Below are 288,358 nucleotides of genomic sequence, written 5' to 3' on the forward strand. Positions count from 1 at the left end.
AATGTCTTTTGCAAGCCAGCATGTTTTTCAACATCAGTGCCTGACCAACTCCATATTAATGCCCATGATTTTGGAACGGGATGTCCAACACGCTCACATAGGTGTGATGCTCAGGAGTCCACATACTTTTGGCCATATAATGATTGTATATCTTAAATGCTAAAAGAGTTTGTAAAGTTTCATGCACCAATGGGGTGGGGAGTGTAGTCTCCTAGTCCATTAATGTCTTTAACCAATCCAAACCACTTTAAACCCCTAAAAAAGCTGGTAATGATCTGAATGAGTGATTTCATGCAAAGAAGTAGCTTTCCAAAAGTCTGGGAGTGCATTAGAATAATGCCTGTCAGGTGATGCAGTTTATTTACTATTATATATGATATGATTATGTGAACAAAAAATGTTTCACAGTTCCACTGAATGGTGCTGTCTGTAGAAATAGTTAGTGTAAATAGTTTGTAGTTGGTATTATTTGTTCTTTTCTATGCACCCCACTGTTTGATGCACATGAACTGGTCTTTTCTATGGACCTGTGATACAGTACGAAGGCAAAACAATAGGCGTGTGACTAAAAAAAATAAAAATAAAGGAGTTACTATGTCTGTGCTTGGCCTGGCCATTCATTTATTTTTATGTCAGCTTTGTGTTTTAAAATAACACACACACACGTCTCAGTAACATCATACTGCCAACGTTTTTTCTAGAATTAATATTGAATAATAAATAGTAATTAATAATAAAAGAATAGTAGCAAGTGCTGTTTCAGTATACAACATAATTATACATATAAATTTATTTATATGTGTGTTCTTAGTTATACATCCAAATGTGTCACGTGCCATTTTATCTCTATATAACATAGTTATAACACAGCTATTTTTTAGTGCTTAGTAATGGGCTTCAATCAAGTAAGTACAGTGCCTCATCTACAGAGGTCAGGAGGAGCCATAACTTTGAAAGGCCATTATTTGGGGTTAACTGATCAAGATGGTGAGGAGCAGTGTGTTGACTGGGCATGTAAATTTCCAGGGTTCAGCCCAGTTCAATGTAAAATTGTGTTAAGATTTCATCTCTCCAGATTTTTCAAGTCAAGTCAAGTCAAGAGGCTTTACAAGTACGCAGTGGAGTGAAATCACGTTCCTCCAGGACCATGGTGCAACATGGAACAAAATAGTACAAAGTGCAAACATGCAGACGTAAGTGTGCAAAAAATTTAAACTAGAAACAATACAATACACACGATAAATAAAACAGACATTAGACACAGTAAACAGGAAAGTGCAGCGCAGACACAGCACTCATTTCTGGACATGAGGTAGTGGAATAAGGTGCAAAGATTATTTAACTGATGTGATCTGTGAGTTTACACAGTCAGCTCGCACTCTTCGGAAGTCAACAACCATCTCCTTTGTTTTGTCCACAAAAACAAAAGGTTTTGTAAATTAACCTGTGTGTAGTTGCTGCTTTTTATGTAATGTAAGCTTTTACACATCAGCATTCAGCACTATTGATTGGCATGTCTTCTACACAAAATCATTCAAAAATTAAAAGAGTGAAAACACTATTTGTGACAAAAACTGAAAAAATGTGTGAACAACAGATGTTTCCCCAACAATGACATTAAAGTTCTCTGCACATTTCCTCTCTGTCTCTAAACATCAACCTCTTTTTTCAAATCTCCTGCTAGCACAGAAACATTTTATCTGTAGTTTTTATATAATTTATAAGCTAAACAGTCATTCAGGGAAACTCTTTTTCCCCCAAACCAAGCAAGAAACACTATTTTCAGCAATACAGAATGCTTTGTTTTACCATGATCTCTAAATATAAAAGATCAAAAAAAAACGAAAACAAAGCATTCTGTCTTATTCACTCTGTGTCCTGATGAACACTGTTAGAGGTCTGCAGGGCTCTACAATGTTTTGTAGATTTTTCGGTCTTAAGTTTTTTTTTTTTTCTAGGGTACAACCCTATTACCAAAAAAGTTGAGATGCTGTGCAGAATGTAAATAAAAATAGAATGCAATGATATGCAAATCATGTAATCCATATTTTAAAGGAAAATACTACAAAAACAACATATCAAATGTTGAACCTGAGGAATTGTATTGTTTTTTGAAAAATATATGCCCATTTTGAATTTGATGCCAACAACACGTTCCAAAAAAGGGGGACAGGGGCGAGTGGTGTTTCATCACCTCTTCTTTTAACAACACTCTGTAAGAGTGCACAGACTGATGGACTACCTCCATCCTCTGCTGCATGGCCACCACATAACCTGGAGAAGGTTCATCAGGTAGTTTTGTTGTCAGGTGCCCGCCATACAAGAGGTCAAGAGAGGCTCTCAGCTCCCGCCTCATCATGAGAGCAGCTGGAGTGTGTCCAGTGGACAGAGTAGTCTGTCCTCGGGGCACATATCTGCCCATATAGGTAGGGGTGAAAGTGCTTGACTGCCTCCTTGCCTGGTAACAACTCCTGTTGTGTGACACAATAGTTCCTCTCTTAGCACTTTAATGTTCAGCTGAAGAGAACAACCACTCACTCCCTGTCTTTGTGCTGCTGACTAAGGATCACCCCGAGGCCCTGGTTGCTCACGTCAGTGTCCAGTGTAAAGGGTTTTTTCATATCCAGGATGGTGAGAACTGTGGTGTCACTGAAATGCTCCTTCAGCCTGTTGAAAGCCAGCTGGCAGGCAGCAGACCACTCAAAGGGCTGCAAATGAAATTTTGGCCCAGTTCTTCACAGCATCTTCTCATCCTCTGGTGGCCTTGCCTCCCTCTGCCACTCCAGGCCCCTCAAGACACTTCCCACCTGGTGCCCCACCAGATCCTTGCACTGCCACTAGGATCATTCTCTCATCATTGCTTCTTCCACCAATTCTGACACCATTGTAGCATTGGAGCACAGAAGACGCTTAGACAACTCAAAGTTTGTGAAGTTCGTGACCGAAGTTCGATGCTTTCTTTAGAATTGATTTAGCAGCCAGAATACAAGAAAGGAAAATTGCTCATATTTCCAGCAGAGGAAAATATGCTCTTTTATACCTCTAGCACAGCTGTGCTCTACAGAACCCTGCCTGGGGTAATGAATAAGGACACAAACCTGGGTGATGGTAACTCTGACTCACAAAATACACCCCCCCCCCATCTACTCAAAAGTTACCTTACATAACCTGCAAACATAAACATGGATGACTTAAAAATGCAACTGAAAACCTTTGCTTGCTGTTTTCAGAACTAAATACAGCCTGGCTAAGCATGAGAAAATCATCACTGGAATATGAGATTTCTTGTATGTGTAAACCCCAACACCAACCATGTATGTCATGAAAAAAAATAACTGGAATAATACCTTCAAATATTATTTGTTAATTTAGAGAAAAGTTTGTGAATATAATTATATTCCATCATCAGACAAACCCGGTGATACTGAAGGATCTGTTTTACTTCAGGAGTAAAACCAGTCTTGCTCCAGTATGTCATATAGCAAAATAATACAGCATTTTCACCAGTAATCTGAAATTGCTGTTCAGAAATGCATGACTATAACTGATATTTTACAGCAGTTTTGTAATGTTTCTCTGTCAGTCTTTGAAGCCACATTACATTTTCAGCCTGATTTCCTTCTTTTGCAGTTATGAAGATGCTTAATCTTACTGTATTAAGAGTTACATCAGCAGTCAGAGCATAATGAGTGAGGAGATTGTGAACATCTATCTTTTACTGAGCTTTTCCTTTATTCTACTTTATTCATATGGAAAGGAGCACCGCACTTTTGCTGCACTATAGCTAAGAACTATATCCATAACAATCCTCAGAACTGTATGTTTGGGCTGGGAACGTCAGAAGATGAAGAACAGAAAACACTGATGCTGAGTTTAAGGTACCATGGAAACCAAGCTGTTTATTTGTGTGTGACATTTCCTCCTACCACTTAGACATAATGCATTACACATACACTCTAAATGCACACTGCTCACTTCTGTGGTCTGCAGAGATGAACTGAAGAAGATTGCCACTGCTGCATGCCCCAGGGTGCCATCATTATCAGTTTTGAAGAGTGTTTTACTAAGGTAATACTCATTTTCACATGGGAGGTGTATGTGTAGTGGTGTGACTAGCGGGGGAGCAGGGGGCAGCAATCACACTATAGATACTGAGACTAAAATGCAAATACATACCTAACATGTTAGCTTCCATCAACACTGATGTCCTGACGTCTATTTATCTTCCTTATTATTAATAATGCAGCTTATCCATGGCAACTGTTTTTAAACAGATCTTTCACAACCTGCAATCATGGTATATTCACTATCATTCTAGAATCTTAAACAGGAAACCTAATGAAAACATTTTGCTTAACGTTAGTCTAATGAGGCCTGATGGGATCTTATAATGAGAATACATGTCTGGGGACAACCTGTTAAACTTGTGGTGCTGGATTGTGGCAAAATCCGCTACTAACAAGGGCACGCCCTCTTTACAACCCACCCCCAAATTCCTTTAGTCTATGCTCTTTAAAAAGCAGCATACAACCAATAACAGAAGCAACAAGCTAGCTAGCGAAATGCTGTAGTCAGATAATGGAACTGTTTTTCCACTGTAGGAAGTAATGATTATTTTTACTGCATGTAATGTGTTCTTCACACACACAACACGTATCTACATATTTATCTGGAGCTTTTTGGGGGGGACTTTTCAGCCATACTGACTTATGTTACATACATGTGTTAACAACAGGATTGTTTTCCATCAGACAATGTTAGAGAGCATGTCATCGCCCCCCTATCATTGGACCGGCTTAGAAATTTCACACTCAGCTTGTTAACACCCTAATAAGTCTACAGCCCCACCCACATTGTTTAGCCCTCTGAAGTGGTGCTGTCATTCTGTATTCAGCGTCATGCCCATAGTAGGAACTCGGGTATAAGCTGTTTTTCTCTATGAGAAAAATGGCACTGTCACGCCCCGTGGTAAACAAAAATGATCTAAAAGCAATACGTTTTACTACACATACATTTTTCCACTGGACCCCCTGAACTATGAGGTGTTTAAGAAGCCAAAATACAATTGGTACACACAAGCAAACACTGCTGCATGCTGAACTGACATCATTAGACTGCCAACCTCATCAAACATCAAACACTCTTCACAGTAAGCTTTGTTGTAATAGTTAGTTAAGCCGCTTTGACAGTAACAGCCTATACTTTGAGGAGCTGGTGCTAATATATAACAGTGTTGAAGTTTAGTAGTAGACTTATGATGTCATTTTAACATGCAAGAGTGTTAGCTTGTTTAGCTTGTTTAGCATTAATTGTGGCTTGACAGCTAAATGACCCACTCTCAGAAATAAAGGTACCAAACTGTCACTGGGGCAGTACCTGTCTTGTCACTGGGGTGGTACCCTCAAGGGTACATCTCAGTACCTTTATTCAGGGAACATAATTGTACCGTAATGCATTGAAATTATATTTTCTAAGTTGTATTGACTCCACACAGCCCGTCTCGTCTTATTTGAGGTTCACAACTGGACCTTAAAATCACTGTTGCACCTTTGAGGGCACATTTACATTGTTTGTACCTTGATAAACAAAAAATGTACCTGCACAGAACCTTTATTTCTAACAGTGTACTTCAGAGAATCCAGTGGCACTTGATGGGAAAATGTAAACAGGATAAAACACATTGGGTTTGAAACATTTTATGTGTACCAAAGGGTGTGACACATGCAGTTATTGAAAACATCATTTATTATTTTCATAGAAAAAAACAGCTTAGACCAAGAAGTTCGTAATATTGGCAAAACTACAGAATGACACATGACTTTGGTGGTTTATTTCCAATGGTTGTCAGTGAACATTCTTATTACAAGATCATGTCTAGCCCCACAAGGCAAGGTTAACGTTAATATACATAACAATAGGGAGCAATCAAGTAAATTACATTGTCATTTCTAATTCATTGAAAGTCATTTTGGTATGAAATTCTTTTTGCCCTGGAGTCTTTAAGATACTAGTTACGGTACTTGCATATATGCACAAATGAAAAAGGTACATGTGCATGGAGTATTGTAATTGATGTGTTCAGGTCCTGGGCAGAACTGAGGAGGTGTGTGTGCCTGTGTTTGTGTAGGAGACCCAAAGTGAAGTGATTTCCTGTCTAAGTCTGGATGCGAGACATATTTGCGTCATTTGGTTTTATTGATAAAATGCCCCCACCATAAGGCACGTGCCATGAAATCAACCTCCACACATGACTCATGAATGAACTAGTGCTCAGAACACACAATAAGCACACACACCAGCAGCAGACCCTTTACGCAGAGGGAGAACTGCTTGTGTGGTGCGATGGCTATACGTTATTCAGACAGGCACACTGACCTACATTCCACTGTATGTGTGTAATTATCCTATACATTTACTTGAAAGAGACAGAGTCAGAGAGAATTAGACAGAGAAAAACTAATGAAGAGAGGAGCTGAAAGAGGAAACAAGGATGAAAAGGGAATTAAGACAGGACAAAGCAGGGAAAATGGGAAAAATATAAAGAGCTGAGCGGAATTGAAGGAGGATAGAGAGATTTGGAGGTGTGGGATGGATGGAAGGGTAAATGAGAGAGAGAGAGAGGATAAATAGGTATGAAAGAGTTGAGGAAGGGATATTTTTAGTACAGCATTGCCCTCCTCCGCTGCCCGCTCACGTGAGGCTAAATATAGATTCACTGTTGGCGACCGAGACTAGCGCAGAATACAAAACAGGGTGCATGGATACACCCACTCACCTACACACACACACAGACACACACATACCCTCTATCGCACACACTCAGCTCCTCACCTGGCTTTGGAAATGATGTGAATTTGAAAAGGTGGAAAGTGCCATGAAATATCTTTATACCCACAAAACGGATTTGTGACGTATATGTTCAGAAGTTTGTTGACATCAGTGTTGATGCTAATCCAATGTTTCCTCTGGATTCAAGGCTATTACTAGAGCTGCTTCCCTTCTTTGGTATAGCCTAGTAACAGCTTCTAATCTTCAGGGAAGGCCTTACACATTGCTATGAGGATTTGATGGGACACAAGAGCATCGGTGAGGTCAGGTACTGATTAGTTCTGGAAATCAAATGCCACTCCAATTCATCCCAAAGATTTTGAATGTTGCTCCATCATACTTTTTGATTCAGATTCTACTGTGAGAAGACAACTCAGTGCTATGAGTTTGTAAAGTTATGCACCTGTCAAGAAACCATTGCTGAGAAAAGGCAGTAAAAAAATTACAAATCAAAAAGAAAAGCTGCTGATGTTCTCATAACATTGGACTGACCACTCTAGAGTCCACACCTCAACATTATTTAGGATGTTTGGTTTGGATTACTTGCATCACAAAAAGCAGAAAATACAACCAACTTCTAAGACTGAATTTTAGAGGTGTGGAAAAGTATCCCTGCAGAGTTGCTTGAAAATCTGAAAGCAAGTCTCCTGAAATGAACAGAAAGTGTAATAAAGGCAAAAGTTGACACACTAAATACTGAAAAAGGTCTGTCCTTCATTTACATATAATTTAATATATTGTTTATAAATAACTGGACAGTGGCAGAAGTATTGCTCTGTACTCAAGCTTACTAGATCGGAAGTGATAGAGGCCAAAGTACAAAATGTCAGCATTAATTCATGAGTATTTATACTGAGGCATTTTGGAACCACATTTTTAATACATAGCATACATATTTATATATACTTCCTCCAGTTTACATATAGTTCATACACATACACACACACACACACACACGCACACACACACATTTTCTAAGCCGCTTATCCTTCTGGGTTGCGAGAGGGGCTGGAGCCTATCCCAGTGGTCACTGGGTGCAAGGCAGGAAACACCCTGGACAGGTCACAAGTCTATTGCAGATATAGTTCATACAGTATAGTCATCATTTTTTCATAGTTCCTTCAGTTCTATATGGTTAGTCAAGTATAGTCATTAATTTATTTCAGACCTACTACATTCAAGAACTTAGCAGTAAAAAAAATGTATTTCTGTCCAAATACTTATGGACTGTAGTGTACAACCTATGATTCACCAGCTCATCAAAATTCATCCAAGCAGTCTGCTGCCCTTAAGGCTGAGCCAAGCAGGTCCCTACACAGTGAGATTCAGTCTTACTGTGACAGTCTTTTCATTCTCACAGGAGAAATCTGCTTCTGATCTGTCCTCTTTGACAGCTTTAGATTGCTGCTTATATTTCACATAAAGCAAGATTCAGCACTGTACTTAAACAAGGTAGAAACTTCTTTCATTTGTATAGTTGTGTGTGTAGTTAAAATAAGCCAACTGAGAGGTCTAAAATAGTTGTAAATGGTGTGTGTGTGCGCGTGTGTGAATGTATGGATGATTGTGCACCAAGTTTCAGTAGCCACATTTACATGCAGCATAATAATCTGTTAATAATCTGATTAATAGCTCAATTGGAGTAAAATACGTCCATGTAAACACCTCAATTGGAATAGACTAGTCCGACTGAGGCCAATAGGAAAACAATTTCTATCTGACTGAATGAGGTGGTTAATCCTGTAAATAATTCGTTAATTAGAAGAATAAAAACCATGTACACGCCTATATATGATTACATTCCCAATCGGAAAGTTTAAGTATGTTCTGCGCATGTGCGTAGCGTCATAGTGAAAGTTTATAATGTTCAACATGGCGGGAGCAGAAACTGGTCTGCAGAGGAGACGAAGTTTGTGCTCTGACCTTTAAAAGATGGCGGTGGGACAAGTGTCCAGCTTATGTGTCTCAGAACTTGACGTCTTCCTCTCAGCCTTCTTTAATAAATACATGTGAAGTATGTTTTCCTGAGTCTGCCATCATTTTAAAGTAAAAACACAAGCACTGCTCACTGCTGCTCATCTGACTCTGAATGGACTCACATGCTGCTTGTTGTCATGGTAACGTCTACACTAAGTAGTTCTCTACGCATGTGCGTAAATTTAGATCAGATTTCTTGTAGTGAGCATGTAAATAGAAATTTCCATCAGATTGTTCAGTAAAGTGAGCATAAACACCTCGGTCTTAATCTATAATCAAAATGTATTCAATTGGATTGGCAAAAATCTTTGCATGTAAACACAGCCAATGAGAGTCAAAGCAGAGATCCACAGGAATCCATTAATTTACCTTAGCTCCTGGGCCCTGATTGGCTAATTAAATCTTATCATGCAAATATGTTCCCACTTAGGTTGTAACACCTCAGTACTTTTAGTTATTGATCTCTAAATCATAATGCTGGTTTCTTAAGAGAATTTGCTGAACTACTATCAACTGTATCTACTATCGATGATATAATTCTTTTCACTGGTGATGTTTTGGAGAACTTGGAGGCCCCTTGTTTCAATACCGGTTTTAACAAGCCGTCGTCCACATGGCCTCGTCACGTCCCCTCATGGGAGTCCCCAGTGCCATCTTAAGATCTCTTCCATTACTTTACTAGCTCAAGTGAAGGGTGTTAGATGAGCCCTCGGAGAGGCAAAGGATCGAGCTAACACCAGTGTCAATTTCAGCAGCAGAGCTACTTTTCAATAAACTACTTTAAAATGCTTAACATTTCAAAACCATAACATTCGATTTGATTTGCTTTAAGTTACAGAGTACTCCATCTGTTTTACATGACTGCTGATACTTCATCACTGTTTACTATAGCGGGCTTGTTAGCATGCTAAAGGCTAACAAGAACAAAAGAAAGGCATTACACCAAGGTTCTACTCCACGTTTATAGCCAGACAAAACAACTGCTCACACATATTTTGTACATTCAGCTCAAACTTCTTCTTTTCTTCTGTTTTGCATGGCAAAGTTTGCGCAGGGCATTCTGTCTGAATAATCTGCTCCTCAGTGTCACCTCCTTAATCTTCTGCTGCGAGCCCAGTGGGAAAAAAATGTCTTTTTTTAAGATTGTCTCAGATAAATAAAGCAGATCTCAATATTATATTAATGAAGGATCACTGATTTTTGAATTTGTTTCTCCTAAATCCCCCTTAGGAGAAAAGAGGAGATTAACATCAGCATTTCACTGTGAGAAGTTCTGGTGATGAAGGAGAAAAGGATGAGTTCTCCTTCTGCACTGACAGACTGCTGAGAGAGTTCTGTAATATAGAATAGAGCTGTATAAGAAAACAATGAGATCCTACACTTTTCTTATGGAAATATTATTCCATTTATTATTGAGTTAAGCCACATGTGTGACAACGTGAAAAAATTCTCAAAGTGAGAAGATCTGAGTTTTATTTCTCAGGAGCTGAATTTCAGAAACAGTAAAAACAACTTAAGTCTCACTTTGATTTCAAACAGGACTTAACCGTGTCTAGGAGAAGTACCTGAGATCAAGTGAGGTGAGCGCAGGTTAAAAAGGAACTGAAACGTGGCTTTAGTCATATCTTGGATTTAGTTCTCCTCAAAGGTTTATACGCAGTTCTTCCGCTCTTCATATGAGACTTTTTCGGTGTCATTTTTTAAAACAGTTTTTACTAACATTCCATCCACAGCACTGTCTACTTCCTGTAATGGTCTGGTTTACTATCTGAATACTAAACATAAGGAGAACCTTGATACAGTCACCCCAGTAAAATTGAAGAAAAACTCATGTAAAAACTCAATGACGATCTTCAAAGAAACTGACATAAATCTGAGCACTTAGGAGGGACAAAAAAAACTTGAGGGAACAGGTTTCCACCTACAACACTCAAAAATCAACACTCAAAATCATAGATTTCTGGGGTAATCAATAAACACAAAGATAACAGCACTCTTGAGTATTCATTTCCACAACTGACTGCTTAATTAACGCTTGACGTTGTACGATATCTCATTACTTGATTATCTTGTGATATTCTGTCATCTAAAAAATGCAGAGTTTAATTAGGCTGAGCACAGCTCAGGCAGCTATGAGAAGTTCCCACAACTGTCCTGATGAGCCAGCTGCGTCAGTTATGACATTTATTTCTGTTATCAATCATCTGGAGTTTAAAAATGTTGTGAACAAATTAGGTTCCATTCCATTTCCATTCCTTTTGAAAGTAAAGATTCTGTCAACAAGCTAATAAACTGTGTGTCAGATATTGGATGTCAGTGGATGTCAAAACCAAGATACTGATTCTTGGTACTAAATCCCAGCAAAAACTGCTTTGTGAGAAATTAGACCCTTCTGCATTATATGTGGAATCTCAAGTACAAACCTGGGTGTAATTTTAGTCTCTGATCTCTATTGCTTTCTATCATCTAAGAAATATTGCCAAGGTTAGGCCATCTCTATCCCAAAGTGATGGAGAAAAACATGTACATGTATTTGTTACAAGCAGATTTGACTGTCTTAATGCCTTCATGAAAACAATTCATCACCTACGGCACTGATATTAACAAAAAAGAGAAAGAGAGCGCACATCACCTCTGCTTTAAAATATGTGCCTTGGCTACCTGTACCTTAACAGAATAAAGTGGAGAGGCATCTTTCCTTTATACAGCAGCATGTACACATGACAATCTTCATTCTTCTTTAATAAGCTTGTGAGTCAGTCACACACAGGTTGACTTCTTCAGCACTCTGTAGAACTTCATCAACTAATGGAAGATGGAATTGTGTCTACATCAGCGTATCTCCAGGTTTCCTATCAAACTGAGTTTGAACACACAACATTTTCTGCTTAAATGCTTAGTTTTAGGCTAGCCTCAGTCAATGTCATGGCCTTGTGCTGTGTGGGAGGTCATAGCCCCATCCAACAGAGCATTACTGGAAACCTTTCAGTGAGATTTTACCCTGACACAAAGAAGGGTTGGACATGTTTTGACCAGCTGCATTAAGATTTTTAAATGTTTTTTTTTTATTATTTTGCCATATTATACTTAAAAGTCTTTTTGCAAGTCAATTATCATTACTATTACCAGCACTGTTTAACTTGGCCAATTGTTTTGCAGTATGAGTGGAATCGTTTTAAATTGTGTTTATGTTTTGATAACAGTTAGTGAAGCAGAATAAAGCAATGAATAAAGAATTTTTAAGGATCTGTTTAAGGTGATATTCTCCTCAAGCTTTAAGAACATTCAAATTTTAATGGAACTCAATGAGGAATACCCACAGTTTTGTCGTATACTAAAAAAGTAATGTGACAGATCTCACGGAACATGAACACTGACTGGTACACAATGCCTCCATCTAGTGGATAAAGCTACTTCATTCTAGTGGAAAAAGGTGGTGCAGTTAGTGCAGTAGTCAAGAAATGCAGCTTATATATTAAGGCACTTTTCAAGATTTAATACACAGGATCAAGTATTGAATTGTAGTTGTAATATTGATAAATACTATTATTTGCAAGATAAAACACTTTCTCTGCACTGGTGATTTTCTGGGACTGGGCTGTAAGAGACTACAGAATGCTGATAATGAAAGTACACAAACTCACAAATTTTGCAAACTGCTTATCCTTCTGTGTAGCGGGGGGGCTGGAGCCTACCCCAGCGGTCAATGGCCAGAAGGCAGGATACACCCAGGACAGGTCATAATGAAAGGAGATGAAAAAAATTCTGTTTTATGTCTTTTGAGGGGGTGGCTCTGAGATTTGTTAGTTTTCAAACTTTGACCAAACCTGAACCTGAAAGCTTATGAATATATATAATTTGTTGCAAAGGTATTAACTGATTTTACTAAGTTAGTCCTGTGCAACTTCACCGCTTTCAAAGAGTTAGTAGAAAGTTACAAAGTTTTTAAAAAAGTAAGATGTTTTAGATACGTCCAGAACTGTAGATTATCTTAAAAATGACTCAGAAAGCTGTAGTACATATAGTCACTGTGAAAAAAAAAAAGCATTTTCAATTAATTTTTAATTTCTTTGCATAATTTGAGAAAGCAACACTGCCCTTTGCATTGTGCAAAAAATTATGATTAACAGACCAGTAGCAATGCTCCAAAATTGCTTCAAATAAAATCTCGGTCCCACTTTATAGAAAGTGTCTCTGTGTGCAGTTAATAACTGTGTAGTTACATGTGAACAACATATGCGACCACAACGTAACTACTAATGATTTAGTCACTGTTACAGATAGATTAAAGAAGTACACATTACACATTACACATTCAGTTTTGCATCATGTAATTACACAATTGTATCTTAATAGTTGTAACAGCCTATCCTCTCTCATGTAATTACACAAGGGTAATAACACAAATGTAATTAAATTTGTAATCAGACTGGAATAGCAGTTTTTTTTCAGATTTTTTTTTCAGCATTAAAAGGAAGTATGTAATAATTTACATTAAGACATTACTTACATTGTATCTGCCAGCTTTCCTAACATTTAGCTAGCATTTATGTTGCTAGTATGACACTGTAACAAGTTTCAGCTTTAAACCATTCTGTATGTTTATGTGACGGTACAGCAGATGTCCCTTATCTTAACATGTAACTTTTATGGCATTAATTAAACATGTTGCATTAGCCCAAAGCAATGTCTATATTACCACTCCATTATTACACAGTACCTACATAACAACTACACAGGAACTGTCCACTTATTTTAAAGTGTAACTTTAACACTACACTACAGGAAAGTTCCTGTGTAGAACATACACTTGTGTAATTACATGTGGCAAAACTGAAGTTGACACACATGTAATTACATACGTGTAGGCTGTACTTCCGTAGTCCATCTGTAACTAAATTATCAGTAGTTACAGTGTTGTTGCATATGTAATTCATGTGTAACTACACAGTTATTAGAGACACTTAATATACAGTGGGACCACAATCTCTTTGTATTAACTTACATTGAAGGCAAAGAACATTTTTGGCCTCTCCTGTACAGTTGCTATTTTGGAGATATTTGTGATTTCTTTGGATAGTAATCATATATATTATCAGCTGTTTAAAGATTTGGACTTAAAAGCAGCAATGGATTACTGATGATCCAATGAGGGCAGAGCCCAGGGGCCAATGACTGCCAGAGGACACTTGGAAGCCTCTAACCACAAGACCTGAGGTTATTCAAACAACAAACAGTCCAGTAAAGACATTAATATCAGACAAACAAATAGTCCTTAAAATGTACCAGGGACTAAATAAAGAAATAAATTAATAAATGAATGAATCTTCTCTCAAGCACCTCAAATTTAATATTCAAATGGAATTTGTTGCTATTTAGATGGGATGTTCTAGCTTGAAAGAAAAAGAAAATCATGGCTGAAGTTTATCCTTAGACAGACAACTTTTACTGTCACAGCTTCCCTCTCCTCTCTCCTCTCTTGTCCCTTCCTTAGTGCTGCCTTATCATTAGTGTCTCCACCTGTGTTTAGTTTGTTTAGTTTAGTTTTTATTTTAGCTTTTTTTCCTTTCAGCTGTGTTCCAAAAGCAATAGGCTGCAGCTCAGAAATGTGACTCCTCAGTAGGTTTTTCCTATGAAGGCTCCAGATCTGTATTACATAATCCATAAAGCCATCAGATAGGTCATCAGAAAGTTGTTTCCACAAAATTTAATGGAGAAAAGGTGTTGGTGTGAAATACAAGCTGGTAAGCTGAACATTGATGTGAATGATGTAGTATGTGGCAGGCAAAACAATCTGTTTGTAATTAAATGCTTTCTTGCAAGCTAAAAGTGTTAAACTCACTCAAAGCAGGAAGATTTCACACGCTGCTTTCAATCTACACCCTCAAAAACAGATATATAACTAAAAAAACAGCATACTATAAATGTATATATACTATATATATTTCACTGGCCTTGGCAAACATTCTGTAGTAGTTGGCTTCATCTGTTGGCATTTCTCTTGAACTTTCATCAGGTAACATTCTCAAAAATGGTCAGAATGTAAGCTTAATTTCCCGGCTGTATTCATCCTTCAGATAGGAACAGCCCTGGATGACATATCGGTCTAGAAATGCAGCCCACCTGGACCACAGCCTCTCTGAAACACAGCTTTTGCCTAGTCTCTTGTATGAGTAGTCCTCATGCTTCTCTGTCTTTTCCTTGTATTCCTTTGTGGTTTCCTTGAAATTATTGTTTACTTTATTTGTAAAGCCACACTACGCAACTTTTCTAGGATTTGCAGACCTTTCTGGTGAAAATGTGTTATTGCAAATAATATGCGGAAAAAGATTTTGTAATGTTGGTTTTGCTTCAGAACCCTTACACGAGTGTCTAAATCAGATGATTGCAAGCGCTCTGAAAGAGTATTCAAAGAGACTTCAGTCAAAACTTCGTAAAGGACGAGTCTTCCAAGGATCTAACTGAATTATGTACTATTGTCATGATATCTTCATCAGTATAATGTTAATTTTGCATTTGAGACCTAAACATCGAGCCTGACCCTTTTTTTGAGCCTATGTATATGACGTTAAAACCTAAAGACTTTTGACATGGTTAAAAACCTCCCACGAAATCCAACCTGATGCCTCTGACTCTTAAATTATTATTTCGGGCTTTATAGGGTGACTCGTAACAGAGCACAGACACCATATTGACACCATATTTTTGCATGTTTTTTCTCCTGACTCAGTAAAGCTACTTCTTTCAATATTAACCAAACAAAAAAAATCACAAACTATAACTGTGTAGAAACAATAGGATATTGCTCATTAATAAGCAGGGATGCACCAATAAGAAAATTGTGGGCCAATGCTGATCTCCGATATTTTTTCTTGTACATATTTGCTTACACTGATACATAAACATTTATAATATCCAGAAATTGGAATAGATATTCTTGGCGTAACATCACAACAAAATATAACAACTGGTAAAATCTAAACATCTTCTTATATATATATATCTCAATAGTACAGCTAATTATTTTTATTTTATTCCATATCAAAACAAAAAAAGAAACACACTTGCTTTGCTCAAAGTGCATATAAACACGTCAACTAGTCTTTAAGCTTATTGTTCAGGTCTTTTTCATTTATAATTTATTATGCCTTATTGTGCAGAGGCCTCGAAAGACTGATCCCTCCCTGCTGGAAGAAAGAATGGAAAGCCTCAGCCTGTGTTTTTAATGACAGGTAGCTGTTAGCATGTGGGTGTTTAAAGTTGTAGTCCACTAAATCATTAATGGCAGTCACAGCTGTAGCGTGAGGGAGAGAGACTGGGTGAAATATCAGGTAACAGGTATCGAGCCTGGGCTCAAACAAGCGGGCCATTCTTCTGGGATTTCCTTCAGCTAAGCTGAGTCTGGAACTGTGAGACTGACTTTAGTGAGATTACACAAACTAGGTTACACTGTTCTGCCACTAATCTGTGTGCATTTGTTTGCTCTAAACTCCACTAAATTTTGTAAACGATCATTTATGTCAGGTTAGGCTCCCTTATGATGTGATGGTGACTTTTTTTTGTCATCAACAGTCAACTGTGCTAATGATATGCTAATTACAGGTAACCTGAACAAAGCCTTTTACAGTGGACTGGGGTTGAAAAGCAGCCCTTTTCTACAGGATAGAAGCAAATGAACAGAACAAGTCAGCCAAGCAGACAGCATTTTTTGGCCAACTCTATTTGCCAGCCTGTTAGGAAGCGACATTAGATGTCCAAAAGACTCTAAACACCTGCTGGTCAGGGTATTAATAAAAAGTTTGCCCCGTTTTTTGTATTAACAGCCTCTTCTCTTCTGGAAAGGTTTTACACTAGATATTGGAACATTGCTGTGAGGGCCTGATTGGATTCAGCCACATAAGTATTAGTAAGGTCAGATACTGATGTTGGATGATTAGCTGAATGTGAAAGATCCTCAAAGCTTCATGGAAATTACTAACAGCAGCTGTTGTAAAAATCTTTTTACTGCTCTGTGACCACAGAGCAAACCTTCCCAAGCGTCATTTTCAAAAGAAGAACAGGCCATACTAAGGTAGTGGTGCCGTAACCTCTGGGCTAAATGTTCACATCAGTGGTTTTCTTATCTACCAGTGACAGACAGAATGAGGAAGCCCACATGATACGTCATTGACCTAATGTAAAAAATGTGGAGAACTAGTTATTATTTATGTTTTACATTCATATATGCATAACCCTTATGGCTGATTGTTTATGTTACTGCACATAAATGCATAAATAAAGGAAAAACTGTCAAGAACTTCTATAGTGTACACTTAAAACATAATGATCAGAACAGTGTAATGAACAAGTTTAATTTTCTAATATTGTTTAAGTTGTTTTATGACAATATATGATAATATGCTGTATCACAGTATTATATATAGAAAGAAAGAGAGAAAGAAAGCTTATGCTAATGAAACTATAGTGTATACTACAGCCTGTTAGGTGGATAACCCACCAAATTATCAGAAATAATGCAGATTTGATGTGGCTGTAGCTTTGATTTTCCGGCCACTTTCCTTTTTTTGATATGTGGACCACCACACAGAAAGGAAAGCAGTCATCGAACCTAATTCCCAAAGTCGTTGCTCAATTGCTTAGGCTAATACAGCAATGTAATCTAAAAGGAAGGCTGAACACACTAGTTAAAGTGCTATAACTAAATTGTTAAACTAACTTTCAAGGCATAATTTTGATAAGCAGCTGGATTTTCCCCTTTTTTCTTGAATTTAAGCTTTGTTCAAAAAGTTCGGAGGAAAACACAAATTCTCTTTGTATAATAACCACAGCCTTATCTGGAGTCGTTCTGAAACGCTTAACGTGAAAAAAAGCTTAATGTGGTTCAATGTACTAAAACACTGACCTACAAATACCCAACCTCTCTCATTTACTTCTGGTCATAAGTACTGTCTACTGCTAAAAGGAAGACCCTGTGATCCAAAAAGAAACTCAAATCATTTTTATGTTGAGCTTTTTTTCTTATTTTTTCTTGAAGCTTAATGTGGCTTAATGTACTAAAACAACAACCTATGAATACCAAACTTCTTCAGCTTACTACCGGTCATAAGTACTGTGAGAAAGTTAATTAGAGTCACTTATCTATGTTGAACACTACAGCTGAGCATGTAATTAAGGCATTAGCTGTGAGAGAACATGTCAGAGAGAAAGTTAACTTTTTTGATGGATTATTCTGATAAATTTGATCTGATTGGCTCTCCTGAACATCCAAGCTTTGCTGTTGTGTACTAGTAACATTAATCACATTGTGTATTTATAATCAATTGCTGACTATTATATAACTATTTACCACTGTTGACCACAATGTTTTATTGCTGTTTAAAATGGACAGACATGCCATTAAGTGTTTAAATAGTGTATGAAGTGTTTAAATTAAGCTCTAATTTTTTCCAGTTATGCATAATCTGCAGTACCTAGCTCACGCTAGCATTTTAAGTACTATCAGTGTTTAACACCAGTATATGTGGTTATTTTATTCTATGTTCTAAATACAAATATATTAATGGATAAGGCTTATTTGGCAGTGGGCGTATTCAGCGTTTAATTAATGTTTAAGGGTTATTTGGCTGTTGGGTTATTTACTGTTTAATTACTGACTCCTTTCAGCAGTAGAGAGTACTTATGACCAGCAGTAAGTAAGAGAGGTTTGTTGTTCATAGGTCATTGTTTTAGAATGTTCAGCCATGTTAAGCTTTCTTCATGCTAAGCGTTTTTGAATAAGCCTGTATCAGATACTGGCAAAGCTTGCTACCAATCAAGGATAGAAAGCTCTTGCACAACAGAAACACTTAGAACCAGTTGCCCAGACTCAAACAGTCTTTTTTTGCAGATGGCTGAACTGCCAATAATGAGTCAGAGCCCAGACGCCTTTAGAAATATTTACCGTTCCAAGATGTGGAAAATGCTTCTGGCTCCAAGGTTTTGCTAGTGTGCTTGTGTGCACTAGGTGAGGTCTGAGTTGGAGGGGGCATGTCAGACTCACACGGCTCCTCATGATTAGAATTCTTCTTTAGTCCATATGTCCATATGCATATATCATTTGATTTCAGCTAAAAGGTTCAAAATGAAAGTTGAAAAGACGTCTAAACTTAGCCGTTGAAAAAACGGCCAAAATAGTCACATTAAAGACGTCATTTTAAGGCCGTTGATTTAACGTTGAAATCACGTACATAACTGCTGTTTAATTTACGTTTTCTTATGGTTGAAAATGAAAGTTGAAAAGACGTCTAAACTTAGCCGTTGAAATAACGGCCAAAATAGTCACATTAAAGACGTCATTTAAAGGCCGCTGATTTAACGTTGAAATCACGTGCATAACTGCTGTTTAATTTAAGCTTTCTTATGGTTGAAAATGAAAGTTGAAAAGACGTTCAAGCTTAACTGTTGAAAAGACGACCAAAAAGTCACAGTAAAAATGTCATTTTAAGGTGTTCTAAGGCCTTGGAAAAAATTATAAATTATAAATTAAAAGGCATTGAAAAGTCATCCAAAATTAATTTCCACTAGTACACTCTCAAAAAAAGATAACACTTTAGCATGAATCCTATATAGAACCATTTCATGCTTAATACACTGTACAATAGAACAACCTTTTTTGGTGCTATATAGAATGAATTTTTCTATATAGAACCATATACAACGCATTATCTGTCAATGTGAAGAACCTTTTCCCCATGCAAAAAAACTTCCTGTAGTTAACTAACAATTTTGATTCCAATGTAAACATAAAACAAACTTTGTTAAATGGAAACTTTATTGAAAACGTGTAGTTATTATTAATTTCATTTGTGGAACATAAAACTGGACCATGAACTTCCTTAGGACTAAGACAAAGATCCTATGCATCAATTCAGAAAGAATTTTCAAACCTTTGAACCATAAGCTGTGTCAGTATTGTACATGATTTTCAATGTTTTAATGTAAAGGAAATCAAGGTGATTATTTAACAAGACAAAATCTTGCATTTTAGTTTCTGAGAAGTCAAACAAGAAAAGAAAAAAAAAAGTTTAAAGCTCTGCAGGGGGCATGCTTGAGGTGATCGGCCGCAGCAGAATCCATCTCATGAGCTGTGGCTTTGTTGTTCCACTTCAGAACTGCAGCTAACATAAAACACAAACAAGACTGTTACAATTAATGCACACACAAAGCATTAAAATCTCTTGACAAAAACAGACAGATCTGTGGACGGTGAAAGACATTCTAACATCATACTTATTACTTATTTAGTCTTACTTATCAATTAATAGTCACAATGCCACAAGGCCTTTGACAGCTTTTAATTCACATATATTTAAACCTTTCAAATCTGAAATATGTTTCCATATAATATACATATTTTCCTGTCTGCAATGTAGCCAATAAGGAGGCAACTGATAATTACAAATCTATTTTTTAGTTATTTTTAAATGTTTATTTCAGTGGGCTTCTAAACAACTGCGAAGTAGTGATGTTGTGATATGTTCTTTTAAATGCAAAGGGCTTGAGCTTGTCTCTAATTTTATATACTGTCTCTAATTTTATATATTCTCCTAAGACCCATGAGATTTCTAAACTCTGTACTAGACTGCTGGGAACTGAAAAGCCTCTCTCTTATTTTGGTCAGTGTTTATTTGTTAAAAGAACAAAGCACAGTCCAAAGAACGAACTGGGTAGTAAATAGAACAGAATGCAGCTATAAAGCTCAGTATTATTATTTGACTTTTTTATATGCCTTACAAATTCCACTATCAAATTTGACTGAAATGACTACAATTAATGATTCTGCTTCTTTAGTTTAGTATTGGTGTTATGTGTAACATTGCTCAAACACTAGAAGACAATATTAACCCAGATGTTTTTCCATAAATACATCCCTAAAACTTCTCTCAACCCTCTCAAACCTCATCTAGGTCTCCATTAGAGTCAGCAGACTTGTCAGTGTAGTGTAGGACACAGAAAGACTTACCTTGAACTATAGAAATGAACAAAACCTCACCACTATGGCCATTTTAGGCAACACAAAGGCTGCACAGGACTGATGTTGGATCAGTAATTATGACTGTCATTTCCATAAAAAACTATTCTAGCTCAGCAATCTTACTCCTGAGACAGAGAGGTCACCCATGGCACTTACTCTGTGATGACGTTTTGTTCACTTTTATAGCCCACAGTATGTCATATTGAGTGTGTTTCCACTCTCCACCAACATCTAGAAACACAGCTGTAGCTTCTGCAGCTGTTTAAAAAATATGCTAGCTAGCTAGCTAGCGTTAGCTACTCAAATTACGTAGCTGCATAAGCTAACTACTTTCAAATAGTGTAAAATAATCATTAATTGTGGTAGTTCATTTCAAAGTAAAAATATGCTCCTGGCAGTTTTAAAATGAGCCTCGAGCTATTCATGTATGTGACTACAAGCTTAGATGAATATAGCTAATGTAGCTCAATATAGCTAACGGCTAACTTTTACAAATGAGCCCGCGCAAAAATCCAAGATGAACGCCGACGTAGACGCTATATGGAGCGCTGCATTCACAATATACAGTTGCTATTCACGTTAGCGTTTTACTAGAATGATTATGTGGTGTTTCTAATAAGTTATTAGCAAATACTTATACAGGGCAACAACAGAAACAGCTAATGTCAGAAAACGCGTGTTGTCGTGATGAATCAATAGCGTTAGCTAGCGATCTTAGCTTTTATCAGGACCTTCACCATCAATCACACTGAATTAAGGGAAATAAAATGACCGCTACCTTCGTTAATAAGGTTTTAATTCGCTATATTCAGCCAATACAGACAAATCTTTAAATCTGCGTTAATGACGTGCCCAACCGACCGCTATGTTTCCCGTAGTTAGCACGACTGTTCAGCACTAGCTAACCTTAGCAGGACGGCTTCAGCACCTGTATCAAATACTAACTAGCTAGCTAGCTGGCTAACATGTACCCTCTATTCAAAAACAAACAATAATACTAGCTAATGTTTAAAAAAATCTTTGTAAGCTTAGTGACTCGTATATGGCAAAAGGTCCACCTAAAACGGCCAGCTAACGTTTACTCACCTGGACCAATGTGGACAGTAGCGCTGTGTGCTGTCGGCGGCTCGCTGAGGACTTTCTCAGACGAGGACCTTCCATAGGGGCAGTGATCGGTGTCCGTTCAGATGGATATCGCGGCTTCTTTAACCCGCTTGATACATCCAACAAACCCACAGCGCTTAAATGACAGGACTGCCTTGCTGACAGTGGAAATGCAGTTGCAAACAGGATTGAAAATATTCATTTTGGCAGAGCTGAAGGGCCATGATGACGAAATACAATAAAATGGGCGTTTTTTATGTCAGAGTCAGACCGTATTAAGATAATGAAAATGAATGGTCAAAAACGCTGCTTTTCTATATTAAAAGTTTCCAGCTATTATACAATACAATAAATAAAAACGCAAATAGGTTTGCATTCAAATTCGAATTGTGTCTTAAATAATGCACACTGCTATGAGATATGCAATTACAAACACCATTTAGCACTTGCATTTAAATTTGAAAAAAGTCCAGGAAATATAGAAAAGCTGATGGCACCATGTTAAATAATGACAACCACACTCCATGTGACGTCATATGGCATGTTCTTTACACCATAAAGACAAGTGAAATATTATCAAGCTTCAGCAATCAACATCTAACATAACAGTAAGCCAATCTATATTTAACATTTGGTATCTTTGAGAAAAGAAACATAACATAATATCTCTGGACTGGAATACAGCTTTCTTTTTGTTGTTTCTTCTTCTTCTTACTATTACTATTATTATTACTATTATTATTATTATTATTATTATTAGTAGTAGTAGTAGTAGTAGTAGTAGTGGTTGTTGTAGTTGTACTAGTAGCAGTAGGCTAGAAGCAGTGGTACTGGTATTGTTATTATCATGATTGTTATCATTATTTTTGGGTTATAGTGAAACGTCCATTGACGTTATTAACAGGTCACCAATGGACTGACTTTTTGAAACTGATTTTGGACGTCTATTGACGTTATTAGCGGGTCACCAATGGACTGACTTTTTGAAATGGATTTTGGACGTCTATGGACGTTAAAAACAGGTCACCAATGGACTGACTTTTTGAAACGGATTTTGGACGTCTATTGACGTTATTAACGGGTCACCAATGGACTGACTTTTTGAAACTGATTTTGGACGTCTATGGACGTTATTAACAGGTCACCAATGGACTGACTTTTTTAAATGGATTTTGGACGTCTATTGACGTTCATAACATGTCCCCGACTGACCGACTATTTTTAAACACATTTTGGATGTCCACAGACGTTCTTTGTTTACTGGGATAGTTTAGTGAGTTTAGTAACATATTGTTACAGTGGGATAAAGGTGTGAATGACAAAATATTATCACATTTAGAAAAGAAACACTTTTACTTGTATACAAAGCTTTGACAGAACTCTTAAGTCCTCCAGCACTGGTCTTTTAGTCCTGCTCAGAGTCAGACCCAACATAGGTCAAAGTGTTTTAGCCGTCACGGTCCTGCTCTGTGGAACAAACTGCCTGAGGTCCGGTGATCTGCCACCACTGTATTTTCTTTTGAAAGCAAAACTAAGACCTTTTATACTCAGACTTTTGTTAGCTAACTGTGTGTTTATTCTGTGTGTTTTATTACATTTGTTTTTGCTTTTGTAGTTTTATTTGGGTTAGTTATTTGATGTATTTTAACAGCTCCACTTTCTTTTTATTTATATTGTTCACAAAAAGTTTTTTTTTCTTGTTATATTAGCCTACTTTTCAGAGAATTCATCACATGGTTCATTCAAACCTTTATTTTGGAAAATGTTTTATTTATCAATGACCCATGACACATTTTTTTCTGACCGCCATCTTGGAAGTTTCGCTAGCCGGTTACACCTACCGGAAACTGGCCAGCGATGTCTGCAGCGCCAGCAGAAATGAAACTGAAGGGGCTTCGTATTTTTCCCTTGGGCCATAGTTTTCAGCTCCGTTGTTATTTTTGTCCGTGGTAGTGTCTTGAATGTCACCCGTAATACCTGAGTGTCGGGACAGGGCTGCTCCTCCGACTGAGCGGGGTTGAGATTGAGAGTGAGAGTGGGCGCAGCTCAGTGAGGCTGAGTAAGTGGGAGGAGGCGGTAGATTAACATCCTCATCGTTTCAATTCCTCCTTCTGACCAAGTCCGTATCAAACATGTTGCATGATCAGCTGCGGCTATGAATACATGTTACTCTTTAATTTTAGCTTTATAAAATCCAAAATGCAGCGTCTGCCGTGTGCGCGGCTTGGCGCTGCTTGATACAGCAGCGGCAGCAGCGCTGGGCCTGCTTTTTTCTTTCAATCTGGAAATTTCTTGACTTCAGCAGGACGGGTCGCTTAACCGAGCTAGCTTAGCTTTTTCGCCGCATCCCTCCCTCTTCACTGCTGGCCCACCACAGGCTACAACGATGCGGACTTTAGCAGAGCCTTGATTACTGGGGGGGGAAACATTTTTTATTTTCTGTCGAAAGGAAGGAGCTTAATATTTTATGGACCTGACGGTTAGCTAGTAGCAACTGCTCAGCGCAAAGAAATGTTCAATTCGAGGCGGCTGTTGCGGTTGTCGAACCGCTCCTTCTTGGCCTTCATTTTTTTCTTCTCCATGTCTACGACCTGTCTGTACTTCATTTATGTGGCCCCTGGAATAGGTAAGTGCTTAACTCCTACTACATTATGTGCTTGCAGGTATGTAAAAATAGGATAACTTGGTTTCTTTTTGTACACAGTTTCAGTGAAATTTAGGCTAAGTTGCACACCGGCCAAACACCAATTGGCTAACGTTAGTTCTAGCTTGGTTACACTTGAGCTAGCTGGCTAGATAAGGCTGGCTAATCGGATTTCATTCATTCTGGCCAAGTGGTATTTGCATACGTTTGTCTTCTGTTGTGTGTAGCGTAGTTATCACTCAGTGTTACGTTACTGATATGAAAAGCAGTGTAGTGTTTACATATTTTACGTAGCGGATGAGCTGTCTTGGTTAAATTGCTCGGTTAATGTTTTGCCTAGCACTGGCTAAGTTAGCTACATGGTTAATCAGCTTTGTAAAGCACTAACGAGCTAACCAGAGCCCTTTAAATGATGTGCAGCTGGCCAAGATTAAGCATTTCGAGATGCTTAGATTTGTACTAAGCCACTTATCTTACATTAGCTGGAAAGATTGAATCTCGTAGATACTGGGCTCGGTTTGTTTCGACTGAAACGCGTTGTATTGACTTCAGGCCTGTACTTTTTTGAGAAATTCATTCATTTATCCGTTGTTGTACATCCGTAAAAAAGTACTTATATTATTGTTCCGGGCCTGGTGTTAGGGGCACGACAATATAATGATATCTCAAGTATAAATAATAACTAGCAGCTAAGCACGTTGATAGCAACGAGTATTGTCCAGAGTGATATAATGTCTTCTCTAAGGCTGCAGTTCTGTGTAGCTCTGCACAGTTCAGTTCAGTGTTTCCCTGCATCAGCTAGTTTTCATTATGATTTGAATTCAGGAGCACTGAGGCAGAGAAAGCATTAATATGTGTATTAAACCATGTAAAATGTATGGACAGCACGTTTGCTTCATTGTGCTACGTTGACTGGCTACCTCAGCATGTTTTCAGGCTGCTGCAGTCTCTTTCACTTGCACAGTATTTATAGATTGAGTGGTGTTGATGCTATAATCTCCTGTGTACCAATACACGAATTTCACAAAACAATATGAATTGTAATTTCTGCAGAGTAGTACGATACATTTTCCGTACAGAACTAAAAATGGCAACATTTCAGAGTTCAGTTGCCAAAACAAGTTAATTTCTTAGAAGGCCACTACCATATCGCTGTCTTGGCTGTCGAGAATGGTCCACCACTCACATAATATCTGCTCAGTTGTGGTCCCATCATGGTTTCTTTCCATTTTCCATTGATTGATGAAGTATAGTGGCTCTGATAAATTGTGTAGCAGCAGATTATAAATACATTCAGTAATTTTAAACCTACACAGTGCACCTCTAAGGTAGGTTTACCTGGTAAGAGTCAGTGAGTGTAAGTACAAGGCAGAATTAAATAATAAACTGGCAGCTCATTAGGAGTAGGCGATATGATATTATATCATGATACCTCCCAGTATGTTCTCGTTACACCATATGTGTCATGATATTTTTGTTTTTTGATATTTGGTGTGTTTGAACAGCCAAAAAAGAAACCGTGGAGGCTCATTCAGAAAAATACTGTCAAATTGGGAATAATTTTTTTTCACATACTGCACTGTACTAAATCCAGTTAAACATGGCTACTTATGCTCTTCTGTGATAAAACATGCAGTTGTTTCAGTGTTTAAGTACTGTCTGTATTTACAACATGCTCTGAAACTTTATTGTGATGTAGTTTATCATAAATGTTATACACAGCGATTACCTGTCATCGTGGATGCCATGAGTAAATGGTGCAAAATGGATTGAACAATATAGAATTAGAACACTGTGCTTGGTGATGGAAACTACACAGTTCTATGGGCATTATATCATTGATGTAGTGGTTGTTACCTATCAGGTATATTCTTAAAAATATCACTGAAACTGAAAAGCAAAATCACTGTTGGTATAGACAATGTATTGTTCAGTCCCATGTCACCCCCTGCCCCGCACTTCTGAACTCCATAGACTTGATCAGACTGTCTCAGCAAGGACGTAGAGAGGGATACTGTAGTTGGATTGCAGTGCATAAAGTCTTCATTACAAAGATAAATGCACATTTGAGAGTTCAGTGGTGTAAAAGTCATGGACACTGGTCTACAGAGATGTAGGGGGGAGTGAAATGGTCAGATGAACCATTGTTCACCATATTCTCCACAAGTGGGAGTGTGCATGTGTGGTGCACACCAAGAGGACGGTGTAGTCGGAATGCTTGACCCCTGTAGTGAGAATGTCTGGTGACTCTGTTATATTTTTGGGGGACACTTTGCTGGCATAGTTTGGATGCACTTGTCCCATTGGAAGCATTGGTCTCTGCAAATCAAGTCTGTCCTGATGGCATGATCTCTCTCTCTCTTTTTTTTGGTAAGCAAAATAAGTGAGCGTATTGACAAGGTTTAAAATCAAGTTAAGCATTTTGCTTAGTGTATAAGAAGTCTCAGACATTTTTTTTTGAACAGTTGGATAAAATATCTTGCATCTTAACATGTTTGCAAAACAGGTTTCTCATTATTAAACAAAAGATACTATGAATGCAGAATCCTATAAAGGAAATTTCTGTTTCAGTGACAGAATAAATACTGACCAGGCAAAATCGCTTAAAACCTTTAGCTTATTCTAATGTGTGGAATAAATTACCCAAATAACTGTAATAAATTAGGCCTCTAGAGTCCTCCATACATATTTTTGCTATTCTTATTGTAAGAAGAAAAAATCTGGGAGTTCAAGCCAAAAGGTTGTGTTATTCCTAGCCTGTTATGTACATATGTACACATACATGCTCTTTAATTACTCCCCACACTGTTGTGTTCATGCTTGTGCTTTATTGCTGAGAAAAATCATGACCTAAAAATCAGCATTATGAATTCCAAGACAAAGCCCTTGGCTCTTGCAAGAACTTTTAAAGCCAAGTAGTTTTTAACTACTTTCTCTTAAGGTTTGTGCTTCCTTGCCATGCAGTTTCAGCTTTTAAAAGACTGTCTTCCTCAAAAGAGTAGTATCTGTCTGCTCTTGTGCCACTTTCTAAACATGTTCCTTCTGCCATCATTTAAATTCTATCTCTCAGTAAAGTGATATTGCTAGCTGAATCCCAGACTAACTAAACTCTACTAGGTTGTGTTTACTACATAAAACACGGTTGCTACCCTTTTTTGCACCATCTTTTACTGAAATTGGGCTACTGCATCGCCCCTCCCTGATATCAGCAGTTATGGCCATTCATTTCTTGGCATGACCGAATACCAGAATGATGCCCTGTTGCAAAAGTTACAGCTATAGATGTGGCTTTTCTCTGCTATGTATGTTACATGTCGTATGTATGTATACATGTCATAATGTCAGGCTGCAGCAGTAGAGCTATGTGACAGACAGACAGTTGTAGATTTGTGAGCGTAGTTATGATTCCGTATCACAGAGGAATGTATTTATTCTGTCATGTGTTGTTCAGTGCATTTACAATGTGAAGATAATGCACGGTTTCTGTGGTTTTCAGTTGTGTGCACTGTGTGGGCTTAAATGCTTTGCAGCATGCTAACTATACAAATGCAACGCTGAATGTCTGAGACTGCAAACAACGGCATGCATGAGTCACTTTTTGGACTTATCAGATGATTTGTGCAAAGCAACTTAAACTCTTTATGATGATGCTGGAAAACTGTGCATTGGATATGATGGTTCAAAAGGTCTTCTTTGAAATCATGGACAGGATAGACTAGTTTATGCATGTAGACCTGCCACGGTCATTAGATTTTAGCTGACAATTATTTGCCGTCTAAATAGTTGTGATTAACAGTTTAATTTTCTTTTTTGGTAATTGTGTGCATCTATTAAAGTACAAGTCTGAAGTGGCCAAATTGGTTGATTAGCTTTCTTGTTTCCTGACCATCAATGCTTAGAAGCTCCCAATTCACTTGATACACAGCTTGAGCTCCAATAAACAAACATTACTGACCACTGCCCTCTAAAGGTGTTATAGCACCAAGTCAGCAGTTAGAACTTTTCTTGTTTTCATAAGACCCATGATGTGTCTCAGTAATTTTTTTTTTCTGTTGTTTACCTCTGCTTCAACCCAGTGGATAAAAAACCATTTGTTTGTTGTGATGTAACCATGTTTGTGAAACCTAAGTGTAGAAAATAATTGTGTTTATCTCAAACAGTTCTATGTATATGGCTATGGTGTTTATCTCAAACAGTTCTATGTATATGGCTATGTGGAAAAAGTCCTAAGCTTCCGTGGAATTTTCTCCTGAGAAATGAGCTTTGGAAATTATGCCTGTGAGGTGTGAACTGTGTGAGTGATTCTGATCTTTTTAAGCACATGGAGGTTCAGTGACCTGATTAGTTTCTACTTCAGGATAGTAGTGGGATCCTGAGAAACTCAAGAAGATTGTCTTTCTTTCGTTAAAATAAGTAGAAAGCATTTTATTGGTTTTGTGAGTGGCATATAATGGGATTTGTTTTCAACTTGTACCCATAGTGTGACACATTATAACCAAACCGTGGAGTGATTTGTCTGCCACTTTTGCACCGTTTCTTGAAAGGATTCATAAAAGACCTCTTTAAGTCATAACCAGAGTTCTAGGGGTTTAACTATGGGTGGGCAGTGTGACAATATTTTATTGTAACATGTTAAATTACAACCCCTTTTCCAAAAAAGTTGGGACACTGTGTAGAGTTATTGAATGCAATGAAATGCAAATCATGTAAACCATTTTTTTAATGGAAAATACTTCAGACAACATATAAAATGTTGAAACAACTTTTTTTTGTTTTTAAATATATGCCCATTCTGAATTTGATGCCAACAACACGTTCCAAAAAAGTTGGGATGGGGGGCATGTTTGCCACTGTGTTTCATCACCTTTTTTTCTGTAAGCTTTTAGGAACTGAGGAGACAGTGCTGTAGTTTTGAAAGTGAAATGTTTTCTCATTCTTGCTTGATATAGGATTTCAGCTGCTCAACAGTTCGGGGGCTCATTTGTTGGATTTTTCAAAAACAAATTTTGATTTGTTGGACCACAGGACATTTTTCCACTTTCCCTTAGTCCATTTTAAATGAGCTCGGGCCCAGAGAAGGTGGCAGCATTTCTGGGTCCTGTTTATAATTGATTTCTTCTTTGCGTTTTATTGTTTTAACTTGCATTTGTGGATGCAGCGACAAACTTTTCACAGACAGTGGTTTTCAGCAGTGTTCCTGAGCCCATGCAGTGATTTCCGCTACAGAACCCTGTCTGTTTTTAATGCAGTGCTGCCTGAGGCCTTAAAGATCATGGCCAGTAAATACTGGTTTTTGGCCTTTTCCCTAGCATACAGAGATTTCTCCAGATTCTCTGAATCTTTTAATGTTATTTTTTACCGTAGATGATGAAAAGCAAAAGTTCTTTGCTATTTTATGTTGAGAACCGTTATTCTTGAATTGTTGTGCTGTTTGATTGTGCAGTCTTTCACAGAGTGGTGAACCCCTCCTCATCTTTACTTCTGAAAGACTCCACCTCTCTGGGATGCTTTTTTTATACCCAGTTATGTTACTAACCTGTTTCCACTTAACCACTAGGTTTTTCTTTTAGCATTACACAACTTTACCAACCTTTTGTTGGTTGTTGTCATCAAATTCAAAATGGTCATATATTTTTCAAAAAACAATTTCTCAGTTTTAACATTTGAAATGTTGTCTTTGTACTATTTTCAATTAAATATAGAAGTTAAATGATTTGCACGGCATTCCATTTTGTTTTTATTTACATTTTTGCCTCTGTAAAATATTCATGCCACCTCCATCTCTCAACAAACCTCTAACAGGTATCTTCATGGAAGACACTGTTTTCTAACAGGCAATGCACTCAGTGGCGTTTTGCCATGTTGGGGTGCTGTACCGTAATCAGCACAGTGCATCAGACAGGGTGCTGCCAGAACTGGAGCAGCAGTAAAAGGATGGCCATAACTAGCAATGAGGACACAAAGGTCCTACTGAGGTAGACGAGACTACACAATCAGCAGTGACTGGATCCCAGCCGACCTCAGAACAACAGTGGTTTGGCTGTAGACTGAACTGACCGCTGTGTTTATCTCTCACTGTATGAGACGCTACGCTAATGCTACCCAGAGCAACTTTGATTTCTTGAGTTGTAATGTTACAGGTATACGGCACACATACTATAGGCTAGCATACAACATGGCTATAATAATGTGAGAGTTTATGAGGGTAATTAACAGATTATGGTTGTAAAATGCAACCCACATGACATACATTTGGCTGTATTTTGTCTAGTTAGCTGTATGCGTATCCTCTTTCCCATTAGCCGGGGTTTGGCAGAGACAGATCTTTTATAAAATATTTTAACATATGCCTAATTTGTGAGGACAGAGAGGGAAAAGAGCAAAAGAGAGAGGCACAGAAACCGAGAGACAGAGAGAGATAAATAAAATGCAGTCAACTGAGTAAGCATATATAGGTTTCAGTATGTATTTTCACCTGAAAATAAATAAATAGTAAATAGTGTAAATAAATAGTTAAATGATCACTTAAATAAAATGAAACAGGATAGCGAGACTGGAGGGATGGGAAAAGTACATGACAATTATGGATGGATAAAAAAGGAGCATTTGGTTAAAAATGTAAAGGAGAAACTGACAATGTTGTAATACAAATTTGGCAGTTACTTAAGTAACTGCTTTGTGGGTCACTTTTCTGCAAAAAAGACCTCACCATTTTTAAAAATCCTAGTTACAGCTCTGGGTAGCACTTGTACAAAAAAAATACTCTGTGAGTTATGAAAAACTAATATAAAATAATAAAAATTAAAATAATTACTTTGTTATTAGAACATCTAAAATAAACTGCTTGTAAAAAAGGGGTTTTCTTGAGCCAGTTGAGTGCACGGTACAGGTGCACATATGCGTGATCAAGGTGGCACCACCTCCGCCTATAAGGATCCTGTAGATATGTGTATTCCAAGTAATTTGATACTTGAGTACTCTTAAGGGTCAGTGAAGGGATAATCGGCTATTCGAGGGATGGAAAACAAACTTTGGCTTAAATTTAATGTGGGGCTGTAAGCTTTCCTTTTTTGGTGACTGCATTCATGTTGCACAGGAAATTTGTCGCATGCAAATACATTTGAAAATGTAGTTAAGGGGAACTTCATAGGTTTTCTTGTTCAGGGGTAATCGTTTGTTACTGAGCTGAACGGTTAAACGCTAGATGCTGATGGAGATTACTTCATTTTACACATGGTCTTTTCTTCTCAGTAGACAATATACCAACATCAACATGTTAGAAAAAATATATATTTTCAGTGATTGCGTTTACATGCACTTATTAATCCGGGTTTTGGCAGTTGTTTGACTGTTCAAGCTGTCATGTAAACAGTATACTTCAATTTCCTACATTAGATTAAGGCATAAAAATCCAATGAAGAGAGCTTGATTTTAGCTCAGTAATTAGTCTTTTCAGTGCATGTGTTACTCTGATTTCTGTTTTTCTCAGTCTGCAAATGTGCGAAAATAGACTGCTGTCCCGCGTTTAACACGGCACCTGTGAGCTGACAAGAAAAATACTTTTGAAGCGACACTGAATCCAGCTACATGCTTGAAATTAAGAATTTAATTAAGTTTGAGTTTTACATTACATTTACGTACAACGTCTTCTTTGTGTTTGTTTGGCTGGTCAGAAATCTGATTACTGTCTGACTCGTGAAGACCAGGAGTTTACCTGTTATCTGTTTACCCAAGTGCATGTAAACGCGTTGAACGGATTACTGACAATATCTGATTTTCTGCAGTGATCAGATTATTGAGTGCATGTAAATACGCTTCTTTGTCATGTTCTTAACGCCGCATCCTTGGCAATGCGCTCACGTTAAGACACACTGTTTCGGGATAGCAGAGTGTAATGTACATTGTCACTCACAAAAATGAGCAAACTCTCCACATTTCACAGTCTTGTTAAAACATAAAATAAGCATTTAACATGATTGTTAGTCACTATATTTCCTCCATGTTCCTGTCAAGAAATGTAACAAATACCCGAGCAGCAGCTCAACTTTCGAGTCGTCTCTAGTGGTTACCAGAGTATTCATGCCATGCTCAAGTACCAATACACATCCCTGTTCTGAGCATATTGTAGATATTAATGATTTAACTGGATTAATGCTGCGTTCACGTTTGCATTGAAAAAAAATGCGATGACAAATCATAATCAGGTTGTTGCACAATTTACCAACAACACAAGAGCTGAGATGACTTGTGCTTGTCTGCTGTGGCAAGTGGCTTAAAAACCAGTCTGTTGAGGTTGAGAGGCCCTGAAAGCTGAGCACTGGGAAGATCTGTTTTAAGCGCGTAGCCCATGTTGTGTGAAAGTTCAGCCGTAGTTCTGTTCAGTCGTTGCTGCAGTCAGGCAAGGTTTCAGTTGTACTTCTCTAAATGGCTGATAGCTTTGCTTAGTGTCCAGGGATCAACTGAATGAGAGTCTGGAAGGAGAGGCACCACAAAATAACAGGCTATTTTGTTTAATCAATTGTGTGAAAAGAAGTGAAAGCCTTCCCGATATCAGGCCTATGAGTTCATAGTTGGCAGCATGTGAAAGTGAAATGAACAGCTTTTTAGATTTTTAGATAATAGATGTTGGCATGCCTTGTCTTGAGCACAAGGAGTCCCACCGTTGTGACTCACATCAGTAGAACCAGAGAATAGCATAGGCAGCTTGATTGGGCAGTGTTGATGCCCAGACACATCCTGTTTTCTCTGAGAAATGGTAGGTTCTGTACTTAAATTTAGGAGTACAACTAGGGCTGGGCGATAAAATGATAATGATAATTATCACGATATAACTTTCCTCGATAGAACTATAGGAAATATTCAGTATAATAGAGCATTCTCACACTTCCATGTTCTAGCATCAGCTTTCTACGTTCTACTGCAAGAAAGCGATGCTACTCTGCAGTCACCACTTCAGTGTTTTTCGACATGACTATAGAGTGGGGGGACAAGGGAAATGAGTCGCCAGATGCACTTTTAGCAACATCTGAAACGTGGAGTTATATGTTCCCTGTCTGAGTGGAGCGATCAGTGATCTGTTCTCCTGTGACCAAGTGTGAGTGACGGGATAAGTGGCGTAACTGTACTGTCCCAGAGCGAACTCTGCTCTTTCGTAACATCCTAACAAGCTTTAGCAGCATTAAATCACGTCTGCTCCATACAACTTCAGACTTATTTTAGTATTAGTGCATTCCCAAGCAACAAAAGTGAATGAAAGAAGTGGGTTCACTTTGAAGTTGCCTTCAAACTTGAAAGAATAATGATTTGACATTTATTGCTATATGTATCGATATTGACTGATATGAAATTTTTCATCGTGATAAGATTTTTGGCCATATCGCCCAGCTCTAGATACAACTACACGATACTAAGGGTTAGGGCTGCCATGATGAGTCAGAATCAAATAATTTTGATGAATTTTAAACCAGTGCATCATTTTAATTGTATGTTTTTTTTAATAAATTGACCTTTTTCATTTCTAAAACTGTTCAAATATTGTTAAAATATTGTTCAAATAACAAATGTTTTTCCTAAATAACGATGTGTAACTGCTGCATGTAAGAGTTAGTAGTCTTTGGCTCTAGTCATTTGGTCTGCTATATTCGGCTGCAGCTTTCGACTCAGTTACGAAAGAGGTTTATAAAGATTTCCAAAGACCCAAGATGTCGAAAGTATTGGAGTACTTTAGATTGGCACAAAACAACAAGTTGGTTTGCACCCTGTGAAAAGTTTCAGTGGCATACCACAGCAGCACTCGCGCGATGCACGAGCAGCTGAAGAGAAAACACACAGGCGCTATTCTGGATGATGCACTGCCAGAAAAGGCAGAACCACCCTACGTGTTGTCTGTTCATGTTTATTAAAATAACATTAGGCAGAGCTTTTTAAAATCTGTTGTTTTTGCAACTACTAAATACACTCATTATTAAAGCCTTAAAATAGTCTGTTACCTTAGATTTTCCACAATAGTGTGATGCACTGTGAAACAATTTTATACAATACAGTATGTCGTAGTGTTTCATCCCTGTTTAAGCTTGTTCTCTGGTTCTGCTTTCAGCCAACACATACTTCTTCATGGTGCAGGCTCAGGGTATGATGTTACGGGACAACGTGCGGACGTTTGGTCAGATGATCAGATCGTACACCAATAAGAACAGCACGCTCAATGGCACAGGTGAGAGTTTACACTAATACATAAAAGCTGCTATGAGGCTAAGCGATTGGAAATACAAGCTTGAAAATGTTATCTCTTTGTGTGGTTTTTCGGTATGCAGATTATCCAGATGGGAATAACTCCAGTGAATATCTTGTTCAGCCGACTACATACCTCCCCGAGAACTTCACTTACGCTCAGAATCTGCCCTGTCCTGAGCGATTACCTTCTATGAGTGAGTTTCAGCAGTTTGAGGTCTTCCCGTGAGAGCCTGGGAAGGGGAGAGACAGTCTGTTTGCACAGCCTCTCAGTTTTCCCTCATTTATCCTAAATGGAGGTTGGCGATACACTGCAGTGTGGGAAAATCTTCATATGAGTTTCGTAGTCATGCCAACAGCTGATTGTTTAGTGATTATGACCCACTTATCTAATGACAGACTTCCTTAAAAGGGTTTTCAGGATCCTGGGGCCTGCTCACAATCACTTGTCCTGAACACACATGTGATATTTACTCCATAGTTTAAGACTTCAAATGCATGTGACAGTTAAAGATAATGTAAGATTCAGACAAACATGATTCTCAGATGCCAGGACAATCATTGGGACATCTGTGGTGGCTCAGTGTGACGTGAGCTCTGACTTAACCAGGAGTTCTTGATGCACCAGTTACTCCAGAGTGGAACAACTGAGCAGTAGATGCTAATACTTGTGGTCTTTTGCATATATTATCAGAGAGGCCAATATTGTGAACCTGATTCAGGCACATGTGCACTAATTGCACTTCTCTAATTTTAAAATAAAAATTATTGACCAAAACTGAAATTCCTGACACACCTGAAAACCTGAAATGGAAAGGAAGGCTTCTTTTATATGTAATTTGATTTATGCTTTTGAAATAATATGATACTGAAGATGCTTCAAAGGCTATAATTGCCATGTTGGGAAAGAGAACTGATAGAATACTAGAGGACTAATTTCATTTTAAACAGCTTGCTAAATAATAGAAATTATTAAGTTATAAAATTATAAAAATGTAATACCACATGGTTTCATCCAACAGAAATCTTTGGTTAAATTTTAAAATTGGACACTATGCATTCTCTTACTTTTTTTCAGCAAATTTTCAGCCTTTTTTTCTCTTGGCCATAAACTGCCAATTATATTCTGTACAATAAAAGTTTTATTGTGCTTTTAAGTCCTGTTCTAGAGATGGTACAGTTGATCGTAGTTAAACTCCCAATGTGTTTGTATTCATTCTGCTTTTCACAGCACAAAAAAACTTTGTCCTGCTATCTGTTATTTTGGAGAAAGTTGATGTGTATTGTGCCTTGCTGTGTTCTGCCTCTGCAGAGGGTCTTATGGAAATAAACATGACTGAGGTTCCTATGGAGGAGGTTGAACTGAGCCTTGGACAGCTGGGCATTCAGTCTGGGGGTCACTGGAGACCTGAAGACTGCAAACCACGCTGGAAGGTGTGTGTCTGTTTATGATGGCTTTAACATTTAAGGTTTGTTCTGTTCAAAATTAACATCTTTAGAGGAACACAGTGGGAATAATGGGGAGATTATTCTCTTATCAGTATTCTTGTTCATAAAATTTAGTGTCCCTGCATGGAGCTCTGATACTTCTAGGTCACATCCTTAGATGTCAGGGAATGAATTCATTTCTTTCTGTATTTCTCTTCTTTCTTTCTCCTCCCTGTTTCTATCTCTTTCTTTCGATCAGGTGGCAATTCTTATCCCCTTTAGGAATCGTCATGAACATCTCCCCATCCTGTTTCAGCACCTCGCTCCTATGCTGCAGCGCCAGCGCTTGCAGTTTGCATTTTATGTCATTGAACAGGTATTCCCACAAACATGCAGACAGTCTCGCACACTATCATACATAGCAGCACACAGCCAGCAGTATGGAATTTCGTTTTGGGAGGTGGTGCCCTCTGCTGCGTTGGCTTTTGGTGTCCTCTGCTGGTGTGTTTGCGCACTGTCTGTGAAACAGCTGATAAAGAACTCATGTTCTGCATTTTCCTGTTTTATCAACTAATAATGCTTACATAGCTTTGTGGGCCAAAAACAGTCTGTTATTTTTTGTGTGATTGTTTGCGAACCCCTCTTTAACCCTTGGTGTTATTTTATGTTTTGCAGCCTGTCGTAAAAGGTCAGATAATAGCCTGGATGCTGTGTTTGTTTTCAGGCAGGTACACAGCCATTTAACCGCGCCATGCTGTTTAATGTGGGCTTCAAGGAGGCAATGAAAGACCTGGACTGGGACTGTGTGGTGTTCCACGATGTCGATCATATACCTGAAAATGACCGAAATTATTATGGTTGTGGGCAGATGCCTCGGCACTTCGCTACAAAGCTCGACAAGTATATGTACATGTAAGTACGTTAGAGGAAATTGTTCCTGCGCTGTATTCATTCATCACATTTCATGCCTTTTTTTTTTTTTCCTCCTTTCTCGTTCATGCATTTAGAATTGTACTGTTATAGTTTCTTTGCAGCAGGAGGTTGAGCTTTTAAACCGTAGGAGCAGTTCAGCTGCATTCTGACAGTTTTGTAGGCAAGGTGATGAGCTAAAATGAGCCTCTTTAGCGCACATTCCGTATTGTCTTCTGTATGAAGCAGTGGTGCTGTGTGCCTCAGTGAATAATTACTTAGAAGTATAGACATTGTTCTTCCACTTAGAACCCTGCAGATCTTTCAGGATGTAAGGATACACTTTGTGTTTGTGTGTAGTGTGTATCATCAAGCCTGTCTATAGCAGTTGATATGGTAGAGAAAGCCCTGCGTGGTTCAGTTAAGCTTACTCAGTTAGTATGTTGTCTCGAGTGGTGATGGTATTATTCCCTTTTAGTACTGAATGAGTCCATAATTCTGTGCTGTAGTGAACTTGCTCTGTTGCCTGGCACTTTAAGGTGATACCTGATGGCAAAGCTGTCATTTTTACTCTTGTTGTGGTTAGGTACGGACTCAAACTTTGTCTGATGGCATGAAAAAATGTGTTTGTGTCTGTTTTCAGCCTGCCCTACAATGAGTTCTTTGGAGGAGTGAGTGGACTTACGGTGGAGCAGTTCCGCAAGATCAACGGCTTTCCCAATGCATTCTGGGGCTGGGGAGGGGAGGACGATGACCTCTGGAACAGGTGCGTGTGATTAAAAGCACAGAGGCCCACAAGCCACTATCAGTCACCGGACCCAAGTTTGATTTCCAAGAATGCCGTACATTGGCTCATTGTGTATGTTTGCAGATTTCCTGCAAATTCTTAAAGTCTCAAGTGTTAAAGTAGAATTGAAAAATTTTAGGTCATAAAATGTCTTATTCTGTCCTATTAGAGCTATTAAATTCATTAAACATTCAGGCAAATTTTAATGAATCAGTTTCAGTTAAAATAAGCCCAGTCCAGGTCCGATCCTTTAGTTTAGTTTTTTACAAATGTTTATCCAACACAATGTAGTTTATCCAAATCTCGTGCGGCATCATAAACGGATATCCTCTACAACTTGCAGCAGTCCTACATAGCTATTTTCAGAAGGTAGAAAAGCAGTTTAAATGTCTACAGTCTGGAACTGCTTTAAGGTGGAAAATGAAAATACTTGAAATGGATTTTCATGGCGGAGCAATTCACACAAACCCAAGATCACAAATTCTGCAATGTCTGTAGTTTTTCCAAGTGTGATAAGTAATAATTATTTCTGGATAATAATTCCAGAGTGACTTGCCTTCTGTAATTTACTGAGCTCTCTCAGTAATGTAGTCCTGTTCGAAATGATGTCACAGAAAATTTTTTTGTGAAGACAAGGCTAAGAGCTGAAATGGAGTTTGATTTGAACCAAATGTGTAATCCTCAAGTTCATGAGAAGAATGAAATCCACATTTTTGGTGATGGTCAAATTACAGGGTGACTGAAAATGAAATGTAATACATTTTCTGTCTTGTTAGCCGGCTTTAGTAAGTTTCACTTTCACAGCACTTTGACCAGTCAACAAAAATAGTTTTAAGAATATTTGTGACACAGTTCAGTATGTTCAGCATGTTATTTGTTTGGAAGTGTGGCACTTGTCTTATAATTCTGACATAAACGTCCACACGGTGATCCAAGCTATTTGAGGAAATTACACAGATACTTTATTCCATGTGAATTGGCCAGTTAAATCATGCACAAATTATATTACCCATCCTTCTCTGGTACAGACTAATCCAGCTTGAATAAGGCTTAAGTGCGACAGTTGTTGCACTTTATTGTTACTCTGATTTAAATCAATAATAATTGCTCACTGATCCAAGCTGTGCTCTAAATGAGCTCATACGCTCAGAAGTATGGTGCTTCAAAACAATAAAGGAAACGTCATGCATCTTTTATACAGTAATGGACAACACAGCAGCACACAAATCTGTGGTTCTACATGCTGAAATTTGTAAAATGATTTTTCTGTTGCCAGTGGGGACACACATGTGACGTAACTTCTCTGGCAGATTTAAATTAGACCTCATACCAGGTTCATTGGTCTCATTAGTTTAAAAAAATAAAGAAATACATAATACTGGGTGTTCTCATGTTCATACAGTGTACACATGTTCCCATTGTTTCGTCACTGTGTGATATGGAATTTTACTCTGTACTTTCCAGGGTACACTTTGCCGGATTTAATGTGACCAGGCCTGAGGGGGAGATTGGCAAATACAAATCAATTCCACATCACCACAGAGGAGAAGTGCAGTTTCTTGGAAGGTTAGTTTTCTTATTTGTGTTTGCTACATTGCATTTGTCTGCTTGCTCTTTTTCTCAAACACATTTTGTGTGTCTTGCACAACCAAAATATAAAGTTTCATGTTATTTTCTGCGAACCTCATAATATGTAGAACTAGCGATTGTTGTGGGAGCTGAAGAAATGGATAATGAATTAATACATGGCTTTAAGTTCTCTGGCATAGTGCGATAATTCTGGCGGGAAGCCGGGATCATTTTAGGTTAAAAAATGTGTAATTACAAAACAGAGAGTTCTGGTCCTAAAATACTTGATATAAGCACACCTGTGACCGCCTCACAACAACTGAATTCTGTATTACTGCGTCACGTCACGTGCTAATGCTGCTCACGTGGACCACTGAGGAGCTGACAACTTATTTTCTTAGCTAGTACCAGGCTGGGCAGCTAGCTAACAGGCTAAACAACTCCATCAATAATATTACAGGCGTGAATTAAAGTACTTATGATATGATTCACTGTAAAAGTCAATATAAAAACGTTAAGAATATCACCTGAATGGCTTATATGATTCATACCTGTGTTTCAGTCAGATCCGCCTTAAATACAGTGCTGTGAAAAACTGTTAGGCCGTAGGAGCCACTATTTAAATTCCTATGTAGTGCACGATGTAGGGAGTAGGGAGCCATGTGAGATTCAATCCCAGTGGGGGGATAAAAAGGGGCGCCGTTAGCTTGGTGCTAAATAAGCCTCAGGGTGGTAATTTAGTGACCAAAAAGTACTTAGGGTGAAGGTTGTTGCATTAAACAGTAGTACGTTATGATGTGCTCATTATTATGTAACAAAGTTTAAAAGTTCATGACATGATGGTAAATACAATGATGACCAAATATTCGACGAAATGCTCCTCATGCTCCCCATCGTGAACTGCCTTCCCAGTGATAAAATTGCAGTAACACGCGACCTCTCAATGGCTTACTGTTTAATTATATGTCTGTGGAATATTCTTGTGTATTTTGGCAAGTGTATGTATGTATGTATGTATGTATGTAGTCATAAAGAACTCTATTGTACTAATGAAGTAGACCTACATAATTACAAAAATCTTTGTGCATACTGTGGCTCAGCTAAGTGTCAGCTTGATAATGCACATGACTGCTCTACTTTAAGAAAGCTCTGCAATTATTAGGCTATTTGCTTTCATATCGTTGCAATATTTTAGACTAATTTGGCAGTCATTTGAAAACAGTATGCTGCACATGCTGTTTAGAGACCCACAGGGGAGCAAGCGATGATAAGTTTGAAGGACAGGCGTATTGGATTTTCTTTATGGCTTTGAAAGTCGTGTTTGGACTAATTACCATACATTGTTTGTCTTGCACAGCTTGTTATTGTACTATTTGTTATTGTGTTTGTTTGTTTCAGTTTTGTTAGTAAGTATGTTCCTATTCAGTTTGTTTATTTATTCATTCTGTGAACCCATCCCACTTCCCTCCATTTTTTTCTCCTAACCCCCAAAGACGTTCAAGGCACAGAAATTTTCCTTGCTTCAAGTCCTGTAAATGACAGTCTATTTGTTTTAGGCTTAATTTGCTTTAAGCTTAAACTGAAATTGTGTACCTTCCTATGTTTAAGCATGTGTAACCTTCAGTGCACCGACCCACTGTTGACACACATTATTTGCAGTAGTGAGTGCAATACTCTACATACAGCTTCTCATCCTGTATGCACAGAAGATGCTGACGTGTACGTGTTCTCTCTCTCTCTCTCTCTCTCTCTCTCTCTCTCTCAGGTATAAGTTGCTAAGGTATTCTAAAGAAAGGCAGCATCTGGACGGCCTGAATAATCTGCAGTATTCTCCGGAAATCTCTTTAAGTAGTCTGTATAAGAACATCACTGTTAACCTGAGCCCTGAGCTGGCCCCCATCACAGAGTACTGACCACTCCACCTCCATTCACCTGTCTTTCACCTGTCCCTCGATACCCGAATATGATCCAGCACCCGTGGAGTGGGGAGAGGGGTGCGTGACCACAACATGATGTACGTACTGCTGCCAAGTAACCTTAAAACCAAGAGACAAGGGGTTAAAGGCCTGAATACTCGAACAGTTGATTGTGAGTGTGTGGTTGTGTGTATGTTGGGTCATACCCATGTTTTTGTAAGCGTGTGCCTGTGCGTGTCCCGCTGCATGTTTCTGTGTTCATACTGGCTTTAGCTACTCGAATCACATCACGCTACCAAAAATGGGAAAAGAAAACCAACGAAAAACAATCGAGGGAGAGAGAAAGGCAGGTAGTGCCAGCGTCAACAAATCAGATGTTTACTGCAAAGCCTTAACTGATTTTCCTAGGCTATTATCACTCTGTGTCTCCATTTCCATCTGTGCTGACAATGTAGAAAGCTCAGTTTTACAGTTCAGCAGCAGCCTAGACGCCAATAGACATTTTACAGCACGTTTTGTATCATACTATAGTATTTTAAGACACAGTATTTTTTTTTCCTTCTGCAGAAAAAAAATTCTGTGGATGATTTGTGTATGTACTGTAAATTTCTATTAATTTTATTTGTTTTTGTATTTATTTTTGTCTTTTATGCGTTGAGATGCGTTTGGGGGCACTCCAGTGGTGTTTGTCATGTGAGCGTCATTGTTTTGCTTTTCTTTTGGCTGTGCAGAGGACTGCTGTGAGCGCTTGCATGATCCAGACTGGTCTGTAAATACCTGCCTCTTTAATGATGCTGTTGCTTAGTCCTGTAACGATGCCCATCATTCCAGTGCACATACACTCTTACTTTGGCAGCTAAGTGTCTGTCTTTCTTTCGTTCTTTTTCTTTTCTATTCCTTTAGATGGTTAGACACATTTTGAATCAAGGATTATAAAACTTACTATAAAATATTACTTGGGGTATGGGGATCTACGGAATACATATATACATACATATATAAACAACAAAGCAGAACACCAATATCAGCTGCATGCCTTACTTTTTTGTTGTTGCCACAATTTTTTTAGTTTTGTATCATTTAATGTTTTTGTTCTTGCTTCTGTGTAATTTATAGGAGTTTCTTCCTGTCTCATTTAAAGTGCACTGTACAGATGAAACAAGAAAAGGGGTGGGGAGTTAGAGGAGTAAAGTGTCTTTGCAGGTCATTCACAAGAAGACCTGCTGGTCAGTGGGGTTCACAGCTGCTAAAAGCCAGAATACCTTTTACTGGGTTTGGCATTTTTGTATGTGAAAGTAACTGCTTGTGCATATAGCGAGTGAATGAATGAGTGAATGATGATGTAGCTCTGTGTAATGAAGTACGTTGTGATGTTGCACTCTAGTCTGACCATGAGTTGGGCCTGGATGAGAGAGTGATGTCAGTATCACTCTTGAAAGGCATCAGAACTGAGTTCAGGAGATGAAGACTTTGTTTTGAGCACTCAAAGCTGTGGGAAAGCAAACTGTGGGCTGTGCTTTTTGTACATTTTGTTTGCCTTTGTATTATAGTCTTACTTTGGAGATGTTGATGCACCATAAGTTGCTTTATTTTTTTGTTTTTTTTTCTTTGCCAGTGATAACTTTGTTAATTTATCATATCTGTCCTAAACAGAACTACTGTGTGTGTGTGTGTGTGTGTGTGTGTGTGTGTGTGTGTGTGTGTGTGTGTGTGTGTGGAGACTCAGAGAAACACACATCATCTTCCATAAAGATCTGACCATATCAGCAGTGCCCTTTGTAGCACTGGCTTAAGTGTCCCTGTAGCCGAGACATTCTTGTAGCCTAATTGTAAAGTGCTGGAAAAGATCTTGGGAATGCTGGCTAATTTTTCTATGTTCCATAGGCTGCGCAGGATGATCTAGTAGGGATGTACCAATATGGGAAAATTTGGGCAAATGCCGATATCCGGTATTTTTAATGTACATATGCGCTGTTGCCAATACCGAAACATATCATTTTTTTGCTTTTTGTCTGAACTTCAGTGGCCAAAATGCTGTCTGTAGGGTTACAAATGCAGTAAAATGCAGACATTTTAGCATCCGAGCATCACCTGAAAGTTGTGTTCATCCAGAGTGCAACAGATTTTAAAATATCAATCACCTCTAAATATTTGTCCAGTGCATATAATATTTTTCTAAAATAATTATCTGCCAATAATCGTTATATTCCATATTTAGGCATAATTCCCATATCGTCGTGCATCCCTATGATCTAGTGTAGTGGTACTTAGTCCTGGTCCTTGTGTATTTTAGTGTTTTCCCTGTACACACTTGATAAGCTGATTTAGCTGAGTTGAATCAGGTGTGTTAAAGCAAGGAAAACACCAAACTGTGCAGAGCAGGGGGGCCTGCAGGAGCAGAACGGAGAGCTACTGATCTAATACAGTCAAATGTGCTCTGAGATTTTTCAGTTATTAGCTGTTGCCTGTTGGAGGTGCTCTCGTGTTGGCTGTCCTCGCTGAGCACCAAGCTGAGCCATTGTGCCGAAGCATGGGCTGTATGAGTGAACGCCTGTCTGAAGTAATCCCTAGTGCTGAGTCTCATGTTGTTTACATATATTTTTTTTTTCTTAAACCCACAGACTAAAGTCTGTGTTTGATCAGGCCTGTTTATTAGGGTTAGAGGTTACATGAACCATAAACATTTGACCAGTGGGGATGAAGAATCTGTAGGCCCATTCTGTTCCACTCTAGAATGCTGAAATGAAGGAGATTCCTGGTGCCAAAGTCCTCATTTTCTCCCTCGTTCTGTGTCTTTGCATTCTGCCTCTGCCTCTGAAAGCTTTCTGTGGTAAAAATGTAGATTGTAAACTTGTCTCCTACCTTTCTATTCCAATTTGATCGTAGGGCGAGAGGGAGAGAATGTGCAGGAAAATTGCTGTGACTCGTTAAGGTACATTACTGAGCTAACTGGGCATCAAACACAAAGTATAAATAATTGTATAGAAGTGTTAATTTGAGCTTTCTGACCAACCCCCTCCCCCCAGAACATTGATTTCACTCCTGTCAGGTTTAGTTTGGTGCGAAATCAGATTTTTCTCCTCACCCTTTTGAGCGTTTCCAAGTAACGAGAGACAAACATCAAACTGTGATTCATGGTGTAACAGTCAGGATTATTTTTGAGTGTCGACACCATTACAAGTAACATTTACCAGATTTCCACCTGACTAGGGCACAGTATTCTATGATCTACAGGCACTGGGTAACAGTATTTTGTGGCAATACTGTCGGATCTTGTGTTCTAATATTGCAATACATTGTTATATTTTTTCACCTTGACTTCAGTTGTAATTATCTGTTTATCTTTGCCATTTTATATGTAATTGTGTTGAGCTTTCATCTCTACAAAACCATGATTGAAAGCTACCAACACCGCACTGTGCGAGGCAGTATAAACCTTTGTTAATAAAGATGTTTGCAGTGTGCAAATTGCAAAATCTTGTACTAGTAAGCTAGTAGAAATGTACATCACCCTCAATTGTCATTATTAGTATCGTATTAAACGTTTTCATGGTTTAGGAGGTTCAGCCTTCTATCCAATCCCTGTATTACTAAATTGGCACATGCCCACAGTGTTTTATGCATAAATGTATTATTGAAAGGAGTTATTGATCCTTTGACCTGTTTTTACTTAGTTGTAGCTATGAAGGACATGGTGTTCGGTACTGTGCTCTGTCCGCAGGTTCAGTTTAATTTTATCTCGATTTCAGCCTGTTGCCCCCCCCAAAAAAAGAAACTCTAATCTCTTGTCCATTTGTGTTTTTGAAAAATGATAAGTAGAGAATTTTAAAGATGTATTCACATTACAGATTTGTAACATAGTGTTACAATTTTTGCAGTATTCATATTTGTGCCTTGAGTCTTCTTCTTCTTCTTCTTTATTTTACACATTTGCATTATTGGGGTTGAGAGATGCAGTGAGGTGGTTGTGGATGATAAAATGATGAGTGCACAGTTATTTTTCAGAAGTTTTAATTTGAATCTGGAGATAAGTATGTAGACCTCTGAAGCTTCTGATTGATGAACTGGAGCAGAAAATCAGGAGGATGCTTTCTTCTGTGTCTTTGTTACTCCATTTCTGAGGGTCCACTTTTAGTGTAACACCAGTTTCAGAAGCAGGATGTCTTGAGATGGTGACTGCTAGAACTGACATGTACAATCCTGGTTCCAGATCTTTGTTTTGCCAGTCTGTTCACTGCGTTGCTGGTTTGTTCACTGCATTACGCTCTGTAATGATCATTAAAAAGAGTTTATAGTTGAAAACATGTTGTGACTGCCTTGTCTTTCTTGTTTTAAGTTTGTCTTAACTGTTTGAAGTCATTGTCCATGTATCGGAAATGAGCAGGGGAGAATGGGGTTGGTTGGCGTAGTGTTATGTCCTGGATCAGTGGCCGGAATGAACTCTCTTACAATAAAAATTGTCCAACATTTATCCATTTAATCAAGAGCTCTGAACATTACAATCTGTTAAAGTGAGAATTTAAGATGTTTTTCACAACAGATTTATAAGTGTTATTTTTGCAATATTCATGTTTGTGCCTTGAGTTTAGTTTAAATTTTAATAATTTAAAATACATTTTTAACTCCATGTGAGTAATTATATTTTAGTAGTTTAAAGATAGATTGTGAAAATATATTCTTTTAGCAGAAATCAGATATATTTTGATATGATTTGAAAGCCAAAGATAAGTAATGCTGGCTTGCTACTGTGAAGTAAATAAAGACTTGTATCCTAATGTATGTGGGGTTGGTTGCTGCTTGATAGCCTGCTGAAGTGTAGGACTGTCACAGGCCTGTATTATTTCACGTTATAAATTGCATACATAGTAAATAACACCTTGCTTATATTAAATTACGAATAAATTTGTAATTAGATGTTCCCACCTCCAAGCAGTAGGTCATTTAATAAATGAGTCTCAATGTGAAAATGAGGTGACACTTTATTTGGATGGTCCACTGTAAATGTTCAGTCTGTCTTTAACTAATATTCAACTAAATATCTATTAAGTGTAATTAAACTTGAAGTTGTGTGTGAAAGATTGTAGTACGTTTGTCCCTAACCCCAACCTCAATGCTAGGCCTAAGCTTAATGTTGTTATTAATCACCTGAGTATCACCAGAAAGTTTGTTAATAACATAAGTATCTATAGGGCACCATCCAAATAAAGTGTGACCCTTTAAACCAAAACTGTTTGTGTATTAAATATGAAATATAAGTAGGTATTTTACAGACTCTACTTTCACTCAAGGGAAGGCTGTGTATATTATCCAGCTTTTCAATACAATGAGAAAATTCTATTGTTTAATTGATTCAAACACATGACTTGGTTGACTCTAGTCCTTGCAGGGTCAAAGCACTACAGACTTGAGCGTTCTACATTATTAAACTGACCTGATTCAGCTCATCGGCTGTTTGTGAATTTATTACAGATCATTAGATGAAGGAAGATGCTAATGTCCACAGAGATCTGTTGTGGAAGCCACCCAGTTTGACATGCCTGTTCTAATGTATGGTATGTCTGGGAAATACGGTAGAGGGTGAAAACTGCCGAGCAACCCCACGCTCCTCTATTTTACTTGTATGGCTACCTGTGATGTTAAGATACATCTTAAATCTGCATCTTCAGTCATGTGCTTTGACCACTACAGCTGTAGTAGTGTAGGAGAAGGGGCTCAGTAGCAAGGCCAGAGTGTAGTGGCGGTGTCCTTCAGCGTGAGCCTCAAACACCACCTACAAACAAGAAAAAAGAGCACACTTTTAATAGGCTGGAAACATTTCAGTCCACACACGTGGGGCTTGAACTGTGTCCAAGTACAGTACTTATATGTGTTATGTATGATCCCTGAATAGTCCATCCAGAGCTTATCTACAGCTGTTGCATTTATTTAAGGACATGTGTCTATAGAAAACATATATGTTCTTAAATATTTACTCTCCTTCCTTTAAAAAAAAATGCAGCACTTGGTTGGCATCCAGAAAAAAGGTATTCGGTTTGGAATTCTGCCAGTATTTACTGAATGAGCAGTTGAATGTCAGAGTCCAGTTTACTCACTCATAGGCAAATTCGCAAACTGACACTAATATGGGCCACACTATATCTCTTAAAGGAAACCCTTTACTGAAAAAGAACTGGTTCTTTCTTAGGTATAGAAACAAGTGAACAAACCAAAGGATTTACAAAGAGAAGCCAGGTTGAAGGTTCTGTTGGACTAATTAGTAAAATCCAAGTGTTCTATGTCATGGAAAGCTAATCCAGTCCCAGAATTTCTTTAAGCAATTGAGAAAACAAGATTAGCAGGGCCTGCTGCTTTTCACACAGGCTGTCTACTCACATCAGCAACCTCGTGGAAAGGTGTGCGGCCTTCTGCCTTCCAGTAGTTTTTAGTGTCGAACTCCACACGGTATACACCAGGTGTGAAGTCCTGCTCTGTGATAATTTCATGAACCTCGCCAGATATGTCTGTTGTCCTGTAGGGCAGATGAAAAGGGGAGAACATTGAGATTATTGAGATGCTGACCTAGAAAGCAAGTGAACAACAGATTAAGGTTATAGCAAAGCACCTAGCAGGGTGGTATTCACAAATCATCTCAATTCTAGAGTGCTGTGCCATCCCAAAAGCATTAAAACGATGGAGAGACAAAATCACTGAACCATCGTTCATAATCTTTGTGCTACCATCCTGCTGATTTCTCAAATTCTTCAGATGTTTGGCAAATATTTTTGCGGCAGGCACCATTTTAGTGAATATTATCCTACCCGCTGCCTATCTTTTCCCACGTCCCATCAGTGCCTTTGCGGGAGACCTTAAGTGCCACATTTCCAGCGGGAGCTCCCTTCACCGCATCCAGGATCTTTACGGTTAACGGACAATGAGAATCCGAACCGCCGTGATCCTAGAACAGAATGAAGTGAATGACAAAATTATGTTTCTACAGTGTGTGAGCAGAGCGGATACATTACATTCACCTTTAGTTATATTACCCTGTCCTGAAAACAGCTTTAACTGACATGATTGGCTGTAAAACAAAGTCATAAAACCACATTACACAAGAAAGACTAAAATATAAATATATAAAAAACAATAGAACTGCTAACTCTGTAATTAGTCATTCCAACAGGCTCTAAGTAAACTAATCTGTCTTAAACTTTAAGCTATTTTGATCTGAAAGGAGGAGCCGGATCAAACTTGTCCTTTCATTCATGTGGTCATAAGTTACAAACCGTATTTCAATGATATTTTGAACTTTGCATTTGCATGATCAACGATAATGAGCAAAATTCATACTGTTTATTAAATCCTTACTGCCCAGTGTCCTGTTCGACCCCTGCTTACGTAACCAATAAGACTGAATCCTCACAATTTAACAAGTAAAAGATGACAATAATTTCAGCTTCAGAGCAATATCTGCATGCTAAACACATCGTCTGTGTCCCAACCCAAAATATGAATTAGGAGAAGTTTAGCAATATTATATAATGTTTAGTAGACAACACTGTGCACTGATGCAATGTAGGAAATAAATACTGAATGGATGACGAAACATTAACTGTAACTACCACTGAATGTCCCAACCGCTTCCTTTTGGCATTTAGATGGTGTCTGTCTGTACTCAGTAGTATCATATCACGTATGGTGGCTGTCCAGAACAGGACTTAGTATTATGTATGGAATCCTTGCAATCATTTTCTGTAGTTTCAATATTAGAAAAATAAATACTCTGTTAACTCAATGTTTCTGTTTGCATTACAAAAGGCTCTACTTTCAGGATTGTAATCAGTGCTGGTCCCATAACTGAGCTGTCTGAACCGGTTCGGTAACTTACCACAGGTGCAGCCTGGCAGAAAACAAGCGCTGAGGAAAGAAGAACCAAAATGCTAGCTTTGTCCATGGTGAAGGAAGACTGCAGACAGTAAGACTGATTCGGTCTTATATACCGGGGTCAGGTGACTGCAGGGGAGATCTGGGGCGTTCTGTTGACACAGTAAATAACAGGGGAATGTGTAACTCCAAACAAAACGACCTTTGTGGCAATTTCAGTTATTAATCCCCAGAAATATCTGTTGGCACAATGGAAGTGGTCTCAGTTTTCAGGTTTTCAGAGAGAAACATAATGTCTTTGTAGTTCCTTTTCTTTGGAAATCTCTTGGTACTGTTGGAAAGGCATTTCAACCACATCTAGTTCCCAAAGGTCTCCTTGTGTCACTGCAGATCATAGTTGTACCTTTTGCTCTAGTACTGTTTGTTCTGACATAGAAGTGATTGATGGCCTCTCCCACGAATTAAACTTTCTGAGCATCAGACATTTCGAGGTCTGAGGCAGTGATTGTTCTAAGAAAGCATTTATGTGGCTGTTTAGAGTAAAAGCTGGGTCAATGAGGCCTTGTAGTGTTTAATAACAATATACTGAGCACTGATTAGAAAAAATTAGGAAGTACACACTGTCATAGAACTCTGTATCTGTCGGGGTAGAACCGCTGTCTTTGGGGTTGTATACTCAAATATATGTCTACAGTATCGTTAGTTTGGGAACATGATGGTACCTTATTCTGTAGCACTTATATTTTTTAAGTTGCAATGATTCCATCCACCCTGTTATATAAAGTTATAAATATGATTTTTCCCTTGGAAAAGTGGATGTAGTTTATATACCTTTAAAATGTATTTAAGGTATATTGTTTGTACTACAATGTACCTGGACAGAACCCTTTTTTCTGACAGTGTTGTAAGATATATCTACTGTTTAATAGCAACCATGGCATACACAGTGCTCTTTTGCCTCTGGGTGGTGCTAAAGTTTTCAGTTTAAAATTCCAAAGCTGACTGTTGTGGCCAGAATGGATAATGATTATGTGGTTATGAGAAGTGTCAACAAGCTTAATGACATAAAAACCATAATAATATCTTCACCATAATAATAGTGATTGTTTTTCTCTGAAACCTTTGGAAATAGCCTTTATTGTTAGGCTTTCATACATTATTTTACATTATGACTTTAAAATAAAAAAACTTTTATACATATCGCTGTTGTCAGAGGAAAACCTTGTATCTCCAAAATGGTAACTTTACAGGAAAAGGAAAAAAACATACTTTACTTTTAATGTAAGTAATGTAATGTAAGTTTTTTCCAAGTCATTTTGGGTCATTTCTTTTAGTCCATTCATCATGAAATTTACATACAATGTAAAGGGTAACAGGTATTTTTTAAATTATGTCAAAAACTGAAAAATGTAAAAAATGGAGATACAAGGTTTTCTTCCGACAACAGCGACATACTAGTGAGCCTAGTTCTTGTATGGAAGCTCATTTCTGCAAGGAAGAGGGCAAAAAACTCCTCCTTCTTTGTTCCCTGCAGCAGTATGTCAAAATATTGACTGACTGACTTGTATTTTGGATTGGATTTTCTTGTAATGTTGACTTAGAATGTCAAAGTAATTTCTTATTTTGATTTACATTTCTTACATTGTCTCAAGATAATGATTTTTATATTGACTTTTTATCTCAAAATGGTGACTTATTTTCTCAAAATATTGAATTAATATCTAAAATAATGACTCAACATTTTGACTTATTAACTCAAATTAATTTTTATTTTTTAAACTATTGACTTAACATCTCAAAATAATTACTCATTTTCTCAGGATTTTGTTATACTATGTCAGAATAATTACTTCAAATTTCAGTAAAGTTTATTTTGGTATATGTCCGGTATGATTATCAGACATAGTCAAGTCATTATTCATTATTTTTACATAGTCAATATTATGATACAATAAGTAATTATTTAAGGCCAAAATTTGACATATGCTAACAGAAAGAAGGGAAAAGGAGGTAAAAAAAATACACATATATATATATATATATATATATATATATATAATACCTCCTCATCACTCTCAGGGTCATATATATTTTTTTTTAACTAAGTCTAGTCTCTAGTCCAGTGTCAGTGCTGGGCAGAATTAGTGAAGAACCCAACCCTGAGAGGTCTGCACCTAATGGGGTTTTTAATTTCACTCATCTTTAAGCCCTATTTTTGGGCACATTTACAAATCAAATCATCTAAAAATAAACCATTCTCACTGACCTCTGCATGCCCTCCTATCTACACAGTAGGTGAGGTGTGGAGAGTTTAAAGTAAGCAAGAACCAGTGTGATAGTATTTCACAGATGAAGATGACTGACAAGCATGGTTCTGTTTGTCCCTGTGGCAGTGGAGGAACCTTCAAACGTTCACTGAGCTGTGTTACCTTTCTAAAGTAAATGCTGATACGGCAGGTTGTACATCACTGAACGTACATGTTTGAAGTACATTTGAAGCAGTTCCATGGAAGCCTGAGGGCAGCTCAGCAACTTAATATTAAATATTATTAAAGGAGATCTAAAATTTACTGTAAAAAAATTGCCAAACTTCCTAATTACTTTATTCAAAATCAAACAGAGAATAACAACACACATGCAAGTAGGTGCACAAAGATTTACAGAGTAAGCCTTCACATGCTAACATTCATGTATTTAACAGCCATGTAGTTTTTATATCTAATATTCAGAAGTTGGAAAACTCCCACAATTTTAGTTATACATTTAAATAATATAGCTCAGTTCACAAAGAATACTCGCTGAAATGAAAGTAGTCAGAGAATGTGATCCAGCAACATTTCACAAATCCGGTCAGTGAACCGTTAAGCAGTAAAATCCCATAACTAAATTACTAAATTACTTACCTCAAATCATTTTTTAAAAGGAATGATTTTTTTTATTTTCATAGAAATCTCATTGTGGTTTACATTTTCCCACAGGACTTTTGGGACTGGTAACTTTTTTGGATGACTTTTTACTGTTCCTGTGTTTGTGTTTAGGGGTCACAGTAGTTTCCTGTTCTGATTTTGCCTGCAAACCTGCCGCTCCTGATTCTGACGTGCTGCTGGCAGTTGCTAAGACCTGCTCCATAACCTCAGATAACACATCACCTGCATTTTCAGCTTGTGTTAAACTCTCTGAAATCTCTGATGCAGCCAACTCAGATACTGATTTACCTTCCTCTGACAGTGACTGCAAAGTGCAGGCTTTGTGTGCTTCACCCATTACTTTCTCAACTTCAGGTAAAATCTGTTGGACCTCATCTTCAGGTTTAAGTCCATCCTGCACTGATTTTGGATTTGTAAAAGTACTTTGTGATGGGTCTGCACTCTCCTCGAGATCTCCACTTAAATGTTGACTCTCTTTGACTTCTTCTGCAACCTGCGCTACAGATTGAATACTCAAAGATACATAATCTACACTGACTGGTTCAGAATTTACATCATCCTCTCCTAACTTTTCAATTTCAGGATAACCTTTTATTTTCATATGGTACCCTGAACCTATAGATTTCATTAATTTCATAGTATTTGTTGTCATCTTAGCATCAGCTTGTGCAGCAGAAGCATATATATCTTGCACTTTGTTATATTTCTCTTGTCCTGAAAGATCTTCAACTTCCTCATAATCCTGCGTTTGACATGTTAGTTTATTACTTTCCATCACTCCCTCAAGTTGTTCTTGCCTTGGGCTGATCGCTTCCTTCTCTTTGTCATTAAGTACAGCTACCTGTCCAGTAACTGCTCCTCCTTCTGTTTCTGTCTCCACATGCATCCTTGCAATGTCTTCTGAGCTGTCTACATCCTCCTGACACATTAGTTCAGCTGATGGGTCAGGTACAATATTGGCACTTTCATTGTCAAAATCCTTTTCAATCATATATCTTAAATCTGATGACTCTCTAAGGGCTAGTGACTCATTCTGAACGCTGCAGTGCCTTGTTGCTTGAGGCGTCATTTGGCCTGTAGAAACCTGCACCTGAAACTCTTCTACACTGTCTACCTCAGGTGTCTCAATGTACTGTCTCATATCCAGCACCTGCTCTAGATCTGTTGATATGTCACATTCTGTTACATTACTCATCAGCTCCTCTAAATCTGCCTCCTCGTCACTCTCAGGGTCAGATGGGGCTGACTGTTGTAAATTAGTAGGGTCTCGCAGGTCTGATTCAGTCTCTACAAGGTCTGGGTCTAGTTCATCAATCACTCCTTCTTCTGTAGTTTCTACTTGTTCCATCACAGGGGTGTCCTCTGTCTTTTGTATGCTTGACTCTAGTTGATCCCCAACATCCTTGCTCTCTAACTTAGTTCCTGTCTGGTTAGGCCAGTGTTCATTTTCCCTTACTTCCTCTGTGTTTTGGTGTTCAGGCCTTAGTTCTCCCTTTACCACTTCAGGAAGCATAGCTACCTGGACGTCAGTGACTACCCGCACCCCTGTGTCTTCCTCCAAATTCATCCCTGAAATGTTTTGTGGTACCTCAACCACTTTTACTTCCTCCAGGTTTTGTTGCTCTGGCTTTAGCTCTTCCTCCTCAGTAAGCAAAGTCACCTGGAAGTCAGTGACTACCTCTGCCTCAGTATCTACCTCCAAAATCACCCCTGAAATGTCTTGTGGTACCTCAACCTCCACACCTTCTTGGATTGAGGCATCATTTAGGTCCACTGCTGGAGTTTCTACTTCCTCCATCACAGATGTCTCCTCTGTCATTTGCATGCTTGAGTGAAGTTCACCTTCTGCATCTTCCCTCTCTAAGTCAGAACCAGCCAACTTCGCTTCAAGAGTAAGGAGACTTTGTTCAGAAATGGCCTCCAGGGTCACTGCTGAGTTACTCACTTGCACTTGCACACTGACCTCTTCTAAGTGGCTAGCATTCACACTAAACTCATTAGAACAATCTTCGTTTTCCATTACTTCCTCTAGGTTTTGTTGCTCTGGCTTTAGCTCTTCCTCCCCAGTAAGCGCAGTCGTCTGGAAGTCAGTGACTACCTCTGCCTCTGTATCTACCTCCAAAATCACCCCTGAAATGTCTTGTGGTACCTCAACCTCCACAAGTTCTTGGATTGAGTCATCATTCAGTTCTACTTCCTCCATCACAGATGTCTCCTCTGTCATTTGCATGCTTGAGTGAAGTTCACCTTCTGCATCTTCCCTTTCTGAGTCAGAACCAGCCAGCTTCGCTTCAAGAGTAAGAAGACTTTGTTCAGAAATGGCCTCCAGGGTCACTGCTGAGTTACTCACTTCCACTTGCACACTGACCTCTTCTAAGTGGCTAGCATTCACACTAAACTCATTAGAACAATCTTCATTTTCCATTACTTCCTCTAGGTTTTGTTGCTCTGGCTTTAGCTCTTCCTCCCCAGTAAGCGAAGTCGCCTGGAAGTCAGCGACTACCCCTGCCTCAGTATCTACCTCCAAAATCACCTCTGAAATGTCTTGTGGTGTCTCATGAGTAACATTCAAAGCATCTGCAAGTTCTTGGTCTGATTCATCATTCAGTTCTACTGCTGGAGTTTCTAATTGCTCTACCACAGGTGAGTCTTCCCTCTTCAACTGAGAAGCAACACATTCAGTTTCTTCTTCAAGTTGATGAATAAGTCTTTGTTCACAGATAGTTTCTTCATTCGCTGCTGAGGTCATCTCTGTCATTGTCACATCAACTTCTTCTGAATCACTGAGATCAGCTTGTTCTGTCTTACTGGCTATTGTGGCCTTTCCAGTCCTATTCTGCCCAGCGCCCTCTTGTGATACTGAAGTGTCCTGTACTGTTAGATTAGCCTCTTCAGCTTCACTACCCTGAGATTCAGAGTCATGGTCCTCCCTTTTCTCTTTTTGACACTTTGTTGCAAGATCCGCTGTTTCTATGGCGCTGAAATCATCATTTACTGAACTGATATCGTCTGCTGACTTCTTTTCTTGTGTGGTAGGTGATATTCCTGTAATGAAGCACTCATGAGCATAGTTTCCTCAAGCTCTTTTCTTATAGCATTGGCTTTAGCTAGTACATCTGCAGTGGTGGATCTGACCAGTGGAAGGTTGGGGGAAATAGAATGAGTGGGAATGGGAATTTGTGTCACACCAGCAGTATAGTCTGTGTTAACCTGCCTTGAGAACTCCTCTGTGTTTCCTTGCCCTTTGGTGAGCAGGGGATCAAGTCTAAACTGATGCATATCTTCTTTTGTGTTCAGCTGGGCCTGTGCTTCTTCTGGCTGGTTGAAACTCATAGTACCTTGCTGGTGCATGAACACATTCTCAGGACCTCTGTCCTGTGCAAAAACTGGACTAAACTTCAAAGAGCTGTCTGGAGACTGTAACTCTGCCTGAGCTTGTGTTGACCTTCGAGAGCCCAAGGTATTTTGATCTTGAACAAGCATTACATACCCTGCTTCTACAGGATGGTCTAAACTTATGCCTAGAGTCTCCCTTTGTGCACATGTCTGTGAAAGTACAGCAGGTACTACATTACCCTCATTCTGTAGTAGTATCACCCTCTGAATCCCAGGGAGAGTGCTTTGAGAGACTGAATCGGGGTGTTGGAAACAGCTTTGGCTTCCCTGAACCCAGAGAGTTGGAGAAGTTGGGCTGCCAGGGCTGGAAGGATTTGAGATACTGTCTATTGGATGTTCCTGTAGCCTAGAAGTTTCTCTAATCAGGTATAGTCCTTGCTGCAGTGAGGCCTGTGCTTTATCACTGTCTTGGAGGATTAACCCTCTGGCCCCTGCTGACCCATTTATTAAGTATGTACCCTGTGTAGGTCTCTCTGCAATAATCACAGTTCTTGGTACCTGACGTTCTACCAAATAGTACAGAGGCTGCTGCTGCACAAGCTGTATCTGGCTAGTATTCATGGTGGAAAGAGTGTCTGAGTTATTGAGAGCTTTGGAATCAGCATTGCTTTGCTGTGGTAAAGGTGGCGCAGGTTCTGAAAATGGTGCTATACTGGTGGTGACACAACTCTCACTTTTGATGGTGGTATCTTTTGGCTTGACAATTTGTTCAACCTTTGTTGGTGGTGGACTAGGTTTTGAGGGACTGCAAATCTCTGCTAAAGCCAGGAATTTTGGTCCCAAATCACTGAGGAATGTCATGTCACTTCCTGACTCAAGGAGACTGCAGCAGCCCAATGAGCCTACGGGAGAATCTTGACCTTCACAGCTGTACACCAGCAGACTGTCCGTGAGAGGAGGGTTCTCAGCTGCACACCTCGCTTTCTGCAAAAAAAGAGCATATAATCTTTATAATTATTTAAATAAAAATATACAAAAAGTATACTGCTCTCCTTTATTCTCTACCTGAGTGAAATATTTATGTAGAAAATTGTCTGGCAGTGCTATCCCTCCATAGAGATCATGCTTCCCAGGCCTGAGTGATGAAGAATAGAGGCTGCTTCCATGATGCTCAGCTGAAAAAGTGTTGTTTTGGTGTGCAAGCATGCTGTCAAGCTCCATAACCCATTCATGAGCCTGAGGAGAAGGCATCATGGGGACTTTGCTGCCAGCATTACCACCCACTGCCATAGGTCGCTGGTCTGGAGCACTGAGAAGAGGCACCTCCTACAAAATAAGGATGACAAAAAACAAGATGTGCCAATGTTTTGCAAACTGTGAAACCTATTAATGACTCTGTACTGTTAAGATAACAAGTGATCTTTGGATACTGTAGAAAAAATTCTAGGGAAGCTATCCAACATGAGGCCAAATGGCCCTCCATGCATTTGAATACATAAAAGAGACTTATCAGCATTCTAAAGTGACTTATTCCAGATATATCATGAAAAGTCAGTAAAGATGCTTTTTGATAACAAGGCTTCATATACTTAATTCATATATATGATATACATATATATTTGCACAATGCTATTGAACAGGAGTGCTCAGTCTTGATCCTGGAGATCTACCACTGTGCAGAGTTTAGCTCCACACATAATCACACCTTATACAGAAAATGAAAGCCTTCAGAGGGTATATGAGTATTAGAGCCAGGTGTGATAGATCTGGACTCTCTAAGGTGGTAGATCTCTAGGACCAGGATTGAGCACCCCTGCTGTAGAAGAACCACTTTTGGTTCCCTAAAGTACCTTTTAAGGGATGCTTTTTTAGAGAACCATTTTTGTAAATGAGATATCTGAATATGAAAAACCTCCACATAATGGAAAATTCTAGAAAGAACCCTTAAAACTATATAGAACCTTTATGTTGTGTAAAGGTTCTTTTTATCTCTCTTTTTGTTGCTTTAGGAAGTCATCCCAACCCTGGTCATGGAGGCCCACTGCTCTACATGTTTTGCTGTTTCTCCTGCTTCCAACACACCTTATCCAGTATTATAAGCTCATAAACAGCCAGCAACAAATCAGTTGAAGTGGGTGGGTTAAGGTAAGGAAAGCACTAAAACATGCAGGGCAATAGGGCTCCAGGTCCAGAGTCCGGAAATACAAGTGGTTCTTATGGCATTGCTCAAAGAATCCTTTGTGGCACCTCTATTTAAAAGAATTTATTCAGCTTTACAGAAGATGTACTACACCTTGTCCTCCCCCTTTCCTTCAGTGTGGTATGAGATAAGTTGTTCTTTAGCATCAAAAGGCAGCTCTGTGAATTCGCTCACCACCCCACACTGGCAGACCAACAGAAGCATGGGAACCACTGAGAACACACCAAAGAGACAGAACATGGTTTCTGTTTGGGAATAAAATCTCAAAACTGTGTATATGGAGGGGCCTATTGGGAACTGTGGAATTTGCATATGTCTATTTGTAACTCACACATAAGCAGTGCCAGGCCGGCCACGAGCAGTCCGATGGCTGGAACTCCCACTTTGACTGAGGACATATGCTGTTGGGATGCCTTGGGTGCCACAACACAGGTGTCACCTTCCTCACAGGTGCATACCTCCACTTGAAGCTTCTGCTTGTCCTCACAGCCCAAACCCTGCATGTCAAAGATCTCTACAGTCAGCTCATAAAAGCCTGGCCACAGCAAGTCCTTGGCATGAAAGCTCACCGTTGTTCCTTGGAGTGAGTGAATAGAAACATGAATGTGCATAAAAATAACTTTATTGTCCTTGTGTCCATATATGAGTATTGCAGTTTGCTGTTTATAATTCTTCATATACATAGAAACATACACTATATGTCCAAAAGTTTGTAGACATCTGCTCATCCAACACTTCTTCTGAAATCAAGGGTATTAATAGGGAGTTTGTCCTCCCTTTGCTGCAGTAACAGCCTCTACTCTTCTGGGAAGGCTTTAAACTAGATGTTGGAACATTGCTGTGAGGATTTGATTGCATTCAGCCACAAGAGCATTAGTGAGGTCAGCTACTGGTGTTGGATGATTAGTTCTGGGTCATAAACACCCTCCAACTCATCCCCATGGTACCAGATCTCTCCAGATAATGCAATTCCACTGCTCTACAGCCCAAGGCTGGGGAGCTTTATATCCCTCTAGCTAACTCTTGTCATTGGGCATAGAGACTTTAGGCTCATGCATGGTTGTTCCAGAGCATCTCATTCTATTGGCAGTACTTTTTTTGAAGACTATTTTAGCTGTATGTGTGCATAACGGAACATTTGGGTCAGGAATGTGTGCACCTTAAAGTAGCTGAATTCACTAATTAGAAGGGGTGTCTGTATACCTTTGGACATGGTTGTAAATACAGGGTGATTCAAAAAGGTTCATCCCATTTCAAAATGATTTATTTCACTTGTAAATAATCACAGAACAATGCAGTAAATTGTAAATGGTTTAAGTGAACATAGAGTTTATGATGTAATTTTTCAAGTGCTCAATATGAACCTCCTCCAGCTGTACGGACAACATCAACATGATAGTTAAGTTCATCCCATACTTAATGCTCTGAGCTGTTGGAGGTTCACTGTCAACGAAAATCACGTTGAGCACTTACGACAGATTCACTCTTATTGAAGTGGAGAACGCAGAGCGCTTTCTGCTCAGGGGTCGCATCTCCTCACAGACTGAAGGCCATCTTCCAGTGACAGTCAGAAACTCTATGACCCCCTCTTACAGTTGGTAAGTGATTGGTTCCTAGGCGCCTCACGGTTGTAAAAATACGGTGCTTTGAAATCGGATGAATCTTTTTTGGATCACCCTGTATTATGGAATTAAGTATGATTGTCTGCTGTTTTTATTACCATTTATAGGAACCATTTCCCATTCTCCACGAGTCTCCTCCTCTACCAGCACAAATTTGTATGGCTCTGCATTTGGATAGACGTCCTGGTCAAGTGCAGTCACGTTTATGATTTTAGTATCAGAGCAAATGCTCTCGTAGTTGCTGGTCAATCTGGGACAGTGGTCATTTGAGTCTTCCACCTTTAAAGCTATTGTTCCAGTAACTGTCCTGGGAGGCACATCTAAATAAATAGAGAAGTTTGTATTTCAGAATAAGGTATATTTCAAAATATAGACCAACAAATATCTATTTTCACCAACTATGTATTAAGAATTCTCTTGTGAGTTTTTAATTTTTAGTTTTCTGAAAGAAAAATATTTTTGGTAGCACAATAGATTGTCATGCTTGCCTTGGGTCATGCATAGGATCTTGGCAAAGTAGGTTCCATTGACCAGAGACTTTGACTCTCGATCTGGAATCTTCACTAGTTTAATTTCTGATGTCTCCTCGTTTATGGATAGCCAGTTGTCTGGATCATAGCCTTTTGCATACCTACATTTGCAAGGTAATATGCGATACTGATAAATTAAAGAAGGAAAAACCCATTTTATTTTATTCAAAAAATACTAAGTGATCAGACTTCTTGCTCTGGAACAGAACTCACCTGACATTTTCAGCACTTTTTCCAGTATCACCATCCACAGCAGGAAAAGAACCAATAATTTTAGGAACTTGAATTTTCTTTGGGTCCTCTGATACGGGAAACTCCTTCTTAGATGGTGAAAAGGCTAGACCATCGGATAGGTCGTTTACAATTATTTTAACTGGGTATCTTTTTCCTCCTATAGCTAATGGCTTTTTGTCTGGTTTGAGACCTGGTTTAAGACCTATTATAACACCAGGTTTTACTCCTGCACCTGCCCCAGCCCCTCCCCCTTCCCCCTCCCCTGCTCCTCCTCCTCCCCCTTCCCCTGCTCCTCCTCCTTCCCCTGCAAGTCCTGTTCCAGCTCCAGTGCCTCCCAAATTTCCATCTGACTCCACAGATGTTGCTGTCACATTAATGAGAGGTGCTACATTTGAAATGGCCAGGCCCAGATTCAGCTCTTTGACCTTTTCATAATCCACAGGCTTCATGCAGGACAGCAGTGTTGGAGGAACAAAAGATACAAAAAAGCATGACTAGAACAATTCTGAAATACATGATACCAGAACAACTAATACAAGTTGTGAACCATTTCCTTGTTAAAACTGAAGATGTTTACCTTGACCAGCTTTAGAATGCCTTCATTGGTCTTAGGATCTGTCTCTATTGTGAAGAGTTCATCTTCATTACCCTCAATGATTGTAAAGTGGGCCAGCCAGTTATCAGTGTACTCCAGGTCTTTATCCAGGGCTTTGATTCTCATCACAACCACATCAGCTACATCCTCATCAACCCTTCCTGTGTGCTGATACAGGAAAGACAGGAGGAATTAAATATCTTTCTCATGTGTTAGCAGCATGAATGTGGCATGAAATGAAGCTATTTTGTTACCTCGTCTTTTTCAAGAGTGGGAACATTGTCATTGATGTCCAAAACTTTAATCTCTACTGTACCAGTTCCTGTGTTGCCACCTGGCGCTCCATCCATATCCACACCCTGCACTACTAAAGTGTAGGAGTCATGTGTCTGTATGAGACAGAGCAAATGTTAGAGATCACTGTGATAATTTGAAATTTATTGCAACTAAGTATGTCAGTTTTTGGTTGTCTCCTACTATTTAGCAGACCTCCATTTTGAGAAAGCAGGCATATCTTATAATATCATAATATATAATAAAAATATGACACGTTTATGTATCTGAGGTGTGATTTTTGAGAAGTTTCTTCATACAGTAATGCACCACACCATCACTTTTTATGGATGTTTTATACTATTTACCTCTCTGTCCAGGGTGTGCTCTTTCACATAGATATCTCCAGTGTCTCTGTCGATGGAGAACATGGGACCAGCTCCCTCTGGTATTTGCTGCACTATACTGTATGCAATTTTTGTGTTGATTGTTCCCTGCTCATCAGCATCCTCAGCTCTTATCCTCATGACAGGAGTTCCTGCGGTTTTGTTGGAGAAGTATAAAAGAACTTACTCAGATATCCAATGTGGTCAATGTGACCACAGATTTAAAGAAAGTCCAACCTACTGATTTAAAGATACACACTCTTAAAAATAAAGGTACCAAAAAGGGTGCCACTGAAGAATCTTTCCTAATTAGTTTCCTAAATCAACATTCAAAGGATGATTTTTTTAAAGAATATTTTTTTTTGTGTGATTGAAATGAGTGAGTGTGAAGAATCCATTTTTAAAGAACATAATGTAAAGGTTCTAGGAAGGACCCTTAAATAGGTATAGAATACATACATTATGTAAAGGTTCTTCAAACCATTTGAGGTTTTTCACACTCACAAATCTCTTTTTCAAACATGATTCATTAGGGAGCCAAGAGTGGTTCCTCTATCGGATCATTTAAACAGTGGTGAACTAAGAGGGCTGGTTGGAGTGGCCCCAGTCTCTGCCTTAGACACTCCACCCGCACAGATACAGAGCGTCTGATATCTGTGGAACACAAAGGTGGCCGCTATCAGGATTTTGGCAGATTCAGTTTGGCTATCCACATGTCTGTGTGTACGTACTTCCACACAGTATTTTTATTATTTAGACGGAAACAAGGTTTTGTTTCTCCAGCTAAAAAATCAGTAATAGCAGCCACCTGCCTGCACTGGACGTTGTGATGAAAACAAGTCTTTTAGAGCATGATATGTATCTGTGGGACAAATCCCCCCTGCAAAAAAAAAAATGGTTGGTTGCAACGGCCTCTTCCTGAGAAGCTAAGTGTTGTGTGCAGAACAGAGAAGTTAAAATGTTTCGTTTAAATGCAACTTCATTGTAGTTGTATAAAAAAAGCTTAATTAAGCTGATTAACATCTCAATTTCTACTGTGGAGTTTAAATATGTCATAGTTGAATCGAACGCCCCCCAGTGTTTTTATTACTCTACTGCATGTGGAAAGAAAGGTTCTATTGAGTTACCCATTCATTCAGTGGTAATGTTATAATTTCTGTTCACGAAAGGTAGAAGAAAGAAAGGTAGAAATGAAACAGTCTTTTATCTTATTTTCTGGGTCAACTTTGATAAAAATAGATATTTTTGGGTTAACAGACTTTAGAAGCCCTAAGTTTGCCTTATCCACTCAATGGCCATCCCTTTTATACAGTCCTAGAATCGCCACTACTCCTGAAGACCCCTTTGTGGCTCCTTTAATTTTAAGAGTGTAGTAGAAACATACTTTAATAATCAACTGTTTTTCTTAATATTTTCCAGATACTGTTTTTTTTCTCATTTATATAAAGCAAAAATCATCCATCGTGGTGATTAAATGCAGTTTAGTGATTTGGGTTAAGGTAGAAATCAATGTTACACACCTATTTTACTGCATTCTGTCACAGAACCTTTGGAGAAGGTGAACTTTGGTGGATTGTCATTCTGATCCACAACCTTTATTTTCAGATGAACCTCTCCTTCTGCCAGACTGCCATTTTTGTGTCTTGCCAGTCCTTTCAACTAATAACACAATATAGAAAAGTTAAGAAGTATGTCTTTCATTTCCGCTACAATTATTATATAAACTCTTGAAACCCACATTATACTCTGATCTTTCCTCTCTGTCCAGTATGCCTGTGATTCTGACCCAGCCATTTTGGGGATTGACAACAAAGAGGTTATACGGCTCCTTGTCAGCACCATGTCCTGTTAGGCTGTACACCAGTGGCTTGTCTTCTGTGTACTTATCAGACCATATCTGGAACGCAGAGAAAATTAGTCATGTCAATGACTTTAGAAGTCTTTGCACTTTTAAACAATTACTTTGGTCACTTTTTATATTAAAAATGGTCTGATAAGAACAGGGACAGTCTTTGCACTAGGCAAAGGTAAGCAGCTGCCTAGGGCCTCCATGAGCCAAGGGCCCCATGAAAATAGAAATTACATATACAGCATGTGTTGATGTTAAATAACCTATTTTAAAACACATAAGCATTTTAAAAATAGCTGGTATTTGTGATTGTAGCCTTCAATGCAGCTTCACCTCCCAGTCATGGTTATAATGGACTATTCCATGTTGTTACGTGAAGACAGAGGTATATGAATAAGGCAATTTAGCAGTAATCTACAGTGCTGTGAAAATGTATTTCCCAATTTCTTCGTTTTTTTTGCATATTTGTCACACTTGAATGTTTCAGATCATCAAACGCAGATGTGAAACAGTCATTGAAATCTACCAGTCTGGGACTCCAGTGAACCACAGTAGCCACGTTTACATGCAGCCTGATAATCCGTTAATAATCCGACTAATAGCTCAATCAGAATAGAATACGTCCATGTAAACACCTCAATCGGAATAGTCTAATCCGATTGAGGCCATTCGGAATACAATTTCTATCCGATTAAACGAGGTGGGTAAACTTCTAAATAATCCGTTAAATAGAAGAATAATAGCCATGTAAACGCCTGAATCCGATTACATTCCAATCGGAATGTGTAAGTATGTTCTGCGCATGTGCGTCGTGTCACGGCGAAAGTTTACACCGCTCAACATGGCGGAGCAGAAACTGGTCTGGACCTCAAGTGATATTCGCTGTCATGGTAACGTTTACTCTAAGCGCTACTCCACGCATGCGCGTCATTTTGCATCGGATTACTTGTAGTGAGCATGTAAACGAAGATTTTCCATCAGATTGTTGAATAGAGTGCATATAAACACCTCAGTCTGAATCTGTAATCGGATTGTATTCAATTGGACTGGCAAAAATCGTTGCATGTAAACATAGCCAGTGAGAGCCAATACTCACAAATGAAGAAAACTTGGAACAGTGGTGAACCTTCCCAGGACTGGCCAACCTACCAAAATTTTACCAACAGCACATCGATGACTTATCCAGGAGGTCACAAAGCACCCAGATTAACATATAAAGAACTGCAGGCCTCATTTGCCACAGTTCAGGTCAATGTACATGATTCCACAATAAGAAAGACACAGGGCAAAAATGGTGACCATGAGAAACAACTCTTGATCAAAATGAACAGAAAGGCTTGTCTTGCATTTGGCAAAAAAACATCTAGATAACCTCAAGACTTTTGGGATAATATTCTGTGGACTGATGAGTCAAAGGTGGAACTTTTTGAAAGACATGGGTCCCATTACATCTGGCATAAAGCTAACACTGCATTCCACCATAAGAACTTACTAGCAGTCAAACATGGTGTGATGGTCTGGGCTGCTTTGCTTCTGCAGGACCTGAACGACTTGTCATAATTGGTGGAACCGTGAATTCTGCTCTCTATCAGAAAACCCTGAAGAGAATGTCTGCCTGTCAGGTGGCCAAGTCAAATTCCTGACTTGAATCCCTTTGAGGTGCTGTGGCAAGACCTTAAACGGGCAGTTCATGCTTGAAAACAGTCAAGGGTAGCTGAATTAAAGAGTGGACCAGAATTCCGCCACAGTGATGTAAAAGACTCATTGCAAGTTATCACAAACATTTGATTGTAGTTGTTACTGCCAAGGGTGGCACAACCAGTTATTAGATTTAGGGGCAATTGCTTTTTACATGGGTGATATAGGCTTTGAATAAATCTTTATCTTCAATTTAAAGGCTGCATTTTGTACTTACTTACATCATCTTTATCTTATGTTAAAATTAGTTGGATCATCTGAAACATTTAAATGTGACAAATTAGCCAAAATAGAAGAAACTGGGTCAAATACCTTTTTACAGTACTGTACATTATGAACAGGGGGTTCTAGGCAGTTTAGATTGATGCGCAACTCGTGAGGCTCAACTAATTCAAAAATGTTCTTCCAGGGGTTCCATTCCTGTCCTTTGCCTAGAACCCAAGAATCACTAAATCCACCCCTGAATAGAAAATAGGCTCATGCTGGTAACAATAGGAATATCTGTGAAGAGCAAAGTGAGAAATGCAACTGATTTCAGATTTGTAGCTCTCAACAAGTACTTAATGATTCCCTTATTTTACAAATTTCCTAATTTCCCTGAACAAAGCAGATTATGCTAGTTAAAACTGGTTATGGTACATTTTAACAATGTGAGACCATAAACATCTGTCTTTTAATCTCTTGAGATAATTGTCCAATACACACATGACATGTGCACACTTGACAGCCTGTCAGTCTAATTAAACTCCCTGCTATTCCTCCCAGGCTAAACCTCTGCACAAACAAGCCTTATGATTAACACCACCCAACTCAGCCATGTGAGAAAACATGCATCCTTGGCTTGTGTTCCTGGCATTTTAGTGGAAAATGAACATACACAGACATGCTGTGAAATAAAGAAGCACTTCTTACTTTGGCTATGAATTCATTTTTTGTGTAGTCAACATTCTCGACGAGTTTTGCAGCAGGAAGAATCCACTCCCGTTTTTTTCTCTTGGATCGTTCTGCAGTTTGTGCTAGCTAAAAGATAAGAATCAGTTTAGTTGCAGTACGTTTTAACACATCACACTCACTGAAATGAACATGCAAACTCCACACAAAAAGGACCTCAGTCGCCCAGCTGGGAATCAAACCCAGGCCCTTTTTGTTGTGAGGTGACAGCGCTATCCACCATGCCCTACTTCATTCACATTGTTCTTAAAATTTGCATAATATAAACAAATTAATGACCAAAAAACCCCCAAAATTAACAAAATTGCTCGTTTTGTTTACTGCATATTTACCGCGTATTGTCCTGCCTACCCTCTTCACCATTCATTTCCCGATGGATTGCTTGTTTAGTGATCTTGCATATTGGTCTGTTAGATATTTATAGTCTTACTTACAGAACTACAGTTGTATGCAAAAGTTTAGGCACCCCGGTCAAATGACATGTTTTGTTGATTTTCTAACATAAAATGCAGCCTGTGCAAAGACGCTATATTTTATGTTTTATTTTTCCACAGAATGTTAAACTTAAAATAAATGGAAAGTGTGCACTAAACAAAAATGCTGTATTTAGGTTCTCTGTAGAGCATGTGTACTTATTTTTTACTTAGAAAAGCAACAAAACCAAAGTTTGATCAGTGGTGCCCTAACTTTTGCATACAACTGTACACTTAGACCTACAGTATGGCTGTGTGTTGGCTGTTAGTTAATGCTAGTTAATATTGGCTACATGGGATAATGAATCATGGATAAAATATGACACCATGAGAATATCACAGTAACTGCCATATTGTCAGTGTTGTAACAAAACCTCGTATTTCAGAATGGATAACTTTATAGCAGAAGGAAAAAATATTCTCAAGTTTAATGTATATTAATGTAGCAAAATTTTGTATTTGTTTATTAGTCATGATGTAAAGGGCAGCTGTCACTTTCAAATAGTGTAAAAAATTGAGTCATGAGGTTTTGATATGTTGATCTTGTTGCTCATGAATCTGGCTTTAATCTTAAAGTCCAAAAGAGGAATGCTGATGTCTGAATAGCTTTACAGAAGATCTAAGATATTGTTCAAATGTTGAAACTTGGCTTGAGTCTTAAGAAAAAAGTTTCATCAGTCTTCATTGTTGTTTTTTAACTTTATAAGACCTTTTAACTGCACTCTTTGAAGTCTAAAAACGATTACACAGCAGTGCCAGACTCAGCTGCCTCCACAGTGCACCAAAAACAGAAAATGTTACGTCTGATTAATTTCTTTATAGAATCTCTACAAAATGGTTCTGTCTGTTGGTATAAACAGAATATTTTGTCTTGGTCTCTGTGATGTATTAAATAACAGTAGTGTTGAACAGAAGATATTCCTCATTTCCTGACTGAGGGATTAGGGAGATATCCTTCATTTCCTGACTGAGGTCAATGCCAAAACTGTTGAATAATGGTGACGTCTTACTCTGAGGTAAACAACAGCAGTTTACACAAAATAGAGTTAAATAGCAAGATAATAAAACCTGAAACTTTTTATTTATTTTTTTAAACGTTTTTTAAAAAACATTTTATTTATTTATTTATTTATGTTACCTAAATGTTTTAATGAGTGATTCACAGCATGTCTTCATTACTCAGTATGCAAATGCTGAAGTCTATTTCAGATGCAGAAAAAATGTTATTGAACTCACAAAAGGACATAGAACTCTTTTATTCTAAGTAGTTATCACGTACAATGCATAGTCATTTTCTTTGATCAGAACATCTCATTAGAGTGTCCTTTATTGTCTTTTATTTTTATATGTGCTACCTCTAACAAATCTTAAATCACTCACTTTTGTAGTTGGTGTTTTAGTGACCTGATTTTTATGTTAACATGTCTTTCATCATTTGGCCTAAGAATGTATGTGTGTATTTGTCCATGCCAGCTCACTTAGGCCCCAATCCAGCATGGATTTGCATGAAAAAATTCAAGCAAAAAATTTAATTTGATTGATGCAACCATGCAAAGTTTCAAAACTGTGTCCCAATTAGTATTTCAGTTATCAATTTTAAACTTGGCCTCATTTGGTTCTAAATATCATCTTAAATATTGAGTTTAACTGTTTACAGAATGACTAAACTGAACTAAAATATTAGCTGTGTATAATTATAACACTAAGAATAATATTTCACTCTTAAACTGACTTGTTTAATACTGAAACCAAGTTTTTGACCCTATACTTTCTCATAAGAAACTAATCCTATTTCCTTCCAACTCTTTCCTGAATAAGAACAGTTATGGCTCATTAACATTAACACATAGGTACTTAACTGCAGTGACTCCTTCATGGTTTAATCATTTTTTTACACAAAATTTTTGATGGAAAAGCACAAACTAAAGAAATAGTAAACTGAAAATTAAAAAGTACTGCATTTCCAATATAAATCTTACATAAAATTTTATAAATCTTAATACTGCTTCAGAATTCTTCTAAAAAAGGTATATTTTTGAAGAAAAAAGTCTATGTGAACAGGCAGTTGGATTGTGGCTTCTTGTCACATTTTAGTTGAGTGTAATGTGAATTTTTTAACAAAAAATGAGAATTCATTTATAGTTTTACACTTATTTAGTAACTTGTATATGTTTACAGAAGTAGAATTTTAGAAGAATTTGTTCATTTTTAAAGTATTGACTTTAGAAAGTGTTTCCTGTTGATTGTATTTTTAAAAAGGCTCTCTATGCTCATTTTCTACAACTATTCTAGCAGTTTGTATGTTCCTGTGATTCAGTTACAAATCATTCCTTCAGGCGTATATCAAAGAAACGATATTTCAGCCCTGATTATTATTTATGGAAGCAGTATCTAATTTTAGACTTTTCAATTTTGCTGAGATTGCAATTTCAAATATGACTTACCGTAGTGATGCACAAAAGCAGGAGCAGACAGAGTCTTCCAAGCCAGAGAGGAGCCATGCTCCTTCTCCTCTCTTCTTCCCCCTTTCTCATTCTCCTGTCTTCTTTTCTCCTTGATTTCTCCTTGTGCTGATCAGAAATGGGTGTGTTTGTGTATTAGTGGAGAAGTGTGTGTGTGTTTCTTTTGGAGCTCTGACCACACCTCTACACCCCTCTGTCTCTGGACTGGGCTGCACTGGGGCAGTACATTTGCATATTCCATCAGCAGAGGTGTCTAGCTATGTGCTTACTGGCTGCCTGCTCAGTGATAAAATATGCTGGGTAAATCTGGGTATAAATACAATACTTAGAATAACAGATAGTTAACATTTCTTGTCAATAAATCCCATAAGAGTTTGATTCATCAGAGAAGGTATTTTGTGTGTCGGATTTATTTCGGTTTCAAAATTTCATTTTGAAATTAAATCAAAATTTAAAATTTAAATTAAATTAAAATAATTTTTTCTATATTTTATGTGGCTAACTTTCTACATTTCTACAAATTTATGAATTATTAATTTCTACATGCAATATTTGAAGCTACACCATGAGTTCCAAATGGTGTAACTAAATGGATAACTTAAAATCTTTTATAGGCCTTTATGACCCGGTATTTTATTAGAAAGAACTGATTTTGTTTCTATCAAACCTTTGTTCCTGAATAAGAACAGTTACATCTCATTAACATATAACAAAACAGATGTGCTAATAGATCTCTAAAGTCATTCTGTAGTTGTTGTCATAGCAACTCCAGGTCTATGCCAGATTTCTCTATGTCAAAAATGAGCTCCATTGTACATAAAAAGGTTCCAAACCTGAAACGCTGTCTTTCATGCATTTTTCCATTAAATGTCACCAGATCCTCTGAATTATGAGGTCGTTACAGAGTCAAAAAATGAATATTGCAACATCCATGCTGGCTACCACTCTGGTGCACTGAAATGACTTCGAATGAAAGTAAGCCTACTATTAAAGTTCAGCACTACTAACCCCTTAAAATCACAGGTTTATTAGATACTAAGGCTTAAGACTACAGGGACTTCAGTGCAAACTGCCTGAGCTATTCTTAGATTATAAAATGTAAAATTGTATAATAAAACTTTGAGCTCACCAGCGGGCCCTGAAGATTCGAGGGGTTAAGTTATATAATAAAAACAGCTACTGCTAATGTACTCTACTACTGCCAAAGCAGCTTAACTAGTACACTTGATGAAGTTTGCTGGTTTGTTTGGGGTATTTTTGTGTACTTGCCTGTCTAATGAAGTCAATCTTGCTGGTATGCTGATGAGCAGCAATGTAAGTTACTATGCTTGTCGCCAGCAAAACCAGCATATCGCTGTTGTTGGAAGAAAACCTCGTATCTCCAAAATGGTAATTGAGAAGGAAAAAACCTTCTTTACTTTTAATGTGTCAATGGGACCAGACTTTGGGGGGTCATTTCTTCATTCTTTTCTACATTCTTCATGAAATTTACACACAATATAAAGAGCAACATGCATTTTCAAATTATGTCAAAAACCGAAAAACAACAAAAGTGGACAGTTTTTCTTCCGACAGCAACAATATAATGTATTTTGGTGCTAAATCAGCACCAGACCAGTACTAGACTAGCATAAACCAGCACAAACCAGCATAGAAATTATGATGGTTTGTGCTTTTGACTAGCAGGAAATTCAGTGCACAGCAGTGTTAGCCCATGTGTAGCAAAAATAATATTTTGCCTTCTTGACAACTCATAATTCAGAGGATCCAGTGACATTCAAAGGGAAAAAGAAACATGGGAAATGGTTTAGAATGCAATTTCTGAAAATCCCATTCATATTTCCCATTAAGAAATCCAGAGTTTCTAATATGGGCAAAACCCAACTACAGAAAAATGACATAACTTCATTAGTATATGTCAAAAGAAAACAAAAGAAAACAAATGATAAAGAAAATGATATGCACAAGAACAGAAGTAAATACTGCAGCTGTTGAGGTGGAACAGTCCATGCTTCTTTCATGTCGCTGCTGACCGAGCAAAACCTCATATCTCTAAAGTACTAATTTTAAAGGAGAAGGAAAAACATTGTGTACTGACACACCAAATGCCTACTGGGGATGCAGTCTCACACAAGCCTCTTCCCTGCCAGGACTTTCAGCAGCTTTCCCAGGATTCAGCAGCCCAGGAATGTGTCAGTATGCCTAACACATTAACGTCTGAGAGCCTGCCAGACAAACACTGCCATCAGCACTGAACTAGAACAACCCAGCTGACAGCGCAATTCACTGGCAAAATACTACAGCGGGGAAAGGCCAGACTTTTTTTGAAAGGCAAACATATGCTGACAGAGCAAGTTCGATCTTGATAAGAAAGTAATCACACATTTCAGTGGTACATTTTCACATGATTTTTTATTTACATATCACCTACCATAGCAAGATGTTTAAATGATAGTGTTTACAGTGTTATACAAAGGTCAGAGGCACCCCTTTCTTTCATTTAATCATTCAGACAACACGGCCTTTAGGTACACATTACTTATGGTTTAGAGTTAAAAAAGCAGGAAACATATTTAACAGAAAATTACATGAAAGCCTCCAACACTAAGTGTAATATTAAATCTCTCCATATATTTGTCTACTCTTTACTTTTATGCACCCTACTGTCACGTTGATCCTTCTGTTCTTCCAATCTTAAAGCCAGTGAGTCCTCCCAACAAAAGCTGTTCCCAAAAGTGTCACTGACATTGTTACCCTTCAAGAGACACTGACATTCACACAAGCCACTACCCAAACACACATTAGCTGCCCTGCAGATTTTCTGTTCATGTGCATCTAAAATGAAATATTTCAGAGAAGATTAGATATAAGATAATGCACTTCTGTAAGGAAGGGGAAAGTCAAAGAAAATAAGTGAAAAAACGGAATTCTCCAAAAGACAAAATGGGACTCCTTACAACTGTCAAGACCTGGTAGACCACCAACACTGTCACCATCAGATAAGCAGAACTTAAAGCTTTCATCTTTGAGAAAGAGGAGAAAATCAAACTCCACTTTTACTTCAGATCTGAAAAAATCTACTTGTGTTTCTGTCCTCAAACACTAAAGGTTTAAAAAGATGTTTGGCTGTGAAAAAGCCTTTACTGAGAAAAGTAAGCTGAAGCAATGAAAGCCTCTTTGAACCATCTACAACCTTCAGTCAAGCATGGTGGACCTAAACATCATTAAATATGTTAGTTTTTATGCGGTTTGTGAGAAGCAAAAAAGCAAGCGACTAAGACTGAACTTTGGAGGTGTGGAAGTCTCATGAAAAGAACCAAAGCTGCAATAAAGGTAAAGGGTGGACGCTCTGAACACTAACAATTATATCAGATTTAGTTGGTGAAGCTTCTGTGGGATTTTACATATAGTCACTGTCATGTCAAAGCTATGTATGTCCATTTTTTTATTTTTCTACATCATTTGAGCACACCAGCTGCCCTTAACACTGTGTGAACATTTTATTATGAACAAATCAATAGAAATGATCCAGTATTACTTGTAATAAAATCTCATTAACATACATTAAAAGTTAAGAACGTTTTACCTTCTCCTGTAAAGTTACCTTTTTTAGACACATGCTTTTGTTAGCACAGCGACAATGTTTTTTTTTTTTTTCCTGACAGTAGAAAATGAATAACTTAATGGCAGTCCTGACTGGGAATTAAATAAATTATAGATGGTCTGAGAACAGTATATCTGATTTGAACCAACAAAAAACCTGTGCAAAGTATATAAAGACCTAAAATACTACTTTTCTACATTTCAGCCTTTTTTTTTTGTTTTGAATTTTGTAATATGTGTGACACTGTCCTTTGATAGGGAGGAGTTTTGCTGTACTGGGTAATGGTTGCAACTGATTTTGAGGAAACTGGTTGCATGCAAATAAACAATTGTGAGTTATTTATTTAATGATTTATTTTTATTTATGCTTTTAAAGATGTTTTTTCACTCTACCAAATAAAACCAATCTGAATGTAACACAGCAGAGACATAATTTGGATGATATCATATTAGATTTCAGTAAAAGCATGTGACAGCCATTAACAAGCAAGAAAAGAAAAAGACAGCAAAGAGAACATCGTATGACATAACTAAAACATTATAATGCTGTAAATCCCTTTCAATCCCATTATCTTCAGAAAACATCGGCCTCTCTGTCTGTTCCCTCAAGTGCTCACCCTAACAGTTCTGCCTTTGTTTGTACATTCTTATATACCTCCATCATGTTGGGTTCACCCCCCAGAGTGGTTATCAGAAAAAAGCACATCAAAAAACCCTCCAGTGGTGAATCAGTATCAATGCTGGCTTACAACACTTAACATGCACTTTTCTTTGTGATATAACAGAGAACAGAAAAGATCAATATCAACATTTCATTTTACCAGTAATGCATGTTGCAAGTTGCATGTTATACATATAGTGCGAGTTTTATTTCCTAAGAACATTTCAATGCACAACACAGAATATACATACACCCTGTTGTATTTTTATTCTTTTTAAAAGCCAATGTTTCTTTCAGGTGGTGGTGGGAAGACCACAATACCTCACAGGTGTCCCAGATTTCACCATGATAAACAGAATAGGTTGTGGACCAATTAAGAAAGGAATATACATGTTTACACTATTAATTCTGTGTTAATGAAAACCATAGTAACATCCCTTTAAATGGACATCTTAAAAATACCTGCACCAAATGGTTTCTCCAAAAGCTATTATTTGCCCACTTGCACCAAGTACAATCTGCCAATAGGCCTGTGCACTAGAAATCTCTTCTAAGTAAGCTCCCAAAGGAAAATGTCATCCACCTGCAAGCACCTGCATATTTATTGAATATTCAATGTCTATTTAGCTTCATAAACAGTTTTCAAAACATGAGCCAAACCTACAGGCTTTGAGCAATTGCTGCTCATTAGTATCACCTGCTGGACCTCCTTAACTTTGTTGTGTTGCACCATTATGATATTCTGAGCTCATGTTGAATTCTGGAAGAATTCAGTTTAGAACCATTTTCTAAAGCATAGTCCAATGTCCAGACTAACATACTATGATGGTAGCAGCACCAAAAAGTTCTAGAGCAGTCAAGAGTTTAATTATCACCTTGTATTTTGCTCAGGCACTTTCACTGGATCAGCCCTAAACATAACACTTGGGGTATCATTGCACAGACCCTGCATACTATATAGAATGAGGTTCAGTACCCTCAAGCAACCACATAAGGGTCCAAAATCACAACCGATCTGTGCAGCAATGACAATTTGTCGTAGCTAGTTCTGAGGTAGCCTTGAACTGGTGATACAATCAATGTCACTAGATATATAAAACCCCTGCCATAGAATCAGGCCTCCGTTTTAAGCAATATTCTTTATTTCTAGCAAATCACAGCCACAAAGGGCATGAACAAAAATGAAGACATGGATTTTAGTGATTAGGGATTCCTGTGGTATGCTGAGCCATGTGTTTGCCATTATCTGTTTGCAGACTTAAACAATGACACTGGAAGTCCTTTATTATGTCTATCAAATGAATCTGACATACCTAAAAGACTGACTCAAATTCACTTCATAATATATACCATCACTAAGAAATGTATTTGCTGTGCTAAATGCTTGATGCAGGACCTTATTTGAAAAATATATTATATCACTATCATGATTACATGCTTAATAATGGTGGTTCCTGGCTTGGATGTATGGTTCTACAAAAAGCCTTAAATCTGTATAAAAACTGTACATTATATGGAACTTCTTTAAACATTAAAAAATTTGTTTACACTTGCACATCTCAATGGTTCTTTGAAGAACCATTGATTTGAAAAGTTACTATGCAAAAGTGGTTCTTTTTGGACATTGCTCCAAAGAACACTTTTTAAGCAGATACCACTATATTCAATTCCAGTATAAAGTTTTACAGTAACTGGGCATCCATGTGGAACTCAAGGCGTTTGGTACTGAGACAAGTCCCAAGTTGAACATAGAAGCCATATAGCTGTGTTTTGGAGATTAGCATGTAGTTAACAAGTCGCTGGGGTACTGGCTCAAGACCATTCTACCTGACAACACTGCTACTCTTAAAACCATGTATACCTGAGTTTATGTCTGTACTTGTATCTGAGCACTCCTTATGTTACTTTGATTCTTCATCAGGTCCATTCTCTGGTTTCCCTAGATGAAGGCCTGGAAGAAGAGAACCCTGCACTTGTCTGCCTTGCCCTCCCTGTACTAATATAGTGGGAAAAGTTAAGCTGCCTGCACTGGTGGGATTTGGACTGCCTAACATTATATTTCCCTGTAGCATAGAAGCTCCATCAATCAGGTACATTCCTTGTTGTCCTAGAGTATCCTGGGCTATATTACCTCCCTGGAGAATCAGCCCATCAGCTCCTGCTGCCCCATTTATTAGATACGTACCATCTGTAGATCTCTCAGCAAGAATCACAGTGCTTGGTACTTGATGTTCTACCAAATAGTACAGAGGCTGCTGCTGCACAAGCAGTGTCTGACTAGTATTCATCATGGAAGCGTCACTTGATTGGTTGATCGTCTTGGTAACATTGGTAACCATGCTTTGCTCTGGTGGTGGAGGCTGTGGTGGAGGTGGAACAGATTCCATGACGTGAACTGTACTGGTGGTGACAGAGCTCTCGCTTTTGATGGTGGTATCCACTGACTGGACAATTTGTTCAACCTTGGGTGGTGGTAGACTAGGATTGGGGGGACGGCAAATCTCTGCCAAACTCATGAATTTAAATCCCAAATCGTTGAGAAACTCTAGGTCATTGTCCGACTCAAGGACACTGCAGCAGCCCACGGAGCCAGCGTCAGAGCCTTTGCCTTCATAGTCGTACACCAGCAGACTGTCGTTCACGGGAGCATTCTCAGGTGCACAGCTTGCTTTCTGCAATGTAAAGTAAGAAACGGTGTTTAAAGGTTGTGCACGATTACATAAATACATAATTATGTAAAGATACACATTAAGAAAATGCACATTGCTGTCGTTGATTTCCTACCAGAGAGAAGTAGTCATAAAGATAGTAATCCGGCAATGATAGCCCTTCGTATACGTCATGCATCTTGTGCTTGAACGATGCAGAGTATAGAGTGCCCCCATAATTCTCAGCTGAGAAGGTGTTGTGTTGGTATCCAGACATGCTGTCAGTCTCCAGAACCCCTACATTTAGATCCCGACTGAACAGTGCACTGCCACAGGCCTGTGAACTGAGCACCATGGAGGCCTTGCTGGCAGCATTACCAGCCAAAGCCATAGCACTTTGTTCTGTCATAATTGGAGCGCTGAGGAGAGGCATCTCCTGCAAACACATGAGCGCAGAGCATGTGATACTTATTCTATGTGTATCAACACTGTATAAATATTGCTATTGACTTACTTATTCTGTGTTAATCACTGAGAAAGGACTGATGGCTATGAGTACACAGTCCTAAATGTATTCAATGACATATTCAGAATATATTTGGAAATAATTGTCTTAATAAGATAAATCTTACTTAACGCATTCTCTTCCTCCTGTTACTGGTTAACATATTTCAAGAAAAGTCTTTTGAATAGATTTCCAAAGTTCTCTGCACCCACAACCTCCATGAATAAGCTACAGTACAACTCTGATGCTAAGCTTATCATCTGAGAACATGTCTACTAGTAAGGGGACTGTTCAGTTGGATCGCCCCTCTAAAAAGCTTAGAAATTCTATTATATTATATATCCAAAAGTTTGTAGGCACCTGCTCATACAGCATTTCTTCTGAAATCAAGAGTATTAATAGGCTGTTTGCCCCCCTTTACTATCATAACAACCTCTTTTTTTAAGGGAAAGCAGGTATGGATGATTAGCTCTAAATCACAAATTCCATTCCAACTCATCATAAAGGTATTGCATGTAGCTTTATCACTCCAGAGAACACAGTTCAGCTACTCCACAGCCCACACTTGGCGCTGGACATGGTGACCTTAAACTCATGTGTGGCTGCTCCAAAGCATTTCATTTATTGACAGTGCTTTTCAATAGGGACAATACAAGCTGTACATCCTGTTGCAAGCTTCTCAATACTTTTGGACAAACAGCATAAACAACTGGTTCATCATATCGATTTATCAGTCTACTCAGGCTTTAGCAGCGACTTCAGGGTTTGTAAGGAAGCTGTTTATTGAGTTCCTCTTTAGATGTCATCTAACAAGCATGTTTGCTACAAACTGTGCTTTTTTTATTTTTTAAATTTAATACACAAGCCTTTAAGGGTTTATGTTTTTCAATTTAATGGGTAGATATTCTTAAAGTAATCTCCTAAAAATGGAATGATATTTTGTCATTTCAGAAAGGTTTCTGTGGGTAGCCTTTTTTGTCCATTAGAGGGCACTAGCTGCTCTTTAGTGCATTTAAAAGCAGAGTGAAGGGAATGACTCAGTCTCTGAGCCAGGGTTTTTTGACTATTAATAACAACAACAACGACCACAAGAACAAATCTATTGTTCATGCAGAGTCAATGAACTTCTTGAACCAATTCAAAAGAGTCAAAAGTGTGGGATGTGAGAGATCCAGGCTGCTCCTAATGAGGTAAACCTTTTCTTTTGGGAATTTCCCGACCCAGTCACAATAACATACAAAGTATGTTTAGTATGAATGCTCCTGTAAACCCTTTGGGGGGCGAGGCAAAGCTTAGAAGAACATATCTAGTAGAGGAACACAGTCTTTATAGACCACACTCCTGAAATCGCTTTGAGGTAGCTCAACAAGCCACTGTTTAATATGAGAAAAAAGTAGTTTACCTGTTATTTCGCATGCACTGCTGTTCTCAGAAACTATCTACACATTCATTTTGGAATTCTTAGGCTACGTCATGAAAGCATGTGTTATAGTAGAAAATACCTTGTCCTCCCCCTTGCCTTCAGTGTGGTATGAGATAAGGTATTGTGTAGCATCGAAGGGCACCTCCATAAATTTACTCGATGACCCACACTGGCAGAACATCAGGATTAAGGGAACCACTGAAAGCACACCAAAGAGACAGAACATGCTTTCAGTAACATAGATACGTCTTCAGAGATCCACATATGCCAAATATGTAAGTATGCAAGCGTTTTAACTCACTCATGAGCAGAGCTAAACCCACTATGAGTGGTCCGATGGCTGGAAGCCCCACGCTGGCTGAGGAGCCATGTTGTCGGGCTGTTTTGGGACCGCAGGTGCCACCTTTATCACAGGTGCACACCTCCACTTGAAGTTTCTGCTTGTCCTCACAGCCCAAACCCTGCACATCAAAGATCTCCACAGTCAGCTCATAAAAGCCCGGCCACAGCATCTCCTTGGTATGGAAGCTCACCGTTGTTCCTTGGAGTGAGTAGATACATGTGCACATGGTCAAATACAACTCTTAGTGTGCGTGTATGTGTAACGCTACTTAGTGTTTAGAATTCTCAATATGCATAGAAACATGGATATTTAGATATAAAAGTTTATAAAGGTTGACTATTTACCATTTACAGGAACCATTTCCCACTCTCCATGAGTCTCCTCCTCTATCAGCACGAATTTATAAGGGTCTCCATTTGGATAGACATCCTCATCAAATGCAGTCACATTTACAAATTTAGCATCAGAACACATGCTCTCGTAGTTGCTGGTCAGTCTCGGACAGTGGTCATTTGAATCTTGCACCTTTATGGCTATTGTCCCAGTAGCTGTCTTGGGTGGCACGTCTAAAAAAGAAATCCTGTTATATTTCAGAATCAGGGACAATGTTATATTCAAATGATTTACCAAATTTGTATTAGGGTCATTCTCACAAAACAGTCTCAAACCATGTCTATAAATATTTGAGTGTCATAATCATCAGACCGTCATAATCAGTTAAGATTTTTTACAGGCATTTTTACACTAATTGTCATTCTTGAAATCTGTCACTACATCTGTTTCTCATTATCAACATTCACATTCCTCTTTTTTCTTTTTTATTTATAAAGAGGAGTTTGTATTACTCTTAAATGATGAATTTTCTATTTTTTATCTTTGCAAACTCTAAGAAAGTAAACCAAATAAAAATCTCAGTGGCCATCAGTGGGTTGCAATAATGGGATAAAATTACAAAATACTATATGTTTAGATATCAGCTTTAAAATACTTAGTCTGTGAACAGTTTACAGATTACAAAAGAAAAGTTGAGAAAGCAAAAAACTTTATTTGAACTTTTATCTTTAAATCTTAAATGTGTTTTGTTAATGAGAATTTGGTCACCTAAATTGGAAAATGATCCCAAAATCAATTTAAATTCATTCAGGTTTAGTTTATTTAATTATTGTTTGTTTATGCAACAAAAATATACTGGTTCAGTGTATTTTCTGAGAGAAAATGTGCTTTGGTAACATGGCTTGCCTTGGGTCATGCAGAGGATCTTTGCATAGTAGGTTCCATTGACTAGAGACTTTGACTCTCGATCTGGTATCTTTACAAGTTTGATTTCTGAAGTCTCCTCATCAATGGCCAGCCAGTTGTCTGGGTCATGTCCTTTAGCATACCTGCATTGATAAATACACTTTGATTCACCCACAGAAACTTTTGCTGAACAAAATTCTGAGTGGACACTGCATTCAGAACTTTTCTATGCTTAAACCAGGCAGGCAGTGTCTATTATTAAGTTGGCTTGACAAAGTTACAGTTTGTTCTATTATTCTAAAAAAAAATGTACACTGTTTACACAGGTTGCAACCACCTGGGACACCATAGCAAAGTCATGGCAGTGTCTTATCAACCGCATGGGAGACCATAGCAATTGCCTAGTAACGCCATAGCAACTACCTGGGAGACCATAGCAACAGCCTAGCAACACCTTATCATCCACTTGGGATTTCAGTATGATTTCAAGGGCTTTTATGTGTCATAAGTTTTATATTTGTTTAAAAAATATTTGATTTATCTGAACTTACCTGACATTTTCAACAACTTCTCCGGTATCACCATCCAAAGCAGGAAAGGAACCAATCACCATGGGAACGTGTAAGTCATTTGGGTCCTCTGACACAGGAAAGTCTTTTACTAATGGTGCAAAGCCTGGGCCATCAGGTAAGTTGTTTACAGCGATTTTGATTGGGTAGCTCTTTCCTCCTGGAGACGGCTTTTTGTCTGGTTTAGTTCCTGGTTTAGTCCCTGGTTTGGAGTCTGGTTTAGTCCCTGGTTTGGTGCCAGGCTTGGTATCAGGTTTAATGCCAGAATTGGGACCTGGTTTGGTGCCAGGTTTCACTCCTGGTTTAACTCCAGGTTTAACTCCTGCACCAGCACCTGCTTCTACCCCAACATCTACATCTGCATCTACATCTACTCCTACATCCACCCCAACATCCAAACCTACTCCAACCCCTACTCCCACTCCTGCACCTGCACCTGCACCTGCACCTACACCTACACCAACCCCTACCCCGACTCCTGCTCCAGCACCAGCCCCAGCTCCAGCCCCAGCCCCAGCCCCAGCTCCTGCTCCGGCTCCAGGTCCTTCAGGGCCGTCCAAGTCGATGCTCAGACCCAAGGCTAATGCAGTTCCATTTATAAAAGGAGCTACGTTTGAAATGATCAGGTCGAGATCCAGTGCCTTGACCTTTTCATAATCCACAGGCTACATGCAGTGGGGGAACAAAAGACATGAGGGCACAAGAGTGAAGCAATTGAATTGAAACTGAAGCTAACTTATAATGAACTGAGCACACATACCTTCACCAGCTTTAAAATGCCCTCATTGGTTTCAGGATCTGTCTCTATAGTGAAGAGTTCATCTTCATTACCCTTCACAATTTCAAAGTGGGCCAGCCAGTTATCAGTGTTCTCCAAGTCTTTATCCAGAGCTTTGATTCTCATCACAACCACATCAACTGCATCCTCGTCAATATTACCAGAGTACTAACACAGGACATAGAGAGAAAATAGTCAGAAATAGTTCAAATAAGACATTTATGTAGTAAACATTAAATATAAGATTAATATAAGTTAAATATAACATGTATAGATTTTTCATCCAATGACACTCATGATACAGTAGTAAATACAGCATTGTGCAAAACAATCTGAGACCACCCTTATTTAATTTATAGTGAAAATCTGCAAATTATTCAGATATTTCTGAGGAGATATAAGATATAAGATTATCCATGTGCATAAAGATAAGGAAAGTCAAAGCAAAGTTACGTAAAATGTAAAAAATGTAATGTAAAAAAACAAGTGTGTCCAAAAATTAACTGCAAAATAAAAAAGGTTAAAAACTGGGAATCCTAATGACCATGCAAGACCTGGTAGACCACCAAAACTGTCACTATCAGATAAACAATAAATCAAGATTTCATGTTTAAGAGAGAGGAGAAACTTCACACTTGCTTCAGATCTGACAAATTCACAGGTGTTTTAATCTATCATTTTTACTATGAGAGGACAACTCAACTCAATGAGTCTGAAAGGATGTGTAGCTCTCGAGGACCTTTACTGAGAAAACAAAATGGACAAAAGAAAAAATCAAACAAAGAAGCTGCATGTGTTTTCAGAACAATGGACTGGCCGCCCCAGAGCCCAGCCCTCAACATCACTGAATGTTTTTGAAATTACTTGGTTTGTGAGATCGAAAGTGCAACCAACTTCTAAGACTGAACTTTGGAGGTGTGGAATAATATCCCTGCAGATTTCTTTGAAAAACTTAAAGCAGGTCTCCCAAAAAGAATGTAAGCTATAATGAAGGGGGATGTAATTTTCTGTTAAATATACATTGACAATGAAAAATCAACAACTTGTACTTGATGATCATTTTCACTGGAAATTAAATAAATGAAGGGGGGTCTCTGACTTTTGCGCAGTGCTGTATCTTATGAAGTGGTTTTACAAAAATGTAGAAATAAAGAAGCGGTTAAACTGATGACCTGAGTGGGCAATGAATCTTTTTCATTCTTTAAAGATAATTCTTGAAAATTTGATTGTGATCATGAAGTAGATTTCATATCTAAAAAATAAGTAAAGACTTTGTTACCTCGTCTTTTTCAAGAGTGGGAACGTTGTCATTGATGTCCAAAACCTTAATCTCCACTGTACCGGTTCCCACGTTGCCGCCTGGAGCTCCATCCATATCCACACCCTGCACTACTAAAGTGTAGGAGTCGAGTGTCTGTGAGAATGAGCAAATGTTAAAGATCTCGTGGCACTTCACTTCAGTTTGCTGTGCATATCTATCACTGACTGTGAGGAAGTAATGCTTTGAACTTTCTACTAATGATCAACACAACAATATTTCACTCTATTTCAACACTATTTACCTCTCTGTCCAGGGTGTGCTCTTTCACATAGATATCTCCAGTGTCTCTGTCGATGGAGAACATGGGACCAGCTCCCTGTGGGGTTTGCTTCACTATACTGTATGCAATCTTTGCATTGATTGTTCCCTGCTCATCAGCATCCTCAGCGCTTATCCTCATGACAGGAGTTCCTGCAGTTTTATTGGAAAAAGAACGTACTCAGATATCCAACAGAGGTCAGTGTGGCCACATGTTTGAAGTAAAGACTACCTACTGATTTAAAGACACACATTTATTAGAGATTAAAGTAGAACAGGATGAAGAGGGCTAACAAAGTATGCAGAGATAAATAAAGATATCATCTGTCCTGGTAAAGTAGATGGCATGGGTCAATATGCTAGGTAGGGGTTAAGGTAAGGATTAATATTACATACCTATTTTGCTACATTCTGTCACAGATCCTTTGAATAGCTTGAACTTCGGTGGATTATCGTTCTGATCTTCGACCTGTATTTTAAGCTGTATGTCTGCTTCTGCCAAACTGCCATCTCTGTACCTGGCTATCCCAGTCAGCTGTGTGGAAATATACCCAATTAGTCAAATTTATAAACAATGGGCTCCACGGTTATGCTTAAGATGACAATTTCTACCACAGTTATGTTGGAAATGCATGTAATAAACCATGCTAACTGACCCATCACTAAACCTCACCCCTAAATACTGCTTGTCCAATCCTAGCTAATGAAGTGCAGGCAGCTCTGACCATCTTTCAGAATTTTCAGAATATTCAGCCACGTCATGCATGGGATAACTGACTTTTCTTTAAAATAGAGTTTGGAGGGAAGACTGACATTTTCATATTTCTGAAATCTGGGACACAAGAGGGGGTGTAGGTTCTGGATCAAACAGTGTGAAAAACTGCATTACCAATTAAACATGTCAAATTTCACACAGGATATGTATGACTGCTCCAAGACATGTGGCTACATTAGCTAGCTCACAAATCTGCTTAGTTAAGAAAGTGATCCATTTTAACCCACTAAATTTAGAATAAAATCTAGCTAAAACAAATAATGATGGTAAATAAATATGAGGTAGAAAAGCCCAGACACATTCTAACAGGCAAAACAGTCAGGCTTAGCATTTCATGTTTTCTAGATAGTATACAAGAGGAGGTATACATACTAAATGATGTGGTTATAAAACATATTCATACATCTTTATAATACATGTCATCTCCATGGACCACTTTAGCTTCTCTCATTATCCTTTTTAGCACTATTAGGCTGCTAGGAGTAACATAACAATGTTATGCATATAGCCTTGAAATGCATACTTGAGACCTTTGTATTTACTCCTTTGTACAAACCTAAAATGTTGGGTTAACTTAAATTAATGCTAATAAAAACAGAATGCAGTGATTAGTAAATTGACCTGTATTAAATTGGAAACAGTGAAAAACATCATATGCCTGCAACACTTTCTAAAAGAGCTGGGACAGGAGCGTGTTTACCACTGTGTTACATCACCTTTCCTTTTAATAGCACTCCACTTTATCTTGCTTTAAAGAGTTTTTGGCCATTCTTCTGTTATACAAGTCTTCAGCTGCTCAACAACATGGGGCCTACTTTGTCTTATTTTAATTTATAGTTTATAATAATGTACCACATGTTTTCAATAGGACACAAGACTGGACTGCAGGCAGTTCACTTCTTGCTCATAAAGAACTAGGCCTTTCCTGGAGGCTCCTTTCATATGCAAGCATGATTGTATCATGTGTTTAGGACATTTTTTTAACATTTCACACCATTCCTACGCTTAAATTGCTCCTGTCCCAACCTTTTTTTGTTTCAGGGATGAATTCATATTGATCATGTATTTACAAAAACACTGAAGAATGAAGTAAAACATTAAATATCTTGTCTTTTTACTATTTTTGTTTAAATATAGGTCAAATCAGTGCATTTCACACACTACCCCAACTTTCTTTTAAACTGAGGTTTGTAAAATGTTGCCTGTATTCTTTAAAAGACTAAGAATTTAATGGGGGTAAATCTTCACCCCTAGTCGCTGAAAACTCTGTAGGTGACATGTCAGGCTCAAAACTACATCAGACCTAGCAACAGTAACTAAAGGGTGGGACTTAGCGAACGGTCAGTTGTGATGCACCTGGGTTTGACTTCTTAAAACCTTCAAAAACAGTTTTAAATGTTGTGTTGTGGAATATTTGAAAAACAAAACTGATTTACAGACTAATGTATCAAACCCACATTGTACTGTGATATTTCCTCTCTGTCCAGTATGCCTGTGATTCTGACAAACCCATTTTTGGGGTTGACAACAAAAAGGTTAAACGGCTCCTTGTCAGCACCATGTCCTGTCAGGCTGTACTCCACCAGCTTGCCTTCAAGATCTCTATCAGACCGGATCTGGAAAAAACAGTTAGTAACTGTTAAGACAATACTGAGATTCACAGCAGCTGGGCTAACAGCCTGATTTGTAATTTCTCATAAATGTAGTTTTCTAATGTGTATTTAAATGTTAAACACAAGCCATAGGCAATACACATAGATTAGCAAACCACATGTTATAGGTTAGGCAATTAGGAACTCATTAGTGAGTGATTCAACAGAGGATAGGCACTGTGCACATCGACACTCGGCAGCCCCACTCTGTGAATTTGCATAGTCTACCACTTCATAGCTAAGCTGTTGTTGCTCAAAGGTGCTTCCATTTCACAATAATAGCACTTACAGTCAACAGGGGCAGATCTAGCAGGACGGACATTTCACAAACTAACCTGTGGTGAAGGTGGTATCCTATAACAGTGCCGTGTTTAAAGTCACTGAGCTTTGTGCATATAGTGTATGTTTTATTAGTCACAAGGAACGAAGCTTTTACCAAAATATTTTTACCAAAACATTTTTACAAAATATTTAAAAAGTGGAACTATAAATATCAGGACAGGCTAGTTTGTGTAAATAGAGTTAATATGGGTATCAGTATTTAGAATCGCTGATTCTCAAGGATCAAGTATCGTATTGGAAGGGAAAAGGTGGTATCAGTGCATCCCTGTCAAAAATGTATGGTTTTTCTCAGTCACACTGGTTCAAGCTTTGGACTTACAATGTTAACGTATTATTGTTATTATATAATTATATTATAATTATATCATCTCATGGTAAAGTGTATGACTTTCAAGCCTTAAATGTAGACCATCCTCTAATTTATTGCACACAAGAAAGCGACATGTTCAGCTTTGAAAACCTGTCGGTCCAGTTCTCCTCTGATGTTTCAACACTATTTCTCCCAGGCCGAGTCTGACTCTGCTTATAAAATGGTTTTGTGCTTGACTTTATTACCTCTACATGAGAAAACATGTCTCTTTGGTTTGTGTCCTGGTAGCTTCAACAAGATGAAACAAGGTAAAAATAGGTCTTGAATTTAAATAATGTAGTCTTACTTTGGCAATGTATGGCTTCTTTGTGTAGTCAAAATTCTCAGCAAGTTTTGTCGGTGGGAGAATCCACTCACGCTTCTTTCGCCTGGACCCATCTGCAGTTTTTGTTGCCTTAAACATGAAGGAAATTCATAAGGGACATGAATACAGGCGTCACCAGTTCAAGTCACACAGATACATAAATATTGTGGCAGCCTGGGGGCAGAACTGCCATCATGCTGGTGCTTGTTTTTGCACTTTTCCCATCATGAGACTCATTGGAGAGAGCTGTGTTCTGAAAAAGACTGAGCTACAAAGATAGCACTTCAGCCAATTATGTCAAAGGTAGCTGGTTTTAAGATCCCTTTTTGAATTATAGTGGCTTTTTGCCAGCAGTTACCAATTATACTATTTATACACTAGATGTCAAAAGTTTGTAGACATCTGCTCATTCAAAGTTTCCTCTGAAAGTAAAGGATATAGAATTAGAGATTTTGTCCCTTCTTTGTTGCAGCAACAGCCTTTACTCTTCTGGAAAGGCTTTGCACTAGATTTTGGAATATTGCTGTAAGTGTTTGATTGCATTCAGCCACAAGAGCATTAGTGAGGTCAGCTGCTGATGTTGGATGATTAGTTCTGGATCACAAATATCACTCCAACTCATCCCCAAGGTATTCAATGGTGCTCTATCACTTCAGAGAACACAGTTCAACTGCTCCACAGCCCAATGCTGTGGGTCTTTATACCCCTCTAGCTGATGCTTGGCATTAGGCATGATGACTGGAAGTCATCATATGTATAATGTATAATGCATATTAAGTTGTGTGTGAGCAGTTGAACAGTTGTGCCAGCAATGGTTGCACCTTAATGGGGAATTCCACCAATTTTTCAAAATTTCAGCATAATAAAAATAAAGTCAGTAAGATGTAAACAGTCATTCAGAGTGACTTGGGTGGCTTGAAAGCATCTAATTCCGCTAAAAGCTATCACCCAGAAATGAATGGCTATGAATATGCTGACCGATGTCTAAGAGATTATTTACAATAGTTTTGAGAAGTTTTTTGGCAAATTATTTTTTTCTTTAAGTACAAGTTACGCAGAGAGGTACCTATAAGGCGCTGCAAGGCAAAACAGCCCCCAAAGAAACCTTATTTTTTAGGATTTACCACAATTTTACCATTCTCAACATTACACATAAATGATATAATGTAGGTTCACGGAATATTTTGCATAGTAAATAAAATAAATAAAATAAAATAATTTTGTGTTGTAGATGTCATGACCCCTGGTTCCTATCACCACCATTGTGAAGAGATTAGAATTGGTACATTTCTTTACAGTGAACCATTTCATATCAAACCACTTTGAATCACTTCACATTTCAATAATTCAATTATGTTGAATTTTTGGAATCTTTTTATTCTAAAACCCAACAGAGACCACTTCCAGAATTCTCCTTAATTTCCTTTACAAATAGAAGAAATAGCAATGCTATGCTATGATTATTACTGCCTTTATTAGAGAAATAAGCATGTGTTTCCATTATACATCAGCTGTTTAAATATTTTAAAAACTTGCTTTTGTTTAGGTTGAACATTTATAGTTGGTTCAGAAGGTAGCACATTCTCAGTGCTACATTTATTTCTGAAGTACCGAAGCAGTGTGACCTACTGCAAAGTGTGTACATTATACAGTACAAGGAATTTTAAAATGAACTTAAAATAAAGAAATAAAGTGAGAGAGGCGGGTCTGTTTGTAACTGGCAGATTTATTAGCTGCCATGACAGCATGTCTATAGTATTTGCCCATGAGCATGAACACACCCCACAACCTACACCTCGTAACAAAATGTGGATCCTACATATATATCCATATTTTATGATCATGAGGTGTAGGTTGTAGGGTGTGTTCTTGCTTATGGGTAAATACTATCGACATGCTATCGGCTGTATCTGAGAACTGTTAAAAAGTGGAAGGGATCAAATAAAATTTTGTCCTAAATATTAACTACTAAGACAGTTGTCATATTACACTCTTAGTAAAAAGAGTTCTATATAACACCGATAAAGGGTTCTTTCATTAGTAACAATAGTTGAACCTGTTTTGATGTTATATAGAACCCTTTCCAAAAAAAACCATCTACAGCAAACTCTCCATCTATCTGAAGAACTCTTTCATGATGCAAAGAACCCTTTAATCAAGCAAAGGGCTCATGGTTCTACATAGAACCATTTTCTTTATGAAAGAACCATTGAAAAAAAAAACATGTAGTCACCCAACACAAAACACAGGTGATGCAAAGTTGACTTATTTGATTAGAAAATGTAAGGGAATGAGTGAGTTCTCACTGAAAGTTCATGTCTGAGCATGCAATGTGAAGAATGTGAATCTTCAGTTTAAATTTTCTTATGAAACAACTGCTCCTTTGGGTCACAGTTCAGGTTTGAAGCTGTCATGTGATTATTAACCGGGTGCCTCAGGCCCTTTTCCACAGTGCAATAGATGTTTCTTTCTGCTAATAATTAAGATAACAAAAAAAGTTGTCATTTGTATAGTCAAGACGGTAAATGAAGACATTGACATTACATTGGCATTACCATGACACCTGAACCCCATAGGTGAAGAGTAGATCAAGTAAAGGAATGCTTTAAAAAAAACTGTGAAGCACTGCAAGAATGTGAATGCAGTTGGAAAGACATCAACCAGGTGTGCATCATAAAAAAAGTGCTACAATTAGATCAGCGCATTCTTATTCTGTACTGCATTCTGAAAAGGAAGAGTTTCTGCTTTGCTCACAAAGTATTCTTCCTGCATAGATACAAAATTGTCAGTCTTAAAATACAGGTTCTAAACAGCTTCCAAACAGCTGGCTTGGATGTATAGTTCTGACAAACAAAAACTGGTAAAGAACCTTTACATTTTGACTTATTTGACTTAGATCCTTAAATAGACCCTTCACACTAATGACCCATTTACAAAAATGGTTCTTTAATGAACCATCCATTGAACCAAAAGTGCTTCTTTTGTGGCCCTGCTCCAAAGAACCCTTTTAGCACTGTTATTTTTAAGAGTGCAGATCAATATTCTGACATATTTCATGAGATCTGAGTAAAATAACCACCATCACCAAAGTTATGAAATTAGGCCTACAGTACCTACAAGTCACTATGTTACTGTATAACATTACACAGACTAATGCTACTCACCACAGTCATGCACAACAGCAGGAGCAGACACAATCTTCCCAGCCCAAGAAAAGCCATGATCACCCACTAATCCCCTCACTGCTCCTCTCCTCTGCCTCTGTTCTTCCCTTTTTGCTGAACTGAAGAGCTTATGTGTCTATAAGTAAGTGGGGTGCTGACCACCTAGTGGTCAGGTCTCTGTACTATCACTCTTACTCTATGCACACCTACAGGTACTGAGAATGTGTAGCTTTTTTCTATAGGTTCCCCTTGCCACTCCCCTCTATACTGCTCTCCCTATACCATTCCTTCCTCATCTCTGTCTATTTTTTTGTCTTTTATTACATTTTCCATGTTACCCTGTCATTCTCACTGCATATGTGTTCAATGAACTGAGTTTTTGTATCTGTAGTAGGCATATCTTGTTGTATCAGCTAGCTGCTAAACTTGATTACCTTCCATAAAAAAGTAATCCAAAATGAGGTGAATTCATAGTTTATAACTTCTAGTTCATGCAATAGTCATAATGCAACACTCTTAGGAATAAATGTGCCAAAAAATGGCTCTCTGTAGAGATGCCACAGATCTGTGGTTCCCACCACTGGTCCCTGAGGCCCCAGGCCACGCTCATTTTAATGTTTCCTTATGGATATCAGACCTGATCCAACCAATCAGCTCATCAGCAAGCCCTTCCTGGGTTGGAGTAGCTGTGTTCAGGCTGGGAAAACACTGAAGTGCGCATGACAAGGCTTTTCCAAGACCAAGCTCGAAACTGACAAAGATGAACTATTTTTTTACCTAAGAAGGTTTTCAAAGTTGGGGTTCTCAAAGAAATATTTTTGTGAATGAGCTGTGTGAGTGTGAAGACATTTTCAAAGTTAAAAATACCCCAATGTGATGTAAAAGTTGTATACAAATGAAAGTTTTTTTCTTGAACTGTACGTCCAAGCGAAGAACCATTTAAGAACCTACACTTTCAAAAGACATACAGAAGATGGGACTCCTAACAACAGATCTGGTAGACCACCAAAACTGTCACTCTCAGATAAACCTCACTTAAAGCTTTCATCTTTAACAGGAAAAATCCTGGCGTTTCTGTTCATCCTTCCACTGTGAGAAGACAACTCAACACTATGGGTCTGAAAGGATGCGTAGCTCAAGACCTCAACATCATTGATTGTTTGGGATTACTTTAATCGTAAGAAGCAGAAAATACGACCAACTTCTAAGAATGAACTTTGGAGGTGTGGAACAACTTTCCTGCATATTTCTTAAAAAAACTGAAGGCAAGTCCACCAAAAAGATGGAAGCTGTAAATAAAGGCAAAGAGTGGACACACTAAACACTGTAGCGTCCGCCACACGTTTTGCGTTGGACTTTAGATGCATGGTATGCAAAGCTGCACTGCACACCTCACCCTCCCCCCCTGTAAAGGAGACAGTCGTTGCTGTTGTTGTTTAAATGTGGTATGTGTTGTGTTATTTTGTATTGGGCTTGAGTGAGATAGCTCGGGGTTAGTGCATCTACCACAAGGTGAAAACCTATGGCTAGAAGTGACCTGCCTGCTTCCTGGTTCTGTTTGTATATGCCTTTTCTGCTTGTGTAAATAAAAGAGCATTTCTCATGGCAGAAAAAATGACCTCTCCTGTGTCTCCTTTTACATCAATGCCACAATACTGAAAAATATACATATTCATATATTTATTTTTTGAGGCATTTCTGTTAAATATATGTTTTCTTCTTTTTTCTGAGAAGTTTCTGCAAAATGAGAAACTTTCATTTAATGTCCGTTATAACTGGAAATGAAATAAATGAAAGGAAATCTCTGGCTTTCGCACAGCTCTGCAAATGGTGCTCTAAGCATAATTAAAAAACACTTTACACTAGAACTGCATATAAAGTTTGCAACATTTCATGGTTTAAAAAGAAACAGCGTCAGGCCTCGCAGAGCTGAAGGTCACCTTTTGAAAAACTCCTGTTTATTTGTGCCATTTCAGTAGAGACTTGTGTTGAGGACTGGAGAAGACTACCTTGGTGAACAGTGGTGGAACAAGTTCTGAAACCCTTTACTTCAGTTAAACAGAGGCGCCACATATAAAAGTAAACATGCTGATCTGTGGCCCAATATAATACAATCCGATTGTAAATTTTACAGTTTACTTGTCCTGAAGGAACTCAAATAAAGTGTTTTTTGATAACTAAACACAGAGTCACCTAAGTAATGCACACATATACCAAACACATTGGTAAAAGCAAAAATCAAACGCTGTTGTCGGAAGAAAACTTTATCTCCAAAATGGTAACTTTACAGGAGAAGAAAAAAACATACAACTTTACTTTTAATGTAAGTCAATGGAACCAGACTTTGTTCCAAGTCTTTTTGTGCAGTTTCATTTGGAATATTCATCATTAAATTTACAGACAAAGGGTAACAGTTTTTTTTTAAATTAGGTCAAAAACTGAAAAACATAACTAAATGGAGATACAAGGTTTTCTTCCGACAACAGCTATAATCACGTTTAAAAAATCCTCTTTGAAATTGGATCATAAGTAAGTAGGATTTCAAGGAGTAGAAATATCTGCCTGTCACCTGTCACATGGTTATGCATCGTACATGCAAATCAGCTTGTTGAAAAAGAATGCGAAATGCAGGTAAAAGGTGGTGTTCTAACCACACATTAGGTAAAGGACAGAGTGCTGAAGGCACACTTTGCCACTCTGATAACAATTTAGTGCTGCTCTATGTACATTTGTTTGTGTTTTTCTATTCAGATTTTTAAACTACTATGATCTTATTTACAGGAATACAGTATTTACATAGATTAAATATTACAATTCTTGCTAATTCTCAGCATAACTCAAAAATTCTAGCCAGTACATGACACAGCTTTGAACAGTTGAACACACATAAAATCATATTAATTTTCATTAAAACACCAAAAAGTTTACTCATTGCAGAAAACGTGTTTTATTAGTGACAAGAAAGGCATTGTCTGTCATAAAGGCTGCTTTTACTAAAGTTGACATTGTCACGCATCGATTTTTTCTGATACCATTTTTTTCTGGCAATGCTTATGATTGTTGCTTGTGGAATGTGGATTATAAAAAGTCAACTATAACTATACGCACTTGGAAACTTGTAGAACAGACCTACTTGTCAGACCTACTAGGCCTACAGACCTACTTGTCAGGCCTACTAGGCCTGTCAAACACAAAGAGAAAACATAAGCATGCTTTAAAGAAACCCTCTTTGATGTGGGATCATCAGTATGTTATGGAATGTGAAGAATCCATCTTTCACCTGTCACGTGATTTCAGCGAATGCAAATCAGCTTGTTGAAAAACAATGTAAATGCAAGGAGGGACTGGCTGTCTAACCACACTTTAACTTACTTCACCTAAGGGCCACAGAAAATGTTCACTTTTGTGTAATCAGCCAGGTTGGTTTTGTTGTCTATTAAAACATCTTGGAGTGCAGACTTTTAATTTAGGGGTAATTTACATCCCAGTTAGGTAAGCAATGAAGGAATTATCTGCAAATTTTAGTGTACAATTTCTATTTTTTTTAATGTAATATATATATATATATATATATATATATATATATACACACACTTATCAGACATAACATTATGACCACCTCCTTGTTTCTGTGCTCATTGTCCATTTTATCAGCTCCACTTAATATATAGGTGCACTTTGTAGTTCTACAGTTACAGACTGTAGTCCATCTGTTTCTCTTCATACTTTGTTAGCCCCCTTTTACCCTGTTCCTCAGTGGTCAGGACCCCCATGGACCCTCACAGAGCAGGTACTGTTTGGGTGGTGGATCATTCTCAGTACTGCAGTAACACTGATGTGGTGGTGGTGTGTTAGTGTGTGTTGTGCTGGTACAAGTGGATCAGACACAGCAGTGCTGCTGGAGTTTTTAAACACTGTGTCCACTCACTGTCCACTCTGTTAGACACTCCTATCTTGTCAGTCCACCTTCTAGATGTAAAGTCAGAGACGATAGTTTATCTGCTGCTGCACAGCTTGTGTTGGTCATCCTCTAGTCCTTCATCAGTGGTCACAGGAAGCTGCCCACAGGATGCTGTTGGCTGGATATTTTTGGTTGGTGGACTATTGTCAGTCCAGCAGTGACACTGAGGTGTTTAAAAACTCCAGCAGCACTGCTGTGTCTGATCCACTCAAGAGGAACCACAGCAGGGCTGTCATGGTAGGGTCCTGCCCCAGCATATCAGTCAGCTTTGCAGTAGTGGCGGGTTTCCAGAGCAACTTGAGATTTGATCATTTTACACAAGTGGGCAAAAGTAGTGTTGGGGGTCTTGCCCAAGGACTGTTGTTGGTATAGTGTAGGGTGCTTGCCTAGGTGGGCAATTGAACCCCAGTCTACAGCATAGAAGACAGAGGTGTTACCCACTACACTATACCAAACACTATTGCTAAACAGCCTATGTTTGCTGTTTACAATTGCCTACTTCACTCAAGGTGTAAGGTGATCATCATGCAAACAGATACTTATTGTGACTGAAGCAGGCATGCTGGGTCATGATACTCAATTTCACTCAGGCTCTTGGTATGTAATTTGCATGTAGGGTTTTATTGGAGTGCATGTGTTTCTGTTTTATAATTACCATCCCCACTTAAAAATGATTACAAAACAAAATACCCAAGGTAAAAAAATGTTGAAAACAAGCAAAAAAAAAAAGCAAAAAAATACAATAACAACACATTTTCTATTGATCCATGTGGATACTTGAGTATTAGCCTTGAATATTATTTTCTGTAAAAGATAAGAAGCAAAAATATTTGATAGCAAGCACTGATTTACTAAAGAAACACAGAATTACTATTTACCATGAAACAACACCACAAACATCACAAACAATTTAAAGGTATTATTTTACAATTATTATCTGGCAAACCATTATAAAGGTACATGTTCTCTTTTTCTTATCCTGTCTGGCCAGGACACACTGTAAGTAGCATCTCTTCCAATGAATATTACAAGACATTAACAGCACACTGTTTGTTTCACCACTCTTGCAATAATAATTCGGATTTAGTATAAAAACACAACCCCATAAAAATAATAATGAAACATCTTATATTTTAAGGTACAACAGTCAGTGCATGAACAAAGAATGTAAATCACAATATATAATATGATAGGATAGCCCCTGTAATGATCACTTCTTTTAAAACACTTAATCTTTTTTAAAAGGATTCTCAAAAGCCTTGACCACCTCCAGGGTTGACAATCTCCAGAAACTCCCGACCAAGACTCGTCCAGTTTCCCAAAAGCAAGAGTTCAAATTGTCTTGTCTCACCACTAAGGTCTAGGCAGCCTTACAGGGCTCATGAGTACTGGACTTGTTCCAAGAGAACTTCCATAAACCTGACTCTCCACAAGAGTTTTATTCTGTTCACTTGTTCCAAGTACAACATCCCCATAGTTTATCCCCCCAGTTCCCCTCTGCAGTGTACTTATTTTCACTGGTTTTAGCTGTGCTGAAGTGGCTGACTTCCTACTAGTACCTGACCTGGACTCTCCACAAGATTGATTATATTCTGTTCACCTGTTGCAACTACAACATCCTCATGTTTTATCCCACCAGTTCCCCCTCTGCAACATATTTATTTTCACTGGCTTTAACTGTGCTGCAGTGGACTGACGTCCTACTAGTACCTGACCTGGACTCTCCACAAGTGTTACTGTATTCTGTTCACTTCCTTCAAGTACAGCCTCTCTGTGATTTACTCCTTGAAGGCCCATCTGCAATGTATTTACTCTCCTTGGCTTTAATCCTGTTGGAGGTAACTGCCCTGGCATCATTATGAAGTTCTGAGCTGGTGAAACGTTCTGAACTAGAGTTTGATTAAGTCCAGTTAGGGCTTCCCCTAAAACCACATGTCCTGACCCAGGGGCCTTTTCCATGATGACAACCTGATCACCGTTGAGTAAGTTTCCATTGCTAATACCAGGTGTTTGTCCTACTACTGAATGACCACTTGTCATGATCACAGCCTCTGACCCAGTTTCTCCAGAGAAGGAACCCTGATGCATCCACCCCAAACTTCCTTGACACAAGACAGATTTGCCTTTAGGTTGGTTGGGATGTTGGGATGTAATGATGTTGCTTTGCTGGTTTTCTGCATGATAACTTTGGTTAAGAATTATCCCTTCAGTTCCTGACATTCCATTGACCAGGTACATGCCTTGCCCTAATTCAACAGAGGCCTGTCCTGCCAGTAGAACAGTGGGGGGCACCTGCTCGACCATGTAGTACAAAGGTTCCTGAACCACTAACATTTGGCTTTGCATGGATGAATTCTCACTCATCAGTATGGGGGCTGGTGGTGACTCAACAGTAATTTCTGAAGTTTTCATTGCGTGACTAGAGCTCACAACATCTGCAGATCTTTCACAGGCAATTTCAGTTGTTTTCCTCAAAGGTTGCTTTGGACTCAAGTTCTAACTGAGGGCAGGTGAATCCACAGACTTGGGCCAGGGTGGTAAATTTTGGCCCCAGGTCATCCAGGAACTCCAGGTCATCAGATGATTCAAGAAGGCTATCACAGTTCACAGAACCAGCAGTTGATCCCTGCCCCTCATATTTGTACACCAGCAGAGCTTCCTGTAGTCGTGCATTCTCCGCTTCATAACTTGCTTTCTGCAATAAAAAAGCCAAATATATAAATCATATTGAGGAGAGATTACTGTTGTACATTGCTATGAGTGTGATTGTCTGAAGCCATATTCAGATTTAATTTAGATTATCTGGGCGATGTCTGTAAAGAATAATACAAATAATAATAATAATAATAATAATACATGACATTTGTATAGTGCGTTTCTAGGACCCGAAGACGCTTACAGATTACAAAGTAGTGGCACAAGAAAGTATACATAACATACAAACAGATGACACAGCAGAGACAGATACATATTCACAGCACAGATGGCGAACCAACGTAAGCTACAGTAGTTTAGAATAGAGGAAGACTGTAAGCAAGACAGAACAGGTGTGTGTTAAGGTTGGATTTAAATGAGGACAGACAATTAGACTGCTGAATATGAGAAGGAAGAGAGTTCCAGAGGCACGGAGCTACTCTGGAAAATGCCCGATCACCAAAGCTGTGGAGTTTAGAGGAGGGAATGGTAAGCAGACCAGCAGTAGAAGAACAGAGAGTGCATGTAGGCTTGTAGGGTTGGAGAAGGTCAGAGAGATAGGAAGGAGCAAGATTGTTGAGAACTTTGTAGGTGAGAAGAAGGATCTTGAACCGAATACGGTAGTTTATGGGAAGCCAGTGAAGGTTTTGGACAACTCGTGTAATGTGGTGGTGTGACCGGGTGTAAGTGAGGAGAGGAGCAGCAGAGTTTTGAACCTTCTGGAGTTTACGAAGTGAAGAGGAGCCGATGCCTGCAAGAAGAGAATCTGTAATAATCTAAACGGCTAGAAATGAAAGCATGAATGAGAGTTTCAGCAGCTGACTGGGAGAGAGATGGTTGGCTTTTTGCTCTATTGCGTAAGTGAAAAAAAAGGTTTTATCAAGGTAGCGTTTTATCAAGTCGGGTTTAAGTGAGGCATCAAGAAAAAATAAATCATGCATCGGGGCGCAATGTAATTACTACAGCAGGCGTAAGTTTTGGGGGTAATTTCTACGAACCTGAATGTTACACATTGTCATATGATCACACACTATTTATGTGAAAAGTTAATGATATTGTGCATACAAAGTAATACATTAATGACATTGTGTAGCTGTTTGTGAACATATGCGCTTTATACAAGTAGTACCCATTTTAATCACCTCTTTAATCAGTGTGTGAGATCTCGGTTCTCTAATAGACAATAATTTGTCTCTCCACCTTTAATTTTCTCAGGGGAGGAGGGAGAAAAACACTGACATAGCCAAAGCGGACGGAAATAAAATTACCTAGGAGCACATGTATATGAAACATATACGAAATACGAAGACCTCCTGACCACATTGAAGAAAAGGAAAATGAGGTGGTATGGCCATGTGACGAGATCTGCAAGGATCTCCAAAATCGTCATTTACATGTGGCAGACATTCTTATCCAGAGCGACTTACAATCTAAGCATTTTTACACAGGTAGGCTATGGTAGTGTTAGGAGTCTTGCCCAAGGACTCTTATTGGTATAGTGTAGGGTACTTGCCCCGGCCCAGTCTACAGCGTAGAAAGCAGAGGTGTTACCCACTACACTATGCCTACCATCCTTCAGGGAACAGTGCCAGGGAAAAGAAGATGAGGCAGACAACGAACAACATGGGCAGACAACATAACTGAATGTACAGGTAAGAGCATTGCAGAAACGCAGGTCTTATTGCATGATCGGCTACAATGGAGTGAATTGGTAAACCATCAGTACAGCGCCCCCATGACCAATCCAGGTTACGGGACCAGTGACAGTGACAGTGACAGGAGCACATGTAAAAGAAGAAATGACCCCAGGACCTTATCTAAGCAGGGCTTTAGAGGGCCCACTCTCTGAATTTCCTGAAGTGATTTGTCTGGATGCATACTGGACCAGTATGTGCTGAATACTGCGTGCTACTCCTCACAGCAGTATGCAGTATAGTATGTAAAATGTGAAAAATACTACAGGGCAGAGGCATGGTTAAAGTCGACCCACATCAGGGACTGAGGCAATTAGACTGATCTCAAAACTCGCCTTTCTTTGCCATCCAATCACTGCTTAGCATCCATTGCAAGACACTTTCCAGCTCTTAAGCAGCATGTCAGTGGATGGAAATTGTTCACAAGATCTGTTTGTGGAACTTTTAAAAGTCGTTTGATAGCCTGACAGAGTAAAAGGTGTTGTTTTCTACTTAATTCCAAAGCCAAAAATACATTAAAATAAAAAAATATCAGCTTTAGAATTATCTTTGTGTTAAACATGTGATTTCCAAAGACACAGTGTGTAATATATCATGAAGATAGCTCTGGCTACATACTGAAACATTTGGCAGTAGTATGTCATCCGAGTATCTTTGAAAAATTCATGTTGGTCACATACTATGTAATATAGTCCAGTCAGTTTGCAAGCAGTATGTAGTAGGCCAGTGGTTCCCAACCCCAGTCCTGGAGTAGCCCTGTCCTGCATATTTTTGTGTTTTTTCTGCATCCAACACAGCTAATCCAAATAATTCACTCACTAACAATCCCTTTAGGATTTGAACAGGGTGTGTTGGGAGCAGCGATGCAAGTTGGAACTGGTCTCTGCTGAACAGTAGATGGCCAAGAAGTGGATTGATGACCACTGCTCTAGAAAAACATACTGACCTCTAACTCCTCCCCATAATATGAAAGCTGATTCTAGTTTCAGTGACATGAAGGCTATATAAATCCCTCTGACTGAGCTTGTTACATTCAGGCCCTCTCCGCAGTCCGAGTCACTTACCTGTGTGAAATATCTTTGTAAAAACTCATCAGACAAGGCCATGTCACTCTCTTTTAAATACTGGAAGTTGTCATCATTTAAGGCATCATCGGCCATCTCCATCATGTTAGTCTGTCTATCATATCCGCCAAACACACCGGCTGTGGCAGGGCCTTTTGAGTTCATGTGTACAGCCATGTTTGAAGACACATTGCCTGCTTGGACTCTCTCTCCTTCAGGTAATAAGATTGAGAGCGGAGCACTCAGCAGAGGAATCTCCTGCAAAGAGCAAATGTATAGCAAAATGCTCAACTTGTCTGCACATAAGTCAACATGTCAAATGATCTCTGTTGTACTGAGTAAAGGAATTCTGAGCTTGCATCACAACCTAACAGTATCACAAATGTGTTGTTTCTTGTGTGGATAAAAGAGAATTGTGGGAATGTCGTACCCTGTCTTCTCCTGGTCCTTCCGTATGATATGCAATTAAGTATTCTTTTCTATCAAATGGCATGCCATTAAAATATTCTGGAAAACCAACTCCTCCATTAGTCGTCCCACAGGAACAGCTCAACAGGAGCAAAGGTACCACTAAAAAACACAAACACAGAACGCAGAGGTCAGAACATTAGGGTATCTCGTGTCACAACAATATCCCACATCTAGTGTAAAGGCTCCCAGAAGAAGAGAGACTGTTGCATCAGCAAAGATGGCAACAAATTCCTTGATTTCAGATGAAACATTGAGCGGGTGTCTTAAAACTCTTGGACATGTGGTGTCCTTCAGAGTTAGGGTCAACAGTGGAGTTTAAAAAGCAAAGTGGTCATCTAACCATTTGTGAAAGTCAAAACAAGTAACTGCTTCTTGAATAGCAAATATGATCTAAAGTTACTAGATTGTGGCAAATATCATGACAGCTTCTTGAAAAGCTAAAACGCTGCCTCAGGAAAGAAGGAACAGGTTGAAAGTGGTAGTGAATGCATGTGAAAGTTCAAGAACAAGGAGCTGATTAAAAACAGTAACCTAATCCTTGTAGTTCTCGAGTTGTCGGGTTAAAAAAATGCCCAGATCCAGTTTTACAGGTCCATTTACCACCCTATGGTTTTTGGGGGATCAAGAATGAATAGGTAAGCTTTGCTCTGATTTTTTGGTTTACAGCAAGGCACTGCGATGGCTCACAGAAGCAACATAATACGTCAAAATACACACAGACAGGAAAATAAAATGAACCTCTGTGTGAATAAGCTAGGCCATGATACTATTTAGTTAGCTTTGCTAGTTATTTGGAGCTTGCTACCAGCTAATGTTAAGTATACGTGCTTTCAATCTGGACAACAACACAAAGTAAATTAAATTTGGTAGATCACTATGAAACTTTCAAATTAAGATGATCTGACTCAACTGTCAAAAAGAGGATAAAATCACACAGCATGGCTGCTACTTGCTGCTGGTTTGTAATACTAATAAATTTGGAACTGTTCCTCTCTTCAGTCTCTACAGTGTCCAACGCTGAGCAAAGCTGCTCGATATTGTCCAAGGTTTGAGAAACTGTCCAGAGTCAAATTTGCAGGGCAAGCTAAGCACTTGTCCAGGATCTTGTTAAAGATGTGGGAGCTGAAGTTGGCTTCACATTTGCCAGCTTGTTTGAGAATTTTCCGTTCCACCTTAACTGGTGCCACAGTTACATTCTGGCACCTGTACAAGCTGTACATTTAAAGTTGAACAGAACATTCAGTTAAGAAGCTGACAAACAGAAGGCCAACTTCAGTCTCGTTTAAAGATGAACATCAACCATGCTCTTTGACAGTTTGGTTCCTTGGAAAGAGTTTGAAAAGTGATATAGATATCTGTAACTTAATTTTAAATAGTAAAATGTAATTTTTTATGAAATATCATTAGCAATAATACTGGAATAATATTGAAATTATATATTTACTAATCAAAATGTAGCTCTATATTCAGCTCTATATTCAAGTTTTCTGTTCCACCTTAAATGGTGCAGCAGTCACAGGTGCCAGAAGGCAACTGAGGCACCATTTAATGTGCAACTGAAAATTCTAAAAAGAACCTGGCAGATAAGAAACTAACTGTTAAGTTTGTGCAGTACTGGAAAGATTCAGAACTGGAAAGATCTGCCAGTACTTGAAGTGGCAAAACAAAGGTTTTGAGTTTTTTGACACTGTAACTAGACCCATAGGGCCCACGACCACCTCTAGCACAGGACCACCACAGAACAGGTATTATTTGGGTGGTGGATCATTCTCAGCACTGCAGTGACACTGATGTGGTAGTAGTGTGTTAGTGTGTGTTGCGCTGGTACGAGTGGATCAAACACAGCAATGCTTTCTTGCCCTGTATTTCCTGCCCTGCATGTTTATTGTGTGGTGTGTTTATTGTTTATTCTGCAAACTGTTGTGTGTCTGGTAGAAAACACAGAGACACCATTAAGGGCCTTGAACTACTCACGGAGTAGGATTAGGAGTCCTAGAAGAAGAAAGACAATGCCTGGTGCTCCAAACGAAGCCGTGGCAGACGTTTTAACAGCGGCTACCTCTGACTCACGACTGTGGCTGCATGTTCCTTCCTCTGAGCAGGTGCACACCTCTATCTGGAGGACTTGTTTGTCAGGACAGGCCAAACCCTGCTGATCTTTGATTTCCATGGTGACTTTGTAGGAACCAGGCCACAAGCTTTCCTGCGGTATCAGTACAGCCGCTTCATCTGAAGAGGTGCATAATAAATTAGAGATGTGCTGTGGAGTATGATCACTGATCATTTGTGATTATTTAATGTTTATATTTAGTTTGTAGCTGGTAATTTAAGCTCTAAGCTAATTTTGAACCACCACTTACCACTTTTCTTCTTCATGTTCCATTTTCCTGTTGTCTCCTCTGGAATCACAAGGAACTGAAGAGGAGCACCATTAGGATGAGCATCTGCATCCACTGCTGTCACATTAACCTCTGGGACATCACTGCACACACGCTGCAGTGTACTGAGCAATTTAGGACAGTTGTCATTGAAGTCCTCTACCTCTAATGCTATGGTTCCCGTGGCAGTCAGAGACGGCATATCTAGGGAAGAAAATCTTCAGATGAAATCTATTTATTTGATTTTTAGAGTCTAACAGACCCTAATCCTAAGAGATAGTGGTCTTCTGACTCAAACACCAGTTTGTAAAGTTTACATTAGTTTCATACCATCAGTTATGCAGAGGATCTTGGCATAATAGGTTCCATTAACAATGTATGGTGATTCTCGATCTGGTATCTTGTTGAGTTTGATCTCAGCTGTGTTTTCATCAATGGACAGCCAGTTAGCAGGGTCATATCCTTTAGCATATCTAAAAATAAATGAAGCACATATCACAAATTATGGAATTTCACTGACTGCCTTGTTATAATAAACACTAAACAGTTAAGTCTAAAAATGAACCCATTTTCTTTACTTTCTAATGATGTGATACACATATAATTCAAATGGTTATAATAATGAATGGAAGAGCTTTACAAATTAATAAAAAAAATATTTGGTCACACTATCTTCATTAGGCAAGCTGCAGCTTGTGGATGACACATATTTGTGTGCTGGAAAATTCCCTTCAGAAAAGTACTTTTTCATATTTTTTTCATAAACCCAAAAATATCATTCACATCTGAAATTTTTTAACAGTCAGTATTATTAATATCTTTGCTGTGACAGTGGAATGAATTTACTCTCACAAAGTAAGTGTCACTTGAACACTGCAGTCATTGTTTTGTATTGTTTTTTAATTATTTAGAATTTTTGGTTTCTTAAAATTACTTGATGCTTGTAAATGATTCGAAAATAATGTCATATAGAGTTTTTCTCTGTTTTTAAACATATAACGTATTTGGAGATGAGCAAAACATGTAGTTACTATTTATTTACTATATAATATAGTATAATATAGTCATATTACTTTTATTAGAACTATCAAGTGACTCACAACATTGTTCTCATAATGCATACAAAAGAGGGTAAGTAAGGGTTACTCTTGTTGGATCTGAATTGGGGCCATGTTCTAACTAAATGCCATTCATTTTTACTTTTGAAGCATAATAATATTATTATTTGAAACACTAACCTGACATTTTCTGCCTGTTTTCCTGTGTCACCATCCATGGCAGGGTAAGTGGCAATAACTCTTGGCATGGGACTGCCTTTAGTGTTCTCTGACACAGGCACAACTTTAGGACTTCGCCTGTATTTTGGTCCATCTGGCCTATTATTCACTTTAACCTTTAACATATACATCTTGTGCTTTATCAGACTATATATTGTGCCTGTGCCTCCAGTGCCAGGTCTTACTGGTCTGCCTCCTGTGCCACCCACTCCACCCGCTCCTGTTCCAGCACTTTGTCCGCTCCCAGAGCCACCCCCAGCACTTGACCCTCCTCCAGAAGCGCCCCCAGCCCCTGTTCCAGCACCAGTCCCGGAGCCAGACCCCATCCCTGCTGCAGCTCCCTCAGGAGCTTTGTTTTCCAGAACCAAACCCAAATCCAGATTAGTGATGGCCTCATAGTCAATAGGCTACAGGAGTGATGGAGACAAAATAGAGAACTCACAGTAAGTTGCCAGTAAATTACATTTACCTGAGCATTGCATTACACTTTATTACAGTACTGTCACACACCCTTTATTTTCCAGTCAAAATGGCCATTAAGTACATGTTATTTATTTCAGGAGACATTTCTGAAGAGATTACATATAAGGAAAGTAAGTAAAAAAGCAGGATTTTCCAAAACTATTCAGTTATAAGACATAGAGAAAATGATATTCCTAACAGTAAGACCTGCACTGCAAAAATGGTATCTTGTCAAATAAAATGAGGTTAAACCTAGTCGGTATATCTAGTATTTCTAACTGAGATACTTGTAAGTTTATTATAGGATTATTAATTCTTTCTAGACATTTTTACTTGTTTTAAGTAATTTGTCAAGTAACATTATCTCACTACATTGCAAGATAATTTTGCTTATTTCAAGATTATTACTTACAACAAGCAACATGATTCGCAAACATAGTGAGAATTTCACTTGACAAAATTACTTAAAACAAGTAAAAAATGTCTAGAAAGAAATTAAGTAATCTTACAAGCTTGCAATAATTTCAACATGAGAAATACTAGATGTATTGACTACATCAGGGGTGTCCAATCTTATCAAGGGCTGATGTAACTGTAGGGCACACCTGATTCTACACGTTTAATCAGTTAGTCTCAGTCTTCAAACAATTGATAAAGTGAGCTCCTGCTTTGCTGGAATTAAAACCTGCAGCCTCACCAGCCCTTTGTGGGAAAAGACTGGACACCCCTTGACTGCATTTAATATAATTTCACTTGCCAAAATAACATTTGTTCTAGTGTGGTCGACCACCAAAACTGTCCACATCAGATAAACACTACTTCAACACTGCAAAAATGGCATTTTGGGCAAGTGATAGTATCTTAAATCTAGTCAATATATCTGATGTTTCTCATTTTAAGATTGTTGTAAGAATATTATAAGATTATTGATTTAGTTGTAGTTTTTTAAGTCATTTTATCTAGAGATATTGCTTGATCATTTTTCTTGTTTCAGTATATCATGCTGGTTTTGCTTATTTCAAGATTGCAGCAAAATCATCTGTCAATAGAATTTCACTAGATAAAATTACTTGGAACAAATAGAAACTCTACAAATAAGTTGAATCTTATAATATTTCTACAACTATCTTACAATGATAAGTATATTGGCTAAATTTAAGATGATTTTGCCTACATTTGTGCAGGGAATGGACTGGCCACCCCAGAGTCCAGACCTGAACATCACTGAATATATTTGGGATTATGTCTAAGACTGAACTTCAGAGGTGTGTGAAAATATCCCTGCAGAATTCTTTGAAGAACTCAAAGCAAATCTTTTGAAAAGAATCGCAGCTGTAATAAAGATAAAGTGATGATACACTAATTTCTGGAAAAAAAAATATTTTCTTGTTGAGGCTTCTGTGCAATTTCGCATTAAATGTATGTTTTCTGCTTTTTTTGCTGATGCTGAATAATGAATACTTTCTACTTAAATGAATGATGATCTCTGACCTTTAAACAGTATAAATTATATTCAGTTTTGGCTAAAGCACCAGTGTTGTTCTCATGCACTGACCGTAGCAGTATGACACAACAGCATTTTTACAGTAGTAACTGTACTTTTGGGCTCTGCTCATTCACAGATTGGTGTTAAATGTAGAAAAGTGCATAGACAAACCTTGATCAGGTACAGCAGCCCCTCATTTGTGTCAGGATCTGTTATAATACTGAAATATCCATCCTCATTTCCTGACACAAGCTGAAACATGGTCAGCCAGTTGTCTGTCCGCTCCTCATCTTTATCCAGGGACTGGATGCGTAGGACTTCCACATCAGCCACGTTCTCATCCACAGATACTGTATACTTAATAAGAAAAATATCATCCATTAAAACCCAATATTTTCCTAAAATGCATGGACTAATATGTTAATTTTTAGAGGGAATGCATGTTCCACATTTAGAAAGAAAATTGTTATTCTAAATTATGCTTGGATACGTTCTCACATATAATAGCTTTTCAAATTAACATTTTTTTCTCTTTCTTTTAACATGCAGAGTCAGAAGAAGACAATATTGAAGACACTGTGATTAAAGTAAAACAATGGGATAGAGATACTTTATAATCATTACTGTAAGCAGGAAAACAGCTGGCATTCTGTGTGAGACAAAGCAGCTCAGTGTAAGTTCTGATCATAGTAGTTTTTGTGTAGAGAACGATTTACCTCATCTTTCTCCAGAGTGGGCACATTATCATTAATGTCCAGGACATGGATCTTCACTGTAGTCGTTGCTGTGTTGCCGCCTGGAGCTCCATCCATATCAGTGGCTTTTACAGTGAGAACGTAAGAGTTTTGTGTCTGATGGGGAAAAGTTCAGTGCAGAGTTGAGAAGGAAGGGTGTGAACTGGTATAAATGATTTACAAACATTCATAAATAGAAAAAGGTTGGCTCATAACAGTTCATAACAGTGTCTGTGTATGATTGTAGAAATTGTGCAGTTAAAATCATTAGAAATAACCTCTCTATCCAGCGATGAGTCCTTCACACTGATATCCCCAGAGTGTTTATCGATGGAAAAGAATTGCTTGCCATCTGGCTCCTGCTTGATTATGCTGAAGGCAATCTTAGTGTGAGCAGAGTTTGGCAAATCTGCATCTGTAGCATTGACTGTTGTTACAGATGTACCTGGAAGTTAAGAAACTGTTGTAAAACAGTGGCCGAACAATGAGTGTCTAACAAAGACAGAGTCAGAGCAAATTTCCCCAGTGAGAATGTTGGGAAATGTTGAGAAAACCAAAGCCGTGTTTCTCTGAGGTTGAAGAAGAAGGCCACAAATTCATGTTGTGCCTAACATTTGTCCAGGTGTGTAAATGCTTTTAACAGCCAGGGTTGGGTAATAACAGAATAGATATAATGACACTACATATTTAAAATACAAAGAAAAAGTAACTGTATTGCGTTACAGGTGATTACCAACAGGATTATATTCAAATGCAAACTTGGCGTTTTTCACCGAAATCTGTCGTTTTTATGATGCATGTGACATAAGTCATGTAGATTTAATTTGGGGGGCAAGGTCTGAGGGGATCCTGCTACCAGGAGAGAATTCTGAAGATTAGCTAGCCCAGCAGCAGTTCACAGTGAACATGAAAAGAGAGTGAATTAAGTCTCATGAGCAGCTTTGTTTTCATTTCATTTCGTGAGTTCTTTCTTCAGTAGTTTTGGAATGATGTATGCAACATGTTAATATGTGTAAATGAGCTTGTAACTAAGAGAATCAGCTCCCACTTAATGCCTATTTTAATGTCTGTTCAAACACATATGATTTCTATGGACTGAAACTGCTGAGAGCTGATTGTGGAGCTTCTAAAAATAAGTCCAAGCGCAACACACCAACATGAAACCTTTAGAGCCAGTTCAGCCCTTTAGGAGATGAAACGCACATGATGGGCAGTCAAAGTTTTTGCAAAGGACTCTATTTATAACAATTGTTGATAAAGGATCACAAAAGGAGGTTTTACCAGATTGATCTTTTGACTTTGGCATGCAAAACAAAAGATTTGTAATAAATAAGTCAAAGACAGAAAAGTCTCAGGATAGCAGTATAGTTTTTAACTGGATTACTCTACATCATTTACTTGTTCCCCTGTGTTTTAGTCTCAGAGCTTTTAGTCTAGGTAATTCTACCTATAGTCACCTATAATCTATCATTCTGTTTCATAAAACAGTGCAGTTTTAGTGTTTGACGTGTGTCAAGTTAAGTTCTTGTTAAAAAGTCTTGTTGAAATTATTTTTCTATTTATTTAATTAAACATCTTTAATTAAACACAAGTAATCCAAAAGTAGAGGGAAGTAATCAGATTACATTACTTTAATATAATAATCCTAGTCCTTTGGATTAGGTTACAGCTACATTTTCAACCAGTTAATCAGCAATCTCTAAATACAAGTAGCCCTGCCAACCCTGTTAACAGCAGATCAGACTCACCCACAGGACTGCCTTCATAAACGCTGGCTGGTTCTGGGTTAATAAACACAGGTGGGTTGTCATTCTGGTCTTCCACTTCAAAGCGTAAGTTAATGGCCTCTTCAGCAATGGTTTTATTTCTATACCAGGCCACACCTTCAAGCTGTGGAAAAGACAAGTATGACTGTAACAATTGTAACTGTTCAAAACCATGTATCTGTCCTATATACCTAAGTGTATATGGTCAAATGTTTGGGTACCGCTTACATGTTTTGTTGATTTTCTAAGTGAAAATATAAAACATAAAATGTAGCCTGGCACAAACTTTTGGCACAAATTTTTACTATGTTTTTTTACTATATTTACTGTTTTCTTTTAAACCAGTACATTAAACTTAGCCAAAAATAGAAATCATGCACTAGGACTTGAAAAAAAAGCCATATTTAAGTGTGTTTTCTGTAGAGGATGTTACAATAAGTACAAATAACATTAACAAAATAAGCAGTGATTCTACATGTGTCACTGTTTTAAAACATAAATTCTTGTCATCTTTTACTGTATTTGTGTGTCTATACATTTTACATCTAGTATAATGATATATGGTGTTTTAAACAATGTGCTTAGGTGCACTTTTTGCACAGCCCTGTATATATACTACATAGACAAAAGTATTGGGACACCTACACATTACATCTACAGGAGCCTTTTAGAAACCCCATTCTTAATCCATAGGCATTAATATAAAGTTGGTCCACCCCTTTACAGCAATAACAACTTCCATGTTCTGGGAAGCTTTCGAGAAGATTTTGGAGTGTGTCTGTGGGAATTTTTGCCCATTAATCCAGAAGAGCATTTGTGAGGTCAGACACTGATGTTGCCTAGGTCAACCCCTGGAAAACAACCCCATAGCATTATCCCTTATCCACCAAACTTTACAGTTGGCACAGTGCAGTCAGGCATTCGCCAAAATCAGACTGCCAGATAGAGAAGCGAGATTCATCACTCCACAGATTACGTTTCTGTTAGGAGGGGTGTCCCAATACTTTTGTCCATTTATTGTATGCATTTGTATGTGTGTTGTGTGTGTTATATGTATAATTTTATATATATATATGAAACATACATCCTGACATTGTGTAGAAACAGTGTGTAAATGTGTGCATGTGCTGGTGTTCTGTCCTCACCTTATATGAAGGAATTTCCTCTCTGTCCAGAATTCCCGTGATCCGGACCTTTCCTGTGTTCTCTTCCACCACGAATAAGTTATAGGGTGGCTGATCAGCTCCAGGGCCTTTCAGGGTGTAACGCAGCTTACCACCCAAATCTGAGCCAATCTGAGACAGTTTCCATAGAAACATAAGTGTAAAGTGGAACATGAGTCAAATGCAAAGGTAAAAGTACTGGAAGCTTCTAAATTAAATTAAATCAACATAGTTGTTGCCAAAGGTAACTTAACTGAAAGACAAGATTGTGTTAATAGACTGTATTTTATTCATGTGGAAATCAAATCCAGGAAATTCAGTTCACATCTGCGTTACATAACAGACTGTTTGTTGTTTTGTTATTTCAATTAGGTTTCTAGATTTTCTTATGTCTGTATTAATCAAGTAAACAATTCTTAAAACTGTAAGAAGCTACACATCTGGATGTGCCCAATACTGCTAAAGTTGTCTTACTCGGGCGATGAAATCTTCTTTTGTATAATCCACATTTTCAGTGATCTTTACTGCAGGGATAACCCACTCCCTTTTGTGCCGCTGGTTCTTGTAGTGTTTTTGGCAGTGTACTGTGTCAGCCAGGAGCTGAGAGAAAACAAAAGAAAGGAGGACACATCAGTTATTATCTTAATAACTTTGACTCCATTAATGTCTGAGGTGCAAACATTGGGATTTGCATCCTGTCAAAGCTGAAACTTAAACAAAAAGACTGAGCTTTAAAATGTGATGTCAACAGACTCCACTGTAGCTTCTTGGATGCTTCAATTATATGTACTCAGATAATTCAAATAAATCACACAGAGGTGATTTGAGTAAATGCTAATTATTTTAAACTCATCATTTTATCAGTGGTGTAGTCAGGCATATACATATGTACACTGGCTTTATGTGCCAGGTTGTTTCGTTCGTTGTATATCCAATCATACTGTTTATTCCAAGATGCCTTACAAGTCAGGGAGCAGAAAAACATCACACATTAGTTTCATGGGGGACAGTGTGATCGGTCAATTCCGTAATTAATGAACAGTTTTGATTTTGGTCCATTTTCGTTCCTTTCTACAGATACTATGTTGGGATTCCAGTGTGTTTGAGTCTTCTGCAGTCCGTCACAGACAGGCCGATACCATCTGAGGCAAATGCTTTTACAAAAGATTCCAGTGCACTGCATCATAAAGAGAACCCCAAGTGACCTTCATAGAGAAATGCCGAGGTCAGTAGCCCTTTTACAAATTTTGGAAAAAAATATCATTTTTTGAGTCATGGTTAGAATGGTTCAGTTTACCATTTCAGGAAAACCTAAGGAAAACCATCAAATGTTTATTATTCATGTTTATTCATTATAAATGTTTAAATGTTTATTAATTTGAAAAAAAAAAATAATTATACTCAAGTTCAAATAGAAAGGTTTCCATGGGTGTCTAAGGAGATATTGTATATTTTAAAATTAGTCTGAAAAGTCAGGTGGCACAAACAGTAATAGTTGAATGGTCAAACCAGACCAGTACAGTTTAAATAACTGAAATAGGTAATTAAAGGCTTTGATAACACTAAATTTAAGATATAAAATGCAAAGATATAATTGCAAATAATAATAATAATCTTATTAAAAAGAGCATGAAATACATCTTCATATTTATCTATATCTATCTATATCTATCTATCTATCTATCTATCTATCTATCTATCTATACACACACACACACACACACACACACATATATATATAGAACAACAGATAAGTTGCCCCCAGTGATGGGTGTAATCCTTGACTGGGACCTTAAGATGAACAGACTGTGCAAGTGTCTACATGCAAGTGTGGCCATTTAAATATTTTGTTGTTATCTGATGGAGCCACCTGTCTCAGTATGATTGAGTGCAGACGTTCCACATGAGCACTGAATCAGTAACATTACAACTACGTTATCAAGACTCCTATATGTAGACACAATTGTTGCCATATAAGTAAACTGAAAGAAAAAACTGAACTTCAGTATATTTTATTTCTATTTAAGTGATGTTCACATTTGAATCAAGTCATTGCAGCGCATCACTTTTTAGAGCTACTCGCATTTAATTAGACAGATTAAGTTACAGATCTCCATTAGATTCCATCTGTCAGTGGAATTCTGCTGTACATTTATGTTAGTGTGTTCACAACAGTGTTTTACTGTATTACATGTATATGTTCTGTATTTGATATTGTTGTTTAACACTGTCCTCAAGATATCCAACGCATTTAATAATGTGATTAATGCTAATGGTCAATAGTATAGTATGCTAATAATGCCTGAAATTAATAGGCCTACAGCCACACGTTACATTTATTTAGCTGATATTTAGTTGAAACATTGTGTCTCCACTAATGGCACCTGCTGCAAGATAAATAAAAGGTAAATAAAGGGATTTGATTCTAGTCACCATGTCTCATTATGTGCATCTGTCCAAGTCTGAGGCCGAGACTTTTTTAATTGAATCCTGGCAATAAACAACAGTGCTTTAATATTTTGTAAAATTTTCAGCTAACAATGGACAGAAGTAAAAGGAGGAAGAGATTTACAATATTCTGCGCTATTTCTAGGTCATTATTCAAACTGAAGCAAATTTGTGAAATTGATCATGTGGCCTTTGATCATGTGATCATTGTTGCTGTCAAAAAATAAAAGAATATCTAAAAATGGCTGCTTTACAGCAGAAGGCAAAAGCGTTTTCTTAATTTTTAATGTATATTGAAAAAAAAGGAAAATGACTTTTTTTTTTAGGACAGTAATAGGATTAGCATTTGTGATTTGAAAAGCCAAATGCAAAATAACCACAAAAGTTGTTTGAGATAATGTTAATTATTGTTGTTCGTGAACTAAATAAGCTACATACCACATTGAATGGTAAAAAATGCTGCTGTCGTATCCTGTGGTAAACAAAAATTGTGTGTCATTTTGTGTTTGGCCTCTTGCCCAAATAAGGTGCTCCAGGTCTAAGCTGTTTTCGTCTATGTGAGCACTGAATGACGTTTCCAAAAACCTGTGGGGAAGAAAAATGTTCCAAATCAAATGTGTTTTATTCTATTATAGATATTGTATTTTATTATTTTCTATCTTTATCTGTTCCCTTTCTCCTGTCTGTAAGCTTTACTCTGTCTTCATTGCCTTTGCCTCACTTAGTTTAGTTTGTATAATTTACCCCAATTATGTCTGTGGTGTCCTGTCGTAAACTGTAGTAACTGTTCAAATTCACTGTAAGATTCTTATTGTAATTCTGAAGAACTTCCTGAAGAATTTCTGTTGACCGTTTTATGTGAACACTTGCTTGTGGTTTCCTGGTTTTGTGTTTTCAGGTGTTCCTGTATGTGCCAGTCTCCTCATACTCCTAGTTTCCGTGTTCCTTGGTTTTGATCTCACCTGCCTTTTCTCTGAGCTGCTAAAAATGATGACCATTCCAGGATTTGTCGGTATAAAAAACTGAGCAAAAAAAACATAAAAGTCTAAAGAATGTCACCTGAATGTCTTACATGCTTCAAATATCCATGTTTCAGTCTGAAGTCACATCAAACCCATCCTGAATCCCAAAGAGCTCCGTGCTCCCTAGCAAAATAGTGTGCTGTGTAACATTACGTTTAGAAATTCTAGCTTCTGCTGTCAAATAGTGCACAGCCTGTCAAGTATGAATGTGGATGAATCCCAAATGACAGTTTTTAGCGATATTTAGCATTGTTGGGTGCAGGAGCCGTTTGAGATTCAGCCCCAGTGTGAGAAGAGTGGTGTCGTCAGACTGGCAGAAGACTCTCGGTGGTAATTTGGTGACCAAAAATACTTAAAAACAGCGACCAAACATTCTTCTCCTCATTCAGTGGTCAATGGTTGCTTAGCAATGATACCGTACTCTAAAAGAACTACATTTACTTGTTTATGTCAATTATTGTTAATAATATCTTAAATTATTATCTAAAACATTGTGTATTTTAATATATTTTATGTTGGCCGCCATTTTATAAAAGCAATATGCTGCTCGAGGCAGTGCTTTACTGCGCTACAAGTCGTGCCAAAGAACACCTTTCCCTGTGATAAAATCGCAGTAACCCACGGCCTCTCATGGCTTATTGCTTTATTATATCCTACGTATTTATCCTACTTTGAATTACAAAATTGTTTAGCAGTTGAAATATGAATAATGCTGGCCTACACATATACATACACTACAGATATTACATTGCATTTACGTAAGATTCAGGTTTTTGTTCCAGTGGTGACGAAATACACTCTTAAAATGGAGTGGCGCAGCAGAAGAACCATCATCTTTGGTTCCCTAAAGAACCTTTTAATAGATGATTCTTTAATGGAATTAATATTTTTCAACCTATTCTCTGCCTAATCTGTATCAAATGGTCGTATCAAATGGTCGCTAATCATGGACAATAATGTAGACATTTTTCACTGTACTCAGAAAAACAGTACACTTGTTGACTCAAAATACACTTATAATAGAATCCAATGGGCAGTGTGTTTCGAGTCGACAAGTTTTCTTATAATAAGCACGGGGAAAAACGCCTATATTTTTGCCCATGGTAAGCAACCTTATGCTACAGATGCAGCAAAAAGAGAATACATGAAAAAAATTATTCCTTAAATCAACCATCCACTAAAATGTCCCTTAGGGAACCAAAGGTAGCTCTTCTATGGCCTGCAACAAATCTTTTCACTTTGAGCCCAGATCTAGCACACTTCATCTAGACATATTTAAGTATTATGACAGAAAGTAATGCAGAAATTAGGCATAGAAATGTCAGGTTTGTACGTGTCACTGCTGGTGAACACACTGACAGGTTCTCTGTAAACAGCTTTATTCATGGTAAGGAAGTTTTACACCTGAGTGTTCTAAACTCAGGACTTCCTTGATGCAATGCATTATGTATTCCTTGTCTTCCGCCTTTAATCCGTACTATTTCCAACCTTGCAGCGCTGGCACCATCAGGAGTATTTACCTTTTTGAACCCCAAAACGTGACATAGAATTCTCAAGTTGTCTCTAGACTCACCTTTACAGCGAGGAACAGCAGCAGAGCCTGACTCAGTGAAGGGCGGGTCTTCATTCTGCATCGAGGTAAGCGCAAAGAATCCAAGAGAGAATGATTAAAGCTGAAGCCGTCAGAGATCATTTATATATGCACTCATGTGGCATCTAAACTATGGCTTTTGACCAAACCCACTTGAGGAGTGGCTGTCTAATCATTTTAGGAGTGCATGCACAGGTGCCTGTGGTTGGGGGGCGGTTGTTTTTCATTTCGTTGTAAGTCTTTGAAGATATTTATCTTGATTTATCTGGAACTCATTATACAAAAGGAGGAAGTGTTTGTCCTCTGCTTGATCGATCAGAGAAATAGTCTGTCCAAAATATAAGGCTGCTGTGGCTCTGCCACCTTTTCTACATGGCGTTGCCATTTTTTTTGTAAAAGCCCTTTTTTCTATTTGTTTGAGATACTGAAGGTTTTAAGTGTAACATGGCAAACTTTTTATTTGGTCACATGCCAGAACTGATGTTAACTGTACTTCTTTTTTCACACATTTTTACATACTGAGGTCTAGTGTTTAAGGGTTGCTCAAAGTGTGTATGTATATTTGAATGTTCATAAACAACAGCTTAAAAATGTGAAACACAATCTGAGGAAATTTACAATGTCCTTGTCAGAAATTAAATCAGTTAAGATGCTATAGGTTTTATATAAAACGCTAAAATATGATTGTGGCCATATGGCAACAGCATGCAGCAATGGAAAGGCAATCTGTAGTGCAGAGAGAGGGAGTAAATGAGTACATTGTCACAGGATACTGTTTTCTATACACCCTAAAAATTAATAAATAAAATGTGTTGTTTTAACTAAAAATTAATAATCAGTCATGGTGCTAGCTTTTTAAGTTAAAACATCATCTCATTCTTTACAGTAATGTCAAGAATAGGCTGCATTTAGTGACCCGTGTGGCAACGAGCCTAACTATCTCCCTGCTATTCCTTGAAGGAAGAACTGTTAAGTAATAATAATAAAACAGCCGAAGGGCTAATCTCTTAACTCGTTTAATGGTTCTGGAGAATCAGTTAGGAGATTTTTAGCTCTCATGCAATGACTGAACATTCCAAACATCAGTTTCTTGTAATTAGGCAAATGTGCAATAACTGTGAAATACATAAGAACAGTTTTGCTTAGTGTGAATAATGAGTCAAATACACTGAGACAGTTTTAGTTAATGATAATTTGTGTTTCGGAAAGTGTGCAGGTTCATAAATAAGATTTTGAAGTTCCTTCAAAGTCAAACTGAAGACAAAATTTACCGTTTTGGCATTGTTAGTTCATGTTGCTGGCCATACTGAGCAGGATTCATCTTATCGACAGAATATTTTTTTCCCCATAATCCTCATTTGTAAAATGTAACGATGTTTGCCCGCCTCTAAAAGGCCTTCTGGGGGAAAAAACTAAATTACCCTGTAGTATTATGTTTCACATCATACTCACCCCACCTATCATCAAAAATCTCAGTTGGCTCAGAGACCCTCTCTGATATTATTTATCCTCCTCATTTTCTATTCTATTCTGTAGATCTAGAACTCAGTTATTCTAGCTCTATAGAAGCAGTTAACATCACCACATTCACTTCTATGTGTTTCTACAGAACTTGTTCTTTCTGTTGGTTGATTGGTTAAAGGTTCTACATTTGAATTAATATAAGAACCAATAACTACTTTTTATGTAAAGATATAGTGAAGTAATAGTGTTCTTAGCAGTGAATAATGTCACACTTCCTCTGTTTTGTAATCCAAGCTTCTCTATTTTCTCTTTTTATAGCTGGTCCAGCCACAGGTGCATGTTAGTCCTGCCCTGTGAAAACTTTGGCCCTCCCTGCGGTTTGTTTTGCCCTCTTCAAAGACAGTGACCATTGAGTCTTTTAACAATTCCTCCTCCAAATCTTCCTAAAGTTGGCTTCATATTTGCATTTTCCCATTTCACCTTAAATCATGGAGCAGTTCCATTCTATGCCTGAGGTGCCTGAATGTAACTGCTGCACCGTTTTAAGATGGAATGGGAAATTTGAACAAGACGCTGGCGAGAAAGAAGCTGACTTCAGCTTCATCGGCATGAAAAAGGGATAAGGAGGTTGCTCTGTTTCTGCTTGACAGGTGAGCAACATTAACTTCTCTTTGCTCTTTCACAGAACCAGAGGTGAGTATTTGTGTGGTTTGTTAATGTTTGTGATAGCGGCTGGTTAGCTTTGTGGCAGCAGTTGTAGCTACAGTTTGCTAATTCACAACCTAATGTTAGTTACATTACTTGCTGTGTGTTCATGCTAACATTGTATTGTAGTGTTTCTCTGTGCAACATTTGCGAAGGGTTTTTATGGCAATGAAGACCTAAAAAAACAGGCTGGCTAGCTCAGTGTTATTTACCTCAGCAATGCGCCTCCACTTTTTTGGGGGGGCAGAGCTTCTGAAGGAGCACTGAATATTTGTTTTGCTGTTGATTTGAAATATCAACAGTTGTTCTGCAGAATCGTATTCAATCGAATGTTGTCTCTCTTTATCTTGTCATAAACAAAAACAAGGCCGCTGGTGAGACAGACACTCACAGCCTCTGAGACCAAAAGAAAAATATTATAATAATATCTATTAAAAATATTAAAAATGTTTTGGTATGTATGTTGTTCGTCCCTCTTGTGAAAGATGAAAAATGAAATAGTAGATATTTATTTCAACATACATTTTTTTTAAAATGCAGTATTATTTTAACAAGTTGAAATTTAGAGGTTAGACAGACGCCTCCGAATAGAAAGAACCATATAAATGGTGATTTTGTATATATTTAGCTTTTTACTGTCTCACTTATTGCCTTGGGTTTAAATAGATCATAACGTAATCCTTGTAAATATTTATGGTCTGAATACTTTGTTGTTGTTTTTTAATCGTTTTTACTGTGGGTCCACAGTTTGAGCTAATTTGGGAAGCTGGTCCTTTTATACAAATGTCAAATGAATATTCAGTAACATTTAAGGTGTATGGTGATCATGATGCAAACAGATACTTGTAATGATTGAAGCAGGCATGCTGTGCCATAAGGCTTAGCGAGTTCACTCAGATACTTTGGGGTAGGGTTTTATTGCCTTGCCTGTGTTCCAGTTTTGTTATAAAGCATTTGTTAACAATTACAAAACAAAATACTGAAGGACTTTTGGTCCTTTGTGGATACTCGAGTATTAGCCTTGAATATTATTTTTTGAATAGTATGACATAATCAGTTGAATATGAAATCAATGGCAAAAATATCAAATGACAAAAGCATAGACTTCCTAAAGAAACACAAGACTGCTATTTACTAAAAAACAATACCACCAATTATTTTAACATTATTATTTGGCAAACCATTATAAAAATACATGTCCTCCTTTTCTTATCCTGGATAATCAGGGAATACTAAGTGAAAATGTTTAAATTAATATTACAAGGCATTAACAGCACATTGTTCATATGGAAGCTTTGCCACTCTTGCAATTTAGATTTAGCATAAAAACACAGCCCCATAAAAATAATAATAAAACATCTTATATTTCAAGGTACAACGATCAGTGCATGAGCATTTTATATCTTAGAATCAACATACCTAAGATTTAAAATTTCAACATAAATAAGATTATAGGCCAGTGCAATAACCAAATCCTTCAAAACACTTAATCTTTTTTTTAAAGGATTCTTAAAAGCCTTGACTACCTCCAGCCTGGACAATTTCCAGAAGCTCCCTGCCAAGCCTCATCCAGTTTCCCAAAAGCATCTGAGAGTTAAGATCATCTTAACCAACTGAGTGTTCAGTGTGATGTCTGGTCTGCCATTTAAGGAACATCTCTGTTTTCGGGAAATCCTGACCATTAATGACTAGACAGCTATACAGGGCTCTTGGGTACTGGACTTGTTCTAAGAAAACTTCCATAAACCTGTTTCCCTCCACAAGAGCTTAATTCTGTTCACTTGTTCCAAGTACAACATCCTTGTGGTTTATCCCCCCAGTTCCCCTCTGTGACATACTTATTTTCACTGGTTTTAACTGTGCTAAGGTGGCTTGTCTTCCTACGGACCTGGACTCTTCACAAGAGATACTATACAATACTGACAATATACTGACAATAAAAGCCTCTTAGCCCTTGACTTGACTATATTCTGTTTGCCTGTTCCAACTACAACTTCCCCATGTTTTATCTCTCCAGTTCTCCTCTGCAGTTTATTTATTTTAGTGGCTTTATCTGTGCTGGAAGAGCTTGACTTCTTACTAGTACCTGACCTGGACTCTCCACAAGTGTTACTGTATTCTGTTCACTTCCTTCAAGTACAGCTTCTCTGTGATTTACTCCTTGAAGGCCCATCTGCAATGTATTTACTCTCTTTGGCTTTAATCCTGTTGGAGGTAACTGCCCTGGCATCATTATGAAGTTCTGAACTGGTGAAACATTCTGAACTAGAGTTTGATTCAGTCTAGTTAGGGCTTCCCCTAAAACCACATGTCCTGACCCAGTAGCCTTTTCCATGATGACAACCTGCTCACCCTTGAGTAAGGTTCCATTGCTAATACCAGGTGTTTGTCCTACTACTGAATGACCACTTGTCATGATCACAGCCTCCGACCCGGTTTCTCCAGAGAAGGAACCCTGATGCATCCACCCCAAACTTCCCTGACACAAGACAGATTTGCCTTTAGGTGGGTTGGGATGTTGGGATGTAATGATGTTGCTTTGCTGGTTTTCTGCATGATAACTTTGGTTAAGAATTATCCCTTCAGTTCCTGACATTCCATTGACCAGGTACATGCCTTGCCCTAATTCAACAGAGGCCTGTCCTGCCAGTAGAACAGTGGGGGGCACCTGCTCGACCATGTAGTACAAAGGTTCCTGAACCACTAACATTTGGCTTTGCATGGATGAATTCTCACTCATCAGTATGGGGGCTGGTGGTGACTCAACAGTAATTTCTGAAGTTTTCATTGCGTGACTAGAGCTCACAACATCTGCAGATCTTTCACAGGCAATTTCAGTTGTTTTCTCAAAGGTTGCTTTGGACTCAAGTTCTAACTCAGGGCAGGTGAATCCACAGACTTGGGCCAGGGTGGTAAATTTTGGCCCCAGGTCATCCAGGAACTCCAGGTCATCAGACGATTCAAGAAGGCTATCACAGGTCACAGAACTGGCAGTTGATCCCTGCCCCTCATATTTGTACACCACCAGAGCTTCCTGTAGTTGTGCATTCTCCGCTTCATAACTTGCTTTCTGCAATAAAAAAAAGCCAAATACATAAATCATATTGAGGAGGATACTGTTATATATTGTTATTAGTGTGATTGTCTGAAGCCATATTAAGCTCTTAGCATCTGTTGCTGGCTGACTGGGGTCCACTGCTCTAAAAAAAACATACTGACCTCTAACTCCTCCCCATAATATGAAACCTGAAAGTAATTTATAATAATATGAAAGTCACTTACCTGTGTGAAGTATCTTTGTAAAAACCCATCAGACAAGGACATGTCACTCTCTCTTAAATACTGGAAGTTGTCATCTCTTGAAGGCCATTGTAGTATCTTGTTGTAGGCCATCTCCCTCATGCCAGTCTGTGCATAATCATATCCACCAAACACACCAGCTGTGGCAGGGACTGTTGAGTTCATGTTTACAGCCATGTTTGAAGACACATTGCCTGCTTGGACATTCAGTCCTTCAGGTAATAAGATTGAGAGCGGAGCACTCAGCAGAGGAATCTCCTGCAAAGAGGAAATGTATAACAAAATGCTTAACTTGACTGCACATAAGCAATTGATTGCATCATACTCTAACTGTATTAAAAATGTACTGTTTATCGTATGGAAAAAAGAGAATGTCGTACCCTGTCTTCCCCTGGTCCTTCCGTATGATATGCCATTAAGTATTCTTTTTTATCAAATGGCATGTCTTTAAAATATTCTGGAAAACCAACTCCTCCATTAGTCGTGCCACAGGAACAGCTCAGCAAAAGCAATGGTACCACTAAAAAACACAAAGACAGAACACAGAGGTCAGAACGTTAAGGTATCTTGTGTCACAGTAATGTATCAATGTCTAGTGCAAAGGCTCCCAGAAAAGGAGTAATAGGAAATGGCAGTTCCCATTTCCTATTAATACTATGGATTTCAGATGAAATATGGAGCAGGTGTCTTCAAACCTGTAGACATGTAAAGTACCTCAGGGTTAAAGTCAACAGTGGAGTTTTAAAAGTGAAACTGGCATCTAACCAATTGTGAAAGTCAAAACAAGTAAATGCTACCTGCAAGTAGCAAATGTAATCAGATATCAAATATGACAGCTTCTTTCAAGTGTGAAGAAACAGGTTGAAAGTTGTAGTGATTGTGAAACTTTGTTTAATTCTTTAATTCTGAATGGGGCTGTGGGATCTCAATCTGTTTTGACTATATGAATATATATATCTGGTCCATGTTGCCTTGCAGTTCTTGTAGATTTTTCAGATGCACTGTCATGCTTTGAATATCACATTGAACCACGTCCCAAAGGTGTTTAATTGGATTCAGATCCACTGACCGGGAAGGCCACAGAAGATCACTGACCTTACTGTCATTCTCATGAAACCAGTCACATAGCTTTTGCTTTGTGACATGGTGCATTACTGTAGAAACAGTCGAGCCAGGCCACCTGGCACCCACAATTATTCCACAGTCAAAATCACTGAGGTCACATTTTTCCACATTCTTATGATAGAATATGATATTATGATATTATATTATATTATGATATTCTTATGGATAAAAAGAACATTATAACATTACCTGAAATTGCTGGTGACTGGTTGATTAGATAATTGTATGAATGAACAGATGTACAAGTGTTCCTCCTAACATGGATACATATATATATATATATATATATATATATATATATATATATATACATGTGTGTGTGTGTGTGTGTGTGTGTGTGTGTGTGTTTGTGTGTGTGTAGTACTGTGAAAAAGTATTAGCCCCTCACTCGATTTCTTCTATTTTTGCTAATTTGTTACATTTAAATATTTCAGATCGTCCAACTAATTTTAGTATAAGATACAGACAACACAAGCTTTTAAATGATCATCCCGTTTATTGAAGATAAAGATTTATTCAAAACCTGTATCACTCATGTGAAAAAGTAATTGCCCCCTACACCTAATGACTCAGGAGTGTCTGGTCCTGGTCCAGGAGGTCTACCACCCTGCAGAGTTTAGACCCAATACTAATCTAACACACCTGATCCAGGTAATCAAAGCCTTCAAGGGCATCTGAATGTATGAGCCATGTGTGTTGGATCTGAACTTTCCAGGGTGGTAGATCTCCAGCACCAGGATTGGGCACCCTGTAATAACTGGTTGTGCCACCCTTGACAGTTAACAACTGCAATCAAATGTTTGCGATAACATGCCATGAGTCTTTTACATTGCTGTGAAGGAATTTTGGCCTACTCTATGCAGAACTGTTTTAATTCGACTACACTGGAGAGTTTCCGAGCATGAACTGCCCATTTAAGGTCTTGCCCCAGCATCTCAATGGAATTCAAGTCAGGACTTTGATTCGGCCACTCCATAACCTTAACATTAACATACATTGTTCCAAGTTTTCTCCTTTTGTGAGTTATGGCTTTTACTATGGTTCACTAGAGTGCCAGAGCCTTAACAATGGCTTCGAAACCCTTTCCGGACTAGTAGGTTTCAATGACTGTCACATCTGTATTTTAATCTCTTTGGAACGTGGCATCATGTGCTACTTTTTGAGACATTCTACCCTGCTTCACATTGCCATACAGGTGCTACTCAAGTGATTTTTGGATTCAACAGGTCTGGCACTAATTATCCCTAGTGAAACTGAACCCAATAGTCAATTGAATTTGGTTAACTGTTTGCTTTAGTAGCTAAGGGGGCGATTACTTTTTTCACAAAGGGCCGCAGTCTCGATAGGCAAACTCTGGCAGTAGAATGGGTTATACTGAAGATCTCAGTGACTTTAACCATGGCGTTATCATTGGATGCCACCTTCATCACAAGTCAGTAAAGCATGCCACATACCACTGAACTCTGAAGCAGTGGAAACATGTTCTTTTAAGTGATGACTCACGTTTCACTATCTGGCAGTCTGACAGATGAATCCAGCTTTGGCAGATGCCAGGAGAACGCTATCTATCAGAATGCGTAATAGCAACAGTAAAGTTTCTCGGAGGAGGAATAACGGTCTGGGCTGTTTTTTGTTTTTATAAACGCAAGGGGGGGGCAATTCCATATTAATTCCCATATATATATGACACACACACATACACACACACACCCTGACAGGCCACTTCATTAAGTATACCTACCTTGTATCTACACTCACAGTTTGTACTACTCATCCTCTAGTCATTCAGTGGTCACAGGACACTGCCACAGGACACGCCACCACCACTTTAATATAATGGCAGTGCCGAGAATGATCCACCACCCAAATAATACCCGCTCTGTGGTGGAGCTGTGGGGGTCCTGACCATTGAAGAACAGGGTACAGGGAGCCTAACAAAGTACAAGGAGGTGTACTTGAAGTGGCCACTCAGTCGGTCAGTGTGTATAAATTGTTCTGTGTATTTACTATCATATGTATTTCTTCCCTGTGTGTTTATTGTATATTTGCAAACTGTTGTGTATCTTGTAGAAAACATAGAGACATCATTAAGGGGCTTGAACCTGTACTCACAGAGGAGGATTAGGAATCCTAGAAGAAGAAAACCAATGCCTAGGGCTCCAAACGAAGCAGTGGCAGCAGTTTTAACAGCACGACTGTGGCTGCATGTTCCTTCCTCTGAGCAGGTGCACACCTCTATCTGGAGGACTTGTTTGTCAGGACAGGCCAAACCCTGCTGATCTTTGATTTCCATGGTGACTTTGTAGGAACCAGGCCACAAGCTTTCCTGCGGTATCAGTGCGGCTGCTTCATCTGAAGAGGTGCATAATGAATTAGAGACGTGCTGTGGAGTAGGATCACTGATCATTTGTGATTATTGTCATTATTATGCATGTTGTCTGTAATGGTTTCATTTAGTTTGTAGCCATTAAGCTCTAAGCTAATTTTGAACCACCACTTACCACTTTTCTTCTTCATGTTCCATTTTCCTGTTGTCTCCTCTGGAATCACAAGGAACTGAAGAGGAGCACCATTAGGATGAGCATCTGCATCCACTGCTGTCACATTAACCTCTGGGACATCACTGCACACACGCTGCAGTGTACTGAGCAATTTAGGACAGTTGTCATTGAAGTCCTCTACCTCTAATGCTATGGTTCCCGTGGCAGTCAGAGACGGCATATCTAGGGAAGAAAATCTTCAGATGAAATCTATTTATTTGATTTTTAGAGTCTAACAGACCCTAATCCTAAGAGATAGTGGTCTTCTGACTCCAGGAGTTTGTAAAGTTTACATTAGTTTCATACCATCAGTTATGCAGAGGATCTTGGCATAATAGGTTCCATTAACAACATGTGGTGATTCTCGATCTGGTATCTTGTTGAGTTTGATCTCAGCTGTGTTTTCATCAATGGACAGCCAGTTAGCAGGGTCATATCCTTTAGCATATCTAAAAATAAATGAAGCACAAATCACAAATTATGGAATTTCACTGACTGCATTGTTATGATAAACACTAAACAGCAGTCACTAAAGTCACATATTTTATATGTATGCAGCATGTTATACTAATGTCATCTGATTTATGAAAATTACTTGATGCTTGTTATTGTTTAGCATGTTTAGCATGTAATTATTATTTGTGGTTTTAAATGATAGTTTAGTGTGCAAAAATTGAAAAATTACTTTGTGGTGAAACTGAAAATAATATCATAGAGTGGTTCTCTGTTTTTAAACATTGAAAACATCTGAAGCAAAATATAGATACTGATTTTGTTCCAGGTGTTTAGATCCTGTTTCTTATTAATGCTCTGTATCATTTCTTTGCCTTGTTGCACAATGTTGACTCATGGCCTGAAAGGACCCCTGCCGATTTTTATCTATTTATTTGTTTTTAATTATTATTTTAACAACCAAGTGAATCAAACATTTTTAAAACATTGTTCTCATAGTGTTTACAAAAGGGGTCAAGGTTAAGTAAGGGTTACTCTTGTTGGATCTGAATTAGACTTTAGAACACTAACCTGACTTTTTCTGCCTGTTTTCCTGTGTCACCATCCATGGCAGGGTAAGTGGCAATAACTCTTGGCATGGGACTGCCTTTAGTGTTCTCTGACACAGGCACAACTTTAGGACTTCGCCTGTACTTTGGTCCATCTGGCCTATTATTCACTTTAACCCTTAACATGTATATCTTGTACTTTATCAGGCTTGTGCCTGTTCCTCCAGTGCCAGGTCTTATTGGTCTCCCTCCTGTGCCACCCACTCCACCTGCTCCTGTTCCAGCACCAGTCCCAGATCCAGACCCCATCCCTGCTGCAGCTCCCTCAGGAGCTTTGTTTTCCAGAACCAAACCCAAATCTAGATTAGTGACTGTCTCAAAGTCAATAGGCTACAGGAGAGATGGAGACAAAAAGGAGAACTCACAGTAAGTTTCTAGTAAACAATAACATTTACATGGACATTACAAGTTATTATATTAGTACAGTACTTTGCAAAAGTACCCTGTACTAATCCTTTTAATTTCCAGTCAAAATGGCCATTAAGTTAATTATTTTCAGGAGATATTTCTAAGGACATTAGATATAAGATAACCCACTTGCATAAGGAAGAGAAAAATCAAAGAAAATAAGAGAAAAAGCTGGAGCTTCTAAAACTATTCAGAGTTTAGAAAACGATTAAGAGATATAGAGAAAATAGTGCTCCTAAAAACAAGACCTGGTGGACCACCAAAACTGTCACCATCAGATAAATGCTACTTAAAGCTTTCATTTTATAGAGGGAAAAGGAAACCTCTCTCCACTCTTGCTTCAGATCTAAAAAATACTAGTTAAAATATCTAGAATGTCTCAGTTTAAAATTGTTGTAAAAACGTAAGATTTTTAAATTTATTTCTAGATTTTAATTGTTTTAAGTAATTTTATCTAGAGATATTGTTTTATTCTTTTGGTAGATAATTTTGCCTGTTTGAGTGCATGGTGCTGATAATTTTGCTTATTTTAAGAAAGTAATGCTTGGAACAAGCAACATTTTCAGCTAACAGAATAAGACAATTTCACTAGATAAAATTACTTGAAACATAACACTTGAAAATAAAAATCTAGAAAGAAGTTGAATAATCTTATAATATTTCTACAACCATCTTGCAATGAGACGTATTAGGCATATTGATTAGATTTCAGATGATTTCACCTACATTTTTGCAGGGAATGGACTGGTCACCCCAGAGTCCAGACCTAAACATCACTGAATATGTTTGTCTAAGACTGAACTTTAGAGGTGTGTGAAAATATCCCTGCAGAATTCTTTGAAAAACTGAAATCTTTTGAAAGAATGGAACTTCATTTGGAAGTGGAACTCTAAATACTGGGAAAAAAATATTGTAATGTCGATCGGACAAAGAGTCAGGTTAGGCCATAATTTTTGCTCGGAAAATGCTCTTTAATAAATAAACAAGGCAGAAAGGCCACTAGAAAAGCAACAGAAACTAGAGGCAGGTCACTCCTAGCCCTGTTATTACTCTTATGGTTATTAACAGAAACCAACTCTAACTGGTCCCCAAACCGAGAAGAAAGTAACAAATAAACAAACTCAAAGAACAACAACATATAATATGAAACACAACATAAACAGTCCCTATTCACTGGGGCTGCGCGTGTGTCCCATGAGCCTCTTCAAATGCATTTATGCATAGCAAAGCTTCTGTGCTCATGAGAGGCAGTGCACCCTCTGGCAGCCGCCACATTATTATACTTAGTTGTTGAGGCTTCTGTGTAATTTTGTGTTAAATATATGTTTTCTGCTTTTTTGCTGATGCTGACAAATGAATACCTTGTACATAAAGACTGTTCAGACTGAAAATGAACTAAATGAATGTTGGTCTCTGACCTTTGACCAGTATGTAATATATGCATTTATTCAGTTTTAGCTAAAGTACCAGTGTTGTTTTCACGGTTAAGAAGACGACTGACCATCCCTTCCAATAACAGTATTCTTGCAGTAGTAATTGTACTTTTGAGCTGCATTCTTGTGTAGAAGTCAAATCTAATGTCATGTGTAAGAAAAGTGCAGGGACAGACCTTGATCAGGTACAGCACCCCCTCGTTTGTGTCAGGATCTGTTATAATATTGAAATATCCATCCTCATTTCCTGACACAAGCTGAAATACGGTCAGCCAGTTGTCTGTCCGTTCCTCGTCTTTATCCAGGGACTGGATGCGTAGGACTTCTACATCAGCCACGTTCTCATCCACAGATACTGTATACTTAACAAGAAAAATATCACCCATTAAAACCCAATATTTTCCTAAAATGCATGGACTAATATGTTAATTTTTAGAGGGAATGCATGTTCCACATTTAGATGAAGTTGGAAAGAAAATGGTGATTCTAAATTGTGCTTGGATACGTTCTCACATATAATAGCTTCTCAAATTAACATTTTTTTCTCTTTCTTTCAACATGCAGAAGAGTCAGAAGAAGACAATATGGAAGACAATGTAATTCAAGTAAAAGAATGGGCTAGAGATCCTTTACAATCATTACTGTGAGGCAAAGTAGCTCAGTGTAAGTTCTGATCATAGTAGTTTTTTAAAATGCGTAAGAGTGTAGAGAACGATTTACCTCATCCTTCTCCAGAGTGGGCACGTTATCATTAATGTCCAGGACATGGATCTTCACTGTAGTCGTTGCTGTGTTGCCGCCTGGAGCTCCGTCCATATCCGTGGCTTTTACAGTGAGAACGTAAGAGTTTTGTGTCTGATGGGGAAAAGTTCAGTGCAGAGTTGAGAAGGAAGGGTGTGAATTGGTATAAATAGTAGGAATGCATGATTTACAAACATTCATAAATAGAAAAAGGTTGGCTCATAACAGTTCATAACAGTGTCTGTGTATGATAGTAGAAATAGTGAATAGAAAATCATTAGAAATAACCTCTCTATCCAGAGATGAGTCCTTCACACTGATATCCCCAGAGTGTTTATCAATGGAAAAGAATTGCTTGCCATCTGGCTCCTGCTTGATTATGCTGAAGGCAATCTTAGTGTGAGCAGAGTTTGGCAAATCTGCATCTGTAGCATTGACTGTTGTTACAGATGTACCTGGAAGTTAAGAAACTGTTGTAAAACAGTGACCAAACACTAAGTGCCTAACAAAAACAGAATCAGAGCAAATTGAAAAAAAAAAATGTGTGAAAATGTTGAGAAAACCAAAGCTGTGTTTCTCTGATGTTACAGAAGCAGGCCACCCTTGTCCAGGTGAATAAATGCTTTTAACAGCAGATCAGACTCACCCACAGGACTGCCTTCATAAACGCTGGCTGGTTCTGGTTTAATAAACACAGGTGGGTTGTCATTCTGGTCTCCCACTTCAAAGGGTAAGTTTATGGCCTCTTCAGCAATGGTGTTATTTCTATACCATGCAACACCTTCAAGCTGTAGAAAAGAGAAATGCCACGTTAAATGGCAGCTGGTTAGGAGTTTACAGTGTGACTGTGAAAATATATCTGCCATATAAAGTCCTATACAAAAGTTGTAGGCACTTCAATTTTTGAAAGCATTTTTCTCTCCTATGCATAAGACATTGTAATGTCCCGCTCCTAGCCAAGACTGAGACTCTGAAGGTGTGGCTAGTCAGAAGGCAAAGGGCACGTGCTCATTGTAGCACGTGCCCTTTGACAGAGGGACTTGCCCCACATCCTGACATTGTGTAGAAACAGGTGTGTATATATGTGTGTGTGCTGGTGTTCTGTCCTCACCTTATATGAAGGAATTTCCTCTCTGTCCAGAATTCCCGTGATCCGGACCTTTCCTGTGTTCTCTTCCACCATGAATAAGTTATAGGGTGGCTGATCAGCTCCAGGGCCTTTCAGGGTGTAACGCAGCTTACCACCCAAATCTGAGCCGATCTGAGACAGTTTCCATAGAAACACAAGTGTAAAGTGGAATGCAAAGGTAAAAGTACTGGAAGCTTCTGTGTCATGAATGAGTAAGAAAAATTTAACCGCACAGAACAAAGTGACTGGATTTACTTGACTCCAAATTAACAATGATCATATGTATAAACGATATTACATCAACATAGTTGTTGCCAAAAGTAACTTAACTGAAAGACAATGTTGTGTTAATGGACTGTATTTTATTCATGTGGAAATCAAATCCAGTAAATTCAGTTTACATCTGCGTTACATAACAGACTGTTTTTGCATTTTGTTGTGTTTTGTTATTTCAATTAGGTTTCACATTTTCTTACATCTGTGTTAATCAAGTAAACAGTCCTTTAAACTGTGGTAAGCTACACATCTGGATGTGGCACATATTGTAAAAATTGTCTTACTTGGGCAATGAATTGTTCTTTAGTGTAATCCACATTCTCCACAAGCTTTATTGCAGGGATAACCCAGTTCCTTTTGTGCCGCTGGTTCTTGTAGTGTTTCTGGCAGTGCGCTTTGTCAGCCAGGAGCTGAGAGAACACAAAATAAAGGAGGACACATATGTTATTTTCCTAAATTCAATTCCATTATGTCTGAGGTGCAAACATTGGGATTTGCATCCTGTCAAAGCTAAACTGAAAAAATGACAATTTATGTTAATATGTGATCTCAATAGACTCTGCAGAACCTTGTTAAGTAGCTTCTTAGATGCTTCAGTTTTATGTACTTTTTTGGACTGATTATGTTTATCAGTGGTGTTTATTAGGCATATCTATAAGTATATGTGCTGGGCAGTGTTTGTATTCTGACTTTGAAAGATGTGTTTTTGTGTATTTTGTTAGGATTACACCACTGAATACATATATTCATTTAAATTAACATGATGTGATGTTCAACTAATAGGAGTCATAATTAAAATGAAAAAAAGCTATTCAGTTTAATATGCGCCCATAACCAATAAGGCTAGGCAGTTAACCAAAGGAAAGAAAAGAAATGCCTACAGGGGTAGGGTAGGGTAAGTCAAACATAGGGACCCCAGTAAGCAAATAAATGACACCAGGAGCCAATGGGGAAAATGTGAATCTTGCTGAACCATTTTCAAGCTAACAGGTCCCTGTATATCAACAAACAAAACTCAGGTGACCCAGTTTCATGCATATGTTGAGAATCAGCAACAAGAGTGAAGCGATTAAAACCAACAACAGAACAGTTTCACTTTCACTTGATGGTTTTAGAACAAAAAAGGTGCCTGTTTCATTTGATCTGCTATAAAGGAAATGCTTAAAGATGTATGTGGTCACCAGCTTTAACTTAGTCACAGAATGTAGTAAACAGATTTCTGGTGCATTTAACTGAATATGTTTTTATAAAAAAGTTACAGAAGTCAAAAGCAGCCAAGTTATTCAGTTATTCCCAACTGAGGTTTTGTCAGCTAGCCAACGTCGAAGAACACCTTGCCGCTTAGAGGCAAAGTATGAAAATGGACTATTTTTCTTTGTTTTGTATTATATGACATTCATTGCTACATCCAGGGGCAAATATAAAAGTGACGCTGCCTCCTTTCACCGACTTTTGGTTTGGTTAGAGTTAAAGTTAGCTAATGTAAGTTAATAGCTGATATAAACTTATGTGAATTTTCCAAGACAACCAACCTTCTGATGTCAGATTCTACACTAGGACAAGATGGTGCCACACTTGTTTGAAATGTGTAATTTGGATTATTATTTTTAGTCCAGTTTCACTGACATGAGGAGAATTTCTGGACTAAAATATGTGCAGTAGTAGATTCAATAGGAGGATTAAAACAGAAATACAATGGAGTTTATTGGAGCAGGTTTTGGGTGGTTTTTGAGCAGAAATACTGGCTAATACTTCTCTGCAGCTACATGAAATCACACTGGCAAGAAAGGGAGAGTCTTGATAGCTGTGATTTTGTATTGTGTGGCTGTATTAATCCTTTGTTGTGATATGAAGCCCAACAGCTTCAGAGAACTAATATCAGGTTATAGATTTGATTTTTGGTCGTTTTTTGAGCCGAAAATCCTGTCACACCTTGATAGTGTCGCTCTGGCTTGTGAGGGCAGGGTCTGCTGATTGCTGTGATAGGTGTACTATGTCTGTGGTTTAAGCAGTTCTGAAGTTGTGATAGTTGATAACATTGGTGGTTATGTAAGACGTTTCAAAACATCTGATTTGCATATAAGAAACTTTTACTAGGAGTAATAGTATGAGAGATTGACATGCAGCCACGTGTCTCTGTATGACTAAATCGAAGCACTCCTGGACCACAACTATAGTTTAGACATTTTTTAACACATGAGCATCAAATCAGTAAGATTACAACTACCAGGGCCGGAGTGGTGCTTGTTTTCAGACCAGGAGTTGCATGACGCAGAACTGTCTACTTCCAAGTCTTCATACACAAAGTGGGTGGGCAAAACTTTACAGATACAATTTCACAACGTCCAGCAATGTCATTACATCAGGCTGTAGGCTGTTCCTAACAGCAGCGCAGTCATTAATTTCCAGCACTTCTGTGGTGATAGAAAACAATAGCAATCGACAAGAAAGCTGGATTCACATAAACACAACTGATACTGCAGCTCCTTCACTATAAATATCCGCTCACCACAGGCACAACTTCTACACAGAGAAGATGATAAAGTTAAAATCAGACAGTTGAGATGCACAGAAATGAGGAAAAACAGCAGCAAACTTTCAAACCTAAACCAGCTTATCGAAGGTTGAAGCATATTGCCACGGCATGAAACATGTTTATGCTCCATTTATGTTTTATCTGAACTGTTAGATGTTTTGCCAGATGCCAGATTATGTAGTAAAAGAGCATTGTAAGCATCAAATTTGCAGAAAACTAATGGCGATGACTTCGTTTTACATTTCTTTCTGGCTTTGGTCAGGTAGAAAATGACATACTATAAGGGACAGATATACTTTTAAATGTCCACAGAGGTAGGTTTACGGATGCTCATGCATCTGAGGTTTAGGCTCAGGTTGTGTTGTGAGCTGAAGTAAGTTAATAATTCAAGGCGAATCTGTGCCCGTGTCCTCATCTTTACCAATTTGGTCAGCACATTTGGAGAAGGTTTAACAAACCGATGGAAAATGCTGAAAAACAAATAGCATTGAAATTGCATTCTTCTTGAATAAAACATTACATTGACACATCACTTTTTAGTGTTACTTGCATATAATTAGACAGATTACATTACTAGTTACAGATTTCCATTAGACTCCATCTATCAGTGGAATTCTGTTGTACAGTTAGCAACAGTGTATATGTGTGTAACACAGGTGGTACATACTGTATTACATATATTTGTTATGTATTCAATATTGTTGTCTAACACTTTCCTCAAAATCTCCAACACATTTAATGATGTGAATAATGCTAAGGGTCAGTATGATGAACATTGTGTCTATGCTAAAGGTGCCTCCTGCAAAATAAATCAAAGGTAAAGAGAGGGAGGCTATTCTGTGTCATTATGTGCTGCTGATATAGTGAACAGAAGCAACTGAGAATAATGCTGAAATTTATGTAAACATTTTAAAGTTTCTACTTTTTCGCTCAGATGTTATGCTGATAATGTAATTTGTAATGAAAAAAATTATATTAGATTAGAACGGAATGCAAAATAAAAGCATTTTTACTATCATCAATTTTGGACCCCACTGTATTTAACTATTATGACTATTATTATATAATGTAAACATGTTTTATTTCCTACTTGTTTTTATATATTTATTGAGTTTATTGTATTATTATTTTTATATACCTGAACTGTATAGGAGGGCATGTAGGATGTTTTTTTTTCATTTGCTCATTGACGGCGACTATAAAATGGTGATGGCAGTCTATAGTTCGTGTTTAATAACACACTTAACAGTGGTCAAATCACTGGAATGCACAGCATTTCATGGCGTATTGCTTTAGTAAATAAAGTGTCTCAGAATTCGATCCTGGGGTCTAAACTGACTGTGTTTGAATCCATCAGCTCTGAAGTTTCCTGTCTCTACTCGTTTCCCGTCTCCTATCTGGTTTTTAGTTCTCTCTGCCTTCATTGTCTTTCCCTGTGACTTGTCAGTGTTGTAGTTTGTATAAATTAAGTTATCTTTCCATTTCAAAGAACTTTAGTAATAAAAAGCTACAGTATTGCATAGTACTTATAATAATCTATAATACAGTATTCTCTCTATAATATTCTGTAGTACTGTCCAATAGTAATCTATAATGCTTTGTAGTGTCCTGTCGTAAACTGCAGTAACTGTTCAAATTCACTGTAAGAGTTTTATTGTATTTCCTGAAGAATTTCTTTTGATCTTTTTCATACGGGTGACTTTATGAGTACTTGCTTGTGGTTTCCTGTTTTTGTGCTTTCAGGTGTTCCTGTATGTGCCAGTCTCCTTGTACTGCTAGTTTCCGTGTTCCTTGTCTTTTTTTTAGGTTTTGATCTCACCTGCCTTTTCTCTGGTATCTAATCTGAATCTAACTGAGTGTTTCTGAACCTGAACTGCTAATAATGGTGACCATTCCTGGATTTGTCTGCACAAATATCTGAGCACATACGTTTTTTATCGATACATTCAACAATGCAAAGCAACAATGCGAAATAATCAGTATCGCTATCCATAATCAGTAGAAATATATATAGTATAGTACAAAATCTGACTTGTGTCTGCAACTATAACTGCCAGTTATAAAATATAGACATCTTGCAGTTCAATATTTGATCACTGCCCTATTTAAACAACATTATGATGTTGGATTATTATCATTATCATTGTTGTTGTTTTAAAAACATTTGAATTTAGACAATAATCCAAATGCGCATGCAAATAGTCACTGTTGGAAAAAACCTTGTATCTCTATTCTAGTTGTTGAAACCTACAACTGCTCCTTACTCTGTATGGAAGTTTGGTGATGAATAGAAATCCTTTAATCCTTTAGAATTTGTTGTAATAAGTATTTTAAGTATAAAAGAATATATATAATATAATTTACTATGCTAATAAATATAACATAATATAACATACTTATAACATACACATATATATATATATATATATCCCTAAACTCTAAGAGTACGATCAGGGTGTCATATTTGGAGAATTGATACACAGAATGTGAAATAACCGAATGGTTTATGGTAAGGATAATAATTGTTTATGAACTGAAAAAGCTACATACCACAAAGCTACAAATGTGGCATTTGTCAAATAGATAATAGCGTGCCAGTTTGTATTCGGCTTCTTTCACAAATAAGCCACTCCGGCTCTAAGCTGCTTTTGTCTATGCCATAAATGAACACTGTTTTCAAAAATCACCCCTATCAGACACTGTGGTGGGGACAAATGTTCCAAACCCGATATGATTTATTCCACATACATCCTTACATAATTTATCTTACTTTGAATTACAAGGCTATTTAGAAGTATGAATAATGCTACTTATATGCATACGCTACATATATTACATTGCATATACATTGATACAGGTTTTTGTTCCAATAATGATGAAATACGCTCTTAAAATGGAGTAGTGCAGTAGAAGAACCATCATTTATGGTTACCTGAAGAACCTTTTAATGGATGGTTCTTTAATGGAATACCTATTTTCTATCAAATGGTCACTAATCATGGACAATAATTTAGACATTTTTCACCATACTCAGAAACACAATACACTTGTTAATTTAAAACATGCTCATAATAGAAGCCAGTGGACAGCGTGTTTAGAGTCAACAGTGTGATTTGAGTCTGTTCTTACTAAGTATGGGCAAAAGCGCCTACATTTTTGTCCATGGTACGCAACATTATGTTACAGATCTGGCAGAAAGAGAAAACGTTGAAAAAGTAATCTTTTAATGAACCATCCTTTAAATGTCCATTAGAGAACCAAAAGTAGCTCTTTGAGCCCAGATCTAGCACAGCTCTCTTAAGACATCTCTGACAGAAACGCAGAAATTAATGTTAGAAATTAGGCATTGAAATGGCAGGTTTGTATGGCCACTGGTGAACATACTGGCAAGTTCTCTGTAAAACAACTTAATTCATGGCGAGAAATTTCCCTCTTGAGTGTCTAAACTTCCAGGATGTCTTTGAAGAAATGAAGACAACAATGTATTATGCGTTCGCTCTCTTTGTCTGTTAACTTGTATTCAGAAATAAGACACTTCAGCTTCTGCTGCTGCTGTAAAAAAGCTGATTATGTAGCTCTTACCAGGAAAAAGGATGCAGATGATTGAACACTTATTCCCAACCTTGCAGTGCTGCCAGCATTAAGAGTTTTTACTTTTATGAGCCTGAAATCCTGACATAGAATTCTCGAGTTGTCTTCAGACTCACCTTTACAGCAAGGAAGAGCAGCAGAGCCTGACTCAGTGAAGAGAGGGTCTTCATTCTGCATCGAGGTAAGCGCAGAGAATCCAAGAGAGAACCATATATGCTCCCCAGGTAGCATCCAGACTATGGCTTTTGGCCGTACCTGCTTGAGGAGTGGCCATCTGATCATGTGGGAGTGCATGCCCAGGTGTTTGCGTGTGTGTGTGTGTGTGTGTGTGTGTGTGTGTGTTTTCATTTCGCTGTAAGTCTTTAAAGATATTTTCATTGCTTTCTCTGGAACTCCTCATTTTTTTTTTTTTTGAGATACTGAAAGCTTCGCTTGTAATGTTGCAGACTTTTTATTTGATCACATGCTTTACTGATGTAATCTGTACTTCTTTTTTCACAAGCTTTTTTTAATTTTTTACATATTAAGGTTTTCATTCTGAAGTTCTCTCAGAGTGTCAGAGTGTATACAAATATTTCAAAATTCAGTGCACAACAGCTCCAGGAAAAGATGTATGACGCAGTCTAAGGGAAATTACAATGCCCTTATCAGAAATTAAACCAGTTTAGACGTTATAGGTTTTATATAAAATGCTAAAATACATTTGTTGCCACATGGCAACAGCATGTGGCAATTGAACTGCAATCTCCAGTGCATATTGTGGGAAGAAATCCATACATTTTCACTGGACACTGCTGATGTTTTTTTACAGTGCAAGATGATTTTTTTATCAGTGTAATTACTTTCATAATGTTCTGTATTTTAAAACATTATGGTTGTTATGATTTATTTTTCATAGGTAAAAGTCATAAGTGATTATCACAGATTTCACAGCCTTGCTATTGAGTCAGTAGAGCTGCGTGTGTCTTTTAAAAGTTTTGTTTACATGCTGTTTACATATTGTGTTTCTTTGTAAAGCGTTCTTAAGAATGAGGAAGGCACTGTACAAATAAAATATACGTTATTATTATTATTATTAGTATTATTAGTATTATTATTATTATTAGTAGTAGTAGTAGTAGTAGTAATAGGTTTAATGGTATGTCCTATGGAGTTACAATTTTATAAACTGCAGATTGTAGTTCCATTGTTACATGCTGTTGCCCTGTGGCAACAAAATGCAAACAGTAACACCCCCGGCATTTTTAAAAATTATAATTTGTATTTTGTAACTCATGCTGCAAACTGGCACTTTGCATTTAAGCCAGTCAAATGAGCACACAATTTTCTTAAATATACTTTTTATTATTAAAGAGTATTAAGGCTTCAGTAGCAGTAATTTAATGTGATGCCATGAAAGCCTTTGGCAGATTTGAATGGTTGTTTTTGTGGTCTGTCTTTATTTAAGATTTTACGTAAGATTTTATTCTTATGATTCAAAGTCCTGTATGCCAATCCCTCTGCACTAGTTAACAAGCCAAAAGCCAGATCTACTCCTCTCTGTTTCCAGTCTCTAGGTCTTCCCATCAGGGCTGCCTGTTGAGTCCAGGGCTCTTTGTGCTCTCTCGAGCCCTTAGCTGATTTACCAGTCCACCAAGGTTTTACCTGTCTCTTTTCATAATACACATCACCACTTAACCTTATAAGCTGATGATGTGTTAGCATTTTTGGAAAGGCCTGCAGAGTCTATACCTCATCTTTTATCCATTAGTGAGGATGTTTGGATGCCTTTCTGATTTTAAAATTTATTGGTCAAAATCTGCCTTTTTACCTTTAAATAAATCTGCCAAATCTTCTATACCTGCCAATGTTCTCACTGTACAACACTTTAAGTATCTAGGAACTGAAATCTTCCCCCAATCATATTGTAAAACACAATTATTCATTAGTTTTGATAAGGTACATGATGATTTGTACAGATAGATTAGTCTCCCCATTTCTTGTCAGGCATCATAAAAATGAATATTTTGCCCAGAATTAAATTTGTTAGCTCTATTCGTTACTTAGACCACGGCACTTTTATCCATATTATTTGGGAATGTCCACCTGTTGCTGAATTTTGGAAAAGGGTAGCGTCTAATTCATCAGACTTGATATCTGAATCAGTGCCTGCAACCATACCCTGATTTTAAATGATCTTTCAATGTTTAACATTTCTAAATAAAAAAAAAAACAGGTCACGTTGTTTTAGCTGGTTTTACTGCTGCTAAGATAATGATCACAGTTCGCTGGAAGCCACCTCATTCTCTGTCCTTGAGGCTCTGGATGTTTTCTGTTTAGACGTAATTTATATGGAACTCTCAACAGCTCAAATTAATGGTGCTAATGAAGTCACTATCAATCACTGATATAGTGCTACCAATGCTTTTAAAAGCTTTCTATAAACCTGTTACCTCTCTTAATGCTTGTCCTAGATAACTCAGACCCCTTGTTATGTGTGTATATTTGTCTTCTTTTTCCTTCTACTCCTTCCCTTTTTCTGGAATGTGGAATTTAGTGTTTTCAAGCATATTATATACTGGTTATGTATAGATTTGTTGTTTATTTGTTTGGTTATTTGTCTCTGTTTTGTTTGTACTTGTATCGTTTTGGTTCTGTCTCGACCTGTAACATGAATGGTTTGTTAATAAACATTTGATCAAAAAATGTAACATTCACAGAGCAGCCAGCAGACTTTTATTACACATTCCTATAACTCTGCAATAACTCCTTCTTCACCTGATCATTTTGCATTGTCTTCTATGTGTATATGTAAAGAATAGCCTCAGATGTGGATGTCAACAGCTTTGCTTCAAGTAAACAGTGAGTCAGAAACACTATGATTATTTCAGTTAATGATTAATTGTGTTTGGCAGGTGTGCATGTTCATAAATTAAGTTATGAAGATCCTTTAAAGTCAACCTGATATCAAAGCTGACCCTTTTTTGTTGTTAGTTCATCATATTAACAAAATACTTTCTTTCCCCATAATCTTCATTTGTGAAATGTAATGATGTTTGCCTGCCTCTAAAAGGTCTTCTGGGAAAAAATAAAATGATCTAGTAGTATCATGTTTCACATCCTACTCACACCACCTTTCATCGAAACTCTCAGTCAGCTCAGAGATTCAGGTTGACTTTAAATCGGTATGATATCTGAATACCATGTGCACGTCACACTTCCATCTGACTGCTTTCATTTTGATGAATGTCAGGTTTATCTGAGTTGAAGCTGAACCACATTCTAAAGTAGCTACTGTAAATTCTTGAAATGAGTTAAATGAGTTATCATGCACTGTGTTCCAAACCTGATATGATTTGCACACATTTTGTTCTCACAGTGACTAAATACACTCTTAAAACGGAGTGGTGCAGTAGAAGGACTAAGTTTGGTACCTTTTCATGGATGGATCTTTAATGGAATACGTTTTTTCCACCTATTCTCTGGCACTGTACTAAACAAATTGACTCAAAACTTTTTATAATAGAAGCCATTGGGCTGTGTGTTTTGAGTCAACATGTTCTCTTGATGAGTTCAGGCAAAAATACCTAAATTCTTGTCCATGATAAGCAACCTGTTCCCAGAACAGAAGGAGAAAAAAAAAAAAAATCCTTTGATGAACCATCCATTAAAATGTCCCTCAGAGAACCAAACGTAGCTCTTCTATGGCATCACTCCAACAAACCTTTTTAGGCCCAGATCTAGCACGCCTCTCCCAAGACATCTCTGACAGAAATGCAGAAATTTAATATGTTAAAAATTAGGCATAGAAATGGCAGGTTTGCACATGTCACTGGTGTTAAACATACTGGCAAGTTCTATGAAAAACAACTTCCACCAAGTTTTCTAAACATCCTGGACATCTTTGAAGCAATAATAAGGCAACATGACAAATGTGGCCTATGCAAAAGTTATGGTACATTATATATTTTAATTTTGTAGGACAAAATGCCATATTTACATGTGTTCTCTTTAAAGGAGTCTTTATTTTTACTTTGAAAATCAACAAAACGTAATATTTATCATTTAAATTTGATGTCATTACTATTAAATGTTATTACCTGTCTATAAAGCACTTTGAGCTGCCATCAGTATGAAAAGAGCCCTAGAAATGAAGTTATTATTATTATTATTATTATTATTATTCATTTAACTGGGGATTGTTCAAGCTGTTGCATGTGATTGTATATAGTATGTTTAGCATTTAGAGTGTAGCATTTTAAACATTTACTTAAAAGGGATGCTGAAAAGTTTTGTCTTAGGGGGCAAAAAAGGATGTGGTGAGCCTCCCGACTCCTAACTGTAATGGCCTTAAAATAACCTTTGTAGTAACCTCAGCTTTAATTCGATTGCAGCCTTAAAAAATGTGAGTTTTAATGGAACTAAACAAAACTATATGTGAGTTATGGAACTCTGGTGCCAGTTTTCACAGTGTAGATGGGAGATTTCAAATTGAGTTATGAATGCATTATATTTATTCATAGTTTTCTATAATGAATGTTAGGCCTGTATCTTTTCCTTTGGTTCAGTGAAAGTGCAGTCATCGACTAATGCATGGTGTCAAGTGTTGTAGTTTGTTTTTCAGATTTATATTTAACGTTTTGTTACTAAACATATGTAAAAATAAAATCTTGAAGGAGTAACAACTGAGTGAGGGTGTGGGGGAGGTTAGGGAACTTTCTAGCAGACCAAATCAGACATCTTTTTTTTGGTTAGGCCTTCTTTAGTGTTAGAGGTGTGTATGTGAGTTTAAATGCCTGGAGCTAAAAGAATCCAGATAAACCTGTTTCAGGTTTATGAAAACGTTCACGAAGGAGTAGATGCAAAATACGTGTTCTGTGGCAGTCCTCAGTTTCAACACACGCAAAATACCGGAGCGAATATCTTCTCAAGAGATTAAAGACAGAAATTGATCAATTCGTGAACAAGGCTGAATAAAGATAATGCTCTCTCAGAAAAAGGCTGTTTGGTCTGTAGCCGAGGTACCAAAGGTTTTCTGTGTCACCATGAGTTTCACTTCCATTTCAATTTTGGTGGATTTTTGGTGAATATTTATTCATTCTGAAATTGATGCCTGCAAAAATGTTGGGACAGGGGCAATTTAAGACCAAGACCTTTGTTAAATGTTCAAATAATATCTTTCACAGGTGATGTAGTCATGCTTGGGTACAAATAGGAAACATCCAGGAAAGGCCTCATTCTTTATGAGCAAGGATGGGTCGAGGCTCGTCACTTTGCAAAAAAACCATCAGCTAATGGTCCAGTTGCTTAAGAACAATGTGCCTCAATGAGCAATTGCAAGGATTTTACGTATTTCACCCTCTACAGTGCATAATACCTTCAAAGATTCAAGGAATCCAGAAAAATCGCAAGGCCAAAAACCTTAACTACACACTGGTGACTTTTGACCCCTCAGATAGCCCTGTACTATATCACCACACAAGCTCGGCAATACTTTGGCAAACCATTGTCAGTAAAGACTGTTTGTTGCTGTATCTACAAATGCAAATTAACACTGTACTATGCACAGTGGAAGCAATATGCCACAATGTATGGAAATGCTGCCGACTTCTCTGGGCCTGAGCTCATCTGAAATGGCTTGATTTACAGTGGAAACATGCTTTGTGGTCTGACAGATTGACCTTTCAGATTGTCTGTGGAAATAATGGATGTTGTCGGCCAAAGAAGAAAAGGGCCATCGAGATTGTTACTGCTGAAAATGTGTGGCGCATTATGAGTGTAAAATACAATGCATACAACAGACGAACAGCATATAATGCCATATTCAAAACTGGATTAATTAGCATCTTCAGTCGCAAAACAAGTATTAAATGTTGTTAAAAGGAAAGGTGATGTTATACGGTAGTAAACATGCTCCTGTCTCTATTATTTTGCAAGTATCATATTTGGAATTAGCATATATTTACAAAAAAACAATGAAGTTTTTTAAGATAAAACATCGAATATTGTGTTTGGCATTGTTTTCTATTAAATACAGGTCAGACAGAATTTATAAAACATTTTGTTTTTATTATCATTTCACAAACTGTCCCAACGTATTTGGCATGGGGGTTTGTAGTATAAATTTATTATCAGATGTTTGTGAGGTAGTGGTGAAGTGAGGTGGATTACTGTGGAAGCAGCACTGATCCACTGCTAAAGTCAAAGGGCTTGTTATGCAAGACTGATCAAATTTCTAGTAGGGCACAGGACACACTGGCTATTTGCCTATAACCCTTATTTCAGCTCGTTTCAGTCTTCCGTGTTTTCACAGTGTTTACACAGGTGTAACTATTAAACATAAACCTCAAGGATTGTTTAATATTGGCCAAATACTCTGATTTATGGACTATGAACTATTTACTACAAGCTTTTAGTCTTTTAAAAAATTACCTACCATCTACACCTTTAAGAACTGACAGGCTGTTGCCTGGAATGCACTTAATTACATGGTGACTGAAAGCACAGCAATGCAAAGCATGCACACAATTACCACAACTAACACAAACTACATTTATATATTATAGCTCTAAAATAAAACTATAATAATAAGTACTGTTGACAACAAACAACAACTTTAACATCTAATCTCTGGAAAGGAAGACATGTTTTAAAACTACTAAACTTCAAAATGAGCTATTTTTAATTGAAGCACTTCACTTAAGATGAGAATCTAAATCATGATCAAACTACTCCACTACTCTACAGGTAGAAATATACAGATAACAATTTTAAATTACAAAATGTTACTAAGATACTTTAAGAAGGATTTGTATGGTTATGCCATCTCCGATTTCAGTGACTTCATTCTTTCTCGACAAGATGTTTTATTTACTTATTGTTTATTTGGTATTCCAGTGTATAATAAACACAACAAAACATTATCTACATTCTACATACCCACAAATAAAAACAAATACAGACATTAACTTTTGGCCCTCGAGTAGAAAAATGGCAGTTTATATCAGAGTACATTCAAGCTCTTACATTAGAAAACATTTTTGCTGTTGTACTCTTTGAAATTCTGCGCAAACAAAAACAAGAAGTACCTTAGGTCCAAGTTAATATAGGTGCTTAAAAAAGAGTTACGCCTTTAAGAAGGTCCAGTTGTACAGCAAATATACATAATTCTTTTCTCCAAAAGCGCAAGTAATCCCCTAAAAACCATGTAACATTAGCCCAGCGTTTAAGCTTGATGTTGAATTCAGTTTTTAGCATTGTTCGACCTTTAGTGTCAGTAGTGTGATGTGTAAATAACTTCAGCCGTTGAGATCCAGATATTCAGGTTCTGAGCTCACTACAGTGCAAAGCGCAAAGAGTACAAAGAAGTTCAAAATATTCACTCAGCAGATGAAAAAAGATCTACAATCTTAAGTAATGAAATCTTAATAAAAATACAATTAATAATACCAGCTGGCAGTAGTTTAAGAGTTATTCTGAGAACCAAGACATTATGTAAAACATTGAGTGCCCAAACTACAAGAATAGAGAAACAAACTTGTCAAGATTATGAAAGCAGTGGATAAAAGTTAAAGCTCACTGATGGGGACAGACTGAAAGGTAGTCACTGTAAAAAAAAAAAAAAACACTGAACAATAGCTTAAGAATCGCCTTCAGAACTCAGTTTTAGAATTGTCTATTTAATAAAAGGCCCAGTTGAATCTCAAACCATTTGTCATTAGCTTCATTAATGGATCAGATTCATTCTTACTTTCCCTCCAACAACTAATCTAGTATCTTCTGCTGATATCAGGCCAATATAGATACTGATATGCCACCTATGCCAATGTCCATTATTCTCCTATTAAATAGTTTAATAAATGACCTACATATGTATCACATTTTTCTACAAAACGTCTTGTGCATGAATACATTTTTAGTACATCAAAATAAAATTTTATTTAGGCATTTAAGTTTCCCAAAGTCTAAAAAGCTCAGGTGGTAAAACCATCCAACGTTATATGCAGGTACTAAGTTAGATATTAAAAAGGGTAATTTAGTCATATAAATTTCTACATAAAATAGTTTGGCATAATTTTATGTTTGAAACATGTGAAATAATAAAATAATGAGGCAAAATAGAGCAACTTTAAAAGTATTCAACTAATTGAAATCTTCTGTCTGTTATACAGACGTGGCACAAACAACAATAACAACTTTTATTCTGACACGATTTTAAGAAAGGGGTTCAAAGAGGCATTGAATCATTTTTTTTAGCACTGAGTGGTAAAATTGACTATTCTGTTAAAAATGAATTTGTACCATAACAAATTATATAAAACAAATATTAATACACTGAACAGATTCTTGTAGATACAAAAAATGACATCATATTCCTTCTAATAAATGTTTTGTTATAATTTTGAAAGCCTTGATCCAAAAACTGATATATTCAAATAATTTTTTGTGTCCACTGCTTTATCTACGGGCCCAGGCTTACACACTCTGCTACATTATCCAATGTGCTTTTGATGCTACTGCTAATTTTGGAAGTCAAATAATTAATAATTTAAATTAATTCAAATACTGACTTCACACAGCTGCTTTTTCTATCTCAATTTTCCAGAACTTCAGCTGAAAACACTAGTATTACTGTGGATGCATTTCATTTGGATTTCAATACAGGATATGGACATGAGCACCTATGAAGCTACTGATGGAAGCTGATCCGTGTATATTTTAAAAGTGGTGGCAAACGACTAATGGTAAAGATTCAAAAGGGCCTGTTCTTTGCAATGTGACACTCAATTCCATATTGATGTACACTACTGAAGTTCACACCTTAAAACCTTAAAAAAAAGAAAAAAAAACATCCTTTCAAATAAAGCTAAAAAAGTGTTATATGTTACTTGCGTTCAAAGACAAGTATACAATGTGCATAGTGTAATGAAGATAAAAGAAAGTTGAAAACCTTTCCACGTCAAAATGTAGTTAATGCAATGGGGGTTTTACTGCTTACTACATTCAGTTTGGTCAGATGTTATCCATGCATCTTTACAGAGGGCTTTTTTGAGTTGACACAACTTTCTTCTCTTGGATGACCACTTTCTGTGAGGAGGTTGGAACTCTGCTTATTTGGATGGAGCTTCCATTCAATCCCACAGTCCCGCTTTGTAACCCTGCACTGGAGGTCATGCCCCTCTGCAGTGATCCATGAACAACTCCTGATGGCCCGCCCTGCGCCTCCATATACAGCACGTTCTGAGAACCACCTGTGGCAACACCTCTTTGGAGGGATCCATGCATCACGGGGCCTGACTGCCCTTCCACTACCATTAGGCCTTGAGAGCCAGCAATTCCGCCTCTCTGCAGTGTCCCCTGGAGGACCTGCCCACCCTGTGCTCCCCTCTCCACCAGCAGTAGCTGCGAACCGGACAGGTTAGCCGACTGCAGCAGGCCTGTGTTCAGTGCCTGGGTGGATCCTCCACCCGTCTCCAGCAGCATCACTCTGTCACCCCTGCCTATCGTGCCTTGTGCAGGAACAGTGCCCTGGACTAGAACTCTCTCAGCCACTGGAGCACTGTTCAGCATGTACATGCTCTGTCCCAATCCAACAGTGGGCCTCTCGGCCAACAGCACGGTGCTGGAAACCTGCGGCTCCACCACATAGTACAGAGGCTGCTGCTGCATCATCAGAGTCTGAGCTGGCTGGACATCAATCAAAGTCTGGGTGGGCTTCACGTCGATCAGAGTCTGGGCGGGCTTCCTGTCAGCCACTACTGAGGCATGGCTGTTTGTAACCATCACATTCTCCTCCACGTGTATAGATGAAGATGGTGCAGGCCTAGCAGGAACGTTTACAGTGTTGACTAGGTTGGTTTCTATGGAGACTGGTTCTGAGCGTTCCACGATGGGTTTCGGAATAGAGGGAGGAGGGGCTGAGACCTCTGTTGTGAACTTTGTGCCTCCACATATCTCAGCGAGAGTGGTGAACTTGGGCCCGAGGTCGTTGAGGAACTCCAGATCGTTGTTCGATTCAAGGAGACTGCAGCAGCCAACTGAACCAACTGGTGACCCCTGACCTTCATAGTCATATACCAGCAGAGAGTTTTTGGCCGTGACATCCAGCTCCTGACTCTTCTGCAGAAAGGGGAAAGATACATGCATGTTGAGCCCTGGATCCCAAAGCTTACTGTTAAATTACTAATCCTAAATCTTTAAGGGATTAAAGCACTTTATATTTTATGTTACTATATGTAACCTAACCTCTGATTGTGAATTTACAGCATTTCATGTACTTTACTGTATTAAGAGCTATAAAGGACTGCAGTGGAGAAGGGCACAGCACAGCAGAATTAGGTGTTTTGATAACTTATATATTTAAATATTTGAAAGCTAGGCTTGACAGGGACTTCATAACACATACATAAGCAGTGAAAAACAAATTTATAAAGCACTACTTGAGTATTTATGGACAGCTTATGGCAGTAGTCGTAAAGTGACATAAAAATGATTAAGTGAATGATTTTCTATTGATATAAAAGCCCTTAAACATAAATTGCCTAACACTGTGATTCCCAACAAAACTTCTAGGCAGAGGCCTTGCTATCAACATCATTAGTTCTATATATTTCATGAGTTAAGGTACAAAAGCACAATTTCTCCTAAGGATACCTAACTCTGTTTGCCATGTGTGCAGCACACTCTCCATAATAGAAACTGTTACTCACAATGATACAACTGTAATAATTTACACTTTACAGTTTCATACTTTTGTGCTCACACAGAAATACAGAACTAGATCTTTAACTTTCACTCAAGTAATATTTTATGAAAGATATTTATACTTTTACCTAACTGCAGTATTCGTGGAAATGTGTATAAAATTCACTTCAATTCAAGGGCATCAAAATCTTCCACAGAACTAGTATATTGTGTTCTTAACTAGGTCTCTGCCATTATTCGGGAATGATGGTGTGTGTAAATATTCAGGTATTGCTTTATAAATGTATTCTTCAATGCATGTTTAAGTCCCTATGTAGGTAGCCTAACCTTTAAATAAAGTGTTACTGTGTTCTAATACAGTTGAATTATTATTGATGAGCTGCATGTAAAGGAAGGCAAAACTGTGCCAGGAACCCTCTAAATGTGGAGTTCGCTCTCCTGCCAATCTCTGATCACTGCATTGTGGTTGCCTCCTAATTCATATCTACTTACATGTGAGTAGTACTGATTCAAGAAATCTTCTGAAAGAGCCATTCCATCATCGTCAAATTCCTCTCTCATCATTCCAAGACCAGAATTCATCCTCTGCTCCATGGAGGTCATCTCCATCTGATTGTGCCCATAGCCACCCCCTCTTGTTAAGGTAGACGCCAAGTAACCAGCTCCTGCTCCTGCCATACCAGCCCCAAAAGCACCAGCCCCATAGCTGCCTTTAGAGGCTATGTTGACCAATCCACCATCAACCTCTGGTGCACTGAGGTGCATGGGTACATCCTGTCAAAGGAATAACCAAAGGCAGTCAGAATAAGGGACTACATGAGTGCTTAAGCATTTTTTGCACTGCACATGACTTGAGATGTTAAACATAACATAGATGTACAGCATAATAGGAGAATTTTGACTTTCAAATGTTTGAAGGGGTTTAAATGCTGTTCAGGTAACCATGAAAATTCTTCAGTGACCATCTTTGGTTGTGATCAAGGTTTCATAAATTGAAAACTAACTTTTCCATTGCAATTAAAGTTTCTTCACCCATCAGTATGTTGTATATTATTCAGTGGTATGAATTAGCATTCAATATATTTCAAACTAATTCTGTAGCTAACTGTTTCACATTGCTGTTGTTGGGTACAATACATGATAGTAGTTAGGGGTTTTCAGGAGAGGACATGATACTCTTGCTAAAGACATTATTCATTAACTCTCCCTTTTTTTAAAGCTCATGAACAGCATGTCCACCGCTGGTACTTTTAGAATCATTTTCAAAAATCAGATTTTTTGTGTTTTTGTAGTAGGAATTTTGGGCACTATCTTGCATGCAACATCAATGATGCTTTCCATGTCAAAATAACCTGACATTTTTAAGCTATTGGTGACTTTTCTCTCTGATATCTTGTGATAAAATCTGCATGTACAATACTTGAATAGTCATTACAGTATCTGAACACTGGCCCTCCATGGTTAACTGTGTATTTGACAACTCAAACACACTCCTATTATATTGATCATATATCACATAACTAAGATTAACAGAACAGAATGGAAGATAAAGTTATAGGTTCTGGCTTTACCCGGTCTTCTCCCTGCCCTTCTGTATGGTAGGCGATCAAGTGCTCTTTGGTGTCAAAGGGCATGTCAGCGAAGGCTCCTCCCATAGCGGCTGCGCCACATTGACAGAAAAGCAGCAAAAGTGGGATAACTGTGGAGAGAAATGAATTTATTAGCTGATGGTAAAACATGGTAATCAGTGTCTACGTTATTGTTTATTTGCTCCATGGAAATACGTCGGTATACAGTTTTTAAAGTAAATACAAGTGTCCATACTCAAGGGTTCCGGTATCAATGTCAACTACCGTCACATCACTACATTTAGGCCAAACAACAACTCTATCACACAGAAATCATCAAGCAATATTGCCTCAGATCCTCTAACATCTATAAATATAAATAAAGCTTAGACCACTGAGAGGAAACAGACACAACACTGAACTCACGTAAGAGCAGAAGGAGTCCCAGGAGAAGCAGACCAATTCCAGCTTTGCCAAGCACTGAGCCCTTCTGTTGAGCCCCACGGGCACCACACAGACTATGATGATCACAGGTGCATACATCCAATTTTAGCACCTGCGGCTCTGGACATGCCTCCCCCTGCTGGTCACGCACCTCCACTGTCACTTCCTGAACACCCGGCCACAGACTTTCAAGAGTTCTCAAGATGGCCGTTGTCTCTAAAATAACATTGAAAACAGTAACATCAATGTAAAAATGAGGGATAGCTGATATTGAGGACTGCTAAATACAAGCTATCATTTGTTTTTCATTGGCTAAAGTCCTCTGCAGTAATTTTTGCTTACACTACACTATAACTCTAGGTCAAACAACTATCGCTACATACCATTTAAGTGCTCCACGCTCCATTTTCCCTTGGTCTTTTCAGGAACTACACTGAAAGTGAAAGGAGCTCCATTGGGAGGAGCATCTTCGTCTACCGCAGTGACATATATAGCTTCCTGGTTGGTGCACATGGTCTGTGCCTGGCTCGTCAGAGTAGGGCAGTGGTCATTAAAGTCCTCCACCTGGATGGCAATGGTGCCTGTAGCTGTCGTATAGGGGGCGTCTGTAAAAAAGAGATACATTTTCAGCTTCACTAAGTTTGGCTGAATGATTCTGAAAGTGGTTTCCACACATTTATAATGGATCAAAATGACAAACTGTTTAATCAAAGCGCAAAGACATTATTATCTAATATCTTTATTGCCATTAATCTGTATGTTGCTGTACTGGTGATAAATTGCGCTCCCTTCAGAACAAGTAATGTAGTAATTCCTGCAGTAACCTGTTGCCAGTATTATTAACAGTTCAGCAGTGCAAGTAGGCTCCCCCTAGTGATTATACAACAGCATTGCATAACAGAAGTCTTTTTTAAATCTCCAAATACAATGTAGACTGTGAGAAAGTGGATACACATTCTATTTAGACAGCTTGTCTGATTTGTATGTAAATCACTTCTGTAAGCATTTAATCAAATAAAGAATATCATTTTCACTGATACACCATGCTGTTAATGTTAATTCATGGTGCCCCCTACAGGACAGGTTGTATCAGTGCAATAACCAACAAAACTGTAGCAGTGCTGCTATATACTCACTAGGGGGAGGTATAGGTCTTTAGCTTACTTTATCTACCTACTAGGTTTTGTTGGTTATGGCACTGATACACCATGCTGTTAACGTTATTTCATGGTGCCCCCTACAGGACAGGTTGTATCAGTGCAATAACCAACAAAACTTAGTAGGTAGATAAAGTAAGCTAAAGACCTATACCTCCCCCTAGTGAGTATATAGCTGCACTGCTACAGTTTTCAATGTAGCAAGAGAGACTAAACATATTTTACATCACATTATCAGTTCTATATTCTCTGCCCTTTGTAAATCCTACCTAAAAACTAAAAAAATAAATGGATAAAGCATATCTGTATATATTTAAAGACACAAAAGGCTAAAACTAAAATAACTAAGAAACTTTTTTTGCCTTATTACTGTACACAAAGGGCTTACTTACCTTGACTGATGCAAAGGATATTGGCTATGTACGTCCCATTGACCAAGTATGGGGATTCCCGATCTGGAAGTTTGTTTAGTCTAATATCAGCTGTTTTCTCATCAATGGTCAGCCAGTTGTCTGGGTCAGAGCCTTTGGCATATCTGAAAAAAAGGGAAAAACTCTGTATTTGTTTCGTATATAAATCTCGCATGAACTAGTCATTCTTCAAATTGTGGAAAGAAAATATAAATGCACACTAACCTGACGTTCTTAGAAGGTAGCCCTGTATCCCCATCGAGAGCAGGGTAGTTAGCAATGACTTTTTTTATATCAACCGTCTTGCCGTCTTCAGAAAGGGGGACTGCCTTTACTTTGGGGCTGAAGCGTGGGCCCTCAGGCTGGTTCTTTACGTTGATGTTCACACTGTAGACTTTACCATTTCCAAGGCTACCTGGGCTTCCTGGTCTTAGTACAGTAGACCCTCCACTGGTCCCACTTGATCCTAAACTTCCTCCTCCACTACCAGTACCACTACCACTACCAGTACCACTACCACTACCACTACCAGCACCAGTACCAGCACCAGTTCCAGCTCCTGTGCCTCCTCCACCTCCTGTGCCTGCTCCTGGGATCACGAGTCCGATTGTCCCTGCACTTCCTGTCACTGAAGGATGGTAAGGAGCCACGTTGGACACTGCAATGCCCAGATTCATGTCTTTGACCTCCTCATAATCCACAGCCTGAAAGCAGAGGACACGCGTCACTTCATCTGCACATCCTACTACAGATGCTGCAATACTGTTTGATGTAATAAAAGATCAAAGCAAAGAGACGTTCGTAATGTAGTTAATTACAGAGTTGCTGCACAGTAAAAAAAAATAAAAAATTCTATACTTTAATGCCTTTCAAAGACCCCAACAACGCCATATCAGTACCACTTGAACCGCACAACAGCGCAGAAACTCAAATATGACATATTAATGTCGGTTTTATTTTTTTGGTTGAAAAAGCATGGATATTGCTTTCAGACTGCATGTTTCTTGCAGTGTGTTTGACATTGTTATCAGTTTTGCCATCTTCTAGCCCTTCATCCTGACCACAGGACTGCTGACGGCTGGATAGCTTTGCCTGACTGACTGTTCTGAATTAGTTTAGTTAATTTATTCAACTAATAAAATTATTACAAATAATACAACAGTAAAAGTACTTATTTTTTAGTATGTACATAATGTAACATTTTGGACTAATCTGTTATGGCATGTGGAAAAAAATATGTCAACCTTGTCGAGCATCAAGACTCCCTCGTTGGTGTCTGGATCAGTGTAAATGCTGAAATGTCCCCCCTTCATTGCCTGACACGATGTCGAACTTGGTCAACCAGTTGTCGGTGCCCTCCATGTCCAGATCATTCGCTTTGATTCTCATCACCTCCACGCCATCTGTGTTCTCCTCAATACTGCCCTCATACTGCAGACAAGGAGAGAAATAAGTCTCTTTAGAGTACAATAACAGTCTCATTAATAGTCTCATTAACCTATATTTCTGCATCCAAAAGAACCACGAGCTAATTTCATAACACTGGAAGAGCACAATCAACATTCACAGTAAACAGTGATAAAACAGTAATAAAAACTTACAGTTTCTTTCTCTAGTGTTGGGATATTATCATTTTCGTCCAGGATCTGGACTCCGAAAGATGCTGTTCCTGTGAGGCACCCTGAGGCCCCATTGAGATCTGAAGCTTTTACAGTAAGCGTGTAGTGATCAATACTCTGCACAGAGATGGGCATTTTAATGAGACACTGCTTTGACTTATGAGTAAAATATATCCACTTAATTAATACATAGTTTGCTGAATTACCACTTGTTAAACTGCAGGTTTTGTAAACTTTATTACAAATAAATATATATATATATATATATCACAAGCTACACGAACAATAGTAATTGCACTAATTATCATTTTGTTCTAATTCAAATGAGACATTAAATTAAAATTAAGGACATGCTGGGATCTTTCACAAAGCTGCACTAAAAAACTAAAAGCAGCTATGGTGAAAAGGTGAAAGGCCACTGTCTTTCATGATTTGCGTGGTGTATGATTCCTTACCTCTCTGTCTAGGTTAGGATCACTAACCAGCACTTCTCCTTTGGAATTGATCTTGAACATCATCCTCCCTGGAGGGTCCTGTTTTATGATGTCATAGCGGATCTGAGAGTTGGGGTTCCCAGGTTCATCAGCATCAGTGGCTACTACCTTCATTACAACGGTATCTAGAGAATTTAAAGACAGAGTCATTAGCATTACTAACAATGGCTATGCGTATACATGAACATACCATACTCTCACCTAGCGCTGGGCAATATATCACCCACTGTTATTTCGGTATCGGTGTCACACAAAAATATAAATATTTAGTTTTAGTAGTAGTGATAGATAACAAGTACTACAACTATGTACAACAACCAATACTCTATTCCATTTAATAGCAGTGTCCCTGTTTCCAAGATGATGAACTATACAATATGTAAGTATATATTTATAAAATACTATGATACTGAATTTTATCAGTGTCATCTCACCAACACTCATCTTGTCATCCCCTTAAATTTCCAATAAATATCTTTCGCAATACCAAGGTATGTTGTATGTTGGCAATATTATTGAGAGGGTAATGAGTTAGGGACTTGCCTGTAGCGCTGAGTTCTTTCACAAAGCCTGGGGAGATGGTGGCAGGAAAGATGGGTGCATTGTCATTCTGATCTTTCACTTTTATTCTAAGCTGAATGTCATTCTCTGCCACTGTGCCATTAGTGAACGTAGCAATTCCAGAGAGCTGTGAGGGTGAAGAAAGGTTAATATTGTAAATTAACAATATTATCAGAAGACTCTGATTCATAAAGAGACCATTCTCATGGAATTCACTTTTTTTAAATAAAAGAGTTTAGCGTAGTAGTATATAAACATTGTTAAAGTCTCAAAATGTACAGTTCACCCTGTCCAATAAACTGAAGAAACCATGTGTTTCTAATTTTTTTAATGTCAAGAAAACCACTGCATTAACATTTATTAATCTTTTCAGCCCCACCAACTAATGGTGAATTTTCAATGTTTCAGCCTGGACTGCTTTTAAAATGAAGCACAATAAAAGGGCAACCAATCAGAACAGATATCCTTTACGTATCAGTCTTGACGGCATAGTAATAAAAACCCACACAGTGGATTTTAGCCAAAAAAACAAACAAACAAAAAAAAAACAACAAACAAAAAACAACAAGAAAAATGTAGGATATGGGCCTTTTGCTCTAAATAGACCTACATTGTACTGCGAAATCATCTCTCGGTCCAGGATGCCGGTTATCCGAACAAAACCACTGTCAGGGTTCACAACAAACAGGTTGAAGGGTGCCTGGTCTGCTCCAACGCCCCTTAAGGCATAGGTTATTAAGTTCTTTTCATTGTCATCTTTGTCCGAGCGAATCTGAAACATACATATCATACATAAGTTATCAAGAAAACCTAGAATCTCAAAAGCAGTAACTTTACAGCAGAGGGAAATAACATTTTTAAATTTCAGTTAATGTAACTTAAAAAAATGGAAAGGTTTGCTTTTGAAATCATCTGGTCGACCATTTATCACAAAATGTTTGCACAGTGTAAATGGCAGCTGGCATTTTTGAATGGTAAAAAATGTTTTTAGGCCAAAGAGAAGAAAGCCAGATTTTGATAATGAGAGCATTCTCACTCTAGCAATGAATTCCTTTTTGGTGTGGTCCACATTCTCCTCCAGAACTTGTGGAGGAACGATCCATTCCCTCTTCTGCCGGTGAAGGGCTATAGAAAAGTCTGCTCTGGCCTCAGCTTCCAACACGCACTAGAAAAAGATGAGAGAGAGAGAGAGTTTAGCTATTAAACTTACAAGCATTTTGCATGGTAGCCTAAGCATGAACCTACAATGGGATCGTTCTTCTGTCTTGTCTTTTATATCACAAGTCTTCTCTTTTCTGTTGTTCTATGCAATAACATGTATCGACTGTTCAGTGTCTACTAAACATGAACTACTAGAATTGATGTTAATCATATTGAAAATATAGATTTCAGGTGAATCAAAGTACAACAGCACCGATCGTTTTCAACACCAACAGGGAAAGGCACAACACAGTAACACGGAAGGCACAAAATGGTGGACAAATCAAGGGCCTGTCTGAACAGCCATCTGCTTGACAGGATAGTACCTATCGCAACATTGTGCTCCTGTCAACCAAACATCTCCCTCAGCCAATACAGCACAAAGCAGTGACAAGCCAGCCCGCTTCAGTGATTAAAGCCATATTCAAGAACCGCTGAAACAGCGCAATGGCAGCACCACAATTAAATGGTTTTACTATTGCAAAGCACAGTACACAGACATTTCACACTGTAACTGGTACTCTGTCTGTCGGAAGTCGATGCTGATGTATTGCCAAAGACTGTCACAGCAGTTACAGAGATTCCTCCACACTGTAAGAAATGATTCGATGTTTTAACTTCAAATAGTAAGTAATATGGTTGCTTTGTTGTTTTACATTATTTTAAATTCAATTAACTCAAAATTTTTTAGGCATGTACAGGAAAACAAAAAAAGTTTAAGCATCGAATCATTTTTAACAGTGGGTGTTTAAAGGTGACTGTCACTGACAAATAAAGTACTTGTGATGTTTGTCCTGATGTTCTGCATTAACCGAACACAACATTTCGGAATGAAACATATTTCATGTTTCTACAAAACAAACAACGTCTATTTCAAACATTGTCTATTCTGACTGCTTTCTGTATAATAGCACAGTAAATATGAGATGTCTAATTCTGATATAATACTTAAATGGTCATCAGGCTGTGTCAAGTGTGTTAGATTAGGAAAAGGCTACAGCATTTTTTGTATTCTTCATTTTAAACCAACTTTCCTACAGCTAATATTCACACAGGACATCTTTCTGGCCTTCCTTGTATCAGGCTAACTACCAGACATTCCCATCTGATTCAAGATGATTGCAATCACACGAGCACAGAGTGGTGAGTGAAAAACTAGCTGTAGACAAGCTTGTGCACACATCTTAGTAGGAGGTGTCTCCTACTGAAACACAAATATGACTGTAGGACTGAACAAGTACATCAGGAACTGCCATAAAACTAAGTAGGGACACAATTGTCTATTGCCAAACTACTTTCTTGTTCTAACATGTTTGCAATGCACTTTTTGCCTTTGTAGAAAACTGAATTACCTCAATTATTGGGAATTATGACTTCTCATTTATTCAATATATGATCAAAAAACGGTTGTTTCCAACTCCAGTTCCTGGGACAACATGCTCCGCACACTATTTTACTTTTCCTAACCTTAAAGGGGAATTCTATCAATTCTTTAATTGTATGCATAATTCAAACATTAAGATAAAAACAAAGTCAATCATGGTGGTTTGATGTGAAACAGTTCATTTGTAGAGAAACACAAAGACTAAAATTTCTTTACAGTGGAGGTGATAGGAACCAGGGGTCGCAATGTCTACAACACAAATATAGCCACTTCATTTACTCTCCAAAAGCACTGGTGAATCTAAATGTCTACACGTCTGCTGAGCGTTTACCTGTAATGTGTTGAGAATGAGAAAATAGTGGTAAATTGGAAAAAAAAGGTTTCTTTGGGGACCATGTTGCCTTTTAACACCCTACATGTATCTCGCTACCATTAATGGATTTGAAAAAGTACATTGTAGTCCAAAGGACTGTCTCAAAACAATCCTAAAACAATCCTAAGACATTAGGCAGCATATTCATAACCTTTTTTTTGTAATACAGCTTTTTTTCGAGACATTAAACTCTTCAGACGTCTGGTTCCTATCACCCCCACTGCGAACAATTCCGACTTAGGAAGATTCTCCAGAATCACATTAAACCACTCCAAATGACTTAACAATTGACTTATAGAGAAGTCAGGAAAAAAATGGAAATCCCCTTTCACCCCTATCCTCACAGCTTGATGGTTACCTGCTGCTGAATCAGGTAATCATGTTGATATTTTCCACTGTTGTTGGAATTGTTGTTGGGAAAACAGCAATGTGAAATTCATTAGGCCCTTAAACTGGGAATGGGAGCCACTTCCATACACCCTACCAAAAATGTAGGTTATGAAAGTATCTTCCAAATCAACAGTACAGGATGCTTCGTGTCTTTTCGAAAGCCGTGCCACGAAAGCGATCTCAGCCAACTCCTTCTACCAAACCACATCATGTGAACAGTTTGTAAAAGTGAAGAAATGACAAAGACTGGAATGTGAGACTCTATTCCACCCTAATCAAGTGGAAAAGCCCATTTTACAGCAATGTTTTTACCTGGCCTTGTTGCTATGAGACTGAACCAAACAATTTACTTGGAGTCGCAAAGAGCTAAAAATGAACATGTAGCCTTTGGGCACACTGGCCGAACTAGCTAGAGTCGGGGTCTCGAAACCACAGTCCACAGCACGGGTCAGAACAATACACACACACATACACACGGTGAACATACAGATGCAACGACTACTCTGGGACACTGACTAACGTTAGTCTAGACAGTGTAGCTGTAGGCGACCATTTATTTTACAAGACTGCGCTATGCGTTAACACAACTTTACACGTCTGTTGGTTCAAAGACAAACGGCTCTCTGAACGCGCTCAGTAATAAGGTGGTAACCTGAGCGGCCGCTTCGGGCACTCAGAGCTTATCGTGGGGAGTTTTACAGCCGAAAGAAACACGGAAACGTCTCCTAAGAAAATTCGAAACTAAGTCACTCACTGATAAAGCGAAGCAGAAGAGACTGAGAGCTGCTGTCGACAGAGACCGGGCCATGTCCGGAAGAGCGGGGTTCCTGCGCCCTCGAGCTGCCGTGCACGAGCACTTTAGTCCGAGTAGAGTCGAGTCCAACCGTCAAACACCGAGAGAAAGAAAGAATTGAAGATAAATGAAGGAGGTCTACTCTTTCTCCATCATCACACACACACCCTCACCCTGGGCTGGGAACTGCACGTCACGGGCGTGTATGTGTGAGAGAGAGAGAGAAGGTGAGAGAGTGAGAGAGAGAGAGACAGACAGACAGACAGGATCAGGTGATTTCCGTAAACATCGTAACGAACTTTCTGGTTTTGGTTACATGAATGCACATAAAATGTTGGATACAGGTTAAAATGACTTTTTAAAACTGATTAAACTGCAGAACATAACCATATACCACTGCAATTATGGGACAGCCCAAAATCACCATATTAAAGCTAGATACAGATATTTTATGTATTTTTTGTGATCATTTGAATAATAATAATAATATTAATAATAATAATAATAATAACTGTATTTTAAGTTAAAGTACAGTTCCCTTCACTTTTCACAAAATAAAAAACAACAACAGTCAATCTGAAAAAGCTAATGAAACATAAACTGAACTCTAATCATGGTGTCAATATATCTTTTTAAAAACTTTACTGTGATGTATTCCTTTGGTAATCAAGTACTTTATACAGATTTAACATGTTATTTGTATTTCATTTAACAGGAGTTAACCAGCTAAGCAGTGTCTCACACTGTCAAATACATAGCCATTCAAAGGCACTTGGTGAGAGAGAGATATTCATTAAAGCAGAGAGAGAGGAGTCAGGCTGTGTTCTGCAGTGAGCTGACAGAACTAAAGGTTTCTGATAGTGTAGTGTCATCTACAAGGTGAGACAGAGGTTTAAAAGTACCTTTATCTTTATTTTTGACTACATCTCCTGCATCCCAGCCGCATAAAAATGATTTTGTACAGGTAAACTGTGGGGGTTGCCACCTGTGACCAACATAACATCCATAATGCTCATAGTGGTAACTCTTTTTGGCCAAACAAAAGGGAAAAGTGTTTTTCCTAAGATTGCCTCAAACGTCTGTCAATATTATGGACGATCACTGATTTCTGAATTATTTCTCCTGAACCCCCTTAAGAAAAAGAGATTAACCTCAGCGTTTCCTTGTAAGTTCTGGTGAAAAGGACTCTTTCTACATGACAGACTGCTGAAGGAGGTCTGAGATACAGCAGAGAGCTGAAAAAAAATGATGAGATTACTTTCCCTATGTAAATATTATTCAGCTAAGTTTGGGGTGAGAAGAGTCAGACACTAAATAGTTAAGCAATCTATGAGACGGTTGAGAGACGGTGAGAAAATCTGAGGGTTGTTTCGCAAGAGGCAAATTTTAGAAACAGGAGAAAATAACTTTCACATGAATCTATCTATCTATCTATCTATATATATATATATATATATATATATAGATAGATAGATAGATAGAGATAGAGAGATAGAGAGAGAGAGAGAGAGAGAGAGAGAGAGAGAGAGAGAGAGAGAGAGAGAGAGAGAGAGGCGCAGTGGGTAGCGCTGTCGCCTCACAGCAAGAATGGCCTGGGTTTGATTCCCGGCCGGGCGACCAGGGTCATTTCTGTGTGGAGTTTGCATGTTCTCCCTGTGTCTGCGTGGGTTTCCTCCGGTTTCCTCCCACAGTCCAAAAACATGCAGTTAGGCCAATTGGACATGCTAAATTGCCCCTAGGTATGACTGAGTGTGTGACTGTGTATGTCTGCCCTGCGATGGACTGGCGACCTGTCCAGGGTGTATCCTGCCTTCCGCCCAATGACAGCTGGGATAGGCTCCAGCACCCCACCGCGACCCAGTAGGATAAGCGGTTTAGATGATGTATGTATATATATATATATATGTATGTATTTACAAATATATTAGATATAATATAGAAAAATCTCTCTCTCTCACACACACACACATTCACACACACATATCTATATATGTATATATCGCTGCTGTCGGAAGAAAATCCGCATATCTCCATGTTTGTTGTTTTTGACATAATTTGAAAATACCTGTGGTCTTATACATTGTGTGTAAATTTCATGATGAATAAACAAACAGAAATTACCCAAAATTCCTTGGAAAGTCTGGTTCCATTGACTTACATCAAAAGTAGAGTATGTTTTTTCTCGTTTTGGAGATACGAGATTTTGATATTACAGTGATTTTATATATATATATATATATATATATATATATATATATATATATATATATATATATATATACATACACATACACATTGCATTATTTATCTTTTTTTGTCTATGTTTTGTCTACATTACTTAAATTTACGTTGATACTTGCACCTAGAGAAATTCCTTCCTTCTCTGAGAAATACTGATGTCTAGGATTAGTAAATGAGATTAAAAGATCTTATTTAGAATATTTCTTTCCTGTGAGAATTATGCTTAAACACTCTACTACCCCTCTACTCTTGTCCCTCCATCCAGCATATTCTGCTGATATCATCGTTACCGACAAGGAATCTCTACCATAAACAGTTGATAAAAGGTAGTTCAGGCATAAACATTGGATAACATTTTCATTCATGCGGACTTCTATTTGGATGAGGTTTTGATGCCATTTGCCCTGAAGAAATTTCTATTTAAGCATTTAATCTGCCAGCATCTGCCCACAGATGCTGTTTTTTTTCTTTCAAAAGGGTGAAATGGAAAAAGAACAAGTCATCTTTACATGTGAATTTCATCGCAGCTTGGTTTGGCACAGTGTTGCACACATAAGCAGGTAATGTGAAACTGTAGTTAAGCTATTTTTTAATACCTTCGGACACACCCCAAACATAAAAGGCAGGTCCCGCGCTGCCTGCGTGGTGTTTCATTTTCAGTGTATGCTGTTTGTCAGGGGTTTTTCCTAATTATATTATAGTTTGATCTATGAGTAACAATGTTCTTAGAAATATAGCTGTGTATACTAGGGTTGCACCAATCATGAAGTTTCATGGCTGACTGTGATTCTGATTTCTTCACAGTAAAATTGGCCGACGATCGATTTTTATTAGCCTTTTTTATTTTGAACTGAACACATGGAAAACCCTAGCACATATTCAATACTTTCAATGAGACAAAGCAGCAATATAAACAACATTATTTACACTTTAATGGGCCAAACTGTCATTTTAACTTCTTAAATGCAAGTTACCTATTTAAATAACTTCAATCAAATAAAGTGCTACACTGAAAGTAAGAGGCAACTGGCTATTTAGCACAATGAGTAATGATCAGATCAGTTAAATAAAAATAAATGACACTGCATATTTGATGCAAAAATCAGCTGTTTCCAGTCCTGGCCTATCCCGTGTGTACATCCCTACTGTGCAGTAGTGTGCAAATGTCAGTGACCACCTTTCATATAATTAATTCATGGTCAAAATGGCCATTAAGTACAAGTTATTCACTTTTCAGCATAAAGAAAAAAAATCAAAAAACACACATTTCACTTAAAATTACACAAAAGCCTCAACAACTAAAAATAACATCAATAATAATAGTATTTTCAGTATTTAGTGTCTCTGCACTTTGCCTTCCATTCTTTTTAGGAGACTTGCATTCAGTTTTTCAAAGAAATCTGCAGAAATATTTTCCACACCTCCAAAGTTTTAGAAGTCTTAGAAGTTAGATGCATTTTCTTCAAGTACTTTGGGGTGGTCAGTCCTTGTTCTTTGTTTGATTTGCAATTTTTTTTTATTGTCTGTTTTCTCAGTAACGGCTTCTTGACAGCTGCAAATCCTTTCAGACATGGTTTATCTGATGGAGACAGCTTTGGTGGTCTGCCAGGCCTTGTATGATTGTAGAGTCCAATTTTTTCTATGACTTTTAAACGTTTGTTTCACTTATTTTCCTTTGACTTCTTCCTTCCTCATGCAAGCAGATAGGAAGAAAGTGTTTTATCTAATCTCCTGAGAAATATCTCCTGAAATGACCATTTTGACTGGAAACTAAATCTCTGATTTCTGCATAGGACTGTGTACTGCAGTCATGAGCAACTGCTGTGTGATATACTTTCAGAAGTTGGGCCTGTTATATTCGGAAACACGCTGTCATGCTGTCTTCATTAGCGTGAGTTACTGCGTTTAGGGTGATAATCTTCTTGCAGGCCTGAACTTTATCCTGCACTCCAAGGATGATTTTAGTTTCATGCCTCTTTAGCCAGGAGCTCACAGTTCTAAAAACACATACTCCCTAAAGCGTGTGCCTACACATTTGCAAAAATGTACATACAAATATCTGGCAAGTCAAAGGAATGCATAATGATATTCACTCCCAACAGAGTTCATCATTAACTACTACCTTATCAAGACTACTAGGCCAACGGAGTCTTAGTGAGGAAAGTCCAGCTCAGCGTTTAAACACTGAAACTGGACACTGTGTTATTGTTAGGTAATATTACATAACACTACTCTCTGATGTCTTGTTGCTAGAGGAATGGATCAAACTTTGAACTTTATTAACATGGGTTCTAGAAAGACTCAAAGGGTGTGTGTGTGTGACAAGGAGTGTGAAAGAGAGTGTGAGAGGGTGAGGCTCTGGGTGTGGCTCTCTGCTGTCTGCTGGAGGGACTGGGTTGGAAAGAGAGAGAAAAAAAGGGGGGGGGCAGCTCAAGGGGAGAGAGAAAAAATGAGTCAACTTATCCTGCCCTGCCTGTAGGCATGCTGAAACAGACGTTTTTTTTTGCCTCTCTGCATTCCCTCACCACTCTCTCTCTCTTTCTCTGTCTCCCTACTTTGTTTTACCTTGCAGTGCTTAAGTTCTTTAACGGAATGTTCCAGCATTTTTAACATAATCTCTATATACTACATCTGCAGCATGCGGTCGCTTATGGAGATGATTTCCCTGCACAGTCAAAGCACTTACAATAGAACACTTACAATAGAACCCAATGGGGAGCTGCTCTAGTGCCTGCACATTGGCTTCTATTATAATTGTGTTTGAGGCAACAGGTTTTCTGCTCTTTTACAGAAACACATACAGGAAAACACGTTAAAATGATTGAAATCATAAAATCGTAAGCACAAGTTTGAACATCTCTTGTCAAATTACACATTTTCATGAGATTTTTGTTTATTTATTCATTTTTGGACAATACAGATAAACATTACATAAAATGCAGCACACGTAATATATATAAGGCTTCTAGCTAAATATAATTTGTAGCCCCTGAACGTGGTTAGGGTTTTTCTGCAAATTTTAGTGCACAGTTTTGAGTGTAACATATTGGAAAAATGAAACATCTGTTATAAAATGTGCCATAACTTTTGCACAAGCCACATTTTAATCTGTTATTTTTTCCAGTATTAATTAATTAATTAATTAGTTAAATTTTGCAAATAATAAATGTGCAGAAGTGCGTTTGCTGTAGAGAATGTGCTCACTTTTTTCACTTAGGAAATCAGCAAAACATGTTATATGACCAGGGAACCAAAACGTTTGTACACAACTGCATGTCTGTGGTAATCAATCATACGCTACATATGCAGCAGATATTCATTAGGTTAAAAAAAAGCACTGAAATACTCCTTTATGTACTCTTGTAACTGTAACCCTTACAAAGACCTTCACACTTTGTAGTTGGGGGTCTACTTAGGGAGGACACACTGAATGTGACCTGCATGTTAATTAGACTTTTACCACTAACTGAGATACAATATAAATCAGTTCCCAAGTCTTGACTTGTGGACAGGGGATGGCAAGGAAATTAAAGAAGAAAAAACAAAGCAGACAAAGTAGAGACACATCAAGCAAACCAGTCTGGCAGGAAACTCCCTTGATTTAGCAGTAAACTCACACAAATGCTCCCAGGTCTGCTATCACTGCCAATGTACAAACATGTCTTTCACGCATTCACAGCGCAGAGGTGACTCACTGAGAGATTACCGACTGAAAGAATGGAGGAACAGAAAGGGAGGCAGAAAGGGAGGGTGTGGCAGGTGATTTGTTTTCTGTTGTGTGTCCAAGGGTGGGGCTATAAACCAGACAGCGCCCTGTTCCCCTGCGGCGCATGTCAATCACCAAGATTCCCACTCCTCACTGCATAGCGCTACGGAGACGAATTCTGTAATAGTGTGTTTTACCAACAGTACTGGAGCTCTGAGAAGACATGAACTTGTTTAAAAATGAGCCTTGTCAGTTTACATTGAGTATCAAACCTGCTGATGAGCAATTTTGGTGTTAAGATTTAAAAATGGATTTGATTCACCGCTGGCAAGGCAGAGCAGGTGACATAGTTAAGAACGGAACTTGAGAGCAGAACAGAACACTTCCCGCAGCTTTTATAGCTATATAACCCTTTATGGAAAAGTCACATGAATTTCACATGAACAAACATGATTTGTGTACATTTCACATACGAAAAATATTTTATCAGATGCAAAAGAACAGGTGTGAAAAAAGTGACTTTTCTTTAAGGGAAGGTACAGGTGTATGCAAAGGTTTGAACACCCCTTGAGAAACACTGTGTTGACTTGAAAGTTGAAGTAAAAATAAATTAACACATTCTCCACGGGGAACAAACTTAAATTTGGCATTTTTTCTGCAAACTTTAGTGCACAATTTCTATTTAAGTTTAAGAGTTTAAAATAAAACAGCACATATAAACAACACATATTTTTGTATGCAATGTGTTAAATTCAGCAAATAAAACAGTGCAGTGGCACTTGCTTTCCATAAAAGGGACTAAAAAGGGACTAAAAAAAGAGAACTCCTGCCCTTAATCAGTGGTTCCCAACCCTGCTCTTGGAGTAGCCCTGCCCTGGATATTTTTTCCCTGCTCTAACACACCTAATCCAGTGGATCAGCTCATTAACAAGCCCTTACTGAGTTGAAGCTGTTCTGTTACACCAAGAAAACACTAAAATGTGCACAGCAGGGCGACTCCAGGACCAGAACTCAGAACCAGCTGGACACAATGTAGTTACTGTGGTTTGGCATTTAAGTGCTTAGCTGTATGCACATTACTGCCCCCTTCTGTTTCTTTTCTGCATGTTGTATCACTCAGTATGGAGAGCTAACAGGGCAGGTTGAGTTCCGCTTAGGAAAGGCAATATTTATCACAATAATATCACAATAATTCTATTCATTAATGTTTGAATAGAATCATAGAAAATGTGTCTGATGCAGTATTTAAATCATTTAACATAAATAAAGAGCTAATCAGCGATGTAAACCATATGAGGCACCAGAATGTAACTGCTGCAAATAGGAATGAGAAAATTTGAACAAGACGCGAGCAAATAGGGAGCCTTCAGCCTAATCATATCTATTTCACTAGTACAAAATATTTGTACTGAAGTACATCATTACATTTTTGGCTTATATTTCACTGCAAACTCACTGTGTTTATTATCAAAGCTTTGAGAATACATTTCTGTTAGCACATTACCAACTGAGTGCTAATCTTAGCTTACTGCACCAGCACTAGCTTCATGACCTATGGTTTTGGCAGGTGCTGAAAATAAATATAAGACGCAGAGCTACAAAAGCAAATGTATGTCAGTCCTTTTTATTGCAAATTTAAAAATCCATACATGAAGCAGGGGGACTGTTTTGTCCTGTTAACTGTACCTGTTGCATAGCCTATGGTTGTTTCAATGGTTATGCTAGCCTGTGGTGCCAGAACGTAACTGCTGCAGCATTTAAGGTGGTTTTTGCTGTTTCAGAGAACCAATAGGTCAATATTGTTTTGTTCCATTTGCTAATGTGTGTGATGTCAACTGTTTAGCTTCGTAGCAACAATTGTCAGTTTGCTAACCCACAAACGAGTTAATGTTAGTTACATTACTTGCTGTGTCGTTGTCCACTTTAACATTATATCATGGTATTTGTCCATACAGCGTAGGGTTTTATGGCCACAAAAATCTAAAAAAGTGTTGTTCGCTTTAGCAATGCGCATCCATGAATTTAGGGGGTAGAGTTTCTGAAGGAGCACTGTAGGGAGGGGTGTATTTGTTTTGCTGTTTAGTTCACATATTAACAAGCATTCTTCAGGAACACTTACTGTGCTTAATCACTTAATGTGGCATTCAGCTCCGCCTTTGATAGGCATCGGCTATAGCCCAATCATGCTGATCAGTATTGCCCCCAAAAACACTGATCGGCAAAATCCCTAGTAAGTAGTATGCAGCATGTGACCAACATGAATTTCGCCACTACACCAAAGATATCAAGATGACGTACCACTCCTGCAAAATATTCCAGTATGCAGCAAGAGCTTTCGTCATATACTGCAACCCATAATGCAACACGGTACGTCAGGAGTATGTTACCACTTACATATCCATCTAGTTTGCTCTGAACAGTTTAATAACCCTGTATTCAGTCTTTTATGGATACGTAAATGAAATAAGGAAATCGTTTGTCCTGCTACTGCTTTCACTGCTGGTCTTAGGGTGGGTTTACTTACTTTGTCTATTTAACAAAGTCAACATACTGCATAGATTATGTGGTTAAAACACTAACTTAATAAAGTTTGTCTCAACCAAACAATCCATTCAGCGTTGGCTGTTCAGGCTGACGTGTGGAGTCACACTGCTTATTATTCAGTCAAACTAGCTCATATTACCAATTACAAATGTAATGAAAATGAAATGACTCAGAAAGGAAAACAGGTATATCAATACAATATCAAATCCAAAACTGACAACTGACATTTTTAAAGTTTATTTGTGGCTTTGAAGATGGGTAAAAAAACAAGCCCTCCACTCTTCCATGGTATCTTTCAGAATTTAGCAGACCTCTTCATGACCAAAATTTATCCACACGTGTTGCTGAAGACTTCAACTGAAAAAACGACTAGCAACAATTGCTTAGTGGTGATTGGAGAGCTGAGGAAAATATGGCAGATTTTGAGATCAGTCTGATTGGCTCAGTTCCGGATGTTGGCAGTCTAGTTGTGCCCCTTTCCTGTAGTACAGCACCAGATTTTGTCGTATACTTCATGCTGTACTGTAGTATGACATTTCCAATGAACTCAGCATTTCAGATGTTTTATTGTGTTTTTAATGGTAATTCAATACAGACTCCACTACCTACTCCCTGATGAAGTGATTTAGGGTAACAAAAAATCCTAATTATTCTTTTATTGTTGTCAACCTTTTATGAAAGTGTGATTTACTCAATGTCATTGAGTTCAAGTTCAACTACTGAACAATAGCCTCTTAGCTAGCTAGTAATAATTAATGCTCCATTTGAATTTGCTGCCCCAATTCACTACCTAGGTCACAAAAATATAACCTCTACGTTAAAATAATGCATTACACGCCTATAGAAAAAGAGTTGTACCCTATGCCTGAAACACAAATGGCTTTAAATCTGGCAAATTTTCCATTATTTGGGGCGTAGAGTTTCCATTACCTACACAACGTGCTACAAAAGCAGTTTGGAGCCATCACCCCATAGAAAGTTAGCTAATGTAGTCCTCCTGTGAACTTTAGCAGCAACAAACAACTGACAAAAAGTATTTTTAATCACTTGCTCACACTTAAAAGAGGTGAGAGACCACAATAAGGACTTATATGAGCAATAAAACATGCAGCTACCTGCAGCTTCATCTCACTGTCAGCGGCCCTGTTGTTGTTTTTCAGCCTCCAATGAGTAATGCGCTTCAAAGTCATGGAGGGCAGAAAAATAACGCAGCTAATTGTTGCTCACTGTGGGATGAGGGGGGAGCGCAGTTTTGCTTAATATCCACTATGTGGGAAGACTAAAAAATTAATACATTTTAATAAATGAATAAAAAACTAATAAATGGTGGAGACCTAGCAAACTGCATAAGGTTCTGGTAAGACATGGTCCACGTTCATTCAGTGAAATTAATAACTGGAGGCTCAGCTATCTATAAAGGGGGCCTAAAGACTATTATATATGCCAAAAAATAGCCTGGCTTCATTGGTTGTGTGTTTGAAGGTCAGTGCAGAGCAGGGTCAAAGTTTAACAAACTTTTTTGCAGATGTGTAGCTCGTAGCTCTGCACACAGTGTCAAAAGAACAGCTCCATTAAAGGAGAATAGCTGACATGCACACTAAAAAACTTTTTGCTGCAATAGTGTGAACGGTTCTTTGACTTATTGTCATTTTTAGGGACAACTTTACAAAGAAACAAATCAGGATTGCTTTATCACCCAGTTCAACCTATCGCTTCTGTGGGGTCTGGGTGGCAAAGCGCTCCTCCACAAGTTCCTGATTGAGGAGGATTAGGTGTTGTTCTGAAGCAGCAGAATGTGTTTATGGGTCTCTCTGACCTCCACAGTAACGCTCTCATTTCCACAGCGCTGCCTCAGTTAACATTTTTGTGTCTTTCTTTTTGGCCCTGTTTCTAAAAAGAGCAATAAATCTCTCTTTCTTTGCCTCTTCTTATCCACCCGCACACCCAGCTTTCTGTTCCACTGCTCTCTCCCTCCCTCATTCACTCATTCACTCAGATGTTCTCAGTGTGTGTGTGTCTCTTTAATGGCACCGTTCAACACAAAACAACTCCAGCTCTCCATAGCAACAGCGGGGAGTGAAACTTGAGCAGAGAGATAAGAGGGAGGGACAGAGAGAGAGTGTGTGTGAGAGAGAGTTAGGCGTAGTTGAATATTTCTGAGGTACACAGTAACAAGTAATTTACAAACGTGTTTCCACACTAAATTTAAAATAAAAATGCTGTTTTTAAGGAAAAACTTTTTAAAAAGTAGAGGACAGTTTAGCACAGTTTGAAACAGAAACATTGAAATGGTTCTAACAGCCTTGAAATCGTAAAAATACCAAGTGTGTACTGTACACCTTTAAATGAATTTCACAGATCGCTGTTTACTATTCACAGATGATTGACCTGTTTACGAGTAATAGTTTTCAGCAGAGCACCCACTTTTTAAATGTTGGCTTAACTGAATATTGGTCATTTACTGATGGAGGTCAGACTTTCAAGCAAAAGAGTAAAAGTAATGAGAAAAATGTCACTGTTGCTTAAATGTCTTTGTTTAAAAGGAACAACAACATAAAAATGATGATTATATACACATATAATATCAAACATTCTGACATAAATTGGAAAGGGTTCCACTGTTCTCTTAAGAACATTTAATGTTCTTAATACTTCTTCTTTAAATGGCTTGTTTGTGTTAATTATGCTTTTACCAGGTACTAAAATCTTCGTGGCGACTGGAAACTAAGAAAATATTTTAGCTTTTTTTTTAATTTCTGTATCAAAAAAGTTTTGTACTGTGGTGCAAAAACTATCATGAAATATATGTTTTGATACACTAGTACCTTCTTTGTTTCAGCATATGCTCATATGAAGTTTCATTGGGTGACAAAGAAGTGTGAATATTGAGTGTGATTATAAAGCCACTTTCATGATGAGCACCATGTAAAGGTGATAAAACGTTTAAATTTGTAAATGAATTTTCTTTTATTTCCCCTTAAAAAGAGAATTTGTTTTATACTTTGCTGTTTAATGGGTGCATATGTAACACCAAATTAGAGTTTCAGTTTGAGCTTCAGTTTTGAAGAATGGTTTAGTTTACAATGCTAAGTGAACTTAACCATGTGTAGGAGAATTAAATAAGATTTAAAGTAGATCTCATTTACAACATTTAATCTGGTAAAGGGCAATCATCAACAGAATACTCAATGCTCTATTATATTTTTATTTTTAAATTTCTCCAGGTGGGTCCAATTCTCTCCAATTTCTGAAATTAAGCTCCTGAGAAAAAATAAACCCTTGATATTTCTTTCTTTGGTCAAATAGTGTCTCACAGATGGCTTAACTCTTGTGTGTCTGATTCATAATTTCTTAGCTGAATGATATTTATATAAGAAAGGTGTACCATCTCATCATTTTCTTTAATAGTGCTAAGAAATTATTCAGCAGGCTGTCAGTATAGAAGAGGATCCCAAACATTATTTGTCCCATATTTATCTTGTACTCATCTTATTCGTCACTTATTACAATTAAATATTTCTGTTTAAGGGGAAATCTAAAGGGAAAGGGGGATTTTTTTAACTTCTGCTTAATTAAATGGTTAAGATGTAAACAAAGTAATTCACAGTGGTTTCACAGTGGGTGGAAAGTTCTGTTCTAGAGAAACTTGAAGAGTCAGCATTGTTCATTGTGGCAGTGATAGGAACCAGATGCCTGAAGCATTTAACTGTTTTATGACAGCTTTAGGATAAAGTAAGGACTAAAACATATTTGTAAAATCTATTCAGAATAGACCCCAAAGATAACATGTTTTTTTCCCGATTTACCTCTATTTTACCAGCATCAACACTGCATATAAAAACTCAGAAGACACATGTAGGTTTACTGGTGGTTTCAGACAGTAAATTAAATGGCTGCATTTGTGCTGTAGACATTGAAAACCGTGGTTCCTATTACCACCATGGTAAAGAAAGTCAGTAAGTTTAACTACAATGAACCACTTCCCATAAGACCACTCTGAATAACTTCGTTATTCAATCTCAATGACTGAGTAAAACAGAAATCTTGAAACAGAAAATCTCTTGAATTCTCATTCAATGTCACCAGAAATCAGATCAGTGTTTTAGATCTGCATTCTGTGAATAAAAAGTTAAAGAAAAGGGTGAAATGTTCTGCTCTCAGAACTGAGAGGTTGTCTAAGGTCGCATGTGTCACATCACACATGACTGTATTACAGTGACTAAGAAATTTTGAGCAAACACAATGAGACGATGCGTCACTGAGAGGGTAGTCAGAGACAAAGTAGTTGGTGTGAATTTGAGTGTGACAGTGTGTGTATGTGTGTGCACAGGAGTCAGTCTACATGATGTGATATTTATCATACACCTGTAGGGTATATCTGTCCATCAGCCCACCTGATGTCTCTCTCTCTCTCTCATATACACACCCTCCCACACACATTCATATACACACAACTTAATTACTGCAAAAGCCACACCCAGAGTTGTGCAAGATTTCTGCGGTGACAAATCTATCATTGTTTATTGTTTACTGTACTGTGTATATCAGTAAAAATGGGGGTTCTTTAAGGGTTTTGCAGTAAGGTCACTGGTTGTATTTTGAACTATGGTAACTTAAAGAGCCATTTGAATGCTTAAAGGGTTCTTTATCTGGTTAAATGGTTCTTCTCTATGCTAGAGAGCCTCTTTTATGTAGTTGTTTGAAGAACCTTTTAAAAAATGGTTCTATATAGCACCAAAAAGGGCTCCACTGTTATAATTAATCCAAAAACAGAACCCGTTTGCTAAGAGTGTATATACTGAGTTCTCCATTTTTAAATATAAAGGTACCTAAATAATTCTGGCCTTGAATTCATAGTTCATAGTCAAAACTTTAACTGGTGTAGAACCTTTCATCAATTTGTCTCAGTCTTCCACATACCAGCCCTTTGTGGATAAGACTGGACAACTCTGATGTAAACAAGTGGAATCAGGTGTGCTTAAGCTTGTTTGGAACGAAAACCTGCAGCCACGCCGGCCTTTTGATAAGATTTACATTCTGTGCGTGACTGAAAAGTTTCTTCACACTCACACAATCATTTATCCAAATGGTTCTTTGACGAAGTACCCACTGGAACTAAAAGTGGCTTTTCTGTAGCATTACTCCTTGGCACTTTTATTTTTAAGAACATTTTGTTGGATTTTATGCAGAAGTCTGAACATCCTTTGTCAATTTTCCGCAATTTTAGAGCACAATTTCTATTTATTGGCGGTGTTTAACATATTGGAAATTAAAATGAAACATATAAAGTGCGCCTTGACTTTTGCACAGACCATGTTTTATTTATCCCCCCAATATGTTAAATTTAGCAAATAAACAGTAATTGTGTATTAAAGTGTGCAGAACTGTGTTCTCTGTAGTGGATGTGTTAATGTATTAACACTTAGAAAATCAACAAATCATGTAATTTGACCAAAGATGCTCAAACTATTGCATATGACTGTATATAATGCGTATTATACGGCATGATTAGCAGAGATGCAGCACAGTACCTGTGCTTTTGTTCTTAGGATTACATTTCAATAACTCATGCTATACTAGTACTAATCGTACAAAGCTTTGGAATTACTGGGATCTGGACAGATATGGATGCAGATTAGGCTCAAGCCTTGCACTACTTCAGGTATCTTAACTGATGTACATTTTTTTTATTGAAACGCAAAATTGCAAATGCTTTTATTTTACTTAACAATCCTCTCTGACGAAGTCTGGAATTTGAGGCTCCTTATCTCAGAACTACATTTCTGACCACCAGAACCACAAGCGATCTTGACAGCTTAGATTTCAACGTGACCAAAAGAGGTGGATTAGGGCGGCCATTACTTCTGACTCAGTCTTGACTTTATGCCCAGACTGCTCACACAATGGGGAGGTTTTACTAAGAAGCATTCCCACAGTGAGAGAGAGAGAGAGAGAGAGAGAGAGAGAGAGAGAGAGAGAGAGAGAGAGAGAGAGAAAAGCAGGTATTAATTGAGCCAACTCAGTCATGCAAGGCCTGGTTACCTGAGTACAGATAGAGGCCAGTGAGAGAGAACAGGGAAAGACAGAGTACAATGAAGTCACAGTTCTAGAGTTACCACCACACATCAGGAGCCAAGTCCTAACCGAATTAAACAACAGGGTATCAAACTCTCATTACAGTTGTACATTTAATCTTGTATGACTTATGTGATAACATAAGGATGCACTGATAAGGAATTTCTGGGCCGGTTCGTTAACCGATAATTAAACCAAAATGAAACCTACTTCTTGTGGGCGAGGCCGACAAAAATAACCGATTTTAATTAAAGTTCACACTATAATGCATATATGAAATGCAATGCACATAAGAGGTTAAAACTCTAAAGACAGACTGAATCATTTTACAAAGCCATGATAACAAAATTAGAGATGAATTTATGTATTTTACTTTATTTAGCAGACAATCTTATCCAGAGCCATTCACAATGGTGGCATATACTCTTACGTACAGTCTTATTGGTTTAGCATTGGCTTTCCCACCTAGGCAGGATGGTATTATCCACAGAGAGTTAAATATAATGTAAACAGATGTAACATGTGCCAGTATGTGCACAAGCTAAAATCAAGTTGCTAAATTATCATTTGTAAGTATCAGCTGCCATTCCAATATTGGGCTAAAATGAAAATTAAAAAATCCCATTTATTGGAAAAAAATTATCAGCTGATCATACAGTACTATGCAAAAGTCAGAGACCACCATTGATTTCTTTCATTTCCAGACAAAACAGCATTTAAGAACAAGTTGCTCATTTTCAGGAGACATTTCTAAGGAGATCAGATATAAGGTAAACACTTGCACAAGGAAGGAGAAAGGAAAATAAATCAAGTAACAGTTTCCAAAAATACTAGAGTTCAAAATATTACTAAAAGATACAGAGAACACTGGACTCCTAACAACCATGCAAGACCTGGTAGACACCAAAACTGTAACCATCAGATAAACAGCACTCAAGCTTTGAATCTCTGAAAGAGAGGAGAAAATCAAGCTGCTTCAGATCTGATAAAATCCACAGGTGTGTCTGTCCATCCTTCCACTGTGAGAAGACTCAACACTGTAGGTCTGAAATGATGTGTAGCTGTCGAGAAGCCCTTACTGAGAAAAGGAAACAAACAAAAAAGAAGAAAATTTGCAAATTAATCAAAGAAGCTCCTGGTGTTTTCAGAACAGAGTCCAGACCTCAACATTACTGAATGTGTTTGGGATTATCTGGATCATGAGAAGCAGAAAACGCAACCAATCTCTAAGACTGAACTTAAGTGGTGTGGAAAAATATCCCTGCAGATTTCTTTGGAAAACTGAAAGCAAGTTTCCTAAAAAGATTGGAATCTGCAATAAAGGCCAAGCTTGGACAAAATAAATAAATAAAAAATGATATTATAACATGCAAATAATGAATTTAATTAGGAAATATTCAATACAATACCAATATTTGGAAAAGTAATATTTGATACAGCAAAGTCTTAGTTTTATAAGTTTTTTGTAAAAAGCTTTTTGTAAAATTTTGTTGAAATACTGGGGCTTCCACTCTAGAGGGCAGATGCAGACTGAAGAGCAACAGCACGATCAAAACGAACCACGAAGCTGTATTGTGCAATACTTCACTCTCACTCTTTCACATATGCTCACACACCAACAAACACACATCCACACCCATTTCAAATCCAAGTGATTCAGGCCTGATAAGATGTGTTCACTGCAAGAGTACACAATGAACCTCAGGTTTTTAGGCATAAACAGGTGTGTCTAAAGCTCATCTTGGCACACCCAGGCTACAGTTTCAGTGTCATAGACTTGGAATCTCTAATCACACGCTGCACTGTCCTCTGTAAGCAATGCCAAAATTATAATTAAATTAGGGCAGTGTGGGGCACAGCCTACTGCAAAGTTAAACCAGGCATTTTAATGTAGTGAAACAGGTTTGAGCTGAACATGTCATTTCCCATATGCCCATAGCAGTGTAATCTGTGTAATCTGAACTTTTTTTTTGTCAGAAATGTTTTAGTTTACTGAGATGTTAGTATAAATTATAAAATTTACACCTGTACTATTTTAATCACCATCTTCATATCCAAAACATAGCACTGTTTTGAAGCAATTTGCAGTAAGAGCTAGCCAGAATAACGTACAGCCCCCACAGGGATTAGCCTTGCCTAGTTAGACTGACCAAACTGCCCAATGTAAACACTGAGAGAAGTTAGTTTCTGCTAATTCTTTTATCAAAACTTTTTATTCACAGAAAGAAAAATCGAAACGTTCTATAGATGTCATTCATATAAAGTCTCGAGAGTGGGACGCAACCTAAAGTGGGTAACATGGATATTTCATGTAGTTAAACAGGTTCAAGTAGAACATGCTCTCATAATCTCACAGCAATGTCACCTGTGAACTCTGACAACAATTAGATAGATGTTTCTTGAGATTCAACCTAAAGTTTTATACCATAAAAGTAACCTTATCTAAACCACAGCATTCACACTTATATTATTTTAACCACCTCCTTGGTATCTGTAATGTAGCACCATTTTGAGTCATGTAAATAACTCAGTGAAAACTAGCCAGGTTAAAGGGTTAGTTATAAAGCACCTCTACCACAAAGCTTCATATCCTCATATTCTCCCATATAAATTCAAAACATGAAAATTTGGATTAATTAATAAATGTCAAGTAAATAACATCTTATATATTTATATTGGAAAGCTTGTGTGATTCAAAAAACCATAAGACATAGTCTTATAAATATAAGCAAAACACTTATAAAAACTGTTCCAAAATGGTTTGTTTATGGATGAATTGTTTATGAACAGTAAGTGCTGGAAAGAAAATGTATGTTTTCATTTGGAAGAGAAACGTGTGGGTTGCTTCTTTACATACTTAATTACAGTTAATTTGCATAAGCCAAACTTTAAGGTTGTGGCCCACTCGCCCCTTTTACAACCTTACCGGGCATTTGCAGTATGTTGTTTGTATAAATATGATTAATCACTACATATAAACTGTAGTGCAAAGATGTTATAGTAAATGATATGTAATATATAAATTACCATAAATTAATTAACATAAAGTGCACACATAGTATATTCGACACTTTTGTGTAAAAACATTCTTAATTTCACTGTATGCAATTTTGTCAACAGTATCAAGATTTTATTAGAATTTTAAACTATTGCTGTATGTTGGTTTGTCATGAAATGTTTACACAATTAATATTTTAAATCGTTGGCATAAATGGAAAAAAAATGGACTTGGTTTTTGTGGTTTTTATAGGACACTAACAATATATTACAGTATGACAGAAAGTAACCACACAAATCTGTAAACAAGTGTGAGAACTGAGTCATAAAAACTCAGCACACAAATGGTGGATTATAATCTTAATCCTCTGCCCCTCTGTTCTGAGTAGCTGAAGATGCTGAGGTCGTGTGTTTGTCTCTGCTGCTCCACAGTTCATTGTCCTTTAAACGGTTGGACCAGATGAACAGGAGCTCTGGGGCAGAGGGTTTAGAGTCATTCACAGTAACATCCCAAATTCCACTGCCTCGCTTTCCGGCCCCATTCTATCCATCTCACCAAGCATGACGCTGTGTTAAATACTCTGCGTGTTTTAACACCTACTGCTCTGCTACTGTGGTTGAGCCATTAGCAACATGTGATATTTTTTTTGTGATTGTTTTTATTGCATCAGTTCTTTTCTTCCTATCTTCATATCTACTGACATATCTCTCCAGTAAACCCTGCCTACAGTCTGTTCCACTTGCGTATGTTGTTTTCTGACAGTGTGAATCATAAGGTCATTTTTTCTGCTTAAATACTGCTGATATACTTCCCGGTTTTTTATTGTCAAGTGAAAAAGCTTGAAATTATAATAAGATGAAAACAATAAGGAAACCTGTCTAAACTATCTTTCTCAACTTTGTTCAAGAAATAAAGTGTTTACTAAGATGGTTTAGATGTAAACAAAGTCATTCAGAGCTAGTCAGAGTCAGAGTCAGTTCTAGAGATTTGCAGAGTGAGAAGCGTTCACAGTGGTGGTGACAGGAACCAGATGTCTGCCTCTAAAAGCTCCCTCACAGGAAGTTATTACATGAAGTGCTTATAAAAATGTTGCCTGATGCCTGAGACTTTGCTTTATGATAGTTCTGAGGAGGTTTTGGCCAAAAATATACAGGGTGATTCAAAAAGATTCATTTGATTTCAAAAAGACTTATTTCACTTGTGAATCATTACAGTGCAGTAAATTGTAAATGGTTTAAGTGAGTGTAAAGTTTATTATGTAATTTGTGCTCAGTATGACCTCCTCCAGCTGTACGGACAACATCAACGTGATAGTCAAATTCATCCCATACTTGATTGAGCATGTCAGATGTCATTGTGCTTACGGCTCTTTCAATGCGATTTTAGAGGTCATCCAGTGTTGTGGAACCGATGATGAATGCTCTGAGCTGTTGGAGGTTCACAGCTGGCGAAAATCACATTGCACAGTTATGACGGATTCACTCTTATTGAAGTGGAGAATGCAAAACGCAGGAGTCGCCATCTTCTCGCAGACTGAAGGGAGCCATCTTCTGGTGACAGTCAGAAACTCTGTGACCCCCTCTTTCAATTGGGATGTGATTGGTTCCTAGGCGCCTCACAGTTGTAAAAATATGGCGCTTTGAAATCGGATGAATCTTTTTGAATCACCCTGTACTTTTTGAAATTCATTCATGGCAGAGAACACACAGGCAGTGCATTGTAAGGTAAAAACAAAATGTATCTTTTCATATAATTTTGACAAAATTTATCCTTATAGTGATGAACTATATCACAATATGCTTTTCTGATCATATTGTGGACATCATCAGTACTTAAAAACACTTACCAACTGCATGTTTGAATAAAACTGAGCATAAAAAGGCCTGATAAACTGGATTTAGTGCAGTGCAGTATTTACAAAATTTGGAAATAATTCATGGTATTCATTGTTTTAATAGTATTTTTATGTGGCTCTACGCTGTCTTTTCCAACTTATCAATAGCAGAAAAAAAATGTATATCGTGCCATATTGTGTATCGTGAAAATTATTGTGAAAATTACTGTGATATGACGTATCGCCATATCAACCACCTCTACTACATACACATTGCGACCCCTGGTTCCTATCACCGCCACTGTAAAGAAATCTGAAATCTCAAACTTCTCTACAGTGAACCTTTTGACATTACACCACTCTGAATGACTCTGTTTATGTCTCAATGACTGAATCATTTTGAAACTCTTTAAAACTCAGTGGAATTCCCCTTTAAGGGTTCAAACTTTTAATCTCCTCAAACTTTATACAAATAAATTCGTAATGTAGCATGTACACCTGAAAACAGAATTCACTATCACGGTTCATCTGATGGTTAAAAAAATGATGGTCTGATGACGATGACTAGGCATGACTAGATGGTTACTAATGTCATGTCAGTGCTCATCACATACAGAGAGAGAGAGAGAGAGAGAGAGATAGATCTGATATGGATAACACACGTCTGAAAATCCAGACCCCACAAGTGATTTTTCACTCTGCTCACACACACACACGTGGCACAGTGAAGGCTGTATTGGTATTATGGAAGCTTTGGTGACAAACAGGGACTTTGTGACCTGTTTCATATGACGATCCCTCTGATCAGTGGCGGACAGTAGCATATAAGAGCATGTGTTTCATGACTGTACTTACATGTCTGTATGCTACTTACTCAACTTCCCAATAAACCCGGTCCAGCATGTTTCGAGATTTTACTCATAAATACAACTGAAAAATAATGAATCCATTGATGAGCATAAAATGTTGTGAAATGGACCATGTTACTACTTCAAAACATCACATTCACTTTCCTAAGAGTCATTTATATATCTTTGTGGTGTATAATTTAAATGTGATCTTGCAGAGGGTACTGATGGCTGCCAATGAGGCATTGACATCTTTAAAGGCTTCCAAATGGGCCGTTAAGTTTCTCTGTGGGCAAACACAGACAGTCCTGCCCCATCTCTGAGGTTTTCAGCTCACTGCCTAGCAAAACAGACCAACAGACTGTGTTTTTACTGCACTTCCCGTTTGGAACGAAGTTCACTCAGCTTACACACAGCCCTCACTCTCACTCTCTTGTTCTTAGAAGGTACGACAAATAATGCTGGTATCAGCAGAGCTTTGATTACAAAGTTGAGAAAGAGATCTGAGGTAAAAGAAAATAAAATTTTAGAAAACCTATCAGAGGCTGGAAGAACAGTTAAAAACATTAAAAACTCATAAGCTTAAACTCTGAACACTGCACTGTAGCTAGTATTGTCCTGTAGTATGTATATGTCTCTCTCTCTCCTGCCACTCACCTTGACAGGAGAGAACTGACCCATCCAATTCTGATAAACATACCATCTGAGTGTCTCTCACACTCACTCACAATAGGACTGGGAGGAAGTTTCACTAAGATAATTACTCACCTCATTGCAACTCAAATATACGGGTGCTCTGCCAGGTAAGACCTCCTTCACAGGAGGCTCGCCAACGCCCCACCACACCCAAACCCGGTGAAGACTGGACTGAGGCAACCGCCGCCTCCCTCCTTCCCTCCCTCCCTCCACCACCACACCACACCACACCTCGCCTACAGGACTTTAGCCTAGCCTCCTCCTCTAGAGCAGAAACGCTGGAGCGGGGACGCCGCTGCTTTCCGCTCTAAACGAACCTACTGCCTGGACAACATGTCGCGGTCTGGCCTTTTCTACATTAGCCTGCTTGTTTTGGTAAGTTTTTCCGCTGTCAACACTCTTCAGACGGCTTTAGGAATGTGTGGTTACCTGTAACAGTTATCTATGTTTTCTTGCCGGGAAAAGTTGTCCGTCGCTATCGTCCTCTCACGAGAGCAGAAGTAACGTTAAATGGTAAATGTGTAACGTTATGTCCGCCTTGCTAACGAAAAAAAAAAACACCCCCAACGGCTTCGTGTTTATGGGGGGGGTAGCGAGGGTTGCTAAGCTCACAGAGTTCACAGGACCACTTGAGGAATGTGGCAGTTGGATATGAGCGAGGTAGGCTTTCTCGGCTTCCTCGACTTCCCGATTTAGAGAACCATTTTTAGGGGATTAAGAAATATTTCGTAGACTGTCTGGGCTTAGTTTATATGGCTCTTCTCCACAGCTTTTATCTGGTAACACCCTCTCGGTTCTGCTAGGTTAATAATTAGACAGGGAAGCCAGAAGCTTGATTTTAGCCTCAACCTTAGGTCAGTTTAATACTAGGTGGGCTACATTTTTAACAGGCCTGTAAGTTACATTACCACTTAGCTACGTTCAACACGAATAGAAACGCGAGCCATCTCATGAAATAGACTTATTCAGCTAAAACTGTCAGGTACAGAACTATTAAAACTATAGACTGCAGACTAACTAGGAACACTGTCATTTAAGTTACTACAATTGTATGCAAATAGGGACACTGAATCTAAATTTGTGATGGTCGCACGAATTTGATGGTCATTAAAACATACACACATTGCACAAGCAAATGTAAACACTTTAGTGTTGTGGTCAGGCAGCAGAAAGACTGCAGAAATGACCCATATGCCTATAAATGAAAACTGACCAAGACCAAATGTCCCTTGGTTTTAGGGCAGGTTTACATCCTGCAGTCTGGCTGTTCCAAGCCAAATCTACCGCCAAAACCTTTGAAAAATGGGCATTAGGCGTCTGGCCGTTAGGCTAAAATCCAGTATATTGGTCTTCTCATTTGCTGCAGTAATTATCATTTTGGAAGGATTCCTTATTGCACTGGATCGAGTCAGACTGGGCATAAACCCAAATGAGGCGAGGAAAGCAGACTGAAATATGGGTCTTTAATGAAGCAGATGCTGATGACTACATTATAATGATCCAGAACAACTCAAAACTACGATTATAAAACAGTCTAAAAGTTAACAGAGTGAAGTACAGAAATAAGAATGGTTTGATTCAGCTTTTAAAATTATAATAAATAGTTGGTTGTTTATATTGTTTGGACTTTTTGATAAAACCTTTTGTCAGTGAAACATACTGACATACAATACTATCCAGACTGCCTACTCCAGCATTCATAGACATGAACCGCCTGAGGGTTATTGTAATGTCATTTCATTTCTCTTTTGTATTTCCGTTTGTAACCACAATGCAGTGCATGTACTAATCTCCCAATAATTATTGGTTAGAAAGGTAGTTAAGTAATGTGGACACAGTTCTGTATTTGTTTCATAAAATGTACAGCTGTGACAGACTGAAGCTTCAGATGTGCATGTTGCATAACCATTCCACTATATCTGACACTACCTCAATAATAAATAACTGGATTTGGCAAAAATATAACATTTTCGGGCAGTGATTTTTATATAACATTTCACATACTGTTCTGCACAAAATTCAGTTAAACAAGACAAATTATGCTGTTTTTGTCGTGAAGCATGTTGGTCAGTGTTCTTTAAGCTCTGGTGACGTCCACAATGTGCTCAGAAAATCATACTGTGACATAATTTATCACGATAATGCTAAAATATCATCATTGTCCACCCCACTTCATAATAATGAAGAAGGACTTAGTCAAATTATGAAAGGAAATCTGGCTCGATGGTTCAGGTTTAAAGTTTGGAGGCCATTACTGGTGCTTATGATTTATTTGAGAGTATTTCACTTCGTAGTATTACTTAAAAGACTTTCTTTCACCTTAGAAAGTTTTGCAACGGCAAGGTGGTCCTCATAACCTGTCTTACTGTTTTTATTTTCTTGTCTATGTTATGGTTTGTAGGCTATTACTCACTTTTGCTGGACTACTTGTTGTTATTATTACTGTTATTATTATTGTTGTTGTCATTAACTTTATATAGGCAGCAGCTTTTCAGAACGGGCTGGAGTTTACTTGCTTTCTTTCATTTCTACTCCTCGTGGCTCTTTGTGGGAAGTTTTTTTTTTTTTCAGGCTATTGAAAGCATCCTGTTTTTCTTTTAGGCCTACTGTACAACAGAGAGTAGTGCGTTTGTGTATTACGTGTAATATTCTCATGTAGCCCACTTTTACGTGGGACAAGCAAAGCTTGATGATGCATATTTTGTGCTGAGCTGGAAGTGTATCAGTTTTTCACCTCCTGTTTAGATTTCCCATTACTACTGCTAAGATAAATTATTGCAGCCTGCACTGCCCTGTAAAGCTCATGCCAGTAGCATGCAGTGACAGGGTGTGTTGGGAAGGAAAAGGGAGAGAAGAATAGAGTTGCGCTGACGCTGGGTGGAGTGCAATTGTTCACTTTCAACATCTGCTTCTTATTACAATACAAAAAACTGCCCACTCATCGTATCTCCCTCCAAACCAAAGCATGGTTGCAGGATTTAGAGTCAGAGAGAGTGAAACAGAAAACAAAAGAGCGAAAGTCATGAAGGCTCTCCCACTTTTTAACCCTGTATCTGTTTTTTTTTCAGCCAACCTCTATTCCCACACTAAAGCTACACAATGAAATCAGAATATACCAGCATATTTGTATCATCAGATAAGTTGTTAAAAAAACAAATCATTAGAATTGAGGATAATTTAGACCGATATTTGAAGACACGTTTGATGTATTAAAGAAGCAGAATGCTTAGGTGACAATAGGTTACTTATTGGCATAGGATAGATGTTTAGATTTGACCTATATTTCAGATTGATGAATGATGACAAAGTTATTATGCTCTGGAAGAGCAGAATGTTTGTTATGCTGAGCTACTGTGCTAAATTATGTGCATTTTATTCATTTTTACTGCATTTTACTGCATCTGTGAATGTAGTATGTACAGTATAGTAGTATGTGGTTTTGAACGCAGCCTCTATCTTCAAACAGTTGACCATGTGTGCTCTTACTTTATTCGAATGAAAACCTGCAGGACTCCCCTGGTTTAAAGAACCATTCGATTTATTTTTAGATATTTTTGTAGAAATAGATGCAAGTTATTTTTGTCCCAGTATGAATTGCAGGGCATTTAGTTCGGCCTGTGAATTCTTTAGATTCGAATTAGCTAACTGTTAAGGCGCTAGCTATTAAGTACTCAAATGCCAGACATTTGACTGACTGAAAGAGTTATTATTCCTTAATTCATTTTAAGATGTGTTATTTCATAACTAATATAAATTTTTCAGTAACAGTTATGAAACTAATTTGCACATTATTAAGTTATGAGTGTGAAAAACCAGGCCCACATAAAGGTGTTTAAGGTGTTAATGAGGGACAAATGTTTCTGTCAGTGCAGTATTTGGATACTGTGCAGATTGTGTTCAAATTTACACACTGAGTCACTTTGTTTCAGTGCAGTAATAGTTGTGACTGGAACACGTCTTAGGAAAGCTGAAGTTGGCTGTGACTGAGCCAACACCTCCTCTCTCTCTCTCTCTCTCTCTCTCACAGGTGCTGCGTTATTCAGTGGAGTCTTGTGTTCAGAGGCATGTTCGAGCACAGGTTCCTGAGAGGCTGCAGGCTGGTTATGTTGTCTCCAAAGGTACAGAGCTAGAGAGTTGTTGTTGATTATCCAGCACATCGCATGTACTTTAATGTCCACTTTTATTTATAAAAGGTTTAGGTGTTTCAAAATATTTATCCTCATAGTTATTGATTCTGGAGGTTGACCACTTCATGTTGGCATTGTCTTGTACTCTCTTCCTAGTGAATCTGGATCATTGTGGGTTCGGGAGGCTGTATTTAGTCTCCAATGACCCGGACTTTGCCGTACAGACCGATGGCACAATTCTCACTGCGGATGTCATCACGGTACCAGATGACGGCAAATCTTTCTGGGTACTGGTGCAGGACCAGAGCGGTCACAAGTGGAAAGTAGATGTCAACCTTTCCCCCATTGATCAGGTAATTCCACTCAGTGAGCAGTGCATGCTGGTTATTGAAGTTGTAAAACCCAGTCAGGATTTTTCTGTAAGTGCCACAGCACTAAAAAAAAATATTTTTCTCATCAAAAAAGGACCTCCATACAATATTTCTTCTGTCTGTGTTTGTAGGTGTCTCAAAAATCTAGCAGTGCAGTTCTCAGACGTGCTAAGAGAAGATGGAGTCCTCCTCCTCTCAGCATCAAAGAGAATGATAAGGGTCCTTTCCCCAAGGAATTGGAGTCTGTAAGACTCATACTTTCCTCATACTCTCAGAAATTTGTCTCTATAGGATCAGATTTACTAAGTATTGGTGATGGCACTAACATGATTTCCATTCGGAAAGGCTCCCACAGCTGCATGATTTTTAGCATGATTTTTAACACTAAGCAGAAGGAGGCGCAATTCTGTTGAGAATGGACGCTGCACTGACTGACTGAAGACGCCAAAAAGAGAGAATATTCCCTCAGAAAATTGCTCTTCTTCAGATTGGTTAAAGCAAGCTCCTCTTTTTGGTTTCTAGTTTGTGGACAGTGTAGAATTATACAAATTTCTGTTGGATTTCCTCAGTTTTTCTTTTTTTGAGTTTTCTTTTATCGTTGTCCTTCCCAGACTTTTACTTTGAACATAAGCTCTTTATTTATTTTTTACAGAAAGAAAAGAGAGAAAAAATGCAAAAAAATTGAGGTGCAAATGGCCAACCTATCTTTATTTAAAAATAATTTGTAAACAAGTACTTACCTCAATAACAACATTATTTAATATAAAAAAATGTATTTAAAATGACTCACAGGAAAAAAACTAACATTTAAAATTTCTTTATGATCTTTGAAATGTGTGCCTTTGTTTTGTTTTATGCAGGATAGGAGATAACAAACTGCTTGTTTTTTTTAGCAGCTCAGACTAAATATTGTTATGCCTATCGTGTACTCTGAAAATGTCTGTAAACATTGTGATATATATATATTTGCCATTTTCGTCTACCCTTCTCATATCAGCTCTTCTGTATTTCTCCTTCCTGCCAGATTGGATCGGATTCTTCGGTAAATTACTCGATTTACTACACAATTGAAGGACCTGGCATTACCACTACACCTATAAACCTGTTCTCAGTCGTCCCCAACACCGGCCAGCTGAAAGTTCACTACGCTGTTGACCGTGAGGAATACCCTCAGCTTATAGTGAGTAATGCTCATTCTTTTGCCCCACACTCTTTAATTAAGCAAATTCATTGGCCATGTAGTCTAAAAATGTGGATACAGTTGAATAGAAATGTATTACACTGAAATATTTGTACACATGACTGTATAAGCAGTACAGTACCCTTAATCTGTGTATAGCACTGGAACCAAAGCCTGCATATCCTATAGCACTGTATAAGAAAGACTACCTACCCTGCGCTACCTGCTTTACCAACTTCTCCTCTTCCTCAGTTTTTAGCTCATGCAAAAGACAAATATACCAATCAGGAGAAAGACCAGCCTCTACCAATCACTGTGAACGTGGAGGATGAGAATGACAATGCTCCTGAGTTTTCCAGCCCTCTGATCTTTACTGTGGAGGAACAGAGCAACCCAGGTGAGTCTGTCTAATGTTGTTATGTGCTTGTTAATGATACCTTGCCACTAGCCTAAAACCTAAGAAACGTGCCATCGATACATCTAGGTCTGAGGTTTTCGCATAATAAGCTGAAGCTTTGGAGCAGTCAAAACAATAAACAAAAACTCAGTAAAAAGTCAAATACTTACCATTACCAAAAAAAAAAAAAACATCCCTACCTCCCTACCTTAACACAGGCAGTAGAAAATGTACCTAAACAAAGTGCCTTGCATGTGGTGGGTGCCTGTAATGTACAAATGTAGGTTGCTTACTGTATGTTCAATCACTTTTCTCTTAGCTAAAGGCCTATTTGCTTAGAGAGCACAGCAGTCCTTTCTGGTTTGTTTTATGTAAGAGCGCAAATGCTCTCACATAAATTAAACCATTGGATATACCAATCATTTGTTAAACTTACATTTTTATTTATATAATAATCAACAGTTGTGCACATCATGATATAATAGCACTTAATGTGGAAGATCACACTTGCATTTGCTTGTCCACTCATATGATAGTGACAGTTTCTACTAGCACCCTAATGGTTTTCCACATGTCAAAGTAGCATCAAGCCAACAGTTTAATACTAAAGTTTAATACTACAAAGTTGTGGGTTTCTCTCTTCTTTGCCTGGCTGCGGCTGTGCGCTGTGTTTATTTGTCTTTGATATGTTCAGAGTTTAGGCCATATGATGTGATCACATTGTGACAGTTAAGTGTTGTGAAAGCAGAGCTGATATGCACATCTAATCTCTGGTTAAACTGCGTCTTGTTCGACTAAATTGCACTGGTAGTAATTTTATTAAAGGTTCATGATAATGTTACTGTGTGTATTTAATATGTGGTATACTGAATTACTAAGAAGCAAACTTTGATGTTTCTCCAAATTATTGCTTCAGTCTAATTCAAGTACAAGTAGTTTTAATGCATTTCAGGTCTTGAAAAAACCTCAAGCAAGACGTCCTCCTCTGTAAGTAGGTTATTGTGAGTAGTCTGTCAGCACTGTAGGAGGAATGGAAAATCAGCCATGCCAAACAAGAGTCTGAATTTTTAAAAAAACACCACCGCTCTCTCCGTCAGACAAATGGAGACAGACATTACCTGTGCAGCAGGATGCAGAACAAAGAAGCGAGACACTTATTTTGTGAAAAAAATAGTGTAAATGTTGATCTAGGGCCATTTTAAACCAGAACAGTACATACTGGTACATTAGCTGATTGTAGTCTTACATGAAGCTCAAGAATTAATTGCTTTTTTTCTGGGCTATGTTAAGGAACTGTTGTAGGAAAAGTGAATGCCACAGACAGGGATGAGCCCAACACCCCTCACACCCGCATCAGATACTCTTTACTGAATGGGACAGACCTGTTCACCATCGCCGATTTCAGTGGACTTATAACTAGCAGAACAGGAACACTGGATAGAGAGGTATTTTTCTGCCTACAAACACAATGCTTTGACTCAGCACACTGAAGAAAAGGTGATGAGTGGAGTCGACTTCAATTCCATTTGATTCAAATGTGTATAAAATTTCCACAAAAATAAAATGCTTTACATCAGCATTGTTATGTAAACAGAAATTGTGCTGATGTAGGATGTTTTATTCATGTAGAAATGATGTGGAAATCATTTAAGTGAAGTTAACTCACTATTACTTTTTTCAGTGCATGTGTTGATGGGTATGTATTTGTGTGTTGTTTGCTTTTTGAGAATTTTTGCTAAGTCTTATAAGTAATTTGTGTGAATGTTCATGTTTTGTAATTGCATTAAAATGTCTAAAATTGTGGCTTTTTTCCCCTCAGACTCAGGACAGGTACTTTGTTAGAATTGAAATCAAAGACATGGGTGGAGCATCTAATGGGCTCTCCAACCAGGGCTTGGCCACTATCTTTCTGACTGACATCAATGACAACCCACCTACCTTCAAAGAAAGCCTGGTATGCCATCTTTTTGACTTTCAGTAGTGCAGCCAGTACTGTATTCCATAATCCATTCTTACGTAGTACTCAGTGGTGACTACTTTTCCATTTCCAATAAATGTACAATCCCAGTCCTCATATAGAAATCATATTTGATAATCTGAGATGCTTGTCTGTTTTACATATGGAATTTATCCGTTAGTCTTGTTTAGATTTTATTTGTAATGTGATTTAAATTCTATTTGTGTTTATTTAAGAAGCAGTGTATCAGCACATTTTGTTATAATATGTTTTTATACAGCTTATACAGTATTTGATCACTGAACTGCTATCACGCACATGTTGCTTAATAACTGAATAAATATACACATCAATCTTTATAAATATTTTATGAACATTTCATGTTAAAGAAACATATCACATGTATCTATAATGAAACCAATACTCAAGGTATGTAGTTCTGAGGGTAAGGAATTGCCTTGTGTTGCCCACTTATTGGTCTGTGAGAGTATAAGAGTCTAAAAAGAAGTTTTAGCAGGTTACATGCATATCGAAATAGACCGGTTCTGAGCTAAGTTCACCAAAAATGCTTGATCTTAGTGAAAATCAAACAACCTAACGAGGGACACAAGAAAAGAATGAGTCAGTTCTGCGAGTGTTTCCTGATGGGTTTTGTAATGCAAAATTTAACAAATGAGTCTGTAGTGCTTTCCGTTGATTCCTCGCTTCACCAGTGCAGGAGTTGAAAGCTGAACCATAGATTTCACTTACTGTCAAATCCCTGTTGCGCCTGAAAAGCAGCTATAAACTTTTTTTAACACAATATTAGAAAGCATTGACTACACAGACATTTGAATAGTCAATCAGTCAGATAAATAGTCCTACACTGTACTCCGTGGGACAAATGGTGAACGGCAGCTGTGTAAGCAAACAACACTTTTCATAGAAGAAATAAATGATCAGTTATAGGAGATAGGAAAAAAAAATGCTCTAAAAACAGAGTCCAATTTATATTACCGTTATCACCACCCATCTTCCCATATTCATTTATTTCAAAATATATTGTTTTTTTTGTATATATTCTTACATCAACGCATTTGTTTTGTATTATATAATTAAATCAAATGTGTTGATATGACTATGAATAATGAATATGTCAGTTAGTTGTTAATATATCGCTGTTGTCAGAGGAAAACCTTGTATGTCCATGTATGTTTACAGGAGAAGGAAAAAACATACTTTATTTTTAATGTAAGTCAGTGGAACCGGACCTTTTTCCAAGTCATTTTGGGTCATTTGTTTCAGTCCATTCATCATGAAATTTACACACAATGTAAAGGGTAACAGGTATTTTCAAATTATGTATGTAAAATGGAGATACAAGGTTTTCTTATGACAACAGCGATATACTAGTGCGTTTATATAGTACTTTAGTTAAGAAGAGTTTTGGGAAACATTAACGAATATTCTTAAAATAACAAAGTGAAACAAAGTACTTATTGTTTCAAAGTTTTTGGGAAACACACCCCTATAGGAAGAGTCGTTCGGCTGTCTTCTAGTCAATCATTTGTTCTAAACCAGCACCCTCCGTTGTGAAAGTACAGCTTTCTGACTCTCATTCATCCATCATATCTGTTTATGGCGAGATCCTGTCATGACCACGTGTTGTGTTTCTGTGACAGTACAAGGCTCAAGTGCAGGAGAACCAGGCAGACGTTCTGGTCCTCAGGATCCCTGTGGATGATAAGGACCTGAAAGGAACCCCAAACTGGAAAGCAGTGTATGAGATCACCAAGGGCAACGAAAGTGGAAACTTCTGGATCAGGACTGACCCTGCCACCAATGAGGGGCTGCTCTACGTTGCAAAGGTAAGACAGAGGGGAAGAGCGCGGGGGAGGTGCGGAAAAAGAATGTACCTGGAGAAAGTGCAGAAAGACAATTGTTTTTAGAAAAACAGGCTGAATGGGTTTAAAACGGGTTTGAGTTTAGAGCTAAGCAAGGCAGAAAACACATGAATGCCTTTTTAGCCCTTTTATTTTCTGAGAATTGTGTGAAATTGTGGTAAATCAAAGACCTTATTTTTTGGTTTGAAGTATTTACACATTATGTGATAGATCAGTCAGCTACGTAATTTTTGGCACTTAAAAAAAGGAAATAGAAAAGGTCTCTGTGGCTTATATGCTTTATCTCACACTGAAAATATGAGAGAAATCTGACCTTAATTTGTATATTTTGTCCAATAAAACTAAAATGTTTAAAAAAAAATCTTTTTTGTTTAAAAAACCATATATTACAGTTATTGGTACCCATGGAAATTGTAACTATTGTAACTAGAAAATGTAATTATTAATATGGGCTGAATTGAAGAAGAAAGTCCAAAAGAGACTATGTCGGACCCTGGGGGATCTGGGGAGATTCTTTATTCAAAGAGTGGTCTCAGATTCTGTGCTATGTATTCTTCAATTTTTCAAGCATTATCATTGCTTTTATGATGGCATATTGAGATCCATAAAGTACTACATGCAGGGGTACCAGTAATGGTGACGTGGTTTTGTTAAGAAAAAAAAATTATAAGAGTTTTTGTTTTCTCAGGCTACAGTATTTCAATTGAAAGTTAGATTTACTTATATATTTTTTTACCCATCTTTACCAAAGATTATCGACCTAACTGTACACTACTGTTAAAAAAAAGTTGAGCTCACGTGTCACTTTTTTGTTCAGTAGCATCATATACAGTGTATAATGAAATTAGATCCCTAAGGGTATTGGGAGTTTTATTCAGTATTTCAAGATTTTTGGAAACAACAATGTTATTTATAGTAGTTTCCTGTTACTGTCTTTTATAGTAATTCTCAGTAATTTCTTGTCAAGTTGGGTGCCTCAAAAATTGATCACCTTTTTGTGGTCCTAATTTTGTTATAACTTCACTCTTGATGCTGTAGATCATTCTTAGTTATTATGGAATCATCTACAGCGCTGTTCATCACTTGATAGCTTCCTACAAATTATTAAAAACTTATGAACTTAACACTAGTAGTATCTCATAATTTCATTAATTTATTATTCAAAACTTGTCTTCGAACATCTGAATAGTGATTCCAAACTTCTGAAGGATAGCATATATTTGGCTGTAGTTTGGTGGTTTTCGATGTACAGTGGTTTTCAGAGACTGCATAGATGCTGTATCTCTGGTAAAGCTCTGTGTATATTATTTATAGAAGAGTTACGGTGTTAGTCTGGTATCTGTGAGCAGGGTGTGAGAGACAGGCTGAGTGTATGACGTGTTTGTGTGTGTCAGACGCAGTGACTGCAGGCACACCCTGCCCTAAGACCAACAAGCTAATACAGGTAGAACTCCCCAAAGGCTGTTCCTCTGTTTTTGAGAAAACCCACCTAGTTCAGGACAAAAAAAACACATGAAGTTACTAGTTTTGAATGAAGTAGATTGACGGTCTATCTGCTACAATATGATGGGCACATGGTGGCGGGAAACAGTGTGACGGGAAATCTGAAAGTGAAATTGAGAGATTGACTGATTACTGTTTGTAGTGTATAATGCTTATCGTCTTGAAGTGGTTGCTATGATACCGGGACTTCTTGCTACCAGTTGACTTGTTAAGTGCCTTTATAGGCATATTCAGATACAGTGAAAAGACAACAATATTATATAAAGCATAACATGCTTTATGAAGGTCACAAATATAAAATGCAGAAAACTTTCAGTTACCTTTTCACTGTCTCTGCCTCCAAGGGAAATTCCACAGTCATACCTGCTTAGCTGAAAGTGGGGGTTTTCCCCACTTTTCATCTCATCATTTCTCCTCTCTTGCCTAGCCTCTGGATCGGGAAAAACAGGAAGTCGTGAAGCTAGAGTTGATGGCCCGTAACGAGGCTCCCCTGGTACGTAGCAGCTCCTCTTGGAAGAAGGTCCCCATAGAGCTCACCGTGACTGATGTGGATGAGGGACCAGAGTTCTCTGTACCTATACTGCGGCTCAAAGTCAAGGAAAACGTACCCAACGGAACTCTCATTGGAACCTACACGGCTGTTGATCCAGAGACTAAAAGCAGCAAGGGTATTAAGTAAGGGAATTTGTCATGTTATGGTGTCTGTAATTGTTTGGTGATAAATGACTGGATTTATGTGGTAGAATATAAGTTGATTTTAATATTTAAATCAAAATTTAAAACTGAGTTAAATAATCTATTCTTAAAGTAGTTACACAATAAACATGTTCAGAAACAATGCCAGAAAAATGCAAAATATTCAGATAATATTTTTTTAGCACTGTGCACTATGCATATCAAACATGGCATAACACGCTGTATTGGTTGCCAAGATACAACTGATCCATCATTTATTGGTTTGCTGTGCCAACATAAGAGCAACTGTAATTGGTCGAGTGAGTCGGCTGCAAAAGTCTAGAAAAATCAAATGTCATTATTTTGTCTTCTTAAATATCACGTGCAAGACATCAGCAGTCATATATGTATTCTACTTAATTTAATGACCGCTGAAAATGCATGAATGAGTCACACTTTTTATGTAAACCTGGTGTACACTTTTAAAGTAAGTGACCAACATGTTTCGCACTCTCAGATACTACAAGTTGACTGATCCAGGTTCCTGGATAAATGTGATGTTGACTACTGGCGATCTGAAGGTAGCAAACACTATTGACAGAGAGTCACCTCTTGTCTACAACAGCACATATAACATCACCGTCAAAGCTGTGGATGAGAGTGAGTATATAAACACTACATTGCAAGTTGAATTTTGCACAGTTCTGTTGTTCATGTGTGTTCCAGTCTAACTGCCCTCATTAAAGATGTCAAAGGGCCCTGTTCTCACGATGCAATGCACAAAACCCACGTCAGTTCTGTACAAAAAGGCAACAGGGCACATGCAATTTTCATACAGCTGCATCCATCCGTATTATGTGCTAATGGGTTATGGTAAATGGAATGTACATTAGTATATTCACAGCCAGTCATGTTTCTTTTTTATACAGCTGAAATATGCACAGTGGTGGAACATGAAAATGGATCACTTGAGACAGATGTGTGCAAACCCAACACAAGCAGATTTTTTGCCTCATTCTCCATGCAATAATGTAATCCATTACTGCTAAACCACCGCAATTTAGGTGGAGCCAGACCAGAAAGTATTAGTCAAAATGGAGTGTGTGCTATGCAGTACAAGACCATAGAAATAGCACGTCTGTTTTATGTTTTCTTCTGCTGTGGAATTACTATGATATATTTATAACCCACCGTAATTTCACATCATTCCAGCAGGCCATTTAATTGTGAATAATTGGATAGAATCACCAGATTATTGGATCAGATTGAGCTTTATGTTGTTAAAATTTCACAAAAAATATTGAACTCATATTGCTGTCATAAGGGCAAATGAATTTCGGCTTTGCAGTGGGTCCAAATATGGCACAAAATTAACAGTATGTTGGACCTCTGGCAATATGCTGTAGCAACAATCTTTACGCACTTTGAAAATAAGAACCTAAAATAGGGTGTGGTGTCTTGCAGACACAGAATGTTCTGAGTGTTTTTGTGGTTTGTCGTCGTGTACTCTGCTAATGTGTTATATCTTTGCTTTGTATCACCAGCTGAAACAAAGTGTCAGAGAGTGGTAGGATGGCATTCTTGAACAGATTGGCTTTTGTTCGGTTTATTTTCCTTTCCTTAGCTGTTCAGCCAGTTGGAGAAAAGAACTATGAGTTAGGGAAGTGTCTTTCACACTTGAGTGATGCTCATTTGCTCTTGTAATAGCAATATCAGTTTGAAAATAATGGAGGTAAGATAAGAAGCATTCAGTCTTTGTGAGACCATGTTGGTGAATGGCATACGTTAAAATGAATCAATGAAATGAAATGAAAAATGAATGAATGAAAAAATAAAAATAAATGTGCTTTATGGGATTGTATTTAGCTTCAGACAGCTGTTATGTTTTTGACAGTGGGAGCCCCTTCAAAATGATTCTAATTACACTTCATCAATAGCCAAAAGGTACGAAAGTGTTAATACTGCTTGTAATAGAAGAAATAAGACCACACATTTAATGCTTCCCCCTTCTCAGGTCAGAAGACCGGTACGGGTACGGTGTTGATCCTGATTGAAGACGTGAATGATAATGTCCCAGTGATCCCAAAACCGGACCTGGTGGTGTGCTCAAAGGATGGTCAACGCAGCACCATTGTTGTTGATGCGGTGGACTATGATGAGAGGCCATACTCTGGACCTTTCACCTTTGAATTGGGCAAAGAGAGTCAAGGGAAATGGAATATAAAGGATCCCAAGCCAGGTATGTTAAGGGGACATGTTCTCACAAATCCCTAAATGGTTCATCTTTAAGCCTCTTTAAAACCTGTTGTAAGAAAACAGCCTCTATATTCATAACGTTATAGTCTGTGTTGATGCAACACAATTTTGTCATGTAATTTTGGACTGTTTCTGTTGGTACATTCGTCATGAAATGTACACAATGTAAAGACCAACTGCAGTTTTTAGACTGTAAAAAATGGCAAAAAAAATTAAAAACAAAAAGGTGGAGTTGCAAGGTTTCATGTAACATGAGTAGTGCATATGTTGTTCTCTTAGGTCACATGTTTCTGCACAATGAACAACAGCTTAAGAAACTGATGCTTCTGATTCTTTTCAAGTGAGATCATAATCTCAAGGAATACCCTCTTACGTTTTAGGTACCTCTGTGGTCTTGGAGCAGGCTGTGGATATGCCTAATGGTGTGTACCAGGTCCCCCTGCTAGTGAAGGACCTCCAGGGTGTAGGGGAAGAGCAGATTGTGTCTGTACGTGTGTGCAAGTGTGCAAATGAAGGAGTGTGCGCGGCTCAGAGTATTTCTTCCAGACTGGGAGTTTGGGCCGTCCTCGCCATACTGCTCGCCCTGCTGCTGCTCCTGCTGCTCTGTGAGTGCCCTCTACTGGCACTATCCTGAATTGCTAATTTCTTTTTTCAATATACATACTAATTAGTGATATATCATTAGGCCTCTCATAAAAGTCATAAAATTATTTAATAAATTAAACTTGACTACTCTCATTCAAATTTAATTGATAAATCAGGAGTTATACTTCATATTTTAATTCTCTTGCAGGCTAGCCTAGTTTTTCATGCTTGGCTTGTTATTGTTCCATCAAATCCATTTGTAGTAACTTAGTTAATCAACATAATAATATGCAGATTACTAATATAATTTATACTGACAGCCCTAATATATTTATGTGGTAAAAAACTAAGGTCTAAATAGGTGAATTCTTCACATATGTTCATATTTGTCAGTGCTAGAAAAGTGTACATGAGCAGGTTCATTATAAAAACACGACTGAGGTTTTTCCAGGGTGCATGAATAATGTTCTTTCTCTCTGTGGCAGGTCTGCTGTTTGTCTTAGTATGCAGCACAAAGGGAGAGAAACTGCGCATGACTGATGAGTATGATGGAACTGGGGGAATGCTGCTCAAATCTAACACTGAAGCTCCAGGGGAGGAAGTGGTGAGAACCTGTTTTAAAACTTCACCCTTTTTCTGAAAGAGAACAGTGTAATGAATGTTTTGCTCAGCATACGTATGCTCGACCTAAATGCAGCCTGTTAGCAAGTATTTTGGGTCAGCCCATTGCCTTCAGGAATGACTCCCAACCACGTCCTCTGTGACCCATGGCTAGTTCACATTTTTGTTCCGTTCCAGCTTCCAGCACACCTAAACAAACACAAGCAGTCAGCGCTGCTTCATTTGTGTTAGGTTGGTGAATAAAACAAAGAAATGGACTGGCTGAATGCCCTGAGGAGCTGGATCCAAAACTTGTAGGGGTTTTTGTTTATTCTAGGGTTTTTTGTTTGTTCTTTGTTTATAGTACCCTGTTTATTCTCTGCTTGGTTAAACAGGGACGGTAAGTGTTTGATGTTTGTGGAAAAGTAATGACTTAATCTGACCTGAAATGTATTCACCTCATTTAGAAAGATTTCTGTTTTATTTGAGAGGTTATCCTCTAGTGTGTGACCCAATGTGAGTTAAGAGCAGCATGTTTATAGGCTGTAATTGGTCTTGGCCAGAGACTCACAATCCCAGATCAATTATACAAAAATCCCCACCGCAAGAGCAACTGACTGTGTCAGAGGTTTACTCTCAGTCAAATTATCTTAACAAATTAACCTTTGGTTAATGCAGAGCTAGTACTTAAACTTCATAAATTTGCACACTGTAAATAAAAGATTTCTGCAGGGAATTAATATCTGCAGTATTTAAAACTTTAACTTGAGTGTTTGCAATAGGAAACCTTGCCTTAATGTCCGTCAAGCTAGTGAAGAGCCAGTCCGTTCACTCTAATTATTTAGTCTAGAAATGTAATCGAACAGTAATACAAAAGCAGCAGAACTATAAAACCAAGTAATTAAATAGAAATAATAAATCCAAGATTTACAGCAAAGCTGTGCACAACGGTGGAGAATGTTAGCTGCACACATCAGTTTTTAGAAGCTTTGTGCACAAGCATAGTCCTCATAATAACAGGGTAAAGAATGAAGGAGTAGATGACAAAAATTCACAGCAGGTTATATGGAAGAGTAACAAACAAGCTGTGTTCCCTCAGAGATAAAGTGCACCTTGGTGACACCTTGCCGATTTTAACGGCAATGAAAGAAGTTCACTATAGTTCATCATCACAGTGTCCACTTTGCCCCCCCTCCAAACCCTCAGCAGACCTCTGCTGTATATGCCACTGTGAATGATATAAATATAATGAACAAATTTTCCCTCAACAGAAAGATGCTTTGCTGGTGACACCTGGCAGTGGGGTAGATGGTGGTGGAGCCAACATAGTGCATCAGAACGTGGTTGGAGCAGCCGGAGGGGCCTTTGGACAGCAGGCCATCCATGGGGGGAGCATGTACCAGGGTGGCACGCAGGGTTACATGACAAACCAGAGCATGTTTTCCTCTGGACAGTACGGCGGAGGCTTTTATGGCACCTCCTCTTACAACAAGTTCTCTGACATGTCCACCCTGGACACGTGGAGGACCAATGAGCTTTACCTAGACAATGTAAGTGGAGCTGGTGACTTTGTGGCATACGTGCCCTCTTATAGATCTAAATGTTCAAGTCCTGTCTCTCCTATTCATCGCTTTGCGGCTGGTGGGGAATGCAATTTGGGGCCTCGCTAAGAAATTTAAAAGGGCCATATCTTAACTTTTTTTTGACAATTTCCAACAGTTCTTAATCCCTTAGAACAACACAGACTCTTTTTGTTACTGTGCCTTTAAGATATATGCAAATGACCACTGTTCTAAATGGCTGCCTTGCATTTTGCCTCATTCAAAAAACAGCTTAGGCTGAAACACTCCTTATAACATCAATATGCAATTATACTGTTTTTTTTGAGACATCCAAAAAAGCAGGGGATTCAAAAAAGTAAAATTTTAGTAAAACACTGTTTTTTCAGCTTAGTTTTCACATATGGACCTGATAGATCATACTGAAACTTTAACACTATGGCTTGACCATGGGTTAAGCATAGTTTTGGACTACACTGGGGTGCTCAGTCATGAACCACCGGTGGAATTTGTTTTAGTCTAATCCAGGTCAAGGAAACTGGCCCTATATGTTTACCTGATACATTTAACTCTAACTTTATTAAAAAAAGAAAAAAAAGCTAGATTTGATATGAGCCCTTTAATCTTAAATATCATATCACTTTCCCTGCACTTTTCCTTTTCTAATGAGCATTCTCTTCTGGAGCTTAAAGCACATTTCTGAAATTCAAAGCTTTCTCTGTCCTAAATGAGCAATGCTATCATCTCCTTTAACTTCTGACCCTTTACTTTCTTCTGTGTGGCAGAAACTGGTCTATTTTGGCAAGGAGGAAGATGGGCGGTTTGCGGCAGATCTTCTGAAGTCTTATGGCTACGAGGGGGTGGGTTCTCCTGCAGGGTCTGTTGGGTGCTGCAGTGTCCTCAGTAACCAGGACTCACTGGACTTCCTCGATTCACTCGGACCCAAATTCAGAACGCTCGCCGACGTGTGTATGAGCAAAGCGGAGAGGGGTGAACAGTGAGACAGGTGGGCTGGCGGAGTTTGGGAGAAATGAAATGGTGTAAGAAATGATGTGAGATCAGTTTGAGTATTCATAAGAACCGACCTGTCCTTTCTGAGAAAAAGTGGAGGATAAGGAAAGAAGCAGAAACACTGGATGTTGCAATCAGCAGTCACTGGAATCTGTCACCAGCGCTCTACAGCCTTGCATATTACTGCCTGGAGCTCTCTAACAATGCTCTGTCTAAGAGAGGACTCAAGGAGAAGAGCTGCTGTATTCAGAGTACAATGTGTGTGTGTGTGTGTGTGTGTGTGTGTGTGTGTGTGTGTGTGTGTCTGTGTGTGTGTATATGCTAGTTTTATTTTATAGATGAGCTTTTGGACAACACTTGTGATTCTTTGGCTGTTAAAATACTACTATTTTAGAGATGCACCAAAATAATTTTTGAAATGATAATGGCAATTCATAATTAACACGATTTTGTCAATAACAAAATAAAAAATAATAAAAAATACAAATTCTTTCTATAAACCATAAGATATAGTGCAGTGAGCATAAGAGACAGGTTAAAACTCAATAGTTGGAACGTTGTTTAATTTTACATAGCCGTAGTTAAATCAGATAGGACAATTATTTTACACATTTACATAGTTTTTTGTAAAAATTTTACTATATTTAGCAGACACTCTAATCCAGTGCTACTTTTCATGATAGGTGAATAAAGAGGTCAAGAGCTCCTATTAGAATAGTGGCGTATGGATACTCTTATTGGTATAGCAGTGGTGTTCCTACGTGGACGGGGAATCGAACCACTAGTAACTACATGTGCATGAGGTTGTATGAGCTATAAAAGACACTAAATTATTAGTTGTAATTATTGAATTACTGATTACCAGACTAATAACAATAATGAACTTTTCCATTTGTCAGTATATATAGTAAGGGTGCATTGGTGGCCGATACATATATATTTGGTCCTTTCGCTATTAAAGCAAGGAATATTTTTTAATGTTTGTACAATATGCATACATATTTCTCTCATTAATGTCTCCTCTGTACAATAAGAATAGCCTGTTTAAAAATACACAAGGCTGGAGGAGAGCATGGCTCTAACAGGGCCTTGACAGTGTTACAACTTTCAGCATTCATATTATCGCAGAAAATGCTCTTCGCTCTGTACAGTGGCTACTCTAGTGCTCATGTCACCATCAGAGGAACTCAGACATCCCAAATACCTACATGTGTTTTACCTCAGTGCATAATTCATTCGTTTTGAAATGGTGACAGGACACGAGATAACAGCCTACCTTAATTGGTCAGCACAAGTTAATAAATTGGACGTTTTGCCATTGCACCATGGTTTGCGTGGCCCATATCTCCACACAGTGTAGAAAAAAAAAGACTCCAGTGAAGTGAATGACTAAGATGCTTGCAAAACCTTTTTTGCGATAATATGAATGATGTTGAAAGTACTGGGCATCAAAACATATTCATTTAACGCTGTATTCATGCCAAGCTGATGCTACGTGATACTTAAAACACTGGTATTCCTTTTCTGATTCTCCATTTCTACTGTAGATTATAAGACAAATAAGTGTTTATCTTCTATGCAGCTTTTTTGTGGTAATATAACGAGCATGTGTTTGTTTATGAAATAACCGGGATGAATGTAAAGCTTTCAGAGAGACTCTTTAGAACTATTGAGAAAATTTCAGCTTGTGTCCATAGGGAAGGCTGGTGCTGGTGTCTTGCAGAACCCTTCATTAGAGGTTCATTAATCACCAAGGGACTGTCCCAAGTTGGGAGTTTTGATGTCATACTTATCAGAATGTGTGTTGGGGAGCAGGGGGTGTTCTGGAACCTGGAGTTTAGTTGGAACCTGTGGGTCTGTAAAACCTGAATTTTGGTGCATTATGGAAGATTTGAACATAAAACTTAAGATACTTTATTATTGTCCCAGAAAGTTGTCACACCAAAACCTCCAAAATGCTTTGCAAACTGTTTTGTTATTGTCACTGCTTTGTTTGCCTGTTTTTGTTTTAAAGGATTAAAACTTTTTTAAATAAAAAAGTGTGAAGTCAAGCATAGAAGTAGAGTTTACTTGAATACAACTCTAACAGTTTCACTGAGACACTAAAACAGTGTATTATGCAATCTCTTTCAGGAATATTGTGCAACCATACTGTAACCTTCCCTTTGAAATCAGTAAAATACTCATAACATTATTTAACGTAACTGAAGTGTGATTGTTAATTACATCAGCAAATAATGGGGAAAGGCATAACTTGTGTTGTTTTAATACTAACAATAGTTTTTGCAGAAGGAAACTGCGCAGCATTGTTCTGACACATGGAAGCTGCTGCACAATAACGTGTCAAATGACTAATGGAGGTGACAGTTTTAAACAATGCAGGCAATGCAAGATAAAGATGTTTGTCTTCAGTGAGCACATCCTGCCCATTGTTGGCCTGTTGACGCTCAGGAGCTACACTGAGACCTTCAGTTGGTCATCATACGTAAAAGTCATTTCTTTAATGTGACCATTTATATTTAGCATGGATTACAGGACAAGGCCACCCAAGACTCGAAGAGGAGTACATTACAGGAATAAGCCTTTACATTAACGAAAGTTTGAGCTCTACTTTTGGGTCTGAATCCATGAATCCCAGAGGAGCTTATTAAGACTTCAGAGGAGAGTAAAGACATTTTTAACCACTGTTAACCTTAGAAGTCACAGATAGCAAAAGCAGCTTGGAATGTTATAATAATAATTTCGCATTTTGTTAAAAGAGCTGTTTCTAAACTTCAGTTAGTATTATTTGTATTCGATATAGAAATAGTAAAAACATTTGAAGTTATTGTTGCACTCACATTTTTTGCCATGTTTTATTTGTCATTGATAGTCAGAAATTTAGACTCAAACCTTTCAGAAAGTAAAACAAATAAAATAGATCTAATTATATAACTGCAATTATGACACTATATTTAAGCCCTTTTCACAGCGGCCATAAAATGTGATTTCTGTATTACTTCTGTCTGGTCTCTCATTTGAACTGTACATTGTTCTTCCATGTAATATATGATTTACAAAACCAGAAATGAACTGGATTTTCATGCTTGTAGGTCGGCAAACAAGTCAACATTTATAAAAGTGTTTTTGTGTTGAAATGATTTTTATTGTGGCAGTCGTTTTGCTTTTTTAATATGAAAAAAGTTGCAGTTTTGTGAAGAGATGTGGATTTTTTACAGCAGGGTGTTCTAATCCCTCCCCTTTCACCCCTCATTGCTCACTAGCAGCTTAACACAGACTCACATTTCACACACCGAGAACTGTGTGCTAGTTAAATCTGATAAGTTATGAAAAAATATTTTATTAGTTTAATTTAATAGAAACGTTGCATCTATTTCTATTCCACCTGAGGCCTCTAGAGGCACTGCAGAAAAAAATCTGTTAAAATCTGTTAAAAAATGTGTTAAACTAGTGATGCCTTGACCTTACATGCTGAAACAGGAACAGCACTGATACTGATCTTATTAAGCAGACTGGGTACAGGCCAGACAGGACCAATCCACTTCAACACTGTTTCTTACTCATAGTTATGTAAATTTTATACACAAAATTTTTATAAACTTTCTAAAACAGTATAATTAAACCTTTGCACAGTCAGAAAAAGAATGTGCACATTTTATCTTCATTTGTTTCCATGAACAACAGACTGACAAGCAGAATAAGCCTTTGTCATTAAGGTAATTTGCTCTGAACGGCTTTTAGCGGTTCATTATTAGAGTGAGATGAAAGTGAAAAAGGGTCAGATTGCATTTGCGCTGCCATATTAAAGCAGTGAAAAAACAACACATATATTCTGATTTGCATTAAGGTCACATGGCCAGGAATTGGATACGTATTCAGTGTCAGACCACATATGAAAGTGGTTCAGGTCTGATTTGAAAAGACCAAGACGAATTTCTGCCACTTCAACTTGGTAATGTAAACTTATTTCCTATTAAATTCTACACTGAGATAACCAAGGTGACTTGCATTGATGTCATGCTTTTCAACTGATGAAAGCTTCTACCATAAATGTGACATAATCATGACAGTCAGTATGCTACAAACTAATGCTAGCCATGTAAGCTAACTACAGCATTTCCGCTCAGATATGTCCTCATCCGCATTAAGCAGTGTTCTCAGTATTGTCATCTCTGGTAATTTATGTATGAAAACTGCTCGTGAACTTTCTGGAGCACTGCGTGTTGTGTCAGCCAATACCAGATTCTCACCGTTGTGCTGAATTTGACATGTTAATCTCTTGAGGCTGACGTTAGCCCATACAGACTCCAGAATGCAACTGCTACATCATTAAAGGTGGACCGTGAAATGAGAAGCTAATTTCAGCTTCATGAATCTCTGTCCACTGTACGAGATTCACTTTCACTTAACAAACCAGTGGCTGTACCACATGAGGTGTGGGCTGGTGGTTTAACCCCTAAATTGCTACAGATATACACTTTGATGTAATATCTGTAGTCTGAGCATTCTTGTGCATATATTTGTGAGTTCATACATTAGCTCACAGTAACAGGCCCAGTGGGAATTCTCTGGACTTGATTACCCACTTGGCTCGGAGGTAGCTGCATTATTGTGTTCTGACGAGTCTCATCCACTATAAGTAAAGGTCGGTGGAGAAGCCATTTGTTGATTAGCATTGTCTAATCTCATAGTAAGTGGATGGGTTAATGTCTGCTTTTAATACTTGTGGGCTTGTGCCCAAGACCTGGAATGGGTCTGGTGCTTTTATCTCCGTCATGTAAAAATGTAGCCGGACGCTATGATCAATGAATCATGCTTGAAAGCATTAGTAACACTTCAGCAACTGTGTTTGTGTGTGTGACTGAGAGAGAGAGAGAGAGAGATCTCCTTTGCTGGTGTTGTAATCTGTGTGTGACATCTCTTCCAATGCCCTATGAAATGTGTTGCCAAGGTCTCGGCCTTGCGGCTAAATTGAAGAATTGATTCTTCCGTGGCAACAAAAAGTCTTAGTCAGGGACTTGGTAACAGAGCTTTCCTTTTTATTCAATGACAGACTCACAGCCTGAATACAAAGCGGCACAAACAGGTTTCTCACACAAAAGCAGGGACAATGCAGCACAGGCAAGGAGTGGCCTCGCAGTTCAGCGACAGACCTTTGGCTGGACGAGCTATCAGGAAACTTTCATACAATACACACTGTTATGTATATATAACAGGTGTATTGTGGCCTAGCGGTGTTTGGGTGACTGGGTGGGTTCAGAGCTCGTACAGCAGGTAGCCGGAGAAGGTGCTGAAGAGGTTCTGTGTGTCTTTGAGGGTGCTGTCGCTCTTGTTAAGGCGCACATACACACGGTCTCCAGCCCTCAGCTGCAGCACTGCACTGTTACTGGCTGTGTCGGTGTGGAGCGCATCCACAGCTACTGCACCAGCCACGACCTACAACACATACAAACACAGACACAATATCATTAACATTTCAGTCACTCTCTTACAACTCAGCTCCTCTGAAGTGCTGGTCACCAACTCTGGTCCTAGGGATCTATTATACTGCAGACTTTAGTTCCAACCTTAATTGACTCCATCTGATCCGCGTAATTATTGCCTTGAGATTGCCTTGATTAGCTGAATGAGGTATCTTAGATTTGAATTTGAGGTAAAACCTGCAGGAAGGTAGATCTCCAAGAAAAGAATATATTCATATATAGAAAACAAATTCAAATTCCCAATGTTTATATTAGCATGTTGTCAATTTAATAGTAATTATTTCTTAGGTGGAAAATTTTCTGGACCCTAAATTTTCAGTAAATAGCACGTTTGTGCTTCTAAGCATGGGTGTAGTTGCTAGTATTTGGAAACAATGGCACCAGTATTTGGCATATATATTGCTGTTTGCAGTAAGTTAATGTCAGTGAAAAGGAGGCTGAAGTTGCTTCCTATTCGCCAGATTTTTGTTTGAATTTTTCCGTTGCAAGGTGCCAGAATGTAACTGCTGCAGCATTTAAGGTGGAACCGGAAAATTCAAGCAAGACGCGACTTCAGCTTTGTGTCATAAGGTCATAACACATTTTAATATACCTCAATTCCTCAACCTGTAGATGGAAATTAAGAGGCAGCAGCTCTGTCGAAGGCCAATCAGATGAGAAGATTTTTACCAATTAAAAAAAAAAGTTCTTGAGTTCTTGAGAATCTGGGTTTAATTAAATTAATGTATTACAAACACAGGAAGAAGGTGAGAAAGAAGCTGAAGGAGACTGACAGGACTGAAGGAGCAGATCTGATGGAGGTTAGTGATCAAGTAGAAAGCGGGGAAAAGTTGTATAAGCTTTCAGTTAAAATTAATACTTAATTGAATTTAACTGAGAGCATATAAAATTTTCACCATTATCATGAAATTTTGTCACCTAGCTTATTAAATAGCCTACAGAGCAAAATCACACTCTATTGGATTGCACCAACTGAGACTGAACTATAATGATCTATAATCTGTGTAATATATTTAACACCTTGCAGCTGATCTAAGAGGGAGGAGGTAGAATTGCTTGACTTCAGTACCTTTGCTTGATTTGTGTCTGCTGTAAGTGGTTGAATATAGTGTCTGTTATAATTGCTCTGTGCTTAATACAAACTACAAAGAGACAGATCTACTGTGTGCCAATTTGACCAAATAACCATTTTTTTGATATACTTAACATGGCTGATGTACTTGACATTTTCTGGCTGTTGCTACCCTGAAAGTGAATTTTAAATATTTTGGAGCTGTCAAAAAAAATATTTTCTTTGGGGACCATGCCCCCAGAGCCCCCTAGTACAGGCTTAGCCCTTTACCCATTAACCTCTAGTGACTCCCCTGCTTGTACGTGGAAGTAGAAGATATTATTAGGATTTTGTTGCAAACTTGTTTCTCTAAAATTTTAACTTTATGGGGGAAGAAAAAAAAACGTCCTTGACTTTCTATGGAAGTTAATGGTACTAGAAAATTTGCAGCATTTCTATGCATCCATTCATCATGAAATTTTAACATAATGTAAAAGACTGGTATTTTCAAATGCATCCTTATACCCCATTATACTGGTCAGTAAATGACATTGCTTAGTACTTGTATTGTCTGTGTGTGAGTGAGGATTTGTATTATTGTAGTTTGTAATATTTGCAATATTTGGAATATGTGGAATAATTGTCTTTTCATTGTTCTTATTTTCTTATATAATTCTATATGAGTGCATGTTTAGTATTAGCCCATAGTATTTGACAGATATTACTTTCAATTTGCAGTGCTGTTCAAATGTAATGGTTTACATTGTGATTACGCAGTTAATTCCAAAAGAAGTCATAGTTTTAATTACATTAAAATCTCATTTACATTCTGTCCTGGCAGGTTTGAATCTACACTTCCAGCTTTTTCTACGTTTTTTAGATGCCAAGAAATAACAAAAATGAGAAAAGCGTATAGGGTGGTGTGAAACAAGACCATACTTAATAGTAACTTTTCAATAAACTAAAAATAATGAAATATTTCCTACTTACAAGCACAAGTGTGGTTTGGTAAAAGTCTAGAATCTGCCCTGATAAAAGGACACTTCTTGAACTTACCCTGTCATTGAGCACCAGGTCAGCCCTGAGGCTGACTCCCGTCTTCACTAGGTGGTAGCTGAAGTGGTACACACCAGCCGATCGGCACGTGAAAGTGCCAGTCGAGGAGTCGTAGCGGCCGCCCAGGTTTGTTATCACGTTACTGAACTTCAGCACTTCATCTTTGCTGAAGTCTTCCTTCAAGGTTGCATAGAAAGCCACTCCACCCCGCGATATGGAGCCCTCTCCTTTAGGGCCCGGTGGGCCCGGAGGTCCTGCTTTCCCTGGGGGCCCTGCCGGACCTGGGGCACCCCCTCCAGAGGAGGCGAGGGGAATGACCAGGCCATTGGCCCCCAGGTCATGTGTGCCACTCTGGAAAGGGTCACACACAAGCCTACAGGTTCCAGGCTGGATCCCACCATAGACCCCTTCAAAACTCATGAGGGCAAAAGCCAGAACTGCTATCAGTGCTGCTATCTTAGCCATGTTAACCTCAGTCTTAAACTCAAACAAATGAAGAAACTCAGACCCTCAGAGTGGATTTGTGCAGTTCGGTCAGGCCCATTTGACTAGAATCAGAAGGTCATGTGATGCCATTGAGAAATTGCTGATAAACAGAATTCTTCAGCATCAGCAAAAGCAACAGGAAACACTAGTTCATGTACTTCCCCAAAAATCACGTGAAGGTTTTGATTCATAGCACCAAACTGTCCAGATGACCTTCCCCTTTTTAGTGTTCTTTCCCAACACTTGTACCAGTACAGAGGCAGGTCAGGTAGCCTAAGTTCATAGTGAAGTGAAAGTTGTAATGTTTTAATGACTAAGTAAAAAAATAAAATAGTAAAAAATACATAATAAGAGTGTCTAAGCTCCATTTTGAAAGCTGCTTTATGTATACATCTGCAGTGGAGTATTAATGAGTCTAGAAACTGACAGTTTGTAAGGCCTGCTCTTCTCTATTTGATGCATTCTTAGTCCTGAATAAAATGATAACCCTCAAAAGACAGAGATGTAGCCATTCATAAGACTCTGCCGATGCTGTCACAAAAAAAAAGAAATTAACCACAGTCAGTCATAAATAAATAAATTAATGAATTAATTTAAGAATATTAATGATTAAAATATTACTGGGTAAAAAGCAGATTCCTTTCTCAAAAATATGCAGTGGGCAGGCTGAGGTTTTATAGGAGCGTGCCCAGGGGTCCAAGTAACCACAGGACACCTTAAGTAATTAAACAGCTGTTATGACTCACGTTACTCTAACTATAATGACATGTGTTATTCATTGCTTAGCAACCGTTCCATTATCCTCCATTTCCTCAATCAAGCTTTCTTTTTTTTCAGTTTTTTCACATCGACCAAGTGTTTTTGTGAATGTGCTTCAAATTTGAAGCTCCAGATATACAAAAGATGTGCCTGAGAGATCTGTAAAAGCAGAGTGGAGGATGCCCATTTTCAAAGGAAAACACAAATAAAAGTTGATGAAAAAAACTTGCTGCCCTGCTGTCGAAATGAATGAAAAATGAAAATGAATGAAACAAATGAAAAAAAAAAAACTTTTTCAAAATAAAGTGATTCTGATTCTGATTTTAAGTTTGCTGGTGTTGTTTTCATTGTCTTTGTCATGCCCGTCTCTAAGCTGTCTAATTTTATGTCGTCTTCATTGGGCTTATCAAGAGCGGACACATGCTTTATAAGGAAGCGTTGCAGTAGTTGTTGGGTTTATGTTAACTGTGTACATGTTAATGTGTGCGTAATCTTGTTTCGGTTTCTTTTTACCACAATAGCGTACTGGAATTTGCAATATGATGACTGTACTGCTGTGAGCAATAACCTCATGTCATGCTATAGTGGGTCACAATGTGTTTGTAAAATGTATTGCTTGTCAAATTATTCTTGTCTTTATGCAACCAGGGAAGGTCAACACAATAATGTTCCTCCTAAACAAGAACACACAAATGACAAATAATTGAACTTTACATTAAGCTACCATGTCTGGTAGAAATATCTAATCCAAGAGGTTTGTTTTTAGAATCACTAATTTAAGAATAACCTGATTTTAGTTTTGTATACCACAAACCCCAGCAGCTTGGACAGGACAGTCAAAGATGTTCTTTAAAAAATACATACATACATACACATATACATACATACATACACATATACATACATACATACATACACATATACATACATACGTACTGTACTTATGTATATGTTTATAGTGAATGATGATCCTAATACTAGGGTAGGTGTGCTGCCATCATGGTGCTGCACAGCCCTTATGTGAGATGAAATGTTTGAAGTTTTCAAAAATTATAAGTAATATTAACGGTATGACAATATGAGTAAAAAAATAACATATCTTTGCAATATTTACATGAATTTCAGGATTTCTCAGTTTTAGGTATGGTAGTAAGTATTTTGCTTTAATGATGCATAACACTTAAGCTGGCATAGGTAGAAGTTTGTGCAAAAGCCTCCAATGAGTAGATCAAATCCACCTGAGAGTCGTCTGAACATGAGCTTCAATGGAAAAAATAAGACTCAAAAAACAACCTGACCTTATATACAAAACATCAACATGCACTGGAAAAAATTATGGTTTATAATTTATGCAGTATGTACCCTGGTTGAAGTTCAAAGACTAACAAATGTAACAAATCTGTGCTCGCCTTCTCACCCGCACCCGTGCACATCAGCATATTACACCCATCCTGGAACATCTCCACTGGCTTCCAGTAAAATACCGCATACAATTCAAAATTCCTCTCCTCACATACAAAGCTCTACATAATTGCTTATAACTGTTCTCAATCCTAAACCAGCCCTTTGCCAAGTCCTGCTATGTTTTGCTTGTGATGTTATGACTGTGCTTCATGTTCTCATGTTTGTCTTTACTGTTCTGTATTTCGAAAACCTGTAAGCGTCTTTGAGTTCTTGAAAAGCGCTATATAAGTATAATGTATTATTATTATTATTATTATTATTATTATTATTACTATTAAACTTTTTTGTGTAAAAAATTTGTTTTGTCAACTTAATATTAACACTATCAAATCAAAGTTTAATTAAATCATTTTACTTTTTTAAGCTAAAAGTTGCATCATTTTCACAATGTGGTGAGTCTCATAGATTTGCTAAATTTTAATAATGACCATGAAATTAGTGCAGAATCTTGAATATTTCTTCTTCTTTTTTTTCAGAATTCTAAAAGTGTTTGTTGTTTATTTTCAGGCTTAAATAAAAAAACTCTAGATTTTCAATGTGCTCTCAGACTTCTGGACCCCACTGTCCCTCAGTAGAGGTAAAAGTAGTATCTTTTGAAAATGCCGGAGAAAGTACAAATCCATAAAAACTGTAATTGGGTACATGTTACTCAGTTAAATTAACTAGTTACTGTCCACCTCTGCCAGAGAACATAAACACTGGAGGAAATGGATGCTTTTTATGTGCTGCCAGGAAAGGACTCTATGACCGCTAGCATTGAGGTCAGTTAGTTATACTTCAGGTGACATACACACACACACACACACACACACACACACACACAGTGCTAGGCACTGCACTAAACTGCTGCAGAAATGTCACAGGAAATGCCAGTAAATGAAAATATTCCAAATGTCACACCTTATGAATGTCATGATTACCTCGATGGAGTACACACACACACACACACACACACACACACAAACACAATCATTCAGACTATGAAATGTGGTACCAAGAGCTTTTGGATGAATTTGGTTTGGTTTGCTTTCCTCTCTCTCTCTCTCTCTCTCTCTCTCTCTCTCTCTTTCACTCTCTCTCTGCTGTTGGACAGCAGAACTGAGTATAATGAGCAATAAATTTCACTTAACTTCACAATTCTCTGTCAAATTAACACACTCGCAACAATTGCAACTAATAACAATGAAGCGTCTGTATCCCACGTATGACAGGCTGTCCTTATTATCAGAATTCTAGTGTTTCATCAGATATGACCTCTGAGTCCTCAGTGTTGAATTTTGTGTGAAAAAGAAAAGGAACAGAGAATAACGCTTCAGTGCTGCAGGAACTGAAGAACAGGTTTGACTTGGATCTTGCTGGAAAGGGAAAAAAGCTTAAAATAAGCCCAAATGGATAAAGAATGCACCTCTACTTTGCCCCCGTAACATTTAAAAAACTGCTAATAAAATAACCATTTAATGAAGTGAATTTCTATAATGAAGCCTCTGCTTGTTTTAGGAAAATTGTTTGTAAACATTGTTTTTAATGAGCGCTTTTAAGAAATGAGTCTCTTTGACTTTTTATTGCTGAGTGAAAAATAAGCACATAAAATGGACAAAGACCACATCTCTATTTTGTCCCTATATATACACCAATCAGGCATAACATGACCACCTCCTTGTTTCTACACTCATTGTCCATTTTATCAGCTCCACTTGCTCTATAGGTGCACTTTGCAGTTCTACAATTACAGACTGTAGTCCATCTGTTTCTCTGCATACTTTGTTAGCCCCCTTTTACCCTGTTCTTTAGTGGTCAGGACCCCCATGGACCCTCACAGAGCAGGTACTATTTGGGTGGTGGATCATTCTCAGCACTGCAGTAACACTGACGTGGTGGTGGTGTGTTAGTGTGTGTTGTGCTGGTATGAGTGGATCAGACACAGCAGTGCTGCTGGAGTTTTTAAACACTGTGTCCACTCACTCTCCACTCTGTTAGACACATAAAATGGACAATGAGCATAGAACCAAGGATGTGGTCATAATGTTATGCCTTATCGGTGTAAATATGTAATGAATTGGTTAACCACTTAATAAAGTGAATTTGTTTAATGAATAGTTTTAGGTTCCTAATACCAAATACCTAATACTGAGAAATTCCTAAACATTTGGATTGAGGGTCTTTGATTTGGCATTTACTGAGATGTATAAAATGGATAAAGAATGTATCTCTTATTTTGCCCCTTCTTCCAACTTCTAATATAGTGCTTCTTAACTCTGGTCCTTCAGTACCCCTGGTCCTGGAGCGCCCCTGGTCCTCAAGTACCCCTGATCCTGGAGCCCCCCCTGGTCCTTAAGTACCCCTGGTCCTGAAGTACCCCTGGTCCTGGAGCACCCTGGTCCTGAAGTACCCCTGGTCCTGGCATAATTTGGTGTTTTTCCTGCTCTAATAAACACAATGATCAGCTCATTAACAAGCCCTTCCTCAGATAAAGTAAACATGTGCAAGTAACAGAGCTTCTTCAGGTGCAGGGCTGGGAATCACTGGCCTTATAGGTTACCAGCTTAACCCTCTATTGCACCATGTTGCCTCAGGGTAAAGAATTAATTTTTTCTCACTTTAGAATGACATGATATGTTTTTACTGATGATGAAATGGTTAATAATGAAGGAAAAAAAAAGAATAAACCAAAAAAGCTTGTATTTTGACACACTGTCTTATAGTGGGTGAAACTCTTTGGACCTGCCCATCCTCCATCATTACACACACCTTTTACTCACTCTGTGGACTCATTAAGTCACTTAGAAATACTCCTTTGTTTGGCCTTGTGCTGTCTGAAGTCTCTGTGAGCTTACCTGAGCTCTTAGCCGTACTCTCTGTGTAGTCTTCCCCGTACTTGACCCTAGTTTTGTTTACTGGTTTTCGCCTGTGGATTTGCCTTGTGTGTACCTGCCTGCCTGTTCTCTGACCCCTGCCTGTTGTGACTACATGTGTTGGAGCCAGTGGCCATTTTTAAACCCTTCTTGTTATGGTGCAGCCTGTGGGTGATTCTGCACCAGGCAGTCTCTCTTATTCATCATATTTCCTCCATTCGAGTGTGAAGTTATTTTTTATTATGCAGTCTCATATAAATAGTTTTTATGAAATGAAAAGCTGCTGAAATATGTTTATTGCCTTGAGACAACATTGTGTGACATTGGAATAGATTTAACCAGTAGCAAATGTCACATATGCAGAGAACATTGCACTTATTGTTTAGTTTTTCATACACTATATTGCCAAAAGTTTTCACTCGCCCATCCAAATCATTGAATTCATGTGTTCCAATCACTTTCATGGCCACAGGTGTATAAAACCAAGCACCTGGGCCTGCAGACTGCTTCTACAAACATTTGTGAAAGAATGGGTCGCTCTCAGGAGCTCAGTGAATTCCAGCGTGGTACCGTGATAGGATGCCACCGGTGCAACAAGTCCAGTCATGAAATTTCCTTACTACTAAATATTCCACAGTCAACTGTCAGTGGTATTATAACAAAGTGGAAGTGATTGGGAATGACAGCAACTCAGTTTGGTGGAGGGGGGATTATGGTGTGGGGTTGTTTTTCATATTGTCCATATGAAAACGTCTAATAGGTTAATCATTTAAAGATGTTAATTCACGTAATGAATTGTTTCTTGAGAATTGATCCTAAATGTGGTCCAACTCCAGATTTTTAGAATTTTGGATCTTTGATTTTGTGCTTATTTTAAATGCACAAAAACTATTTCTATTTTGCCCCTTATTTAAACTTCTAATATAGTGGAGGTCCTGAAGGGCCCCTAGTCCTGGAATAATGTGGTATCTTTCCACATATGATCCAACAGATTAGAGCATTAACAAGTCCTTCCTAAATTGCTGAAATAAACACTATAATGTACAGGACAGAGTAGGAACAGGGTTGGGAACCACTGGCCTAATAGCTTTGTGGCTTAATGAAGCAAATTTAAATAATGAACTATTTTCTGAGAGTTGTTCCAAAGCATTGTTTTTTAAAGAGCTCTTTTTATAAACCGAGGCATCATGTGCTGACTAGTTTGACAAAGTGAATCTTGACCGAAGAGAAGCTGTTCTTGAAGGTATTAAAATTCCCAAAGGAGCTCATTAAGAGCTTAAAGAAATCAGAGGCATTTTTAACATTCAGGTACGTATCTCCAGAGAGAGGGGCATTAAAGAGAGAGACAGAGAGAGCTGCTAAACTGTGTCTAAATGCTCCGTCTGTCTTTAGAGATGAGGCTGTAGCCAGACATTATTCACAGACAATTTTTCCCCTTGTTTGTTTGCTTGTTTGTTTTCTTTTGAGGAGATTTATGGCTCATTGTGGATGAGTCACAGTGAGCGAGAAAGAGAGAGAAAGTGAGTCTGTATGTGAATGTGGACGAGGTTAGAATGCGTTTGCATGTAAGTGCTCCGCTCAGCAGGATACTATCGTAAGTGCTTGTGTCACTCTGGAATCACTCCATAAATCTCCTTTTATCACCATGTCCTTCATCCACAGCTCTCGCGCCGATGCGCACTGTTTAGTGCCGCTCCTGCTTTACTCACCAAATATATGCAAACACGCCAGATTACTGCCTTCAGTCACATCAAATTTGCTCTCAGCCAAGCAAATTGGGGGCCTGTCTCACATAGGCAGCCCATCATTGTAAATAAGAATATATTCTTCCTGTCTGGTTAAATTAAAAGTTAAATACAAAGGAAGCAGATATAACTTAGCCATAGTTAACTCATTTTACGACATCGGTTAACAGCTTTCTCTGTTAATCCAGTATAAGATATTTAAACTGATAAATCCTTGTGTGCATGCCCATTAAAGTGTGACTTTTATGCTGAACAACCAATTGCAAGAAACATGGAGGAGAGTACAGCAGCTTATTTTTGAAAGAAAGAAAAAGAAATCGTATTTCATGAATTTGTAGAAAACAAAGCATGTACAATGGCAAAAAGTAACACCGTCACCACATGCTTACTAGAGTAACTGACCCTGTGTCGGCTCTACCTAATAAGCGACATAAGCTTCTTAGGGCATCAAGGGTCTTATGGCCACCAGGGGTCCCCTTACAACTTCTAGGTTATTAGCATCTTTTTAATGTTGTCTAAGAAGCTTGATGCAGACCCAGACTCACAGATCCACCCCAAACTCACAAAGTGGGTAGCTGAACTTTGTAGATACAATTTCAAAGCATGTCAATAACCAGTAATGTCATTACATCCAGCTAAATGCCAGCACTTCCACTCTGATACAAAACAATAGCAACCAGAATGTGAAAGCTGGATTCACATAAACGCAGCCAACACTGCAGCACCTTCAGTATTAATCATGCGTCTGATCACCACAGATATGACTGCCACACAGAGAAGATGATAAAAAAGTTAAAATCAGACAGTCGAGATGCACAAAGATGAGGAAAAACGTTACAAAATGACACAAACTATGAATCAATACAGCAGATTGAAATTACACGACTGCAATCGTACATTGACATAAAATCCGAGGGCTTCCGAGTGGGTCCGACTGGGTTTCATACGTGGCCATGTAAGTGCTTGGGTGGCACATTTTAAAAAGTCAGACATGCAACATTTTCATAGTGCGACTGTGCTGTGCCATTAAACACATTTATGGTCCGTTTATGTTTAAAGATGTTTGATTTGACATTTTCATAAAGCCCAGATTTTGTAGTAAAAGAACACTGCAAGTACCAAATTTGTGGAAAACCAACAATGATGACCTTTTTATTTATTTGTTTTTGACTTTGAACGGGTAGAAAATGACATACTTTAAGGGGCAGATATACTTTTCAACATCACCAGTTACATCTTTAAACCACAACTGGAGCTTCAAATTCAAAAACTGCCACAATGATAACAAACTGAAGTCGTAAACAATTGTAATGATCCCAGTAGAGCTGCCTGTTGTGTCAGCCAATACCGGAATTAATCATATCATGGCATCACAGTGAAGAACATTTTAACCAGATTTAGAACCATTTAAGCATTCAAATCATTCTTTAAGTTGTCATGGTTCCATAAAAACCTTTACCTTCACTAAAAAGCCCTTAAATGAGCCCTTTATTATTACTGTTGCTACAACTGTCAGACTATCAGCTCAGGCTATCTGGTAGCACCTGTAACACTTGACCTAACAAATAAAGTTTAGTAGCACAAAGGAAAATTTAGAAGTACTCAGAGGAGCAAACTTAAAACATTTTAATTCAAAAATAAACTCCACACACTGGCTTACATGTTTAAAAAACTGATAACCTGACGAAAGAGGATTCTGGAAACCATGTTTACAATCAGACCAGGGAAACTGCTTAATCACTTGACACTAAAGCAGCAGGTTTTAAAAGGAAGAGGTTTTAGTGACAGAAGCTGCCCCTTCAGATGAGCCTATACAAAAGCTAACACTGCTATTAAGCTAGTCAGAGCAATGCTGGATCCTCAAGAGCACTCGTCGTTTTGTACACAAGGTATTTGAGCAGATTTTTAACCGAAACCACACAGAGAGTGGCAGGTGTACAGGTGAATTCATATTTTTTTACACACAGTTTTAATCACATCTATTAACTCTGTAACATTCTGTAACATTATTTATCGTTAGACATTATGGTTCAATGATTTTTAGGAATTACAGTAAGACAGATACAGTTTAGCTGAATGTAGAGTCAGCATAAGTCTGCCTGTTAGTAGTTTTGTCAAAATGTGGGATTTCCACAAAGTTTAATTCAAAACTTTCAGCTTCAAGAATGAAATAAAAACAACATCCTCCAAATAATCAAGGTAGCATGTCAGGCATTATAGGTTTTTAGTAACACCTTCTCACCATTTCTTTATCTATCAACACTGATTAATTTACTGCCACTGTCATTTTCACTGTGGGTTCGTTTTGAGGAGTTCTTTCTTTACCTGACGGAGGAAGGAATGTTTAGAGATCACTGTTTTGGCTGAGAGGCATGTCAAACAGTCAGTTGCTATATATTCTCGAGATCTTTATAGTACATTTGTTTCCTCAACTGAAAGCAATATTTGTCATGTGATTGATGACTAGTATCACAAAGGAAAACACAAGTGACCCAAAAAGGACCAGAGGGGCCCACTTCCATCAAAAGACTGTCCCTGATCAGTGCAAGAGCTGTTTATAGCCCTAAATTCTGAACTTAACAACCTGTCCTGGAGCTGGTTGCCATGGTGATATATCCTGGTAAAAAATGATTTCCATCATGAGACACAAAATCCAGGGTTATATCAAACTAAACCTAAAGTTAGCTAGTTAGAAATCCTGCTTCCTTGTTAAACTCCCCCCAAAAATAAAAATAAATAAATAAATAAATAAATAAATAAATAAAGTCTTACATGATATCTTCCACCTCAGCTCTTTAAAAAAAGGATACTGTTAAAATAGCACTGCATTTTCAATGTTCTGATCTACACAATACTGCAGTTACAAACAAATCAAAGCAAATAAAATCAGCACATTATTTCTTTTAATATAGCTTTTGCTGTTTCTCGGGCAAACAGTGTGAAGACTGAGGACACACACAGCCGTTCAGGGTAATTTTTGCTTCTTATGCTATAAGCACTTTCACAGTGGCTAAGGGCCTTATTAAAAGAGAAACACTATCAACCATTTTTATTGCTTTGAGACTCGGAGAAAAACGTTCGCCCATGTTTGTGCGTGTGTGAGTCAGACTGAGAGAGAGAATCATTTGACGCATTTTCATCATACAGTGGAGAGAAGCAGGCAGAATGTAAAAGTAGAGTAATGTATTCGTACTGCATAAGAAAAGAGAAGAGAAAACTTTAGACATGTCTGATAGTTCAGCACTATTAGCAGTTTACCTCTTAAACTCACTGACAGGTCCCTATTTTCTTTCCACACTTTCATAACTACATTATAGCTACAGTTTTAGTTACTGAAAAATGGGTACGTCTTAAGATTAAAGGAATATTCCACTGTTTTCCAACCTAACCTTTATATGCCGCTTCTGTATCATATGATTGATTAGAACAAACAGTAATTTCTCTGCATTTCCCTGTAGAACAGAAAAACCTCTGCCTCGAGACTCACTTACAATAGCAGCTAATGCTGCATTCTGTTAATAAATGCTTGAAATATGTGTGTATAAGAAAAATTCTAAATTAAAACTCTGAAGAAGGCTTTGTTGCTGCTACATGTGAGCTGCAGCCTGAATGTCCATTAGTGCGTAATGTTCAGTGTAGTAAATAAAGCATTTTTGGAGCAGCATATAACAAAATAATTCTGGTTATCATCAGATACTCAAGCATTTTCGGCACGATCAGGCAGGAACTTGTAAAAACTTTGCCCACACTGTGGTAAAGAATTACCACAAATAGTCTTCCTTCTGGAAAATGTTCTCATGTTATAAGGAATTAATTATACAGATTTGAAGCTCAGCTTGCAAATAAACATTTGTTTACATAAACAAATTCAGCAGTTTCACATTGGCTTCTACTACACGCTATGAAGATGGCAGTATGAATATACCCATCCTAATTAATAAGTTCAGCCATACTTATTGCTAACAGGTGTATAAAATTAAGCACATAGCCACACAGTCTCCTTTCACAAATACTGGCAGTAGAATGTGTTGTACTGAAGGTCTCTGTGCATCGACTTTAAATGTTGCTCTGTCATACGATGCCACCTTTGCCACAAGTCAGTTTATGAAATTTCTGTCCTGCTAGATCAACTGTAAGTGCTATTATTGTGAAAGGGAAGTGTCTAGGAGCAACAAAAGCCCAGCCACGAAGCCATAGAGGAGGGCCACTGAGTGCTGAGGTGTGTGGCACATAGATTTCATCTGTCCTCTGGTGCATCACTCACTACAGAGCTCCAAATTGCCTCTGGAAGCAAAATTAACACAAGAACTATGCATCTGGAATTTCAAAAAATGGATTTCCATGGCTGAGCTGATGCAAATAAGGCTAAGATCACTATTCCCAATACCTACCAGAATACATAATGCCAACAGTAAAGTTTGGCAGAGGAGGGATAATAGTCTGGGGCTGTTTTTCAGAATTTGGGTTGGGTCCATTAGTTCCAGTGAAGGGTAATGTTAATGCTACTGCATACAAAGGCATTTTAGACAATTATTTGCCTCGAACTTTGTGGCAACAGTTTGAGGAAGGCCCTTTCCTTTTCCAGCATGACTGTATCCGTGTGCACAATGGTAAGTCCATAAAGACATGAGGTGTGGAGGCACTCCAGTAGCCTGCACAGAGCCCTGAAATCAGGCCTATTGAACACATTTGAGACTAAATAGAATGTTGATTGTGAGCCAGGCCTTCTTGTCTAGAACCTCACAAATATTCTTTTGACTGAATGAGCACAAATTCTCACAGACACACTTCAAAATGTTGTGGAAAGCCTTCCCAGAATAGTGAAGACTGTTTTAGGCTGTTACAGGGGGCAACTCCATATTAACGCCCATGGTGTCCAACAAACTCATATAGATGTGCTGGTCAGGTGTCCACATACTTTTGGCCATACAGTGTAACTGTTTTGAGTCAATCAGCTTTTGATCCTCACTAAAAAACAGGGATTATGTTGAAAAATGTTCAGTATTCCTTTAATAAAGTCTAGAGTTTAATGGGTTAATCAGCCTGTAGTTTGGAGAGCGGTGAGTGTGCTCTGCTACCTGTCTTTGGCAGTCGCTTGTGCTGTTCCTTACACTGAGATATCTTCACACATGAGTAATGTAACACTGACAAACTTAGCAAACATCTCCAAGCAAATACAAGTCTTTGCCAAGATTAGATTGGAGCCAAGGTGCTGAAGAAGAGTTTTGATTTACCTTCACTCTTCAGTTCAGCCATATGGCACTTTGCCACTGTGAAACTGCTTATAGCACAAGAAGCTAAATTTACACAGAATGGCTGTAGCTTCAATAGTGTAGCTCAGTGAAAAAGCAGAGATATGTAGCTGTCCACATCCACTCATAAACACTACACAAAAGAACTGCTCAAATGTTTTTGTAACAATTACTGACATGCATCACAAAATAAATGCAAGCATACAGTGAAAAGCATACAGCGAAGCACTGAATTTACTTTCAAATGTGGACATCATTTCCACATGGATAAAATATATCACATTGGGCCTCATTCACCAAGCATTCTCAAGAGGAAAGGTCTTCTTAAAACCCACTTACGTAGTTTCCGCAAAGATTCTGACATTCATGCATGTCTTCTTATTTGGGATTTGTTCTTAGGCTTAGACTTTTTTGTTAGGACCTTTCTCGAGAACGAATTAAAGAAAAATGAAGATGTTGGTGAATGAGGCCCAATGTTTCTTTAAGTTAACTTTTGGCAAAAACTGTGTTGATGTAATCTAATTTATTTCATTTATGTTGAAATGCTGCACTTATTTGAATCAAGTAAGTTCATGTTTATCACGATTTTGCCTTCCTTTGACCTTTTTTTTTTAAATAAAGAGCTAAAGAATCTGCTACCCACAGTTGCAAAGATTCTTTCTGGCTGCCAGCTACTATGAAATGATTTTAACATTATACAAGCCTCATAGTAAAGCTTCTCCTATTGACCTGAATATAATTATGATGCATCTACATCTTCGCTTAAACAGTTTTCTAAAGAGTTTTTAAATTTAGGTATTGATGTTGTTGGGTTCTGTGCCATCTGCCGTTTGAATCTGAATGATAAAAGAACTGCAGGGACTGTTTGCTTCAGTACTGTTATGATAAGATTTTAAGATTATTTGTGTGGTCCACTGTAGATGGATTGTAGATGGACATCTTGTTTTTAACTGACAACTAAATATGCATTAAACTTCCCCCTAACCTTAAACTTAAATTCAACCTGACCCTCAACTCAAAACTTCAACCTAACCTTAATCCCAACTCTAACCCTAACATTGGGCCTCATTCACCAATATCAAGTTTTTTCTACAGTTTGTTCTTGAGAAAGGTTCTAATAAAAAGTCTATGTCAGATTCATGATGTGTTCTTAAAGTGCAGAATTGTTCACACCTCTGTGCTCTTGACTGTGTGTAGATTCTGTTCCTAAGAACAGATCCCAAATAAGAAAACGCTGACGAATGTCAGAATCTTTGAAAACTGCGTACGTTTTTTTAGAAGAAATTTTGGTACCACTTTAAAATAAGACTACCCTTATAAAGCATTTATGAATCATTTAAAAATAGTTTGTTAATGGTTTTTAGTTAGGTCATAAACACTTTAATTATTAATAAACACATTAATCATTAATAAGCAGTTATAACACAGTAATAAAAAGGGAAAAAGTTAGCTGTTATATCTGATGAATATGAATATGTGATGAAGCGGACAAGTTTAGTACTGACTGATGACGACACGGTAAGATCAGTAAACATCAAAATCTGAGGTTTAACAGTATAAATGAGTGAGTGTGCACTATTAGGCAAACAACAGGTCACTGTTGCCTTTTTATGTGTGTTGTAAATGCTTATTAATGATGTTAAGGTCTTTATGACCTAGTTAATAAGCATTAATAAACTCATTTTAAACCACTCATGAACGTTTTATAAGGTTAGTCTTACTTTAAAGTGGTACCGAAATGTCTTCTTAAGAACGGTTGGCAAATGAGGCCTGTTGTTCACAGCTGGTTTTAACCAGATAGTATGTTAATAATTTGAGCTTTTGTAGATATCAGACAGGGGTAGCAATTTCCCATTCTAGAAGACCAGTGGCTGACACAATTTTCCTGCTCAAGCACAAATGATTTAACTTTGTATCAAGGTTTAGTTTGTGTTTTGTACAAACTGTGCTGGACTGCAGCTCTGCAGGGCCAGAAATGGACACGCCTGCTGCAGGGGACATCAAAATAAAGCATGTCTGCAAGTTGAATTAATAGTTAACATTGCTTTACATATGAGTAGGATATGAACAGACAGCAGAGTGTGACATGTTTTAATATTCCTGCCTTCCCACAGCACGCTTTGAACAGAGGGTACCTCCAAGCACTTATGTGACATGATAATATTCTCAGTTTTGGGTTTGATGTCAGACCCCTCCCTACATACATACTGTCACTGTTAAAAAAAAATAAAGCACCTCAAAAATATTAACTTTACAGAAAAGGAAAAAACAATATTAATATATTGGTTCATTTATCATAAAATTTTGACACAATGTAAAGGGCAGCTGCTATGTTGAAATGATGTAGAGAAAAAAAAAACAAACATACATCTCTATTTTTACATTATTTGTTTATTTATTTAGGGATAGTGGCAATATATATTACTACGCCTAAAAAATTGGTTACTTATTTTGTCAATCAGCATTAACCATCAGCTTCATCAGATATTCAGATGTAACAGCTCACTGTTGCCCATGTATTTATGTGTTATAACTGCTTATTAAAGGGTAATCATGACTAAATTAATAAACATTAATGAACTAATTTTAAACCATTCATATGAGTAGTCTTAGTGAAAATGGGTGCCTTTTTAATTACTACTACTACTACTACTAATAATAATAATAATAACAATAATAATAATAATTTTTATTATTATACTATAAAAGTAGTAGTAGTACTTCTACTGAGTATGTTCAGCTAAACTTTACTGTGCTTTTGTAACACTGTACTTGATACATTGTACTATTGAAATAGCAAGACCCTGCTGGTGGGCCCAAACCTCCATCACACACATCTATAACTCTAGAATAACTCAGCCAGCCATTCTAACTACTGAACAATAAGCTTGGAATAAAAAGGATATTATTATAGTTATTATATTATAAGTCTGGGATTTTTAAGGGGTTAAATGAAATTAATTATGCATTTCTCAAGGTTTTGTCATTGATCCCATTCGGTAGAGCAATTATCACCTGTTCCACTGGATGGCAGTGTTGTCTCTTCTTTTCTTTTTTCTTTTTTTTTTGGATGCCACATACACTATGCAAATAACCATCATTAGGCAAAAAAATGAACGTATGTTAACACTGATGTCATTCAAAGTAGCAAATACATGAAGCTCAGGATGGTAAAAGAAAAAAAATAGTCAATATCAACAAACTATCTCTCTCTCTTTGTGTGTGTGTCTGTCTCTCTCTCTCATTCTCTCTCTCTTATTCTCTCCGTCTCTCTCTTCTCTCTCTCTCTCTCTCTCTCTCTATGAGCATATTTGGTGAAGTATTTGCATTAGAGAAAGCTCTTAAGCTCTTGTGTCACAAATCTTGATCCAGATGTGCGCTTAATTACACAAACACTGTCATTTATTATTATGTGAAGCATTAAAAATTAGTTGATAGACAGGACATCAATCACAGGCTTAGGCTTAAAAAGTCTTTGCTTCTGCAGCTCAGACTCCTGCTGTGCGGCAGACTTCATCCACAGAAAGAACATGCAATACAGGAGAGAGAGAGAGAGAGAGAGAGAGAGAGAGAGAGAGAGAAACACACCCACAGAAAAAATGCTCAAAAGCTTCAAGTCAAAGGGTAGTTGTGGAAGTAAAAGTTGTAGAAGTAAAAGTTGTTGTAGTAACTTTGAGAGCAGTAGTAGTAGTGGTGGTGATTGCATTAGTAGTAGTGGTAGCAGTAGTAGTAGTGACTGCAGTAGTGGTAGTAGTGATTGCAGTACTAGTAGTAATAGTGGTAGTAGTGATTGCTGATGGCAGAGAACATGCACATACAGGAGAGAGAGTGAGAGAGAGAGAGAGAGAGAAACACCCACAGAAAAATTAGACAATAGCTTCAAGTCAAATGGTAGTTGTAGATGTAAAAGTTGTAGAAGTAGAAGTTGTTGAAGTAACTGTGATTGCAGTTGTAGTAGTTGTAGTAGTGATTTCAGTAGTAGTGGTGGTGGTTGCAGTAGTAGTAGTAGTTGCAGAAGTGATTGCAGTAGTAGTAGTAATAGTAGTAGTAGTTGTTGTTATTGTAGCAGTAATGATTTCTGTAGCAGTAGTAGTGATTGCAGTAGTAGTAGTGGTGGTGGTGATTGCAATAGTAGTAGCAGTAGTGATTGCAGAAGTAGTAGTAGTGGTTGCAGTGGTAGTAGTGGTATTAGTGATTGCAGTAGTAGTAGTGATTGTAGTTGTAGTAGTGATTGTAGTTGTAGTAGTGATTGCAGTAGTAGTGATTGCAGTGGTAGTAGTGATTGCAGTGGTAGTAGTAGTGATTGCAGAAGTAACAGTAGTACTAGTAGTAGTAGTAGTAGTAGCAGTAGTGATTGCAGTGGTAGTAGTAGTGATTGCAGTAGCAGTAGTGATTGCAGTGGTAGTAGTAGTGATTGCAATAGTAACAGTAGGAGTAGTAGTAGCAATAGTGGTTGCAGTGGTAGTAGTAGTGATTGCAGTGGTAGTAGGGCGAGTAAGAAATGTGATTGAAGTATTAGTCATGGTAGAGGTAGTATTAGTCAAGGTGGTGGTAGATGGAGTAATTTTAGTAGTAGTAAGATTAGTAGTGGTGGTAGTAATAGTAGTATTAGAAATAATTGTAGTTGCAGTTGCTAGTAATTCTAGTAGTATTAGTAGTTGTAGTAGTATTAGTACTAGCAATTGTTGTGGTAGCAATAGTAGTTGTAACTTTAATTGTTATGGTAGTAGTATAAGTAGTAGTTGTAGCAACAGTAGTTGTTGTGGTAGTAGTATTATTAGTAGTTGTAGTAAGTGTACTAGTTGTTGGGGTTGTAGTATTAGTAGTAGTTGTTAGGGTTGTTGTTGTGGTAGTAGTATTAGTAGTAGTTGTAGTAAGTGTAGTAGTTGTTGTGGTAGTAGTATTAGTAGTAGTTGTTAGGGTTGTTGTTGTGGTGGTGGTGTTCTGTAGGCAGAGCACAGTCTGTTGAGCATTTTTTCCAGTGTCAGGAAAGTGAGAACAAAAGAGGGAGAAAAGCACATATTCACACACACACACACACACACACGCACACACACGCACACACACACACCATATACACACACAGAGGGAGAGGGAACTTGTTTCAGTCTCTGCCTGTAAACACTAGCAGCAACACAGCGCTGGACACACACATATACACACACACACACACACACACACACACACACAAAGACATGTACCTGCCAAGTGCTATTGTCTTTTTTTCAGCAAGTGTGTGTGTGTGAGGGTATTTAAATTGCTGGCTTTCTCTCTGGCTTCTTTTAGCCCACCACAGATAAAGTTTGACAGAGCTTCTAGTCTTCAACAGTCAGAGCGACGGAGCGAATCAGCGGAGGAGAGAGGCTCATCACTCACAATATCAACGAGTAAAAAATGGCCACGACACACAGATAGCCTTCATCAAAACACACAAACACACACATATAAACCCAGGTTTGTATTACTGTCTTTGTGGGACATTACCATTAACTTTTATTATACTCCTACAAAAAAAAAAGGTGCCGAAAAGGGCTCTTTGTGCAGTGTCATAAAAGAACCACTTTTGGTTCCCTAAAAAATATTTCAAATGATGGTTCTTTAGAGAACTATGCATGAATGTGAATGCTATATTATATGAAGCTTCTTTAATCCTTTAAAAGGTTCTTCTCCCTAATACATTTCATTTACAAATAAATGGTGCTTTGGGATAATAAAAAGTGTCTCTTTTCAGGCATCACTGAAAGAACTATTGTGGAACCTTTTTGGTTGAAGAGTGTATTACTGTAGTTAAATGCTACAGCACCTAACCTTAACCTCAGAAACCAAAAGTAAGTCTTTTATCGTTTTTCTTTCATTTTTTCACATAAAAAGCATTTTTCATACAGAAACCAACCAAATGTCCTCACAATGTTGTAAAATATTTTGTAGGGATGCTCATTCTCCACAAAGAAATAAAAACCTAAACCTAAGAAAAAAAAAAAACAATTTTTGGCTCTTTTACTTTTTCAAATTAAAGCTGTATTTGTAAAATAATTATGTACATTTACATTTCTGTATTGTGAACAACCAGATGTCTTCACGATATCAAAATGTTCATATTTGGTCCTCACAAAGAGATAAATACATGGCCATGCACATACACACACTCCCTGCAGCACCACAGAGCCGGTCCTCATCAAAAGACTGACTGTTAAAACCAACAACGTAACATAACTCAGAGCCGCTAGCCCAGGAGGAAATGTTACATGTAGCGTTATAAGAAAAGAGGGCTTTGTTTATCTGTGGGCAAGTTGAGGCTATGATAAGCGCAACTCCAACTCAGCCGCCTCCTGTGTTCTCCGCCTCTCCTGCATGACAATGGGCCAGCTAAATTGATTGCGCTGTAAACAAGTAAACTTAATGAAAAATCTCTTATCAGGGCCAGTGCACTCGCCGGTGGGGACTAGGCGCCTTTAATATAGCAATTAAGTTTTTGCAAATGAATTATGCCAAGAAATATTTTCTCCCATTAGTGCAATGCTACATCCAATTTATGTGTCTTTGATAGCTAAGATGCTGATGCTATAGTGCAGTTCTGTTGTAGTGTACTGTCTGACCAACAAACACACACCACCCACACAGACGGATACTGCAGTACAAGATTAATTAGTCAAGCATGCTCCCATAGTGTGAGTCTACAACATGTAAGAGAACTGTTTTAACTCTTCGTGTTGATCCACACGTGGTGAGATAATGATGACAATGATATCAGATTTACACCAATCAGGCATAACATCAAAATGACCTTGTATTTACACTCATTATCTATTTATCAGCTCCACTTACCGTGCACTTGATGCACTTTGTAGTTCTACAATTACAGACTGTAGTCCATGTGCTTCTCTGCATACTTTGTTAGCCCCCTTTTACCCTGTTCTTCAATGGTCAGGACCCCCATGGACCCTCACAGAGCAGGTACTGTTTGGATGGTGGATCATTCTCAGCACTGCAGTAACACTGACGTGGTGGTGTTGTGTGTTAGTGTGTGTTGTGCTGGTATGAGTGGATCAGACACAGCAGCACAACACTCATGACAAATCTGGTGACTACTACAGCTAGGCCTTCAGTTTGGACCATAAATGTCAAACTCATCTCCACTGTTGTCAGGTCAAAAATGATTAAAAAAGAAACACCTCTTCATTAATGTTAATTTCGCTAGCACTCCTGTGTTAGCCCTAGGCTAACAACCATTCACATGATATTTTTGTCTGTGCTAGATTACATGTGGACATTTGAAACTGGTAAAAGGTATTTCATGTTTTATTCGAAGCTTGTAACAGACTTATATTTTATTTTGTAGCAGTTTTAAAATAAGTTTTTCTGTAAAGATCCCTGGCATGCAACTTGCACTTCTGCTTTCCTTTAATTGTATTGCATTGAAACGCATTGCTACAAACTGCACTGCATCACAATAGGGGTGAATCATATCATATTGCATTAATAGTTGCTTCATATTTCAATATATTCATATTTATCTGTAATATATCAATATATTCATATTTATCTGTAATATATCAATATATTCATATTTATCTGTAAGGTATTGCATCATTGGCAATGCATTGAGATGTGTATCATCATCATGTGTAATTATGTGCTTTGTGGCTCTGTGGTTCTGCAGGGAGTGTGTGTATGTGTGTGGCCATGTATTTGTCTCTTTGTGAGGACCATATATGAACATTTTGACTTTGTGAAGACATCTGGTTGTTCAAAATAATTCTTTTACAAATACAGCTTTAATTTGAACAAGTAAAAGAGCCAAAAAAATTGTATATATATAAAACAGAGAACTTATGATAATCTTTATTGAAAACACATTAAATGATTAAATATTGAGTAACTCCCCATCTTTTAGTAATAAGCTATTTCACCTCTCATTTTAAAGTACATGTATTTGTGAGCTCCTGCTGTTTCGAGAGTTGTTTCTTAGTCAGTGGAGAGTTGCAGATTCAGCGAATGCAGTGTTTTTTAAGCTGTTGTGTGTTGCAGTTTGTGTGAATCTTTCATGCTCAGTCAACGCCAGCTCAGTGATGAGGTCACCCATAAGGTCATCTGTCCGAGCATTCTGAAATCCTTGATTTCACTCATTTGCATTAGGGGTCACGGGGGTCACACAACTCTCTCGATTGTAATGTCACAGATGGGGGTGTTAGAGACACACCTCAGAGCTACAGCACACACACTCACACACACACACATAAACACTGTCACTGAAAAAAGTGTAGCTTAGAGGTGAGGCAGAGAGACAGAATGAACATTAGTCTATGTAGAGAGAGAAGTAGAGAGGAAATAAAAGCATAAAATTCTAAATTTAATTTGAAGCTCATAATTTGAGAAGCTGAAAACGACAAGGCTTCTAAAAACATAATCAACAAAAATCACTCTTTCTGCTTATCTTTCAATTACTGACAATTCTAAAGTTCTAAAAGCTTTGCTTACAGCATGGTAGTTAAAGATTATGGCTGTTCTGACATTACTTTGGAAAGAGTCATCAAGTGAAACATTGCCCTATTCCTTGCCAGATGAAAAAGAAAAATTAAAATGAAATCAGTAGTAAAGATTATTAGTTGTATGTTTTTTACTGAGGCACATTAATCACTGCAGTTTCTTCAGAACCAAGCATTTCAAAGTAAGCATTCATTTCTCCTTTAGACAAAATCACAAGGATCAGAAAGGCTGAACCTGGTCATAGATAAGGCCTTTTTGAGAAGTAGGTGACATCACATCTATAGAGTTCAGTGCTTTTGTTGAAGGTATTACATTTGATGTATTACATATCCTCATCATGGCTGTAGGACTCAGCTGGTTTTGCTGCAACACTGGCAGTGACAGAATCTACTGTGTGCGCTGTTCTCAATTATCAGCGCAGGAGAGAATCTTGTATGTGTTTTTGGCATCTGCAAAGTATTTCAAAAGTACTTCAAATCGCATATTAATCTTCTGAAGGTCAGAGTTAAGAGCATGAAGCATGTATGAAGTATGTATAGTCATAGTTAATATGAAAGCATCATTATAATTTTATAATGCTATTTGATCTAAAATATTAGAGCAGTGTTATTTAATCTTGTCCTTTACTGCAGAAATCCCATTGTGCTACAGCGCTTCTGTACATCTACGCTGCTTTAGTCTCTATGCATTATATCTGCCTTTTCAAAAGAATTAAAGATTAAATCTTGAGATTTAGAAAATTTTTCAAAAATGACTGACTGTAAATAACAAATTATGCAAGATATCGTCATGAACCAAAAAACTCTCCAAAATAGTAACTTTACAGAAAAAGAAAAAACATTAACTTTTAATTAAAGTAAGTGCAGAAGTTATTTGGAGCATTTTAATTGTTCTTTTCATCATGAAATTTGACACAATGTGAAGAGCAGCTAGTAATTTCAAATTCAAATCAAAATGCAGATACATTCTTTTGTACTGCCAGAAATTATATGATTTGTTATTTTATATATTCTTGTTCATTCTAAAGTACTTAAAATATTAAATAAAACTTAAATTTTAAAATTCTCCTCTGACCAGTAAAAAATCTCTGTAAATGTCCCATACTCATCCAACCAGTCAGGATATGGACATGCATCTACTTGCCTGGTAATTTTGTGCATGCAGTGCCCACAGGGGGAAGGATGTTGTAGAGAAAGTTGTAGCATAGCTTTATATTACAACCAGCTACCTACAAATCTCACTGATAGTCTCACTGAGACAGCTGGTGAGTTATTCTAAGAAGAAGCCCTAATGGTGGAGAGAATTACACTGAAATTGACAAATCTTGTGATCAAGAAAAGAAACTAGTACAAAAAAAAAAGATCAACAGAGTAAAGACAAGAGTGAGCATCAGTAGTTTGTTTCTATCCAAAGCATTTAAAAGGATAGAAATGGAAATTGCGTATAATATTTTGGTATGTCAAATGAAACTTTTTTCAGTTCAGCTTAAGTGGACAAATAGTTTGTCTATACCTTAAATGTTGTAAAAACCTCCGAAGTGTTTCCCCTCCCCGAACCCTATAAAAATCATTAATAAAAAAAAATTAAACCACAGATTTCCATCACGTCTTTTACAACAAGCACACACAAGCACAAAGAGCATGGCGGAGATGTACAGTTAGACTGAGATGAGAGAGGTTTTAAATGAGATGCTGTCACTTTTCAGCACTTACAGACAGAGATGTGCAGAGAAGTCCACAGCCTTTCTAAATGGAAGGGCTCAAACAGCTCTATATGTCAGAGAAACCAGATTTCTTGTATAATGTTCATATGGAAAAATAATAATGATAAAAAATCAATTCAATCATCATCATTAAAACATTTCCTCATCAGTAGGTTGTGGGGAACTCATGCTAAGTACACAAGTTGAGATATATAATAAAACTGTGAATGTTTTTAATTGATCAAAACTTTTTATAGCTAAGAATCGGTTTGATGTAAGCAAGCTATAAACACATTTTATTTTACACATTTTCATTTTATCACCTGCAGTTTGCACAGAAAGTCGATGGAAATGGAGTGATTTTTGCTCTATATCTGCTACTCAGGTAATTATTTTGTATAGCACATCAGAAGCTATCAAAGTATGCTCTGATTTAGCTAGCATTTAGCATGTATTTTGGGGCTGAAGCTTTGGAGGGATGCTAAACAGTTTGGCTGTTGACTTCCACCACAATTGATAACCCCACCTTTAAGTGTACTCATCTGTATTCCTGCAAGCTTCTGTATTATCTGCAATCAGCCACCACTTTGTGTATTTATTTAGTTTCCTTTTTATGTCACAATTTTACTTGTTATTAACTTGCAGAATGTCTAATTCATGCTGCTGTAAAAATACAATTTCTAGCAGGGGATCAATACAAATAAAATCTTATCTTAGTATAGGGGGTAATGAGGATATCTTCAGATTAACAGGTTTCATAATCATAACATCGCCAGCCTCCTAAAACCTCCTGCATTATGGTGTCTGCACTCTCAGACTACAATGCCCTTTGCATCTTTAGAGCACTTTTATTTATTTGTCCCCTCGTCTGTGTTTGGTCTCCTGCAGGTTTTGTTTTCAGATGCACATTTCTCTGCACTTTGAGTGAAAGCTGTGGCCTTGTGTAGCAAAGGGCCCTTCAGGCATCAGACATGACAGTGTGGATGTGGAGTCTCTCCACACAAAAAGCTTTGAACTACAAACAACCTGTTTTCCTTCTCTCTGTGTGTGCCTCAAAACACTGATGCTCTTACACTTTTCCACAGTTTATGCACTGGGACTGTGTGCTCTAGTGTGTTCTATAAATAAGCAACCAGACCATTGCACTTTTAAGGCTCGATTAGGTCCCTTGTTGATTCATTGCACAACACCAGGACAGCCATCTTTTGATTGACTAGTTCAAAAGTGAGGTTGAGAGATACACGACCTGGGCCGACTTCTGCTCCAAACAATATGTCAAAAAAGTACTGAAGATTAATGTGTCTGAAACCACTGTGTTCCTAAAACACTCAAAGGCCAAGCAACATGTGGTCAAAAAAAACAAACATTTTTTTTTGAGAAGATAAAAAATAGGCCTTATGTAATTATGTAATAGCCTACTTCAGGTATGTTGTTAATTTATCTAAATGCATTAAAATACTTTCCACAGAGAGATATTTATCATCAATAGATCAAAGTTTAGAGACAGACAATGCCAGAGAGGGTAATCAGGAGAATTTCCGGTGGGCCGATATAGTTTTGGGCCAGTTATTGTGAGGTAATGTAAAACTCACACATTCAAACACAGAAACACAGACAAAATATAAGTGTTACATCCAAGTGTGTATCTGTAGTAATTTAGGGGTTAAACCAGTGGCCCCCAACCCCCACCTCAAGTGGTTCAACCCCTGTTTGCTGACTGTAACTCATACAGTGGATAGAGATTAGATGAAGCTGAAATTATCTTCTTATTCTTATTTCCCATTCCACCTTAAATGATGTAGCACTTCCATTCAAACGCCTGTTCAGTCACTAGCATGTAACTGCTGCACTATTTAAGGTGGAACAGATATTCACAATAGAAAGCTAACATAAGCCTCGAGAGTCTGTCAAATTAAGCGCAATGATGTGGTGCTGCTAACACAGCTGACAGTGCTCCACTGAGTTTATTCCTGTTTTTGCAACTTTCAGACATTGATTATGTGAAGATGGACAGCAGCACAGCAGCAAGAACTGCAGAAAACCAGTTAAAGCTAGTTAGAGAGGATGAGGACATATCCAGGTAGGTGGGCAGTGAGAAACGTTGACAGGACATTAATGTAAGTTACTTAGCTAAAGCTAGTATCATTTCACTATGTAGCCACCATTTCTATGTAAGTATGGTGTATAAATAAGAAATAAAAGTAAAAGAAATAAGATGAAGATGCAGATTTTAGAAAATGTTATGATGCAAGAAGGCAATGCTGTGTGTGTACACAGCAGGAGAAATACCGTTAAGAGTTTGAGGTGGGCTGGTCTGCATCATATAACCCCCAGTCTGAAAACGAGTCCCACTCTGGCCCTGGAGATAGGGGTGACTCCTCTGAATCCCATAGTAGCCTAAGGCAGAAGAATGGCATATACAGCTCTTCTGAATATGTGTGCAGTATGTTGTGCTCCATTTTGGACACAGTGTGGCAGAATGTTTTAGGAAATGTAGACCAGGGGTGCCCAAACCTTTTACCTTGGCAGGCCAAAGTTCGGTGTCAAGACAAAGGACCAAAAAGATAAAACGATATACATATAAAGGCAGTTAGGCAGGTTTCAAATTATTTTTTTTTAAAAACGCAGTGTGAACAGTAGCCCTACACTATAATTTGTTACTAAAGAATTTTAAAATTTAACCTTTAAAATGACAAGTTATGCAGAGTACAAAAATATTGTTCTTGTCAACAAGACATTTTACCTTTATAGGTTAATGTAAAAAGGTTTAATTCCAAGTGACTTGGAGTACTTCTGTTGGTCCCTTCACCATGAAATTAAGCCATAAGTAAACAAGACAGCTGCTGTGTTTAGATGATGTAAAAAAAAAATTGTCAAAAACTGGGATACTTTTTTTTTTGGACAACAAAAGGTTAGGTAATTTTCTGGAGGGCCAAATCAAAAAACCTTATATTGGCCATCCCTGACATAGACCAATGACACTTCCTTGTTGGTATGCTGATGCTTGCATGAACACACTGCACACATAGTATTTTAAAACAAAGCTGTTCCTTGTATTTGAAATAAGATATCCTTCAAGGACGTGTTGTGCCGCCCAAGTAATTATACACCATTTACTCTCCTGTGACTCATTTCATTTCTAAATCATAGAAAGTGCTTGACAAATACTGTTAGGTTGTAGTTTGTGTGTGACATTACACACCCACCCACATGTGCTCACTGCCAGGTCCTTTAACAAAGCACTGATTCATGTGATGATTTCAGACTTTGCAGATACAATTATCAGTTATAATAACAGAATCTTTTATTGTTGCTTTCAGGACAAAAATAGCAGAGTGTTAATGACTTTTTAATTATTTACTTTCTCATTCATAGAAATGATATGCAAATGAAAAAGAAAAGTATTTTCTAAATGACACTGGTTGAAGTGTTTTCTGTATTTTCTGAGTCATAGCATTACTGTTATGCAAACACAATTCATTCATTACAGTTCTGTGTTTTGTTTGAACCAGAGATGCTTTCCAACCTAAATGCAAATATATATATAAATATGATTAGTAGAAGAGGCTGTCAGACACTGGCGCTCTGTTAAAAATGAGTAAGCTGGTTGCCTTAATAATTTGGATTTATTGAACTTCCAGTAAGTTAACAGAATGTAATACACAAATTATTATTCACTTAATTTACTATCAGAGGTGTGATGAACTCAAAATATTGAGGCAGCCAAAAATATTTTTCCACAACGCAAATTTATTTTGAACCAAAAAGTAAAACTGAAGCGTATTTTGATAAATCTGTACATAAAAAGTTTGAACATGTTTTTTTTTATTTTATAATAGGGGGAATATAGACTCTTCTTACTGGGCCTGTTTACTCCTTGCATTAACATGTGTTTTTGGTGATCAAATGATGTTTTTGCATGAAAATCCAGGTGTTGGTGTAAGCTGGGGATGGTATGGTGTAGTGGGTAACACCTCTGCCTTCTACTCTGTAGACTGGGTTTCAATCTCCTGCCTGGGCATCATGCACCCTACATTATACCAGTGTCCTTGGGCAAGATTCCTAATGCTACCATGGCCTGGTATACTTCCTGTGTTAAAAAAAAACAAAAAGATCAGATTGTAAATTGCTCTGGATAAGAGCATCTGCCAAATGTTGTAAATGTAAGCATCCTTACTCAAATCTGCAAAACTTTGGAGGATCATGACTGCATTTAACACAAGTGTAAATGGAATGCGTTGTTATTATCAGTATATAATCACGTGATCTGAAATGCAATTGCTGCGTGCAGGTGAGATTTTAAACATGGAAACTAAAGGAGGAGAGGAGAGGACACGCAAGGCTGAAGTTATCCCCAAACCAAGAGCCTTTATGCACTCCAGACTGATAAATGTGTCCAAGTCGAGCTTGTCCACTCGCATTGTAACAGCAAAAAGAGTAAACAAAAGATCAAACTGAGGCGACATATGTGCTGATGTGCTTTTTATGCAGGAAACGTCACAACTGGTCAAGCTGGAGACGTTTTAGTGAAAAGTGTAAATGGAATCTGGCCAAAGTTTATCCAGATACGATCCAGACACAAAACACATGTTAATGATCGGTTGGTTCCTCTATCATTTTGTAATTACGCTGGAAGTTAATGTAACATGTTAGGACATCTCTTCAGCTCTTAAAGCCCTAAACAATAGGAGAGCTCCCTTAGCTATATCTATCTCTATACCAAGAAAAAAAAAAAAACAATTTCTGATTGCCCAATTTTCCTCCAGGCATTTCAAGGATTTAGTTTTATGTTTCCATCTAAAACTTTACAAAGAAATGAGAGTAGTATAGTCAAACTTGGAGGGACTCTAAATGTATTTTTAGGTAATGTATTTTTTAGTTCCCAGCGATCATTAGGCCTTGTCTGAAGGCTTAGAAGGCCCTGAGGGTACCCCCTGCATATAACTCATTGGTAACTGCCCCGGTAGCAGATTTTTACCATAAAGTGTAACTGTTCACATAGGATAGGTACATAGATAGGAACAGTTTTTCTGTGGTGACTGCTTTATTAATGATGGCTGACTGTGTTACTCCATTTAACTGGAGTGGTCAGAAGTGTAGACATGCTTCATGTTAGGATGGCACTGGCCACTCTTTAAGAGCTTCAAAATGGTGCAATGTTGCAGTAACCAAGACAGTGATACAAATAATATAGATGTGATTTCTGTGACACACACAGCTCAGTAATCGAGATGTACTTGAGACTAAAAAAAGTTACTTTGAGGGTGCAAAAAGTGGTCTTCAGGGTAAATCTCAAGAAAAGATTCACAGATGTAGTTGCTATGGGAATATGAGATGATGACCAAAAGCATATTCTACTTGAAGCTCTATATATTTTTTGTTCATGTGAATGAAATAGTTTTCAACACAAATTTGTCTGTCAGACAGAATTTTTTTAGCAATTATAATGTTGATGCAGTAAATTGCATTTGGAGTAATGCCTTAGAAGAAAGAGATCATTTGCTGGTTCTTTAACAAACTCAACTGAAACCCTTTAACTGACTTTTGCAAAATATTAATCAAAACGCCTCTCAGCCAATCGCAATCAGTGGTGGCAATAAATTAGTCAGAATTATTAACCTATAAGAACCCAGACCCAGTTCACTTTAAAGGAAAATTATGAGGTATATAGAACAGATGAAGGGAACCACAAGGAACACATTTGTGATGCTTTTTTGAAATTCTACCTCCTAGTGTCAAAAATCTGTTACATATATGTTACATTGGGCATCTACGGTAAATATATGGCTGTTTGAAAATAAATCAGCTTGAGTCTTTTTTTTTTTTTGCTTAATAATACAGATTTGCCTTTTTATTTGCATTTCCACAACACTGCTAGTTAAGCTTAACAACAAAGTATTTTTCAGATTTGTCTGACAACACATAAATGTGCAAAATTCATAAAATGAATAAGTATACCTCATATTGGAGGTCTTCTCAACAAGCAACTGCAGCTGTAGAACACTTCTAAAAAGACTTATGTAGTGAACTTTAGAGAATGCGTGCATAGTGCAAAAAATGTTCAGAATTAAGTAGTTGGTGAAAAATGCTGAAGGGAAACCAAACTTTTGCATTATAAGCACTAAGTTCAAACCATCGTTACTAGTCCTTTCACTAAATGGTAATGTTTGAAACAATTTCTTTCCTAAATTGCATTCATGTGGAATGATGTACACACTCAAATTCAACATATTAGAGTATCACTGAAATAAAGTAATCAGTGATGTTTGGCATTTTGAATGTGTTCAGTGTAAGATTATTAGCTGTAGAGTCAGAATAGCTTTCACAGGCAGTAGCATGGGAGCTTTCATCTGGCCATCGCTAATGCAGAGTGTCGTCTTGTGTTTTCCCTGAGAGTGTGCAGGAATTCCTTTATTTCTTTTAGTTTATTAATTCCTTTCAATCTTGGTTTGAAGATGTGTGGAGCTTTTCTGCTGCTTGCGCTATGCTCTGAGCATCGTTAAAGCAGAAGTCACACTGCATTTTAAATGCAGGTCTCTAGGGCTGATGACTGGCAAGTCTATTTTTTAAAAATGTATGCACATTTGACCTGTTTGCACTCACTGTAATGTTTTCACTATGCTATTCAACTTAAAAGACACAACCACAATAACAGTTGACAGAGATTTTGTAAAGTCAATGAGACAAATGATTTGAGAAATTTGACAAGCCTCTTATTCTCATTCCTCCTTAAATGGTGCAGCAGTAACCTTCAGGCCCATGTACAGTTGTGATGATGTAACATTCTGTGCCATTTAAGGTGGAGAAAATTCAAAGAAAAAGCTGGTGAATAAGAAGGCAACTTCAACCTTGTACACATTCAAATGTGAAACAAAACTAGCACCATTTTTGCTGGGCCTGTGGAGCTATTATTAAGTTTAAGTTTTAACATAGGTTCATCTAAATATTGGTTAGGTTTTTTTTTTGTATTTTGCGCAATAGAAACATTTCAGATTTACTTTGGTAGTTAAAAATATTACTGATTAAAAAGTGAAGAGACATCCCAGAACAATATCCACTGTCAATCTACAAAAACAGGCTTACTTAAGAATCTTAAATGGTTTTATTTATATACCAAGATATACATCGAAATCATCAGAAAATTTTATTACACCATAATAGAACTTTTTGGGCATTCCACACACACTGGAGGCAAATCTCATTCTTCAAGCAGAGTGAAAGTGAGACTAAAAATGTTTACATGTTTTCAATCGTTTAGTTGTGTTTTACAATGTATTGCCTCGGAGCATTTTCAGATATTATCAGCAAGTTCTTATTTTTAGTGCAGCATATTTTCATATCTAGACACATAATAAGGGCAAGCTCATAGCACTATGACTGCTACTGGGACAAACCTGACAGATTGTAGTTGTTCTTACCAGTGAAATCATAGCCATGGTCTTGTTTAATAGATACCAGCAACTTTGCTCTCCCTTTGCTCACATTTCAAAACCTATTCTCAACACTGAACAGTGCCGCACACTTTTTTAACTATTGATGTTTCACGATGTGATGGTTTTTTAAACTAATGAATTAATGATTGCTTCCAAAGAAAGAATGTCCTAAAGAAATCCCTGCACTGTCTTGTTTACCAACAGATGTGCTTCCAAACTGGGACTGTGGTTTCTGTGTTTTCTGTGTTTACTGCATTTACATGGCCTTTTCAGCTTATATTCTACTTCACTCTTAAAAATAAGGGTGCTAAAAAGGGTCCTTTGGAGTAATGCCTCAGGAGAAAGAACTGTCATTTGCTGAGTTGAACCCACTCATGCACAATAATGATCGAAACGCCTCTCAGCCAATCACAACCAGCGGTGGTAATAAATTGGTCAGAATTATTAAGCTAAGAGAGGTGAACCAGTGGTTCTGAGGAGGATGTAATTAAAACACATACCATCCTGAACATCTGGAAGGTGTTTTTTTATTTTGTTCTTGAAGCTGAAAAGGTTTGAACTATATTTAGGACCAGCTCAGTGTGAAAAAATGATTAACAAGCAAACTCATGCTGGCCCTAAGGTAAGCTAAACTTTAGTTAGTTATTATATTTACTAATACATATTTCAATGTATCTAACGGTGAATAATATTACAGAACAGGGCCGTGCTGAGTATCTTAGAGGGGCAAGTGCTTAAACTTTTAAAGGGGTGCGTAGATCAAAATCTGGGCTTAGATCAGAATATCTAAATATCTTCACAGTTAACAATGCCAGTTTCACTGAAATTCACTCAAGCCTTCAATGGTTGAATAACTTTCACTGGAACAGTGTCTTTTTATGATTTCTGATTTCTTAATATTGATTATCATCATAGCAGCTGATACCTGGTAAAATGTAATTGAACAAGGACACATGGGTTAATTGATTAAAGTTTGCTACAAGACATAATTGATTGTCCAATTGAGAACACAATTGGTCTCGATCTCTGGGTGGGTAGGATAGCCCCACCTCTCCCCCCATCACTCAGCATGATGCTAGTTGGCGGTTGGCACTTTCCTCCGACCGCATTCAGCTGTCCAATGACGCTGCATGAGCGGGAGTTCGAAAAGATGTGGTGGTGCTTCACAGGTCTTGGAGGAAGCCTGTGCTAGTCCTAACTAATGGGTGGAATTAGATATGAGTAAATTGGGGGGAAAATAATAAAAAGAAAAATAGTAGAAATGAACAGCAAGACCTTTAAGAGGAAAAATTAAGAGGAAAAAAATCTTCTGCTCACTCTGTAAAAATTAGTGATGGGGAGTCGATTACAAAAGAGTTGATTCTTCGACTCCAACATGTCTGGGAATCAGGGTTGACAATTGGCCAGTGAGAGAGACTCTGAGACTTGATATGCTTAGAGTTGACTCCTCAAATCTGTTGACGCTGTGTTTTTGCATTGTAATTGGCTCAAGGGACATTCTGATGGAAGCGTGTGCTGAGTTTGAGCAGGACAAGTTTGTTTAGCAGCTTTATGATAATCCAGTGCTGCCCACCAGCTACTGATGAAAATGTGGTCAACATGTCCACTTCTGCAGGCCACCACTCGGCACTCTAACTCTGTTATGGATGAAAAAAACATTTTTCTTCTTTCATGATTAGGGCTGCAAAAAGGATTTTAATCTGTCCAAGGAAAAAACAAACAAACAAACAAAAAATTAACAGTAGTAAACAATATTTTTCACAGGACATTGTGCAAAATAACATGCAGCCAAATTTGCTTCTTTTTGCGTGTTTCTTATTCAAATTTTCCATTCCACCTTAAAAGGTGCTGCAGTTCCCCCAACAGTTACATACCTGCACATGTTCAGTTCAGGTAAATCCTGCATCCTTCAAGGTGGAATAGAAAATTTGAATAATAAACTGCTGATTAAGCCAAATTCAGCCTCATGGAAAGAGGAACAATTCAGCTGCTTCAGAATAAAAACTTGACTTTAAATCTGGTTAACTGGCTAATAATGGATTATTTTTATAGAACTATGACTAATGATTTTCTCTGTACATCAACCTTTGAGTTTCTCGTCAAAGCTTAAGCTCCCTCATCAGCCTCATGTGAAATTATATGGACTCTGATGGTTGAAGCATTAATTAGCTGTCATTTTTTTCATCTGATGTGACTTGGTATAAACTAGAAATTTTCATCACTGTAATCTGTAGTTACTCAAAACGTGAGTAAACTATGTTTAGGATGGTTTAATATCTGCTGTGTCCCTTTATCACCAGCTCTGGAGCTGTCTTGGTTTTAAATTAAGTGGAGTGTACTTAATCGATTCCAGCGACAGGAGTCGAGAGTCGCAGTCGAGCCCAGAAAACCCGATGTGGTGCATCACTAGCAAAAATGAGAGGAATGAAAAGGCCTGTCTGCTGTCCCTGCTGCTCTACAGCTTCACTGGATTAACTACCCCACTTCATCACAGCAAAAGCAGTTTATCAAAACATTACGTTAATACTCATTTTAAGTCAGTTGGATAGTTCAGCAAAGACAAACTTTGCGTGCCAGCTAAGAATATGTTTTTAGTGTACCAGCCAAAAAATATGCTTTTAGCGTACAAGCTAAAAATACATTCTAAGGCAGACTTTCTACAGGAACATTTTTGTACACATGGCCTGTTGTTCAGTTAAAGTACTTCATATTAGCAGTGAAACAGTAAATGAAAGAACTCACCTTTGAACATCACCCATACGAATCCAGAACTGAAGTTTTTTCTAAATTATTTTGGCTTTGAAAAAGGGGAGAAAACAGCATCCTACAGTCTGTCAGGCTATTGATTGCCCCTCAGGCACATCTTGTCAACACATCAGCAGTTTTTATACTTTTTATATAAAAAATACCCTCATAGAAATGCGAGTACGCTGTCTAGAACCGAAAACTTCTACGAGGTAATGGTGGACATTGACATTGGAGAACTAAATAAGAAAATAAGGTGGGGTTTGGGTTCTGATGGGCAGCTTTCTTAGCTTAAACTTTCTTCTTATTAGAAGAAAAACTGCTGTCTAATCAGTAAAAGCTTTCCAGAGTTTCCAGAATCATTCATATTCATATTGTCACTTCTCAAACCTGTATGTTTCCTCTGTTTTCCATTGTACTGCTTAGCTTTTAAATGTGTTAGCACAAGTGCTAATGGATGCTTCCAGGTAGCCTGAACTGTATTTTGATGAACATATCAATAGTAATTAAATGAGGTGGGATTTTCTTTTAGGTTCTTTAGGGAACCAAATGTGGTTCTTCTATAGCATCACTCCAAAGAAGCCCTGTTTGGCAGCTTTTTAAGAGTGAATTTTAAGAGTGTATTTCTGTCCCCAGAACTTGAACTGCAGCTCAGTTCTTAAAGCATGTTCTTCTGAGACTTTTTAATTCTGAATGCAGTGTTAATCTATTTTTGAATTATTACGCTGCATATAAATGTAGTCACTGTTTTCAGTGCTTAATACCAGCTTTTTCTCACTTGCTTCAAAAATAAAAGTCCCTAAATGGTTCTTGGCTTAGAGGTATGCTTCTAGGAAAAATGTAGTATAGAATATTTACATTACGTGGAGCAGGGGCATGGCCAAGAGGTATGAAGGTAAGGTATGAAGCTTGGCCACCCCTCTGGCCACCCCATGTACAGAGAGACGGTCGACCATCATCAGCAAAGCAGTCACCAGAGAAAAACTGTCCTGCTTGCCATGTATGAATTGTTACACTACAGTGAAAAGCTGTCATCAGAGCAGTAACCAATCAGCTGTCTGATTGCTTTGTACTCAATAAACAGTAAAGCTCGCTGTGATAAAGATGTCTTTCCAGTTTGCTCACCAGAGCAGTTTAATTGATTTAATATATTAGGAAAAAACTAATAACATCTTTATTGATATAATACAGTACTTTTGTTTTGTTGTCATACTCTGTGTAGATCACATGACATGGATCGCATGAAGATTTTAACTGATATAATAGGAACTGTTCAGCAGTTAAAATGATACAAGAAATAAAACCAACAGCATTTTGCAGGACCCTGTTAAAACAGGTACAAAATCACTTTCTGCTTTTCCAGAATAAAATCAACTTAAAAATGTGGTTAACTGAACAATGACACTATTTTGTTATTTACACTGAATTATAATTTCTGATGTTAATCATTTGCCCAGTACACTTATTTTCAATAAGCACTGCATCCATTTAGCAGCCACAGAGCACAGAGCCGCCTTGGTCAGCCGCATTACATGAAACAGACTGAGGTAAAATGCATTAAATATCAGGCTAGATTCATCTGGGGTGAAGCCAGTGCTGAGTGTAATATGTTCTTAGGCCAACATGTCACCCAGATTTATCATTAGTCACATGAGTGACCTGTAGAGGACAGGCTTTATGAGTAATGCCTCTGACCTAAAATATTAATATTAATGTACTAAAGTAAGTTATGGATTTAATTTACTTGTCTCAAATGTGTATTTTCCTCATGAACCAGTTTTGTCTTACAGTTTACTTTCAGCAATAACAGTGTTGAAATTTCAATGCCATTTTATTGTATTTCAATAATGTAGCACTAATATATGTACAAAAGAACATTATTAATTGCTCTTTTATTTTTTTTTCCTTTGCCACCCCAATCAGTGGGTCTAACCTGGCCACCAAAATGTAAATTTTCTAGCTATATCTCTGATGTGGAGGTTCTTGAAACTGTAAAAAAGGTTCTTCACACTCACGCATCTCATTTACATTGATCATTCTTTATAGAGCCATCCATTGAAAGGTTCTTTTGGGAATCAAAAGGGGTTCATTTGGTATTGCTCCTAAGAACCCTTTTTAGTACCTAGATTTTTCAGGCTGTAGTTGATTGACTTTTGACCCACTAAACTACCAAACCCTGCCCTGCATCTGTCCAACCAGAGTCTGAGTAAACATATAGTGACGTTGAAGGAAGCATCATTAAAATAAATGTGATCATATTATGAATGTGGACTCCCTTTCTAATGCAAGCCTGGCAATCTGGAGTTTCAGTGCACTTTTCAGAGCTTTTAAAATTGAATGGAAGTTGCAGAAATTGTGCATCAATTTATTCTCTACTTTCAAGTGTGCATTACAGTCAGCACTATGACTGACAGAGTTACACGCAGCACGGAGCATTTCCATAAATGTAGGCTAATTCATGTTCTTTGTACAGTCCAGATGCTCAATGCTTCTCTTATTAGAAACATATGCATGGGTGTGAGTAAAACTGCAAAAAGTTTAATAGTGCCTGCAGGGCATGCCTTTTTTATCCATCCACTGCAATCATAATGCCAAAGACTGATTTCTATATGAGCAGCCGTTGTAGCGCCTATAATGACTACAGAGATATTTGCATGTAAAAAAAAAGCAGTAGTTTGTTGAGGGGGGACAGTTTTGGACAGTTGACAGGGACGGGATCTGTGTAAGGGCCCAGTCTGTGCCGCCGGCCGCCAGCAGAGGGCGACGGCAGCGAGGCGCGACAAGTTTAGGGAACTACAGTTCCCAGAAGCCCTCGGGCTGATTAGGCCCAAACTGGCACACCTGTGGACTCCTCTACTTAAGGCTGTGGCAAACAGCAGCCTTTGTCACACCTTTGTAGAGGGGTGACCGGTACAGTACTTGGCCCAGGTGGGTAGTTAAAGAAAAACAAAAGGAAAGCAAAAAGAAAAGAGGGCTGGAAAAAACAAAAGAGAGAGATTGCCCCAAAACTACTTAAAAGCCAAAAGAAGGCTTGAACAAGAAACGGCTCCAAGCCATACAAAAGTGTTTGCTCCACAAAGAGCAAACAGACAAAACATAAAGCTGACCTTCCTCTCATAATCACAGAAGAAGTGTCTTTTTTTCCTAATTATCTTTTATTTCACTTTTTCTATCTCAGCCTTTGTTTGAGCACGCTGCTGTCAGCGTCCCCTTTGTTTGCCTTTTCCCGCTGGTTTTTTATTCCCATTCATTGAGGTGTTGTTCCCGTTTTCGCCTGTGCTTCCCGGTGGTGCAGCGGTAACTCCTCAGACCACCAATTAGGACAGCGGTTCAAGCCTAGTTCTGAGCCACCCCAACGTGCACAAGCACTCAACTCACACTCCATCACCTCATTACATTAATTTAAGACCCTTTCTCATGTGGCTGCCTTAACAATTTGAGTTAAAGTTAAAAAAGGTAACGTACAGAGAACTCACTAGAATAACACACACGCACACACAAAGCTGCTTACCCTTCTGGGTCGCGGGGGGTGTTGGAGCCTATACCAGCCGTCATTGGGTACAAGGCTGGAAACACCTTGGACAGGTCACCAGTCTATCACAGGGCAGACACACAGACATTTAGCATGTCTAGTCGGCCTGACTGCGTATCTTTGGACTGAACCGGAGCAACTAGAATAACACTAGGTACTCAAAATGCAGACTCCTACTGCCAAGACTCTTAACTACCACACTTAATAAGGTTGCTGGTATGTGTGCAGTATTTTAGCGAGGTTGCTAGTCTCATGATGTCAGTTCAGTGTGCAGGAGTGCTAGCTTGCGTGTAGCAATATTAGTATTCAACTAGTGACATTTGAGGTACAGTTTATGCAGGTTTGGCCAGTAATGCAATTACATAATTAGGATATAAAAAACATAACTGTAATCTGTTAAAGTAAAAAAAAAAAAAGAAGCAGTAATCAGATTACAGTACATTCTGAGAACAGAGTGATTACCAACAAGATTCAAATGCAAACTTGTTGTCTTTCACCAATATTCGCTGTTTTAAAGATGAATGTCACATGAATCTGTTTTAATTTGGTGGGAAGCGGGGGAGGGGGTCCTACTGCCAGGAGAGAATTCTGAAGACTTCCCCACCCAGCAGCAGTTCACTGTGTTTTATTCAGCCAGTTATTGGGTGTTTTTATTGGCAGAACTGAGATCTGCAGTGTTTTCCTGAAGATACTTGAATCAGGTGTTTTAACCAGGATTTCCACACTGCCAGATTCTACTGCAGCAGACTCATCTGATCTGACAGTGAACTCTTTATTATCTGTTGTTTCTCTGTAAAATTCTACAGTTTTCCTGGTTATAAATTAAACGTTTGAACACTTTACCCTGACAGATTTTAACTAACAGTCTGAAATGTCCCCTATGGAAAAAAATATATTCTAAATGTCCTTTTGCAATGTATAAAAATAGCCAAAGAATGTATTTGGGGTGTGTATGTGTATGTATGTGTGTGTATATATATATATATATGTGTGTGTGTATATATATATATATATAGTATATATATATATATATATATATATATATATATATATATATATATATATATATATATATATATATATATATATATTTTATTTCAAAAGGTATTCCAACCAGTAAAGTGCGTTAGACAAGTATTTTGGCTATTTTCTTTATTTTTTAAGTATTAAAATAAATACTTACATTTATATGGTACATATTTCCCCATATATTTTGAGAAATTGTATTTTAAAATGTAGTTGGTTAACATGGCAATATGTTCTTTGGGAACATTTGGGAATGTATTTCAGCATGGACTTTTTGAAATGTATTTTAAATATAGAAAAATATAGGCCCATATATTTTTTTTCATATGGGGTGAAAAGAGAGTGAAGTCTCACAAGCAGCAAAGTTAGTTTCATTTTCGCTTGTATGATTTCTTTCTTCAGTAGTTTTTGAATGTGCATACGTCAATGTTAATATAAATTATCATTATTTGTAACTAAGACTATCAGCTCCCACTTAATGCCTATTTAAACCTGTAGGATTTCTGTGGACTGAAACTGCTGAGTCTCCATATATTATGGAGTGTCTAAAAGTTACGATTATCAGCGTGAACTCTTATGGTCCAGTACAGCCTCTTTGAACACAAATGATGGGCAGTCAGAGTTTTTATAATGCATTAAAAGAAAAAAAATGCCTTTATCCTTCCATTTTGTCTTTGCTCTGATCCATGATCTAAAACTCCAGTTTCCTGCTTTTACTTCATTTACACATGGAGCAGTGAGCTGCACTGTGAGTGACCTCATTTCTAGTTCAAAGTTCTGGGGTCTTTTTCCACGGACAGCTGAAAAAGCGGGTTCGGTTTTCAACACAATGAAAAGTTCACTCCAAAGGACTTCATATCAAACACCATTAATGGGAAGAAGATGAAGAGCTTTGTCGATATTATATATTATAATTTTTATTTTTATTTTTTTTATGCCAGTGGAAACTCTCCTAGATATACTGAATGTTACTGTAAAATACTGATGGTTTGATAAACAGTTTTTGTTTACCACATGGTGGTAATATTTATAGCTTATATATAGGTAATCAGCTTATAGCTGGTTTCCCACCCTGTGGTATTTGGGTATGTCACAGACTACAACATGAAACATTCTCAGAGGTCTATAGTAAGCTAACAGAAATTCAATTAAATCTAAATTTCAAGGCAGCCAGGTTCATTTGTTGTTTTGAAGTTAAAACACTTTTCCCTCTAGTGTAATTTTGGGTCAAAGTCCGTTCCTCTGAACCACAGGCAATGGAGTCAATATAATGGAGCTTTCATCTGAGCTGGAAGGGCTGAGATTTTCTTCAGCATGCTCAGCCATTTCCAGTGTCAGGATGTCTTTTTTGGGCGTGTGTGTCGGTGTGTGTGCTGATGTCATTAGTGACACATTTTGATTGATGGCTCACACTGAGAACAGAGGAGGCTATCACTCAAACCCGCTGAGCACGCTCTACTGTTTATTAATCTCATGCCATTTTGTGTCTAAACTCATAACATGAGAAGAGCAAAGACACGATCATAAGAACTTCAGGGAAAAAAAAGACACTAAAACGTGATCTGCATCTCTGAACATCCAGAGGAAACAAACACCACACACTTTCAGATTACCAGTGGTCCTTACTGTCTGACCCATGGTATCCTACAGAAATGCACATGAGCTAACGTTGCTTCATATGACCAAACCATCAAGCGGAAGACAGCGAGCCACTCTGTTGTGTGTTATACTAGATATGTGTGCAACCTTCAGTGAAAAGGCAAGAAAAAATACATGGGGGTGTGTGTGTGTGTGTGTGTGTGTGTGTGTGTGTGTGTGTGTGTGTGTGTGTGTGTGTTTATAATATTTTTACACTAAATTTTGCTCTTCACCAACAAAATTGTTCTGTTTTGATTACTTTCATACACACTGATGACTTCTGTTCAGCTCAACTCTCATTAGATATTAGTTATATGTGGCCATCCATGTATGAGGTCAGCATCACATTTAATGAGTTATTGTTTCCTGCACAGTACAGCGTGCTGGGTTGTAAATATTGAATGTGTTTAATATCTTGTTGCTGTCAGATTAAAACCTGGATAGAGATGGCACAATATCACTATCTTTCCAGTGCAGATACTGATTTGAAATTCTCATTTAAAAGCTTCTGAGTATTAAGATTTTCTGTATTTGAAGTACTTCATTCAAGATATGCTTCTAAAAGTAGGCTCAGACTACTCAAACACACTAGTACCCTGCAGAAAGAACTACTCCACTAATTACATCTCATGTGAAGGCCTTTACTCAGCAATTTGATTTAAATGTGTATTGCTGATGGTATCTTGCACACCAAATGTGATCTTTCACACAGCAAAAATGCAACATCATTGTATTCACCCTCTGTTTGGCCTTTGTGAACTTTCACAGGTAACTTGAACTTACCGACTGAGCACTGTTGTCTCTGGCGTTGGCATGGCAACAACTAAGATGCTGGATCAGTTGTGTCCCAGCAGCTAGAAATTTTTTTCATAAATGCCACAAGGGTTGCTGCTTTGTGACAGATCTCCAAAAGTAGCTCAAACTGGGCTACCGACATCCCAATTATATGTGGAAACTCAAAGTTTTAGTTTCAGCTTCTGAATGACGTGAGGAAGTTCCCCAAACTACTTTTCCTTTTCTAAAATTTCTCTACCCAGAGTCGCTGTTTATTTTTGCAGGAAAAAACATGTCTTTTTGTCCTTGAAACAGTGCCTGTTTTGTTTGGTTTTGTCGCAGTGCAAAATTCCAACACACAAACTCATTTTGCCTCTGATGCAAGTCCATAGTCAATCAAGCTTAAATCTACACTGTCTTAAATCCATACTTAAGCCCAAATCCATACTCGAGAAAAAGTATTGATACTTTGGGGGAAAATAACGACTCAAGTAAAAATAAAAGCATTGTGGCATCAGAAGACATGGAAAACATTGCGGTTTAAATGCGAATGCTCTTTTACTGAACAGGCACCGATAGAGAACCATCACTCAGCACTGCTGAAATGGCCAGGATCGCAGGCAGGTCACATCTAACCACACAACTCTCCTTCATGGTAGACAATAATCCACACAAACTACCCCACAACTCGACACAGAATAGCACAAATAACACGTGTGCACTTTTTTAAGCTAACAACATCAAGTAATTTACACATTAAATCTCCTACTGCGAACACGGTGCTGCCCAAGAGCCTCCTCTTGCAGACGTTCTGCACAGCCATGCTACCCGCACACCCACAGCAGTGCGATCCAGCAGTGAGATAAAACAGTATCTTCCCAAAAAAAACAACTTGAGTAGAAATACAAAAGTATCAGGTCAACGTATCAAAACATCATAAAATGAATCACAATGATTTGAAAAACCTCAATACAAATACATCAGTATTTTATCTAAATACATGTATTTAAGTAAATGTAACTAGTTTCTACCCACCTCTGATCTGGTCTGCAGTTTTGATGCAAAACGTGTCTATTCTGCATTTCATACTTATTCACATTGTGCCTGTGTGAAGGCTTTTAGTGTGTGTTCATGTAAGATTTATTACAAGATTGGATCAGATTTACTCCTTTTTCCTGCTAATATTCTATCCAGCATTTTCTGCTGATATCGGCCTGATGCCAATACCTGGTATGGTATGAGGGTTTATTCTGCCAGTGATAACCTTAGGTTGGCTGTGAATGTGCTGTGAATGGATGTGGAAAGAGAATGGTTTTAGACCAGCCTGAAACTGGGACACCGTTTACGACTGTCAGAAGTCAAAACTGTCTGGATCACCCTGTGGAGCGGGCCAGGCATGAGACAGGAAAGGCAACATCAATCAGCTCATGCAGACCCACAGAAACAGGTGTCTTCTCTTTCTCTCATTTGCTCTCTGTTTTCAGCCTCTCTCTTTCCACTTTCTCTTGTCCTGACAAACAATAATCTATTTGTAGAAGTGTTATTTTTTATTAATGCGCACCAGATGGCTTAAAATTTACCTTGGTAAATAGTCTAGGCCAGTTTACACCTTATTTATTTATTTATTTATTTATTTATTTATTTATTTATTTATTTATTTATTTATTTGGTAATCCAATTAATCTCATGGTTATTTTTGGATTGAAGTAAGTATTTTATTATGCCCATTACCAAAGCTGCCTCAGATTTGCATGAGCGCTCATTTTTCCTTGACGTGCTGTTCTTTTGAATTTGGTGAGAATTGCTTGGATGGTGTGTGTGTGTGTGTGTGTGTGTGTGTGTGTGTGTGTGTGTGTGTGTGTGTGTGTGTGTGTGTGTGTGTGTGTGAGAGTTTGTAATGTTATTAAAAAAAAAAAAAGAACACCCTCGTCCTTCAAGTGTTCTTTAGTAAACACAGTGATTCTATGTGGAACATGGAACGCTCTGAAAACCATGCTTAAATGGTCCTTTGCATCTTGAAATCGCTTTAGATTGATGGAGAACTTGATGGAGAACATGTATATTTTATACAGACCTTTTTTGAAAATGGTTCTATTAAGCTCTAAAAAGGGTTTTGTTATTATTGAGGTCAAACATGTGACAATAGAAGAACCATATCCAGCACATTCACCATCAACTTGAAGAACCATTTCATAATGCAAAGAACCTTTTAAGCATGCAAATGGTTCTATAGGTGTTCATGGTTCCACATAGAACCATTGTCCTTCCTAAAGAACCCTTTAAGAAACATCTTTTTAAGAGGGAATAATACATTGAATTCACAGAACACTGAATGGAAAGACACTTACACCCTAAAACCTCCAGGTGTGGTTCCTCTGTGATGAGAGTGACAAACATTCCAATACTATTGTTCTCTCGCTCTCGCGCTCTCTCTCTCTCTCTCTCTCTCTCGCGCTCTCTCTCTCTCTCTCGCTCTCTCTCTCGCTCGCTCTCTCTCTCTCTCTCTCTCTCTCTCTCTCTCTCTCTCTCTCGCTCTCTCTCTCTCTCTCTCTCTCTCGCTCTCGCTCTCTCTCAACCAGAAGGCATCTTCCTCGGTGTCTGTTCTGTGAGCTTTCAACTTTCCAGAAATAGTGAGAGACACAGAGAAAGAGATGAAAAGAGAGAGAGAGGTGTAAAATAACATCTCTATAAATAATCGTGTGTTCCCACCACTCCTGGAGAGCATATGCAGGCGTGACAGTGAAATTCCTCCACAACAGGATTTAAACAGCGGCCGTACTGCGCTCACCTGCAGAGAGGACATCGTTTCCCCTTCACACTTCCACCTCGAACATCCGCAGAAAGAATAACACCACCTACCTCATTTTGGGCTTCAGATATTCCTGAGGAAACCAACCTACTAAAAAACAAACAAACAGCTACCATATGTCTTAAAGGAGCATTTGCACCAAGAAAACAAAGTTTTTTTTTAATTGCTATTTCCATTTTGCTGTATTCGTCTCCTGATTTATCTGAAACATCTGCTGTTACTTTGAGGATAATGCCATCACTGTCACAGCGCCGACTGTGATGTTCTTGTCAAGGCCTTTCTTAACTATCTCAGTCTGTTTACTTGAAATAGAAAGTTCTGATAAATCTAATAACAGAGAATACACAGTTTGATCAACTGTTTTACAAAACAATAAAAAACCTATCAGGTCCCATCATAGCACATCACAAAACATAGTTCATCTTTTGAAGCCTGCCAGCTTCCAAATCTCTTAATTAAGTAACGTTAGGAGAATGCAGAGATGTGAGAGACGAGCGTGGGCGCTGAGGGTTCCTAATGGTGCTTATCGAAAACTTGATGGACAAAACAAGACGCGGCAGAGAAAGAAAAAAAAAGTCTTTTGAACTTGGCTGATGTTTTTGTGTTTTAGCTAGTTACATTTCCAGAACATTTTTTTTTTTTTTAATCTCATCTCTCTATCTTATCTATCCACAGATCTCTCTCTCTCTCTCTCTCTCTCTCTCTCTCTCTCTCTCTCTCTCTCTCTCATATATATATATATATATATATATTTCCTTTCACTCGCTCTGTCTTTTGACTTGCCCTCCTCATCTTTTCCTCAGCTTTCCTCCAAATATCTCCAGTCCTCTGTTTTGACAGACATTCATGTTAATTCGGTGGTGGGCCTAATTTGTTTTCATTCGGGGCTGGAGAGTGTTGCTGTGCGCGCCAGGCTAATAGCTTTCTGTTACCTGTCAATCATCTCAGGACCTCTGAGGAGTTCATGTGCAAAAGGTTCACCACCTAAAGAAATACAGGAAAAAAAACAGTCAGTACAGAAAAAAATAAACTCATTGAGAAAAGAACAATTATTATATCATAGCACAGCACATTGTTTTGGCTTTTCCCAACAATTTTTAGAAGCATGTTCAAGATAAAGTAAAGGTTCCTACATGCTTCTTTGTTGGGCTGCATGGTTGTAGGAAAGACCTTTTAATTGATATAGAGCCTGTATGTTATGTGGTGGTTCTTTTAAAAAGTTTTTCATACTTGCACATTTCATTTACAAAGATGGTTTTCAGAAGGACACCAGCTTTCATTTTTATTAAATTTTGTTTTTGGTAAAGTTTTTGTGGTTTTATTCCAAACAACATTCCTAATTCATTTTTACATGACCATTCAAACGGGCTGTTTTTGTTATTGTGCCTTTTATAGGCTCATATAATGGAAAACTAAACTTCCTTTGCTTTTTGAAAATGAATGAGTTGGAAGTAATATATTGGTGGTGTTAATGTTTTATAATGTACCTTACACTCCCCAGTCCATGCAGTCTATACATGGAAACTAACCCTTTTTGAATGCGTTATTATTGTACTGTCTTTAGAATCAACTCATTTTATATACAATGCCAACAGAATTCAGCTTCACCCATTCATATTGGAGTTCTAAGAAAAGGTACAGCTCTGAGTCCTTTTTGAATGAGGCACATTGCAGGCCAGCCAATCAGAACAGGGCTCAGAGCACATCTTGCATCAGTCTCAAAGACATAGCAATAAAAACAATTTAAAAAATGTAAGAGATTGGAAAACGGACATGCATAAATGAATGATGATGATGAATTTTTGGTACATAAAACCATACAAATGTTTTAAGTGAATCTCAGTGGAAATATGGGCCCTTTCAGAATGATATGTAAATAAGATCTGTTTTGATTGGCTGCCTTGTATTGTGCTTTGTTCAAAAAGTAATCCAGGTTGAAACACTGCGATATTTTATTTTCCATGATGTGGGCCATTTAAAGGACCATCCATTGAAAGGTTCTTTGGGAAACCAAATGTCTTTTTTCTATTGCATCACTCCAAAGAACATTTTTTGACACTTTTATTTTCAAGAGCATATATATTGAACCTGAGCAGCTATACTACACAAATAAACCGGAGCTGAACTGGTCAACTGGTGAACCTGTACATAATGTGTGCCTAAGCATCCATTCAGAAATGCTAAGTGTTTAATAATGTTGGATGGTGATGGTGGCTGGCGGTGGGAAAAGGGGAAATAGTGATTACAAATCAGCACATTTAACAATTTCTGTTCATGATTTAAATGTGTCAAACAGATGCACATCAATTAAAAATGCAACATCTGTCTTTCAGTTTACTTCTTTTGGTGATAATTACATTGATGTAACACATTTTTATGAATGTAAAACTGCTGGACTCCTTTGAATGATAAATTCAAAACATGAGGATAAGGATATTAGCACTGGTATTATCCCAGCTGTTTTGTAGATACAGCCTATCACGTTATACTGCAGGATACACTGTAAAAAAAAAAATGGCTCATCAGATCTACCTAAAAAAAAATAATTACTTCATGTGGTAACAAGTAGATTAACTAGTTCAATTTAACCTAAATAAATACTTTGAATAAGCGATTATTTCAAGCAAAGTAATTTGAGTTGAATAAACTAGTTCAGTTGTTTTCTACACAAGTAATTTTTAGGTAGATCTGACGAGCCATTTTTTTATAGTGTAAACTTGTAACAATTATTACATAATCACTTAGTTGCAATTATAGAAATAATACTTGGAAGCATCTGAACTTCAAGGAACAAGTTTCATGAAAAAGCCAATCAAAATGTCGATAATGTCGTGATCACGATCGACCGACATAATTTGTTCATGGATAAGTGAACAAGAAAATAAGAAGACAGTTTATTTAGGAATTGGAAGACGGAGGAGGGGGTTTCAACGTTAATAGTGTTTCATTTTGTCAGTTTCCAGAGCCATGACAGTTTCTCAAAGCTAATGCTGTTACCAGCTGCAGTAAGTAGCCAGCTAATGCTAACAGCTATTTAAGCAGCTGCTAGTGTCAGTATTTATAATTCTTTGCTGGCCTGCTGTTATCGTGATTCACATAGCTAACTATATTCATGTTCTAGTTTTACACAGAGCTCAGGTTACTTTGGGATCAAAAGGATCATTATTACAGAAAGGTAAGGAGAGTGAGATGGAGTCTTCAATGAACATGTGCTTCTAGGACATCAAGTAAGCTATAACTGTAATGACTACTAAAAATTCATTTCCTTTAGCTTAACTTGCACAGAGGAAATAAAACTTAAATGTACAGAAAGGAATCACAGATAGATGGATACATAGATAGAGAGAGAGGATCTAAAGAAGTATTTGAAGATGCTAAAAATGCATCAATCAAGTACATCAATTACACCTTACGGGTGACTTTCTAGTAAGAATGATATGGTGTATCAAAAATACACACTGCTGATTTGGCTAACTAGTGGAGTAACCAAATGTTTTTAGCTTTGTTTTTGTAATCCGTATTACTGACAGGTTGCATGCAACTCACAATGTGCAGCTAGCTGCATGAAAGTTTCGTTGTAAAAATCCAGCCTTCGTGTGACGATGCAACAGGATTCAGACGCTTGCGGATTAAAAGCGTACACCAAGCTTTATTTGAGGGCGACAAAGAAGAGGTCAAAAAACATGCGTGGGTCGTAACCAGAAAGCAGTACAAGATCACCGAAGTGATCATAACCAAAACAAACAAATCCAAGGGAGTGATCCGATATCGTAGTCAAAAAACCAGGCCAAACAATCAAAACACGTATCCAAAAACCGTCAGCAAAAGTACAAGAAGGGACAGGCAAAAATCAAGGTCAGAGAGACAAAACGTAGGTCATAACAGGTCGTAGCAAACAGAATAATAGAAACGCTCAGCAAGTTCTAGCAGAAACAATACCTCGCAATGACTAAGACTAAAGCCCGGGCTTATAAGCTATACTAAGTGGGTCATATGACAATAAACACAGGTGAATGTATTTAGTATTCCGGTGAATGTGAGCGCTGATAGGTGTGTGCACAACCATCTAAAGTCATATGATCTCCCGAGGGGTTGTGGGCAATGTAGTCTGAGTCCTCCTGAGGCGTGACACTTAGACTTGTACTGTAACAGTTGCATGCAGTGAACAAGAAGAGTTAAATTACTAATAATAATTGTACAGTGATTAATAGTCTATTATAAATTCAGGCCTACTGCAGGAGGGAAGAAAACAATATTTCCCCTTTCTCACTTTTCTTAGAATGGTCATTAGAAGAACTGTAAAATAAACCCATGAGGAACCCTAGTTTGTCTTTTCTTTTTTCCAGAGTATGCTTGCTTGGTAAAAGTTCTCATTATAACTTTAGGACACGGAATGGTTAAGATTCAAACAAAATCTGATTCATGTAAGTGGTCATTCTGAACTAGAAGCTCTAACTATTGGAGAAGTGTAGAGTTAGGGAAAGCTGCTGTAGACTGTACTTTAACTCTGTGCTGGAGTGTTTCTGGCCTCAGGGCACACCTGCAGTCCTGACACTGCTCACTTTACACTCATGCTGTCATTGACATTTGTGCTCTCCATGTCCACTGCTGAGCTCTTCCCTGAGAAAGAAAAAAAAAAAATTGCTTCCATACATATACTGGATGACCAAGGAAACATAAACGCACGCACAACATGCATGAAAAGTGATGTATGTATGTATGTATGTATGTATGTATGTATGTATGTTTGTTTATTTAGTTAATAATCAATAACTTTTTTATAAGAATCCAGAAACTCTGACATCCTCGCCTCTGAAGTCGCTCCCAAAGCACCAAATCAAAATTTAATCAAGACAGAAATTGAATATTGTTTACATTTCTCATTCCTCCTTAAAAGCAGTGTCTGTATTAATGACTATGAAAATGACTATGTAAATGATGCATCGTTTGTTTATCTCCTTGAGATGAAACTCCTGAGCTTTTACTTTTGTTTCAGTTTCTTAAGATTAAGGTAGGTAAAATATTGAAGTGGGTGCTGAGTAAAATGTAAATTGAACTGTACCGGAGTTTTTCAAAAGATATTAATTAGTCTGGATGAAATAGTATGAGAAGTTGGTGCTTTTGCAGCATCAGCAAGGAAGATTATTCACTTGCACACACTCACACTTGAGCAGGCGCTTGGTGGCTAGTATGAGGCCTGCCCCACCTGGGAAACTGAAGAGTGAGTCAGCTATTCTTTCAGTAAACACTGAAGTAATTAAACACTTCCTGACTTGCTGGCTAATTAAATGGACACATATACAGAACTGTAGTGCATGACATGAACTAAAACTAAAGCTAAAGCTAAACACTGTCATAATTCAAGTAGATTAACAGTTGTAGATTGTTACATGACTGTGGGGTGTGCAAATTAATTGAGCACACACTCACAGGCGCAGCAGCTACACTACGTACATTCGGAGATGATTACTGTGATGCCGGCCTAACATCAAAACAACACAGGAAGTCATATATGGTGATGGGGGTAATGTGATACAAAGCGATTCATTACAGTTATGTAAATACTGCAGCAGGTTAGTGTAACACAGTTCAGTATAAGTTCTTGTCATCACATTACAGATACTGACTTAATATTATTTTGTTACTCGCACCTTTAAAAGACTGTTCACAACTTACATTAACATGTGTTTCATGTCCAGATCTTATCTGAATAAACTCTGGCTGGATTCCATTTACACTTTTCACTAAAATGTGTCCCCAGTGCTGCCAGAGGATTACTTTTCCCAAGTAAAAAGCACATCAACATATGTTTTTTCCATTTTATTTTTGTTTACTCCTTTCCCCACAATGACATGAGCAGACAGGCTTAGCTTGGATGCTTTTACTGGCCTGGAGTGCATGAAGGCTCTTGGTTTGGGGCTAACCTCAGCCTTAGTATCCTCCATCTTTTGTTTCTTTGTTTATCTCACCTGCTAGTCAGAGCTTGGTAGATGCATTTCCACTCACATAATAATGAAAACACATTCTGTTTACACTTAATGTGGTTTGAGGGGTCCAATCGTAATCCACTTCCAATGCATCCTGCGGGTGTTCACACCTGGCTTTTCATGAGTTCAAGTGAAATCTGAATCTGATCACCAATAAACAAAAGTTAATGCAAGGTGTAAACAGGCTGTAAGAGAGCAATATTAATTTTATAAAATAAATTACATCTATATTAGCCATGCTAGGTTTTGGATGTCTTTTCTGCGTCCAGGTGCTACTACAATAGCAGTCTGCGCAACTTCGATTGTGAATATGACCAACATGAAGTTCAGCAATAAAGATCCCCAAGCTGAAACTGAGAGCGCCACAAGCTCATCTAAACAGGCCTGGCTTGATGTTTAACGACAGACTGTTTGTTTTATTTATTAACCTGTAATTTTGAACTATTTCTTCTTAGTTTTCAAACAGCGTTAACCATTCATCATTCTAATCAAGAAGAACTAGCAAAGATAGTGATGTGCCTTTTAAAAGATGTTTACTGAAAAAAACTTTCAGCATTTCCTTTTTCATTTGGTACAGATTTGTGTGGGCTTTATTTCTAAGTTCCTCTATAAAGTTATGAATAGTGAGATTACTTTTCCCAGGAAGTAATATAAGTAGCAAGTATAGTAATTTGAGAGAAGCTATTTGTAATTTGCATTGGATTAGTTTTGAGTAACTACCCCAACATTAGTCACATCAAGATGTGACACACAAACCTTCAGTTTAAACCCCTTAAATCTCCAGACTTGTAATTCAGGTATTCATTCAGTAACCACTATAAAATTGGTCTGTAATTTATGTAGTTAGAAGAGCGAGCAACTGACCTGTGGGCCTGCATATGGTCCCTCAAAGCAAACACAGCTTATGGGAAAAAAATTGCCCTGGCAGTTCTCTTAACTGTTTTTAGAGTGCTGACCTTAGATTGCAGAATTGCTCTAAATCAATTGAGAAAGAACTGGATTTGATTTCTCTTTGTGTTAAGCAAGTTTGATATGGTTGGTATTTCAAACATGGCATTTAGGCGAGTGTGGCAGTAAAGGACACAAGGAAAAAACAATCAAGTAATTTCTGGAACAATTAGAGTGGAGAGGACTTATTTACACTCGAGTCCCAACGCTATCTGATAATGGCTCGCCCTCCATTCATGCTTAACGAGCACGCCAACCAATTAGGCACAATGCAGAGATTAATTACACCGGCAGAGTGATTCATGCGTTCAGCCTGAAGTCTCAACCAGTCTCTGTGTGCGTGTGTGTGTGTGTGTGTGTGCGTGTGTGTGTGTGTGTGGGCACAATTGTGTGTTTGGTATTTGTTTTTTTTTTTAAATAAACAAAAAACAAAACTCATATATAGTAATCTAAACACCTCCATTGTCTTTTGACAAAATCTGATTTGGTAGACTTTTATCCAGGATGATAATGATATAATATGGTGATATGGAGACACTGGCTGCTCAAATGCTTTCAGCTCAGGCAATTAATACTGCTCTTTGTGTCTATTTGACCTATTTATTGCTGCCTAGATTCAGTCTTCACTACAGCTCTGTTACTGAATGTAGACAAAACTGCAGGCTAACGAATAGCCTGTAGTGATGATTCATGACAGTTTGGGACAGAATCAGCTTTTCCATTTACAAATACACATGTATTGTATTTTACTAGTGATTTTACTACTGATTTTAATAGTAATACACTATGTCAAAGTTTGTAAACACCTGCTCATCTAGTTTTAATAGGTAGTTTGTCCACTATTTGCTGCAGTAACAGCCTCTACTCATCTAGGAAGTCTTTACATTAGATATTAGAACATTGCTGTAAGGATTTTATTACATTCCACCACAAGAGCGTTAGTAAGGTCAGGTATTGGTGTTGGATGTTTTTTCCTGATCACAAACGCTACTCTAACTCATCCTAAGGCTATTCCATGGCGCTCCAGCAGTTCCATTGCTCCACAGCCCAGCGCTGGAGAGCTTATTCTTTTTAAGCCTTGGGTACATTAAAAGTTGTGTAAAGTCTTAACAGATTATAAAAAGTCTGAGCATCTCACACAATCAGACTGGTTTCTGCAGATTTTTAGGGGTGACTGAAATATTGGAGATCACACAGTAAATGACTTGATCATATAGTACTCAACTTTTAAGTTGTTGCTAAACCAAACGGACTCACTGAACTCACGTGTTCTCCTGTTACTAGGAGATGCAAATAAACAAGCGTGGAGCGACTCGCTGCTGCTGCTGTTTACACTGACACAGTAAAGAAGCAGCCGACTAAACATATTTAAGGATCATGGATGTAAAAATGTGATCAGTGTGGTATATTTTAAAGTTGTAAGTGTACATAAACTTGATTGTGCTGATGCCTTAAACTCAGCTCTTTAAAAAGCTTCGCTACACATGTGAGTGACCTTTTCGCCATTTTTATTTGTTTACTGGCTGTATTTTCTTTTTTCATGCTCTGTTATCATTGGCTGTTGTAGGAATCTATTTAGACTGAGACGTTGACCAGTTTACACTACTAGATTATGCTCAAAGTCGGGTCTAGTCTGTGCTAGCTGGCTTTAGTCAGCAGATTTTTGGGTCAGCCGGAGTTGACAGATGGTTAGACTATTAAGTAGTGTGTAAGGGACGCAGACTCAGATTTTTGGCCTCCCGTTCGCATTTCAGACCAGTCGGACTATATTGACGTGTTTGACTCTGAGCATAATCTAGTGTAAAGTGGTCAACAACTCAATCTAAACAGACTCTTGCAACAGCCAATGAAAACCTGAGAGCATAAAAGAAGAAAATACAGCAAGTAAACAAAGAAAAATAGTGAGGAGCAAAGCTTTTTAATGAGCTGAGTTTAAAGTACGAGCACAATTGAGTGGATTATTAAATCCATGACCCTCATTTAAATATGTTAAGTTGATGCTTCTTTACTGTGTTGGTGCAAACACAAAACAGCGAGCTGCCCCATGTTTGTTTCTTTGTTTGTTTGTTTGTTTGTTTGTTTGCGTCTCCTAGTAACAGGAGAACAGAAGTTTGCACGAGTTCAGTCAGTTCCATTCGACTGAGCAACAACTTAAGTTTTGTGTGTGATCGCCAATATTTCAGTTGTTAAAAAACTTCTGCCAAAAGAAGCTGGATAGTGTGAGACGCCCAGTCTTCTTATCTCTTAAGACTTTAGAAGTTGTGTAGTGTACCCAAGGCTTTAGTCAGACTCCGACTGGACTGAAACATGATCAAGAGCCCAAAAATCTGAGTCGCGCACTACTCAATTTTCTCTCCAACTGTCGACTCCGACTGACACAAAAATCTGCAGACTTGAGCCGACCAGCAGAGACTCAGCCAGACTGAGAATTGGAGTAGAAGTCATGTAATGTAACCCCAACTTTAGACAACACTTGGCATAAGAATTGTGATATTAGGCTCATTCTATTGGCCAAGCTTTTTTAAGGAGATTATAAAAGCGGAAAGTACACAAGTGAACACCTGTGGGTGCACCTTAAGTAGCTAAATCCACAAATTAGCAAGGTGTCCAGATACTTTTGGACATAGTGTATAATGCTTATGAGTTTTCTATAGCTAAGCAGACGTAATGTAGGATGTTCATAATTTAGCGGTTTAAGCTGTAGGTTTGTTTATTTTGTGTAGGTGGGACGTGTCAGATTTAGAGTGTAATGGACTAAGAGGAAAAAAAAAGTCCAGACTGAAGTTAATTAATGTTTCTTTGAAAACATTTGCCAGTGGAAGCTCACCAGAGCACACTTCACTGTCCATGCAGTTGTTGATGTTCAAAGGGGCTAAATGTCAGTGAGCACAGTAGACCCAGCTACATTAACTACATTACCCAGCTCCACTTGTGTTTCTCACACTGAAGCAGGCAGCGATGTGTCAGTGGGACTGTGATATTGCGTCTAAATCTCCAGGCTTGCTGTGGTCTCGTAAAGAAGGCATATGCCAGCTGCGTAAACAAACTCCACTCAGCTTTTCATTCCTTCCTTTTTTCCTTCTGTCGTTCTTCTCCAGCTCGCGGGCACAGCGGGACGCTCCAGTTCTGTTCATGTCTCCCGCTCACAGAAAATAAACCATCTTCGGCATCAACGGATCGGCTTGCATTCGCACAGACGCAGATGTGAGAAAACATGTCAGAGTTTATGGGCTCGAGAGAGGGATGAGAGGAGAAATAATTACAAGAGTAGAAGCTGGGGGTCTAGCACAGACACTTAGGTTATATAAGGCTGCAGTTTGTCTGTGTACCTGTCTGTCTGACTGCCTCACAAAGCAGTGTTTCTAAATTATTTACACAATTATCCACTTAAATGTAGTAGATCAACCAGGCTAACGTTGCTAACAAACACAAGTTAAGTCATCCAAATCTTTTCTGTAAATACATCTTCAAAACTTCTGTCAATATTCAGTTTGAAAATTTAAGATATATATTCATAAATGCAAACAGCAGTTGTCACACAAATGGCACAACCCCTAAATGGCTGCCTTTAGCTGTCAGCTACACGAAGTTTTGTGCATTTTTCTAACTTGCAGTAAGTCATACTCCTTCCTTAACCACATCGACAAGACTTCATGACCTCAATGAAGACCTGGGGCCATATTACAGAAAACTCTTTTTGTCTTAACTTAAGATCTGACAGGTCAAAGATAAGATTTTTACAAATTCATATTACAGAAGCAAATCTTATCTTAATTAGGAATCTTATTTTCAGCTTCTTATCTCAAGTTAGGAAGTCTTTACTTACTCAGTCAAATTTGACAATCAACTGCATGTCTGTTGCCTAGCAACCAACCATATGCAGAGCTGTTGAAGACAAAACAACGCAATAGCAAGCAAAAATATTTGCAGATACTGTAAGATAATGTAAACTTCTGTAAAATAACTTTTTTGTTGTAAACTTCAAATCCAATGAACTGGAAGTTCTTTTTACATTTTTACATATTTCTTTTTGTCCACATTAATGCATCATTGAGTTGGTTGGGAGATGTTTTGGTGAGGAATTTATGGTTAATAATTTAGTAAATTTGGTATCGTTATAATATTTTTATGTATTTACATGTTTAGCAAATTCCTTATTGTTGCTGCTGAAACCCCTGACAGCGAGGTCAGGAATAAATCAGTATCTGTCTGTCTGTCTGTCTGTCTACAGTACACTCTGGAATCACTTGTTATAATAATAGCTGATATTTTCTTTCAATGACTTATAGTGCACACTGAAATACAATAACAGAACACACCAGATAGTTTAGGATGTTATATTCAATATTTGAAGTTTTTTGAGTACATTTAAAAGTTATTAAATGGTAAATGACATACTGTAATTGTCTATGTAGAGTAATTTCTTGTGAGGTTATATGGCTGTGTGTAATTATTTACCACTTTTTTAAATACAAGGCATTCTGGATGTTAATTTTTACTTCATCCACAGTGTTTTTACTCTTTCTTTAACAGTGATCATTCTGGACACATCTAACATTTATTCATTTGTACTTCCTACAAATTAGCCGAAACCTTTGACTATGTGGAGTAGTAACATCTTATTAGAATCATTTTATAGATTTCATATCTATCTATCTATCTATCTATTTATCTATCTATCTATGAAATGGAATGTTTACATTTTCCAGTTTTCAGTAAATGTTGCATCTTAAGGCATGATGAATCATCAAGTATGATGATATAATCATTACCAACTGTATTTTTTGTGTGTTTCTTCTGTATTTTACACTTTAATAAACTTCTATCTACCAAAATAGACAGCTTAAGCCCAAAGTCAACTTTTGTCCATTAGGAGGAGAGGTCAGGAACCTTGCTGTAGGACACCTGTCACATCGGGCTTAAATTATCCAATTTACTGAGAAATCTCGCTTTGTGAAATCGCCCCCTGGTATGGTTGGAGGAGGAAAAGAATATGGGGGATGAAAAGTTGATAAGTACGTTTCACCCTTGCTCCTGTCCTGCTGATAAAGTGCCCTCCTTCTCTCTCGCACACATACACGCCCACCCACCCCACTCCGATCTGGTCTTACGCATGAGCGCCTCTTGACATGAGCACTGTGCGCAGCGAAGGCCCAGTGACAGCAGATTTAAGTGCAGAGCTAATTAAAGCACTAAAAATAGAGGAGGTGATGAATGTGCTGTCAAAAGTTTGTGTGTAAGAAAGAGAGAGAGCACACGCAGGAGAGAGTGAGAGGCAAGGGGCGTGTGTGATGTGGAAGTGTGCGGGACTGATACAGTGTGTGCGGGAGTTGGTTTACGGGTGTTTTGTGTGTGTGTGTGTGTGTGTGTGTGTGTGAGAGTGTGGTGGCAGTGGTGATCAATAGCACCGGGAGCACGACATGCCGTTTTTCAGTAATGAAGCAGACACTTTTATCAGTTTAATTAACTGCAGGCCTACTGCTGCTATTCCTGTGAATTAGAGTTCAGTCCTTTTATCTTGACCCCAACACACACACATACACATGCTACACGCAGCAACCCACACACCAGAAACAGTAAAAACATGAGCTCTTTAAAAGACGAGCATAGTAGGCATACTAGAGCTTTAAATAAGTTTGTAATGAGTGGAGCCGTCCTATTCAACCAGTTTACATTTTTATTTCTTTTCTTCTCTTCTTACAGCTTTATCTGCTCCGTATGCTTTCATGCGTAATAAAGGCACAGAATATGCAGCAGTATTTGACACAAGGCCTTTCAGTTTGGACATCTTTCAAGTAAGTTAGAACCTATTTCATTGTGTCTTTGCTCTAGTGAATGGCATTTTAAGCCCCAGGGAACCGAAATCCTTGATTTCTTTATAATTAGGTTAATCTCACTCTTGAGGGCACACAATATACATGTAGAAAGCATCCCCTGTGGACAGCTTTCCACTGTTCAATAAATGGCCAATAGCAGCCAAAAAATTTCTTCTCTTTTGGTGTAAATTCGATGGTCTCAACCTTGGGTAAAGCCGGCATGAGCTTTATCCTCACCAATCACAAGTCTGATATAACATGCCCCTTCCACAGTGTGGCGGATTCTGTAGTGAAACCTGGGAGGGTTTCTGAGCAAGCTGAGCGTTTTAGGTCATGATAGGTGGGGGTGGTGGAAGAGATCAGTGAAACATGATATTGTTTGTTAATATTATGTTTCCCTGCCTGCTGGTGCACAATGACAGCGGGGGTGGAGATTCTGAGGCTCTAGGCAAAAGACAGGGATGGGGGTCATTTGATGTACATTTTAAATAGGCTCTGGGCTCCATCTGCACTCCAAAAATGATATTTTGGCAAGTGAAATCATACTAAACCTAGTTGATATATCTAAACATTTTTTATTTAGCAGAGTGTTGTTAGAATATTACAATTTAAAATGCCCATCATTCTGTATTTTTCTTGAGTTTTGTGTTCCTGATGCCCACTATATAACATTTGGTTAGATACCAAAACAGGCATAATTCATTTTAAGTGACTATTTTTCAACCTCATTTAGAATGAAAAAGCCTGTTTTTTGTTGTGTATTTAATACTTATATATCTAAATGAGCTGCCTTGTATTGTGCATTGTAATACTGATGTGATTGGCTGCTTTGTATTGTGCTTCATTCAAAAGCAGTCCAGGTTGGAACAATGCTTAGAACTTCAGTGTGAATGGGTGGAGCTGTAGGCTGAATGGGCAAATATAAAGCTCTGTGTAAATGTTTTGGTTTTTCATTACATCATGGAAACAATAAAATAAAAATTCTAATCAGGAAATGGCTACATGGAAAAAGCTAAACAGTTGAAAATGCCCATTTCCACTATCATTAATTAAGAAGCTGAAAGCAACTAGAGATGTAAAGAATCTACTGGGAAGATGATGTATGTCTATGCTGACCCCACGCACAATGAGGAAGATGGTTCAAGTGGACAAACTACCTTAAAGGATCACAGATAGGGAGTTACAGAAATTAGTGAGGTCTTAAGGTCAGCACATCTCAAAACTACAATAAAACACCACCTCTGTAACACCAAGTTGTTTGGAAGAGGTGGCCAGAGAAAGCCTCTGCTTTCACAGACCAACAAACTCCAGCTCCTACAGTTTGCCAGACATTACTGGAGCTTTCAGTGTGAATGTATTTTATAGTCAGATGAGGTTTTTGGCAACAAACACCAGAGGTGACACAAAGATGCAGAAAAGTATCTCATCCCCAGTGTGAAGTATGGTGATGGATCTGTGACATTGTAGGGCTGTTTTTCTTCCAAAGGCCCTGGACAATTTATTTGGATAGTATCACAGACTCCATCAAGTACCAGCAAAAATAAAATGCAAACCTGACTGCCTCAGCCAGGAAGCTTGAATTGGGCCATAGTTTGGATCTTCCAGCAGGACAGTGATCCAAAGAATAAACACAAAAATTACTAGATAATTAAGGTTTTGTCATGGCCACCCCAGTTCCCCTGACCTAAACCCCACAGAAAACCTGTGTGATGAGCTGATAAGGGGAGTCCAGATTCTGAGGGACCTGGAGAAGTTTTGTTCTTGACAGCCTGTTTTGGTCATGTTTACACACACACACACACACACACACACACACACACACACACACACACACACACACACACACACACATATATATATATATATATATATATATATATATATATATATATATATATATATATATATATATATATATATATATATATAACCAAGCCCTGTCTATCTGTTGGCTGTTGTTGCTTTGTTCATCCATTTGTCCAACTGGCTGTGCCAGCATTCTATATGTGTAGCGGTGGATTACTAACTGGGCTATTGGGACCCGTACTGCCAGAGGTCTCAGGGGGCCTATAACCACAAGGCTCGAATTAACTCAAGTATGTGGGATTGTTACTGCTGATTTAAACATTAGATTAATAAATTGCCATTGTACAAATGACTAATTAATAAAATAAATGAAGAAATGATATCTGTTCTTAGGCCCCTTAGATTTTATATTGTTACTGACTGTTAAAAGTAATGGATAATGTTCGTAGGGAACCGTGGACACAGCAGGGGAGCCTCTAACACCACCTGCATATGCAGAACCCACGTCATTCATTTCTCCCCACACATGCTGATGTGTTCAGCATGAGTAGAGAAGCAGTCTGGGAGTGTTGGACAGAGGGGTGCCAATCAGTTGTGCTCATTAGAATATTAGGCCACACCCAGTAGTGTCCAGGTCCGATCTTGGTCTAGTCTCAGTTTCGTTGGGGAAAGGTGGTCTAAGAAATTGTAAGACCACCTGAGTGTGTTGCCTCTGTCTGAGGTAACTGGAGGCTGAACTTTCTTTCCATCATTATTGAACACCAACAAAATTGAACACCAGCAGAATTAAACAGTCTTTTCTCTACATATTTAAATAAGATCTGTTTACTGCTGGTTAAGGATTGAATAGATCTTTCCATGATGGCTTAACTGGCTATTATTTGTTTGTCGATGTTTATTGGTTCCAAATGATAAACATCCTCTGAGAGATTGGATTATTTTTTGCTATGTTTTGATTTGATAAACAAATAGATGTTTGGTTTATATTCAGTTGACTTTAGGTGTCGATTCTGAATACGTTTTAGTGAAGAAGAGACTTCAGCTTCACCAATAACTTCATCATTTGCTTCCAAAAGTTACAATGCACAGTTGGACAAAGATGACGACGACAACAACAACAACAACAACAATAATAATAACGTAGGATATACTATGTAATGTTCTATTTTACAACATGTATTATAAAATGTAAAATAATTCATTGATATATAATGAATGATAATGATTGTAAAATAAACTATGAATACATTTAATTTTTTTTCCTCTTCTTTTTATTTTTATACTCTGTAAAAATCTTTATTAAGTCTCTGTCTTGATTCGAAGTCTGCTACTACAGGTCTTGACTCAGTCTCGATGTGTCCAGTCTTGACTTGGGCTCGCCACTAGTGGTCTTGACTACAACACTAACACCTACACAGACTATTTGATAACTGTCTGAGCATTAGATGGCCTGATAACTGTCTGGGCATCGAGACTAAGTCAAGACCAAGACTTTGTAGAAGCAGAGTTGAAGTTTAGTGTCATTCAGATGTTCAAGTTTGGTATCATTTAAGCATTTTTAATATTTTAGGCTATCTTCATTGGGACTTTAAGGGTCCATATCCTGAAATCTAAATTTTCTTTAGTTTTTTGTCTTTTAATAATGATTTAATGTGGTATGTACACAAAGTGTCTCAAAATGTATCATGTCTCGGTCCATATGATCCATACAAGGACATTAAGCTGTAAAAACAGCCCATTTTGAATTCATTGTTTTTATGATATCATTAAAATCAACATATTTACATATATCCATCTGTACATCGTACAGCAGTTTAGCCCCACCCATTCACGCAAAAGTTATAATGAGTGTTTTTGGAATAAAGCACAACACAGGGCAGCCAATCAGAGCAGAGATCATTTACATATATCCATCTTAAAGGCACAGTAAAAAAGGGATAATGGTAATGTGAATGGTTTATCGGTAAATAAATTCACACAAACATCATAAGAGCTTCTAGAAAAAAAGTGATAGAAAAATGCATATGGCTGCTTTAAAGATTGCAAGAATGTTGCATAATGATGGAATTGGTACTCGCTTGCAATCAGGATATGAAAATATCTTCCAACAGTGTCCTAAAGAGATTTGATATTTATGGGAGACGATAACCCATTTTACACAGCTTCACTTTCCTGTTCTCATTAGGCAAACTGCATGCAACTGTTTAATATGTACTTTCGTCTAATGGAAGTATTAACAAGTTGACTGAGGGAGATTGAAGCAGAGAGTTCACTCAAACTTTCAAATAGCAGTGACCTGCACAGCTTTATTTCCTTTTTTCCCCTTTTCTTTTCAGTTTTTATGAATGTACATATTTACAATGAAACAAAATAATACATAAAAAAAACTGTATAAAACACAAAAGAAAACGGCTGCTGTGATAGACAGATATAGCTTGTTTTCTATGTCAAAGACCGCAACACTCAAGACTTCTGAATTTTCTCTCCAGCTCCCAAAACCAGGCTCCCCATTTTGGCTTTATGTGCCCCTTTCAAAAAGCCAAGCCCCACCCCCACACAGTACATTACAAACACATAAAACAATGTCAGGACAACTCTATAATACCCCCCTGCTCCTGCTCCTCCTCCAAAAGTGGAAACTCCTGCTCCAACTGGCAGAGCTGGATGGTATAGTTGCCTCTGTGCACTCATGTTTTAGGACCTACTAAGGAAAATGCTGCATATAAGTAATTTCCCAACTTATCGGATGATCTTTAAATTAAATAAATGTTAAGTTAACTACTATGCAATGTCTCCACACTTTCAACTGTCACTGAAGCAGTACCCCTCTTGACACTGGGGTGGAACCCTCAAGGGTACATCTCAGTGCCTTTAGTCAGGGAACATAATTGTACCATAATCCATTGAAATTATATTTTCTAAGTTATACTCCACACACCCCGTCTCGACTCCAGGCTTTTTATTTTATTGTTCTGTTTTAACGTGTCAGGTTATGAAAAGGTACAAATATGTACTTTTCACCCAGAAAAACGTATTTAAGGTACACAATTGGACCTTAAAGCCACTTACCTTTCAGGGAACATTAACATTGTTTGTACTTTTGATGAACAAAAAATGTACCTGCACAGAACCTTTATTTCTAACAATGCATGCTTTATTAACCAATACATAACCTTACTTAACTTAACCTTCAGATTCATCTTAACAGCCACATAACCCACACTCCAACACCCCGTCACCCTTAATCCAAGTCATATAACTATGTACTGCATATCCCTGCTGTCAGAAGAAAACCTCGTATCTCCATTTTTTCCAGTCTCCAGTTTTTCAGTTTTTGACATAATTTGAAAATGCCAGGTTGGCCTTTATATTGTGTGTAAATTTCATGAAGAATGGACTAAAAGAAATGACCAAAAATGACTTAGAAAAAAGTCTGGTTCCATTGACTTACATTAAAAGTAAAGTAGGTTTTTTCACTCTCCTGTAAAGTTATCATTTTGGAGATACAAGGTTTTCTTCCGACAACAGCGATATATGGGAACATGCATTTCCCAAAGAACGTTCTTAGATTTTTGCCGGCAAATTTAGATTCTCTGCCACTCCACACTCACAGTATAATGAAGTATGTAGATCCGTGACAGGGAGAATTAAGAATTTTTAAAATGAGAGAACATCTCATTTTAAACAGATGTTTTGCAGTGACTCTGTTAGTTGGAAACTGGCCTGTGATTTCTTGCTCCACAGGATTCTCACCCTGCCTCTGGGATCTTGAGTCTTACTTTTCCCTCACCGCAAAATGACAGTGATATCTGCCTCTGAATACTAAAGTCCTGCTCTGTTTGGTAGATTGCCGTGGGATTGCAGGGGTTGGTTCTGTTTTGTGTAATACTGGTTGGAAGGGGTTTTTAATCTGTGGTCACTTTTGAGTGGTCAGTGGCAGTCATCTTTTTAAAGAATAATGCTGTAAGAAGCAAAGCTCATTCTTGTTCAGAGACATAGTGGTTCCTGGGGGATGTCTGAGAGCTGCAGAGCTACAGAGAAATGTGAGCTTTGCTCTTGCTCTCTCTCTCTCTCTCTCTCTCTCTCTGTCTCTCTCTCTGTCTCTCTCTCTCTCTCTCTCTCTCTCTCTGTGTCTCTGTCTCTGTCTCTGTCTGTCTGTCTCTCAGAGAATTTTCACCATGTTTCTTTACAGTCTTTTTGGAACGTCAATATGCTAGTTGTAGTATGATAGTATTCACTGCTTCATTTTTGTACTATTCATTAAGAAGGCACGAATCCAGCGGGGGAGAGTGGGGCACAACGTAAGAGTGGGGCACAACGTCTATGCAAACAAACTATGTCTTTGCTGCAGTTAAAAAATAGTTTGTTTACAATTTCCAACACCAACCATTTATGAAGAATTCAACCAAAAGCAGCAGGAGTGCAGATGCTACAACTTACCCCATTGGCAGCGTTAACTGTAACAGATGACGGGGCTGGTTGTAACAGTCACTAAAAAGTCAAGTAAGTCGATGCAAACAAAATAATCAAATGTTGTTTGAACCAGATAATCTTTCCATCCTAAATACACATAATATCTGCATTACATGAAATGGCATTAGCAAAAAGATACTGTCAAATGTGGAACATTATTTTTGACTACAAATTAGAAAAAAAACAGCACGACACATTTGAAATCTAAAAAAATGGATTAGAAATCTAAAATCTGAAATGTGAAAATGACCAGTTTTGAATTTGAATGTGAGGAAATGAACTTCTCTCAATAGGTGACGCTGCATTATAAAAAAAACAAAAAACAGCCTTGACAAATGAGTGGAGGCTGCACTTTACCCCAGAAAGTTGTTCATAAGATATAAAATTGAGCTCTATACAGTCACCAAGAACATGACAAACAATATAGGTGTCAATTCTGTGACATACACACACAACCCAGTAATCAAAAAATGCTTATGATACACAAAAGTTACTTTTATGGTACAACAAAAAGTCATTTAGGGTAAATCCTGAGTAATCCTGAGTAATATCTGGCTATCTGTCTAATTCCCAGATAAGGTTGCTGTGAGGATAAAAGAAAGTGACCAGAATCACATTCTAATTGAACCTCATTTGCATACATAAAATACCCATGTTACATTTTACCCCTCTTTAGGTTTTGATCTCCTACACTTTGAAATATCACAGCATTGCTTGTAGTGCAACACAACAAAGTAAAGTAAGTCATGTAATAACAGTAGCCACATTTTGCATGTGTTAAATCTTTTAATGTTCTGCTCAACCTTTTTGGTAGAGCACATTTTGAGTCACTATATATGTTCTGATTTTGCCACAAAGTGTCATCTCGACAATTTGGTAGACATAAATATTTTAAAAAATGGTGGGGTCAAAAAAACTAAAAAAAAAGCACCAGTTGTTTTATTATCGTTATATATATATATATATATATATATATATATATATATATATATATATATATATATATATATATATATATTTTGATGTCTTGTTGCTCCCAAAACACTTTAAATTGTGAACAAGCCATCAGTTTTCGTTCTGGTAGTTTAAAACATTTCAATCTACACTCCGAAGTTATTATTGAATAACAATTATTAATATGACTTTTGAATGGTAGTGTACATTTTGCTTCCTTACACACATACTTTCTCCAACTTTTTAGCACTGCATAACTGAAAGCTAAATAGCTAGGTTCTAATTAAATGAATTATGTTAACTGTAACTTTGCTTGTAAGTTTGGTGCTTTCACCTACGCATGTACTGCTGAAAGCTCACCCACACCACTGACTGACAGCAATTGTCTTCCTGTCCTTTCACTACTGTATATAATTCATACTCATCACACAAAGCTGTCCTTCAGATTGGTGCTGATGCACATTATTTAGGAGCACAATCGCAACACTGGCCAAAAACATCATTTTTGTCAAAGTGTATACACAAATATGCCCTGGACATTGATGTGGTTGCTGTGGTCAGTGCAGTGTAGAATAGTGAGTTTGGGCTCAGTTACACTTTAGCCCAATTAAAGGTGCAAGTCACACACCTGAGCTCCATGAGCTTATAGATCTTGCATGTGGTTGGGCAATTCAATGGCAACTAGATTCCCTTTATTCCAGTATTGCTTACAACAAGGTGAACTTTTTTGAACCTGTATGTGTCGATACAGAGTGAGAATGTGTTGAGGATTAGCCAGTTTTAACCTGAATACATGATCAGCTGAAAAGAATCAATAATATAGCCTGAAGGAATCAGGAGAAATAAATATGGCTAGTTGTAGATTATTACTCTATGTATAATAACACATTATTTATGTTCATTGTACACACCAGATATAATAAATGTGTATTTTTTTTTTACCTTAATTGAAAGGAGACTAAACAAATTATAATGTTTTTTGTTTGAAGACTTGGTTAGTCCAGTTGAAAGGGGAATTGTACTGATGTGTTTTTTTTTTGTTTTTTTTTCATAATTCAATTGTTGAGATATAAATAAAGCACTTTGATGTGAAATGGCTCACTGTAGATCAGAGGTTTCTAACCTTTTTTAGAGTGTGGCCCTTTTTTAGTTCTGAAAATATTTGATTGGCTGGAGCCCCATAATGATGCTTGCATCTGATTGGCTGGCTGCGATTGCATGGGGTATTTCTGCGCCTGATGTCCTCGAGGGTTTCCTCCATGGCGGCTTGAGGCGATTTTTTTTTAGATCAGAACCACAGCTCAGCTAGACATTCGTTTTATGGCTAGTGTATTGTCTGTCCTTGTCTCAAATGTATTAGCTTAGCTCTACCCCTTGTTCTCTGCCCAGTTACCTCTACTGTTAACAGTAAACTTATGATCTTTCTCTGTAACTTTCACTCTTATGCTGGCCAGGATGTAGGAGTGGGTGCCATTTCTTTTGAATTCAATGTTTTCTCCTGTTTTTTCAGCATAGTCAGGGAGTTAGGGAAGACTAATGTTGTTTCTTCAGTTTGGTATAGGTAAGTTAGTTCTCTAAAATCCCTGGCTAGCCTGGTTATGTTTGTTGTTTTGCCCACTCTGAAGCTGTCCTGTGTTGTGCACACAAAAGAGCAGCAAAAGAAAAGAAAATAACATGACTTGATCTGTTTAAATGTCACCTGGCTCTCTTTTATGTAATGACCATCACAAACCCCTAGACAGGTTGTAACAAAGGTATAAGTCCTTGTAGCATCATTCTTGCGACCCTGCTGTAACCACATTGGGACCCCAAAGTTTAAGAAGTCCTGCTGTAGAGAAACATAATGCCAGTGTTGGTGACAGGAACCAGTGGTCTTGATATCTATGCAAATACATACATTTTATCTACCACAATTGCCAGTGAAGCATCGGTTCCTTCTGAGTTTTATATATAATGTTGATAATGGCACAACAGTAGTACATTAGATGCTTAAGATGTCTGGTTTCTATGACAGAGCATTTCACATCAAACTACTTTGAATGATATTTTTATGTCTTAACAATTAATTATGCAGAAAATGTCAAAATTCTGTGAAATTTCCCTTTACGTTTTGTAAGTAAATATTTTAGCATGAATTATCACCTTTTTCGATTCAACAAAGCCATATTTTCATATTTATATTGTCATACTTTTACAAGTACTTGTTAGGGCATTGAAAAGGCTGCTGTCAAACCAGTGAGATGAGATGAGGTGAGGTATTATGTGTTGTTTACACTCCTGCAATGATCATTAACTGGATTTAAAAAGTTGTTTTCTCCTGCAATGATCGTTCACAGCAGCACTCATTTTACTCTGAAACCATGAGTGTAACTTGGGGAAGAGCAGAGATGACCACAGTGAAGGAACCCTGTAGAGACAACAGATATATATACCAAACAAACCCGCACTGAAAAATTGAAACATTAGTCATTTAGCTTGTCGAGAACATAACACATTGCAGTATGACCAGCGTTTGTTTTACTCAACTCCACACAACCATTAAAACTCAATATCACTGCAATATCCTGCCCCGTCTTTCTCTGTTTTCCTTTGCTGTTTCCTTTAGTCATGCCTCTCTCCTGTGTCAAATCCGCAGCCCCGCCCTGTATATGTTCCCAGGTGGTCTTTTTTTATTTCCCCCAGTAGTTGTACCCCTTGTGTTTGTCCTGTTCCTTGCTTGCCATTGTTTGTTCTCAGATTCTGTATTTATTCTTACTATTTTGTTCTCAGTTGACTTCTATTTGTTTGTTCTTTGTTTTGTAGTTCTTTTAGTTACTCACTTTAGTGTTCTTGTTTAGTTTTTTCTTTTGTTTCTGGTTCCCCCTACCGAAATGGACTACAATATACCACCATACTTGCACTTGTGTTCTGCTACGTTGCCTCCTTCATCTCCCAGCTCATTACAATTGCTTAGTCAGCTTAACTAGAGATGTGTACTGAGCCCTGCTGGTGACATCCCCTATAAATAAAAATAAAGTGTGCCCACACATAGAAACGAGATCCTAATGCGTGGCAACTACTTGGTAAGGCATGGGAAAGAGGTAATTATGTCATGGCCATGACTTGGTAAAGCGTGGGAACAAGATCATGCCTTACGAAGTTGTGGCCACGACTTAATTATCTTCTTCCTATACCTTACTAAGTCGTGGCAACGCTTTATTTTTATTTACACAGGATGTCACCAGCGGGGCTCCATAGATGCCTCTTTTTGTTCATGATATGTGTTGGGAGTGGGCTTTACACATAAAAGAAATATTAGTGCTATATTATGATTAATACCATATTTATTAGAGAAATGAAAATGTGTTTTCAGTTACACATCTGCTGTTATTCATTTTTAAAACTGTTATATCCAAATAGAACATGCATATACAGCATTGTGGAATGAAACTCTTCATATTGCATTGTTTGCATATTGTATTCTCATTGTTCAATATACTGATCCCTTTTGTAAAGTTGCTGAATTGATACAGTGAAAAATAAAGGTTCTACAAAGTGTTTCTTTGGAGTGGCACCATAGAAGAAACACATTTAGTCTTTCTGTATCATCTTTTCACCCCAAATATACCCTCTGATATAAAGGTATGATACTGTCACTGGGGCAGTACCCCTCTTGACAGTGGGGTGGAACCCTCAAGGGTACATCTCAGTGCCTTTAGTCAGAGTACATAATTGTTCCAAAACCCATTGCAATCATATTTTCTAAGTTGTACTGACTCCACACAACCCGTCTCATCTCCAGGCTTTTCATTTTATTGTTCTGTTTAAAGCAAGAGGTTATGAAAAGGTACAAATATGTACTTTTCACCTGGAAAAACGTATTTAAGGAACAGAATTGGACCTTAAAACCACTGTTGTACCTTTTAAGGGTTCGTGTACATTGTTTGTACCTTGATGAATGAAAAATGTACCTGCATAGTATCTTTATTAAAATACTTAAATTCATGTAAAATAAAAATTAAAGTTTTTCCTAGAGCCATCCACCCGGCCAGCAACCATTAATCGATATTTTTAAGAGTGTATGTTGATGTAAAAGACAAAAAGCTCACACGCGCGCGCGCGCACACACACACACTCACAAACACTCTCTCTCTGCAGCTGCATAAGCAATACAAGGGTGTGTGAAGGATGACTCATCCCGTGTGTGAACCTGGCTAGATCTTTGTGTGTGCAGCTTTGCTTCAGGCTGGATTAACTGTGGATCAGAGATCTGTTGTCTTTTCCTCTGTTCCTCTTCTCTCCGTAATTCTAAACTGTGTACTCACACACGCAGTCAGCTCTGTGTGGGTGTGCATGTATGCGTGGTGTGTGTCCTACACAGTAAGACGCCACATTAAAATTCCTCTTACACTTTTTAAACAGGCACCATGCTGCTGCACCTCAATCGCTGGGCTTTTAAAACTGTTCTCCCCTCACTCTGTGGAGATCATGTGAGTTTCGTGTTCAATTAAACCTTGTGTTTACATGAGGAAATGAATGTTGTTGAATTACTGAAATTAATAAATACAACAGAACTGAAATTAATAAATACATACAGTGATGAAGCTTATTTTGTGCACTCATATAGCTTTAACAAACTGCACTGCTTTTGAAAAGGAAAAGTGTTTCTTTAGGGTCCCATTTAAGGAAATAGGATAAATGTTTTTAACACACGATTACAAAATAATGTGATTAATCCAAGATTAATTGTTTGACCGTCTTTTTCTCTCTTCCTTCCTTCCTTCCTTCCTCCATTTCTCTCTCTATCCAGACCAAAGTGTTCACTGATGTGAGTCTACAGTAATCACTGGTTCAGTGAGAAATTAAGATATAAGGCTGAATATGTTTTTGGGTGTGTATCCTTTTTTTTTATCTCCATTTTTGTCATTTTTCAGTTTTTGACATACTTTGAAAATGCCTGTTGCCTTTTACATTATGTGTAAATTTCACTAAGAATAGACCAAAAGCAGTGACCCAAAATGACTTGGGGGGGAAAAAGTCTGGTTCCATTGACTTACATTAAAAGTAAAGTAGTTTTTTTTTCCTTTTCCTGTAAAACTATCATTTTGGAGATACAAGGTTTTCTTCCAACAACAGCGATATCTTTTGCTATTCATTGCCTTTATTCTCATTGAAATCAAAGTCATACAGAGAACTTTGGATAGATAAACACAAAACCTCATTGAACACACAAACACACACACACACACACACACACACACACACACACACACACACACACACACATCTGACGATAGGCAGTTAAGCAGTTGTATGTTGAGTTTAATACTAAAATACAGTTCTTTTTTGCATGGCTGTAATGGGTTAATCATTTTCTAATGATTCTGGGATGGGATATAATGCAATATGGGATGGGATACTGGGATATAATGCTTGTGACCCCCCCCCATCACCTGTAACTAGCCCCTCCTCCCCCACCCAAAATGCAATTCTGGCTATGCCACTGGTCTATACTTACCATTAGTTCAGAGAGAGTCACAGAGGAGAGGCCGAGTATGTTTTTGGGGTTGCTGTGATTTGAGTGAATGAATATAACATTCTCTCACACAGTAATTGACCGTTTTTACTCATTCAAATGCATATTGCACTGCTTGTTTTGAAAGCAGTGGACAGATAAACACACATTATTGCACAAAGGATGTTATTACACACACACACCCATAGCAGAACCAAGCGATTGCTTTGCTCTTATTGAACTGTGTCTGGGTGATCATCTCTCTCGTAGTTATTTTCTGAGGAGTTTGACTGCAGGCACAGTAAAAAAGTTTGATATTACAACACTGCTCTCCACTTCTCTCATATCACTTCCTCTCATCATCTGCTCAAATCCCCTCTTTTCTCACCAACCTTTCTGCTCTCATAAATCCTCGAGACCTCTTCATTGCTCCAGTACAAAAATATGGTGGTACTTGTGAAAAAATTAACAGAAGCGTGCTGGAGATATGAAGAAAAGCAGAAACTAGACTTTCAACACATACAAAAAACATTCTTTTCTTTTTTGTCATTTCTTGACATAAAAATGAACAGAAAAGAGCCCAAGACTCAAACTGCAAAATGTAATCTTGTGGGGTCAGATGTGATCCCATATCTAGAATATATATCAGAGGATAAGCTTTGGTGCTGGATTTACCACAAACACCCCCAAATTTCTCTAGTCTGTGCTTTTTAAACATCTGGAGTAAGTTAACACAAGCAAAATGAGTTAGCTAGAGAAATGCTGGTGTTAGCTAAAGGAACTGGTTACCCTTGCAAAAGGTAATGTTTATTTGCATGGACTGTGTTCTCTGCACACATGGCAGACATCTACAATCCTAAATGTAGTTTTTTGTGAGGACTTTTTAAGTCATGCTAACTTACATTACATCCATGTGCTAACAACAGACTTGTTGTTGGCAGACTTTGACAATGTTGACAAGTGCAGTATCACCTCTTACTTTGAGTTCCACTTTTGGATTGGTGTCAAAATTGTACACTCAGTTCGTTCCCATCATAATAAATCTGCATTCTGACGCACATTTAGGACAAAATTTCTCATGGTTTTTCCCCAGACGTTCTCATTACAGTTTCACATCCGGCCCTGCGAGACTCCACACATTCAAATTCATTACATAACTAAATAAATATGAAGTTATCATTTCAATAGTTTAACAATTGATACATTTCAAAGTAACTCTCAGCTTCTAAGGGTTGAGCAGAACATCTCATTGACTGCCAGATAAAATTGTGTCACAAGCTGACTTGATTTCTGTGCTCTGTGAGTAATCTAAAAGTAAGACTAATGATCAAGGTTGTTGATAAAGATCTTGAACAAAGTGTAATTATGTCTAAATAATGAACCTAAACGGTTTCGGAGTGGTAGAATAACACTCCAACCCCCCCATCCTTCACACACTCGCACGCACACACACATACACATTCAAACTGAGCCAAAACCAAGCGGATTTAGTCTATTAGCTCCTTCATGGTGCTCTGCAAATTAAAATCTAATTTAAGGGGCTGCTAAATTAAAAAGTGCATTTCATTTTTTTTCCATCCTCCGTAGAAAGCTTCCATTCCATTAGGCATCTAATTTCTACCTGTCAGAAATCAAGCAATATAATCTCCCCAAGGAGTGCATTTACATGGCCCCATAATTAGGATGGGAGAACTGGGATGTTTGTGTGTGCTGATGTGTAGGTGTGTGGTGTGTGTGTGTGTGTGTGTGTGTGTGTGTGTGTGTGTGCTTGTGCGCATGGATAAGTGAGAGAACTTCTCTGACTTAATTTTTCTTGCTTGCTTTTTAATGCATCTTTATGCTGCACAAATGCTTTTCGCTTCTAGTATCTTTAGTAAGAGTTAGTATTAGCTGGTCATGTCTTTTCCTCCAATTGAGCTGTGTGCTACAAATCCAGTTCCCAGAAAGTTGGGACAGCAGTGTGAAATAAAGCAGTGATTTAGTCCATTCTTTTCAACCTGTGCTCAATTGAACAGTACATCATTTACACTTCAGTAACAGCACTTGGAGACTGAAGACACCAGCTGATCTATTTTTTAGCCATTCTTCAGATATACAAGCCTCCAGCTGTGCAACCTTACTGTGCCGTTGTTGTTGAGTTTTGAGCTTAATGTGACACGTTTTCAAATGAGAGACAGTTCTGGATTGAAGGCAGGCCTATCTAGCACCTCTCTCACATGTCGAAGCCATGCTGTTGTATCACACTGAACTTGACACTGGTAACAATCTAGATGGTTCTCTACTTTGGCCTGTAGAACAGGATGTCCATTACTTCCATAAACAACCTGAAAGTGGACTTGTCAGACAACAATACACGTTTCCACTGTGCATCAGTGTATTTCAGACGAGCTCAGGCTCAGAGAAGTCCACGGCATTTCTGGACATTGTTGACATTTGACTTCCGTTGTGCATAGTACAGTCTCAGCATTTGGGATGCAGCAACGGACAGTGTTTGATGGTGATTTGTCAAAGTAATCATCAGCAAAATGTAATATTTATCACAGAAACATGCTGGTATTTAAGGGATTTGAGGTATCAAAGGTCACCAGCATTCATTTGTGGTTTTCGGCCTTTTCCTTTATGCACAGAGATTTCTCTGGATTCCCTGAATCTTTTGATGACATTATGCACTGTACTGGGCAAAGTAGCTAATATCCTGCAAAGCAATCTCAGTCTCAGGAATGTGTTTTTTAAACTGTAGGATTTTTTTGATGATGCACTTTTGGCAAAGTGGTGAGTCTCAATCCGTCTTTGCTCATAAAGGACTCTGCCTTTCCTGTATGCTCCTTTTATATTCAAGCATGATCGCATTTTACAATATTCCTAGTCTTAAATTGCCCCTGCCCAGACATATTTCAGGCATCAATTTTAGAATGAGCATATATTTACAAAAACAATGAAATTCATAGGGTAAAATATTACGTGTCTTTTTTGTACTGTTTTCATTCAAATACAGGTCAAATAGATTTATAAATCACTGCTTTCTGTTGTTATTTGCATTTTACCTACTGTCCCAACTTCTTTGGAATTGGGTTTGTACTTTTACTAGCCATGAGGCTTGCACTGACCAAGTTCTGCCATTCCATTCAGATAAAATCCAGTAAAGCTGCTATAAATTATGCAATAAGAGCAGTCATATACGTCGGCTTAGTGTAGGTCAGTCTTGGCCAGGTCTGTGCACAGGCATTTTGGAGGGCAGGGCTCAAAGGAAAAAGGGCAACCTTGTTAATTTTAAAGTTTACATTGAATTAAATTTACATTATATGGCATGCACTGAGACAGAGACTGTCTAATCATATTTCAGAGGAAGGCAATGTAGAGTCTTATTTTCAAGCAACCTAAAATAGCACAGAAACACATCTGTGAGTGTTCTCATCGGTGCACAGCATCAAACCGGCAATCTCACATTTTCAAGGAGGTACTGCTATTCACTACTCAGTTTGACTGCTATAAATAAAAAATTGAGCTATTCTTTTTAAACAGATGTTTCCACAGGGCCTTAACTTTTACAGTAACAAAAAATGTAACATAGTTTGGCATGTTAGCACTTCTTACTACTAAAATTATATTTGGTTGTTCAAAATGACCACATCATAAAATATGGACATTATTGGTGCTTTATCGATGGGATTTCCAACACTGTTGTGCCATGGCTGGTACTGCACCAAAGGGGGTGCCCAAAGGCAATGTAACTAGTGGAACCCAAAGCATCCTGATGGCTCTATTCCTAGGATGACTGAGCCACACCTCACAAAATGGATCTTGAACAATGGTGGAGGGCAAATAAAACATAACTGCAATACACACTTATCAGGAAGATACTGAAACATGCTGCATTCAAGTTGTGTTAGAAATATGATATTTAAGGATGAATGCACATGAATGCCACCACTGTGGTGTAATTAAGAGTGGAAAACTAACATTTTTTGATGAGTCCTGACTTTTTGAGTTACCAGCACGCAAATAAAAATGCAATGGTAGTCACTGATAGTTGTGTTGTAAACTGGGCATATTTTAATTATTCAGTAGCCACATAAGCACACATAATGTCTTACTCATTTGCAAAAAAGGCTAAAACTGAGCATATTGTCACTGTTGGAACAAAACATCATATCTCAATTTTTGTCTTTTGTTCATTTTCTGACATATTTTGAAAACACCAACTATCCTTGACATTGTGTGAACGTTTCACGACAACTGAACTGATAGAAATGCTCCAAAATTACTTGAAATAAAAATGTTTTGCATTAACTTCCATTGAAAGTTAAAGATGCTTTTTCCTTCTCCTTTTCCTTCGCAAAATGTACCATTTTGAAGATGAGGTTTTGCTCTGACAGCTTCAATACATCTATACGGTACTTCTAACTGGATAAAACAATACTCATTTAATGCATATCCTATGCTTTTTTATTGCGATAACGCAACTCTTACTCTCTTTGATGACTGAAAAAGTAAACAAAAAAGCAGTATTCCCAGGGTGTCCATCTTGTTTCCAACCAAAACCACTTGAATACACATCACGTTGTATTTATGACCTCCAAAGTCTTAAGTAGGAACTTCAGAGGAGAAATTGAAGGCAGCAACAGTCTGATGGGATGTGCACAAATTAGACCCCAGGGGTCTATATGAATCATTCATATAGACCACGATAAAGCTTATCTTATAGGTCTATGATGCAAGAAAATATCACCGATCTGCTTAAGACATCTGTCAGCACTTTTTCCTAAATAACGAGGCCATGCAGACATAAAAACAGTCCCTTTGTGTAGTAGTGCCAACTTTATTCTTTGGAAAAAAGGTGTGATTTTGCCTTCATTTGCCTTTCGCCGTGGCCCTTCACATCACCTTACTTGGCATGTGAGTTGAGCTTTTTAGATGTCTGTGGAGGAGGGGGCGTGGTCAAGCATCACATGCAGGGCAGAGAGCCAGTCACGCTGAACCAGTGGGCTGAGCAGCTGATTGGTGTTCACCTGTGTCTTGTTTGGGCCAGTCTATCTATTGTCAGCCTACTGAGGCAAAAAAAACATGACTGAGAGATGAAAGACTCAGACACAGAGCTTAACTTTGGAAAAAAAAAACTTTGAAAGATAACTAGAAAGCCAAGACTAAAGAAATCCTTATTTTTGTTCCCAAGCTCTGCATCTCCAAAATCCCACCTCCCATGTCTTTGCTGCCAAAAGCTGAACAAAAGGTCATCACAATGTCACATTCCGAGATTTTGGTCCAACATTAAGTTATCTTTGCTCTGCACAAAATCGACCATGAAACAGAATGTCTTATTAAATGTTTTAAAAACACTAATTTTAACTCGCAAACAAAGAATTTTCATGTTTTTTTTGCCTGCAACACCAGTGTGACAAACCTCAGCACACTGTAAAGGTTCTAGGAAGAACCCTTAAAATGGTATAGAACAGGGGTACACAGTCTTAACCACAAATGGATGGTGTGGTTGCAGGTTTTCATTCCAACAAAGCAGGAGCACACCTGATCAGCAGTTTGAGGGCCAGGACGAACTGATTAAACAAGTACACCTGGCTGTGCTCCTGCTTGTTTGGAATGAAAACCTGTAGCTACATTAGCCTTTTGCAGATAAGATTGGGCAAGCCTGGTGTAGACCTGCTTAAGAGCCTGGTTAAGAACCTTTTGAACTACAAAGGTTCTGTAGCATTACTCAGAGAACACCTTGTGGCATCTTTTGTGTTTAAAATAGTGTAATATAGAAAGTATCTCTACAGCACCATGAAAACATGGTCCTCTATGGTAGAGCCCTCTATTAAAGAGTAACATTGGCCTGTGTGCCAGCAGATTCCTGAATGATACTGTATGCAGCTCAGGTCAGTCCTATATTCTCACTATGCACTTTATGTAGTGCCTCCCCCTCATGTCAAAGCTGCTTATTGTTTACAACTGCGAGGGTGAGAGGATGAACTGGAACCATCCATCTGGCCATGAAAAAAAGAAAAAAAAAACACCAGGAGAGTGAATTGTAGGAAACGCAATCAGGTAAATTGGTATTCTTTCTTCTCCAAGTTTAATGTCAGCAAATAACTAAAATTTAAAGAATAAAAGTTGACTTACTATGCTAGAAGAACGCCAATGAGCAACGCCGTTTACAAACCACTGCTCGGAAAAGGTAACCGCGTCAGAACTAAACGTGTTCATATGTGCATCCATGAAATTAAACTCGTGCTTTGCAGCAGGAACCTCTGTGGAGGCCAGTCAAGTCCAGACAATATATGGATGTGATGGCACACTCCTCATAGGTGCATAACATTTTAAAACAAGATAATAATTATTTCAGTCCAGGTTTAGACTATGTTACCAGGCTGCAGTGGCACAAATCTGATTTTTGCAATAACATGAGACAGATCTTATGTGTCGAGTATATGCTTGACGGCATTTGGTCTGATGTTCGGTTACACTGGATCTGAGACATGACGATGGTTTTCCTGAGACTCAAAGCCGTTTAGTCCGAGGAATGATGCCGTTCTGTCTGATGCCCGAGTACTGATGCCGAGGTCTAAAGATAGATGAAAGCGTAGCCCCGCCTAGTGTTAATTAACATATATTTACATGTTGGTTAACTTGAAAACGAAAAAGCAAAGTGGGGAAAAAAAGTAAATCACCAGCAGATGGCGCTGATGTTCGTTTCGATTTGCCTTTTTATTCTGACACTTAAATTGCGTCTATGCTGAAAATTGAATCACAAACTGTCACTTTGCTGTTGATTTTATCCATTTTACATTTTTATTTTGTTGGATATGCAGCCTATTGCTGTGAAAAAGAAATAAGTTTGGTTTTGACATGTATTCTGCCATTTATGAAGAAAAGGCAAAGCCAAAGTGAAGCTTGGATTTTCTTTTCTCTACAGGCTTCTCCATTTTAGATATGGCCATGAAATACCAGAATAATGACTAAAATGAAATGACATGGCTGTTTTAAATTTATTTTTATTTTTGTCACAAATGACTCGTGCTTATGTGAAAAATTAAATTGCAAATGTAGGTATTTCATTTAATTAATTATCCCTCCCATAATTCTTAGACCGACAGATAGCACAAACTGTTTTAAAGGAGGGAGGATTGTAGTGGGAGGACTGGGGTGTCAGGTGTGACTGTAAGGCAATTGCAAATGGTTTACATGGCTCATGGGCCAGGTAGGAGGTCCCCTTTGTAGAATATTGCTTAGGGCCCTAGGAAGGTCAGGACCGATTCTGACTGTATGCGTGCCGCTACTACAGGATTCGTGTTGACCTCCATCAGATCAGCTGCATCAGGCTAAATCTCTCATTTTCCATCTGTGCCATGCCAGGATTTATTACCAGTTTTATGAAAGGCCTCTCTCTTGTATAACATCTCTCTCACTGTTTCTCACTTTCCCTGTGACACATAATCACAAGCAGGCGCCTGTTCCATGAACTTCGTCTGTTTGATATTTTTCCTTTGCTATTTCGGAGGAGTGATAACAGACTCTTAACCCCTCATTGAACTGAAACATGAATCGGAAATCCAGTTGAGCCTTTACTCACACATTTCCGCTGTAATATCGACCATGCTTTCCTCAGCGCTCATACCAAAAGCTTACCACAGATCACAGCACTATTCCTCTGAAGGCTTCTTCAGAGTTCACCCAGCCTCTCTCTCTCCTTCATAACTTTTCATAACAGCTGAATTCATTGATAACTGATATTAAAGAACTCAACACCCAAAATAAAGAGTAACCTTAAGATGTACTCTTATTCAGACAGATCCACTTTCTTTTATTTCTCTTTCCTGTGGTCTCCCCCTCTCTTTTTTGCATCTCAGGCCTGTAACTGACCTCCAATTACAGCCCATTTAATTGGATTTCTCTCAGATTGGTCAGAACAATAGCTCGGTGAGGAAGAAGAATATTTTTTCAAAGCCCCGTGTTGACCTTCAGGCACATTTAGATTGTATTACGTCCTCATTAGGAGCATGTGCAGACTCCACTCACGCTGCACTGCCTTCCAATGAGAGCAGCTCTGGACCTGACTGCTCTCCTTCAGGTCCTCTCTGACCTTCGCATTCCCCCTTTATCCTACTCCGCTCCAATGCTAATTACAGCCTTTAATCGCAGATGAATTATTGAATAATCCATTATGGATAAGCGGGATGGGCTCATGAATATACCATTTGTTGTTTTAATTGGCCCACCGTTGTTTTTGGATGGCGAGGACAGCGGACAGTTCAGAGAGTACAGGTGGGATTTGGGATGGTGGGCTGCAGCTGGTGTGTGTGTGTGGGGGGGGGCGTTTTTATGGAGGTATGTGCAGGATTGGGGGTTGAGTAGGGCTTTGGTGCCACTGCACTGATCAATAATCGACGGTCAGAGCAGCAAAGGGCCTTTTGAATGAAAAACAATTTTCTGGGTCTGTAACCAAGGTAACGAGCGGACTTGACAACAGGTTTATTGAGGATGAAATGCGGGCTTGTAGTCTGAGAAACGGAACGAATATGCACTGAAAAAAATGATTCATATTCAAATTAAAGGCATGATTAATGTAATTACTGAAATTAAGGGAATGCTTGTAGGAGCCAGAACAGCTTAGATTAATTGAAACGAAATGCATATGCAGAGAGTATCCGTGTAATGCTAGCATTATTTATTTCCCCCTTTTTTCCAACTAAAAAAACCCTCATGGTAGGATGGAGTTCAGACTGTAATGTTTTAAAAAACCTTGTCGCACCCAGACACAACAGAAAATCAGAGCAAGAACCCCCACCAACCTCAAATTAGAGCAGAGCTATCTATCATAATTAATGCAATCAGAAACAAAGGATTATGCTGCATCTGTGGAAGAGAGGGAGAGAGAGAGAGAGAGAGAGGGGGGAGAGAGAGAGAGAGAGAGAGAGAGAGAGAGAGAGGTTAGGGGATTAAGCTGTGCATAAATTTGTTATTAAGGGAAAAGGTCACAGAATGATATCACCCAAAACCTGATTAGCACACGGGCTTCATGCCCAGTGAATCAATGCCTGCTTCTGCCCAATAGGCTCTCTGCTACTTGCGCACGCACACACAGAAGCATTTACAACAAAGAACGAGGGAGCCTCAAGGGAGCAAAAGAGGTAACTGCATGTGTGTCCATCTGCTGGGAATCTCTGGTCGCTCTTGACAGTCTTTACAGATCAATTATCTCCTCGCCAGCCGTGTGACAGGCCGAGGCCTGAGGCTGCATTACTTAGATTTTGACGCCAAGAGAGGCAGACAAGTTCACTGCCGTGCCAAACCAACCCTTGCCCTCTGTCCAGCCTGCATGAGCCACTGCGGTCCACTCCCCAGCCACGCTGACACCAATGAAAATTCCAGCCTGCTAATTTATACCAACAGAGCTTAGAGCCTCAGAGCCACAATGGCACCAGCAGCAATGGAGTGAAGCCAACAGGGAGAACTTCACCACTTAAAAGTTGCAGTTATCACCAGTGATAATAAAAGCATGGTGTAATTTGATATTATTTCTCTCTCTCACTCATAGCTCATAAAAACAAGCGGAGAAAATCTAGATTCTAAAGAAAGTAGTACGTTATATTATTATTTGAATTTGACGAAATTATTGTTGTCTTGTTTTGCCGAAAGACAAACATGCTTAACATTTTGGTGTTGGCACTTGTTGCCATGAAGTCAAGTGGAAAAAAAATCAGAAGTATTCTAAAGTTTTAGGCTTATTATTGCACTTTAGGCTTATTATTCAGTCATTAATCTTTAAGAGTTATTATTATGTATCTACTATTTATTATTAGGTGAAATACTAGTGAGGAACTAAAATGTGGACCCACTTACAGATCCCTTAAGTTGTATGAGATTAAAGGAAGGTGGTATAAAAGTGATGGAAAGTACCTTAGTTATATTGTTGTGTGTGTGTAAGTATTATTTTGGAAGATCTGCATCATTAAAAACTGAACATTTGTTTTCTTACTACCTTTCTAACATAATTTTCACTCCATGTGTATGTACATACATACAAATGTATGTGTAAAGCCTGCCGCCACTGGACTCTGGAGAAGTGGAAACATATTCTGTGGAGTGATGAATCACGCTTCTATATCTGGCAGTCTGATATTTGAGTCTGGGTTTGGTAAATGCCATGAGAACATTACCTGTCTGACTGCATTGTGCCAACTGTAAAGTTTGGTGGAGGAGGGATAATGATATGGGGTTGTTTTTAGGGGTTGCCCTAGGCCTCTTAGCTTCAGTGAAGGGAAATCTTAATGCTTCAGCAGACCAAGACAGTTTGGACAATTCTATGCTTCCAACTTTGTGGGAAAAGTTTGGGGAAGATCCTTTTCTGTTCCAACATGACTGAGTCCCAGTGCACAAAGTAAGGTCCATAAAGGCATGGCTGGGTGAATTTGGTGTGAAAGAACTTGACTGGCCCACTCAACCCCATCAAACACCTTTGGGATGAACTAGAACGGAGATTGTGAGCCAGGTCCTCTCATCCAACAGAGTGTCTGACCTCACAAATGCTCTTCCCCCCAGTGACACACTCTAAAATCTGGTAGAAAGCTTCCCAAAAGAGTAGAAGCTGTTATAGCTGCAAACAGGGGAACCAAGTCCATATTAATGCCTGTGGATTTAGAATAGGATGTCATAAAAGCTCCTGTAGGTGTAATGTGTAGGCATCCCAAAACTTTTGTCCATACAGTGTATATATATAATATGATACAGAGAGAGAGAGAGAGAGAGAGAGAAGGGAGAATATTTCACTTTAGCATAGTTTTTCTGCTCTTTTTCCATATTTGCAAGCAAATACTGCTGAGGAAGGTATGGATAAGTAAAGAGTAATACCAGAGCATTCCCCTTTATAGATTTCCAATCATCTGTATCTTCCCTTTATCTCTCAGATGGCAGTAGTCTTGGTCAGTTGAAAGTCTGCCCTTAATGACTCTCATGCGTAAGCCATGTCACTGTGACAGACAAAGCTTTGGCTTGGATCAGAGTTCACCATGGGTGGGCATAGGTTTCTCCACTAACAAGTAGCAGCGGCACCTTAAATCATACAGCATTCTACGCTTTGAACCACGGCCTGTCCTCACCATTAGTGATGGTTAAATCTCCCTTCCTTTTTCATTTCTTCTCTCTTTCTCTGTCTCGCTCCCTCGCTCTCTCTATCAGATGTGGATTCTGACCCAGTTCTATCTCCTCAGCTTTGTTCAGACGTCCATCGAATCTGCCGTCTTCGTTTGCAGACAGACAGAAGGACTTTATGAAACTTTTATTCCAACTGCAAGAGGAGAGAACAAACAGCAACGACAAAGCAAAGCCAGCAAAGGGAATAATAGACAAAGGAGAGAAGCAAGAGCGAAGAGACAGCATGCTCTCCTTAATGCCAGAATGATGGGCTGTCCAATGGAGCCGTTCAGCATTCGGCTTCTGAGCAGAATTGTCACCAGCCTTATTTCATTTATTAGTTATGAGTTAGATGCTGTGAGGTTTACCACTTTACAGAGATCCATTCTTCTTTTGAAGTTTTGGAAAAGCTTGAAATAACTCAGACTTGGTAAGTGGAACAGCCACCCACAATTTTCCTTCCGACTGTTTTCCATCTCACTGATTGACATTGTATCGTTTATCATATTCATAAGGTAAAAACAGTGACTTTTCTTAGCCATTTAGCACAGGAGTGCAGCGGGTGCCCAAACATTTACAAGTTCAACAAACTACTCTATGAATATTCAGTGCTGCTTTTTATTCAATAATTAACATGCAAATGATCAGTCAATGACTGCATTTAATCTCCTCAGAGTTCTCTCAAAGACTCAACGTCCTTTCATCATGACATTTTATCATTCTCAAGTTTCTTCAATCATTAGAAAACACAGGAATGACAAAGGGATATTTTTTCCTCAATAAGCTGTGATTTTGGTGTGTCATTCATTAACGTTATTAGAAACATCTTCCTTGTTTTTCCACTCAGGGCTTCCACATGGCCATTTTTGTGGCCCTGTGCTATGAAAAATGTGAGCCCCCCCCTTTAATTTAAGATTTTATAAACACTATATAAAAAATGAGCAGCGCTTTTTAAACCTGGAGTGACGCAGCACAAGTGGCAAGCCTCAATCCCCCACAGGGCAGAGGAACAGAAGAACATTATTAGTCACTGTACACTTATGTTTTCTTGCAATAAATATTGTGGAAATGCTTTTGGTCTGTCAGACCACTATAATCATGCTAATTGTAAATGATCAAATAAAGGCTTTATTATACGGAGACATATCAATATCAATATCAATTTTAACCCCTTACATGGCCAGGGCCCACTGCCGGGCCCAGAGTTGTATTACACACTTCTACAATTTAAGAATAGCTCAGCAAGTCCCTGTAGTTTCCAAATAATAAGTCTTAGTGTATAATAATGCTGGGATTTTATTGCAGTTTTGGCAGCAGAGATGACGTTGAACCATACAAGTTTAAAGGCAAGCATGTCAGTAGCTGAACTGAGGCACTTAACATTAGTTACAATCGTGGCATGGAGCGGTATCAGTGCAATCTTGAAGCAAGAAAGAGCCCTGAAAGTCCAGTAAAGCCAGTCCTCGCTCCGGCAAAATTCTGCCACTCCTTTTCAACAGTCTGTGATTACCCAATCGGATGTAATCTTACAGAAAGAATAAATCTAGTGCAGGTTTGTTTTGAGCATGTAGGTTTGTTCACCATCCAGAGATTTCTTTGCACAGCCTGAGAGCTTGAGAAAAACCCAAAAGTATACAAGTTGGCAACCCTGCAGAATGAAAAACTAATATTTGAAAGCGTGTGGCTCCCCCTCGATCCATACCCTTTCATCTCACAAGATAACATGAATACGGATGAAGTAATTGGCCAAAAGGTTAGAATGTTCAAGATTCAAACTTGGATTTTTTTTTTAACTTGTTGATATGAGGGCGCCTGTGCTTGTGAGGCCCCGGGCTGGAGCTTATATAGTTTATATGGTTTTTCTGGCTAAGTTTACACTCTCTGGCCACCTACTCAAGTATTATTTGGATGGTGGGCCATTCTCAACACAGCAGTAACACTGACACAGTAGTTGCATGGTACACTCTAAAAAGTACTGGGTTGTTTTAGTGGGTTATTTCCGCAGTGTTGGGTAGGTGCTGGGTTTTGGTCGTTTTTGGGACGTCTGCTGGGTTAGTGACAGTGTCACTATAACCACCCAGCCAAAGAGTTGATCACACTGTGTAGTCGCCGCCATTTTGAGTACCAAATCAGTGGGTGACTGCGCTAGCACAATGCTGTGCTTTGTGAATGATTCACCTGCAAGATGTGACAAAAGCTGAGAATGACAAGAGACTACACACCTTTAATTCAGTGTTTTCAACCCCCAGGCTTGGAGCCCTTGCACTGTATAGTTTAGCGTTTTTCTCTGCTGTTCACACCTCATTCAGCACAACAAGGGATCAGGTATTTTAACCAGGGAAACCACAAAAATGCAGTGCGGTGGTTGCAGGACTGGAGCTGAGGAACTCTACACTAACTGCACTAACAAACTAACAAAATCATGTCCAAACACAACGTAGTTTTCCGACCCACAACATTCAACCTTATATTTAACATTTATGTTTCTCCATTCAAACATTACTTCTCTGTTTCTGGAGATTTAAATAAAGTTATACCTGGTTGTTTGCAGCTCCGTTAGGGGGACGACTGTTTATCTCCCGGCTGTTAACATTACCAAAAGTTATCTAAAGGCTAGCATTGTTCACATCTGAGTTGATGTCACCTTACCCTACCTATGAGAGTTTTTCTCCTCTTTATGCAACATCATGGGATACTTTACCCAACCCAGAAGCTGGTGGGCTTCTGTGCTTTTAAATGCTCTGAGATACTCTCCAGAATAGAGAGAGGGGTTGTGTATGAGCTAAATATAAATGTCAGGAAAACACAAATTTGGTAGCTTTCTGCCAGTTTAAGTGGGACCAGGAGTTCAAGGGGGAAACTGTATAAGGATCGCAGCCTATTTTATCGACTTTCTCGAGGTAACGTTGTTTTCCCTTCCAAAGTAAGGTGATTAATTTTAGCCATCTTTCACCTCTAATTACGTTCATGAGGAGCAGCAAAGCCAGAAATTCGGTCCCAAATATGGCGGCCACAACAGAAAAATCTCATGACTGAAACCCTAAGATATGGTCAGCAGCAAGGAAAGCTGCCACACTGATAACCAGCAAAACCAGTATATGTTGAGTTTTGGATGCTGGCAGCATGACTATGATAAGTGACCATCTAAACCAGCACTAGACCAGCATAAACCAGCTTAGGCCACTGTGGAAGTCATGGTGGTCTACTGTCTGCAGGCGCATCAAACATGATAAAAATAATCCAGTGCAAGGTCAAAGCAGCCATATATTTTAGGATAATTCTTATGACCCAGCCTGCTGGGGTAATTAGTATAACTCAGTGATGCTCAGTCAGCCCAGTGTGTGTTCTGTTATATAGCGCCCCAACACTGGATTATGGGAATGACTGAAATTATATTGTTTTCAACCCATTTTGAGTGTGGTGTGTGTGGTACTGGTACGAGAATATGAAGCACAGCAGCATCGTTGATGGTAAGTGCTTTGGCTTGGTTGAGAGTGCTCCATCACCCAAAAATAGCTCATCAAGAGTAGTTCTGTGGTCAAAAATAGACCACTCTTAGAGAGCTAGAGGCTGGCTGACACAAATCATGTATGCCAAGAGAATAGTCTAACTGGACATCTACAAGGTAGGTGTTTCTAAAGAAGTGTCCAGCGTGTATAGAGCATTATAGTGCTGCTGATATTCAAGAAAGCAGGAAATATTATCCTTGCAAATAAGAAAAAGTGCAATTCTTCAGCTTTCTCATCAGACTGCTTGTACTGTCTGTGTTTACATGAAAAGGCAGTGATGTGCGGGTTTGCATGCATGCACATGTGTTGACATTTATAAGGACTGTCCCCCTGGATTTAAAGTGATGACTGCAATACACTGAGGACTCGGATATTGGGAAAAAGAGCCACAGCGTCAGAAAAAAAGAACATTCTCATAAAATGAAAGACAAATTTGGTTCTTTTTTTCTCATTATCCTGAGGAATCCTCAAGGGAAATAATGAGATTTAATGAGCCATGTTTAGATGTGTGCCAAAAAGGGACTGTACTTTTTTTCTGATTTAAAAATAGACACTTGGATTTTAAAAGTTCTTTTTGTCCCTCAAAAGTGGCAATGAAATGAGCCCTGTTCGATTTTTTTAAGGCTTTGTAACACTCAGTAAATGCTGTGGTGCAGCAGAGAGTATAAATGCCACTGTGGCCTACTGATCCAGGCTAAAATGTCTTTGCCTCAGGGCGATGCTTACCTTTCACTTTATATTCTTTTTGCCTTTCATTATCATGGAGAAAGACCATGACTGAACCTCCACACCTCTAGTCAAATGCTTCCTGCTGCAGTAGTAGGCTGCTTTGCTACCATTTTGTAAAAGCCTTTTAGCAGCTTTTTTAGAATAATTGTTTTCAAGTAGCTTTGAGTGGTCAGAGTATCAACCTATGCTGTAGAACACAATGCATTGACTCTGTGTGATTAATGGATGTACCTGGTTGGATTTGCTTCTATATCTATATAACTATGCCATCACCTTTGCTGGTCTTGTTTACTGATTGTTTGCATCATGTTCCTCTTTTGGTTTGTCCTTGTTCAGGCATGTCCAGTTGCTTTCATCCTTTATGATTTGACTTCATATTAACAGCGCTCTTCTTAACCTAACTGCCTTGGCTCTATTCTGAAACTTGACATCATCTTAGCTCCTTCCTGTTTTCAGATTTAAGAAATAGATGGCCACCAGGCAAGACAGATCATTTCCATTATAAACTTCATTATGTACAATATCATTGCTTAAGCCTCCTGCTTTCATTGCTGTGGCTCAACACATTCTCTTGGACATCATGTGTTCCATGATGTCCATACTTACTAATGTACTTACACATTCCACTACTGGACCCAGCAGAGGTTCTCTCCAGCTCAGCACCACAATCACCACAGTACATACATGTACAAAATGTATGTAGCAACAAACACCATCATATCCAGACACCCCTTTTAAACAGTTAATTCAGCTACTTCAAGGTGCGTCCATTGCTGACACCATAGAAAAGTAATACCAATAGAATGGGATGCTCTGGAGTAGTCACATATGAGATTAAGGTCACCATGGCCAATGCTACTGAGCTGTGGAACTGCATTCTCGTATTCTCTGGAGTGATATAGCACCATCCAATACCTTTGGGATGAGTTGGAGTGAAGTTTGTGATGCAGAACATATCGTCCAACATCAGTACCTGACCTCACTAAAGCTCTTGTGGCTGAATGTAATCAAATCCTTACAGCAATGTTACAAAATCTAGTGTAAAGTATTCCCAGAGCAAAAAGGGGACTCACTATTAATACCCTTGATTTTATAAGAAATTGTATTTATTTACTTTATTTTGTGTGATACTTTGTAGATAATTAACAAACTCTTAAAGAAAAAAGTAACACATCAACATATTAAGTAGCAGTAGTGAACACATCTGTATACACTGAAGTAAATACACCGATCAGGCATAACAGTATTACCACCTCCTTGTTTCTACGCTCATTTTATCAGCTCCACTTACTATATAGGTGCACTTTGTAGTTCTACAATTACAGACTGTAGTCCATCTGTTTCTCTGCATACTTTGTTAGCCCCCTTTTACCCTGTTCTTCAGTGGTCAGGACCCCCATGGACCCTCACAGAGCAGGTACTATTTGGGTGGTGGATCATTCTCAGCACTGCAGTAATGCTGACCTAGTGGTGGTGTGTTAGTGTGTGTTGCGCTGGTCTGAGTGGATCAGACACAGCAGTGCTGCTGGAGTTTTTAAACACTTCAGTGTCACTGCTGGACTGAGAATAGTCCACCAACCAAAAATATCCAGCCAACAGGGTCCTGTGGGCAGCGTCCTGTGACCACTGATGAAGGTCTACAGGATGACCAACACAAACTGTGCAGCAGCAGATGAGCTATCGTCTCTGACTTTACATCTACAAGGAGGACTGACAAGGTAGGAGTGTCTAATAGAGTGGACAGTAAGTGGACGCAGTGTTTAGGGCTATCCTACAAACCCAGGGATAGAGCTAATTATGATCTCTTGGACTCCTGGCCACAGATAGCTGTGGCATCACTGGGAACCAAACGTGCAATCCCCTAACAGGTCCATTGCCTTTGTTGAATGGGGTGCAAGTTTAGGTAACATGCAGGGAAAAATGCCTAGTCATCTAACAACGTGAACAAAAACAAACAATATTGATGACCTTCGTGAGTCAGGAAATGGTTATGAAAAACAACCCGTTTACATGTAGTGATATGTAACTGTTAATAAACATGTTATAGTTATCTTTCTTTAAACTTACAGTTCCTTCTCATTTCTCTCACAGTCTAACATCTAAGCCACATTGAAAATACATTCACCAAAACAGAAATTAGGGTACAGACACTGCCAGAATCCCTTTATTAGACATCCAGTCTGTTCATGAGGGCTTCATAAATGGCAGTGAATGAAATCATGATCATTACTGGCAATACTACAAGTCTGTATGCAAATGTTACTGCTATACTTTAGAATATTTGCATATCTGCATCACAGTGTGAATATGGTGATGATTAAAGTAATTCTTGGAATGTTTGCACATCATTACATTTTGTTTAGCACTTCTGTTTTCGTCTATCAGTAATGGAGCGCAGCTGTAAAACACATTTTCAGAGACAACACTTTTCTAGGGTTTTCCTTTCCTCACCTTTTCATGATGGCTGACAGGAATATGATACATGATGATGGGCTCAGTGTAACTTCAGCCAGTGGACATCTTTACACTAAAGTTACTTTTACCAACCACTGCTTCTCTAATCGTATTTGTGAAGGCCTCAAAATGTAAACTTCAATTGCCACTTATTAAAGAAACTACTTAGAATTTTTTTTGTATATCATAGTCACATCAGAAAATCTCATTATTTCTTATTTACAAGTTTGCTTTTTTGTATTCACATCAGGTCAGGTTTTGAAACAAACATATCTACAAAATAAAAAATGCTTTTTTAAAATTTTCAGTCAAAATCCTGTAGAACTCTGCTGTAAATTCAATCTACAGTAGACTACTGTGTTATGTAATGTCATGTAGTGTCAGTATTATTGTGTAATATAAAATATAGGTAGGACTTAGTGTTCCTCTAAAATTTCAGGAAATGGCTAGGGACACTGCTGCTAGTTTACTGTCAAATTTACAGGGCATTTTATGCACTGCAGATAATGTAGTGGTAGCAGAAGCAAGCCAGAAAATCAGTGGTTGCTGGTTCAGTTACCAGGAATGACAGCATTTTTCTGGGTGTGAACTGGAGGATTGAGTGTGCTAACATTTTGCCATAGCTGCGTTAATTAAAACCCAGAACCACATCACAAAAATCCATATCAGATCATGTGGCTTAACATTAAGCCACAATTAACACCAAGAAACGCAGCATTAAAGCTAATCATCACAGTTAATGTTACTTGCCCAGTATTTTTTCATCTGGTATCATTTAGCTAAAAAATTGTGAGTTTATGAAGTGTTAGTTAGCTGATAACAAATAAATATATATTTTGAATCTGCAGTAGCTATGCAGTTTAAGCAAATGTCATATTTTTATTACAGTGAGCTGAAAGTGTTGGTTGCTTTGGGGCTGACACTAAAACACATGCAGATTGAGGTGCAAAGAGAGAAAGCTAATGAAGAGTTATAGGCCAGTTGTGAGCCACAAAGTGGCCTAAAATTGGATTTTATCATTAGAAAATAATAATTTAATGTAATAATGTAGTCTTTCTCAACTGTTATGTCTCCTGTTTCGTGTGCGTTCCAGTGTTGATTCTCACTGTGAGACAGTAGGCGTGTTGTTATTGGTTACCGCAACACATACCAACAATCTGATTGGTTGCGGCTCAGATCATTTGCATAAAGTTCATCCAGAACAAAAAACCAGAGTGCGCAGCAGTCTGATGAGCCAGTTATATGTATACATTATCATCTCTTGCCTCATTATAGCACATTATTACATGTTGTGATGTAAATTGGCAAAAAGAAATCAAATGAAAAAAGGCAAATCATTTTGCATGACATGATTGTTCACGCCACATGT

The 288,358-nt window shown here is 38.0% G+C and overlaps 9 protein-coding genes and 1 long non-coding RNA gene across 10 annotated transcripts; 2 read left to right on the forward strand and 8 right to left on the reverse strand.

Moving 5' to 3' along the window:
• Positions 1 to 19,597: 19,597 nt before the first annotated feature.
• On the reverse strand, positions 19,598 to 23,877 carry LOC118815483. The gene is made up of 2 exons (XR_005007808.1): positions 23,764 to 23,877; positions 19,598 to 19,961 (listed from the first exon to the last, which is right to left on the reverse strand). It is a non-coding gene; the product is annotated as an uncharacterized LOC118815483 (long non-coding RNA).
• b4galt6 (UDP-Gal:betaGlcNAc beta 1,4- galactosyltransferase, polypeptide 6) lies at positions 23,770 to 42,007 on the forward strand. Its single transcript, XM_036581627.1, has 9 exons — positions 23,770 to 24,548; positions 34,663 to 34,779; positions 34,880 to 34,993; positions 36,109 to 36,230; positions 36,484 to 36,600; positions 36,949 to 37,136; positions 37,777 to 37,899; positions 39,385 to 39,486; positions 41,255 to 42,007. The coding sequence occupies exons 1-9, from the start codon at positions 24,434 to 24,436 to the stop codon at positions 41,400 to 41,402; spliced, it is 1,146 nt and encodes a 381-aa protein (XP_036437520.1). The 5' UTR covers positions 23,770 to 24,433; the 3' UTR covers positions 41,403 to 42,007.
• A 3,392-nt stretch (positions 42,008 to 45,399) lies between these two features.
• On the reverse strand, positions 45,400 to 49,412 carry ttr (transthyretin (prealbumin, amyloidosis type I)). The gene is made up of 5 exons (XM_036581628.1): positions 49,270 to 49,412; positions 48,203 to 48,339; positions 47,778 to 47,913; positions 47,034 to 47,175; positions 45,400 to 45,671 (listed from the first exon to the last, which is right to left on the reverse strand). Exons 1-4 carry the CDS (start codon positions 49,333 to 49,335, stop codon positions 47,068 to 47,070), a joined length of 447 nt encoding a protein of 148 aa, XP_036437521.1. The 5' UTR covers positions 49,336 to 49,412; the 3' UTR covers positions 45,400 to 45,671; positions 47,034 to 47,067.
• On the reverse strand, positions 49,387 to 68,884 carry LOC118816098. Its single transcript, XM_036582608.1, has 16 exons — positions 68,784 to 68,884; positions 65,828 to 65,935; positions 63,107 to 63,265; positions 62,889 to 63,027; positions 61,351 to 61,520; positions 60,964 to 61,098; positions 60,692 to 60,877; positions 60,094 to 60,557; positions 59,839 to 59,981; positions 59,449 to 59,670; positions 58,060 to 58,305; positions 57,822 to 57,940; positions 56,594 to 56,854; positions 55,381 to 56,512; positions 52,990 to 55,237; positions 49,387 to 49,417 (listed from the first exon to the last, which is right to left on the reverse strand). Exons 1-16 carry the CDS (start codon positions 68,871 to 68,873, stop codon positions 49,387 to 49,389), a joined length of 5,853 nt encoding a protein of 1,950 aa, XP_036438501.1. The 5' UTR covers positions 68,874 to 68,884.
• Positions 68,885 to 74,944: 6,060 nt separating this feature from the next.
• si:ch73-74h11.1 (desmoglein-2) lies at positions 74,945 to 88,860 on the reverse strand. Its single transcript, XM_036581631.1, has 14 exons — positions 88,757 to 88,860; positions 85,575 to 85,682; positions 84,382 to 84,540; positions 82,546 to 82,684; positions 82,133 to 82,302; positions 81,850 to 81,984; positions 80,553 to 80,738; positions 79,775 to 80,457; positions 79,224 to 79,366; positions 78,329 to 78,550; positions 77,943 to 78,182; positions 77,721 to 77,839; positions 75,850 to 76,149; positions 74,945 to 75,737 (listed from the first exon to the last, which is right to left on the reverse strand). Exons 1-14 carry the CDS (start codon positions 88,811 to 88,813, stop codon positions 74,967 to 74,969), a joined length of 3,432 nt encoding a protein of 1,143 aa, XP_036437524.1. The 5' UTR covers positions 88,814 to 88,860; the 3' UTR covers positions 74,945 to 74,966.
• A 4,365-nt stretch (positions 88,861 to 93,225) lies between these two features.
• Positions 93,226 to 113,055, reverse strand: LOC118815484 (desmoglein-2-like). The gene is given in 15 exon segments (XM_036581630.1): positions 93,226 to 95,187; positions 95,189 to 95,412; positions 98,170 to 98,427; positions 98,600 to 98,739; positions 100,615 to 100,869; positions 101,001 to 101,222; positions 101,349 to 101,491; positions 102,257 to 102,702; positions 104,415 to 104,600; positions 104,960 to 105,094; positions 105,256 to 105,422; positions 106,726 to 106,867; positions 107,889 to 108,038; positions 108,381 to 108,506; positions 112,950 to 113,055. Coding segments are annotated over 15 exon segments (3,498 nt in total). The 5' UTR covers positions 113,004 to 113,055; the 3' UTR covers positions 93,226 to 94,337.
• Positions 113,056 to 116,070: 3,015 nt separating this feature from the next.
• On the reverse strand, positions 116,071 to 133,518 carry LOC118815486 (desmoglein-2-like). The gene is made up of 15 exons (XM_036581632.1): positions 133,393 to 133,518; positions 127,434 to 127,559; positions 126,856 to 127,005; positions 126,391 to 126,532; positions 126,033 to 126,199; positions 125,724 to 125,858; positions 125,180 to 125,365; positions 123,125 to 123,492; positions 122,408 to 122,550; positions 122,063 to 122,284; positions 121,674 to 121,913; positions 118,817 to 118,956; positions 118,419 to 118,694; positions 117,217 to 118,206; positions 116,071 to 117,029 (listed from the first exon to the last, which is right to left on the reverse strand). Exons 1-15 carry the CDS (start codon positions 133,444 to 133,446, stop codon positions 116,904 to 116,906), a joined length of 3,465 nt encoding a protein of 1,154 aa, XP_036437525.1. The 5' UTR covers positions 133,447 to 133,518; the 3' UTR covers positions 116,071 to 116,903.
• A 6,601-nt stretch (positions 133,519 to 140,119) lies between these two features.
• Positions 140,120 to 154,572, reverse strand: LOC118815487 (desmoglein-4-like). The gene is given in 15 exon segments (XM_036581634.1): positions 140,120 to 143,374; positions 144,452 to 144,733; positions 145,531 to 145,658; positions 145,954 to 146,187; positions 146,355 to 146,576; positions 147,521 to 147,663; positions 147,764 to 148,242; positions 148,783 to 148,836; positions 148,838 to 148,969; positions 149,140 to 149,274; positions 149,613 to 149,776; positions 150,195 to 150,339; positions 150,823 to 150,984; positions 151,249 to 151,377; positions 154,314 to 154,572. Coding segments are annotated over 15 exon segments (3,549 nt in total). The 5' UTR covers positions 154,368 to 154,572; the 3' UTR covers positions 140,120 to 142,288.
• A 20,941-nt stretch (positions 154,573 to 175,513) lies between these two features.
• dsc2l (desmocollin 2 like) lies at positions 175,514 to 195,449 on the forward strand. The gene is made up of 16 exons (XM_036581635.1): positions 175,514 to 175,669; positions 179,322 to 179,412; positions 179,578 to 179,774; positions 179,924 to 180,037; positions 180,817 to 180,972; positions 181,225 to 181,369; positions 182,660 to 182,814; positions 183,189 to 183,323; positions 184,988 to 185,173; positions 187,140 to 187,387; positions 187,905 to 188,047; positions 189,402 to 189,626; positions 190,024 to 190,248; positions 190,714 to 190,832; positions 192,100 to 192,378; positions 193,173 to 195,449. Exons 1-16 carry the CDS (start codon positions 175,628 to 175,630, stop codon positions 193,386 to 193,388), a joined length of 2,676 nt encoding a protein of 891 aa, XP_036437528.1. The 5' UTR covers positions 175,514 to 175,627; the 3' UTR covers positions 193,389 to 195,449.
• Positions 195,450 to 198,416: 2,967 nt separating this feature from the next.
• si:dkey-5n18.1 (uncharacterized protein LOC570444 homolog) lies at positions 198,417 to 201,525 on the reverse strand. Its single transcript, XM_036582661.1, has 2 exons — positions 200,989 to 201,525; positions 198,417 to 198,834 (listed from the first exon to the last, which is right to left on the reverse strand). The coding sequence occupies exons 1-2, from the start codon at positions 201,451 to 201,453 to the stop codon at positions 198,655 to 198,657; spliced, it is 645 nt and encodes a 214-aa protein (XP_036438554.1). The 5' UTR covers positions 201,454 to 201,525; the 3' UTR covers positions 198,417 to 198,654.
• Positions 201,526 to 288,358: the final 86,833 nt, after the last annotated feature.

Source organism: Colossoma macropomum, unplaced genomic scaffold (genome assembly GCF_904425465.1).
Source record: "Colossoma macropomum unplaced genomic scaffold, Colossoma_macropomum, whole genome shotgun sequence".
Taxonomy (NCBI): Eukaryota; Metazoa; Chordata; class Actinopteri; order Characiformes; family Serrasalmidae; genus Colossoma; species Colossoma macropomum.

What these genes read in the sequence shown, in the direction of transcription:
- b4galt6 (XM_036581627.1), top strand. Translation starts at nt 24,434, where the DNA reads ATGTTCAATTCGAGGCGGCTGTTGCGGTTGTCGAACCGCTCCTTCTTG. An exon ending in ACTGCAAACCACGCTGGAAG is followed by an intron (nt 36,231 to 36,483) that starts GTGTGTGTCTGT and finishes TCTTTCGATCAG; the next exon opens with GTGGCAATTCTTATCCCCTT. An exon ending in GAAGTGCAGTTTCTTGGAAG is followed by an intron (nt 39,487 to 41,254) that starts GTTAGTTTTCTT and finishes TCTCTCTCTCAG; the next exon opens with GTATAAGTTGCTAAGGTATT.
- ttr (XM_036581628.1), bottom strand. Translation starts at nt 49,335, where the DNA reads ATGGACAAAGCTAGCATTTTGGTTCTTCTTTCCTCAGCGCTTGTTTTC. An exon ending in TCTGCCAGGCTGCACCTGTG is followed by an intron (nt 48,340 to 49,269) that starts GTAAGTTACCGA and finishes ATTCTGTTCTAG; the next exon opens with GATCACGGCGGTTCGGATTC. An exon ending in TGGGAAAAGATAGGCAGCGG is followed by an intron (nt 47,914 to 48,202) that starts GTAGGATAATAT and finishes TCTGCCCTACAG; the next exon opens with GACAACAGACATATCTGGCG.
- LOC118816098 (XM_036582608.1), bottom strand. Translation starts at nt 68,873, where the DNA reads ATGAGAAAGGGGGAAGAAGAGAGGAGAAGGAGCATGGCTCCTCTCTGG. An exon ending in TGCTTTTGTGCATCACTACG is followed by an intron (nt 65,936 to 68,783) that starts GTAAGTCATATT and finishes CTTATCTTTTAG; the next exon opens with CTAGCACAAACTGCAGAACG. An exon ending in AGCACACCCTGGACAGAGAG is followed by an intron (nt 61,099 to 61,350) that starts GTAAATAGTATA and finishes TGTCTCATACAG; the next exon opens with ACACATGACTCCTACACTTT.
- si:ch73-74h11.1 (XM_036581631.1), bottom strand. Translation starts at nt 88,813, where the DNA reads ATGGCTTTTCTTGGGCTGGGAAGATTGTGTCTGCTCCTGCTGTTGTGC. An exon ending in GACAGAATGTAGCAAAATAG is followed by an intron (nt 82,303 to 82,545) that starts GTATGTAATATT and finishes ATAAAACTGCAG; the next exon opens with GAACTCCTGTCATGAGGATA. An exon ending in GAAGTTGTTGAAAATGTCAG is followed by an intron (nt 79,367 to 79,774) that starts GTAAGTTCAGAT and finishes TTATCAATGCAG; the next exon opens with GTATGCTAAAGGACATGACC.
- LOC118815486 (XM_036581632.1), bottom strand. Translation starts at nt 133,446, where the DNA reads ATGAAGACCCTCTCTTCACTGAGTCAGGCTCTGCTGCTCTTCCTTGCT. An exon ending in GGGTGCTGTACCTGATCAAG is followed by an intron (nt 123,493 to 125,179) that starts GTCTGTCCCTGC and finishes TCTCTCCTGTAG; the next exon opens with CCTATTGACTTTGAGACAGT. An exon ending in AAGGACCAGGGGAAGACAGG is followed by an intron (nt 118,695 to 118,816) that starts GTACGACATTCT and finishes TCCTCTTTGCAG; the next exon opens with GAGATTCCTCTGCTGAGTGC.
- dsc2l (XM_036581635.1), top strand. Translation starts at nt 175,628, where the DNA reads ATGTCGCGGTCTGGCCTTTTCTACATTAGCCTGCTTGTTTTG. An exon ending in GCTGCTGCTCCTGCTGCTCT is followed by an intron (nt 190,249 to 190,713) that starts GTGAGTGCCCTC and finishes TCTCTGTGGCAG; the next exon opens with GTCTGCTGTTTGTCTTAGTA. An exon ending in AAGCTCCAGGGGAGGAAGTG is followed by an intron (nt 190,833 to 192,099) that starts GTGAGAACCTGT and finishes TTCCCTCAACAG; the next exon opens with AAAGATGCTTTGCTGGTGAC.
- si:dkey-5n18.1 (XM_036582661.1), bottom strand. Translation starts at nt 201,453, where the DNA reads ATGGCTAAGATAGCAGCACTGATAGCAGTTCTGGCTTTTGCCCTCATG. An exon ending in ACCTGGTGCTCAATGACAGG is followed by an intron (nt 198,835 to 200,988) that starts GTAAGTTCAAGA and finishes TATGTGTTGTAG; the next exon opens with GTCGTGGCTGGTGCAGTAGC.